Raw genomic sequence first — 231,188 nt, 5'->3', positions numbered from 1 at the left:
CAAATCATTGTAACGTGCTGGGGCCTGGCTCATGCCTATCGAGCTGCCATTGATACTGCTATCAACTTAGTGACAGACCCTGCGGCCACTCCAAGCCCTGTGACAGATCCAACGGCCACTGTGACCCCTACAGTGGACTCTGCAGCCGCTCCAGTTCCAGCTCCTGCAGCCGCTCCAGTCCCAGCTCCTGCAACTGCTCCAGCTCCAGCTCCTGTAGCCGCTACAGCTCCGGTTCCTGCAACTGCTCCAGCTCCTGCAGCCGCTCCAGCTCCTGTGGCCGTGTCAGAGAAACGAGCTGTAGCAGTACAAGTTGACCCTGCAGAGGGTATTCCAACCCCTGTAACGGGGTCAGAGAAACGAGCTGTAGCAGTACAAGTTGACCCTGCAGAGGGTATTCCAACCTCTGTGGCAGACCCTGTAACAAAGTCAGAGAAACGAGCAGTAGCAGTGCAAGCTGCCCCTGTAGAGAAGGTGAAAAAATGGTATAGAGATTCAGGTCGTTTAGAACGCAGAGAGTCTTCTGCCAATCCAGGTAAGTCTTCTGCCAAATCTAGGTATAGAGATGACGAAGATGACGACGACGCTGGGCCATCAAGGATTCAGGAGGAGGAAGATGAGGATGCCGAAAAATCAACAGTAACTACCCGAAGCCTAAACGAACGTGAGCTTCGAGATGTGCGAAAAGATTTTGGTCGCTGTATAGGTGAGCAGCTTGTCACCTGGCTGCTCCGGTGCTGGGACTCTGGAGCCAATTGTGTGGAATTAGACGGCAGGGAAGCCAAGCGGCTGGGATCCCTTGCTCGAGACGCCGGCATTGACAAAGCAATTGCAGATGGAGCACAATCTAACAGCCTCTGGAGGCGTCTCCTCTCAGCTGTGAGGGAAAGGTATCCCTTCAAGGAAGAACTTTTATGTCTACCAGGCAAGTGGACCACTATGGAGAAGGGAATCCAGTACCTGAGGGAATTAGCCGTACGGGAAGTGATTTATGAGGATCCAGACCTCAGACAAACATCCAAAGACCCAGATGAAGTCAGGTGTACATGACCCATGTGGCGGAAGTTTGTACGGAGTGCACCATCATCATATGCCAGCTCATTGGCAATAATGTCCTGGAAAGAGGATGAGGAACCCACAGTGGATGAAGTGGCTAAACAACTCCGGCAGTACGAAGAAAGTCTCTCTTCTTCCTTACAGGCCTGTGTCTCAGCTGTGGAGAAACTTTCTGAAGAGGTCCACCAACTTAAAGAGAATCTATCTTCCCCCCCACCTGAACCAACCAGTGTCCAATGACCAAAAGAGAACACTTGGGAGAAACTTTCTGAAAAGTTTCACCAACTTGAAGAGAGATTATTCTCCTCCGTACCTGTACAAAGCAGTGTCTCAGCTGTCAGGGGTAGGCGTTCACCCACACAAGGAAGACGATATGGTGGGTACTCACCCCGTGCCACCCTGTGGTTTTACTTACGAGACCATGGAGAAGACATGAGAAAATGGGATGGAAAATCTACCGCGACCCTAGAGGCACGGGTACGTGAGCTGCAAAAGAAATCAGGAAAAAGGGATTCTCTGAAAAGTTTGCTGCTCCAACTTCCAGCAGACAGTCCTTCAAACACAGAAACAAAGAAGATTCTGACCAGGATTAGGGGGGCCCTGCCTCCAGCCAGGGGGAGGAAAGGGACAATCGAGTTTATTGGACTGTGTGGATTCGATGGCCTGGCACGTCACACGCACAGATGTATAAGGCTTTAGTAGACACCGGTGCACAATGTACTATAATGCCATCGAGCTATAAAGGACCAGAGCCCATCTATATTTGTGGAGTGACAGGGGGATCTCAGCAGTTGACTGTATTGGAGGCTGAAGTGAGTCTGACTGGGAATGAGTGGGAAAAGCACCGCATTGTGACTGGCCCGGATGCTCCATGTATCCTTGGCATAGACTATCTTAGAAGAGGATATTGCAAGGACCCAAAAGGGTTCCGGTGGGCTTTTGGTATAGCTGCCTTAGAGACAGAGGGCATTAAACAATTATCTACCTTGCCTGGTCTCTCAGAGGACCCCTCTGTTGTGGGGTTGCTGAGGGTCGAAGAACAGCAAGTGCCAATCGCTACCACAACTGTGCACCGGCGGCAATATCGCACTAACCGAGACTCCCTGATCCCCATCCATAAGCTAATTCGTCAATTGGAGAGCCAAGGAGTGATCAGCAAGACTCATTCACCTTTCAATAGTCCCATATGGCCAGTGCGAAAGTCTAATGGTGAGTGGAGACTAACAGTGGACTATCGTGGCCTGAACGAAGTCACGCCACCACTGAGTGCTGCAGTGCCGGACATGCTGGAACTTCAGTACGAACTTGAGTCGAAGGCAGCCAAGTGGTACGCCACAATTGATATCGCTAATGCATTTTTCTCCATCCCTCTAGCAGCAGAGTGTAGGCCACAATTTGCCTTCACTTGGAGGGGAGTCCAATATACTTGGAATAGGCTGCCCCAGGGGTGGAAACACAGCCCTACCATTTGCCGTGGGCTGATCCAGTCTGCGCTAGAGCAGGGGGAAGCTCCTGAACACCTGCAGTACATCGATGACATTATTGTGTGGGGTGACACAGCAGAGGAAGTTTTCGAGAAAGGGAAGAAAATAGTCCAAATCCTTCTGAAAGCCGGTTTTGCCATAAAACAAAATAAAGTCAAAGGACCTGCATGAGAGATTCAGTTTTTAGGAATAAAATGGCAATATGGACGTCGTCAAATCCCAATGGATGTGATCAACAAAATAACAGCTATGTCTCCACCAACTAACAAAAAAGAAACACAGACTTTCCTAGGTGTTGTGGGGTTTTGGAGAATGCACATCCCAAATTACAGTCTGATTGTAAACCCACTCTACCAAGTAACCCGTAAGAAGAATGAGTTTGAATGGGGCCCTGAACAACGACAAGCCTTTGAACAAATCAAGCAGGAAATAGTCCATGCAGTAGCCCTTGGGCCAGTTCGAACAGGACCGGATGTAAAGAATGTGCTCTACACTGCAGCCAGGGAGAATGGCCCCACCTGGAACCTCTGGCAGAAAGAACCTGGGGAAACTTGAGGTCGGCCCCTGGGGTTTTGGAGTCGGGGATACAGAGGATCTGAGGCCCACTATACTCCAACTGAAAAGGAGATATTGGTAGCATATGAAGGAGTTCGATCTGCTTCGGAGGTGGTCGGTACTGAAGCGCAACTCCTCCTAGCACCCCGATTGCCGGTACTAGGCTGGATGTTCAAGGGAAGGGTCCCCTCTACGCATCATGCAACTGATGCTACATGGAGCAAGTGGGTTGCACTGATTACTCAGCGGGCTCGAATAGGAAACCCCAGTCGCCCAGGAATCTTGGAAGTGATCATGGACTGGCCAGAAGGCAAATACTTTGGGATATCATCAGAGGAGGAGGTGGGTCGTGCTGAAGAAGCCCCACTGTACAACCAGTTGCCAGAGAATGAAAAGAAATATGCCCTGTTCACTGATGGGTCCTGTCGTATTGTGGGGAAGCATCGGAGATGGAAGGCTGCTGTATGGAGTCCTACGCGACGAGTTGCAGAAGCTGCTGAGGGAGAAGGTGAATCGAGTCAGTTTGCAGAAGTGAAAGCCATTCAGCTGGCTTTAGACATTGCTGAACGAGAAAAATGGCCAGTTCTCTATCTCTACACCGATTCATGGATGGTAGCAAATGCCCTGTGGGGATGGTTACAGCAATGGAAGCAAAACAACTGGCAGCATAGGGGCAAACCCATCTGGGCTGCTGCATTGTGGCAAGATATTGCTGCTCGGGTAGAGAACCTGGCTGTGAAAGTACGCCACGTAGATGCTCATGTGCCCAAGAATCGGGCTACTGAAGAACATCAAAACAACCAGCAGGTGGGTCAGGCTGCTAAGATTGAAGTAGCTCAGGTGGACCTGGATTGGCAGCATAAAGGTGAATTATTTATAGCCCGATGGGCTCATGACACCTCAGGCCATCAAGGTAGAGATGCAACATACAGATGGGCTCGTGATCGAGGGGTGGACCTGACCATGGACGCTATAGCACAGGTTATTCATGACTGTGAAACATGTGCTGCAATCAAGCAAGCCAAACGGTCAAAGCCTCTTTGGTATGGAGGACGATGGCTGAAATATAAATACGTAGAGGCCTGGCAGATTGATTACATCACACTCCCTCAAACTCGCAATGGCAAGCGCCACGTACTTACAATGGTGGAAGCAACCACCGGATGGCTGGAAACATATCCTGTGCCTCATGCCACCGCCCGGAACACCATCCTGGGCCTTGAAAAGCAAGTCCTATGGCGACATGGCACCCCAGAAAGAATAGAGTCAGACAATGGGACTCACTTCCGAAACAACCTTATAGACACTTGGGCCAAAGAACATGGTATTGAATGGGTGTATCACATCCCCTATCATGCACCAGCCTCCGGGAAAGTTGAACGATACAATGGCCTGTTAAAGACTACCTTCAAAGCAATGGGTGCTGGGACGTTCAAAAACTGGGATACGGATTTGGCAAAGGCCACCTGGTTAGTCAATACTAGGGGATCTACCAACCGAGCTGGACCTGCCCAATCAAACCTGTTACGTACTGTAGATGGGGATAAAGTTCCTGTAGTGCATGTAAAAAATATGCTAGGTAAAACAGTCTGGGCTACTCCTGCCTCAGGAAAAGGCAAACCTATTCGTGGAATTGTTTTCGCTCAGGAACCTGGATACACTTGGTGGGTGATGCAAAAGAACGGAGAGGTCCGGTGTGTACCTCAAGGAGATTTAATACTGGGTGAGAATAGCCGATGAACTGAATTGTACCATGTTAATTAGTATATTATACTGTATGTTATCACTACCATGATTACTATAGGTGACTAATTAGAATGTATGGAAAAGAGTGTAACCCGAGCATGACATAAGTGGTATGGAATAAGGGGTGGATAGATGTCCTGGTTTCGGTTAGAACAGAATTAATTTTCTTCCTAGTAGCTGGTGGAATGCTGTGTTTTGGCTTAGGATGAGAAGAGTGCTGATAACACCCCAATGCTTTAATTGTTGCAGAGCAGTGCTTATACTAAGCCAAGGACATCTCAGCCTTTTGCTCTGTCCTGCCAACGGGCAGGCTGGGGGTGCAGTAAGAGCTGGGAGGGGACAGACCCAGGACAGGTGACCCAAACTAGCCAAAGGGGTATTCCATACCATCTGACGTCATGCTAAACAATATATAGGGGTGGCTAGCTGGGGAGAGGGGGACGGACTGCTCGGGGTTAGGCTGGGCATCGGTCAGCGGGTGGTGAGCAATTGCATTGTGCATCACTTGTTTGTACATACTATTACTTTCGTATTATCACCATTGTATCATTATTATTATTATTGTTATTATTATTTTCCTGTCTTATTAAACTGTCGTTATCTCAACTCACGGGCTTCACTTTCCACTCTCGTCCCAGAGAGGGAGGGGGGAGGGTGAGCGAACGGCTGCGTGGTGTTAGCTGCCGGCTGGGTTAAACCACGACACATGGATGTTCTTATCAAAGAACTCCTAATGATAAGAAGCAAATACACAAGTTTGGAGTGAAGATTGATAAAGTTATTTTTTTTTCTCTGAAAGTACTTTCAAAGATGAGTCGGGCTGTTTGGTCCAGACTGTCCTTTCACTCCTCCCAGAAACCTTCTCTTTGTAGACAGAAGACTCTAACTTGGAAACTATTCAGCAAGATAGAGAGAAATCCCATAATGTTGCTTGTTACAGCCATTTTCAAATGAGGAAGCAGGAAAGTGGCCATTTAAATTAGATGAACAAAACTAGATTTGGTGGCTTCATTCTTACTCTAAGTTGAATATATGACATGTAAAAGGAAAAGAGGATCTAATCCTGTGTTCACTGCACTTTAATCAGTGGCTCTTTTTCTTCCAAGGAACCTGATGTTAAGAGTGTAACAGGTGTCCAGATTGTTATTTGTGCCTCCAGGAAGCACAGTTCAGTTTAAAATGTCCCACTTTACCTCTCCTATTACAGAGTTCATTTGTTCGCTGACATCTAGAAAACAATAAATCTGCTCTGGAATGTCATAAATTGGAAGGAAACAATGTCCTGGCTCCACTGAAATCAGCACCAAAATGTTCCTTGACTCAGTGGGGCCAGGCTTTACCATAAAGACACATAAAATAACTCAGGATAGACCAAAAGTATCTGGTTTAAAATAAAACACACACACACATATATATGCATGTATATATATATATATATATATATATATATATATATATATATGTATATAAAGCATCTGGTTTAAAAATAAAACCATATTTATTTCATTTTCTGATGAGAACCTGCAGTGAAAACACCAACAGAGTTTGTGTTACTCCTGTCAGCTGTATCTGAGTGGGATTTTGCCACTTCCTACTCACGACCACAACTGCCAGGATCCCATTACCAAAGCTGCTTTGACTTTCCAGGGAAGACGTAGAGCCAGTACTTCTCATTAAAATGAAAGAGCAAAGGATTCAGAATATCTTCTTCATGTCTTCAAGTCTTCCAGCGCAGTCTATGTGTTAAACATAAAATTACTTCTAGGGGAAGGAGAAAAATTCTACCCGTGTGTAAGGATATGAGCAGATATTTATGTAATGTTTTCGTATACAGTCATGTTTGAATTTTTGATTTTTCCTCATATTTATTTAATACTCATATCTTCTCTGTGTACTTATGAAGGAAATGAAAAGAAGTTTCAAATGGAAACCTTAGTGCACTTCTGGGGGCTCCATCAGCCAGCTCCAAAAGAAATGTATACACTAGCAAGAAACACTGAGAAATAACCTTCTGAAAATATCTTCCTAAATAAGACAAGTAAAATCTGTACATCTACAGGTCAGCTAAGGTCAGCAACTAATGGTAATGTAATTTGTGTCACTGTTTTTCCTATTGTTTGTAACCATTTTTGTAAGAATGTTTCCTCTTTAACTTCCTCCTATTTTCATAAACAACTGTAGCATGATACCACTCTGCTCTGCCATGGACAGAAGTGTGTCACATTGCTGATCACTTTCTTCCCCTTCAGCAGGGAACTTTAGACCTTCTTCATGTGTCTGGAGAGATGTCCAAAAGCTGAAATGGTGAGCTTGTGCTTGCCTGACATTGATGGAAAAATTACCACTGACATCTCAGAGCTCATGTACAGGAAGATGATGTTTGGAAAAAAGTGGAGGGGCTTTGTGGTCACTCTCTACACAGAGGTGAATGCTCTCTCTGAAATGTGGGCTGTAATGGATGGGTGTTGTTTCACCACCACTTTCTGTTGACATACTGCTTAGAATTTGCTTGCTCCTTCTTATGCTCCTTAGATGACACGGGGCCTGGAACATCTTCCCTATGAGGAAAGGCTGAGAGACCTGGGCCTGTTCAGCCTTGAGAAGGGAAGACTGAGAGGGGAACTTATCAATGTTTACAACGTTTACCTGAAGTGTGGGAAACAGAGGGATTTGGCAAACCTCTTCTCAGTGGTCTGTGCGGACAGGACAAGGGGCAATGTCCACAGAATGGATCACAGAAAGGTCCGCACCAACATACAAAATAACTTCTTCATGGTGAGGGTGACGGAGCACTGGAACAGGCTGCCCAGGGAGGTTGTGGAGTCTCCTTCTCTGGAGATATTCAAGGCCCATCTGTATGCCTACCTGGGCAACCTGCTGTAGGGAAGGAATGTGCATTGGCAGGGGAGTTGGACCTGATGATCTCTTGAGGTCCTTTCCAACCCCTACAATTCTGTGATTCTGTGATTCTGTGGAATACAATAGACAAGGTGATCCAGTGTGGGATGAAAATGCAAAAGAAAGCAGAACAATGTGTGTACATCAAGCATGCCTACCCAGCACAAGGGAAGGCAGCTGGGAGCCAAGAGGAGGAAATGCTGCAGGACCAGATGCCTGATTTCACCAGAATGAGGTGAAATGAGTATGAACTGCATCCAGTTTATTCTGGCAGTATCATGTTATCTCCAGTCTCAATCTCAGATCTGGGCTGGCTTGACTGGCTCAGGCATTTCTGCTATATGTTCATTTGCATTGTGGAAATTTATCTTCCAAACCTTATCAAGTCTAAATAACAAAAAAGGTTTAATTGGGCTGTTTATTCTGAAATATAGAAAGCAGCAGCTTTGGAGTCCTACACCAAATGTCACCACTAATGTTTGGCATGGAAGGAAGGGGTATGCACCAGTGTGAAAATCTAATGCAACAGAGGTTTAAGAGAATAGTATTCCACAAAAGAAGGATGGCAGAGGCTATTCACTCTGCAGATAATGACAAACAGAGAATATTCCGTTGGCAGGATGTTGCTAGAGAGAGGAAAAATGGCCATTGTCTTGGAAAGCACCTCTGTGGGCAGAGTTGCCAAGTGTCCATCACAAAGAGCTTGGGCACAACCTGAAAAAACCTGCTGAGGGCTCCTGCACAGGCAGTGAAATCAGGCAAACTCCACGCTAACTTTAAGATCAATTTTTACAAAAAGCAATTAGAGAACTTGTTGTGCATTATAACATGTTGTTACATGCTGTAACTTGTTATTTGTAGCAATTACCACACGCTGGGCTGAGCCCAAGGGTGAGTAATGAAAAGCTTAATTTTTACTCTGCATAAAATTGTTCTCTTAAAGCTCTATAGTGAGCTGGCTCTGTGGGTAGGGCACTGCATGAGAATTTTTTGGGGGGGCTTTTCTCCCACCTATACCCAGGTTTCTTTCATTACACCAGACAGCATTAATCCTTTTCTGTAACCCAAGTGCCTGTGAGGATGGTGTTTCTCTAATTCTGTCATGTTGTGATAACAGAACTCCATTGCCAAGAGGAAGATGTTGACAAAAGTCATGTAAGAACACACACACTGACCAGCAAGTTGGTTGTATGGCAATCACTGACCTTTTATTGAAGTTTCCTTAACTGAAGTACAGATCCACGGTGGTTATATATCAAATATGCTATGCTTTTTTTTCAGTGTGGTCAGAGGATCAGTGCTCCTGTAGAGCTGGCCGGTGTGGGAATGGCACAAAAGCTAAAGTTTGGAGCAACACCAGCACTGCCATGATTGCCTGATGCACACACAAGGCACCCCAGCCCAGAGGAAACAGCCCTGACACACTATATCCCACACCAGACAAATTGCATGTCTGTTGGGTATCAGAGGCGGAAGGATTCCTCGTGTAAAGAACTTTGAGTGGCAAATCATCACATACCTAAGCATACACTTCACAGTGAGAAACCACATCTGGTAGTCACAGCAAAAGGATTTATTATTCTGAACCCAAATCAGACAGGGAAATAAAGCATCTCTTACCAGCCATGCTTTTAATCACCAACAAACAAGATGGAAATAGATAGTCATGTTTAGCTGAAAATAGCAGGCTGTCTGATTGAATATTTTGTATCAGGCATGCACTAAATACTGAGGTAAAACTTCCAGTGAGCTCAAGAGCATGGTTATGTGAGAAGAAAGGGCAAGGCCACTTTGATCTTTAGTATCGATACCTGTGTCATGATAAGTAAGATAGCTTTCCCCCTGCTCTGCCCTTTTGTTTGCTTCCCAGCTCTCTTCACCCTTCCAACATCTGAGTGGTGCAGCTGACTCAAGGAAACATTTTTACCCTCTACGTTATCTTCAGAAGCAAAAGGTGCACAACATCACTTAGCAAAAGTTTCCCCCGATATTTCTTTCATTTATTTCTTTCATTTATTTCTTCTGTGCTTTCTGTCTTCAGCCTTCCTTAAAAATGTAATTCCTATTTCTGTCACGGCATCGCCCTTCAGCCTGTCCTGCAGGAAGGTCACTTCTGCTGCTAAGTGAACCTGGAAAGAAGCAGGTTTGATTAGCTAAGCAAAGAAATACTCCTTTTTTTTTTTTTTTTTTTTCCCCTCCAGTGTAACAATCTTCTTATCCCTCACCACAAGGGGACCCTCTTTCACAGGCTTCATAAGAAACAGATTTCTAGAATTTTAAGAATATCTTTCCAAACTAAGTTAATAAAAAGGAAGGTTATGTACATTGGAATTTGAATAATGTGTTAACCATGATTCCAGTGTTTTGCTTTGTTCTGAGAACTTAAATTTCTGAGAAATTAAATTTGGAATGCCATCTGATACGCTTCTGATGTTTGAGTTTTAACATTACATGATTCTTTCTTTCGCCTGATCTGCAGTTGTGTTGTTGTGATCCGAATATGCTTTATTTGTCTTCATACATTTGGAAAGAAACAGGGATGGCTATTACTGTAACATCTATGCAGGAAAATGATACAGGATCAAGGATCAAATGAGAAGTGCAGCATGACCCCTTGGCTCTGGCTGCTTTGTGTTAGCTGACTCCCCAGCTCCATCAGCCACCAAAGGAGCGCAGCTGAGACTGAGCTCAGTGAGCCAAGCTGTGTGCTTCTTGGCATCCAGGATCAGCCTGGCCCTTCCTATGCCAATATAGACATTTAATCAGAGAGGGGGGCTGAACACTACTAAGCTTACTTCAGTTATCTGAGCAAGTGGTGTTGCTTTCCTGTGTCTCTGCTCATTAGCAAAGAGCAGAGAAAACAGATGTGCACTTCCTTACCATTTCCAAGGCACCTCGAATCACCCCACAGAGAAGGTTGCAATAGCAAAGTGATGCTCGTTCTGCTGGCAGCTCCTCCACAAAGTCCACCAATGGGTTTTTGTCCAGGATTAAGGAGAATTCATTACCTGCAGCACTACTGCAGCTCACACTGGGGGTGACCCCAAGGTACATCTTGAAAGCAACCTGCAAAAGGAGGAAACCAAGTTGAGTGCTGTAGTCAACACACGAGGAGGAAGGGGTGCCGTCCTAAGGGACCTGGACAAGCTTGAAAAGTGGGCCCATGTGAACCTAATGAGGTTCTAAAAGTCCAGCTGCAAGGTGCTGCACCTGGGTCGGGGCAATCCAGACATGAGTGCAGACTGGGAAAAGAACTCATGGAGAGCAGCCCTGCAGAGAAGGACTTGGGGCTTCTGGTGCATGAAAAGCTTGACATGAATCAGCAGCGTGTGCTTGTAGTCCAGAAGGCCAACTGCATCCCAGGCTGCATCAACACAGGAGTGGCCAGCAGGTCGAAGGAAGGGATTGTCCTCCGCTACTCTGCCCTTGTGAAGCCCCACTTGGAGTGCTGCATCCAGGTCTGGGGCCCCCAGCACAATGTGGGATGTGAGGCTGTTAGAGCAGGTCCAGAGGAGGGCTGTGAAGTTGATCAGAGGGCTGGAGCACCTCTCCTACAAAGACAGGCTGAGAGAGTTAGGGATATTCAGCCTGGAGAAGAGAAGGCTCCAGGTTCAAGTCATTGCAGCTTTTCAATTACTTAAAGGTGACATTAAAAAGATGGAGAACAACTTTTTGTTCAGGCAGACAATGATAGTACAAGGTGGGGTGGTTTTAAACTAAAAGAGGGGAGACTGAGATTAGACATTAGGAGGAAATTGTTCACTCAGAGGGTGGTGAGGCCCTGGCACAGGTTGTCCAGAGAAGCTGTGGATGCCCCATCCCTGGAGGTGTTCAACGCCAGGATGGATGAGGCCCTGGCCAACCTGGTCTGGTGGGAGGTGTCCCTGCCTATGGCAGGGGGGTTGGAACTGGATTATCTTTAAGGTCCCTTCCAACCCAAGCCATCCTATGATTATATGAAACTCTGCCATTTGAATCTAGAGAATAAATTATAGGATGCACCATCCTGCAGATTAGCTTTGCTCAAGGTAAATAGGGCTAAGGGGCAGAACGGCTTGAGACTAAACTAGATTTGTCTCTTCTGCACTCAGCTGGAGCCAGAGAAAGAAATCTGGAGCTATGTGTTACTCCAGGGAAGTACAGTGTAAGGCTGCTTATTCTGTTCTTGATGTTCCTCTGCTTACAGCACCATACAAAACAGTCTTATTGTTATAACTTGTGCTTTCAGTGGCGTCACGCTCCCCTGGGACCATTAGCTCCATATTAGGTCCTTCCCTACATTGCTGGCAACTTTGATAATCACAGCTCAGGAACTCCTGCAACTGGTGAGTGTGTGCATTTACTCTGCTTTCTATTTACAGCCAAAAAAAAAAAAAAAAAAAAAAAGAATAAGACTGCCGAGACTGCAAATGTATTTGATAACAGGGCATTGTGTGCTTTTCCTCCGCCCTGCTCGCGGAGGGGTCCCCATGTGTGTGCATTTGTACAGACAGTGACATCATTACAGGATCTAGATAGACAGCGCTGAAGCAGCCAGGCTGGCAGCAGGCTGTGCTTCCCTTGAAAAGCCCTCCCCTAATACACGGCTACAGACTCCTACAGCTGAAGATACAAGTGTTTTGATTTTTGCCTCTTCAGAGAGTATCATCGGACATGGATGGTTTCCAAACAATCCTGAAATTCTTTATAAACCGGAGAACTGCTATTGGTTACAGTTTTATGGCTCTGCTGACTCTGGGAAGTGAACGTGTATTTTCTCTTGTTGCTTTCAGATGTCCCTGCAGCAATGAAAACTTCAGGTATGGTTTAGTATTTCTCTTCTCCCCAGCTTTTGTTTTGCTAGTCATTGGATATTTCTTGAACAGCAAGACCTGGAAGCTCTTCACAGGCTGCTGGGTGAACCCCAGAAAAATATTCCCCAAAGGGAATATCTGCCATTTCTTCTACATCTTTGGACAGATCACTTTAAATGCTCTGGTAGCACCAGTGATGTGGCTTTCTGTGGCTTTGCTCAATGGGACTTTTTATGAATGTGCCATGAGTGGCTTGAGAAATCCTGCCTACTTAGATGCCATTTGCCGCAACAAATCTGTGAAGTGTTTTGAGGAGCTGCACAAGGTGGCCTGTGGCAAAAGCACCATGCCCTTTTCAGAGAGCGAGGAACTCAAGCTAACTCTTCAGGCACAGTCACAGGTAAGAGAAACAAATAAAGAGGATCGTAGAGTTTGTACTACTTGCTGTGGAAGGTGCAAAAATAAAACTGTTGGTTCCACATAAACCAAGTTTTGGCATGATGCAGTCCTGCCAAATACAATAATCAATCTCTTTGTTCAGCTTGAGCCATGACTTCTTTCCTGGGGAGTCCCACTGAAGTCAGGATCAGTAAGGCCAGGTAACTTAAAGCTATTTTTCTGAAAGAAGAGAGCTCTGAAGAGAAAAACATTATTCAGTTGTTTAGGAAGCCAGATTAACAGATGTCACCCAGAGGGGTCTGTTCAACTAAAAATCCATACCACAGTTTCTTTCTTTGTCTTTTTTTTTCTACTATTGACACTGTAAAAAAATGTTGCATAAGTAGCAGTGAGAAAATACTGGGAAATCAGATTTGTGATGCATTATTTATTTAACTTGTTTCTATTTGCATTTCTAAAGTATATGATGCCAGAGGAGAGCATGTTTTTGTTCTTCTTGGAGGAAGGAAGGAAGAAACACTAAAATAAAACCAGAATATGCAAGGCTAAGATAAAATGATAACATTTTACTATATTTGTGTTACAGTTCTGTTCGTTGTCTTGCAATGTAAATAAATTTTAAGCAAAAAAAATTCAAAACATAGGAAAAAAAGAAAAAAGAAAAAGTGCTACAGAAAATGATGGAAAGATGATTGTCAGCAAAGCGCAGGAAGAAGAAACATTCTGTGGAGCCAGCAAGTTTTTGCCAGACAATTGTGTCCATCTGGAACTGTTTCCTACCCAAGACCTGGTTTTATTTTCAAGTCCTCAGGCGAATAGGACTGGAATGCAGACAAAGACTGCAGTGCAGGCAAGGCAATTTAATTGAGAGATTTAGAAAGAAGCAACAAATAGTTCTAAGACTTAAGGTTTTATGTATAGGAAATAGTGAAGAAGGAAATAATGAAGAAAGAAATAGACCAAAGGCTCAGAGTGGGAATAGCATGGGAATTCATTCTCTAAGCTGTAAAAGAGTGAAAAGCTGCTAAAAAGAGCAATATCTCAAATACCCACAGATATCATCAGTTAGTACAAAGTGACCAGAAAATGAAAGAACATGAAACTGTTCTTCCATAGCAGTTCCTAAAAACAATTGTTTGTTAGGCTTCCTGGTTTCACATATTTCCCTGAGAAAACTTTCTATAGTTCCATCAGCTAAACACAGACTTTTACTGGCCATTATTTTTCCAACATCACTGCAAGTGTTTACATGAGGCAGGCTCCCCATATCATCCCTACCAAATCAGTTCTAATTCATATGGGTTTCTGAAACCTAAAAGATCCTTTCCACACTGGATTTTTTTCCCCCATTTGAAAAATAAATAAATAAATAAATAAAAATCATTGTATTTCATTTCATTTTTTTATGTCCACATTGCAGTGGAGTAGGTGAGTAAAGCTGTTGGCTAGATCAGCAGTACTCAGCATGAATAATTTGCATTCATACCCCTGATCCCCTTAAAGGAGAACATCCTACAAAAACAATTGCTAGCACATTTTTCTACTCTCAGCCCTTGCTCACAGGTTGATCAAGGTTGATAGTTGCTCACAATTCATAATTGTGTCTTAAATCTAATTCTTGCTGCGTTCTATGAATGCTTTCAGGAGATAGAAACCCTTATACCAACTAGTGATCATGACATCTTATTTGACTTGTGCACTTTTCCCTCTATGTGACAGAATTCAGCAATTTCAATATACTACATGCTGGACCACTAGATTTTTTCAATAAATTCTCATCAAATCATCTTTAAATTATCAAGACACTACTTCTGCTCTCAGGTCCAATCTTTTTACAGTTACACTATACAGTCATAACATTATTTGACCCTGACTTCATCTCCCTCCCTTTGGTCCAGATGTGTCAGGCTCATTAAGACTAATGGCAGGCACCAAATGAAAACTGGAAAGTGATGTCTGGGGTAGGTCCCCCAGAGGAGCAGCAGGCCCTTTGTACAAACAGCAGTCACTGTTGGACACTTGATTTAAATAGCATTTCTACTTGGGCCACTTTAACCTAACACCTGTTCCTTTTTTTTTTTTTCCCCCCAGATTTTAGGCTGGTGTGTGATAGTGACTATGGCCCTTCTCTCCCTGCTAACCACTTGCTGTGCCAGCTGCCAGTCAAAAGTCAGCCACCTCCAGCTGATGTTCTGGAAGGTGTATGCCGAGAAGGAGAAGGAGCAACTGGAGCAGACTTTCCAGCTGTATGCCACGAAGCTGAGCGAGCGAAACCTGAAGTGCTTTTTTGAGAACAAGAAACCGGAGGTTATTCCCCTGCCAGCTTTTCAGGCATGGGAAGATGCCTCCCAGCTCTATTCTTTCAGCAGTAGCCAACAGCATTACAGCACAATTCACAGGCTAGTTGAAGAAGGCCAGAAAGAAATCAATGAGGAAAGAGAGACAACACTAGACTTTGTAGACAGAAGGGAAATACCATAGATCACATATATATTTACAATCTTTTTATATCTTGCTAATATAGCATACTTCCAGCTGATTTCATCTATATTTTTTTCATAATGGTCTCTTTCTTCTTGATCACATTCCCTCCCAGTTTTATATTTTTGTCTTTTTAAATTACTTCTGCACAACAGTGAAAAGACTGTAGTCCTCACTGGCACTTCAGGCTCATGCTCTGCTAATGTTACTGGCTCCAGGTCAAAAGCCAAGAGTAAAAAGGATTGAATAACGACTTATGGGAGGGTTTTAACACTATCCCATGTAAAAGGCCTTATAGCACACCTGTACTATGTAAATCAAAAGACTGTCATAAGGTAATGCTATTCAAAATGTATGCATAAAATAATAGATGTGGGGCTTTCTGACAGTCCACAGAAAGTAAAGGTATTGCTTCCATGCACTTCCAGGCACAGTGATTTTTTTTTTAATTTTTTTATTTTTTTTTATGTGGTACCAAGGTACTCGGTCACTGAATGCATTCCAATGTCTTTGATCTCCTGTTGCACCTAAAATGCCATGGATGGCCTCATTGTTCAGCCCTGGCCTTCTTGTCCCTCAGATGCCTTTCTGAGACATGGAGGAAAAACCTCACTTGACAATGAAGTGTCAGGTAATTTCTTGGACAAATCTTGCAGTCAAAGTGTTGGCTACCAATAACTTGAGATTCCCAAATGGTTTCATTTTTCTACATGTATGTCTTTGTTAAAAATAATAATAATAATAATAATAGTATTTTCAAACAGAACTAGAGTAGCTGCCTAAGCTTTGTTACAATAAGTAAAATGCACATTAAAATGCATATTTTGTCTCTAGAGACTACTTGCCATTATCTTCTCCCACGGAGAACCTGGGAGGCTTCCCATTGTACTGGTACGAAGCTCCTCCCTGGAGCATATTTCAGATGCTGGCTGCAGCCCGCAGAGCTGCCTGGCATTGCTTTTACCAGGTCTGCAGCCAGCATACAACAGAGGCCCTAAAAGAAAATTTCACATTTTAAGACAAGAAAATATTTTTGCAGAGGGCTGATTTTGCTTTTTTTTAGTGTCTTAGGGAATGTAGAATGTGTCTGGAGAAGAGGGGCTAGCAGGCCAGGCAGGTGGGGTGGCAGCACAGCCCCTACCTAAAGGCCTCTCACCTCTGAGCCCTCTGCTTCAGCTCACGCACGTGGAGTTCACCACGTGGCTCTCGCACAGGTTGCCTGAGCCTCTGCAAACACTGTGTAAAAGAGGCACAAAGGTTCTGCCAAGTTTCTTTCCCCGGGGTGACTGGGTAGGCTTTTATGCAGCATTTTTCTGCCAATCTCCCTGAGCCTGCAAAGAATCATATTTTTGCACAGGTTGAATCAGACTCTTATCAACAAACCAGTATACTTTGCCTGGCTCTTTTCAAAAAGAAAAAAAAAAGAAAGAAAAAGAAAGAAAGAAAGAAAAAAAAAAGACTAACTAACAACATCACAACTATCTGCATTTACAGACCATTACATTTTAAAAATACAAAATCCAAGAGCTATGTCAACTATCTGCTTAGAGTTATTTATTTTTTTTCTGTGTGTTTAGAAGATTTTGTGGTCTTTGAGCAAATGTTATATTGCTTTTTATCCCGGCTGCCCCACTTTGCAGCAGACTTGGACCGTGTTGTATGCCTAAATGTACCTGTTGCAGCTGAAAGCAGAGAGGCAACATTGCCAGCATAAAAGTTCCAACAGCAGGCATGTCTGACACCAGTAAGTCAGACCTGCAGGTGGTCACAGAACTGCAGCATTTCACTTTGCTAAGTTCATGGTAGCAAATGGCCAGAGTATGCGGGAAGCTCTGAACACAATGGGCTGTGTGATTACAACAGACTGGAAGGATGTTCTTCATAAAAGCCCATATCATGGATCTTCTGATCCCAACCAGAAAAATGATTACAACCTAATCTTTGTCTGTGTAACAATTTCACATTCCCTTTGATTTGCTGTCTTTACCTATTTTCTTCTGACATTCATATAATCAGTTTTCTACTTGCCAGAATATTTATTAAAATAATAAAGTACAATTCCTAAATTAAATCCCTACTAAAAGTGTTTTTTGGTGGCTTCCCAGAAGGAGCTACTACTTGCAGTGCTGGGTATATGGTACTGCCATCTCCACACTGCTTCATCCATTTACACGAGCATCTCTACAACTACACGACTCCCAGGCAGGAACAGGAGTGCTTTTGTCTGGTTTCCAGCACACGTTTGTACGGAGAATGGCAACAGTAAGTAGCCAGTCAATGAAGGAGGAAGCTCTGGGTTCTGCCCAAGCTCCAAGAGCAATAGTTGTGTTCTGCGACGAATTAGCAAAACACAGAGGCTTCAGGCTGACCCGAGAGGCTCAGCCATTCAGATACATTTTATTAAGCATTGATGCAGAAGGTGAGAATGTTTATCACATGCAGTTTATAAGGAAAGACTAAACACCTTCCAGCCCATGCAGGTTTCTACCCCACACCTACTGAAAATAAATCCAGGGCTACTACTTTACTTCCTTTGCCTTATCTCTACACCTCCCTCCTCACTGGTACCACAGAAAACCAAAGCAACTTGGGATGCAAAAGGGAGGACACTAAGTAGGTTAAGGAGATCATCAATAGGTATGGGGAACAAATGGGCTGATGTAAGGATGAGGACTTCACTGTCCTATAACAACTGGGAAACAAAGGTAAAAGTGTATGTGGCAGAAAAACAAAAGGTAGGAGGACTGAGAGGTGCCACCTCTCACCTTGCTTTGGCAACCTTTTCTTCTTCCGGGGAGTGCTCAAAGCTCTGCATCTGAGTAGTCAGAAACATATGAAGTGTGAGTGCTTCCCAGCATGGCCTTCTTATTTCTCATGGAATGACAAAACTGGGATCTACTGTCCTCTCCCCCTTACCAGATGACTGGTGAGAGCACCAGGAGGTGCTGCTTGTGCCTACCAGTCCTCCAGACTGGGCAGCTGAGGGACAGGCTGTACTCACCAGCCCCACGGCATGAAACAGAGCTGGCATTTCTGCCCCGCCAGCTACAGGGAGCTCTTTCTCCTGTACCCCCTTTTCCTTGTGCCTCACAGCCTGGTCTTTACCTTGAAGAGCAGCTGCTGAGTGCTGCAGTATGTGCCTGATAGGCGCCTCAGCCCTTGCTGATGCTTGTTCCCAGGGCTGTGTTATTCTAACTGTGTTGTCTTTCCAAAACGTCTGTGATTTAATGCAATTGCCATGCGGTTCCTGGAATACTTCTATCAAAACAGACAGAAATAAAACCCAGCTTGACCCTATTTTTTTCAGCTAGAATCTGATTTTGGCAAATTTAACTCTGTCCCTCAAGCAGCTATTATAAAAGCTGTTTTGTATCAGCATTGTCCATGAATTAAAGTTCAGTAGCTACCACAGCAGCTCATTTTCAACACGATCCAAAACAAAGTGATCAAAAGAAAAAAAAGGAATCAACATTTTCTCTTAGGAAACAGATTTTGCATTAACTCTGATGCCAATCAAATAGAATGAACAAACAAACAGGTAATGTCTGTTCAATTCTACTCCATGTTCTTTACCTCAGTTTACTTATTTCTTCCCCTCAGCGAGAAACCAGTTTTCTCAACTAAGTACTTTTAACACTCCTTGTACACATCTGCCCCTCTGTCAAACTCCAGGTCTTTCTTACAAGACAGTAACTGGTTAAATGTGCTAGGCCCTCATGTGCTTTTGATTTAATTTCATCTGTGTTTTGCATTATGTTATGACGAATCTTTCAAAATCCTATTGTTAAAACTTCCGGTATAAAAGAGAACTTGCAAGGAAACTATGCAAAACCAGTAGCCAGCTTGCAGTGCAATAGAGCATCAAATTAAGGCAACATTGAAAAGCTATAAAGTGCAAATTGTTAAAAGGTCTCACTCTCGTAAGTAATTTAAGTACATACATAAATTATTCATTGAATAGATAAGAAATGAAATTGTTTTTTGGAAACCAGCTTATGACTGGAGAGAAATTCCTTTAAAACTACCATGTACAACTTCTCTGAGGGTAAAACAAAAACCTTTCGATCTTTCTTCAGGACTCCAAAAAAGAGGGAATTAAAACGAATGAACCATTTTGAAACTTGCATCCATAAATTTGCCTCATTGCTACTTTTATGAAATGGAATAAAAAAAGAATATCTGTTTAGACACATACATAGCCACCCATTAAAATGAACCCATAAAAAGCAAAAAAGCACAGCTGTCTTTCTTTTGAAAATGTGACTTGCTGTTTTATGAGATTATGTGTTGCTTAATGTCAAACAAGAAATCTCTGCACTGAACAAATAAAAACGTGTGATTACCCTTTTTCAGATTCTCATCCAGCAGCCTTTGTTTCTCCAGCAGCAAGACTAAAATTTGGTGACATTTTGACAGTGATCAGATGCATTCTACAACTACTGAAACAGTTGGGAATCCACTAATTTATCAGTCCCTGTAGTGAAGAGTTCCCAGTAGTATATACAACTCTACAGAATGTTGTATATACAAGTAATGGTGCAAAGTAACTGACACTGTTAAAAAAAATAAAACTATAAAATCAGATGATATAACAAGAAGATTAATCAAGGAGATTACTTCATCTACTTAGAAGGGGAAGGGCAGCCAAAATAACTTTTTTGCTGGCATATTTTTAATTCTTAGTACTTTTCCACAGTCAGTGTTTGGGAAGAATAAAATACTTCAAAGGCCTTGTCATGCATTCTTTATCCCATGTACTCACAAACTTTCCTTTACTCTTTACAGTGCAGCATTTCATGTTTCAGTTTACTGCTTGCCACTTAGCACAGCAATCTGCATTTCCTGCTCACTGGTGAGATCTGTAAAACAACATTTACCAGCTTCGTGAACTCTGTCAGCTTCTGTCAGACTTTCATGGGTATTGTCCTGCTGCTGCCATCCGTATCACACACAAACGCCTCCTGGGGCATGATGGCATTGTGCTATGAAAGCTTCTAGGTCTAGGATCCTAGAAGATCTAAGATTAGATATAAATGTTGAGTTCTTTGGTTTATTTTTTGCATCTTTTTTTTTTTTTTTAATCAGATCAGTGATGCTTGGAATCTTTTGAGGAGAGACTGAAGTAAAACTTTGATTTTTTCAGGTCTATAGTGTAAAATTATCAGCCTTGTTTCATATGATTTTCTGATTGTAAGAAAAGTAGTTCTCAGTTATACTCTGACCCAAACTCTGAATCCAGTGTTGGATGATATTTCTTCAGCAGAGCTTTGTTCTCAGATGGTTTCCATTCTCTTATACCACTTTGCCAGTTAGCAGAAAGCCTGTTTTACATGGCCTGTTTTGTCTTTTTTCATTCTGTCCCTACTGTAACCATGCAAAGTCACACCATGAACACGCAGAGTCAGGGGACACCATGGGAACTCAGTGTAGAAGGGCTCTGGCTCATCACCAAACTATGTTGGCCCTCCTTCAGTCCCATGTAAACTAGCAGTAAACCCCAGGCTCTGCAGTCTGAGTCACTGGATCACAGAAATGACTGCCTTAGGTACAGCTTTCATCCACTATTTATTTCTCAGTATAGCAAGCTGGCTTTATACTCCTGCTTTTTCCTTTGCTTCATCTCTTTCCATTTACACCGAAATATTCTCCAGCAAACACCCACAGCATGACCTTGCAGACTTCATCTTTGCACTTCGTCTTTTTCCAAAGGACTGCAGGATAACAGCTATGCGTACAAGATGGTTGGCTTTAAATATTTAGCTGCTTAACTGTCTTAATTATTTTAACCTTTTAACTGGTCTTACTCTACACAGTCATTTTCAAACAGATTTCTGTTTAAGAGTTAGTGCAATGAAGTATTTAAACTTTTTTTTTTTTTTCTCCTTGTTGAGAACACTGCTACTGAAGTTAAAGAGGTCATGTAAAAAGTTGTGTAATTTTGAACCAGCAACTTCAACAGTGTATTTGCAGTTACTCCCTGGGTCATTTTGCATATATTTCATAGGCATATGCATCAGACAAATGCTCTTGAAGACTGCTTCACAAATGCTTGGCAAAGGCACATGAAAACATTTTCCATATCATATTTTGTCTCAGAAAGAATATACTTCCACAGAACTCCTCTTTTGGTTTGCTGAAAACAGAATTTTCAAGAGACTTTCTGCTTTAAAGTCTTTTCCAATCTTTCTGAGTAATATGATTTCTCTCAGTAAGTGTATTTTGATGTCCAACCTGTAGCAAAAGTGAAATGGTATCTTTTTTCTTATTTGGATGGTTAACTTCTCACTGTATTTTGTTGTTGGATTTCCTGTACTGGACAATGATGGTTCAGCTATACTACAAAAACTGTGTATAAGGAAACTACGAGGAAATTCAAGACTCAGCAAACCAGAAATCTGGCATATATATGAAAATGCAGAGTAAACAAAGAACTTACACCATCTGAAGAAGAACATGAAATAGAACAGTAAGGTGTTTTTGCAGCCTGGCATCATTCTTCTAATGAGACAGCATGTTTTAACACAGTGATTGAAAAGCTGCTTCCCTTATGTTTTCCATTCAGCTGACCTCAGTACCACCAGTGGATCCTCTACCCTGCACCAGCTCCTGCTGAGGACAGGTTTCGTTATACATTATTCTGATTTGAGACTCCAAAGCACACTTTGCTTCAGCACAAAATGTAGTTTCTACTCTTTTATGAGCTAGCTGAATATGACTAGCTTTTTGTAATGTAACTTGTTTCTGCTTGAAACTTTGGCAGATTATAGTGTGTGTGTCTTTTACGTGTGTGCATGTGCAGTGAATTACTTTATAGTTATACTTGCAACAGGAAATGCAGAGAGGCCCTTTATTTCTATGACGGCCATCATAGACAAGTATTTTGGAATGATAATACTACTTCTGTCCCACCACTTCAGTCAGATTTAACTTTGTCCCACCACTTCAGTCAGATTTAACTTAAGTATTTCTGACATGGTGTGTGACAAATGTAAGCAGGATCACACATTACCTGGTACCAGCCAGAATCACTTAGACATAAGATACGCCTGTGCTACTAGCATACACTGCTGCCTTAGTATTGACAGGCTGGTGTTTATACTGTATAGACTGTACAAACAGCCTGGTGTTTCCCAGCTCTGTAGTCAACATCATATTTAGCTGATGCTGCTGGTAATTCTTAAGTAATTCTCAAAAAGTATGCCAGACATACTTTTGTCTTCCAAAACAATCCCCTCTAAACAAACCTCTGGTGTATTAACTGATTCCTTAATCTCTGCACTTAGAGCAAATGACCACCTAGAAAAGAGTTCTTTGTTATAACGTGCGGTTAATTTTTACCATTGGGAAAGCTCAGGCATATCTTCACTGACAACATTTCATAGATGAAAATCATTAAGGACAAAATGAATCATTCACAATGATCTGAGCGAGTATCAGTCTGAGCCAACTTCATATCCATGAACTACCACCTCCTTTACAGTGTCTCTGCTGTCTAGAAGGGCTAGACGTCCTATGGATTTCTCTTCAAGTTTTCCATAGAGTTGCCCCTGGGGTCAAAGCTATGTCTTTAGAACTTCATTATTGCTACTAAATTTTCTACTAGATATTTATTTGCTGGCAGTATTGCAAAAGACTACTCAAAAGGAATTTTTCCATCAAAAAGGGAGGAAGTACCCACAATTATTATTTTTTCTTTTGGTTTATTGTTAGATTGGTGGAGAGTGAGAGAAATGTTTCTCATTTTCCTTTCTTAAGTTACTTCTCTTCCGTTGCTGAGTCTTGCTTTTGCAGAAAATCCTGCAGTTTCTTCCTAGTATTACCATTCCAAGGTTAAAAAATTTCTGAGATAATAAGGAAATGCTGAAGAGAGTTCAGATGGCAGGAATAATACCAAATTTTAAGAATCTGCATGAGATACTTAAGCCATTTACGTTCCTAGAAAATAATAAAAAAAAAGGGGGGGGGTAATAATTTGAAGTTATTTAACGAATAATTTGAAGTTATGACTTTAATTTGAAGTTAAATGACTTTAAGTTTAGATCAAGGGTCAGCACCCTTTCACAGCTCTCACTTTGTTGTGTGTGTCCTCAACTCAGATACAAAACTATTACCCATGTGAAGCAGTTCTGTGTTTCTGATGATTCTTTATTTTAAACTTGCCATTGTGGGTTTATCAAAACCAACTGTAAGATTCTCATCTCATTAAGCATCACATTTTTATGCTATGTTTTGATGTTTTAGGAACTGGTATTTCCTCTCAAGGAGAACCTGTACGAGCTACTGATTGATGTGAGAATGTAAATAAGGAAAAGGCTATATTTCACACAAAGGAAGCATGGGTTTGGTTGTGGAGAACAGCTTTTTTGTTGTTGTTGTTAAGACAACCATGATATAGCAAGAAATGCAGATAACTGTTCTGGAACAAATTGATGGAGGAGGAGGGAAAAGCTAAGACCATTGAAGGTGACAAAGTTCTACAGAATGTAAATCTTATTTACCTGTGCAATCATGTCTGCGGTTTCAGAATAACTGCGACACCGTTTCACAGATGAACGAGCTAAAAAATCGTCGATCAGCCTTATGCCAATGGCATATCCCCTAGGGGGAAAACAAAGAACATTAACATTCAAAAAAGTAATTTTTTCACACCTACTATCTCCCAAATCTTTCTCTTGTACTTTCTCAGCAAACCACGTGCATGTTTCTGAAGGAATGGTTTTGAGGACATCAGATTTTTGTGGTCTAGATTCTTATTTCTACCACGTTTTGAAGCACAGTAGGATGTAGTTCATGTAGTCATATAAAGAACCATATTCCTTTAAGCATGATATTCCCAGCAAACATCATAAGAATTATGAATATATACACATGCATATACTTATATTTACATATATAAACAAATATGAGATATGACTGTAATATATAAAGCCATATAAATAATACACAAATGAAGGCTGATTAATACTGTTTTGTCACTGAAAATAGGATAGGACTACACAGGACAGGATTTTCTCCTTTCCTATGTGATCTCCAGAATTCATCTCACACCAAGGAAATCACAGCACTCATCTCTGGGTTGGCATGGACTTCTGGGCACCCTCACTGCAGGGTTCTGGAATCAGGCAAATTCACAAGAAAGGGATACACGCCTTATCTCCTTCACTTTATCCTCTTATCCTTTCACCTCCTTCTTTGCTTTTCCTCCACAATTTCCTCTTTACCTTTTCTCTAATATGTTATCTCCCTCCATCTAACAGCTGCAGAACAAATCCGGAAGTTGTCAATGTACCACCACCTTTATTTGTATTTAAAATACTACAAATTCAGAGAAATGAAGTAAAAAAGAATGAAAGTTAATGAAAAGTTTCATCAAACAAGTACTTATTTCTAGCTCTCATGTAAATAAAAGGGTCAGTAACAACACAGTATGCACAATAACTATGCCTGTATTGCTCCAATCATTTTTTTATTTTTTTTTAAATAAAAAGGAAAATTTGAAATAAAAAGGAAAGTTTATGAGATGGACAGAAACATTATGAAAGAATGTGAACCAACTCTGAAATGTTTTAAGGGAATTTTTCATGTCCATATGCATGGATATTCTTAGTTTCTGCATGTTTGGCAGAGGCCTTAAACCCTCTGCAAGGAAGGCTGCAGTCAATGGAGTTTCTTAGTGATTTTTTACCACGTCTTTGACAAGAAGCCAAAAAGTGATCTGATGTTCAATGTGATGACAAGACAGAAAGTGTTCTTGGCAGCATGAGGTTTGAAGCTGTAGAATCTCATGCATCAGAAAATGATGAAATATTTATTTATTGCCTAAGTATCAATATCAATAATGTTGGTAAATGTCATCAGCAGTTAGCAAGGTACGCATTAGTGATGCACAAGATCCTTTTCAATTTTTATGCCTTAGATTTGCAAAGTCAAAACAATAATAAATTGGCAAGCTGATACTTGGCAACTATATGGTGAAAAACACCCATCTCACAACAGATTATGTATGTATATACATATCTAGAGAGATCAGAATAGAATATCTGCTAATCTGTTTCTTCCTCAAGATGGGCTCCTTTTATCATCACAGAAGTAAAGCTGATCATATTGTTTCAATGAAAACTATCAATATTTTATCGAGTCTTTTTCTTATTGAGAAAAACAAAAAGGTCTTATAGAAACAGCTATAAGAACAAAACCACAAAGAGCAAAATATGTCTCCACATATAGATGTAGAGCTTAGGGATATGGTTTAGTGGGGACTGTTAGTGTTAGGTTAGAGGTTGGACTCGATGATCTTGAGGTCTCTTCCAACCTAGAAATTCTGTGATTCTGTGATTCTGTGATATTCCAAAACTACCCTTTCCTAGCTGATACCATAGCATCAGATACAAGTCTATTTTTATTGTTCTTTTTTTTTTTTTCACTATTTTCATCAGAGCTGAATGAGGTATTAATATCAAATAAAAATTGGAGGGATATTGTCCTTTTTTAGTTGTGAATAAATTACTTTATCTTTCAAATCAATGATTTTTACTTGCTTCCATCAATAACTATTGGACTATAACTCATTTGCAAGTTTTCAGATTAAGAGTAAAGTGTTTAGGTATTCTGTCTAGTATGATTGTTGTAAATCCTTGGCATGTCTGAGCTCTCCTCTTCTGAGTAGCATCTTATTATACCTTCTTGTTAACCAGTTCAAAATTTCTTTCTTACTAATTTTCTGTGATACTATTTCGCCTGTGATAGTGCCTAGGAATCTCAGTAAAGATGGCATGTTCCTACATGGGATCTTCATTTTCCGAAGTGGTTATCTGTATAAAACAAAACAAAACAAAAAGTTTCTCATTGACCATTTGTGCTATGTCACTCACTGCTGTATGGTCTTTTTAAAGATGAGAGGCCCGCTGGCCCTTAGCTGAGGAAAACAGATCCATGGACAGAGGCCAATTGAAAGTGCCCAAGTGAAACACCTGAACTGCACCCTTAAGGAAGATTGTTGACTACAGAAGGACCCTGGTAGTGTGATTACTTCTTAGCATCCAAGTCACAAACCATAGTCCTGCTAGATGAGGGGAAGCCCTGGGAAGGCCACATGGACAGTAGGCACACAGTAGGACAGTAGGCATGTTATACCTGGGAAACACCTGTGAGAAGTAAAAAGCTTGAGAAGATTGAAATAACATAGATATGAAAGACAGAAGAGGAGAGTATACAAGGAAGTTGAAAATGAGTACGTGAAAATAGGAGATGAAATTTATAAGTCTATCTTATTAACTAGCTCAACAAAGTATTAACAAGGAATAAGGGTAAACAATCAAAACAATCCTGACACCTTTCTTCTGAGAATTCAAAGGTTAATTGCTCATCATAATTCACAAATTAATGTTATTTCTGCTTACAGAATATCAAGCCTTACCCCCTTACCTCTGTAATCCTTGACAGTGCTGGAAGTCATAAATTTAAGGGACAAATACAAAAGGTAATATACAGGTAGACAAATAACATTATCGATGAAGCTGGATATTTAATGTAGTACTTACATTCTATCTAAACAGGTGTTGACATCTTCATCTTTTTCATAATCCTTACACAGCTGGGCTACCAAAGCCCCATACGTGAGCACAAAAAGTTCTCTGCTCTGCCAGAAAAAGATGGAAATAAAAAATGAAATAAATTATAATTAAATGTTTTCATGGTGTTGAGTTGCTACTGTATTAAAAGTAAAAAAAAATACCATTTACATTAATATAGAAGCTTCTCTCCATTGACATGTAATCACTGAAATCCACGATTAAGTGTGACAGAGCCTGACTTAATCATCACTTTAGTTTCTGCACAGGGATTTTTGGTAGTCAGAAATGCCATTTGTTGGGATACAGCTACTTTCATCAGATACATTCCTGTGCCCTGCAACTGCACATATGAATGCTGAATTGATAAATGCTGTAATATGCCACCCAAAATTAATGATAGGCATTTAACTGCAGGAAGAATAAATGATGCAATTAACTATTAGCCCCTCTATAATAGGAACAGTATATACAGTGAAATACCAATTCTTTCACAAAGGTATGATTGATTTGATTCAGATCATCAGTTGTCCCCCCCCGCAAAAAAAAAAAAAAATAAAAAAAAAAAAATTAAAGAATATTAGCTCAGAATAATGAAAACAATCTACGATCTATAATTCAGCACAAGTGTAAAGAATAACAATGAGCAAAGCAAAAAAGAATCAGTCACATTGTCACATTGACATTTCTCCTTCTTTACCAGTCATTACAAGTAATCATTGAATTATAAAGTACCCTAAATTGGAAGTGACACAAGAGCATCATGAAGTCCAACTCCTGGATCCACTCAGGACCACCTAAAAATCAGACCACATGTCTGAGAGCATTATCCAGATACTTCTTGAACTCTGGCAGGCCAGGGGCCATGGCTACTGCCCTGGGGAGCCAGTCCCAGTGCCTGAGCACCCTCTGGGTGCAGACCCTTTCCCTAACCCCCAGCCTGACCCTCCCCTGTCCCAGCTCCATGCTGTTCCCTCGGGTCCTGTCGCTGTCCCCAGAGAGCAGAGCTCAGCACCTGCCCCTCTGCTCCCCTCCTGAGGGAGCTGCAGGCCGCCATGAGGCCTCCCCTCAGCCTGCTCTGCTCTGGGCTGAGCAAACCAAAGGAACCCAGCGGCTCCTCACATGCCTTGCCCTCTCTACCTTTTGCCATATTTGTAGCCCTCCTTTGGACACTCTCTACCAGTTTTATGTCCTTATATTGGGAAACTTCTTTCCCTCCTTACCCTAGGGCAGGATCCTGCCAGATCACCCCCATGGCACTGCAGAACTGATTGTATTTAGCAGGAGTAGCAGCTGGCCTTTAGGCCTAAGAGATTATATTGGCACTCATAAAATTCTTGGACAGGAATAAATTCAAGGAAGTGCTACAGGCTTGTGGCATGTGGGCAGGCTGGAGGTGCTTTTTGTTTATAGTCTGTGGAAAAATAATAGTAAATGCCAATGAAAACATAGAACAGGAAGAATGGCTTGGTGGAGAGACCTTTTCCTGTCCCCATTGCATCAACAGCTTGGAGTTTACTAATTTTTTCCATTTTAATGTCACTGTTTAAAATGTTAAGTAGCATGGAATGTTATCCTAAACTCACCATGGTGATAACTCCTGTTTACAATAGCATTGGACAATTTGCCAATTTCTCATTAACAAGTTCTTAATGCAGTAAGTGGATGTTGTACAGGTTCTGTATTGTTCTACTCTCAACAAAAAGTCTGTGTTGTAACAAGACAAATGCCTTAGAGAAACCTAAGCAAAATATAATAATAAAAGTGCATTATTGACCACTCTTTCAATGTGTTGGAGAAAGAAGATATTTATTTGACACAGTATTTTTTTCCCATAAATTAAGATAAGTTAACGTTAATTACATTATATTCTTATATTTCTTTTTCAGTGGAGACCTTTGTCACCCACCAAATTTTCCATTTTCAGAAATAGGTACCTTGTATTAGAGCCTTCTGGAACTTCTCCATTGCCCCCAGCTCATATCAAAACTCACTCTTTCTTTGACCCTACAGCTCTCTAAGCACTTAGGTCTCTGTTTCTGAGCAGACTCCAGTCTTAGAAACTTTGTGTCCATGTCTTTCCTAAGCCTGTTTAGAGTTTCAGAACTAAAGATAAAGGGAAAAATGCAGTTAAGTGCCTAGTTAGACATTCACTTTGTTTTTGGTATCCCTTTTCTACAATTACTTATGTTCTCCTTTCCTTACTAGCAACTTAACCTCTCTTCAGTTTGTTATATGTATACGGGTGTGTCATAATTATACTTTTAGATGCAAACATTTTCTATTCTAACACAGTACTATTGCTTTTTTTTTTTTTTTTTAACTACTGTGGCCTTACTTCTGTATTGCTCTTTTGTATTTATGGTAAAATATTCCTAGACATTTAGAAATCTTCAATGAAAAATAAATTCTGTAGAAACTTAGTAGTGTAATGCGTGAACACTGAAGTTCTCCATAAGTATATTTTTTCCACTACACACTCTCCTTTAGCACATAGTATTTCTAAGTGATTTCTGTAGCAAAAGCAAATGTACCTCACTTTATGCAATATGTTATAATAAATCCATAAGACATTTAGATCAGTCATTCCCAATGTGGGGACACATTGTGAATGCAATCTAAGGTGTAGAAATCCTGATCTGGAGAACTCACAGTACCAGCTCACCCTTGGCAAATACGATGGTTTCATGGGGGCAAGAACAGAAAGATGACTGGCAGGAGGTCCCAGGACTCACCACCCCCAGTGGGGTACAAGCAGCACCACCCTTCTCCTGATTCCATCACTAGCACTTCACAGTCCCTAGTGCAAGCCCTGGCAACTACCTCTGCTTCTGTCAACTGCCACTCTCACTGCCCCATCTAACAGCAACCTCTGTCCATCTTTGTTCACCCTCATGCTGCTTCCTGACCTGAAACATCAAGAATCTGTGCTTAGAGTCAGATCACCTAAGGACGTGAGGTTTACATGATCCCACTGTCATTCTATCAGGTTTTTCTTAAAAGCTACTGACTTCACCATATAATCTCAACCACACTTCATGGAGGTATACACATGAAGAATCATTACATACTAAGGAAATTGGTGTCTCTGGAGATTACAGGATAGGTGATGGTACAGTTGTCACTAAGATGGGGATGCAGAAGAGAACTGAAGGTATAGTGGGGAAGAGAAATGAGATAACCATCATATGAATGCTGTATGAGAAAAGTGATGTGAATAGGAGTATGTGACTGCAGAATGGTCTTGGTGATTGAAGACATCTCAGTGGGGAACCAGAACTGTGGAGGGTACTGGGACCTTTGTTAGGAGAGTATATATAGTCCTGGAGCTACATTTAATTAAAAAGAAATTTTCACTAATCCTGCTGACTTTTGAACTGATCATTTATTTATTGATATTAAAACTGACTTTGTTATCCAGACCTTTGCAAAGCGTATCGGCTAAGACAAAATTGTGTTTGTTGATGAGAGAATTCTTACTTTTAGAAACACTATGGCTAATGCCCTATGCCATTGTGGTGTCTAGTTCTCACTGAAAGGAATTTTGAAGCATAAAGAAATGGAATCATTCAGGATGAGTTGACTCATTTCATGTTGCAGGTGATTTAAAACAGAGCAAAACATCCATTTTCTGGGAGAAGATGCTAAGTAGTAATGTTAAAGCATAGGTTTCAGAACAAATGATTAAAAGTAAAGTGTCCTCCAAACTGGATTTTGCTATCTAATTTTTTCATATTTTAAATACCACTTGAAGAGAACAAGAAGAACAATAATTGATATCTTTAATGGTACAAAATACTCCTCTTTATGAACATGCAGCTAAAGAAGTCCTCCTGGGAAAATTCTGCATGCTTAAAATAACTGCCTGAGCTTTAGGACAGTATTAAGATGAAGTGAAGAGAAGCAAAAAAAAAAAAAAGAAAAAGAAAAAAATAAAAGAAAAAGAAAAATGGGAGTCTACATAACTTCTAATTGATGTAATTCTGTGCTAAATGATCAATGGTCAAAGCCAACATTTAAAGACAAGTGGTACAGTTTTACCATTGTCTTCTCAAGACTCAGACTTCAGCCTTAAAGCCACACGTTGAGATCCTATGATAGTGCACTCCTTGTGCATGAAAAATTGTCACATTAGGAGGATGAAGAAGGATCCCTGCTCATGCAACACAAACCCCAAAAGAAGACATGGTCTGTTATTTATGGGGCTCACAGCAGGTGCCAGGTATGTTGCAGCCCCAGATGAACCAACTCTTCCTGTAACTGCTCATGTGCTAGAGACGAGGCTGGCATTGCTTCTTTTCTCCAAAATAAGAACAGAGTTTTGGCTTCAGGATTCATACTGAAGGACTGTCTGAAAATAATTTCATGTCACGTCTCCAGGTAGCTGGAGATATATGAATGTTTCTAAAGCAAATCTTAGCATTACTGCTCAAAATCAGACTCCAAGTCCTATGAGTTTGCCTTTTTTATTTTTATTTTTATTATTTTTATTTTTATTTTTTAATGCCACATATTAATAGCTGGCAACTTGTTGGCAGTCCACCAGAGCATCCAACTGTAGGTATAAATGCTGCCAGCACCTCTGTTCTAATACTGGCAGACTCATCCCCATCCTTTCTGTACTTTCAAGCTATTCAGAAACACATCTGCACAAAACACATCAATACAATAATAGCTTATTTTTACTCCATGCACAATTTCAGTTGCACATCACAAAAATATCTTACTATTTTCTGGCTGTCCTGCTTTCTTCCTGGTGGCCGTGACATGTTGCTTGTGTAATGCTTGAAATATGTGATTGTCAGCTTATAGCTTTTCTTCCTCAAGCAGCACGTTCTTCTCCCAGTTACCGAATTTTCTCATTCCCTCCTCTAAAGTTCTCTCTTTTCTGATCTTCTGGCTTTTACATGAGATGTGCTCGCTGCAATCTGTAATGCTCCTGATGCTCCTCCTATTCTCTACGTGTATCGAGCCCTTTGGGATTTTGACTGGCAGCAGATCTGCCCTTGTACACAACATAAACAACTGCTCCATCCATAAAAATGGGCTGTAATTAAGTGCACAGTAAATATCTACGGAAAGTAAAACCAGGCAGCATCAAGAGTTTGCAGGTCTTATTTTTTTTTTTTAGAGACAACAAATTCATTTTGTTGTTTGTGTCAGGTTTTAGTGTTTGGAGAGTGAACAAATGCTCCCTCTCTGAAGAACAAAATCACAATTACACCATGCTGATGTATAAGGTAATTAAAATTTGATCATTTTCAACTTCAAGGAGCAATAGTCTTCTATTAGCTGTGACAGCTGTAGTCTGGTGAGTTAACGTCTGCCTGGGCAGGAAGAGCATGGGTTACAAGGACTACTATCATCATGGTACTGGGGGTGTAAAGCTGGTGGGATAGATCTAGGGCACCCAGATTCCCAAAGGAATAAACTGGGTACCCCCTACAGCTGCCAACTTTGACAAATGGCACTTTCATTATCAATGTTTCTAGCAGATTTTACATTATTCTTAGCCTGCTATTACCCATACTTGTAAACATCCCTGTTACAAATATCCAGGAAGGTTCACCTTACTTTTCCTATTTTCACCTATGTCAATTTTGGTATTTTTAATTAGTTCATATTTGGTACAAATTTAGGCTATGATCACTAGGCAATTTAAAAATGAATCTGATACTTGTCTTTCCTTATACCACTTTTCTCCACATACATTCCTACTGAGTTCTCTCAGGAGAGCAAGTAAAAGGTTGTGGACTCATCTGAATGCTGTGCAGTTATTAAATTCTAATTCATTAATAGATTCTGTGCTGGAATAAAATTACATATATATATATATCCAGACACATAGAAAGCAGCAAATATGACTCATTTAGGATAAGGAAGATTATTAAAGAAAAAAAAATGGTAGCTTAAAATTATAAGACAAATCAACAACAAAAATAAGGACAATTATAAGCATGTTTTAGTCTTTCTTGTGCAAAATATAATGATTCTAACATCTTTCATTGTACCCACAATGAGGTAGTCTGGACAATTGTACATTAAAATAAACCTCTTCCATTTTTTTTGTAGGTATTTTTCTGTCCCTGTAAAAGCTGACTCAATTTCCTAAGTGAAAATATTTAATAGGTACTTTCCATATCTAAATTTAAGTAAATTATAAAAGCCAGGCATTAAAATTCTCCAGATAATCACTTGCATTTCTAAATGGAGTCAGAGATGGATTTGTTTCTCAGATTGTCTCCAACTGGCCACAAGCACCAAATATGTCTCTCACTGCAAGAGACACTCCATATCCTGTAGGAAAATGTACTGCACTGCATTAAAAATAAATAAATAATCTCTAGATTATCATTAGCATAAATTATCTGCAGTGAAACTATCACAAAGCACTTAAGGCAACCCATAAGTGAACATCATTTTATTTATCTAGTTCTGAGTATAAGAATGAATTATTTCAATCTGAATTATTAATACTAAAATCATGAAGGATCACTGCAGCCCAGAAGGTGCAATGTTTGGTAAAGAACACATCAGTTTTGTTTGGAAGATACTCTATGTGCATACATGTATGTAGCTAACTGCTCATATATAATATGATGCACTAGAGAGTATGTGCTATGTTTTGAAAGGTTTGCACACGTTAGAGAAAATGTAGCAGCAATGCTCTGTCCAAACAAGCTGGGAATTAAATGGCTCCACTGAGGGAATCAAGTCATTGGTAGCTTGAATCCACACCTTTAGGAACAGGACAAAGCCACCTTCATAATTTTAACTGCTGTCTGACTTGCAGCCCCATGTGAACAGTAGATGTTGGCACACACCTGGCAGCTGTTTAAACCATAACATAGCCTTCTCAGAATATATCCAAGGCAATTTGAATAGTGGGGATGTTAACATCACCCTCCACCTCCCTTCCTCTTACGTTTTTCAGGAGAGGATATTAGTCTTTAGCCCCAAGAACTGTTGGTGTGGCGCAAGGTTGGACTCAGTGATCTTGGAGGTCTCTTCCAACCTAGATGACTCTATGATTCTGTGACTGTTTGAGCATTACAGTTCTTCCCTCCCTTTATAATACACTGAAAACAAATATACACAAAACATCTCCTGAAGTTCAAAAGCATGCATAAACATGTGCACCAGTATCCTGCCTCTTACAGTGGACTGGCTGTTATAGGAAAGCTGAAACCTCGAGGGCTAGGTACATGATCTCCTCAGTAGTCCAGTATCTAAGGATTCTCCCAAACATGAATATTCCAGACCACAATGCAACAGTGCATTTGGTGTTCAATACATTAAGCAAACAAAAAACTAAAAGATTACTTTGAGCCAAAATAAGAATACATTTCCCACAAAACAAACAAACAAACAAACAAACAACAAAAAAACAGGTATCCAAATAAGTACAATACAGGGTTGGGCTTTTGTTTGCTCTCTGTCTTCAGATTGATATATCTTGTGCTAAATATTTCACACAGAGAATTCAGCTATTTCAAGCTATAAGAATGTAGCTGATGTGGGTTTGGAGATACATGAAAAAAATAAAAAAAGTACTTGAGCACTGGTTTCCCACATCATATATGAGTGCTCTTTCTCAGAGCCCAGTATGGCTGCTGCTTTGGCTGTGTTTCAGAAGAAAGCAGTGCCATTGCTTCCACCTTTCCTTTAGTGCCCTATCTGGGAAGCATTTTCAGCCTGACCTGCTGAAAATTCCTTGGTTTGGTTACAGAGCCCAGGAACAGCTTTCCAAGGGAATGTTCTCAGATTCAGGCACCTACTTTCTGTGGAAACTCACTGCAGACACCTAACATCTCTATAAATTTTCCCTGTAAAGCACAGCTGAAGCAAAAGATGTAATTAACTGGTTTCTAATTTTCCCTTAAAATGTAGTTTATTGATGTTTTTCTCACCAGTGCCTGTCCTGGTTAATGGGAAAGGAATTTCTCCCTTAACCAGGCTAAAGAGTCCATGAAAATGGCTTGGCAGCCTGAAGCCAACCCAGGACCATGCAGAATGCAGGATATGGACCATGCACCCCTAAGCTGCCCCAGAAATCTGTTGTGCAGGTACTACCTAAGAGCACAGGCAGTCTTGATGCCCACTGAAAACCATAGAATCACAGAATTGTTTGGGTTGGAAGGGACCTTAAAGACCATCCATTTCCACCCCCCTGCCATAGGCAGGGACACCTCCCACCAGACCAGGCTGCCCAAAGCCCCATCCAGCCTGGCCTTGAGCACCTCCAGGGATGGGGCATCCACAGCTTCTCTGGGCAGCCTGTGCCAGGGCCTCACCACCCTCTGAGTAAAGAATTTCTTCCTAACATTTAATCTAAACTTATCCTTTTTCAGTTTAATGCCATTACTCCTTGTCCTATCCCTACACGCCCTGACAAAAAGTCCCTCCCCAGCTTTCTTGTAGGCCCCCTTTGGGCACTGGAAGGCCGCTATAAGGTCTCCCCGGAGACTTCTCTTCTCCAGGCTGAACGACCCTAACTCCCTCAGCCTGTCTTCATAAGAGAGGTGCACCAGCCATCTGATCATCTTCATGGCCCTCCTCTGGACTTACTCTAAAAGGTCCAAAACGCAGCTAGAGGAGGCACGGCACATCAGCCTTTTGACTGCTTGGTGATTAAAACAATTGTGCAGGATGGAACAGACCAAAGTTCAATCTCATCCTCTGAAATCCACAGGAATAAAACCTTCAGATGAAAAATAGAGGAATCCCCCCTTTCTTTCGGCTACCCTTTCTTGACCACAAGATAACAAAATCCAAATCTTTTTCTGATCCAATAAGATACCAGCTAAGCATGACTGGTAGAACTGAGTCAGGTGGAGAATTCAGCTTCTTCCCAACACCTCAACAGCAACAATGGCTGGAATGAGGAGTGAGATGAGTGAGTGAGTTTTGACTAAATAAAGCAGGCAGATGAACTGAAACCAACCTCTCTCTTCTGCCATGGCAGCTTTATTTCAATAAAAAACCAAATGAGTACAAAAAAACTGTTTTATGCGTATGGAAGGATAGGAAGATGTAATATGTCTTCTAATCAACATGTTGTAACAGAAAATGGCAAACCATGCTCAGTTCTTCAGAAAAAAGCACTTATTCTCATAATGAAGTTCCTGGCAGAGAATTCAAGTTGACAGAGCCCTGCAAAATGACAAGGAGAAACATGGCTAAGGTTTGCCCATGTATTGCTATTTGCCTCAGACATCAGCTACAATTTTTTGCTTCAGAGGTGAGCTGGCTGTCACCCCAGGCTGTAGTACCTTGGATCACATTCAATCCTAACTCCTCCTGGGCATCAGATAAAGAGACTAGATGTCTACCTCAGGACTCTGGGTTGCTCTGCAAAGGCGACTACTTAAAGGTTTGATGTGCCGCCCAAGCTCTTAATTGGATCCAACCTGTAATTTGTTCCACAATAGGATGACCCAGCAGGGCTTTTTACAGCACAACATGAAAGCAAATGCAGAAAAAGTGACAATGCAGCACTACAAAGTTGTTTTATTGATTGTATAAATTGCCTCATTCAACAGCCTTAGGCTGACTATGAATATTTCAGTGTAGTGCACCTCTTCAGTTTCACATCTAATGTGCTTCTGGAGTAAACAAGTGATGCTTGGGAAAGCCTGCCTCCTTTATAAGTAAAAAGGGTGCCCAAAGAAAGCTCAGCAGCAATCAATTGGAGATTTTAAAGAGAACTGAGGCACAATAGAAGAACCTTATAAAGCACATTTTCAAAATAATTCTGTAATAAGCAACTGGGTTTGTTCTACTGAATTTAAAGGAGGCAAATTTTGTCAAAATATAATACCACTAGTTAATTAAACATATATATATATAAATATCAAATAATCTGTGTTGTTGAAAGAAAATGAATCTTCACAATTCAGACAGCACTGGAATTTTGTTATGGTACTACACTGCCCAAACAACCAAGAACTTAACAACAGATTCCAGCAAAGCAGTGGCAAAGTGCTGATGGATGTTTCAACACATTTCTCTAACACTTTTAATGTAGTGGAATGGTGTCGCATGGATTTGTGAGCCAAATGTCAGCAAGGGCCTCATTCATAGTGTGAATGAGGATGGGACAAGCAGATGTCCACACTACAAATGCACTAGAGGAATAGGGTCTTGCCTTGTAAATAGGCAAGACTTTTTTGTTTGTTTGTTTGTTTAAATTGGCTACTTTTTTTTTCCTGTTCTTGGTAAAAATCTTTATATTACAGTCAGTTAGACTTTTCAGAACCTAAATGTTTACAGGCATTTGCATATTCACCACCAAATCGGACAGGAGTGTATAGTGGACAGAACTACCGGATGGCATGACTTTAAACAAAGTGCAATCTGGACAAAATCACCAGGAATTAAATGTTTTAAACTAACCTCTGAATAAGGCTTGATTTGTGAGAGGTACCGAGAACCCAGCTCATGCATCCTAGTATAGAAACCAGCTCTGGAATGCATAACTAAAAAATTTCTATCTACTCTGCCCACATAGGGGTTGATAATACCTACACAAAATCTTAAAAATCTGAATTGTGAACATGCTATACAAATACCAGCTGTTATCATGAGTACATCTGAAGCTGGCTTGACACCACATGAATAGCAAATTATACATTACCACAGAAAATCTTTCTGAAGGAGACAGCCTAAAGGAGTGTTCAATGCTGTCATAAAATGAGACATGCCGGTTTCTTGCCAACCGCAGGTGAAACAACAAAATCCTCGTGGTCCAGCAGCTAACCACATCTCAGACTCCAGAACTGGGGAAGCAAATAGAACCAGAACTGATGTTAAATGTTAACAGAATGGGGATTCCAAACTTTGTGCAGCTTACAGTATCCTTTCCATTTTTATCTTAATGTTGAAGCATTTTAAAAAGACTTTTTTTTTATCATTGATCCACCCAACAAGGATTTCTTTGTTTTGCTTTGGCTTGTTTTTCTCTGTGCTTGTTTGCTTTGTTTTTAATAAAGAATAGGTGAAAGCAATCCCTTTTATTCTTTTTCCCCCCATTTCTCTCCATTTTTTCCCCTAGTCCTACACGATCCTTCTGCTAATTACCAATGATTAGAAAATTGCTGGCCAACTACCCCTAGCAGGGTAGCAATCAGTTTACTAGCATTGCATGACCTTCACAAGGTAGGGAGGACTGATTGGTGGTTTTAGACAATTAGCAAGGGGCTGGCAGAGCTCACAATTGCTTAAATGCTGAATGTTCCTGAACTGCTGAGGGAAATTACTGGATCAATTAAAGCATGTGACTGGATGTCTGCAAGTAGATATAAAGCTAGTAAACAAGCTTTTGACTGTTAAGGAGCAAAGTTAAAAATTAGTTGAAGGGGAAAAACTAGCAGTTTTTTTTTTTTTGTGGCTGTTTTATTTTGAGCTATTAGAATTGATTTGTTTCCAGTGTAGTCTGCTACTAATGTTAGTTAACTACAATTAAAAACTGTTATTAATTTAAGGCAAAAGCATCTGGTAAAGTGTAAGATCTAAAAATGACTTTCCTTCCAAAGTGGCCAGCTTTTCTAAAAGGCAAAGAAGTTGTTATTGCTAATGCTATAATTGCAATATTGACAATCGGTGGGCAGCAACTCTTCTCTTTCTTTACGTTCAGCTGTCCCTGTCACGTGGGGCAGAACCTCATCTACGGGCTGGCCTTCCTAGGTGTTCCTGCACTGATCCTTCTGGTTGTTGGCTATGCTCTGAACAATCAGACTTGGAGGTTGGTCACGGGCAAAAGGTCTCCCCTTCAGGCGGAGGGCACGCAGAACCAGCTGCTGCAATGCAAACTGACCTGCTTTGTGCTGTGCAGCATCACCGGGAGGGCACTGGTTGCTCCTGTAACGTGGCTAGCGGTCACCCTGATAAATGGCTCCTACTACGTGTGTGCCATGAGCGAGTATGTCTCTGTATATTACTATGGAGCTAATCCTAATGTTACTGCTAGTGACCGCAAAAAGATTCTGGCTGCATTCCCTTGCAGTCAGTTAGTTCCTCCAGAGCTGAGCCGGGCAAGAGACGAAGTGATTCTCCTACTCCGATACCAGTCACAAGTAAGTAACTCATGTTTCTGCTGTGAGAGATGTTGCCTGCAGATCTAATTTTATCAGTGAGTTAATTCAGCAGGGAAAGTGTGAGGATAAAACAGGATCAATATCTTCTGCCTTGAGTGCCAAATCTGTGTTTTGAAGCCTGCTTTGTTCCAGTAAGAGTAATTAAACTTTCAGTATGTAAATTATTACTTCTAACTGTCCCATTTGCTACCTGCTACTGGAGGATGCATTCCTGTATGTTGAGAAGTACCTCCAAATAAGATCAATGGAAGTCTGAGAGCCACTGGAGGGCAGAAAGATTCTTGATTTGAACATAAGCAATGTGACTAATGGACTGAGAGAGCACCACATAAGCCAAGTTTAAGTTCTGTGTGTTTTTTTCTTCTTTTAGATCAGACTCAATTCTAGGAGCTTACACGTGAGATAAATACTAGAGGGAATATTAAGTTGTTACTTCAAAGAAAATTGATTTTAAAAGGGGTTTAAGATAATTTGGGCTAGGAATTAGAGGGCTTCTCTATTACAGGCTCACAATAATAGCTGTAGAGGCTACATCCTTAATATACCCTACAACAGAACTTCCTCAAACTTGATGGGAATAAATGTATTGCATGGCTGGTTGCAGTGGGCAGGGGACTGGTTATGATGGCTAACAAGGTCTAAACCTAGCAAGCAACTACTGCCATCTCATTCAGGAAAAGCAAATAATGATTGTCTTACGGACTTTTTAACACTCAGAAGTGACCGCTATGGGTATTTTCATCTGTAACAGCTTTTCTTTGTTTGTGGAAGGTGGCTGGCTGGCTTCTGATCGCTGTGGTAGTCATCACCGTCTTCCTGTCTTACTGCCTGGCAAGCTGTTTCTCCCCGCTCAGCTTCCTCCACTTCAGATACTGGACCAGCTATGTCCATAATGAGCAGGAGCTCTTTGATGAAGCGACAGACCAGCACTCCAAGCTCTATGCCATACAGCACATAAGGAAGTTTTTCGGCTTTGTCCCAGGGAGTGAAAATGTAGGAGAAATCCGCATCCCATCTCTCAGAGAGTGGCAAGCCATTTCTGGACTGGCCTTCCTGAAACTAGTGGATGAGGAGCATTATGACTACAGCCTCCTCCACGACTGGGCGCTCAAGGGTTCAGTAGACAGGAAATACCTGAAGCTTGATGAAGACCCTGTGACCGCCACTTAGTTCTGAGGGTCTGAACCCCACCAACACTTTGTAGAAAAGCAGGAATGTGTCTAGCTCAGCTTCACACCTGAGCGGCTGCAGAACTTTCTGAGACATGATTTGCTCATGTGCTTTATGTAATAATACCTTGTTACTGTAGTCCTTTGGGTGCTTATAGGTATCTCCTGATGGCGTCTAACTCCTGTGAGATGTGATGGTCTACGTCCAGATTGCCTTATAGCACTTCTGTAAAAAGGATGAGTTTTATTGGGAAAGAAAGTTATCCCCAAATGCTTTTTTCTTCCCACCCATTAGCTATTAATTTTTAAGTATTTTTTTAGATTCTGAGCAATTAAATTGTATGAGCCTGATCCATTCTGTGCAAAGTAAAAGTGTATACTCAGCTTTGTCTTACTGACCCCTAGCAGAAATGCCTTATTTTTCCCCTTCCACTTCTTTCTTATATTATGTGGATTAAATTTACTGAGCTAACTACAAATTAAATCTGTGGATATAGCAGTACAGAAGAAACATAGGGAAACTTCAGCAACAAAAGCTAAATCTAGATATAGTGATAAGAGAACTTTGAGTTCTGCTAAAAATGATAAAATTCTCACCAAGATGCACTGGATGGAGGGGTTCAGCACATAGCAGCTTTTTTTTTTTTAAAAAAAAAAAAAAGACACTGTGTGAAATAGCAATAGCAGAGTAAATCTTTTGCATGTACTACAAAAACTGTCAGCTTCCACCTGTGTGCCAGCCTACTACACAAATAGCAAATCAGGATGGGAAAATCTCACTCTAGAGTAAGGTTTGTGGGAGGAAAATTAAAAAAAAAAATACAATTCAGTCATTCTATTGTGCCCATAAGTATTACTGTGGTTAAAAGCTATTGATTTTTAATGGAAAAAAAAAAAAAAGATCTAATGAAGTTTTTATCTTAATTCTGCATGTTATGTGATGTTACTAACTGATATCTCCTCTAGCTCCCTGTGCACGCGCTTCGGGCTAGAAGCACGGACAAATGGACAACACAGGTTTTTCCTAACGCTTCCTGTATTGCCTTGCTGCCAGCAGAGTGTGCTATAAAGCCACATGCTAGATCACAGGATGATATCTGCTGTTTGGGGGGGGGGGGGGGGGGGGGAAGACAAGTTTTCAGTTGGAGAAATACAGTTATTTAGCACTTCCTATCATGAAACGCAGAAGCCAGGAGTATGTTAAAAAGCAGGCCTTGGTAAGTGTGCATAGTCTTCCTTTAAGAGTTAAAATCCTAAAAGCAAGCACTTCTGGGCATGCAAGTGATGTATATGCTGAATAGCTGGAATAATGCATATTTGACATCACTAAACAAATTCTTATGAATTCACAAGTATGCATTTCACTTGAATCCTAAACTTTCTGGTAATCGTACTCCAGGGCTTGTACGACAAGCTTGGGAAGCCAAGTATCTGCTAGTGAGCACAATCGCTAATTTCACTTCAAGTTCTTTGGGTTTCTTCGAGTGGTTTTAACTATGTGCAGTCTGTGATTTGGGCTATTGATTTGTATATCTGAAAGTTTCTGCGAAATCCTATGTTGTCTTCGGAGTTAAAATGAAGGGTGGGTTGGGGGTGGATGAAGCTGCTACCTTTATTTTGTGTATTTTTGTACTTTATCCCTTGTTTTATGGTGCTGCTGTAACATGATACGGGATTTGTGGATAAGCAAAGTGAGCCGTCAGCCTTTTACTTGTTGTGGGAGTGTAACTTTTAAGTGAACCTTCGTGTTTCCCAGCTCCTGTTTTAAACTAAAGCGTAAAAATAAAATAAAAATACGGGGTCACCCTTCTGAAGGAGGAGCTTTACGTGTCGTGCTGATGCCAGCCTGCCCCTACACGGCTGGAGCACGGCCCTGGCAGGCTCTGCAGCCCTGCAGGCAGCCTCCAGCTGCGGGGGTCCCCACCCCAGAACACGGGCATTCAGGTTAGCGTTAATTGCGCTAATTAGCCTCCCTGATGAAGGGAACATCCCCCAAAAGCCCAAAGCCATCCACGGCCGAGCGGGGCGGCGCCAGGCCTGCCCAGCCGCTGTGCGGAGCGGGGCGGCGCAGGCGCGCTTGCGGGGGGCGGGCGGGCGGCCGGCGGCGGGCGATGACCGACTACAGCGAGGAGCAGCGCAACGAGGTGGAGGCCCTGCAGTCCATCTACCCCGACTCCTTCACCGGTGAGCGCCGCCCCCCGCGCCTCACGCCCGGCCCGAGCCGCGGGCGGCCCCGAGCCGCCGCTGCGGAGCTCGGGGTGTCGCTGCCGGCTCCTTCTGTGAGGGCCTCGGGGCCGGGAGTGGGCGCCGGGGAGTCGCTGAGGGTTTGCTGCGTGCTCGCCATCAGCCCTGCCCTGCCTCGCTTCTCTATGGAGTTCAGCCGAAAACCTGCTGCTGTTCTCCGCGGTTATCTGCTAAAGCTGCGTGAGGCGGTCTCTGGCTGCTGGGGGTGCTGAGTCAGTTGTTGTGATGTGTTTCCATGTCCTGCCCGTTCTTGCTTCTGTGCTCTCAAGTAACGCGCTTGTACCCAAAGGAGGAAGGATTATGAAAAGATTGTGATAGCGATATATAGGCAGATAGGTAAAATTCAGTCAACAAATCGTGTCTACTAGATCGTTTATAGGTTATATCCGTCATTCAGACTAACCCCTGTTCAAGAATTTGGTCTGCAACTCACGCTTGAGTGATGGGGTGAAGCCATCGAGTCCTTGACAGTAGGTTATAGAGCTTGCCCCCTTTATTTATTTATTTTTGTCTGCTTAAAACTGCTTGTTGTCTGTCTTCTAGCAGCCTCCTTCCCAGCTGGGCACTAAAAGTGACCATACTTTGCCTTTGGAGGTGAACGTGACTGCTCACGGATTTAATTTTTAGTATTGACTGTTTAAAACTTCTCCTTTTAGGCTACTTCCAGAACCTGTGCTCTTGAAGGAAAGTGTATCTTTTTGTGTACCATTGTGTATCTTTTTATTTTAAGAAACATTTGTTATTTTAAGCTGTTCTGAATACAATAGAAGGAACAGATATGCTGTAAAGTCTAGGACCACAAATGCACTGGATACTTACCGTACATACCTAGCACAATACAGCAGACTGGTTTTGGGATCTTTCTGCACATGCTTGGTGCTCTGTCACAAGTCATTTAGTGGTAGGTAGATCTCCACTCTTTCTTTTCATGGAGAAACCTTTTGGTATTGTTGATGTAATATGCTGTCAGTCAAAGAGCACTTCAGACTATCCTAAGGAAAACAGTTGTTAACTGAAAAGAGCTTCTTAATAGGTTGAAAAGGCTCTGAATGCTGTAACCAGGTGCTTCTATGCCTCATTAGTCCTAGAGATATTCAATTTCAGTGATGTGAAGTAGTTGTCTAATTTATGGTATCTTTCTTTTTTTACCACTCTTTTTTAACAGTATTGTCAGAAAAGCCAACGACTTTCACAATCACTGTGACGTCTGAAGCAGGTGAAAATGACGAAAGTAAGTTGATCACATCTTACAAAATAATAGTCTCCCCTCCTATGTTATTAACATACAAGTTTACAACCATGTTTCAGTTTTAGTGTATATAACTACTTTCAACTTATGCTTCCATATACCTGTCTGCTCTTTTCCAAAGTCTACTTCCACTTTAAGTATCTTACGTTTATTAAGCTACTGTAGAAATCCTTGATGCTCTCTTCCAGGGGCTGGGTAAAAATAAATGTCCTTCTCTCTAGACTGTAAAGTTGTGGAGATCAAACGAGAAGTTTTTCATTCACATGGCGTTAGAAACCTAATGCCTGAACTGTCCATACTGGCCCCAGAACAGCTGTTCTGTCCCATGCTCATTCATTTCAGGGTAGCTTATGATTGTTGCTGTAAAATGTTGATTTAGTTATTGTTGTGGAGCAGTTTCTGAAAGCTGAAATAACTATTTAGGGTTATTAAACTGTACTTAGGATAGCCTCAAAAATGCATTATGATTGATTTGCTGGATTGGTTCCTTTCCACGAAGGTCAGAGCCATGGCTTACCCAGAGGAAGATATATGTGAAAGACGGAATAGGGTTGTCATGTTTAAGATGGAAGAAAAACATTCTCAACTACTGTAAAGTAAGGCACCGCGTGTACAGAAAGCTCTTAAACTTTATCATCCTGTGAATTGTCTGTCCAAAATTCTTCTTACAGAAGTAGTTATTCTGTTCTTAGTATGTTGCTGCTGGGGCCATCAGCATCTGGTGCCCTTCTGGTATGGAAAGGCTGTATGGTGCTCCAAAATACTCCGGCACATCCAAGAATGCTTTAGCTCTCAGGATGGTGGGTGCATGAATTTGAAATTTCTGTTACCAGCACAGGTGTGCTCAGCTGAGCTCTGCAAGTGTCTGTGAGTGAATTTTGGGGTGTATTAGAAGGAAGGAGCGGCTGCCATCTCCTTCAGTTTTAAAGGAGCACTCCCTGTGCGGAGCAGGCATCTGTGTTGAAGCATGTAAACTGGGCTGCCAGAACTGCGAGTCTTGAACTGAAAGAAGGCTTCTCCCTGGTGTTCTGGCAGGATGCACGAAAGGAAGGAACTTGATTCTTTGTTGGCCTTGTTGCCTTGTTAACCTAGCTCTGGGTGGCATCAGGTTGAGTGTGTGATCGTTAGGAAGCTCTTCTCTTGGCTTATTAACATCTTTTGGATACTTGTGTTCTTGTGATAGTAGGCATGTGGAACCCTGTTTCCTGATGCAGTGGTTGATACTCCAACCAGGTATCCAGAATTTAAAGCATTAGTGGGCTGAGGTTTTGTCTAAATCTGTTTGTTACAACTCAGCCTTGTTTTCTCCAGCAGTGAGTGGGATGTAGGGGAAAAGACGTTACTATGCCCACTCTTGCACGGAAAGTTTTTGAGTCTTCCTAAAGTCCTTTCAGGCATGAATTTCCTGGATTAGTTTCTATAAGGGTAAATTTCACAGTCTTCATTTCTCACCACTCTTGCCTTATATTTAAATCTTTTTATATAGTTTTAATATCTGTGTAAGATGGCTGTTCCTTTAAGACAAGATTGTTTTCCTACTGTGAAATCTTTAGGCTACTGATGCAACAGAAGAACATATGATTAGAGTTACATAAAGTAGTCACTATAAGAATTGCATTTTTTTGTCTTGTAGCTGTCCAAACAACACTTAAATTTACCTATAGAGAAAAATATCCTGATGAAACTCCACTGTATGAAATTGTCTCCCAGGAGAATCTTGAAGATAATGATGTCACAGACATAATAAAACTGTTAGAACAACAGGTAAGGAAAATGGAATACCTCGATTGAGCTTGATATCACTTCTCATTTTAGCCAGAATTTATCGCTCAAGTCAGTTGTTCTCTGAGCGGATGGCCTACTGATGAAATATATTCCATACTGTAAGGACTGACTTTGAACTTGGAATTTGGTAAATAACACTAGTAAGTTAAACGACATTATAGAGGTAAAATATAGGGTTAATTCAGTGTGCACAGATGACATGGAAGTGTGCAATGAAATTGTGCTATAGGCTATAAGCCCTATAGGCTATAGGGCTTTCCCTCTTGGCATTTCTGTCTTAAAGTGAATTCATGTAACTGTGTATGTATGGTAATTTTGGAAGTAAGCCACTTCTATTTTATTTGGAAAGATTAAAAAAATACTTTTGCCTTAATTATTTTCAATAACATAATTATTTTGGGGTAGACAAGATACTCTTCAATCCTTGGCATTAGAGAGAGTACATTGTGAAGGTATGAGGAGGAAACACTTCTCTTTTTTTGATTCAGTAATTCTTGTCAAGTCGTGTCTGCCTTACAGATACATGCATTAAGCTACAGAAGCTATGAGGTTCTCCTTCTGTTTGAGATTGCCTTCTTTGTGTTGTAGGCAGAAGAAAATTTAGGAATGGTAATGATCTTCACTCTAGTCTCTGCAGTACAGGAGAAATTAAATGAAATAGTGGATCAAATAAAAACACGAAGAGAAGAGGAGAAGAAACAGAAAGAAAGAGAAGCAGAAGAAGAAGAAAAAGTATGTAAAACACTGTTTCTAACTAAAAAATTATTAAAGATTTTCCTTTTTTTTTTTGTTTGCCTTTTTTATGCATGGGTTTGATGCAGGAGCAGCTGTGGGCTAGATGTTCCTCTCAATGCAGCTCAAAGTTGATGTAATTAAAACTTACAGACTAGAAGATACTTGAGTGATTTCCCCCATCCAACCATTTTCTGAAGCAGTCTTTCCAGAGGTGTTTTGCACATTCACAGTCACCTCTAGCATTACTTCTTAAGGCTGGAGCAGGGATTTTTCCCTGAAAACAAAAGACACTGTAGCCAGTTTCTTGTTTGAAGAGGCAAGAGGGGGTGGGTAATAAAAAAAAAATTAAAAAATAAAAATAAAAAGGATAGTATGTGCTGTGCTGCACATAGGCTGCTCTTGGTCTAAGGAGGTGTCTCATCCTTGGTAGACAGAGCAGGTAGAGTGGAAGCAGTGGGACCAGTCTTCAGGACATGGTTTATCCTCCCTACACGTTTTTTACCAACTACTGTGAAATAGTTCTCCATCCATGGGATGTGCTGTGGTAACTACTTAAGTCTTCACTTACTTCTGTAGCTAGAGGGAAATGGAACTTGGAAGGTTCAGTATTTCTGAAAATGGCAGGAAAAAAAAAACACAAAACAGCCCTTTTTCTCTGTTAACAAGAGAGAAGAGTATTTTTTAATAGATTCCAAAAATATATTTTGCATAAAATAATATTTTTATAAAATATTATTTATATTTTATATAATAAAATACAAAAATATAAAACTCCAAAAATATAAAAAGAAATTTATATTTCTATAGAAAATTCCAGTCTAGATTGCACGTAAGAGGTGATAAGAAGTGCTGCCTATTTAAGGATAACCTCTATAAGTGATATTTTGCTAACCATTACACTTACTTTAGGTCAAAAATAGTACTTAGGATTTATCCATAATAATTACTACCTCCGTGCAGCACTCTGAAGGGTGAGTTCCGTGATGCAAAATAAAATAAAATGAAAAAACAGTAAGAATGTATTTGCATATGCTTGGGTTTAGGATTACTTTATCAGAATGCTTTACAGCAAGCAGATGTGTCTGGGATGCTGTAATTTAAATAAGGAAGAGAACGCTTATCTTCACTCCTAGCTGTGCTGGTTGATGGTATTTGCGGACTTATTTTCTGCTTTTTTTTTTTTTTTTTTTTTTTTTTTTTAGCAACGTTTTCATGGCACTCCTGTTACAATTGAGAATTTCCTAAACTGGAAAGCAAAGTTTGATGCAGAACTCCTAGAAATAAAAAGGAAAAAAATGAAAGAAGATGAACAAGCAGGCAAAAATAAATTAAGCGGTATGATATAAAACTGGTTCTGAAGCTTTTGCAATATTATCAGAATATCATGACGAGCCTTAAAAGTAATCTTAACACTTAAAGACAATAGTAGTAACTAAACTTTTAAAATAGTATTAAATGATTGTTCTTCATGTTTTGTGAAGTCTTTTTGTGTGTTGTATTGGGTTAAATACAGCTGATTGGTTCAAGATTTCTGCTGAAGTCATTAATGTTCCCAAACCACATTTAAGCTTCTTTGGTTTTATGCCAGATGGTATACCACTTTGAGCATTGTTCTGGCAGAAATAGTTGGGTATTGTTAAACAACAGAAAGGCTCTACATCAGACAGTTTACTGATTTGGCCTTTTCTTCCCCTACCTCCCAACTAGAAAGGTTTTACTTTGTATGATGTGATGTTTTCGCAGATGTAGGAGCTGGTGACTGATGTACAGATCCATCTTGTTTTTCCTTTATGCCCTATCCATCTGAAAAGATGGAAAAGGCATCTTATCTCCAGTTCCCACAGAGGTTTTCTTGTGGAATGCAAGATGAGGACTGATGCAGGAAGGACAGAGCATAGGCTTTTATTTCACAATTCTGCTTGATTATATTTATTTATTTATTTATTTATTTTTAACTTATAGGGAAACAGCTGTTTGAAATGGATCACAACCTTGACACATCTGACATCCAGTTCTTGGAGGAAGGTAAATTTCTGTTTGTTTCCACCACTGAAAGACAGTGGCTCAAGTTTTTTTTTTTTTTTTTTCTATTAGCCAGCCTTCTTGACCCCATTTCAGTCACACATCTTAAAGTTCTATTTTCTTTTCCCTGAACTTCAACACCAATAATGAACATCTTGTATATCAAATTAAATGTTACTGTTCTCTGTGCAACACATTTCTTCTTTGTGCTTTTGTGTAGGTTTGTCTATTATCTTACTGAAAATAATGTTCTGGTGCCAGCTGAATGTTTTGTAAGACTATGCCCAAAGACGTAAAACTTGCAAGTCTGTTGAAGATGAATCAAATCCACTCCCAGTCACATACCATCTATTTAATTTGCTGTACCTCCTTTTAGTGTTCTAGTTTAAAAGACTGATCTTGAGTTAGGGCAATCCTCTAATGTAACTGCATTATCTCTTGGCATTGAAAAGAAACACCCAGGCAGAAGAGTCTAGTTTTATGTGAATGTAACAACTTAATAATAATAAAAAAAAAAAGTTGTACATGAATGTCATTGAATATAAACTTGAAATGGCAGTCACAGAGGATTTGTTTCTTCTTCTTTGAGGGCATAATTTAACCTTGCCTTCCTCCCAAAATGCTTAAAGTGAAGTTGGGTTATTGACACAACATTTTGCTGTCTCAAAGGAGGAACAGATTTCACCTCTGTATTTGGGCTCTGTGCCTAAATGAGTTGGATTAATGTGTTAACTTTTAATAATTTCAGAAGAAAATATAAAAGCATGTAAAGCTTCAGCTTTCTTTTATAATTTAAATCTAAAAAAAAAATTATTTGTTATATATTACTGACTGTCTAAAGTAGTTGCCTTTCAAATTTGCTTGCTGAGAAAATACTTTTTAAAGAATAATTCTGTATGTTCTGATATTCCTTATTGTGTGTATTTTTATACATATATGGGGATTTCTGGGAAAATTGTCTTAAGAATACATGGGAATATTCATTTTATTTTTGTATGTATAATTAGTGATAATAATTACTAATGGAAATAAATAGTAATAGGAAGGATTATATGGAAAATGGTTTCATAAGAATTAAGCAATACAAACTGAACGTAGTTTATTCAAGAAGGTTTAAAAAACAACATTAGAATTCAAGCAAGACTGAGGAGACTTAGAACTTAAGACTGAGTATATAAGAGAAAGAGGATTAAAATACACAAAAAAACAAACAGCAAATGTTCAGTGCCGTTCTTTTCAAAGAATGAATGTACAAAGAATGAATATACAAGCATTGTGTATTTTGTTGTTCAGGTACTGTTTTCTTCTTGCATAAAAATAAATTATTTTTCTGTTCTTTGCAGCTGGAAACAGTGTGGAGGTTGATGAATCTTTATTCCAAGAAATGGATGATTTAGAGTTGGAGGATGAAGAGGATGACCCTGACTACAACCCTGTTAATTTAGATAGCGATTAGATATTTTTTTGTACTGGCTCTGTCATCAGCATGGACTTACGTAAGGAGAGATAAGCAGGCAGAAAAGCCACAGCATCTGTGGTTGTAGTAGTGTGTATTGGTTTTATTTTTTTAAAGAAAAAATATTTTAAATCCAGGAGAACAGTCTTCTGATGACTTTCATTATAAATAAATTGACTTTAATATTTCAAATGAAAAAATTGAGGCATATTGTTCTGTCTGAAAATACTCTATTTTCTCTCTTTTTTTTTTTTCCTTTCCACTTCTGTGAGTGTCCTGTGAAGAGTTGTGACAAGAAGCAAGACAGAAAGATGTCATAGCAGTCACTAAACACATCTACATTCAAAGGCTGAGCAGCTGTTCTGCTATCTTCCACCTAGGATATGCACGGGCAAGTTTAGTGAATAAAAGGGATCACATACAATGCAGGTTTTTTTTTTTCTTTGAAATTTTATTACACACATTGCAAGTAGTGGTCAGTTCTGTTCTGATGTCCCAATTTACTAGCTGAACAGCTGCAGATTGGCAGCACTAGTCAACTTCTAATAAGGCATAGCCATATCCATTTTACTAAAGTAAAATCTTTTGCCATAGTTCAGGATAATAGTTTCAAAATGACTAGTTCAACTTTGTAGAAAAATAAATAAAATAAATAAAATAAAATAAAAAAGAAAGAAAAATAAATCTGAGCCATACAGTCCTCTTAAAAAAACATTGTTTGATTTGTTTAGAAAAGGCTTTACAAAGCCCTTTTTTTTTTTGTGCATTAACAAACATCCATGTTCCTCCCTTCCCCCCCCCCAAAAAAAAAAAAAAAAAAAAAGAATGTTTGTGAAAACACTATCAGCAGAATACAGTAATGTTATTTACAGAGTGCATGTAAGTTTGAATATAACAAGAGTTGGTTTAGAAGCATATTGTTGGCAGCCAGTAAAAGTCTTTACATACAGTAAAGGTGAATATCAACTAGTGGATGGGATGTTACACTGTTAACCATTCAGACGAGTTGCTTATGGAACTACTAGCTTGATGGTAGACTCCTTCCCCCTTTGCATCTTCAAAAAAGAAAACCAACTACAAGAAGTGTGGTATTCAAACAGGCTGTGGTTGAGACTGCGTCAGCTAGAAGGATGGTATGGAAGGTTTCAAGAAACTGCTCTCTGAATAGAGAACCACCGTGCACCTTGATTAGAAACTTCTGCATTTTAAAACACGTCTGGTAGATTGCCTTAACTGCTCCAGCTTCAACCTTTGAAAAGAGGATTGCACTAAAGTGTCAGTGTTTAGAGGAATAAAGAAATTTTGAACTTTAAGGTTTAGAAATTCCATATGCAAGATGAGAGATTTCATTCCAGAAATAATTTAATGATATATAAGATCACCTGCTCGTGCCACTTGAGAACATCTGTTTAGGATGATCTGATCTAACATGTTTCAGTAGTCATGTCTTTTTCTATTCAAGATGAATAAATAAGCATTTCTAGTAGACAGAAATAAATGTTCAAGTACCCTATAAATGCTTTTATAAATTAACCATGTGCCTTTGTTCCTACCATCCTCTATTTGATCTTTTTAATTTTGGCACCTAAGAACTCCAGAGAAGCGTCTAGGTTTCAGTGATGGTGTATGTTTCAAAGCAATAAGCAGGATCTGTGTTCCAGCAGACATGACCAAATATGCTTAAAACCCTTGTAAGCTAATGTGATGTTAAATCTGACTTTTCCAAAGATGCAGTTGGATTGAAAGCTTCATAGTGACCGTGTCCAGCTTCCTGTGCAATTGCTAGTGTACTTTAAAATGCTGTTCAACACTGAATTTAATTTTCTTCTGCTATGCCTCATTTCAGCTGCATTCAAAAAAAAATAAAAATAAAAAAATTACTTTCCACTGTCAGTTTATATGTTTAAAACTAGGATATTTTTCATAAAAACAATGATTTGGTCCTCCTTCAATCTGGACTGAATTCAAGAATACTGTGTAATCTGTGCAAAATGTGGTAATCTGAAAAAGTTTTCTAAGTCAGTGATGATACAAGCATTATCTAAGTGAGAAAAACGAGTTTCTTGCTAATGGTATTCCTAGATTAATGGGGTTTTCTATTCTGTTTTCACATTAATATTTTTATTGTTTTTTTACGCAGAGGATGTGTTGTTTAAAGTTACAACTCTCAAGTTAAAATGTAGAAATGTATTTTTCATTGTTACTTGCATCTTTTGTTTCCAAGCAGAGGTACTAAGGATTGAAATAACAAAAAAGAATTGCTTAAGTCCATTTCTCCAAGTCTTTGACAGACATTTCATAGACTGAGCTTTTGATTTGTTTAGCTTTATTATCCATTAACATCTGTGAAATAAAAGGGAATTTGACTGAGTGTGGGCTCAGCTACATTTGTGTGATTTAGTTTGCTGACATGGACTGAAAGGTGGCTTTTTTTTTTTTTTGTGGAAGAAGTTTTGATGATTTACTCAAAACTTGCTTTGAGTTAAACAGAACTCTAATTCATATTAGTCTAATAAAATCCCACCAATTAACTCTGATGGAATTTTACTAATTCAAACTCGTGATGCCGACAACTGTGGCTGTATCTTGCTTTTAAATCTGCAAGTCAAAAATTTACGCTGTAATCCATGTAGAGAAACTATTATGGGTTGCAGTGCTGCACTATGGGGCCACAGCTAATCTAGGTTTTATCCTGCTGAACTTTATGTCAGAGCTCTAGTAGAATTCAAAAGATGGTGCCCACTAGATCAAGATGCTGCAGGACTGCCATCTCAGGCCACATCTGGCAAGCTGCAAAGACAAGACTTCATACAAAAGTGCAATGACAGCTGCCGGCTTTGAGGTAAACAAGACCTTGGAATAACATATACTTCTGATTTGCTATTTTAATAATAGGTCAGTGCTTTGGCCAAAAAGGCAGGGCTTCAAGTACAGTTCCCTGAGGAGATTCAACTTCCAACTTTCTGCTTCTAACCATCAGGATAAGATGTGTCCTACGTATCTTCAGTTTTAACTGTGTGGTTGCCAAAGTCCAAAGTTTCTTGGACCAGACGGTAGACTCTGGATCCAACCTGCAGATAGCCTGCATCCTGAGAGAAAGAGCAGACATATAACTGTGCTCTCTTATTGCAAAATCTTTTTTTATTTTCTTATTAGCACTTCAGTGCATAGCAAATGGGCTCCAATTCATAGAGAGGGAAGAGACTACACAGGATTAATTCTTTCACATAGGTTCATTTATTACCATGGATTTCATTTTCCTTTCAGCACTAAATGCTAGTGATATCTACCAACTGATAGAGGTAGCTGGTAGGTAATATGAGGGGTAAGTGGCTTTTTATTTCTGTGATTGGTGTTGTTGGCATAGACTACCACTGGGAAAAAAAAAAAAAAGATCAAGGTCCAACTTGTACCAAGCTTTATTTGTACTAAAGGTAAACTCAGCAGAAGGCCCACAGTAGTCTTCTGACTTTGAACTCATTTTTGAACTCATTTGTGTTTTCTGTGGCCAGGGTAAATATGTACAGGTGGAAAAAAATCACCAGTCCCCATGTCTGAAGCTCAAACTTGTATGCCAGGGGGTGTAGCAATTTTGTAAATAACGGAGTTTTGTTGTAAGTTTTCTTGGTATTGGGGATGTGAAGTTCCAGAAGAAAAGATGATCTGACTGTACCACTGGGGGTACGTAAAAACCTTCTTGTAAGCTAATGATATGAGGTTACCTATGTCAAATTGAAGGCGCCAAGAGCATGCCGTGCATGAAATAATTCTGTCCAGCAAAAAGCAGGTAGAACCTGAGAGAAGGCTAAAGCAGATGGATTGAAAATGAGAAGAGCAAGCTGGTCTTTGGGAGCAGTGAGTGCAGCTGGTGTCTGGAAAAATAAATAAATAAATAAATAAGTAAGAAAAGAGAAAAAAATGGAACAAAATGTTTCTTCCTTAGATCGTGATCCTTCCTTCTGACCTCTTGAGTAAGACCATAGTGAAGGACACAGAAGAGTGTTAGAGGGGAAAAATGCTGGAGGAATATCAGAGACTTGTCAGTGTCTTTGGGAAGGGGGGGAGCTACAGTTTGTGAGCAATTTCAATGGACAAAATTGATAAATAGTCAGGAGATGGACTTCCCTTTGTAAGCTACATAAAAGACATTGCTGTCTAGAAAGGTGAATATATCACAGACCGGGTGCATGTCAGGAGTGGTGGAGTAAATATTTTTTCAGTTATTGGTAGAAAAAAATCTTGAGATACATCTCTGTAGCCATCTTCTCATGGGAAGCCCTTGGGGAAGCCACTGCATGGAGTTGCATCAAGGACAGATTAAACCCTGATAGTGTGTTAATGGAGTCACAGGTTCTGTCAGGTTTTTACCTCTATAGGTCTAGTAGATCATCAGGTAGGACAGAGTGGGCATTCACTTAAAAAAACACTGTGATTATGGTGTGTGTTTTTCTCAAAAATTTCAAGCAGCAAATTGTGAAACATGACCCAAAGAACTGTAACAGACAATGCAATGAAGTGTTTCAGTCAATAGGCAACACCAGAAAATGCAACAAAAAGGCCAGTTTAATAGCTAAGGGTTGGGTATTTGAGTTTACCAAGCTAGTATAAATTCAAATATATGAAACCAGATCTATAGCACAGACAGTCAATCTTATTTGCAGTCCAGACATTTAAAGGTCTACCAAAAGAAGCCTCGAGAAATTCACAAGTAGAAACATTTCCATACAATTTAAAACTATCTTTAACACCAATCTATCCTCACTTGGGTTTCTACAACTTCGGTATTGTTAAAGTCAGTGAATATAAAAGCAAACACAAAGAAAGGAACTCACAGTTTACTTTGAAAATTAACTTGTAAGTATCTTGTAAAATTACAAAGAGGAAACTGATGAAATTGAATAGCTCTCAGACAAGGCATGTTTTCTGAATGAGATGCTACAGTATTATTTCTATAACACAGGTGAAAACTGATGTATTTTGTTATTCTAGAACTTCAGGTACATCCATTGACTGTAAACTCCATAGGATGATGAGAGTCAAAACCAGCCTACGTTTCACTGTTCATATCCCAGGTGATTTTGATGGGCAGGGTCTTAATTTTCTCATTAAGTACTTCATCAAACCTTTCACTCTGCGCCACTGTCATCATATTTTTCCAGTCTCCAACGGTGCCTGAGGAAAGAAGCAACAAAGGGGGGTGAGAAGCAGAACATGCACCTGTCTGAAAGCCTGCCTGCTGACAGCGAGCGCTATCCTCACGAAGCTCTTCCTGGCTTCCTCAGCATCTCTCAGCTGCTGGCCCCCTGGGAGAGACTCCATGTGCTCTTCGGAGGACTGACTTCCAAGTCTAGGTGATGTGAATATAGCGCATCATATAGTCCTGTCTCCTCATAACGTTACTCAGCTCACTGGTTGTGTTTTTTAGTGATTCCTTTGAGATCAAATGAGAGATGGGGGGAAGTTTTATCATCCTTAGGAAAATGTGGTAAAATCAGTGATGCCTTAACAATAAAACAGCTCTTATGAATTTAATCATGGCCAACCTGACCTGTCCCTCTGATGATGGGGGCATTCTAGTTAAGTTCATAAGCCCTAGGTACATCTTGTATCAAGAATAGGAATTAGGTAGTTGTTACATTGGACTGCTTCCATTTTACCTTTTCGTAGAAATCTACCCTTGCTTTTGTCTGCGATGTCATCTGGCAGGTTCTCGTAGTTTGCCCTGGGATCTTTCTTCATGTTCTCAAAAGTAGCCTGTCTCACAACGCTTTCTATTTCCTCTTCACTCAGCTTCTTGCCTAGGAAGTTGCAGATCTTCAGCACAGCACTTCTGAGATCCTGCAATAATGTTACTTTGAAGGGTCTTGATGATGCAAAGAACTAAATACAGGATCATAAAAGGGCAAGAATTTGGGTTCAAAAGAGGCCATGTTTTTTATGAGAGCATAGTCTCACTTGCATGTCTTGAGCTCTCGAGTTAGGGATGCTGTAGCCCACTGTGGCAGTGCCCTTTTGGAGCACTTCCTAGGAGGAAGGAGAAATTGCACAAAGGCACGGACAGACACCAAACAGGGAACATTTGGTCAGCAATCTCAGAGTTCCTCAAGTGCCTTAGCAACTGCCTCTTAAGCATTTGTTTCCTTTAGTAGAACTGTTCTTATGAGCACGTTTTTTGTGTTGAAGATACTCACAAAAGCATTGTTCTGTACTATTTCAGTTCTTTTTTTGAGGTCGTGCTGAAGATTACTTTTGTCCTAGTAGAAGATGATCTAACCAATAATTCTTTAGTGGTTGATAAAATCTTGCACCAAAGAGAAAAATATGACTTTATTCTCTCACACGTCTTGATTTGATTCTACACCATGAGGGACTAAGCAATTTCTAATATAAAGTGTAATTATAAAGACCTATCTGAAAATACATTTGTACGGGAAGATAAAACCTTGAATGCAGTGATATAATTGACCTCACCTTTTTCATGTCTTCATAGGTAAGGAAGAGTATATTGAAATCCTCCGCATGGCCATACCAGCCTGCAACGTGATCAATCCAACAACTGGCAATCACTTACCAAGGGAAAATAATTGAGAGAGAGAGAGAGGATGTTATTTACCACTAACAGTAAAACAGTAACAATATCAGTCACTTTTTTGGCACCCACATTATTTTTGAGGATAGGAGCGTAGGTGTTCCTCTCTTCTGTTTTTCCCCAAGGCTCAGAGGGCAGTTATGTCCATAAAGGCATAATGAGTTGGGCTTTTTACAGGGGGTTGAGGGATGCATCCTCACAGCCTATGAGTGACAATTCTTTATGCTCGTGAGACAAATCCCATCTGGTTTCCAGCAATCTGCACTATTACTGGCAGAAGCAAAAACCTACTTCTCTATTTTTCCCGTACCGTGTCTTTTCCTATGGGTTCAGCTCCACTAACCAAGTGCAGAAGGTGTTAAGAGCTCCTCAGTCATAATGACTATATTCTGAATTGGCATCCAACGCAGATGAGACAAGCAGTTTGCACGTTGCTGGGGAGCAGCAACGCCTTGACTATGCTACCACCTTTGGACCCAAGTTAATCAGAAAATGGTGCTAAGCTCAGGCAGCCTCTGCAGCTTTGAATCCAGGTTACAGCATAGCTGAGGGTTCTGGGTACTTGTTATTTATTGATAAAATGAATCTCTATTCAATCTGAGGGCATGGGCCAAGATTTGGACTCCTTAAGTAAGAAAGATATCCTACCTTTGCCAGCTAAAAACCTCTCCATGCAAATATTAAAATCTGGAACTTCCTCTACTATGTTCATGTATTTGGAAAAGTGGTAGTAAGAAACCAGCACATCCTTGGGGTTCCTGGAAACATAAATAATCTAAAAAAAAAAAAAAAGAACACTGGTCTCAGAGATATTACAGGGCTCTGTTATCCCGACCGTCAGTGCAGTTGTCCATAGATGTCCTTACAGTTACCACCAAAAGTGTGAGAAACCAGTCTCAATGTGACAATCATGTTAAGTAAATACTGGAGAATGTCATTTTGCTTACAGGTAGTGCAGCAAGCACACCCTTTGTGGTCATTCAGTGCCTGTGGCTAACTCCTCGTGGGGTCCACGTTACAGTGATACTTTTCACTTGTGTAAGGCAGTCAGGTTGAAATATCAACACTACAAAATCGTTTTAAAATTCTCTTTGAGTTAGCATCAGATTTCTGCAAATACTGCAAGTTCTCATGAGGAAACGTACAATAACTTCTGGTAAATCACAACTCTGCTACAGTTGTATTTTCAAGGTGTATTTCCAGTAAGGATTCCTAGATACAGTACAGGAGAACTCAATGAACTCAAGTTCAAAAGCTCTGAGTTGAAATCACAGACCAAAAAAAAAAACACCTTTCTATGGTTTGATATAATAAGGACAAACTGAATAATGTATTCCAGCAGAGGGGGGAAAGATGCCCCCAAACAAGATTTTCCTGAAATCACAATATGTTTTCTGACATGTGTAGCCTGTGTGATTTTGGTCAATTTTCCCATTCTTTGCTGGGCATCATTTGGATTTCAAATCCTCTTTTCTTCTTAGGAGATTTCTCTTTCAAATTTCACTGGGATTGAGAAGAAAGTGGTGAGAACTCTGCAGTTTTCCACTACCCCTGTATCTGTGAAGAACCTAACTGCAGCATTACAGGCTTGCCTCCACAGCTCCAGTGAGCACAGCTCTGCCACAGGTATCTGCTCACTCGGCCCCAGGAAGCCTCACAGCAGAAATGAGGATGGAAGGGGCAAACGGAGACTGCTGCGAGACAGAATAGCAGAAGCATCTTGTCATGAGATACTTTGCCAGGGAGCAATGCAGGAATTTGTTGAAAGGTGGTTAAGGCAATTCAATGTCAGAACGAGGCAATGCCTGTATGTCTTCAGACTTTGCTGTATGTCCATGTTCAGTAAGTGAGCCTTAGTGTTGTAGACTGGCTACATCTGCTTCTAGGAGTTTTTTGTAATGGAAGAGACCCCCTGAGCTGTGACACAATTCACCGTAAGGAGCCTGATTCAGAAACTCCCAGCCCCGATGAACAAGAGGTGGGTTTCATGTTATTTCTCTTTCTACTGTAGTCCTGTGCCATTCATCAGTGTCAGAGGCTTTTTTTTTTTTTTTTTTTTTTTTTTCCAGACTAATAATTTCACTGGAATTGGAGGTTTTCCCAAGAGTAAGATCAGTCCAAGTCTTTGACCCTGGCAGGTCCTCCTGAGATACACTGCTGCACCACCAATCTCTCTAGCAGTGTTAGGGCAGAGAGATTTGGCAAGAGGAAACAGACCTGATGGGCTCTAGAAGGTCACTGATCTCCCCAAATATATTAGGCTGGTGATATTTATACCAAGGCATGGGGAAATAAAACAGAAAAAAGACAGGATTTGGACCAAATCACTGAGGCAAATTTTCATCATTGTGTTTAAGTACATTGCAAAAATAACATCACTTACACGCCCTTTTTTGTTTCTCAGGTCTCTTGGAAGTAAGTAGTAAGGCAGGTGTGTGGCAAAAACACGAGGCACAGGAAGACTTGTAAAATCCTTATTTTTTATATTGTATTCCAGCCATGGGATTCTGTCCATGATGTCCATATTTTCAGTTCCATTTCGGTGGCCTTCATGAAGTATCAAGCTCAAAATGTTCTGAGTCCACACGGTTCCTGAGAAGAAAACCTTTTTGTTTGAACATTGTTTGATTATTTATTTTAATTTTTATTTAAAGACAGTATATTACCACAAATACAGCCTCTGTACACTTGTAATTCTTTCACTTTGTGAATATAAATACAGCTTTGCATACTGAAGATAACAAACATAAAAGCCATGGCAGGTAACTAAGCCTTCAGTTCTTTCACCCAGCATACTCAGCTTCCACACAAATTGTGTCTTTCCTCAGGTTGTTGTAGCAACATGAGATGTATAATTTCTGTGGTCCACACTTCTAAAACATTTTCATCTGTAAGGGATCTAGAAAGACTTTTGCTTCCTGAATTCCTGAAACATGTTGTAATATGCCACAAAACAAACACCATGCTTAGAAAGCACAAATCGTAATTTCACAGCTGTGATGATGGTCTTACTCTGCTTGGCATCATCAACCCGGGCAGTTTTTCTGCACAGCAGTGGAGCTTCAACAGAAGGATTAGAGGGCACCTTATATAGATAGTGAAGAAGAACAGAAGGGGGGGGACAGGACAGAGGGAAAGATGCGAATGGGAAGGAGACGATATTCTGTGCAATTCGTAACTCAAAATCATCTTCCAACTCTTTCCTGTCACTGGGTGCTACATCACTTTGCAACACAAAGCTCTCACTCCCAAAGATGTGCTCATCTCAGAGCTGTTACAGCTTTGTCCCTTAAATGCTGCCCTCCCATCCAGACCCTCTGCCTACTTGTACGGCTTGATCCAGCACCATCTGATGATGAGCTAGCATCACTTGGGCTTTCTGTCCCCTACCACTGCCACTCAGGACCTCTCCACAGGCTTCTTGTACCTTCAAGAGCTCAGCTTGTTTTGGCCATAGCTTGTTCTGAGCACTGAGTCCAAGAATGAGGTAGACCAACTCAGTTGGACAAAAGCAGGCATCCTGTGTCCTGCTGTTCAGGCCATGGCTATGCAGGATTTGTACTTAATGCTGCACCGCATATCCTCAGAGATGGTTCATGTCTAAAAGCAAAGCTAACAACCTTAGGCACAGCTGCGATTAGGTGGTTGAATAAAGGCAGATTTATTTCCTCTTTGGAAACAGTTCCATTCTTACCTGATTTGGGATAAGTAGCTATAAATATGTCACTGTCTTTGATTTCAAAATTCTCCAGAGAAGCTACGTGCTCGACTGAAGTATTTACACCAAAGTAAAACCCTTTGTACTTGAACATAAACTCTTTTGATGGTTCCATTATTTATCTTTTGTCTCTTATTGGTGAATTAGCTGCAATAAGAAAACATAAAATTATACCTTTTTGTTTTATTGTCATCTCACAGAAAAACAACAAGAACAACAACAACAAAACAAATTAAAAAAAAAAAAAACACACCACCCTACAAAGCCAAACCAAGCAAAACAAAACAAAACTCCAAAGGTGCAATTCAAACAAACAAACATACAATTGGTTCTTGCAAATTCTAGCAAAATTGATTTAACAACAACACACTGAAATTTAACTTTCATATTTTCACAAGAATATCAGGATACATTTCTAAAATTAATTTAAATAGATAAATTTAAGTAGATATATAGCATGATCCTTTATTCAAGTGTATATACAAGTGTATGTTATACACACGTAAAAACTAACATAACTAAAGGTAACCTGTGTAAAAAATCATTTGTCAAATTTTCTCTAGGATTTGAGCAACTACAAAGTTTCCTTTGGATTCTCATCATCTCTTAAACGGAGATGGCTTAACCAAGCTCTCTTTCTAAATGTTTTGACTGAAATTGTGTTCTGCACGTTTTATTTTAATTTATGTCTCCTACTTATTCTGTCTCCTTATCAGTGCTTCTCCCATAGTAAGCATAATTTCTACAAACAGGGATGGGTAGGCATAAATGTGAGTTTTTAAAAATGCCTACTGGTTTTATGACGTATTCTTGTATCTTTATACCATTGCTGCATATTTCCAGAAAAATAATAATAATAAAAAAAATAATCATTATTGTAGGGAAGAACAAGTTCTCTGGGAGATACAGCAAGATTAACAGAGTGAAGAGAGAGACCAACTCTTCTAGCTGAGCATGAGCAAAATGAACATCCAGGTTTGAAGGTTTGGGTTTGTGTCCCTTTGAGCTGAGCATCCATGGATTTCAGCAACTTGAACATCCAGGTCTCTCTCTCTCAAGTGAGCAGATGTACTTCAGACAACATTGTGCTGGTTTTCCCAGCCGAGCTCCACCACAACCGCTCTCTCACTCACCCTCCTCAAAGAGGAGTGGGGAGAAAATACGATAAAAAGGGCTCAAGGGTGAGGAGATCGCACAGTAATTACTGTGATGGGCAAAACAGACTCAGCATAGGGAGATAGTAAGATTAATTGATTATTACTAACAAGCTAGAGAAGTGAGATACAAAGGAAAGAAACCAAAAGCACCTTCCCCCCCATCCACCCTCTTCCACCTCCTCCTCTTGAGTGGCTCAGGGGAATGGGTGAACGGGGGTTATGGTCAGTCTGTAGTGCTTCTTCTCCGCCACTCCTTCTCGGTCACTCTCGTCCCCTGTGCTGTAGGGTCCCTCCCATGGGATGCAGTCCTTGATGAACTGATCCGGCGTGGGCTTCCCATAGGCAGCAGCTCTTCAATAACTGCTCCAGATATGATTCCATACCACAGGGTCCATAGCTGAGGTGCAAACTTCTCCAACCTGAGTCTCCCTCGGGCACCAGCTCCCCCCAGATCCCCTGCACCTGCGTGGTCTCCTCTCCACGAGCTACAGGTCTGGCCCCAAATCTGCTCTGGTAGGGGTCTTCCACAGGCTGCAGCCTCTATCGGTGCAGGTCCACCTGCTCCACCGTGGTCTCCTCCACGGGCTGCAGCGTGGAACCCTGCTCATCCGTGGTACTCCATGGGCTGCAGGGGGACATCCTGCTTCACCATGGTCCTCACCACAGGCCGCAGGGGACTTCTGCTCTGGCGCCTGGAACACTTCTCCCCCTCCTTCTTCATTGACCTTGGTGCCTGCAAGGCTGTTCCTCACTCCTCTCACTGTCTCAGCTGCTGTGTGGCGCAGCGTTTTTTTCCCTGTTTTAAATATGCTCTTACAGAAGCACAATCTCTTACTGGCTCAGCTCTGGTCAGCAGTGGGGCCATTAACTAACATGGGGCAGCTCCTAGATCCTTCTCACAGAAGCCCCTCCTATTGCCCCTGCTACCAAAACCTAGCCACATAAACCCACTACAAACATACAAGCCTTAGGAGAAATGACCTGAGCAAGTCCATTTTCAGACTTGGATATCACAACCATTATTTTATTTGGGTTGAAAAATATTTGGAAAAAGAGACATTTCAATCAGGAGTTTTATTCAGGTTGCTGTTCCCTGCCTTCCCCCTTGCAAAGTATAGGTGATACGTCCTTTGTCTTCTCTGCCTGCAGTGTTTGCCCTTGCCTCATCACCTGGCTATTTACTGTAGCTCAGTTTTGCCAGATCAGCAGCTTACGCAATTCCCACCGGCCAAGTGACCTGGGTTCATCGTGGCAGACAGTTCTTGCAAATGAGGCCACCAATATCATCCTTTATTGCCCAGCTTCTCTCCTGTTTAGGCTCTCCTGCTCTGTGAGCTCAGCTGGCCACAGGATTGCCCAGCAGTGTTTCTTGTGACGTGTCTGCCAAGCCTTAGCCAGGTACCTCGAGAAACACCCTTGGACTGCCCCCAGTGAGGCAGTGCGTGTGCACGGACACCACCCACGGGGCCTGTGCTGCCATTGGGCCCTGGGCGGCTGCTCCACCAAAAGGCAGGTGCCAAAATAAAGCAGCAAGGGGCACACAAGCTGCTTCTCCGGGTAACCTCCTGCCATGGTATAACCTCAGGAGGACACACGGATGTCCCTCAGGCTGGTTCCGTGGCTCAGCCTGGGGCTGATGCTCCCTGCTCCCCTCCAGCTGCCCACCACCAGCATCTGTAGGGGAACTGCACGCCTAGTTGATCTCAGCCACACTGCTGGAACAGCCAAGCAAAAAGTTTCAATTTTATCTATTTTTTTATATTCCTGGGTTCTTTCATAGAGCCAGATTAAATAACCGATGAGTCATTAACTGCACCAGAAACAAGGCTGAAGAGAAGTAGCAGCAGTAACCCCACTTAGAGACTGAGGAATTGGTACACAGTTGAATTCAAGTCAGTATTTGAATCTGGGAAAGTCCTAAGAATGCAAGGATATTGGAAATGAGTGAATATTTTTATGGCTACCTAGAGGAAGAATGAAGAGTTTCTAAGAAAGTAAAGGAAGACATATTCCATGCATAGTACACAGAAATGTTACATTCTGTAAACAAAACAAAAGAAAATGAAGAAAAAACAAAAAACATATTTTTCTTTCTTACACATATATGAAAATGCAATAAAAAATATACGAGAAAAAATAGTCTTGCATCTTTGTCTGGAGAGCCTATTCATGGTCTAGCATATCTGATGGGAGAAGAAATAGACATTCAAATATGCTCTTACCAGCCAGATATGAATCTGAACAATGTGTCGAACATTCTGCCTGCAGTTGCAGACATAGAGGTGTCCCCTGATTCACCTCCTGCACCCGCAGTGACTGTACACTTCAACTCTGCTCATTTGACTGCCTCACAGCCACAACCCCAATCCCTTTGTGAATTGTACAGAAAACCGATGTAAAACTCATCGTCCTGCACCAGCTGTCAGACACCAGCTCCTCACGGCTGAACTCCTGCCCACACAGCCCCTGTTCCTATGCATCTCCTTCCCACAGCGCTTCTCAAAATGTTCAACAAAAGAGGTCCGTGCACAACTATTCTCGTTTTACTGGCAGGGTAGTATAGCATCATTCAACTCACAGATCTACAGTTGCAATAATTAATTTCAGGCACACTTACCTTCTCTGCTGTCTTTCTGGTGCCCACGGAGATGTGTGTTATTCCTTTCCCGTTCAGTGACCACAAATACCTCGAGAGAGGTTTGAGGTTTCCTATTAACCAAGGCGTGCACCCACAACCACCCTGCTCTTTGGCTTCCATTCAACATTTGCTTATCTCTAACACAGAGATTAGAGAACTGACATAACCCATGAAAAGGTTAAAGCAGTCCTGAGAGACTGGTGAAATTATTTAGATGCTTGATTTAATTTTTGTTCCTCTTTTTATTGATAACATTATTAAGGAGGAGTAGAGAGGAGCAGAAGTTAATACAAACTTGTATTTGTATTTGTATTTGTATTTGTATTTGTATTTGCATTTGCATTTGTATTTGTATTTGTATTTGCAATTGTATTTGTATTTGTATTTGTATTTGTATTTGTATTTGTATTTGTATTTTATTTATTTTTTAACTCCACTCCCACTGAACTTTTGCCCACAGTGGTTTTACCTCAGACTTTGAAGAGACCAGGAAAGAGACGGGGTCGAACCAGTCAAACCTAGAAAGGAGCAGAAGTTAATACAAACTTTTACTTTTTCTTTTCTTTCTTTTTTTATCAGTCTAATTCAGTGTGCACAGGTACGACAATGAAATGGAAGGGATATAGATCTTTCCCTCTTGGCATTTCTTTCTTAAAGGGACTTAATTTAACTGTGTATGTATAGTATTTGTGGAAATAAGACACTTCTTTTTTATTTGGAAAGATTTTAAAAACTTAGAGTCAGTGCTTAGAGGAATAAAGAAATTTTGAACTTTAAGGTTTAGAAATTCCATATGCAAGATGAGAGATTTCATTCCAGAAATAATTTAATGATATATAAGATCACCTGCTCGTGCCACTTGAGAACATCTGTTTAGGATGATCTGATCTAACATGTTTCAGTAGTCATGTCTTTTTCTATTCAAGATGAATAAATAAGCATTTCTAATAGACAGAAATAAATGTTCAAGTACCCTATAAATGCTTTTATAAATTAACCATGTGCCTTTGTTCCTACCATCCTCTATTTGATCTTTTTAATTTTGGCACCTAAGAACTGCAGAGAAGCGTCTAGGTTTCAGTGATGATGTATGTTTCAAAGCAATAAGCAGGATCTGTGTTCCAGCAGACATGACCAAATATGCTTAAAACCCTTGTAAGCTAATGGGATGTTAAATCTGACTTTTCCAAAGATGCAGTTGGATTGAAAGCTTCATAGTGACCGTGTCCAGCTTCCTGTGCAATTGCTAGTGTACTTTAAAATGCTGTTCAACACTGAATTTAATTTTCTTCTGCTATGCCTCATTTCAGCTGCATTCAAAAAAAATAAAAATAAAAAAAATTACTTTCCACTGTCAGTTTATATGTTTAAAACTAGGATATTTTTCATAAAAACAATGATTTGGTCCTCCTTAAATCTGGACTGAATTCAAGAATACTGTGTAATCTGTGCAAAATGTGGTAATCTGGAAAAGTTTTCTAAGTCACTGATGATACAATAGTTATCTAAGTGAGAAAAACGAGTTTCTTGCTAATGGTATTCCTAGATTAATGGGGTTTTCTATTCTGTTTTCACATTAATATTTTTATTGTTTTTTACGCAGAGGATGTGTTGTTTAAAGTTACAACTCTCAAGTTAAAATGTAGAAATGTATTTTTCATTGTTACTTGCATCTTTTGTTTCCAAGCAGAGGTACTAAGGATTGAAATAAAAAAGAATTGTTTAAGTCCATTTCTCCAAGTCTTTGACAGACATTTCATAGACTGAGCTTTTGATTTGTTTAACTTTATTATCCATTAACATCTGTGAAATAAAAGGGAATTTGACTGATAGTGCTAGTGAAATCTGCCAACTGATAGAGGTAGCTGTTATCAGTGGGCTGCGGAACACTGTGTGGGTAGCATGACAAGTATGTGGCTTTTTATTGCTATGATTGGTGTTGTTGGCATAGTCTACCATTGGGAAAAAAAAAAAAAGATCAAGGTCCAACTTGTACCAGGCTTTATTTGTACTAAAGGTAAACTCAGCAGAAGGCCCACAGTAGTCTTCTGACTTTGAACTCGTTTATGTTTTCTGTGGCCAGGATAAATATGTACAGGTGAAAAAAAATCACCAGTCCCCATGTCTGAAGCTCAAACTTGTATGCCAGGGGGTGTAGCAATTTTGTAAATCACGGAGTTTTGATGTAAGTTTTCTTGGTATTGGGGATGTGAAGTTCCAGAAGAAAAGATGATCTGACTGTACCACTGGGGGTACGTAAAAACCTTCTTGTAAGCTAATGATATGAGGTCACCTATGTCAAATTGAAGGAGCCAAGAGCATGCCATGCATGAAATAATTCTGTCCAGCAAAAAGCAGGTAGAACCTGTGAGAAAGCTAAAGCAGATGGATTGAAAATGAGAAGAGCAAGCTGGTCTTTGGGAGCAGTGAGTGCAGTTGGTGTCTGGAAAAATTTAAAAAAAATAAAAATAAAAAAGTAAGAAAAGAGAAAAAAATGGAACAAAATGTTTCTTCCTTAGATCGTGATCCTTCCTTCTGACCTCTTGAGTAAGACCATAGTGAAAGACACAGAAGAGTGTTAGAGGGGAAAAATGCTGGAGGAATATCAGAGACTTGTCAGTGTCTTTGGGAAGGGGGGGAGCTACAGTTTGTGAGCAATTTCAATGGACAAAATTGATAAATATTCAGGAGATGGACTTCCCTTTGTAAGCTACACAAAAGACATTGCTGTCTAGAAAGGTGAATATATCACAGACCGGGTGCATGTCAGGAGTGGTGGAGTAAATATTTTTTCAGTTATTGGTAGAAAAAAATCTTGAGATACATCTCTGTACCCATCTTCTCATGGGAAGTCCTTGGGGAAGCCACTGCATGGAGTTGCATCATGGACAGATTAAACCCTGATAGTGTGTTAATGTGTATAGGAGTCACAGGTTCTGTCAGGTTTTTACCTCTATAGGTCTAGTAGATCATTAGGTAGGAGAGAGTGGGCATTCACTTTAAAAAACACTGTGATTATGGTGTGTGTTTTTCTCAAAAACTTCAAGCAGCAAATTGTGAAACATGACCCAAAGAACTGTAACAGACAATGCAATGAAGTTTTTCAGTCAACAAGCAACACCAGAAAATGCAACAAAAAGGCCAGTTTAATAGCTAAGGGTTGGGTATTTGAGTTTACCAAGCTAGTATAAATTCAAATATATGAAACCAGATCTATAGCACAGTCAATCTTATTTGCAGTCCAGACATTTAAAGGTCTACCAAAAGAAGCCTCGAGAAATTCACAAGTAGAAACATTTCCATACAATTTAAAACTATCTTTAACACCAATCTATCCTCACTTGGGTTTCTACAACTTCGGTATTGTTAAAGTCAGTGAATATAAAAGCAAACACAAAGAAAGGAACTCACGGTTTACTTTGAAAATTAACTTGTAAGTATCTTGTAAAATTACAAAGAGGAAACTGATGAAATTGAATAGCTCTCAGACAAGGCATGTTTTCTGAAGGAGATGCTACAGTATTTTTTCTATAACACAGGTGAAAACTGATGTATTTTGTTATTCTAGAACTTCAGGTACATCCATCGACTGTAAACTCCATAGGATGATGAGAGTCAAAACCAGCCTACGTTTCACTGTTCATATCCCAGGTGATTTTGATGGGCAGGGTCTTAATTTTCTCATTAAGTACTTCATCAAACCTTTCACTCTGCGCCACTGTCATCATATTTTTCCAGTCTCCAACAGTGCCTGAGGAAAGAAGCAACAAAGAGGGGTGAGAAGCAGAACATACACCTGTCTGAAAGCCTGCGTGCTGACAGCGAGCGCTATCCTCACAAAGCTCTTCCTGGCTTCCTCAGCATCTCTCAGCTGCTGGTCCCCTGGGAGAGACTCCGTGTGCTCTTTGGAGGACTGACTTCCAAGTCTAGGTGATGTGAATATAGCGCGGCATATAGTCCTGTCTCCTCATAACGTTACTCAGCTCACTGGTTGTGTTTTTTAGTGATTCCTTTGAGATCAAAGAATAGATGGGGGAAAGCATTAAAAGTAACACCTCTTTTTTTTTTTTTTCTTCTTCTTCTCTGAGTGCACCACTCTTTAACCTCTAGAGCTCTCGTCCTACACTGTGCATCAGGACATCCTAAGAAAGCCCAGGATGCCTTGTATTTACCTTGAGGGTAGTTGATAAAAGAGGCTATGCTCATACTGTGAAGATGACTCTTGCCTTGAAAAGTAAGAAAAAACATCTGTGAAGGAGGGCTGCACTGTTTTCAGTCTTAAATAGCTTCTCCTGGTAGACCATCACTGTTCAAATCAATTCACTCTTGTGTCTAGATGGTAAGTCTCTTGGAGGCCTGGAAGTACCACTTTTTTTTTTCTTTTTTTTTTTCTTTTTTTTTTTTTTTGTCTGGGAGATTCTCTTCTCCCCAGTGAAAGCTACCTATCCATTTAGCAAATTGCTCATAACCATGTCAGCCCCCAGTGAGAACCAAGGGTAACCTTACCGCTGGTTCAGCACAACCCTCAGATCTTCTCTGATATCATGCAGGCCTTCTGCAACTTCTGTTGCAATCAGTAAAACACAATGTTTTATCATCCTTAGGAAAATGTGGTAAAATCAGTGATGCCTTAACAATAAAACAGCTCTTATGATTTTAATCATGGCCAACCTGACCTGTCCCTCTGATGATGGGGGCATTCCAGCTAAGTTCATAAGCCCTAGGTACATCTTGCACCAAGAAGAGGAATTAGATAATTATTACATTGGACTGCTTCCATTTTACCTTTTCGTAGAAATCTACCCTTGTTTTTGTCTGCGATGTCATCTGGCAGGTTCTCGTAGTTTGCCCTGGGATCTTTCTTCATGTTCTCAAAAGTAGCCTGTCTCACAACGCTTTCTATTTCCTCTTCACTCAGCTTCTTGCCTAGGAAGTTGCAGATCTTCAGCACAGCACTTCTGAGGTCCTGCAATAATGTTACTTTGAAGGGTCTTGATGATGCAAAGAACTAAATACAGGATCATAAAAGAGCATGAATTTGGGTTCAAAAGAGGCCATGTTTTTTATGAGAGCATAGTCTCACTTGCATGTCTTGAGCTCTCGAGTTAGGGATGCTGTAGCCTGCTACGGCAGCAAGCTGCCTTGGGGAAAAGAGAAGTTGCACAAAGACACAGGAAGACCCCATAGAGTATTAATTTTCGTTAGTGGAACTGTTCTGAGAATATTTTTTTGTTATTCACAAAAGTCTTGTCCTATAATATTTCAGATTTTTTTTTTTCACCAAATTCTTTTCCTGTACTATTTCAGAAAGTTTTATGTATTTTTTTGTTGTTTGTTTGTTTGTTTGTTTGTTTGTTTTGGGATGGTACAGAAGATTACTTTTGTCCTAGTAGAAGGTGATCTAACCAATAATTATTTAGTGGTTGATAACAATCTTGCACCAATTAGAAAAAATTCCTTTATTCTCTCAAAAATCTCAATTTGATTCGGTTCCATAAGGGACTAAGCACTTTCCAATATAAAACATAGTTATAAAGAACAATCTGAAAATGCATTTGATATTGGAGGAGAAAACCTTGAATGCAGTGATATAATTGACCTCACCTTTTTCATGTCTTCATAAGTAAGGAAGAGTATATTGAAATCCTCCACATGGCCATACCAGCCTGCAACATGATCGAACCAAGAACTCGCAAGCACTTATCAAGGGAAAATAATTGAGAGAGAGAGAGAGAGAGAGAGAGAAATGTTATTTACAGCTATCAGTAAAACAGTAATGATATCAATCATTTTTGGGCCTGTGCAGTATTTTTGGGGAGAGGAGCATAGGCATTCCTCTCTTCTGTTTCATTTTCCCCAAGGCTCAGAGGGCAGTTATGTCCATAAAGGCATAATGAGTTGGGCTTTTTACAGGGGGTGTGGGATGTGTGCTCACAGCCTATGAGTGACAATTCTTTATGCTCATGTGGCAAACCCCCTCTGGTTTCTGGCAATCCGCACTAATACTGGCAGAAGCAAAAACCTACTTCTCTATTTTTCCCGTACTGTGTCTTTTCCTATGGGTTCAGCTCCACTAACCAAGTGCAGAAGATGTTAAGAGCTCCTCAGTCATAATGACTATATTCTGAATTGGCATCCAACGCAGATGAGAGAAGCAGTTTGCACGTTGCTGGGGAGCAGCAACGCCTTGACTATGCTACCACCTTTGGACCCAAGTTAATCAGAAAATGGTGCTAAGCTCAGGCAGCCTCTGCAGCTTTGGATCCAGGTTACAGCATAGCTGAGGGTTCTAGGTACTTGTTATTTATTGATAAAATTAATCTCTATTCAATCTGAGGGCATGGGCCAAGATTTGGACTCCTTAAGTAAGAAAGATATCCTACCTTTGCCAGCTAAAAACCTCTCCATGAAAATGTTAAAATCTGGAACTTCCTCTAGTGTGATGATGAATTTGGAAAAGTGGTAGTAAGAAACCAGCACATCCTTGGGGTTCCTGGTAACATAAATAATCTGCAAAGCAACAGGTACACTGGTCTCAGAGATATTACAGGGCTCTGTTATCCCGACCATCAGTGCAGTTGTCCATAGATGTCCTTTACAGTTACCACCAAAAGTGTGAGAAACCAGTCTCAATGTGACAATCATGTTAAGCTTACAGGTAATGTAGCAAATCTTCTCTTTGTGGTGTACTTTCTGTAGGTACTCATGAGGAAATGTACAATAATTTATGGTAAATCAAAATTCAGGTACAGTGTTAACAGCATTCATGCTCTGTGACCTGAACTGCTGTTCCATGGTGCTGGTGCCAGAGGCAGCATACAGAAAGATTGTGAATGACAAGGGGGAGCCCCATCGTCCTAAAGGAAATCCTTGTTACAGTCAAGGGTTATTTTGGCTCTTGCTGACTTCTGCCTCAGGCAAACACTGGGCACCTCCAGTAAGATGGGAACCCTCCTGCCTCTCAGATGGGCACATTGCCCTTACGAGGTTACAGGTGTTTGCAGGGAGAGAGAAAAACCCTGCTCTCAAACTGCATTTCTAACTGGGTAAAATTACTGCATTAGACTCCTGTTAACTGAAGAGTTCTCTGATTGCCTTTAGCAAAACAAAATTATTATTTCCAAGGTGTATTTCCAATAAGGATTCCTAGATACAGTGCAAGAGAACTCAATGAACTCAATTTCAAAAGCTCTGAGTTGAAATCACAGAGAAAAAAAAAATACAAAAAACCAACTTTCTATTGTTTGATATAAAGTAAGAACAAACTGAATTATGTATTCTAGCAGAGGGGGGAAAGATGCCCCCAAACAAGATTTTCCTGAAATCACAATATGTTTTCTGACATGTGCAGCCCGTGTGATTTTGGTCAATTTTCCCATTCTTTGCTGGGCATTTCAAATCCTCCTTTCTTCGTGGGAGATTTCTCTTTCAAATTTCACTGGGATTGAGAAGAAAGTGGTGAGAACTCTGCAGTTTTCCACTACACCTGTATCTGTGAAGAACCTAACTGCAGCATCACAGGCTTGCCTCCACAGCTCCTGTGAGCACAGCTCTGCTACAAGAATCACTGAGGCAAATTTTCATCATTGTGTTTAAGTACATTGCAAAAATAACATCACTTACACGCCCTTTTTTGTTTCTCAGGTCTCTTGGAAGTAAGTAGTAAGGCAGGTGTGTGGCAAAAGCACGAGGCACAGGAAGACTTGTAAAATCTATATTTTTTATATTGTATTCCAGCCATGGGATTCTGTCCATGAGCTCCATATCTTCTGTTCCATTTCGGTGGCCTTCATGAAGTATCAAGCTCAAAATGTTCTGAGTCCACACAGTTCCTAAGAAGAAAACCTTTTTTGTTTGAAGATTGTTTGATTATTTATTTTAATTTTTATTTAAAGACAGTATATTACCATTAATACAGCCTCTGTACACTTGTACTTTTTTCACTTTGTGAATATATATACAGCTTTGCATACTGAAGATAACAAACGTAAAAGCCATGTCAGGTAACTAAGCCTTCAGTTCTTTCACTCAGTATACTCAGCTTCCACACAAATTGTGTCTTTCCCCAGGTTGTTGTAGCAAAATGAGATGTTTAATTTCTGTGGTCCACACTTCTAAAACATTTTCATCTGTAAGGGATCTAGAAAGACTTTTGCTTCCTGAATTCCTGAGACATGTTGTAATATGTCACAAAACAAACACCATGCTTAGAAAGCACAAATCGTAATTTCACAGCTGTGATGATGGTCTTACTCTGCTTGGCATCATCAACCCGGGCAGTTTTTCTGCACAGCAGTGGAGCTTCAACAGAAGGATTAGAGGGCACCTTGTATAGATAGTGAAGAAGAACAGAAGGGAGGGGGGACAGGACAGAGGGAAAGATGTGAATGGGAAGGAGACGATATTCTGTGCAATTCATAACTCAAAATCATCTTCCGACTCTTTCCTGTCACTGGGTGCTACATCACTTTGCAACACAAAGCTCTCGCTCCCAAAGATGTGCTCATCTCAGAGCTGTTACAGCTTTGTCCCTTAAATGCTGCCCTCCCATCCAGACCCTCTGCCTACTTGTACGGCTTGATCCAGCACCACCTGATGATGAACTCAGTTGGACAAAAGCAGGCATCCTGTGTCCTGCTGTTCAGGCCATGGCTATGCAGGATTTGTACTTAATGCTGCACCGCATATCCTCAGAGACAGTTCATGTCTAAAAGCAAAGCTAACAACCTTAGGCACAGCTGCGATTAGGTGGTTGAATAAAGGCAGATTTATTTCCTCTTTGGAAACAGTTCCATTCTTACCTGATTTGGGATAAGTAGCTATAAATATGTCACTGTCTTTGATTTCAAAATTCTCCAGAGAAGCTACGTGCTCGACTGAAGTATTTACACCAAAGTAAAACCCTTTGTACTTGAATACAAACTCTTTTGATGGTTCCATTGTTAATCTTTAGTCTCTTAGTGGTGAATAAGCTGCAATAAGATAATATGAAATTATAACTTCTTGTTTCATTGTCATCTCACAGGAAAAGAAACAAGCAAACAAACAACAACAAGTAAAACCCCACCTCCCTACAAAACAAAACAAAACAAAACACCAAAAGTGTGATTCAAACAAACAAACAAACAATTGGTTCTTGCAAATTCTAGGAAAACTAATTTTGCTACAACAATACACTGAAATTTAACTTTCATATTTTCACATTAACATCAGCCTATTATCTCTACTAATAATAACAACAACAAAAAAAGATATATAGCATGATCCTTTATTCACATACAAGTGTATGTTATACACACGTAAAAACTAACATAACTAAAGGTAACCTGTGTAAAAAATCATTTGTCAAATTTTCTCTAGGATTTGAGCAACTACAAAGTTTCCTTTGGATTCTCATCATCTCTTAAATGGAGATGGCTTAACCAAGCTCTCTTTCTAAATGTTTTGACTGAAATTGTGTTCTGCATGTTTTATTTTATGTATTCTACTTATTCTGTCTCCTTATCAGTGCTTCTCCCATAGTAATTTCTACAAACAGGCATAAATGTAAGTTTTCAAACATGCCTACTGGTTTTATGACATATTCTTGTATCTTAATACCATTGCTGTATATTTGCCAGAAAAAAAAAAAAAAAGAAAAAAAAAAAGTGTTGTGATGGACAGGGAGGAGTGAACTCTTTGGGAAAAACAGCAAGAGAAGCAAAGGGAAAAGACTCTTCTAGCTGAGCAAGAGCAACATAAACATCCAGGTATGAAGGTTAAGGTTTTTGTCCCTGCTACTGTCTTTGAGCTGGACATCCATGGATTTCAGTGACTTGAATATCCAGGGCTCTCTCTCCCAAGTGAGCACATGTACTTTCAACAATGTACAAGCCTTAGGAGAAATGACCTGAGCAAGTCCATTTTCAGACTTGGATATCACAACCATTATTTTATTTGAGTTGAAAAATATTTGGAAAAAGAGACATTTCAATCAGGAGTTTTATTCAGGTTGCTGTTCCCTGCCTTCCCCCTTGCAAAGTATAGGTGATACGTCCTTTGTCCTCTCTGCCTGCAGTGTTTGCCCTTGCCTCATCACCTGGCTATTTACTGTAGCTCAGTTTTGCCAGATCAGCAGCTTACGCAATTCCCACCGGCCAAGTGACCTGGGTTCATCGTGGCAGACAGTTCTTGCAAATGAGGCCACCAATACCATCCTTTATTGCCCAGCTTCTCTCCTGTTTAGGCTCTCCTGCTCTGTGAGCTCAGCTGGCCACAGGATTGCCCAGCAGTGTTTCTGTGTGATGTGTCTGCCAAGCCATAGCCAGGTACCTCGAGAAACACCCTTGGACTGCCCCCAGTGAGGCACGTGCGTGTACATGGACACCACCCACGGGGCCTGTGCTGCCATTGGGCCCTGGGTGGCTGCTCCACCAAAAGGCAGGCGCCAAAATAAAGCAGCAAGGGGCACACAAGCTGCTTCTCCGGGTAACCTCCGGCCATGGTATAACCTCAGGAGGGCACACGGATGTCCCTCAGGCTGGTTCCGTGGCTCAGCCTGGGGCTGATGCTCCCTGCTCCCCTCCAGCTGCCCACCACCAGCATCTGTAGGGGAACTGCACGCCTAGTTGATCTCAGCCACACTGCTGGAACAGCCAAGCAAAAAGTTTCAATTTTATCTATTTTTTTATATACCTGGGATCTTTTATAGAGCCAGATTAAATAACCGATGAGTCATTAACTGCACCAGAAACAAGGCTAAAGAGTAGTAGCAGCAGTAACCCCACTTAGAGACTGAGGAATTGGTACTCAGTTGAATTCAAGTCATGACAACAAAGCTGGGGAAGTCCTAAGAATGCAAGGATATGGGGAATGAGTGAATACTTGAGGGAATACTTTTATGGCTACCTAGAGGAAGAATGAAGGGTTTCTGAGAAACTAAAGGAAGAAACACTAGAAGACACGTTCCATGTAAACAGAAATATTTCTTGATCTTATTCTGTAAATAAATAAATAAATAAATAAATAAATAAATAAAGGATCTCTTGTTTGGAGAGCCTATTCATGGTCTAGCATATCTGATGGGAGAAGAAATAGGCATTCAAATATGCTCTTACCAGCCAGATATGAATCTGAACAATGTGTTGAACATTCTGCCTGCAGTTGCAGACATAGAGGTGTCCCCTGATTCACCTCCTGCACCCGCAGTGACTGTACACTTCAACTCTGCTCATTTGACTGCCTCACAGCCACAACCCCAATCCCTTTGTGAATCGTACAGAAAACCGATGTAAAACTCATCGTCCTGCACCAGCTGTCAGACACCCAGCTCCTCACGGCTGAACTCCTGCCCACACAGCCCCTGTTCCTATGCATCTCCTTCCCACAGCGCTTCTCAAAATGTTCAACAAAAGAGGTCCGTGCACAACTATTCTCGTTTTACTGGCAGGGTAGTATAGCATCATTCAACTCACAGATCTACAGTTGCAATAATTAATTTCAGGCACACTTACCTTCTCTGCTGTCTTTCTGGTGCCCACGGAGATGTATGCTATTCCTTTCCCGTTCAGTGACCACAAACACTTCGAGAGAGGTTTGTGTGGTCACATTTCCTTTTTAACCAAGGTGTACACCCACAACCACCTTGCTGTTTGGCTTCCATTCAACATTTGCTTATCTCTAACACAGAGATTAGAGAACTGACATAACCCATGAAAAGGTTAAAGCAGTCCTGAGAGACTGGTGAAATTATTTAGATGCTTGATTTAATTTTTGTTCCTCTTTTTATTGATAACATTATTAAGGAGGAGTAGAGAGGAGCAGAAGTTAATACAAACTTTTATTTGTATTTGTATTTGCATTTGCATTTGCATTTGTATTTGTATTTGTATTTGTATTTTATTTATTTTTTAACTCCACTCCCACTGAACTTTTGCCCACAGTGGCTTTACCTCAAACTTTGAGTTCCAGTAGTTCCATAGAACAACCTGAATCCACTGCCCTCTATCTCAGTGGGGTCGAACCGGTCAAACCTGGTCTCAGACAAAAAATGGACTATTTGGATTCAACACATGCATGTGCTCCTGTTAAGCTTTTCTGTGAGATAAACTGAAACAAAATCTTGCCTGAGACCTTTCTCACTGCAAGTTGCTTGCCTGCCAACCATATCCCAAAAAAAAAAAAAAAAAAAAAAAAAAGAACATTTTGTTCCCCGGTATTGTTCTGTGTTTTGTGTAGGATTACTTTTTAACCTGGATCAATTCCCCAGGTAGTGCCTGAACTTGCACAACAGATCAGTCAGGTTGGGCAGCATGAAGATGGGCTAGAAAGTGAAGTAGGCTTTCTTTTTCATCACAGGGGAAAGCCTGAAGCCAAAAGATTAGGCCTGCTCTGCTTTGCTTTCTGCTCCAATCAGGCATTCCTCTAGTATTTTGTAACTGCAATTTCTTCTCTATGTGGTTAATAATAGTGAAAGGCAACAGCTATTGATCCCAAAACTAGGCAGGGAGTTGCTCCACAGGCATTCTGAAGTACCCCAAGAGCACCAGCTATGGACACACATCAGCTTTGTGATGTAGCTGAGGAGCCAAGAAGTGTGAGGTAGGGCAAGAAGCAGCATTCTCCAGTGAAAACAAATAGCCTGTAAAGCTACTTGGTCTTTGGACAGTTGGTGAGAGTGGAAAACATACAAATCCCAAAGATATTTTAAAGTGTCAGCATCCTGAATTAGGACTTGTCCCTTGTCAGTAGCTCTGAATCACAGTCTATCTGCATGTAATTGTACATAATCTCCATGTGCACTATCTGTTTGGGGACAAATAGTCCATTACAATATTAATGATTAAACATGGGATCCAGATACCTGACATATACTTACCTTATAGGTACAGTTGCACAAAGTTCGGTTTGAGACTGTCTAGGAAAGTAAATTTATGGTTTATTGTATAGTTTAAACAAAACCAACATTCTCAGTGCCATTAACATCTGCCTCTTAAGTCCTTCTCTGTTTGCTTCCCCTGGTACTTTCACACAATACATTTCGGTTCATTCTAATACTAGCTTGCCTTTCACAAGGTGTTACTAGTAAACTGGTGGACCTAAATAAGCACCCAAGTTTCCTAGACACACAACAAAAAAAGAATCATCTCCTGCCTACTGATACAGTAAAGTTAAAAAGTAAAGTGAATGCCTAAGTTAGGCACATAAAATCCCCCAAAAAACTTTCATATATTAGTGCAAAATACATTCAACACATCATAGCAAAAAGACCAAATTAGGCCACTTCAACCCTCATTTTATGTATGTGTATAGGAACAGATTGTTACCCCACCAACTGAGAAAAAAAAAAAAAAAATAAAGTTTGTACTATATTCCTTTGTTTTAGATGTTCTTCAGGTACTATGACACCCCATCAATATTCTTGCATTGTCTTTTACTGCACTAAATCCATGCCAAAGATACATGACACCTGAGTGCCAAAGATACATGACATTAGAGAATTTTCTCAAAAATCTGTATTACCTAAGAGCAATAGACAGAGTCACAGGTTAAATGCAACCATTTCTCATGAGTATGGTGTCTGCTTACTCCTACGGGATTTCTGTCACTGGTATGCTCTGTCTCCCTCTTTCTTTCACTACTGTAATTCACAATTGAATGTGTCTTACCTGTGTCTCTTGTATCCAAGTTCCTATGTTCAGCAAAGGGAAGGGGGTTTTATACAATCTGGTTGTGTCCAGATTGTATACGTATATATATATGTATATATACACAATATATATATATATAATCTAGCTCTATTTTACAAAGTTCTGATTTTGTATTGCATGAATATCATTACCACTAGATAACCACACTGGCTGCTCATTCTTCAAGAAAACATACAAAATTTTCTTCAGGTAAATACATCTAAAAGTGCAGTTTCCATGTTTAATGTTATGAAGTGTATTGAAAAGGGTAATTCAACTAACTGGAATTAGAAGCAAAACCGAATCAAAGTATTTTATCGAATTTAATATTTGGAATACCTTAGCAATATTATATTATAACACATTATTATATGTATCATATATATATGATATATATATATATACTTTCATATATAGCAATATATATAAAATATATAATATATAAAATATATATTGCAAGAATATATTATATTAATTATATCAATATGCTCCATAGCCAGCCTTACCATTCTCATTGAGGGCATTTGTCTTGTTATCTGTCATAAACAGATTTAATTTACAAATGCATTGTCAAATGCATTGTCAAAATTACTGCCAATATTATGTATTTTGCTCTATTTATGCTTTACACAAGCTATACATATGCATATTAAATATTCCATTGCATAACCATGTCCTTGTAACTGGCCCCAAAAGTACTCACAGTGCTTTGTGATGATGTCAAATAATTTGTAACTGCAAGTTTTTATGGCTATCTACCTCCAGTATTCTTCTACCCTTTCTCTAAGGATTAAATATCAATTAAAGATTACAAATAGATAGTAGTTCTTCAAGATATGTGAGAAGAGCAGAAAAAGTATAGAAAGACTGCATGAAAACAATTTATACTTTGCTCGTTTATTTTCTGTTTATTCATGAATTAAATCACTAAATGTCTGAATGTCTAAAAAATAAAATTTACCTTTTATTCAATTTTCCCATAAAATCTGGACTGAGTAAGCAGAAACAGAATAAACAGTAGGCAGAATAGATCTGTACTGTTCTCTGAGGAACAAGACCTATGTGGGTTTTCAGTCTTTAATTGACTTTGTTAAATGATCAACTCCCAAAATTCTGAGTATATAAATTTGGCATTCATTAGCTTTGTTTTGTCACCAGTGTTTAATTCCTCTCTCTCTCTCTCTCTCTCTCTCTCTTTTTTTTTTTTTTTTTTTTTCCTATATTTTCTGTGAAAGAGAAGGTTACAACAGGGAATTGTTAAAATTTGAACACAGAACCTGAGAACATCATGTCCATGAAAGCAACCATCAACTGGAAAATGGCTTTTTAAAACATTTTAATGATTTGTTCAATAATTTAAAATACTGAAGTCCACTAGGTTAAAAGAAAACTGAGAAGAATGTTAAAAACTATAAGCATTACATGGTCTTAAATACGTCTGGGCTAAGAAATGTGACAAAACCAATTATGCAACAAAGCCAATGATATGACAATAAGATAATTTTTGAATTATGCCTAAAACGTTCTTTTTGAACAAAATCTAACCACTTACTTTGGCTAGAACTATGCACAAAAGTCTCCTTTTCATAAAATACTGTGGGACTATCTCCTTGTGTTTCCTGCCTTACAATAAAACGTAACTGGTGACAGTTATCCATGTATTTAATTCACATAGAGTGTGTGCGTGCACACGTGCATCTTTCAGCAGAAGAAAAGAACCCTTTCAAAGGTCAGGAATGGAGAACATAATTTTTTTTTTCTCTCAGCTGTAATAAAGATCCCAAATCTTTCAACTGTTTTGCATGCCCAGAAGCTGAAAAGCATTACACCATCTACATATTTTCTTTCTGTACATACAGCAAAAATTATCAGCTAGATGTCTTATTACTTTTGTCTTTTCCCCTCTAAAATTTCCAAAGCCTACATTTTCTTTAGAACTATTTAAAGTGCTGCTGACTTATGCTGTTGTAATATTATTTGCCTAACCCTGTTACACTTTCTCATATTCGTGGTATTTACAAGCACTTGCCTTTTATTGCTCTGCTTTTCTCCCTTTATCCTGATTCAGCTTCTGATGTAACAGCTTGTCACTCTTGTTTGCCTTTAGAATAAGAAACTTTCTTCTTCAACCTCTTTGGCAAGGCCTCATAGTTTGCCTTGGGATCATTTTAATATCTTCACATGTAACCTGTTCACACCACAGCCTTTGGTTCATTCTTAATTTAGTTTTTGTTGTTGTTGTGTTTTTTGTTTGTTTGTTTGTTTCCTTTAGATCTGTAGATTTGCAACACAGTGTCTCTGAGATCCTGCAAATGACAGAGTAGCAGGAGTTTGGAGCAGGATTCAGTACTTAAGGTACCCCATCATGTCCCATTCAAGACCAGGTTTGTCAAGGCAGTACATTTTAGTTCTCAGTACCACTTTGAACAAGGTTAGATGCCAAAATCTATGTTTTGAAAAGAGCAACTTTCAGTGTCTCTGGCTTAGAATCAATTAATGAGAGAAAAAAGAAATATGGAAAAAATGTGTTTAGTCTGTCTGCTTCGATACAACTCTTCTCAAAGAAGAGCCACCAGACGCAGGCACAGGCTGGAAGAGGAGTGTCTGGGGAGCAGCCCAGCAGAAAGGGACTGGGGGTGCTGGTGACAGCGGGCTCAGCATGAGCCAGCAGCATGCCCTGGCAGCCAAAGGGAAAACAGCACTGAAGCACATTAAGTACAGCACAGCCATCTGGTCAAAAGAGGTGATGCTCCTTCTATATTAGTGCTGGTGTGGCATCACCTTGCACATTGCATGCGGTTCTGGCCTCCACAATATAAAAAAGAATGTTGTGGTCCTTGAAAGCATCCAGAGGACAGCAACAAAGCTGGTAACAGGGTGTGAAGGCATGTCCTGTGAGGAGAGGCTGAGGACACTTGGGTTGTCTGATCAAGAGGAGGCCGAGAGGTGACTTCGTTGCTCTCTGCAACTCCCAGAGCAGGGGAAGTGGGGAGGGAGGTGCCGGCCTCTGCTCCCTGGTCACTGATGGCAGGACATGAGGGAACGGCACAAAGTTGCACCAGGGAAGGGTCAGGCTGGGCGTTAGGGGAAACTTCTGTACCACGAGGGTGGTCAAACACTTCAACAGGCTTCCTGGAGAGGCGGTTGATGCCCCGTGCCTGTCAGTGTTCAAGAGGGTTTTGGACAATGCCCTTAATAACATGCTGTAACTTTTGGTTAGCCCTGAAGTGGTCAGGCTGTCGTACCGCATGATCTTTGTAGGTCGCTTCTAATTGAACTATTCTGTTCTGCTCTACTCTGTTCTGTTCTGTTCTACTCTACTCTACTCTACACTACTTTCTGTTCTGTCCTGTTCCATTCCATTCCGTTCCATTCCAAATTGCTAAACATCTAAAAATAAGGACAAGACTCTGCACGTTTTTGACTGACAAATGTTGGACACTGTGGTCCAACTTAGGGTATGATTTTTCCTGTGTTAGCAAGTTACCTTCAAGTTAAAGATGCAGCCCATTACCTATATTGCACTGTAAACCGGAGGCAAAATGTGAAGGAGAAAAAAGCTGTAGTGAAAACATGGTCTGCAGTTATATCCCTGTGAATAAAATTATTGCCTGAAAAGTGCACACAAAAGTAAACTGCAAACTACAGAGAGAATTTACCCCATCATCCTGCTTCTGAGGGCAGCAAGGGAAGAGGGTAACAAAATCCTTCCTTGTCTGTTTATTGTGCAATTACTATGCATAACTATCATGCAGTTATCCTTATTAATCATAGCTCATTTAATTATTCTTCCATTACAAATGTTCATTTTTTTAATGCATATTTTATCTCTCCAATACTACCATGTTCATGGATGGATGCTATTAAAAGTTGATAAAGCCATAAATATGAGTTCATATATACTCTTCCTTACCCACAAGAAGACTAAGAAGGAAAAGACAATATCACTGTGTTTAACTTCTTATATCCCAGATTTGTTCAGCCAACATAGCACCAGACCCAGAGTACAACAAACTGAAATACACGAAAGTCTTGAATAAGAGCTAGTGATCTGTCTTGCATAAAGTCTGGTTTTGTTTAAAGTTTTTTGTTTGCTAGTTGATGTTTTTTTTTTTGTGAAAACAAAAAGAAACAAATGAAAACACACACACACACAAAGATAAGTAACTAGAGTGAGAATAAGAAATTTTGTGGAAAATAAAATTCTATGGGTTTTAGACAGGGAGTCCTCCTCACAGGACAGTTATAACAAAAGATTCGGGTAGTCCTTATAAGCTATAAATGATTTTCTAAATAGTATGTGCAGAACATGTCATTTAGATGTTATTTTGATTATTTTATAGATATTTATTTATAATAAAATGTCTACATTAGTGAAAATACCCAAGCTGAATAGAAATTTGGGTTTTATTTAGTATATCTCACTGAGTCAGTGACACAGTATTTCCCTGCACCATGCACCTTCCATACAGAAACCTTTCCTTCTGTATTAAAGAAACCAGTGCTACCACGAAGGTCAAACATTCCAAAAGATGGAGGAGGATGTGAGATTGTTTCTCACTGTGTCTGTCACCCCAAAACCCACCTTTCCTGCTGGTCCAAGACTGTAGGCATGTTGTAGCCAATGTGGAGGGTACAATATCGTACACCTATATGAGCTGCAGTGGTAACCATACTGTGATTTATAGTGCACAGACACACAAGTAAACCTTCTAGCAAAAATCATTTATTTATTAGACCACATCCAAGAAAATAGTTCCTTGGCCTAAAAATTTTATTTTTCCAATTGTTTTTGCTTATTTTTTTTTCCTTTAGGCAGGCAATCGAGGGTGAAGGGAAGGAAAGACTGTTTTATGACCATGTTTGTTCAGGGGTAATAGCATGTCATAAACATGTCTTAACAGCTACCTTTGGTTTCAGGTTGTCTAAGTCAAAGTGCATGTTTAAAGGTAAAAAAGTGATAAATTCCTGGTATACAGGAAATAATACTAGAAAGTATTATGTTTTGGCAACTATGATAGGACTGCAGATCAGCCATGGCCTCAGCTATTGCTTGACAAGCATTATATGGCCAGCCTCCCCAATGGGTCAGCAAGTACAAAGCAGTGAGTTTTCTCCCCAGTTTTTCTGCATGCAAACTTATCTCTGTAGGTAGAGTTTATGGAAGGGATCACTGACTCATATGATATTTTGTTTTTCAAGGCATTTGAAAATACTATTGGATTTAGAGGAGCCTGAAAAGTATTATGGACTGCCATGGACCAACTGGTGTGATTAAATTGTCAGAGCTCAGCACAGCCCTTGAGGCAGCCAAGGCAGAGGAAGGAGAGCATCTAGAGGATACTGCTATTACATTATGCTCTTCCCTGTGCTGTCCCAAAGACTGAGCCCTGCTAGAAAATTAAAAAAAAAAATAAAAAAAAATAATAAAAATAATAAAAAAAAGGAAGCTAGTTCTTAGGGTGCTGCAATAGTGCAATAGGATTTGTTTTATAGCACCAAGCGGGTCCTGGAGGGCAGAGTGCTTGTGCAGCACTCGGTGGTGCTGCTCTCTGGTGGGAGAGACGAGGTCTGGATGAGCAGCCCTTCCATCTACATGAGCTGCAGCGTGCCGTTCTGCCTACATGGTAACTCCTTTTACTGTCTACAGACACATAGTAGGGCTTATCAGAACAGGTATATTTGGCAAGACAAAGAAATCATCCTGGTGTCAGGTCACTTTGTCCCGATATCATATCAAAGTGTTCCTATCAGCATTGTCTCATTTCAACAAGCTAGTAATATACTTAGAGGTCCTATGTATCAGCAAAAGATTCGCCACAGCTGGAATTACCAGTAAAATAAAAGTTTTAAAGTGCAATCTGAGCACAGATAAGCAATGAAGCTGTCTGTGCATCCAGTTACACTGATGTGTAGGATTGCACTGGCCAGAGTGAGCCTGTAGGAAGGGCTGTGGCAGTGTTGTGGCTCTTTCTGCTTTTAGCTGTGATGTTAACATGGCTGGGGCTCGTAATGTCTTTCTGGTGCCTCAGGGGGTCCAGAGGGATTCAATGTACCTGCCAAGGGGTTGTGCTCCTGCAGGAGTGGCTTGGGGAAACACATCTCCTAGGCACTCATGGGTTGGAGGCACGGGCCAAGCACCTTTAGGTGTCTGGTTGCTGGATTTTACGATTCTAGAGTCATGGGTAAATTGATAGGTACACTTCATTGCCAATCATTTTCATGTACATGGACTTTCATATTTCTGCTACAAATGTCTACATTTCAATCATGGGATCCTTCATATAGTATAAAGAAGCAGGTTCCTTTATGTTTAGTGTTTTGCTTTACCAGAAAAAAATACTTAATATCTTTTTTTTTTTTTTTCCCCAAAAAAACAGTCATTGCTCGTTTTGGCTGTTCACCTTTGATATAAGAATTTTGACCATTCTTACCTTGTTCTTGTTCTGAGAAATGAAGAGAATGGCAAATTCAACCTCATGTGAGTACCTCTCCTTAAAATGGTCAAACTACAAGCTTCCCACTACTGCTAGCAAACTGAGGTGGCAAAATACGCTAATAACCCATCCTGCCATCTTGTAAATTATTTCCCAGATTCTCACTGGGCTACAAGAGGTTGCACATGGCTCATGGCAACCAGCGGCCAGTCCATCTCAGACTCACTGTGATTCACACAGCCAGTGGAAAGGCTAAGACTTCTGTCTATGTACCAAATCACACAGGAGACATTGCATTATAATAACAGTGTCTAAATCAGAGTGGTCTTCAGTCTCTAACATTGGGTAGGTACATTGCAGGTGCTCTTCTTAAAACCATCTTTGGGCAAGCTGGGTCTATATTTGACCCTGTCACTTTGCATAACAATTTTAATTTAGCACTCTCTAATTCCAGCATCCTCTTCTTATTTCCTCCATGTTTTATTTAGGTTTTACTTTCTTTACTTTCCCACATCCTCAGCATTTCTAGAAAAGATTAAAAAGTGTGTACTCTTAATATCAACAACTTCAGCAGAATTACGTTATACATGAACTCGTGTAAATTTGCTGAAAGATGTTTTTGGCTCTTCTAATAAATAGTACATGCAGGTAAAGCTTGTTTCCTGAAGTATAACTTCAAAGCCATACATCTTCAAACAAATCATATACTTTTCTTCAACAGCTGAACAAAACAGATGTACCTGTCACTTACCTGTGCTTTTTTTATTTCTTTTCTTTTCTTTTTTTTTTTTTTTATTTAAGTATTTTAAATGCTGCAGCAGCAGACTCAAGAGAGACAACATTCAAATGAAGACACCAGGTATAGAAAATGCCTTGGTGTCAGTCACTGTGCTCCTATGATCAGAATAAAAACGTATAAAGAAATAAAATGAACATAAGCTGGTGCACAGATATTTCAACAAAGTTTTTTTTTCTATAAAACCAATAGCATGTAACTGGCCTCTATTTAGAATTCTGCTTAGAGTTTCCAGGCAATATCTGAAAGGCGCATAAAGAAAAAAAGGGACCAAAATCAGGAAAAGCAGGATTAGTCTTATTAAGGTTTCACATGAAAGTTACAACTCCTGCTATGAAGGTTTGTGCACATCTGAATAATTTCTGTTCATCATTTAAAGAAACCTCATTTGCACTGAGGCAAGAATTGTCATTGTACCACTTTGTAAGTGCATCTCAGCTGCTGATGTGCTTTTTTGCACGTCTGGTTGTAAAAATAGCCATAGGCTCTGTAATTTCTTCCTAAGAAAGGAAAAGAGTCATTCCTGCACATGTACTAACCTTTACCTTCATCTAACAATGAGTTTGCAAATAATGAATAGAAGGGAGTAAAAGAAATAGAAACAATATTTTGCTGCACATACTAATGTGAAATAATGGCATGTGAGTTCCACCGGCCAGGAAGGATATCAGCAGCAAAGTACTGCCTAAAGGGACTTTCAGCTTTTACAGAAGCACAGACTTCTCCTGTACAACACTGCTTTTGTTTAAACATGATGGGGAGAGGGAAAGGAAGAGAAAAGTCCAGGAAAAAGAAGAGTGTTCTAGAGATATAGATCAGAGAGAAGGAACTGAAAAGTAGATTACACTAAAGGAAATTTAAAATTATTTATTTTTACTTTTGGACTCTTTACTGAGGCATATAAAGAGGTTATTTATTCATCTTGAAAATATATATTAATAAGAAAAATGCCACATCACCAGAATTCATTGACAGTAATGGTAGCACTGCATGAAAATCAGGAAGCTTGATAAAAGAGTGGTTATATATCAATGTTCTGTTCCTACTTCAAGCAAAATCTTTATATCTCCTCTCATATTTATTTAGGAGAAACCTACTATTTTGCACAGTAATAACTTCTTCACTTTACTTGCAATAGATAAAACGTTATGTGTTCTGTCTTCAGATAATTCTCCAGATTTGACTTCTCTAAATTGGTTATATTTCTGATGAAATGAAAAATGAGATTATCCATGAATTTTCATAATTTATTTATTTTTTTACTCATCAAAGATATATTACCTCAAAACATTAATTAGGTGTGATTGGGGAATGGACACATCCATAAGCATGAATTTATCACCTAAGATGCTAGAACAGGCAGGGATGAATAATGACTTTTTGCTGATGCTAGAATATGATGAAACGCTGATGTATGGCACCTGGCAGCTTTTAGGAAATAAATGTTTCCCAGCTGGAAAGCAAGCCCTCTCAGCATTTGCTGCTACTTGGCAATACATGTGGTATGAAGAATCCTGTTTTCTAGATAGCAGTGTTTTGTCAGAGTTTTGTAGAGTTGTTTTCTCTAAACAATTCAGTGTCTGGAACAAGATCAAGGTTTAAAAATAAAATAATTATCTATTTGCTATGCTTGCATTGAAAATTCATTGTAATCTGTAGGTGTCTGATAGCTCTCTGTACAAGAAAACTATTCTGAAATAACCAGGAGATGAAATTAAAACTTATTACTTCTCTTTGGTCTATGGCTGTCTCCTGCAGGACACCCTGGCACGTCCCTCATGCCACCTCTATAAAGGAGAGTACTAATACTGAAAAAATAAGCTAGAAATCACACTGTACAGGTGAACTGTTGTATGCATGTAGGAAATCATCACTTTCAAGGCTGGAAAGTGAAATGAAATTCACTGAAAAATAATTAGACTCTGTTAGAATTATTTTTGTGAGGAAAAACATAGGGATCACCAAAATCCACATTTTTCACTGGAGCCTTCAGGTAGGAATGTTTATCTAAAAATACCTAAATATAAAGCACTGTGAATTAGAATTAAAGAATAGAATTAATAGAATGTCCCTAAATTACCAGAATTACTGGAATATTACTAGCATACTAGAATTAAATGAGCTAATTTTTTATTTCAAATAATGTTCAAATAATAGTCTCTATAAGTGCTTAGTATTACAGTATATACAAATATTTAAATTATATATAAGATTAATTGAATATAAATAAGTAAAAATGATTCATTTTGGTAAATATATATATATATATATATATATATATATACAGTTGTTTGGTTTTGGTTTTTTTTTTTTGAACTTGGAAAATTTTAACATATTTTCCAAGGAGAAATGAACACATTTTTAAAATTATAGTAAAACAGTTGCTGTTTCTGATGAACCTGAGTGGTAGTTTTCCTGATAGTCACCTGAAGTTTTTTTTGAGTTAGGTAATGGCACATAAAGAATCAACTGCTTCAGCAGTCAGTGTATGGCAGACTTAGGAGGCATTTCGGTAATCTTGTTGTGCTGTTTTGTGTAGATTCACAGACATTCCTTCAATGCTTTCTTAAGTAAATACACTTTGCAGCTGAATACGAGTGACTAGGACAACCAGAGAGGACAAGTGTCTGTGATTTACTTCTGGTTATAAAACTGTACTACTCCTTCTATTTTCCCACTGTCTACAAAGAGAAAACTGAATGAAAGTAATTCATGGAATTTTGGGAACATACTGTAAGTTTCTTCACCCAAGTGGTTATTCAAATATTCACAATCTTGCGAATTGATCCAAATAAGATCCAATTGTTCCTTTGACGCAACTATTTGCAAAGAAGATAAAAAGTTCTATTTCTGTGAACCCAGTGGAGTCTGACGATAAGAAGTAACATCCCTTAAACAGTTATTTCAATCAGGATTGTGACTAAACATACTCATTCTGTCTCTCAGGGCAACCCTTGAGTAGCAAATCAGGCCGTTTGTCTAGGGTCTCATTAGGGTTATTTTCTGTTTTTTTTTTTTTTTTTTTTTTTTTTTTTTTTAACCCCACTGGCTTCTTAGTGGCTCCCAGATAATGTTTGAAAGTTACCCATTACTCTGCCCCAGCTGCAATTCACTGAAAACGTCATTCCTAGAGTCAGACTGAAACAACGAGACACCAGTAGATTGACCCTAGGAACTCTGTAATTAGGCCTGTGTTGCTCTGACACTCACAGAGTGCTTGCTAAAACAAAATAAACTCAAACGAAGTTATTGAGAGGTTGGCATAAGGTCATGCTGACACAGGGAATCAAATATCTCACAGCATTGGTTGCTGTCCAGGTAGTGTCAGGAATTGTCATTGCAGGGGCCCCTACAGAGGCATCTTCATCTGGGTCAGGTGAGGATTCCATTTTTCTTCTCACTTACAGTCCCCCATGGTCCTGCACGTGTCTGATCCATCAATGTTAATCACCTTCAACAAAGGACAAACATCTAACTATCTGAACTACATACAAAAGTTTGTCCTAAGCAATCATTTCTGCAGAAACGGTTTCAAAAGCACCTTATCTTGGCATAGTTGGTGAATAGTAGGCAGCAAGAACTGCCCAGGGGAAGCTTCAGGAAGTCCAGGTTTCCCACCTGGAGAACTCCTGCACTGGTTAGTGCGCAGGCTTTGTTGTGCAGGTGCCTGGGGGTTCAGCTAGCACCTTTTCTGAATGTGGTCCCTTACTTCAACTCAGTCCTTTATCTCCTGTCAGTTGGCAGACCACGCAGGAAATTAATGACTTAAGTGCCCAGGGTATGCACAAGGCACAGCCCTGGTGCCCAGAGACACAGTAACTGTAACTCACATGTCCTGGTTCTTGCTGAGAAATGATGACCACAGAGCTTTTTGGAACAGAAAGTCAGAGCCCATGTGGGAACACTTTGAGATCAGCAGCCAGCCAAACTCAACATATGAGTTGTTATCACCTGAGCACTGATGTCTATTTGGGGGTGCGATTCCTTTCCCCATCCTGAAAGCAGTGGCATGGGTGAGACCTGAGGTCAGCAGTGCCGTGCCAGTGTGGCCATCAGGACCTCATGTCAGACCCGCTGCATATTTGGCCCTTACTTTACAGTTTCCTCAAAGGTCTGCCACCTTTGCAGAAACTCAGCCCTTAGCTGCCACTTTCTTGTGTGTGTGTGTAAAAGCCTAGGCCATGCAAACTACCAGCAAGTGTAACTCTAAAGCATAGTCAGCATCCAGGTGGTTTTGAGCTACCTCATCCACACTGACAGGCACACAGTTTGGAGTGTCATTAGTGTCCTCAGACCTTTACATTTATCTATATTGAATTTCTGGTCCTAATTTATTACACCCCCCTTGCCCCCCAATCACTCAGTCCCATCTGGCCCTGCTGCAGTTAATTTGTTTTCTATTATGCTGAGCAGAAGAGATCAGAGCACTGCACCCTGTAGAACCTCCATCACCCGCTGCAGAGAGACTGGGTAGGAGGGGTGGTGGCATGGAGGCACCATTATTTTGCTATTTTCTACATCCAAGGCAAGATATGGAGCCCAGCAGGCAGATAGCCACAGTTCTGTCAGTACACAAGGTGAAATGTACTCAAGTACACATCTTTTTTTAGCTGAAGGGATAATAATAGAGATGTTTCTCAGTTATACCATTCACAAAAATAGAGGTGTGTCATTTGGCCTTACAAATTAAATTAATCATTATATAATTATGAATTAATGAGCCATTACTAATCCTTAATGCGATTCACAGTAGTGTTTTCTCATGACAGAATATGCAGTGGGGTTATCTGAAATGTACATTAAAAGGTAAGTAACATTAAAAGTGTCAAAGCTTTGTAAGTCATGAAACTCTGGTTTTAAAGTTATTCAGCCCTTTGTACAGACAGCCTGACAGCACAACTGCTCGCCAGTTCCCCTGTGAGACCACTGCCTCCTGCAGGGTACAGGGAGATCATAAAGAAGGAAATAATCAGGGCTGGGTCTGCAGATTCTCTGACTGCTCATTGTACTTGATGAAAGGTGTGCAGGGAATAAGGCAGAGCGCTCGAGTGCAAGGACAGAAAGGAGCTCAGAAAGGTAAAATAGGTTCTGTTCTAAAGAAGAACGTGTTTCTCTCCTGGGCACAATGACCCTAAATAATGCTGGACCAAATGCTTGAGCTGTTTGTTAACTAGAAGGCCTTTATTTTCAGTGCCAATATGAGATACTTAAAAAAAACTTGCAGAAATGCTAAGCATCTTGTTGGCAGTTAAAATTAGTTAAACTGCACCTTGAACTTCTGAAACACCATAAGAATACTAAAAATTTTAACAGACCAGAATGTAGTGGCTTTATGGCATCAAAGATTAGAGCTGTAATTCACACAATGAGAGCAACAAGATTTTTGGATGGGACTGGAAGGCAAGCAAAAATTCACGTTTTCTTGCTAGAATTAATAGAAAATACATCACTAGAAAATTAAGAAAATGTTCCAAGACTTGGAAAATTGTATCAAGCAGGGAACTGCCCCTTCCAGAATACTGAAGTCATCATCAAAGCTGTAAGGTACGTAATAACAACGTATCTCCTACTGTGAGTTCTGCCACCAGGGGAATCGTGGCTTCCAGACTGAACAGCATCAAAGATCATCAGATAGTTTTAATGGGAAGCATTACAGCTGTGTCCCTGCACATGGCAGGGGGTTGGAGCTAGATGATCTTTAAGGTCCCTTCCAACTTGAGCGATTCTGTGATTCTATAAGGTGAAAAGGCCCTGTCATCCTCCCCCAGGATTAGAGAGGCCAGGTTTGGCCTTGTCCTTGAAGCGAGCAAAAGGAAAGCAGGATATGGTGACAACCTGGGAGAAGTACGGATACCTCTGAAGGATAATAGCAGATGCAAAGTATTTTTTCTTTATAGAGTGAGTGCTTACCAGGAGCTGAATTATTTCTACTCCCTCATGCTGTTGACAGTATTCAGGTTTACTGTGTTAGCCCTCAGATTTTGCTGAATTGTTTATTTTATTCCGTTCCTCCAGAAGGTGGGCAAAGAAAAAAATGACATCCCAGATGTCCTGGCTTTGGCTGGGACAGAGTTACTTTTCTTCATAGAGGCTCACACAATGCTGTTTTTTTTGTTTTGTGATGAAAATAGGAATGACACCAAAGGGACGTTTCAGTCGCTGCAGAGCAGTGCTCATACAGAGCCAAGGGCCTCTCCTGCTCCTGGTGCTGCCCAGCCAGTGAGGAGGCTGGGGGTGCTCCAGGAGCTGGGAGAGGACACGGCCAGGACAGCTGGCCCAGGCTGCCCGAAGGGATGTCCCACACCGTGTGGCACCAGGCTCAGTGACAGCAGCTGGGGGAAAGGAGAAGACAGGGGGGACGTTGGGGTGATGGCATTTGTCTCCCCAAGGAGCTGTGCCGTGGGGTGAGCCCTGCCCTCCTGGAGGTGGCTGTTGCAGGCATGTAGCAAGCAAAACCAAGCCTGACAGGACAGAAGGTGTCCTCCTCCTGTTGAGAGGGAAACCCACATGTAATTGCCAGAAAGACAATTAACGAAGCTGCACTGAGCACTTAAAACACAAACTCCCAGTATTAGTCGCAGTTTTCTTTTCCTAAGTGTTCAGTGACCCATGGATGAAAGGCAGACTTGAAAACCATTAGAGCTGCAGTTAAATTTACTGGCTTTTGGATATACAGTGCATGTAAACACAAGGGCACCGAGTCACACTGGGCAGAATATTCTCAGTCTGGCCTGGAATTAGAACTCTTAACCAGGAATAAACAGCTTCAAAGGGAGAGTGAGGAAGCAGCGCAGAAAGACTGAAGCATATCTGGGAGGGTCTTAGTGACAGTATGGCAGCAAAACTTCACGTGGTGTTAAGAACATACGTGTGTATTAGCTGTTAAGACCACTGCTAATAGGGGAGTGGATGGATCACTGCTTCCCAGGAAATCTGTCCCTAACATCAGCTACTCGAGGCAGTGTCCTTTATATTTAACCCTTTGTCCTGGTTTCAGTTAGAACAGAATTAATTTTCTTCCTAGTAGCTGGTGGAATGCTGTGTTTTGGCTTAGGATGAGAAGAGTGCTGATAACACCCCGATGCTTTAATTGTTGCAGAGCAGTGCTTATACTAAGCCAAGGACATCTCAGTTTCTTGCTCTGTCCTGCCAACGAGCAGGCTGGGGGTGCAGTAAGAGCTGGGAGGGGACAGACCCGGGACAGGTGACCCAAACTAGCCAAAGGGGTATTCCATACCATCTGATGTCATGCTAAACAATATATAGGGGTGGCTAGCCGGGGGAGGGGGGCCGGACTGCTCGGGGTTAGGCTGAGCATCGGTCAGCAGGTGGTGAGCAATTGCATTGTGCATCACTTGTTTGTACATATTATTAGTGGTAGTACTATTGTCATCATTGTATTATTATTATTATTGTTATTATTATTTTCCTGTCTTATTAAACTGTCTTTATCTCAACTCATGGGTTTTCACTTTCCATTTCTCTCCTCCGTCCCAGAGAGGGAGGGGGGAGGGTGAGCGAACGGCTGCGTGGTGTTAGCTGCCGGCTGGGTTAAACCACGACACCCTTTTCCAATATATAGGTCACTTCCATATACCTGCCAGAAGTTATACATTCCTATGATTAAGTTTTTTGTTTTTACTTTCATGCATGTTTGAGATGTTATTAAGGTATGGATTGCAACATCCTTACATATCCATTCACTAGAGACTACTAGCTATGAGACAAACAGGTTAATGGTAAAACTCCCAACACTTACATCAACGCATCAACATGCAGCAATCCAAATGAGAGGGAAGTACCTAAACTTCTTAAATGAATGTCATGGGATGATTCAATAGCTTAACAAAACATCTAGAGCTATTTGCAACATGAGACCCCCTGCACCCCAACCTGGCCTCCAGCTACCAGGCTGGAGAAACATGACTTTTACAGTCAGAACAACATCTTAGATACACTATAGCACCTCTAAGGCCCAAGGCGCCTGTTTCAGCAAATGGCTCCGTTGTCTTCAATGGCACTAAGCCCGTATAACAGAGCTCCTGCCCAATAGTCATGTCTCAGAGCCCCCTTTGAGCTATAAATCAGAAAACATAAATAGAAATTATAACCAAAAAAGGACAAAATAAACAATGTTTTTTAAAAAAAGTATTTTATTTATTCACAGTACAAAAAATACTTTCTTTCCACGCCCCTGCGGTTTGTCTTGCACACACCCCTGGACCACACACACCCCACACTTTGGACACCACTGTCTTCGGTCTCATGCCCCACACTAACACTGACCCACCTCATAAGCACGTTTGTGTTTACAGGTGGTGCATGTAGAGAAGCCAGCTAATTAAAAAGAAGTGCAGTAGCAAATTAATCCCTCGTGGAACAAACCATGCCACGTGAAGTCAGCGAACTGTCTCTGTACTTTGCAAGTAGTTGCAGGAGAAATTGCAGAGGATGTAATAGATATTTGATCAAATTTTGTAAGAGATGGAGCATTAGCCATAGAGGTGGTATAAATATATTTACAGAGGTAAATTTCAACAGGCACTCCAAAAAAAAGGTAGCTTTTTAAAAAAAGGTATGTTTACCCACTACTTATTGACAGTGAACTATGCTAAATAGTTTGGTACAGGAAGGTGGGTATTAATTTGCAATTTAAGCAACTAAGAAAATACCCAGTTTTCTACTAAGGTAAGAACTAAAACTGAAGAGTTACAGATTCATCTGGACAGAAGTGTTTTGACTGAAGATCAAAACTACAGGTTAACGCCAGTGTTGTGCTTTTCCAGGGCCCCTGAAACTTAGTTCAGGGCATAATTTAAGTCTAGAAAATGTTAAGTTAGGGTCACAGTCCACCCATTTAATATTTCACATCCAACAGATTCCTGGAAGAGGTAGTAAAGGCATCCTTTAAGGAATCTTCTCTGATGTTAAGACCCGAGAAGCATGGCAGAGAGCCTAAAAAAAAGTGTAGGTAGGGGAGTGAGAAAGGAGAGAGAACAGTTTAATGAACTATTACACCATTTTAAACCATTAATTTGAAAAGCTTACTAACATATAAGAGGTTATATTTCATCTGTGACTTTTCTAGATAAAACTCAAAACAAATACAATTTTAAAATTTAAATCAAACCTTTGGAATTAAGAAACACCCAACCCTACAAGACACACTTCCTTAATTACAGTGACCTGAATTCTAATGCTTTTGCCAGTAAGGGTAAGAGAGAGCGTGTGTCTTGCTGCTATTTCTGACATGTTCACAGACAGGAAGCACTTAGATAATGTCTCATTTCAATATACAGCTGTTAAAGACACTTCAGCAGGTGACTCAGACAACAGTTATTTCATAATTTACACATAAAGTCTGTCCTGAAGTTTGGAGATGCTGAATAGTGTGCATAAGACACCACGGAGTCAGAACACAGATCCAGCAAATCAATATTTTAATGTAGGGCAGTGGAAACTTAAGAAAAAGATTACATCTGACATTCAACTGAAAGAATTTCAAGGTCCAAAGAACTTACAATGCCCAATGTGAATCATCTAGACAGGATTTATAACAAATGTTGACAGCTTGAACATATTAAGGTAATCAGAGCTGCATGTTGAATACTTTACATTCTAACTACTCTTAGAAAGCAGAACGTGCTAGTTCTAGTACCCAAGATGAAGAGACATTGAGTGGTTAGGCTTCAGTATCCATGTGCCTTTTTCTTCAATTATCAAATACTGATAGATGTCACACAGCTTTATAAAGTTGAAATAGAAACACCCTGAATGTACTTTTGTACTATGAATGCTCTGCATGTAACTTATATGCCTATGATAAGCTATTTAGAATACTACAAAAAATGCAAAAAAAATGCTTAATTTACATAGGCAAACAAGTGTAAGCTTCATAAGAGATTTCTGAGCTGTCAGTTATATCAAGGTAGCACCCCTTTACATGCAAAATTGTTCTGTTCTGGATATCCTAATGATTACTCAATTAACGGAGAACATGCAGAAAGTAGAGGAAACAAAGAATGAGGAAACTGAATAGGTGAAAACAAATCACCATGTGACCACACACACACTTGAGTCTGAAAGAGGAGATGCAGGTTCTTGGACGTTTTCTTACAAAAACTATTTCCTGAAATACTTACTGTTTTCTCTTCCAGTGTGAGGATGCCATCTACAGCAACTATCTGGTACTGCTTTTCTTTTAAGCCACCCACAAATCTCCGAAGTAGTTTGAGACCAGTACCATCGGTGCTTTGTTTTAAGAGTTTCTGCATTTCTTGAGAAGGACATCCCGGGTCAAACAGTAGTAAACATAAGGTTTTATTTTTCTTCTCTTCTATTCCAACAACAGTACGACTGTGACCTAATTTCAAAACAGATTTTCAGTATTTTAGACACACATAAAATCCAATTTACTTGTTTGTAGCATACTATTTATTTTCAAATCAAGGAGCATAATACTTGAAATTTAATAAGGTAATTTTAAGTGTAGAGCAGACGTCAACATGCTGAGATCCTGCTCACACACAGCTTTTCCATCAGTAAAAATACAAGCTTTTTAACGTTACATTTACTTCCTAGAAGTTTAACAGAAAATAAAGCTAGGCCTTCAATTAAATGAAGATGGAACATATGATGCTGCTCTGAATTGCAGCACATATAGGTGAAGATAGAGGATAGTAAGAAACCAGTATACTGTGATGCTGACCTTGATGCTGCAAGTAGATAGGCGGTCTGGAAGTACACACTACCTTTGTAGCACCTTCATTATCTGTAGAATAGTAACGCAAAATCCACTCAAACAAACGAGGGTGCGTACCCGCTGGACCAGTCGGTTTGTGAAAGTCAATAATTTGACACCTATAAAACATTTAAAATAAAAGCAACAGATAAATTTGAAGCAGGTTGGTTTTTTTGTTGTTGTTTTTGTTTTAAATTTCACTTTAGTCCCTTCCTCCTACACCAAAAATGTTTTGTAAACAACAGTAATTGCAGGCATCAAGTGGTAATTGTCACTTTTTTTTTTTTAATTAAATACAGGCATAGAAAATATATAAGTACAAAGCAATGCAGTATGCACTGTTCAAGACCACAGTATTTACTCAGTGGCAAAGAATTATTCGACTCTAATAAGCCTAATAAGCTTATGAAGTCTGCCAAAATTAATAACATTTGATTTTTGTAGAATTACAGCACAGAGCCAAATTAAGAATTCTAAATACGTGAAGTGACTAGCTGAAATTCAGATTCTTCTTGAGACTAAACCTGGAGCGAAATTAGGCATAAAATCAAATATTGATTAAAAGCTTATGTGGCACAATTCCTCACCAAGTCTCAATGACCAAAACAGTTATTCAATTTATGTATCTGTGTAAGTATTTACACAACTTTTCACACTGCACTAAATCTTATTCACTTATAGGCAGTTTAAATATAAAACCACTACGATGGCTTCTGCTTAATAGCTTAATTCTTACCTTAATTCTGACCCTTAAAAGATATATGCTTAATTATCACTTAAAAACAACATCAGAAAAAGTAATACTTACTTTATCCTGAGACTGGTTAACAGTGAATAAATTTCACATGCTCCTATCCATGCCTTGGAACCACGTAATCTGTTGTTGAAGTGAGATGCCCCATGAGGATCAAAGCCTTCTTTCCAGGCATCTTCAATCATGGACTGAATCTTCGGTATACTAGGAATTAGTGCAGTATCTGAAACAGAAAAGCTTTTGAACTGTAGCAACAGTTACTGAAATAGTCCATCAAACCCATCCAGCCTCTTTTGTAAGAGCTAATTGACGTTACAAAGATAACCCCCCCAAAAAACCCAAAGGTTAAGCTTCGGCCACATAATGCCTTGCCAATAGTCATGCCTTTGATTCTTTTCATGGTATGGTTTAGTGTTACAGGAAACATTTAATGGGATACGCATTAAATGGTATAAAAATGGGTATCCCAATGGGTATGCCACTAGTAAGCCTTGTATAAATGAAAAAGTAAAACACAGATCAATAGGTTGTCACTGAAGACGTGCAAAACAAGTAGTCAGGATTCTGATTAATACCTCTCAAGCAGTCATTATACAAGCTGTTTTGCAGCAGTGAGGAAAGGAGCATTTGGAAATTCCTGTAACCACAACCCCAGCCTTTGTCACCCAAAGATGAGTGGAAGTGATCTACTCCTGCTGAAAGCCAAACACGTCTCACATCTTTGTTTTCATTCTGATAGTACTTGCACAATGCTTCAATTACTCCTAGAAGAACAAATATAAAGTTTATCTGTAAAAAAACATCACTTTTCCGGAAACAGATTACAACTAACTGAAACACAATATAAAAAGTGGCTATGAATTTTAACAGCTAAATTAGGTTAGGAAGCAAAAGGTACTAAGTAGCAAACAAGCATATTCCCAAAGACAACCCTCATTCAGTAAGAGATTTTCAACTTCTGATACATATTGCATTTGGGCTCTTAACTTGCTTCCAAGGTTCCACAAGTCTTCAGGTTCGATAAAGGATTAAGAATATGTCAAACTTAAATTAAATTATTAAACTAAGTTGTCACAGATTAATATTATTTGCATCCTAATTCTAATCCTAAGTATTGAAATACTTTGTTAAAAACTGCTTTGGTCATCAAACGCATTGACTAAGCTACATGCTTAGTTGCTGAAATGCATTTGTACCTGAGGTTTTTGTTTTCCCATCATCTATACCAACAGCCAAACTTTCCATCATGTCAGCTTTTCTCTTGTGATATTCAAAAGGGTGCATCCTTCCTCTATCAACTTCCCTTTCCATGTTCTTTAGGAATTGTTGCTTGTAGCCTCCAGAACTATCCAAGCCATACTGCCTCTGTTAGGGATAGAACGTTCATGACTAAAAGCACATTTTTAAAATTCATGTTTAACGATGCAAGAGGCTGCATGCACCAGTTGCATCAGTAACAACGAAAAACAGTGAACACTGAGACATAAGATCTTCAGATTTATAACCTCTTAGAGCTGAAAGCCAAGCTTCACTCCTGACTAGAAATGCAGAGTTAGGACAGCTATACCTGGAAGAGCAGACACATCTCCCTGCTCCCCCTTGAGCTGACAGCCATTGGCAGAGGCAGTCAATTACCAGAAGGTAGCAAGTGCAGAAACCGATGCTATCAGTGCTGTCAGGTAGGAGACAGAGGGAATCTAGTGGTGGGGCACTCACTAAAGCAGATGATGGTGTCCAGAAAGAGGACAGCCAGGATGCTCAAGACCTCAGGTACTCTGCCAGGTAATATACTCCAGGCTGTGCCAAAAGGCAGAGCACTAGAGCTGGGTGGGATGCAGTATGGGGTGGCAGGGTGCCTGGTGAGAGCAGTGCAACACACACAGGTAGCACCTGGCCCAGGGTAGCAGTAAAGTCAAGTAGCTTGAGGCAGGCATGCCCCACACCAGTGCCAAGATCAGGGTTGCTGAGAATTTGCCTGCAGGCCACTCCTGCACCAACACTTCAGCACAGTCAGCCTGACTGGCATTACTAGGTCACACCTGTGCATTCTTATTTTCATGTAATCCAGGAAACAAAACATAACAAATTCAACATGATCAGCTTCTAATGGCACATCTCTTCAACATTTTGCCATTTTGAAACATTACGGTACCTGTAGCTTTTTAAATTCTTCCTTCTCCCGCTTTTCTTCTTCGAGCCTCTGCTGTTTATCTTCTTCATGTTGGAGCTGTTGAGCCAGTTCTAGATCTCTCATGTTTCCACCTATTCAAGAGTAACGATTCAAGAACAGAGGACTTGATCAGGAGGTTAATAATGCTTTGATGGATCATTTATTTAAAGATTCTTTTCTAAGCAGACATAAACAAGGCCAACTAGGCACTACTTTTCAGAGAGGGATCCCACACTGTATTGAGCTATTAGCAAGGAATACTAAACAGGACTGACAACATTCAGTCTACTAAGACTCAGACTCCTGACTTCCACAAAATGTATGCAGAGTCACGGTGCTGTTGCTTGACAAATAGTTCAAGTAACACCTCTACTATTAGTAAAACTTTTGTTTACTATGTTTCACTTAATTATTAGCAAGAAATCCTAGTTTCCTGAACATCACAGACCTATTAGCTTCTAGGATTGCTGTTAGCAACCTCGTAATGCAGTGACAAAAGAAACAGGTTCAGAGGACTGGGTAAGGAATTTCTAGATTACTATTAGCCATTACTATAAGGCAAACTTATTTTGATTCCTTTACCTTATCACTATGACTGTTGAACAAGCATGAACATTTGGAGTAAAGAATTGAGTAAAAAAAAAAAAAAAAAAAAAGACGTTATCAAAAGGTATAGATTTTAAACTCTTTACATGGACATTTACCAGTCTAAACCCTGTACCATAGGATCACTGAATGACTGAATGGTTTAGGTTGGAAGGGACCTTTAGACCATCTAATTCCAACTCCCTGCCATGGGCAGGGATGCCTCCCACCAGACCAGGTTGCTCAAAACCCCACCCAATCAAGCCTTGAACACTTTCCAAGGATGGGACAGACACAACTTCTCTGGGAAATATGTACATAATCCTCCAACAGAGCTAGGAAAATATATGTAATACTGCTATCTTTTACATATTTTCCGCTCTAAGTTTCAGTTTTGTTTAACACATAGTGAACTTATTTAACAAGCATGGATAGACATATTTCTGCATATGTAGAGTACTTGGGCAAGCAATAATACTTAGTATAAATTTCATTGTGGGTGTATTCAATTCTCTTTTTATAGAAACGCTTACTCTACATTTTGTATGAAATTCTATACTGCAACATGCAAATACTGCAAATGCTTTCAAAGATTATCAAGCTTGTATCCTTTCACATACCTTCTGAAAAGCTATGTTCCTCTAGGTGTAAATCCACATGTTCTTCAAGAAACTGAAGGTTTGTACAGGTAAGACTGCATATGGGACATTCGTATAGCTGTTCACCATTTCCCGTGTCTAAAAAAGAAATGCAGTTTCTTGCTTAATGCAATTCCTGGTTTTGTGTGGTTTTCTTTTTGAGAGAGAATCATCCCCCGACTGATATATACAGTCTAAAATAAAAATACATTAAGAAATTTTATGTTGCCATTGAAATTCCTCACAGAAAGGCAGCACATGCTAAACAGCTATTATTGTTAACCATTTTACAACTCATAAATACCTGACAAGCCTGAAAACCTTTTCCTTCTATTAATCAAGTTTTATCCCATTTAACTTACCACAGTCCTTATAATATTGTTATTAAGAAATGCCTAGTCTGAATTGTCAGATCTTTAATACAAAGATCTGTGCTGTTGATGGAAGAATACTTGCTTACAAAAATTTAACGTTTGCGTGATAATGGTTAAGTAAAGTAAAATAAAGTTGTAATTCCTCGTTACTCTGCCTGGGTTTTCCTCCTGCAGTTTTTGTATTATTATTGAAGAGTACCATAGAACAGTTTAGGCTCAAAAGAACTTCTGGAGATCATTTAGCCCCTCAGATCAGGGTCAAGCCAGACAGGTTCAGGTACTCAGAGCCTTTTCCAGTCACTTTTCAAGTAACTTCAACAACAGAAACACCACAACACTGTTGGACAACTTGTTCCAGTGACTGGCCACTCTCACAGTAAGAAGTGTTCCTGAGTTTAACTGGTGTTTCCTGTATTTCACTCACAGCCTGCCATCCTGTCTGTCACTGGTCAGCACCGAGACAAAGCCAACCCCATCTTCAGTGCTCTCTTTTTGAGTCACTTCCACTTTCTTAAATTCACAAAACGCAGGATGTAACGTGCTTATGTTAACTTGTTCTGGAGAACATTCGCCCAAGCGAAAAGCTCATGACTGGCTGGGAGGGAATTTGATGTTTTAATAACCTGAGCTCACCTGCAACATTCTGTGTAACACTCCGAGTGTTTCAGGAACCGACATGAATGCATTACGTACGTTTAAAAAAACAAATAACCACCCTTAATACAGATATTTTGAAAAGAGAAATTCGTATGTGCTTAACTAACTTATTCAAAGCCTGCATTATGCCGACCAGCGCGGCAGGCACTGCAGGCACCCCAGCACCCAGCCGGCTTCGGGGGCGATGCCCAACCCTCACGACCACCGCCCCCTCCCTCAGCGGGTCCCCCCCATCCCCTCCGCCGCTCACCCGCCGCGGGGGCACCCAGCAGCCTCCACCCGTGCGCTCCCGGCTCCCTCCCCGCCGCCTCCGGCCGGGCCGCTGCCGAGTGGCGCCAGAGCCGCTGGCAGGGCGAGCAGCGGGGATGCCGCCGCGCCGCCTCGCAGGGCAGCGCCCGCCCGCAGCCGTCGCACACCAACATGGCAGCCGCCGCCTCAGCGCCTCACAGGGACCGCCGCCGCCATTCCCCAGCGGGGCAGCCGAGCCGGCCGCCACCTCCTTCTCCTCCTCCTCCTCCTCCTCCCGCCGAGGCTGCTGGGAGCGGCGGGGCCCGCCCCCGGGCGGGGCGGCGGCCGCCATCTTACGCCGGGAGCCGGGCGCCGTTTCTCCCGTGGAGGCGGCGGGCGCCGAGCGGCTGCGCCTCGATGGGTGAGTCCCCGGCCACCGCCTCACGGCGATGGGGGGCTGCGGTAGCCGCTGTGCGCCCCCGGCACGGCGCGGGCGTCCTGCTGGTTAGGGGTCGGAGGCTGCTGTGAGGGGAGGGGAGAGGGCAGCGGGCTGAGGGAGCTGGGCTCGGCCGGGGGGGTCGGGCCGGTAACGGGGTGGTGCGCGACAGGTGGGGGGGGGTGGGGGCTGAGGGCCTGTTTCCAGCCTGTGTTTGTTACTAAGCAGCCCTCGGTGCTGCTGCTATTGCAAATAAAAAGACAAACCTCATTGTGGAAGTTGACGTGTGGCACAGCTCTAGAAGCGTAGTTAAGGTGTTCTTCTGCGTGTGGTCTTGTTGTGAAAGAATTTCATCAAGAATTTCATACGACTGAGTTTGCTTGGAGTCTTGAACCATGTTTTTGACAGTTAATTATTCCTCAGATGAAGGCTACGGTTCTAGCTTTGAAAATTAGCACTGGGTTATTAACAACCTTTTTTTTCAGTCAGTTTGATCATTTCGGTGACAGATCACGTTGTATCACTTTTATCTTTCCACAACTGATGCGTCTGAAATGATGGGCAGATTCCCATCCTCTTTACACATCAAAAGAGATGTTAATTAAAATGAGTCAATTTTTTTTTTTTTTAACTTAAAATTGAAAAGGGTATGCCTTTCTGGGTGCTACTGATCCCCTTTTTTTCTGCAGAGTTTTTTCTGTATACAGATTAAAAGGAGACTTAGCATAACCTTTAGATCCTGCTTTGTGTTTGTGCAATTGGCATTAAAAAAAAAAAAAAGGAAGCAGTGCAGTGGGATGTTAAATGAAGCAGTAATTACTGCAGGTTTTCTTCTAGGATTTGTCCTTATTTTTGAATACACTTGATGTCTACTTTCTGAGAGGGGAAAACAAGCTCTTGTACTTGCTGACAGTTCCTTCAAATCTATGTCAAAATTCAGCAAAATAGTGTTTTTGCTTTTCCTGTGTAAAAATTTACAGTTTGCTCATAAGATCAGCAACTTCATTTGGCACTAGGTTATGCCCTTTAACGAAGTGTCTGATCGCTGAGATGACCTGCAATTTAATCTGCAGTTTAGAAATGACTGTCTAGGCAAAGATTTTTCTCTGAATTCTCTCTTGGAGATTTTTGTTGATGAACTGGATATCGCCAACAGCTACAGGTGTACATATAAGAGTTGTTAGATACTTTTGTAGCACAGGAGATGGAAGGTTTGCTTTCTTGTTGTCCTCTTGAAGTAATTCTTTCTCTTTAATAGACAACATGTCAAGCCCGGGGAAGGATAACTTCAGAATGAAAAGCTACAAGAATAATGCACTTAATCCTCAAGAAATGCGCAGACGAAGAGAAGAGGAAGGAATCCAGCTTCGGAAACAGAAAAGGGAAGAACAGGTAAGCACCTCCATGAACTGTTGACTGTTAAGTGCTTGTGAAGTTAAATTCACATATGTGAAAGGCCTTGACTAGATTCTTCGTGTGAAGCAGAATCCAAAGCATGAGGTTTTCTGTGCAATCTTGGGGAGCACCAGGTACCTCTCAGTTGGATCAAAGAGCAAAAACAGTGAGCAGAGGCCCTTTTAAATCACAAGGGCACACGAGGAGATACCTGTGGCTTAAATTTAATCTCTAATCTAGGTTTAGATGTGTAGGACTGGGCTGAAAGATACCCTTGTATCTAATAAGGATCAGAAAAGCTGGATTCCGTTCTAGAGTTCGGGCCAAAGATGTAGTGCTAGGGGTGAGGGGAGCTTTCATCTTTGAAGCTGTACTTCAGGTTGCTCAAGAGCTGTTATCAGTAGCCTAGTAAAGTAGCCAACAAATAGCGGTCTCTAGACTCTTTTTTCTAATATTTGCAGCTGTCCTTACTGAATTGTTAGTGATCCGAGTGCATGGAGCATTGTATAGTGTTATGGTTGGTGGTAGTTCCTTTTCCAAAATGTTTAGTAGTTTGTTGTCTGGAAAGTAAGGAATACAGTTTGTTTTTCTGCTTGGTCTAAAGTGGCAGACTTGTGTCTCCCAACACCTAGAGAGTGTCCCAGGCACTGATCTACAGTCTCCTCTGAGGCGGGAATGCTTACTTTTCTCCTGGGAGAGTGGTGCTACTGCTTGGAAAAAGAATTTGTATTAGTTGGGTCAGAGAGGTAAGAAAAGGAAGTAGAATCCTACCAGAGTATTTACCTGTGAATGAATTCATCTGAATTGCACCTTCTGGTGAAAGTTTTGTGTATTTTGTAATAAGTACTACATAGTTAAATTTTATATATAACTACAGGGGTTGTTTCCCATGCTGGTTTTTGTAACAGTGAGAATACCTTAATCTTAATTGTTAGACTAGTGTTGTCAGCAGTTTTTGCACTGTCGGGAACAAGTTTATGCAGGGAAAAGAGATTGTTTTGCTCCAGTAAAAGTTATAAATTGTAGATAGGCCATGTTCCTAAACAAAAAACAGTTTATATGTTTCAAGCAGGATCTGGCTCGTCATTGCTGAATGTTAGAAAGACCAGCTGGTCCTCTAAAAAGAGGAATATTGTTTCTTCTTCCATTTGTGGATTTAAATGTAATTAAAACTTGTTTGTGTCCAGGATTCTGCAGTTGTTTAGTGCCTAGGTTTGTGCCCAATCCAGAAATGTGTTGAATGAGGGAGTTAATGCTTTGTTTTAGGTTCCTGTTTGTATGGCTAGATGTAAACATGGAGCTGCTTACTCAATTTTGGGCATATGTGACAGCCGAAATGTAGATATCTATAGACAACTTTCAGGACAAAATGTTCTTCAGAACTTAGTAGGAGGTTTCACCATTATGCTTAGAGGTGAAATCTGAGACACTCCATGGATTCTCATGTTTATTTTTTAAGGATACCAACATCATAGTCTTAGAATTGTTGATTATTACAGACTATAAGTGTAGTAGTGGATTCAAGACTAAACCAAATAATAAATAGGTTTGGTTTCTGGAAGAAAACAGGGTAATGAATGCTATGTTTGCGTGCCAGAAAATGATGAGGCACTCATTAAGTATAGCCTGTTAAACACTAAAGTGCAGGTATGTATTTTAAGCATAGTCAGTTCATGAAGCCAAAGTGATTTTTGGACACACAAAACATTTAAGGTTACATAATTCGAAAGTTCACCTTGAAATTATACCATGTTTTCCTCCAACTATATTAGAAGTGTTTTATTTTTTGTAAAACTGTGTGCTAGATGTAGGTACATAGGTACATAAAGTTTAGACTTTCCCCCCTTTAACAGAATGAGGTGTGCTGAAACATAGACTGTGGCTCTGTGTTGATGATTTCAGCCTACGAACTAAGTAGCTTGTGGAATACTATTTTCTGCTTAAATACAAATGCTGAATTATAAGGGATAATACAATGGAAGACCTGCATCTTGCTTGCCGGAATTAAAGAAGCATTTGGACTATGCTCTTAGTTATATGGTCTGAATTTTTGGGAAGACCTGTGTCTACCAGGAGTTGGGCTCTATGATCCTTGTGGGTCCTTTCCAACTTGGGATGTTCTATGATTCTTTTTCCTACAGTTGAGACATTTATAGATCTTTTCTAATTAAAAAAGAACTTGAGGGTTTCCCTGGAGGCTTACAGTGCTGTTTATGTGTAGTAGTGTTTTTCTCCTTTCTGTTCTTCAAACTTTACTGTACTCAACCGTTTGCATGGATGATTGGGAAGGTGAGTAGTTGAAACGCTTCGGCTAATATTGGTGAAAACATTTGCTCAAGTATGTCATCAGTACCCTTTCTATGCTAAGTTTTGATATATTCCCAACATTTTTTTCTTTGTTCAGTTGTTTAAACGCCGAAATGTTTCTCTCCCGGGAAATGAAGAATCTATGGTAGAAAGTCCAATTCAGGATCCTGATGTCAGTTCTACTGTACCTATTCCAGAGGTAATTACTCTAGAATATGTTTAGAATATTAGCTGTTTATGTGCTTAGTGCTAGACCTAAGAAGTCCTCCTTTCATTTCTAGGAAGAAGTTATTACAGTAGATATGGTGCAGATGATTTTCTCAGATGATCCTGATCAGCAGCTCACAGCAACTCAGAAATTCAGAAAATTGCTATCTAAAGGTATGTAAACATTTCTTTTTTATTTCTATGTTGTTATGAATGCTAGTCATATAGAATCAGTTAACATGTATTTTTGTTTCTCTTTAAAACAGTTTGCTGATGCTTCAAGTGTTCATAGCAAAACATTAACAAATCCATTCAAACCTAATGGCTAAATACAAAAGACTTCATTATTCTAATGTTAAATTTTTCAGGCAAAGTAACAAAAGCAAGGATGTTTTGATTAAAGTGTCCAGGGCAGTAACAAACTGCACACTAACAGTACTTAGAGTGCTTGTCTCAGTGATTGAGTTTCTGATTCTAGTTCTGTATATGAGGGGGTAAAAGTGATATGCCTGTCAAAGAATGGTGTTAACTTTGTTGTTCTTGAAATTCAAGACATTAAATAGACCAGCAGCCTGTAATGCTGGTATTTGTACAGTCTGCTGTACAAGGGTATGTTTGTTCATATAAAGTAGTATGTAACAGTAACTGCTGATCTGAGTTCCTGATTGAAGGAACAGTGTTGTAACAAGCTACTAACATGCCAATGGGTAATTGTGTGTGTTACTATTATTATACACAATAGGGTGTTTACCGAATTATAGCACTTCATGGAGATGATCCAGCAGTCTTCTGAAGCCAAAAATTTAGTTCTCTCTTTTGAGATTAAAATGATTGCTTAACGTTTATGGTAAGAACTTCCTGAGAATCGTATTCTTGCTTTGTGTCGTACTGGAAAAATAATGTCTGTGGTCTTTTCCATTAGACTTACGCAAATATGTATTTTTGTAATCTAGAACCTAATCCACCCATAGATGAAGTCATCCAAAAACCAGGAGTAGTACAGAGATTTGTGAAATTTCTAGAGAGGAATGAGAATTACACACTGCAGGTGAGTTTGGCTAGTACTAATTTGTGGTTCAGAATGGGATTAGAAATGCCCAGAACAGTTTTGGAAAGCATAATTAAATTATTTTTATATATCCAAGCTGTAAGTTTTAGTTGTCTGAAGTGTTAATTATTGCCACTGAAATTGTGGCCCAACTTGTGAATTTCACAGTAGTCTTTAGGGTGATGTATTCAGCTGGTCAAATTCTTGGATGTGGGAAACAGTCTTTGTTCAAGAGAGCGGTGTATTGAGAGCATCAGCATTGATGTGTGAATGGAATCTGCTTTATGTTTTGGTTATAGCATAGTACCTTTTTTCTTTTGTGAAATTTTAGCTGTAAAAATACATGAAACCAAAAGACTAAACTCTTAGAAGAAAATTAAATAACGTGTGATAGGCGTAACTACCTATTTCTGTTAGCCAGCTAAATGGCACTTAGGCATGGTGCTCATGGATATTAGAACAAATAATTCAACTGTATGTAGCATAAACAAAAGGAATTTGTGCCAGTCGGTAAAGATTATGGTAGTTTCCATAGAAGAAAATAATAGTAATAACCGCATTTCAGTGGAAAGGAAAAAAGTTGGAAAAGTCACCTCTGCAACTCTCATGTCAAACTGTTTTCAGTGAACTTATTCTTTTTTATTCTGAGTTGTTTGAGATAGTATTCTTTCTGCTCAACAGTTTGAAGCAGCTTGGGCTTTGACAAACATAGCCTCTGGAACTTTTCTGCACACCAAAGTCGTAATTGAAACTGGAGCTGTTCCAATTTTTATTAAGTTGCTTAGTTCAGAACATGAAGATGTCCAGGAGCAGGTAACTGTTTCCTTTCAGTGTTTTGTAACTATAAAATTAATTTATGAATCTTTTTTTGTCTGGTTAAAGAGGTCTTGAGTTCCATTTTACTGATCTGGCTCCAGAAAGATAGGAATTCACATTCAGTGTATTTTTTTCCCTCATGCTATTTTTTCCCTGTTTCTTTCAAGTCCCTTTGAACCTGTTTTTTATTTTATGTTACTGAATACTTTGAAAAGCACCTCACTTCTTGTGCTATTTATAGGCTGAGAGGATCTAAAACACGAAAATACAAAAAATGTAGTAGAAAACAATGTTTGTGGATTTTGTCTAAGTTTCCATGCAGCTTAATTTCCTATATCCTTCTACCTTGTTGTTTTACAGTCTTCATTAATCTGTTTTTTTTTTGGCTTGTTTGTTTTTCTTTATTTCTTTTTATGTTTAAGAGAGGCTGCAACTTACTGGCTTTTATTTAGCATGCGTTTGGAATGTTTGAAAATTTATGTTAGTGATTTAACTTTTCTTTTTATTCCTTAAACATTGTATGCAGCTTTGAGCCAGCTTTAGTACATCAGTGAATGCATAGTGAGCAAATGTAACTATTTAAAAGGTTTTATATATGTTTTTTTATTGAAAAGCATCTAAATCAGTGTACTTTCAGAACAGAAGACTGTTTTCTTGAAAGTATAACTTCAAGTGTAGGTAATTTTTTCTGAACTTACACAAAGTCATATATAAATCAGTAGTCTTCTGAAATTTTATAGTCAGAGTGATACTGCAGACTTTCATGATGCCAAAGCATTTACTATAAAAATACTTAGACTATCTGTAAATGTTGATTTTGCAAGCATGTATAAACTCACTTGGATGCTTTACTTTTTAAGGCAGTGTGGGCTCTTGGTAACATTGCTGGTGATAATGCAGAATGCAGAGACTTTGTTTTAAACTGTGGAATATTACCACCACTCTTGGAGTAAGTATTTTAAATTGTTACTGGTATGGGTAATGCTAAACTTCAACTTAAAACTTTAAGGTTTTTGCTAAATTGAGAATATTTCTCGTTTTATTTCTATGAGCCTAACATTTTGGATTATCTGAGCTTCATGTATATCTTTAATTCATCTGTGACTAGAAGGTTTCAAATATCTGCAAAAAGAGAATAGTTTTCTATCACAAGTATGAAGTTTCTGTGATGTGTGGAACTCTGAAATTTCAGAGTTCTGGATATATAGACTGGGAGAGAGGTGGTTTAAGTCATACGTATGTTTCTGTGATTCCAGCTGGTTGTGCAGTAGGCTATCCTCCCTGCCTTCCCTACTCTTGTCCAGTAGCTCCAAGCTCCGGTCTTGCTGTCCATTTGGTTGTTGAGATGACCTGTGTGGACTAGTTCTTACACCAGAAGGTTTCACTAGAATTATTGTTCCAGTATTTACTGTGCACTTATAATGGGATGTAAAGGAGCTTCATCGCAGGGAAGAACTTCACCCAACACAAATACTCTTCAACTTATTCTTGCTTGAAATACTATAAAACATTTGTAAAATAGCTTAAAATAACGTAATTATCTTCCTCAAAGACTTAAGGGTTTAAAGATTTCAAACAATTTGATATGTATCTGAAAGTGAACCTGATTTTTCAGGTATTGAATCTTTCACAGTCTATTCAGCAAAAACAGTAAAACTAATAGGATTTTTCAAAAATAATAGGATTTTTTTCCTGTTATGAGGCATTGTTGGTAATAATAGAAGAGAAAAAGACGTAACTTTTTCAATGAAAAGTGACTATTTATTTATTTTTAATTAATATTACATCTCTTTGACAGACTGTTAACAAATTCAAATCGTCTTACAACAACTAGAAATGCGGTCTGGGCGCTCTCAAATCTCTGTAGAGGAAAGAATCCACCTCCAGACTTCAGTAAGGTATAATGAAGTACTCATTTCAAGAAATCAGAAAAATGAAGATTTACATTTGTAATATGTTGTTAGACACAATCTTTGAGTTTTGAGATAGACTTGATTTTATCTCTTCAATGTGATCACACAGTCTTGACCATCTCTTGTATCTGCACAAAATCAACTACTTTGACACCTGTCAGGCAAAAAAAAATCAAACTACTTAAAAGCCTGAGATCTTACTTAGTCAGATGCAGGTAGTCATTCATTGCTATGAAATGATGGACAAGTAATTCAGCGAGGACCAAACCCCTTTGAGCTGTGTTTTCTCCAGAACTTTTTACAGGGTGTGAGTTATAACTCAAGCTTTTCTTCTTTATTAATTTTATGGTTGTTTAATAAGATGTGAGTTCATGCTGCAGAAATAAGGTTTCTCTTGTAGTCACAGAGCAGAAAATTGAATTAATTCAGACTGCTATGATAGAGGTCATTTGCCTATATGCTCTCCACTTCCACCTCTCTCCAGTTAGGAAGGCAGTAATGTAAAGACTAGTAGAGGTATTAGCTTCTTATTTTGAGTATGAAATTAACTTCTGGTAATGTTAATGACAATATAAGATGGAATTGAACATTGGATATTATGGTAGATTAGGCCAATATTAAATACTCATTAAAGGTAATTTGGAGAGAACGTGCTGAAAGTTAGGGAATAGTGATTACTGTTATTGCTACTTAAAAATTCTTGGAGAGAGGTTAACAGGAAGGGAGATCTCTGATGTCAATTAATCACCTCACTATTGCTCTACCCAGTTTTTATATCTGTAAGTAGTATTTTGTTCCAGTAGCAAAAAAGCAAGGTTTCTTGCTGCTTAAACCTTTTTAACCTTGTTGGAAAAAGGATAGCCTGTGGGTAGCTGCTAGTAAGAATAACTTCAATAGCACCAGCTGGACACATAAAGGAGGCTGAATTGTATAACCAAGGCAAGGTAAAGAATTAAGTTCTACAAAGTGTGAGATTGTGAGATTCATCTGTATAGCTAAAACATGTCAGGTTTCAACTGATAGTAAGATGGTCTGGTTCAGTTTGCTCCATATGTTTGTATGGAGGACATGAGGGTCAGGGCTAACAGTTGAAATGAGGTTAGCCATAGCTTATTTGATTTATTCCAGTGAATGTTGATTTTACTCTGAGATTCTTTATGTTAAAACAACTGTAAACCGGTTATTACAAATAACCGCTAGTACTTCTATATCAAAAAGCATTGTTCTTGTGAATTTCTATTCTCCAAGTGATTTTAAAAAAGGATCAGTAATTCCCGATCATCTAGTTACATGTAAAAGCAGGTTTTGTTTTAAGCTGTGCAATTACATAGATACTACATTAGGTATAAAAATAAGTAGTCTTTTAATAAAAACTTAGCCAATCCACCAATTTGATTTGGTTATCTCGTTTAATCAGGATGTGTTTCACCTAGGTCCTAGTTCATTATTGAACTCATGTGCTTTGGCAGTAAATAGTTTTGCAGAGTTATTCCTTTTCAGAATGTTCTCTGAAAGATTAAAAATATAAAACACTGAATTTTGCAACATTTTTCTTTAATCTAGGTTGCTCCTTGCTTAAATGTTTTATCAAGACTGTTGTTTAGCAGTGACCCGGATGTATTAGCAGATGCTTGCTGGGCCCTCTCTTACCTTTCAGATGGACCTAATGATAAAATCCAAGCTGTTATTGATTCTGGAGTGTGTCGAAGATTGGTGGAGTTGTTGATGTAAGTCCCCTCTTCACCATTAACTGTCCTATAGCGATGTTAATATTAAGGAATTCAAACTTAGTTTTGTTTTTTCACTTATAGTTTGAATTTGTTTCATGAGGCATAATGAGCTTGATTTCAGTCTGACACCTTTTCACTTGCTTGCTAGGTTTCTTGACTCCTGGAAATTTGCCAGGAATCAATGAAACAATGAAAAATGCTTTCTCTAAAGTAGTCTTTTATATTTCAAAAAAATATATAAATAATTCTTCTACATAATTTCACTTATGTGGAAGAATAGGAAGGTGACAACTGAAGATGAAGCTTTAATTGTAACTAAATTTCTCAGCTCAAGTTTTTTTATGTTGTTACATTTTGTTTCCTTACCTTTCTAGGAGATGTAGTTGAAAGAATTTTTCAACTCACAAAGTCCAGAGGCAGGCTTGGGCTGCTTTTGAACTATTCCAGTATGTTTGTTTTATGGTTCGTTATTTTCCTAGAAAGGGAGACTAAGTTCCTGTGTTTACATGGGGACTACAGAGTAGGTCAGAGATGGTAGTTCCCAACACTGACAGTTTAGCACAATTCCCTGTGAAAAGCTCATTTGTACAACTCTCAAGAGAGGGTGAGGTTGCTTTCTCTCATGTAGATGCTGTAGGACAGCTGAATAGGTTTTCTTCCCCTACATACCATATACTTGAATGTGGGAATGGGAGCTTCAGATACTGGCTTCTAAGGTTATTGACTTACAAAAGGGGAAAGTTCTCTTACAAAAGACTGCTAAGTTTTAGTATACACTTTCTGTGGATGATGCAGGTTCCAGTATTGTATTCAATAATTGAGATGGGTGAAGTGAGTCTGTTGGACAGACAGATTACTCTGTTTTGGCATTGCATAGGGGTGCCCTTTCTTTCAACCAGCATTTGGTTGCATTTCTTAAACTTGGTTAAATAGGACAAAATAATGCTGTTCTCTCTATAACTAAAAATTTAGTACCTGAAGTAAACATTTGTTCACTGAAAATGCAAAATTATGCTGTAGCACTTGGTAATACCAAGCAATATTTCTCTCCAGGCATAATGATTACAAGGTGGTATCCCCTGCATTAAGAGCAGTTGGAAATATTGTTACGGGAGATGATATTCAAACACAGGTAAGACTAATTCATTAAAGAAAAATGAGTTGGCAGGAAGAAAAATGGTTACAAATCTTTGTATAAATTATTTTTTTAAAAGCTTGCAATAAAATACACACCTAATACAGCTATTTGTGTGCATCAGTGAAGGAAACTCTGTCTAAATCTATGCTGTTAATTTGGCAGTCAGTTTGAACTGGTATTTTAATCATTAAATTACTGCAAGAATGAACATTTTCTTACAGCACTGTATGCAGCAGATTACTTCATTTCTGTATGCAACATTGAATGCTGATTTCCGCTGATAAGGAAAAGAACTTTTTTCCCTTAGTTGGGATTCACTTTTCTATTCTAATTCCCTTTTTCAAGTATTCAAATGCAGTCAGAGTTCTCGGTTTTTGGAAGCAATACTCATACTTGATTTGTCCTTGAATTTGTATGTATGATACATGGTATCTATTTGTATGACAAACCGACTGATGCAATTTGTTGTAAATATTTATTTTTTAATCCTAAAAAAACAGAATTGAGCTTGAAGCTATGCAGGAAAATTAAGATCCTGTTTTGAAGAAAATTGTGCTTAAAAGGCTTGTACTAGAGTAGAGGGTAAATAATGAAATCAGTTAATTACATAATTTATTTTAAGCTCTTTGGGAGTGGACTTCACTAAAGACTTAAATAGAAAATATCTGTTGCTTTAAAAACAAGTGAGCAAGCAACTAAACAAATAAACTTTACAGTTCTTTGTGGTGTAAAAGTTGATACTCAAGTCTTAAGCAGCCTTACATAGCCTTCCTGTCTTTATTCTTCTGGTGTTAACTTATTTGAGGGCATTCTTTCCAATTTATCTATCCAATTGGATTGTCTATTTAAATGCTACCATATTGAGCATTTTAATTTTGCAGGATGTTATCTTTCATATTTCTAAGTAGTGTAAATGTGTTGCAAAATACATTTCTTATGAAGTTATCCATAATGTGATTTATATATGCATATACATACAAAACAATTTTCAATTCTCAAATTTTTCTAGGTGATTCTGAACTGCTCTGCATTACCCTGTCTCTTGCACTTGCTTAGTAGTCCCAAGGAATCTATTCGGAAAGAAGCCTGCTGGACTGTTTCTAATATTACTGCAGGAAATAGAGCTCAGATTCAGGTATAGCTTGTAAATGTATTGTTATACATTGTAATATACCTGTTATTAAAGTAATAAGCAATTTTACTTTTAAAAAAAAAAAAAAGATTGGAACGTTTCACTGGACTAGTTTGTGTGAAAAGGACAATTCTACCAATTCCACCTATTAGGAAATGTTGAGCATTTAGCTGAAATTGGACAGTGTCACCAGTACTGAATTACCTTGTCATTAACTATGAAATCCTGCCTGTTTCTCTAGGTGTCTGGAATTTCCTGGAAAAAAAGGTTCTGTTTGACAAAAATGAGAAATCAGAATTGGAATACATTTCAGTATGATTTTTTTTAATTCTCCTTGAATTAGAGATGAAAATGTTATACAGTCTCCAATTACAGAAATGGTCTTTTCTATGGAGATGACAAACCTGAATAAAATGGCCAAACTTTTGCTGAGATCAAGTGAAGCTTGATCTCCAATTCAAAAACTCAGATTTAGAGCTTACGTTACATGATTTTTCAACAGGTCTATCCAGTAAAAAGGTCATCAACTGTTCACCAGAGAGAAGCCAACAAATTGCAATGTTAGAGTAGTTAGAATTTCGGTTTAGCATTTCTAATTAGTGTGGTGCCTTTTAACAAAACAGTGTTTCTTTTGCTATGAAGAGGCATTACTGGCTTCTGTAGTGAGGGTATTGATCTTCTTGCTCTTTGTATACTCAATCTTTACTAATTATTATTAAACACCCTCATTTTATCTCTTAGGCTGTTATAGATGCAAATATTTTTCCAATATTGATTGAAATTCTTCAGAAAGCTGAATTTCGCACCAGAAAAGAAGCAGCATGGGCCATAACTAATGCAACATCAGGAGGAACTCCTGAACAGATTAGGTAAGATTGTGTATGTTTTTTTTCTGCCTAAGTACCTTTTCTGAGGCATTTTTTTTCTGCAATTGAATCCTAACAAAAAAGAGCAAGAAAAACCTGCAAACTAATTTCTTGAAGCTCTGTGAACATTGACAATCACCTAGAAGCTCAGAAAGATAAGTAGAATATATGCAGTAGAATTGATAAATTGATTGAAGCCATTTGGTTTCAGGGGTGTTATGCCTAAAGCCTTCATGAAGTTATTTTATAGAGTTTGTATTATGTTGTCAGACACAATTTCAACAGTTAATGAACAGTTTCAGTGTTTGGAAATTGAAAGCCTTGGGAGAGTTGTTTAGAAAACTTATGCAGTTGGATTGCATCTCTCTGTGGAGAGGCTTCAGCAAATTTAGTGGTTTCTTTGCACTCTCTAAAGTCACTGTCAATGTTACATTAAAGCAGATACATATGTTTTTTCCAAAATGGAGTTTAATTAAAATTCTACTCTCTGTGGCTATTAAAAATACTACAAAGAGTGGATTTCTTGAATAACTGGAATAAAATGCTCTCTAGTTTCTCTGAATGCCATTAACATACTGAACAATTTGAATCAGTAGTTCATTTTGAAATGACAGTATAAAATATTAAAATTTAAAAGCCTGAAAGCCCAGTTACGAATATGCATATCAAATTTTCCCATTAGGATAGAGTATTAATTGTATTTCAGACTAAGGTTTTAGAAAATTTTTATTTCAGACTTTTTTTTTTTTTTGACAAAATAATAACTAATGTGTGTGAGAGTAGTATATCAGAATAAAAGTACTAGTTTATCAGTCCTCCTTCCCCCACCTCCCCTAACCCCTTCTGTTCTTCTGCTGTTCTAAAGGTATTTGGTAGCACTAGGTTGTACCAAGCCTCTTTGTGACCTCCTGACTGTGATGGATTCAAAAATAGTACAGGTGGCTTTGAATGGACTTGAAAATATTCTGCGTCTTGGAGAGCAGGAGTCTAAGCAAAATGGAATGGGCATTAATCCTTATTGTGCCCTTATAGAGGAAGCATATGGTAAGAAATTACTTACTTTAAAACTGCACACCTAAATTTCTATATTTTGGATTCTAAATCCCTTATGAACCATTTTGAAATTTGTAGGTGAGTTTAATGTAATATTTCTTCTTTTCAAGCATAAGTGGACATTAAATGACTGAAAAAATAATAACAGCATGGTGGGAAAAGTGATTAAATACAGAAAATGTTAAGGTATCTTTGTCTGCAGTCAGTTTCTGAAATGTGCCTTAAGTGAAACATTCTCAGAAATATTTAACGAACAGGTAGGTTTTCTAGTCTATTGGAGCCATGGTTTGCAAAACTATCACACAATCCCAAAATATAGTTTAGTATATAATCCTGTCTGGTAGTTTCATTACCAATAGGGATGCGAGATCAAAGTTTGTTTTACTTCTTCACAAAGTCAACAACTTCTTAGTGTAGTAAATATCAGTAATAGCAAGAATCCACTTCAGATGATAAAATTAAGTTTCTGTTTTTTTGTGGAAGTACGTTTTTCTGTTGTTTTGTTTGTTGTTTTTTTAAGACTTGGAGTTAAACTGCATATTAAAAGCAGATTATCAAAACTAAAATTGCATTTGTAGAATTTAATGACTGGATACTGCTGATTTAACAAAATTTATGTTAAAACTGGCTCCTAATGAATCCAGCATTATTTATGGAGGCTTATCTTCTTGTAGTTTCTGACAAGAAAGGAATTGGCAGGTGTTTGTGTTTCAGTCAGCTAGAACAGTTAATAGCTGATGCTATGTTACATCTGACTAGATAGTACTAATTTTTCTGCAAAGTAACCAGTAAATCTGAATTCCCTGTTAAGGAGTTGTATTTCTAAAATCATGCATACCCAAAGAACATACTTTTGCAATCTAATGTATAAGAGGAATAAGTATTGGAGAGTTTAAAGGAATTTATTCTTGTCAAGTTCTTGAGTCTGTTCAAAACTTCACCTATTGAATGTCTAGTTCCTTTTTTTGTTGTTAGTTGAGTAGGCAACTGAAACTGTAGAGTAGAACAAGTTCAGTAGGGGAAACAGCTGATGACATCACCCTTATTTCTTTGTCCTCTGTTGTCATTGGAAGGGTTTCTTACAAGCTCTTCCTAATCCAACATAAATGAAAACTGAGTTATCTTAAACAGCTAGAAAGGAGTTCTGAGTCCTAACCTAACTCAACTCCAGGCACTTTTCTGCCAGCAGAGCAGAGGTTATTCCCTCTAGCTTGCAAATGATAAGTCTTTGGAAAAGATAGAATTTTCAAATCATAGACTAAATTTGAAAAAAGTAACAGGCTGTGCCCAGAGACACCTCCATAACAGGAGATAGAATTTAGTGTTGGGGAAGACTGCAGGAGTAAAAGAAAAGAAATGGGGATTTTGGAAATTGCTACAGGAAGCAGTTGTGTTATCCTGACTCCCTATTTTGCTTTCTTTGTACATAAGGAATGTTTCTTTATAGATACAGTAGCTGCCTTCTCATCTTAACTGTTACTCATTTGCTAGTTTTAAAACCAGTTTGAACAGCAGAAGGTGCTGCAGAAAACTAAACCTAGAAATACATGGGTTAAGAAATTCCTTAATTTATCCATTAGGATCATTTAGCATGGAAGAAAAGACATATTACTTGGCAGAAAGAATGGAGAGAGGAAAAAAGCAATTGTGTGTGAAGATCATTGATATTGAATTAATTTAGATGGTTTTGGGGTTGCCTTTTTATTTTATTGTGAGTACCACCACTAAGTCTTCATACTCATATTAGCCTTTTCATTCATAATTCTTCTGAAGCAAATAGATTTTGAAAATGTTTTGTTTTGAATTTAGGACTTGATAAAATTGAATTTCTTCAGAGGCATGAAAACCAAGAAATCTACCAAAAGGCTTTTGAACTCATAGAGCATTACTTTGGTGTTGAAGAAGAGGATTCCAGTATTGCACCTCAGGTGGATGAAAGTCAACAGCAGTTTGTGTTCCAACAGCAGGAGGCTCCAATGGAGGGATTTCAGCTGTAAACTATTAAAGTGAAGACAAGCATAAAATGTAAACACTTGTAGGTTTTTGTTTATTTTTTTTCTAGAGGTCTTTTCTTTATGGCCAAAGTTAGAGAAGTTGAGTATGTTTTGCAGAAATAGATGAAGAAAGCAGCTCATGCACTTTTATATATTGTTAGATACAACTGTTCTTTGTTTTGTATTTGTGTTTTTTTCATTCTCATATGTACAGAAAACAACTGTGAGTAATGTCTAAAGTAAAGCATTTAAATGTGATTTAACAAGAACTGTTAAGCTAAGACTCAGTAGGATTTTAGGCAGTGGTTCTGACTCTTTCATGTAGTCTCAAACTGCATATCAGCAATACAGTTACTGACAGTTGCGTTTTTGGCAGTAGGCCTGACTTGCCCAGTCTATCAAATCTACCTCTTGTATTGGAGCGAAAATTTGCTTCAGAACTAAGGCATGAAATAAAGATGAGCTTGTAAGAAGCTGAATTGGAATGTGAAAAATATTTATTTAAATTGTGAAACTTCATACATTATTTACTTTACAACACACTGTTGGAATTTATTTATAAAATGTATTTAAAGACATAATAGATATATATATAATGCTAATTACGCAATATAACAAACATATTTCTGAATCATTTGGGAAGAGGACTGTTTCAGAGGTTTCCAAATTGGAATCAGTGGAGAGCTTGCTTGTCATTTGATGTGTGCTCTGTAACTAAAGCTGCTAAATGGCATTAGAAGTTAGCCACAAATACAGTACTTTGCTGTGAAAGCAGTTGCTGTAGTTACCACAAGAATGCTGCAATTATGAATGACAGAGATGGTCATCTGCAAAGCTGGAAATACAAAGCAGATGGTTTACAGCTGTCTCCTGCCAAACACCACTTCAGTTTGAGAAACATTGCAATGTTTGCCTTTCTAGTAACAGTAGCCTCTTAAAAGTTGAGACAGTAGGTGTTACGTTTTTGACCAAATACTGCTACTGCCACTTGAATTGCTCTTTCAATTAGATAAGTCGGTTTTCATTTGGTTAGAAATACTGCGGTGAAGAATAAATAGAGAATCACTCCAGCTGAATGAAAAGTTGTTGTACTGTAAATAGCATTAGGTATGTGGACACCAAAACTAACTAGGAGTTACTATATTCTAAATATTTAGGCTCTACAATACACAGTGTTTGCTGTTTAAACACTAAAAGAAACAAAATTCTAATATCGGTATCAACAGTTTTGAATACAGAAAAATGTATGCTGTGCTTGGACTTGCATATAGTGTTTCTGGAATATTAGTAGTATGTCTCATTTGGAGAAATTAATTCTTTGGGTTAACTAATGTATGTTTCTTTACCTGTAATTAATGTATTAACATCGAACTCCTGGGTTAAGTGAAATCTTTGGCATATGGCAGCATTTCATACTTCATAAAAAGCTGCAATTCAAACACCAAATTACTTATCCTATGGCACTGTGCTTGTCACTAATCAGTATCTTAATGCACTGAAAAATACGTGTTCAAGGTGATATCATTTACCGTATCATTTTATATTTAGATTTTTTGTATGTGCAAGTTAAGATTCTAAGACGTTTCACTTTGATGTTACAGCAATATATACTATATTGTATTTGAATGTGGGACTTGAAGTGGATTTTTTAAGATTAATGGTCCGTTTTGATTAAGATGTAACTGGCAGGAAAGAAACCTCTTTTTAAAGTCTTTTTACTGGAATTTAGAGGTGTAAGAAGTGTGTATATAAGGAGTGCTGTTACTTTACGAACTCTGGATAATGAGATATTTTAGCAAATGACACTTTAAACCTAGATTTGTACAGCATACAACAATTTTGAGTAGTGTGATAATACTGAGTACAGCTGCCAAATTTTCAGATGTTAGATGATTGTATTTGTGCCCTTCTTACTCTTAGAGTTTTAGGATTTCATATACTGACCTTCCTTCCCCCCATTGGTTCAAAGTACAGGGTAGTGATCATGGAAGTCTACCAGGATTACTAGTAAGTGCTAAATTCCAATGCTCTTCTAGTGTTTAAAAATATATAAAAATTATTCAGGTAACAGGGTATTCCATTGTGTCTAACAAACATGTTTTGATAATGTTACATAACCAGCTGTGCCTGCTTTTATTTGGAGGACCCTGTAAACATTACATTTATAAGCCCCTCTAACTTAAACCAAATCTGAACTATAAAGATCTTGATTAAAAGACTTGAAAATTTAAGGAGGGGATATATGAAGTATTATATTTGTTTTGAAAAAATGTCTTCACTTTTGTGGGTATATTAATCTGTGAACAGTTAGTGACTGCACTTTATGCATTTAGAAAAATATATTTCATGCCTCTGATATATGTAAGTGTAGTAGTTTAAAAGGGAACTAAAATTGATGGACTTTGGCTAATGAAACCATTAATTAAACTCAACACTTGCTTTACCCTAAAGTTAAATATATATATATATATATCATTAGTTATTCTTTAAACTATAAAATACAATATGGCCTTTCCTGTTTTATCATTGGATTTGTTTCATATTTTGTTTAAAAGCACATTAATTAACAGTATAAAGCCAGAGATGATGTCTTACGGACAGCTCTGGTGTAGTCATTTGCACGTAGGGGTGTGAACATGATGTTGCCTAAGCAGATGAAAATAGGAGAGGCAGGGGAGTATTTGGGCATTTTATGATGTACTGAAGTGCCCCATTATTTACAAAGTTTGTTTCAAAATCCAGGGTTTTGGTTTGGGGGGTCTCGGTATTAAAAGGGTACCACTTGTTCTGCTTAAATGTGAATACCAGCTAGCTAATCTATGCAACTATGCAAAGCATAAGATTATTTTTCAGTTCCCTACTCTTGATACACTGAATCATATCTAATTTCTTCATCATTGCACTTTTCTCTGAGGACTGGTTCATACAGCTTTTTAATTTTCTAGTATTTGCTTTAAACACTGTTGCTAGCAGCAATCAGAAAATAGTAATAATGTTGGCACAGAAATAAGTTAGCTGTAGAACAAGTTTGCAACTGGAAAATATTTATTGTCGGGTCTGTCTTCAAAAAAAATAAAAAAGATGCACTATTGTCTTTCTTATTATTTCTCAGTTGGTTTAAAGTTATGAAATTTTACAACTGAGGACTTTTGTAATAGGTCTACCAATTGATATGTAAAGTTTAACTTCGACCTCAAGAGTTCACTGAAATTTCAAATGAGATATTTTAGTTACTTACAGCACAAGATCTTCATATAATGTGTAGAAACTGAAATACCTGTATTGACTTCAGATAGTAATAGTGCATCTTTAAATCCAGGCCAAAGGCCCATTACTGTAACAAAACACATGAGTAGTATGCAATATTATGGAATGTTAAATCTCCAAATACCATACAGAAAACAATAAAACCTATTTTGCAGAAGTTTATTGTATTTATTTAATGTTTTAATAAATGCGGCTTCTTAAACTAGGAAAAAAAATGCAATTTTGAATACAACATTGAGGCAAATGAATTCAAAGTGGCTGTTTTCTGCACTGTAAAGCTATGTAGTACCACCAGACAGAAACCTTCTTGGTTAGATATTTACAAAACATATTTAAACACATGCTTATATGATAGTCACAGCCCTGTCTTCACATGCAGAACCGACCACTTGTGGGAATTCTCATGAATTTTGTAAGGACTTGAGAAATCATGGGATTACCAATCTGTTTCCCTTACCCTCACTTACCCAAATCTCCCTTCAGTATATAAAACTTGAAATGCTCTGGCTGATAAATTTGTTATGTACTTAGAATTGCATGTCTTATTTTTGCAATTTCAGTACTTTCATAGAAGGGCTTGGATTGGAAGGGACCTCAAAGATTATCTAGTTCCAACCCCCTGTCATAGGCAGGGACACCCACTAGATCAGGTTGCCCAGGGGCCTCATCCAGCCTGGCCTTGAACACCTCCAGGGATGGGGCATCCACAGCTTCTCTGGACAACCTCTGCCAGGGCCTCACCACCCTCTGAGTGAAGAATTTCCTCCTAGCCCTTAATCTAAATCTCCCCTCTTTTAGTTTAAATCCATTCCCCCTTGTCTTATTATCAGACTGAGCAGAGTTATTCCCCATCTTTTGTAAGTCCCCTTCAAGTACTGAAAGGTTGCAATAAGGTCCCCCAGACTCTTCTCTTCTGTAGGCTGGACAGCCCCAGCTCTCAGCCTTTCTACGTAGGAGAGAACTGCTTGGTCTTTGCTGTATTTAATCTTTCATTCAAAAAATACAACTAATCTTTCAGTAAGGAACTTTAATCTGTAACAGAGCTCAAAATCAAGCCTGAAAGAAGGGTTTTAGGGCAGACAGTGGAAACTAGGCCAGCCCATTACCTTCCATTCTCAGGAAACTACCTCATCACATTTGATATTAATTACTGGTTTTAATCATATGCAACAGGTATGTACAGTATCTTTTATGAAGACCTCAATTTCTTTCTGTGATCTTGTAATTACTATTGTTAGCTCCCTAGTGTGTAATAGTGTATTTGCCCATTTATTGGTGAAATCCCTAACCGTTCTTGATGACAGTTAACTTTCCTCGTACAACAACATTTGGCACCTCACATAAAGTTACTTCGTCTTTGACTCCGCTGCTAGCGCGGCCTCTTCCCGCCACTTGGCCTTCTTTGCCAAATTCAAGCTTGTTAAGGACTCATGACGTGCAGCAGCCTGCAGAAGGAAAGCACCTCCTTAAGAGTAATGTTGTGAATAACATCACCTGGGGAATGCTATCAGATCTCGGGAACCACCACCCACTTACTGCTTTATTTCCAGGGTAACAGGAACATTACCTGAGATTATGGCAGCTGTAAGTTGCTGCTCTTTGAATTTTCTCCATTAATTTCTCTCTGAATTACATCATTTCTAAATATGCTACAGATTAGCTAGCTAGCAATGTACTCACCTTCTTTGCTGAGGCAATTACTGCAAAACAGGCAACAATGGAAAGGCCAATCATGATGTAACAAGCTTTAACTCGAGCTTTGTTCCTTGCCCTGTCTAGCATCTCTGGCCTGCAATTAAAGTTTTTGAGTTGAATCATTAAAAAAAAAAAAAAAAAAAGCATCTCTCTCTCTCAAGACATCACAAACATCACCACTACAGAGTAAAAAATAAAGTAGCTTGTAAAGCAAGCATCTTTAGATTGCTATGATGTTTAGTTTTGTGCCACCCAAGAGCTTTGTATTTTGTGACCCTAATCCATTTCCAATAGAAAAACAACATTTAGTGCATTTAGGAACATTTTGAGCTAGGAAAAAAATGTTTATTGGTGTAGTATTTGCATTTAAATACTTGGGCTAATTGTAGCAGAAATCCCACCTGAAGTTCTATATAAACATAGTGAAATGGGGGGAAGGTTATCTATTTTAATCTGATAGAAGAATACATGTATATGTGGTGTTAACAAGAAATGATGGAAGCAAGTTCCATGATTATTCAAAATAATCTTTATAAATAAATTGCTGTCATACCCAACCTGATAAGATGTCATCCTGTACACTGTAGGTTAGGGACTTTACGTGCTTAGATATGTGATTACAATAGCCTGTGTTGCTCTGAGCTAGAACTTTTAGTCAGTTCTTTAAAAAAGCCGCAGCTTTATTGTTTAAAGTTGGCAGCTGATGTCAGCCTGCTTGCTATTACAAGAACGCATACCTAAAGATTAATTTTCCTCATCATCAAAGGCAAAAGTAATGAAATCTGCCCTTGCTTTTGGCTGTAGTTGCTGTAAGAGAGGCATTCTGCAGCCCAGCAAGCTCTGTTGGTGCAGCTCCCGCTCACACAGTTTTTGGTTCCGACAAGGAGGCTGTGTGCTGCTGAGCACCAGGAGTGCGGGACGTCTCCGTATCACTACGGTCCTCACAAGGCTTTCAGCTAAGCCATCTCCTGAGCCAGGTGTTATACTTGGGAGTACTGTTTTTAGGATGTTCAATTATAATACTGGCTACTGTGCACAATTTTCTTTTCATATTTTCTTAAATTGACTTTATGTATGCACACATATATCCATTACTTCTCTTGAAGGCTTAATGGAATGGTGGAGGGCAAGTCATGAGCAGCTATGCCACACTACCCCCATGCCCAACAACACACACACATGTTGTGTGTGGCAGGTTTCTTGTTGATAGCTGACAGCGCCTGAGGTTTTAAGTCACTGCTTCTGTGGTGTACAGTGGTAAACACAACCTCTTTAAAACAAACCGCACTACAGATCAGTGCATAAAACCATTAATCTAGGATCCATTTGTAAGAACAAAAGCAAAACTGCAAATGTTATTAGTCTGGCTTATTAACCTAATCATATTTTGTAGTACACTAATTGAAAATCTTCTGAAGCAGATTTTCACTTTCTCCTTGCTTTCTGCCTCTGCTTTAAGGAAAGCAGACCTTATTATCATCTGTAATTGCACATTAGGGCCTGTGTTACTCAACCCTTCATCGAGACTCTGATTAAACCTGTGAAGTCGTAACAGCTCTTTGCTGTTGTTTTAAACATTTTGACCAAGGGCTGCAGATTTGAGCCTTAGTACAAAATATCTTCAGCTGCTAGATTTTGTTTAAAGGTAACAGTATCTTGCAATTCTTTACTGACAGTTAAAGCAGTGACGCTGTTCAGCTTCAATGTCATAAAATTAGCTTCATTTAGCATATTATGATGATTTCTAAAAAGACATCGCTTGTGTGGAAAACAGACAGTGACACACCAGAAGCAAGTTGTTTGCATGTGTGTGGATCAGCAGAGGCACGTGCCTTTACAAACACCTCTCCACTATTTCAATTGTCCAACCACTCAAAGCTTTTATAGCTGCCTGAACCTTTCCCTAAGGGAAGGCTGTGGGATAAACATGGAGCAAGAGATGTCAGACCCTCTAGAAAGCTGCTGCCCAGCTTGGGAAACAGCAGCATTGCAGTCGGGAACAAACAGTAAGAGGAGCAGCTAGAGGATGCACTTGCTGTGCATGGCTCTGTATGCTGCTTGTGCTGAACCTACCACCCTAGGCAGGGACATACTGTGATGTCAAAAAGCCATGTCCCGGAGAGAGACACCATGGCAAGACACCACAGCCTAAGAAAAAGGCAGCAGTTGGCATTGCAGGGGTTTCATACCTTCCCTTGGGGAACAGTAACTTCCACCAAGTTGAGGTGAGAAGCAGGTCAATGCAAGGCTAAGACCATGTCAAGTACTTGGCTTTCCTTGGATTTGCCTTGGGGAGGAAGAGATGTTTTTCTCATAACCTTTGTATCTATTTTTTTTTTCCATCAAATTCTTCTTCAAGCAATAATAAATTCTAATTTGGTTGATGTAATCATTCTGGGACTGTCAGCTCCCTTAGAGCCTTTATGGGAGCTATAAACAGAACACAGTTTACTAACAACTTCCTTCTCTGGTTACACATTAGGAATAAACAAAATAAACAAGCCATTTTATATACACACACACACACATTATCTACATAAACATACATGTGCACACAAACACACACATATATATATGACCAAGGCTATCTACCCATGACCCAATTCTTAAGCATAGGCTATGAGGTCTCCAGTAAGGGATTCTTTTTCTTTCTAACCTATAACCTGCACAGGAAACTCTTCTTCCCTCTAATTTGTCTCAAAGCTTTTGGTATTGGAGCTGCTGGCTGGTTCAAACCCCTCGGAAAAGCTTCAGCTCAGGCACACCCCACCTCTTTCCCTTCGGCTCAGCGGGACCATGCCAGGACACTTACGGGATCCTTGGAGGAATTTCTTCTTCCGTCTTGAAGCGGCCGGTCCAGAGGAGGATTTTTCTGTCGAACTTGGAGGGTTTGTAACTCGCAACCACCTTGTGAGCCTGCTCAGCTTGGAGATGAGAAACAAACAGCCCATGGCACCAAGTGAGCCCGCCAAGGGTGGGGTGGGAAGGGAACCCCCTCTTCCAGCCCATTCTGGTCGCTGGGGGACTCAGCCCCCAGCGGGCACCCCTGGGGCTCTCCCCCTCCCTCCCACCTCACCTCTGGCCACCTGGGCCAGGAGGCGAAGAGAGGCGAAGAAGCCCCGAGCTGCCTCGCCCCCACCGTCCCCATCCCGCCTGGGATCCCGCTGTGACCGCGGCCCCCCGCAGCCCCCCTGCCCTTACCGCGGCCGGCTCCGGGTCCCCGGGCGGGCCCCCCTCCGGTGGCGGCCGGGCGGCTCGGCGGGGCTGGCAGCAGCCGCCTGGGGCGGAGGCACGGCGGGAGCATGGCCGGGCCTGGCTCTGCACGGCGGGCACGGACACCGGCACCGACACCGACACGGACACCGACACGGCCCGGGCTCCGCCTTGAGGGGCCGCCGGGGAAGCCGTCCCCCGAGGGGGGCCGCGGGCAGCCCGCTGCAAGGGGCGGCCCCTCGGGCCTCGAAGCCGGCCCCGAGAAGCCGCCTCTCGCCTCGCCTCGCCTCGCCTCGCCCGGCGCTGCCCTGCAAGCGTCGAGATGGAAACCACGCGAAAAGGGGGCCTCGGCGCAGGGTGGGCCCGGGTCCCTCAACACCGACCTGCGCCCATCACTGCCCCCGGGGGTCCCAGTGCTCCCAGACCCCACACGACATGCTCTAGTGCTTATTTCAGTTGGAAAAGGGGGTTTTGGTGCTGTGTATTTTTCTCTGGGGGACCGGTTATGCACGTATTTGCTTTCAAGTCCTGGTCAGAGTTAACCTTTATTTCAAATAAAGACCATAAATATCATTGGGGAAAATAAACAAGCAAAGAACCGCAACAAATACTATGAGAAAGACAAAAAGTCAGTGTAGAATTGAAGGCACAAGTCTGAAGCCTTGCATCGTTGGCAAGCCAGAACTTTGTTCCCTGTTTCCAGCAACAGAGCCTGAGGTAGACAGCTCTTTCTGAAAGCAACTTGTTGAGTAGAGAAAATCACAAGCTTTTTCATTCGAACGGGTTCTAGCATTGTTGATATTAATTTATATATATACATATATATCTTTTGAACAACGTTTCATTCTGGAAAAACATTCAAGAAAACTATTTTTTTTTTTTTATTCAGTAAATAGTCCCGTGTTGATATTTTCTTACATGTAGTTTGCATTCTGAAATCATCAAAATAACAAAATGTCCTTATTATTGGAAAACCATCAAAGCCATTCCAATAGCTAATACCAAATAGTAATTAAAAAAAAAAAATCCACATTTTATTTCGGAATTGAATTTCTTCCTGAAAACGAGCTATTATACATACAGAAAAACACATTTCTTTGAGCCCTGTATGAAAGCCACACTCTGTCTTTCTCTTGTCTATGAAAAATACTGGTGATGAAGAACAAGTGCCTCTCTGCACACACACACAGCAGCTCTGCCTTGTTTCAGAATGTCCCGAGGGAGACAGAGGAGCACCAAAAGAAACAACCTAGAGGATAAGACCAGGGTTATAGTCTGCCTTTAGCTCTTCTTCCAGCTCAGAGAGGCATAGCATCATTCCTTGCTCCTGGAGACCCAGCTGGAAAGGGTGGGAAGATCCAGAATGGCTGGGGTGGGTCTGCTCAGCTCCACACACCGTGAGCAGCATCCCAGATCCTGCCCTTAGCCACTAGTAATGCTGGCACCCTGTGCTTTCACTCACTGCTGTTCCAGCTGCAATTGGCACAAGTGTAGGGAGGAAGCCCAGAGCTCAGGTAAGCAGTTCACAGCTGTTGCCAAAGGACATCAGAGCACAGAGTGGTGCCAAAGATGAGGGACACCTGTGCTCCTGACATCTTCTTCTGCTGACATTGCTGCAGACATCTTCAGGGAACTGTGCCCTGGAGGAGAGGGCTTGAAGAAATTGGTGACCTTCACAGTCTTCATTCTCTCTAAGGATGTTGCACAGTTTCTGATACTGGCTTTAGAGGGCATTCATTATTATTACAAGAAATAACATAAAACCATAAATGATTGAATAGAGCAGCCTCCCACAGACCTCAACAAATAGCATTTCTATGCTTGACTTCTCTGGACGGCACTGTGTTTGGGGTCCATGTGTCCTCTCTATCACTTTCAGAAATGAAAAACACGAAGATGGACACGTTAACACTCTGACCATTTGTGTTGGGTTCTTTTCAAAGTAAGAAATCAGAGTGTGCCCTGAGCCAAAAAGAAGAGCAAACCTCTTCAGCCTACGCAGTCCGACCAATACAGACATTTAAAAACATACACAACACAGCTTGGTATCTCTCTCCCTCTCTCTTTTCCCTGCCAAGGCTAGCTAGTAAATCTGTTACATCCTCTCATCTAGATCTCATTGATTGTGCTTTACAGAGAAGATATGAGTAGCTGGAGAGGCAGACATAGCACACAGAAGTCATTAACAGAGGAGATTTGGTGGCACTACTGAAGTGGAGAAGTTTGTATGCAGTGGAGAGCTTCCTAGGAGAGGAGGAGGCATGGGATGTATTTAAAACTAGATCAGTAAGAAGAACAAAAACTTTTCTTTTATTTTTTTTTCCTTTCATGCTTGTTATTTTATGTTCTTCCCTTGGAATTCTGCCCCATGTGATGCCCTTCCTTAAAGATCACCTTTATAGACACCTTCATAGTGCTGTCATAGCTCTCCCAAGGCACTTTCCTCTATGTCCTGCAGGGGGAATCGCCCTCCCGTGCTTGGCTGCCAACCTGAAGGACACTTGTAAAAAGCTCACAGATCTGCCAGGTGGAAGCACTGCGCAGGTAGGTGTGTTGCTGCAGTTCAAGGCCAACCCAAAGTTCATAGGGAGAGGTAAGGAAATTAAATAAACAAGCTCAATTTTAAATAACAACATGGCTTTAATCATCCTGTTGTTCGAGACATGACATGCTCACCATTTTTGAGAACAATAAATACACGTACAACATTCTAGCCAAATTAGCTTTTCTAACCAGCTTAGCACTGAAAGTCACTGTGTGATGTAAGCTTCGTTTTCCTCTTTGAGGGAGAGACATTTTGCTGCATGGGCAGCCAAACTGTAGGAACTTTAACCTTAATCATACATAGTTTCGTATACCAAACAGTACTCATAACAACTGATGCATAAACAGCATTTATCACATAAATGTATGTGCATAAACCTTCATTCTTCTAATCAGCTACAGAAATTACATAACTGCTGAAATTTATATGTAAATTGGACCCTTGCCATTTACATTACTTTAAAATGTCTTTACAGATGCATACAACATATATGCTGACATCAAATAATTTCATTACCTGTGTCCATTGCTGAAATGTGATCCATAAATATTTTTAACAGAATCTTAGGAAAATCATATAGACATGGGTTGCAACATATAAACAGAAATGATAGGAAAACAGATATATTGTAGAAAACAACATTTTATGTCTGTGTAACATCAAGTTTACTGAACTTCATTCTGGCTTGCCAGAGTGTCCAATTATTCCTGATCTAAACAAATGGACAAAACTGAAGAAGTTAGCATTCTTTCCCAGTAATATGCATAGAACTTAAAACTGCAAACCATGATTTCTCTGGTCCAGGCTAGGGGCTTTATGAACACAGACAAGAGCTTCCCAGTCTCAGACTGGCACCACTGCTCTGCTGTTTAGTGTTTGAGGAATCCTTCCAGCCTGGCTGAGGAAGGGAAAGCCGTGGCCTTCTCAGCATGAGAAAGGCTTTGCCAGTCTTTGCCTTAGAGAGGCAGAACAGTTGTCCCCTGAAAAATTCCTCCTTCTTGGAGTGTACCACTCGCACAGAAGGTGCTGCATACCTGTAGTCATGGAGCCTCAGAGACTCTGCCAGTGCAGTTGACAGCAGTTCATTCCTGCATGATTTTGATGTATTGGAATAGTGCATTACTGTGTTCTTGTTGAAAATCAGATTTTTTTTAACATGTATCAGAGAAACTAAAATTCCCAGGATGCATTCATGTTGATTCTGGTTGTTACATTATTCATGCTAAATTGATGTTCACAAGTTTTGAACTAACAGCACACCTGGGGACATGCATAACAGGTCCTCTCTCTGCACAAGTCACAGGAGTTGCATGAGATGAATCAATGTGTCTCCTCTTAGTATGGGTAAAAAGCAGATGAACACACATTTAACTAGAGAGCACCAGAGAAATCCTTCAATTTATATAGACCTATCTCTAGCTCATTTTCACCCTGGTAAATACATGGAATTTTGGAAGTTGCTGTAGCACACATCTGGAATAAGGCATGTAATTTTGGGCAGAGATTTATTTATTTAAAGAAAAAGGATTCACATGTACCAAATGAAAATGGTTACTCTTGGATGTTCATAAGAATGGAAAGCTTATCTTAAAAGTGGAGATTAAAGGACTGAGCTTGTTTATCCTAGCAAAACAAAAGCTAGGAGGGAGCTCTGTTTGATCTGTAAAACAGACCTGGGTGAGAAGAAAACCTCCTTAAGCAACTGGGCAGCAAAGACATAAGAAAAAGTGGTGTAAGCCCATATGTTCATGCCTATTTTTCTGTGAGAAGTAAAACCTTCCTAACACTTCTGCCTGGCTTAGAGGGCCTGTGGGTTGGGAGTGGGACGGGGAAAAGGAGGGAGATGCTGGACCCTGTGACCAGGCAAAGCCTTTCAAGCTTATCAATGAGTAACTGCTAAAGTGCTGGAGGCATTTCGGGTGGTCTGTTCTCCTTGGGGAGTACCGAAAGGAGAGAGACCTGAAAAAGGAATGGCTCACTAAAATAGCTTTTCATCTTCCAGTATTTCAGCGCTGACCAGTCATATGCTGGACAGTCTTTTCCTGGACACACGTCTTATTGCACTTTTAGGAAGAATTTTCTCTTTTATTTGCTTCTGCCCAGGCACTTGAAAATGGCAGTTTCCATTTGCAGAGTTTTTCTCAGCTTTACAGGAGCCTGAGACAGTAGCTTGGGAACCGGAAGACTTTGAATCCAAGGAAATCTGGCTAACAGCAACGCTGCCTGCGCTCTTGGAAGAGTACGTGTAAATCATCTTGAGAAAGGCAGACTTCGTGTTTGTTTCTTGCTTGTAAATTATGATATAGCACTTAGGAAGAAACGTACAACAGAGAATCCCATAATTGGATATTAAAACAACAATGATTTCCACTGCTGGCAGGTATTTGCCAAACGTAGTTGCATAGACAGGGATAAATACAATCCATGCTATAAAGTAGATTAGCATGCCAAAGGTTATGAACTTAGCTTCGTTGTAGTTCTCTGGTAACTTCCTGCCTTTAAAGGCAAATATGAAGCAGATGAAGGCTAGAGCAGCTATGTAGCCCAGCATAATCCCAAAAGCTACAACAGAGCCCTCATTACACTCCAGAATTATTGATCCTGGAATTGAGAAATTTTGCATTACAAAAGGCGTCCTAAATACTAGCCAGCAGGTGCAAATGATAACTTGAATCCCAGTGCAGATGACCACAATGGGAATAGGTTTATATGCACATTTCAGGATATTCTGCAGCTTGGGATCAAAACTAAAGGCTAGTAAAATTTTTAGCGACTTTATTAAAATACATGAAACGCAAAGTGCAAAGCTTATGCCAAAGAGGGATTGCCTAGTTTTGCATTTGAGTTCTGTGGGTTCACCTATGAAGAAGACAGTGCTTAAAAAAATGCAGAAGTGGCTGAGGAGGATAACATAGCAGACAGTTAAACCTCCGGATGCCTTTACAACCGGAGTGTTCAAGTTTTTAGTAAATATGACACTGATGGAGAAAATCAGCACAACCCCAAAACTGGAGAGGAAGAGCAGGAAAATAGCAAACCAGTCAGTCCAGCTGAGGAACTGGATCGTCTTCCTGTAGCACGTAGTACTGTTCACAGGAGCCCAGTAGGTTTTGTTGTGGCACCGGTAGCAGTAATCCATATCTGAAAGCAGAAAAAAGGAAGATAAATTCGGAACCCCCAGTAAATCTAATGGCTCTGGCTGCTGATGACACAGTCCTGGCAGAGGAGCTGGGGCCCCGGGGAGCCAGCACTGTAAAGACACAGTGAAACCAGAGTGGTAGTTTGGGATTGAATTGGTTGTCCACCCAGAAAGGAACTGTGTTTCTTTCATCCACCTAGTCTTACAAGAAAAAAAAACTTTCTCTTAGAGATTTTTTGAAATACAACAGCAAGAATAAACATTGCTGTAGATTATGCTTTCAAAGAGAGCTTTTTCTGTAAAATTCCTATTGCCCAATAGGGAGAAATTTTGTTATTATTTGAGTAGAAAAGGGGATAAAAAGTAATTTATTTCTGCTAGCTATCAATATTTTTAAAGACACCAAATTTCTTAATTTCGTCTCTCTCCTCTGTATTTGCTCTCTGACTTTTAAAAACCTTACTCACACTACAAATGAACCAGCAGTAAAGTACACATTGGATTTGACACTAGAAAATACTACTGTATGGTCATATCTAACTTCACAGTGCTCCTGTTTAAGATAAAAAAAAAATGTGCCAGCATGCAAAATAGTTAACTTCATATTTCCACTAGGCTGGCTGTCCTGCAGAAAGATATGGAAGCAAGGCTCTATTTTCATATGGTCTCAGAAATGTCAGCCAGACTTTCCATCCAAATCAAGGATAATGCTAGTCAACTGTAAAATCTGATTGTTTAAAGCTTGATCTTCTAAAAATATTTAAACCAAGTTTTATATGTTGAAGAGTGTTCTTCCCTTTCATATTTCTGAAACCAAGCATAAACAAATATTTTAATTTCATTCCAAAATTATACCCAAGGTTGCCAAGGCTCATTATACACAAACCAAAGATTCTATTGATTTCTAAATCAGCCTTTATTTGGATCACAATTCTTTTACCTGTTTGATTGCTGTAATGGTTTTCTGGGCAGTAAACACACTCGTAGCAGCATGTGTGTGGACTTTCTGTAACCTTTTTCATCTGTCCTGGTCTGCAGTGCTGGGAACACGTTGATTGAACCTTCTGCAGTGAGCAGAGAATGAAATATATATCTATCAGCTCAGGTGTTACTAATTACAATGAAGTCTTAAAATAGCCCTCCAATAACACTATGGTTTGAAATCTCTTTTTGTATCTAACATATTGTAAGGGAATCTGAAAATGATGTTGTAAAAAGGCAATGTAGGCAATGTTTCTTGCATTTTCTCCACACGCTCAAGAAGTGACAGGATGGTGCATTATCTACCTGATAATTTTTATTTTATTTTTTTTGGCCCTACTTTAGTGTGATTTTCTATACCTTTAAAAATCCAGATCCAGCTTTGAAACTAGAAGTTAGGCTTCTGGGATCCAGATCCAGAGAAAGCCCAGAAGCCTCTGAGAGGGGAGTCGGGTGGACCACATCACAAATGCGGTCCTGACACCCCGGGACATACACCCCAGCTCTGTGGGTGCATTGAACCACAGCTCTAACATGCCTCACCCTCAGCGGACCACCCCTGAATTTCCAAGCCCCACTCTTAGGTGTGTGATCAGGGCCTTCTCACAAGGCCTGAGTTCCAGTCCTTCTTCCAAAGACAAGTTTTATAAAATGGAGAAGCAGTCCTGAGGGACACTGCTGTTTCTTCTCCCTCCCAGATGGGGCTCACAAACAGATGGAGGCATTTCCTTGCCATCCTGGGCTGTGCCACAAAAAGGGACAAAATGTGAAGTCCTCTTCTATCCTCAGCCTTTCCTGCTGGCTGAGGCTTCACATAAAAACTATATTCATCCCACCCAGTGAACTGCCTTTCCTCTGTCCTATTAGCAGTGAGTGCTTTGCAGCACAGCCACATTCGGTTAGAGCTACACAATAAACCAAAGCCTTCACCCATGCACAGATGACATTACCCAGCTGGAACTGGCTGGGGCCTCCCACCAGTCCTGTCTACACCAGTGCCAGGGCTCCAGATGGTGCTGCCTACCTCATACTCTTTCAATTGTGCTGACCCCAGCTCTAACAGGAGTAAATAATCAACAAGACTTTTTTTTTTTTTTTTTTTTCCAACATTAAAGTCAGCAGATATGAGTCTTCATGTACAAAACAAATGGTTGCCTTATGTAAGAGTGGGTACATTTATAAGTATTTTCCATTTTAAAACCCAATTCAAGATTCTGTAATAGCATCCTTAGGACAGATGTAACTTACGAAACCTCTCAAGAGCATTCTGGAGAAATAACTCAATTTCAAATCACTGAGCCTGCTTACAGGCTCAAGTACTTCTCAAAATACATAATGGTAGTTGAATATATCCGGAGAGGACGCTTCACTCCAAATGGAAAACATGAAAGTACATGAGAGATTTCTAGCTGACACATATTTTAGTTGTGACTAACAGAGGAAGAAAAACACATATGAAGCAAATTTCAGGTGTTATGTCAACAAACTGAAAGTTACCTTTAAGTTCAGAAATTCTTTTTTTTTCTCATCATCCTCAAAGATAAAGTCACCTTTCTCTGTGTCATATTCTGCCATAGTGGTGATTTCCATGCGACCATCAATTTCTTTCCAGAGAAGTACGTCATAACTAGTTCTCATATCTCCTTTGGAATCAAACTTGATTTCTTTATCATCATCGATGACTCTGACTTTTTTGAGTTCTTCAAGGAGCTAAACAGAAGAAGTGATGACATATCAATATAATTTCAGTGGGATACACTCAATACTTTTAGATATATATGCTAATACCAAATGAAAAAATATATTGCTTTTTAGGAGTGAAAAAAAATCTTAAAAGGGATCTGTATAACTGTTAATCTGACATCCTATACAGATTTACATTATTCTGACAATCCTGTTGACTTAAAAAAAAATACTATTAAGCACAAATAATCACTTCTTAATTCTATGCAATGTCTACAAATACCCATGTTCATATTTTCCTTTCCAGCCTTGGAGGTTTTGGTACAATGTTGGGAAAAAAAAGATTTTGCCTTCAGGAAACAATGGCCTTTGGGACTTCCCTTCGTGTAAAGAATGACTGTGAATGAAGCTCATGTTGTTACTGTACTGTCAGCAAAGTAGATATGGACAACATTTCCTTCCAGAGTAAGGAAGGAAATTGGCAATCCAGACTTCTTCCCCCAGACTTCCTCCCCCAGGGTCTGGAAATATCTACTTTAGTATTGATTTCACCCGTGACTCTTATACTCTGTATTGCAAGGTGGGACACCAAGTCATGAAATGAACACTAAATGCCAGCTTGCTCAGATGAGGTGGTATGTGGTACAATAGCAATGGACAGCAAGGCTATATTTGATAAATCACAGGAAATATCAAAGCAAGCACTCTTTGTTAAGACAACTATCCAGCTTAATGTTACAACCCATTCTGTACAGTAGGGTGAAATTTCTCTTTACATTATCACAAACAGCTTAAAAAGTTCTGTGTGAATCTAGAGAAGGAGATTAAGGCTCATATTACCTTCTCCCCATTGACAAGGAGACCATAAAAAGTCTTTCATTAGCTACTATGGCTCCTAATTAAAGCAAAGGCTTTATCCCTTTGCCGGCTTAACAATTGTTAGTAATAGGGGTTAATTAATGAGAAAAAACTCCAAGGTTTTGGTGAATGGCTGAATGTAACTGCCTTTTGAAAAGCACAATCTTACATAGATCTTTCTGTGATAGTCGTAGCATTTAAAGAAAATGCTGACAAATATATGACTTTAAAAGTCTCTGGCATATATATGTATAAACAAATCTGGCATGTGTTATTTTTTCAGATATAACGTCACTTTTATGAGAGTTCATACATTCTCACTGCATGTCTACAAATTTATGAAAAACATAAGTGTGCTTTTAAATGATATTTCATTTTAGTAGAACATTTCAAAGTCTTGTGGGATTAAATAGGATTTTTTTATTGTTGTTGTTCTGTATCCTCAGGCTACTCATTTATTTTTTTCTCATCTCCACTTTTTCAATTTCCCTAAAAAACTATGGAAACAATAGAACTTTTGGAATACATCTTGAGCTTCAGACAGAAAGAGCTAATAACTAGCTACAGTATGATTTAATTTATATTTATTTTTGCATGTGTTTAATAGCAATAACAGTGCTGTTTCTCTGTATGTGGAGATAAGTGATAAGGATTAGTTGCATCCCTAGCTTTAAGTATGCTGATTTCTGAAGGGTTTTAGTTTAGTGTAGAGAAAATGTATTATGAAAACAGCACAGGGAGAATAACTCTCTTTTGGTTTGCTTCATGAGTTCTAAGCCTCTTAACAGGACTTTTAATTTGGGTAGTTTGGGATTTAACTCAGTAATGACGAATTCAGCATCCCTTGTAGACCAGTCCTGAATTTGTCCCATCTGCATTTACAAATTCATGTAGGAGTTTGATTGTTACTGGGTGGTTTTTTTTGGGGGGGGAGGGGTTGTTTGTTTTTTTTCAAATCTCCTATCTTGGTTTGACCTGCCCTGACCCACGATAAGAGGTCAGAGCAAGTCAGAGTGGTTCAGTAGATGTTTGACTTTTAAATGAACTTTTGTTTAATCCTCTGAGTAAAAGTGTGTAAAAGTGAATACTTCTGAGCAGGTTCTCAGGTAAAAGGTCAGGTCAGGTTTACTTGTCTGAATTTTCCTGTCCTTTTCCCACTCAGTAGAGTCTGATAACAAGTACCTAACCCATCTTAAGAATGGTGCCACATTTTCCTACCAGTCACTTCAATATAAATCAAGATCAGAAAGAAAAATGGTCTGTTGCATTTTCAATTTCAAGTAAAGATTCATTATAGAGGTATATAAGCTGGACATGGACAAACTGGGGACACAGAGGGGGAAATTGAAACTCTTTGGGAAACTTTCCTCTTCTGTGCCATCCCCGTCACTCAAATACCCACTCAGCACTTGTTGCTGAGTGTTACAGTGGTTTGCAGCAACAGGACCAACCTTCAGTAGCAGAACAGATGATAAGTCAGCCATAGATTGACTATAGATTTCTATTATTTCCTGCACAGGTAGCTAGTAAGGTAGCAAGCAAACTACAGACTGGAGCCTTCATCCAAGCTGGTGCCTTCTGTGCATGCCCTTTAAAGGTGATGTGGGAAGAGTTGGGGTAGCTATTGAAGCCCAGGAGCTAACGATCCCATCCACACTAGCGGAGACAGGCATTTCCAGCTGCTGCTGCTGTATCCATTAGGAAGGAGATGGTGGGTGTGAATTGCAATAATTCTTCTCTACCTATAGCAGGACACAGACATAGCTTAGCACCTGGAGCTTCTGTGTCTGCAGGGGCCAAAACAAGGAAGGCAAAGCTGGCTCTCAACACTGCAGCAATTGGCAACTGTTGCTCTGGCAGAAGGATTGTGATTTCAGTTGGCCCATGCAGTGGTGAAGAAAGACAGGAACAGGAATAAAAAGGCATTTAGTACAAGGACCAAGCCAGCAAATCCAGGAATGTGGGAGGAAAAATGATAAGGAAGTTATGTAGAGAGAATGACACCTGAAAGAATTAACATCATACCTCCCAGGGAGTGAAAGCAGAGGGATCCTTGCAGTTTCTGTCTTTGCATTGCCCTTTAATGGCGTGAGCAATGGCATAGACTGCAAGTATAGTACTATGGATAAATCCGGGTTCAATGTTGGCATTCAAAAAGTCATCTCTCCAGATGTGTTGTTTATTCTCAACATTTTGCATCAGGTCATCCTGGGATTGATTTGAAATGCACATTTGAAAATCATAATATTCCAGGTGTGCACAGACTGACAAAAGCATAATATATTCACCTAAAAACTTGTTGTTTTCAGTGGGCTTTTCATGAAGGTTCTTCAGAAAGTCTTGGAATGTGGATATGTCTCCACTCTTAAATCCAAATCCCACAACAGTTCCCAGCTGTCTAATATTGGGCATTGTACTGATTTTCACTGCTGTTGACCAGTTATCACTTGCAATCCAGATTTTATTTACATTTCTCTCAATTGCCTTCTTAAATAGCTTGAGCACGTGGAACTGTCTCATAAAGACTACAATAACATTTACTCTGGTTTCCTTGACAATCTTCTCGACTGCATGATCAACTTTGGTGTGAAAGGTTTTGTCAGAGAGATAGGCAGGCAGCAGTTCTTTAAAAGCTATGCAAACATTGTTTGACATGGCCTGGACCCCAAAGCTCTCCAGAGCAAAGCGCCCATTGTCATCATCAGTGGCTATTACTCCGATCCAATTCCACCCAGACTCACAGATCAGGTGGGCCATTGCTCTAGTCTGGTGGAAATCACTGGGGATAGTCCTGAAGAATGAAGGAAACCGGATTTTGTCACTAAGAATTTCAGCCGACGATGCAGGACTGACCTAAGGAGGAGAGAACAGTTAGGTTATGGAAGAGCTCTTCTCCAAAGGATGCTGAGACACCCAAAGCTGCCACGACTTCTTCATCCCACCTGAGCCGGGGCTCCCTCCTCCCGTGACTGAGCATGACCAAGGTGCACCCAACTGGGGCAGGATTCCTCACCCTGCTGTTAGGATGCAGACCCATACCTGGTACCATTTCCACTCTTTTCATCCTCATGCACCTAATTACTTGGTGAAGGCAGAGAATAAAACCTTTCAAAATACCTATGACAGGTATGCTAGTATAAGGATTTTGCTTTAATCTGTTGAGATACCATCAGCATGCTGTTCAAGACAACACTTAAAACACTGGAAGTGCTCAAATGTTGTTGGAGTTATTCAAATTTCTAGTACACTTACATTTTGCAGTATTTTTCTAACACTGAGTATATTATGTTTCACCCACCATATACTTTCTCTCCAAAATTTAATTAATGTGTTTTAGAGGGGTCATAAGGTCTGTTAGAAGAGCCTACTGGAAAAAAAAAATGGTACCGAAGAATAATATAATCATTCTTAATTCTTTCATGTAAAGAAATTATTCTTTTTTTTTTTTTTTTTTTTCTCTTGTGACTGTAGCAAGAAAAAACATAGTTGGAAAGTTTTTATTAAAATCTATTTGCTTTTTGATACTTGTATAATTCCTTCCCTACTTCCTTCCTTCTTTCCTTTTTCCCTACACTTGTGTTTCCTACATTGCTTGACAGTTCCTAAACAGTAAATCTAAACTTTCCAAAATGAGAACCACCTATTTGGAGAGGTTGCCAAACTTAATGCTGTCAGCAGATTACTATCAGTATTAATCTCCTATTGATAATAATCTACTATTGACAACGTCAGATGTTATAGATGAGAAAAATCTGCTGAGTCTCCTTTTCCATCTCCATGTCACAATACGTATTTGTTTAATCACTTGCCTTTTAATTAAGTTGAAGTGTGGCATTTTAATTTATATATCAACTATAGTTCCTACGGTGAAGCTGGAGATCATAATTATTTCCTACAATTGCAGAGGAAAAGATTCAGTTAGAATTATATTTAGTTCAGATTTTAAGTGTTTTGCAGGTTTATTTAATATGTTGCTACTTTGCAGTAAGATAATATATGTTAAATTACCATGCCTAACTTGTAGCAGAAGATGGTGTGGAGGTGGATCTCCTGTTTCATTGTTGACAGCAAGTCCTGGCTTTGACCCCAACTTCTCTACAGCAGTTAAAGTGGTAGCAGAAGCACTGGCCTAAGTGCAAGCATGGGACTGTATGCACTAGTACTAGCACTAGACGGGTTGGAAATAGAGAAGGGTGTTTTGGGAAGGACCAGTGCGAATCTACAGGGTTGTATTCCTTCTCTTCTGCAGCTCCTTGAAGAGCAGCAGAACTAAAACTGTATTTTAGAGCAACATTTCTCTAAACATTTCCAGACTCCAAAATCCAATCTCTCTCAGGCAGGAGAGAATTTCCAAATTCTGGCTGAATTAGATTGTGCCTTGGCTTTTAACTTGGGTTTGGGCATTTTTATATTCACTGCCAGCTAAACTAGACTCAGCGGGTGCAATTTGGTTGCCTGAACAAAGGCACGGAGTGGCAACTGAGGTACTCTAAAGTAACCATCACAGCCAAGCAGGACAATCCAGTGGTGCTGCCAGGCTGATAAAAACACAGTGCCATGCTTGAAGACCATGTGGAGGGGTGTACCTTGGGCATATAAAACAGCCCTACCTGCCTTTTTTTAGGCAAGTGGATCAAGCCTTCCATTTGGAGTTCAATCTCACCTCTCCTGATGTTCTCTGGTTGAGTCAAATCCTGTGTAACAAAGATGTGACTCGCAATCCCTCTAATCAGTGCCACATCTTCTAGCCATGGTAAATTTGACCCTCTGTCCAAAATGAAATAATTCCCTCAGACCTACCTGTGGGATTAGTTGCAATGCCAGCAGCCTTGAAACTGCCATTGACACCTCAGAGTAACTGGCTCCAGTGACTGCCTTAATTCTTGGTATGTAGTCTGAATAGTTACACTTGAACTCTACAATATCCTTAGAAGAATTGAATTTAGACAGGAACCTCAGAGTAGATGCCATGGCTTTTGTAACTTCTGCACAGGTGTCATAGATTTCATAGCCCAGAGTAACTCCAGATAATAATGTCGAATTGTTGATCATTTCAATAGCATGTATCATTGCAAGTGTCTGAAGAAAAACTTGAATTTCGAAGCTGTCAGGAAACACACAAGTTTCATTTTAGAAAAACATTTCTAGGATTAAGGCTGAAGCACAGTTTGTTTGTGTGTTTGTTTGTTTGTTTGTTTTTTGAGCATATCCTTTAGAATTTGACAGTTATTGAAAGAAAATTACATTTAATGAAATTTGCTTGGGTTTAGTGTACAAAACAAACAAACAAACAAACAAGCGAACAAAAAAACACAAATCATATATTTTGTCTCACCTAAATAGAAGAACAAGCAAAGTCAAAAAAACACTTCAACTATGCTTGAATAAAAATGCTTTTCTGAAAAATTGGTGCTAAAACCATTTTTTTTTTACAGTATATGAAAATTTGCAAGTGATATCAACAAGTATATGTCAAAGCCAGTGGGGCTGTTGCAATTTGTTCCATGACCCAGCAAGCATATTTTTAAAAAATGAATTTATTTTCAACAAAAGCTTGAAGCAAAGAGATGACTAAATATTTCAGAACAGAAGAAGAAATTTCAGAGGTTGATGTCTTCCAGTGATTGCATAAACATTCCTAAATCCTCTGTAAACCTGACAAATTTAGTACAGCTTTTGTCCTTCCTGCTAGTGGACATGATAACACTTTCTTAATCGGAAATGTGCTACAACAGGCTGCCTGCAGTGCAACCAATGGTCATCTCAGGTTAGGGTTTCTGAAGTTACAAATCTTACAAACCAAAATAAATTTCAAATGGTCTTGAGACGACTTAAGACTTATTTTGATGTACATTCTAAAGCTGAACTCGCACATGACATGGTGTCTGTGTTTCCTATCCCGTAACATAATGTCATAATTTTAGTACAAGATGTAATAACTACAGTGATTACAACAATTACAATCTAGTCAGCAAAGTGCTATCACAGATTATAAGTGATCTGCCCTGTGGGGTGAGTGACATACTTCTACATGTGCTTAGATAAAATAGAGAAGACTGCTTGTGATCGAACTAGCTGGTTTCAACTTCATAACAAATAATGAACTGCACAGCAGACTAGTTTAGACATATAGCCAAAAATTGGTATTTACAGGGCAATTAAATGATTGTTCAGCACAAACCTCAAAGGTTATTTGATTAAATATGAAGACTGAAATACGATCAAATAATCATTCCCTTCATCAGACAGCCATAATATTTTCTACTGTAATTTTCCCATTCTTTGTCATTGTGTTACATAATTATTGATTTATTTGATGTCTAAGGTCTTCTTAAAGACTGAGAAATGCAAGAGAAACAGATTTTGTTGATCTTAATATGAGAAGCGTAAGCCAGATGCCAGTGATCTCTTCTGTAATGTACGTAATTTTCATGTTACTCACCCAGCACAGTTCTGAATGACTGGCTTGATGGGATGCTCTTCTGGATGCAGCATTTCACTGTGAACTGCAAACAAGCCTCCTATAACAATGTCTCCTGGAGAACTGGCACCCACAAAGTCATCTGTATTCTGGCAAGAGGAGGCGATGTCAGCGCTGATCACAAAGCAGACGATCAGAAAGCTAAATATTGCCATGTTTCTAGTTCGCTTGTTCACTACCAGCTTTAAGTCCATTAAGCTAACCACAGTGCCAACAAGTGTTCCTATGTCATCTATAAACAGCAGCGAAAGGAAAAGTCTGTGCTCAAAAGTTAGTCACACCTCATAAGGTGCTTGTATTTGCTTGACTGACTTAGGCTATTTTGCTGTCACAGAAAGCGTGAGGGTGCAGGGGCGTGAGAGTAAAAGAGGGAGGGAAAAAAAATAAATGAGTTCAGGAGGAAGTGCTAAATGTTAAATCTGTTCTGCCGTGTCCAAAGATTATTGGACTTACATGTAATCTGAAAAACGCAGAAAATATTTTGGTATAAATTTGGGCTTGTCTTGAACGCTTTCCAGCTGAGTGCAGGGCAATGAGTCATGACATAACATGGCAGTGATATTACTGTGATTAAGTCTAGTCCAAAGAGTACTGCAAAAAAAGACCCTCTCACCACAGTGGGCTTTAGATCAGACTGTGGTCTAAAAACAAGCAAACAGGAAAAATTAAAAAAAATAAAAATAAAAATCTACCTTTCTCTTTTTTCAACCAATTTTATTTTATTTGTACAAAAATGGTTTGGAAAAGCTTATCTTCATGGTTCTGATGCACATGCAGCTTTCTGTGACTTCAGCAATCTTTGGATCAGGTTCTGTATTATAAACCAGACTATGAAAGGGGGGAAGCACACTTTCTTCCCCCTCTGTCTGAGGACACCAGTATATGTAAGCAGCTCCTGTGCTGGGGAGGATCAGCTGCAACCCTTCTCAGTGCCATCATTCCACTCAGATCTGCAGGAATTCCACTTGCAGAATAGGATTCTGTGCCAGGAAGGAACTGAAGAGAAGCAGGGGCTGGACATTCAACTTTCATAGACTCCAACCGCAGACATCAAAATGAACCTCTTTAGGACAGAAACATTACTGATGCTGCTAAACAATACCAATTTATGTAAGAGACACAGATTTGACAATAACTCTTTTACTGATACTGGCTTTTCTATTTACTTATAATGGCTTCTTCATATTTTGCTTCTTTTGGCAGCATGCCAAAACAGTGTCAAAGGAATGGGGTCAGTCATAGTACTGATTGTCTCTGACTGTATTATAAGAAAGCTGGCCTGTACCTAGAAATTTTGAATCAAGCTTTGTTTTCTTGCAAGCAAAACAGAGAAATGGGATATCTGTTACATATTCTTTCTGATAAACACGATGCATACTATATAACTGATTTGGATTACTATATTATGCCTTGTTTCTCAGTAGTCTCTTTGTAATTACAGTACCATTTACAACAGAGATACTACTTGCAAATGCAAATGATAATCCCCAGTTAAGTCACCATTCAGCATCTTTTTTTTTTTTTATCATATAAAATCTTATGTTTCTTTCATCTGCCTTCTTTCTTTCTGTGTGATATTCTCACTGCTGGTTCAGGGCAAACAGATGCTTGCATTTTTCTTAATGTGTCTAATGACATGTGTTTATGAGGAGATTAGTATAGCAGTTTATTCTGCTTCTATACTGACTTGTAAAAATTCCATTTATTCCAATATTATTCCTCTTGATTTATAGCAGCATAAGTACAATATTCTGATTCTGACCTTGACTTATGAGATCCACTTGCAAATATTCATGTACCTATTTCTCTCCACCCAAGTAATTCTCACTCAAGCCTTGCTCCATATACTCAGGTGTTTCATTTTCCCTGACTTTGCATAAAACTTCCTCTAAACTTTCTGCCAAATAATACCTAATGTAGTTAAAGCTTGGGATCAGAACTAATCATTTTGTTAAGCAAGCTACGAGAAATATTAAGGTATATGCCTCTAGTATAAAGTAAAGCATTTGAGGAGCTAAGTATTGCATTAAAGATTCAATCGAAATACAGTACTGATAATTGAAACTTTACACTTATTATAATCTATGATATGAAGCAGTAAATAAACTCTACTCTGCCCAGTCCCTAGAAAGCTATTAATTTGTATAGAGGAGGATTTTACCTAGAAACAAAAATCATTACTTGGTCATTCTGGAAAGCAGAAGTTGACAAAATAAACATTACATATAGTTGGTGCCTAATTTCATGTTATGTATAAAAACACAATGAAATGAGGAGTGCTTTAAATTCAACTACATTGGGTTTGTGTCACAGTGTAACATATTTTCACAGGGAGGCGTTTTTTTTATTATTTATTTTTTTATTGTTATTGCTTGTTTTCAAGAACTACATCTCACAATTGTTTGTAGTGAGAAGTACTTCAAAACACTATTGAGATAGGTAAGCCTAATCAGGTACTGCAGATTTAACAGGAAGTGTTTGCAAATACTTTTTTTCTATGATTCTTAACTACCAATAGAAATAAGTGTATAATACAAAATGTTATTCACCTAAAATTTAATTATAAAATTTAATTATTATTTAAAATTATTATTATAGCGTCAGTAGAATTTCACAGTTGTCTGCATAGGAGTATTTCTTTGGAAAAATATAAGAGGATGTGATACCTCCACAAGTCTAACGCAAAATGGCAAGTAGAATCAGTTGTAAGATTCAGGGGAATTCTTGATGTATCATCATGTCTAAGAAGCAGCCTTTAATGAACCATGGAAAAGCAGAAAAAAAATAAATAAATACCAAACCCAAAGATGTAATGAGAGTCACAGTTGAATTCTACGAGCCTTTAAAGGAACTGGTGGCATACAGAAATACTCTGTTAGGGTCATTGTATGTCCCAAAATTACCTGCTACCATGCTAGAATGACTGCTTCTTCCACCTGGTCTTTGGCTTCCCTTGGAGAAGGACCAGAATAGATGGTTTTGAAGAGAGCCCTGCCAAGTTCAGCATTGATCCAGCAGGTGACTTCTTGTGAATTTACGGTTAACAATTTTTTTTTGCAACAGTGCCACACCTTTGGCAAAGGCTTCACAATCCAGGATGTGCAAGAGAAGCCAGAGGGCTATCATTTGTAAGGAAGCTAATGCTGACATGAGTTAAGGGGAACCACCTCTTCTCACATTGCTCCCATGGAAATTATGAGCCACAAAATGAGGAAGCTAAGCCACAGTTTTAAAGCCCTGAACTGAGTAGCTTGTCCCCAGTTCTACCACTAACTTGTGTCTGATCTGCACAGACTTCCAACATAACTTCCCAACCCAAGCCTGTCATTTACAGTCAGGTTTCTGAAAACCTCCATCACTCTCTCAAACGAATTAGTACTGAAATGCCTTGAAACTCTAGAATTAACCTTCTATTGATGTATATCTTATCTGTAAAATGATAAACAATATTGCCTTTCCATTTAGATCATAAGCCCCATAGAATAACTACTCTCCTAAAGTTATGGTGAGCCCCCAGGTAAAGTGGGGTATTTTGATACAAGTAAGAAATAACATAATGATAAGGCAGGACAAAACCAGCTAAACTAAGCCAAGTCCTTGCACAAATCAGTGCTACATTAGAGGAACATACCTTACACATGCATAAGCCTTAACACCCTAGAGAGCTGTTCTGTACCAATGCCGGTGACTGCTGCCATCTCCCACCTACCCAAGAGATGACATGGCATCCCTTTGCTTTGGCCAACAAGACAATCCTTGGCTTGCCTTTGTTTGGGTGCAGTAAGCAGCATGCATGTAAGACTCAGATGTGGCCCACAGCTCCCTCACAGTCTTGCTGAAGCCCATGGGAGCTGCTGTGCTTCACAACTATAAATGAAAGGCTGGTTGAAGGCCAACATACTGATGAAAAAAACAGAGTCAGCGTGGAGCTCAGTATGTATTGACTATGAGTACTTAGGTACTCTTCAAAAACCTGAAATGCCAAGAAAAATAGTGTGGAACAGTTCTCCAAAATCACCACTAAAAAAAAAAAAAAAAATTTCAACTGAAAACAACATTTGTTTCCTGCAGGGAAGCCATTACAAATGAGTGCATAACACCTTCCAGGCTACCAAGAAGGTATTGTCCCTTGCGAAATCATTTTGTTTTCCATGCAATCACTTTAAGGAGATGTTATCTTTCAGTACCGTGGTCTGCATCTATATTAATAAAGACAGGAGAGAGCAGTGAAGTCAAAATATCACAAGGAGACAATATTGGTTGGGATTGCCAGCTTTCTAGACTAATAGAGCTGCTGTATTTAACCCAAAGATTTTATAGTACACAGTTTTTGTGAAGAAAGTTTACACAATGGAGCAGAAATAGAGGCAGGTATTGCATTACTTCATTTTTATTATCTTTAAAAAAATATCTACTAACTGAGAACTCTCTAAGCTTAATATCAGATAATAAAATTAAATAATAGAAAGGAAAATATCCATTATTTTTATTTGTATCCAATTAAAAAATGTTTATTTATAAACATTACAAAAAAAAAACAACAATGAAATGGAACTTGGATGAAAGCCAAGTAACATTAATTCCTGAGAAACAAACTAACTCAATTTTCAAGTTCACTGGGTTTGTCCTCTGGAGCATGTCAGCTGAGCTGCATGATGGAGAGGACAAATCCTTTTTTTCTTATTCACCAGGTTTAATTTTTCTCCTTTGCTCCATCTCCTCTTGTCTTAATTGGAAAACAAGTGAGTAAAAATGTCATTCACCTATTGACAATGTAAACATTTGGGCCCAACCTGTAGTACAAGGGCCATCCAGAGGGAAAGAAAGCCTCTAGCCTAGATATTTGGGCTTTCTCCCGAAAGGCTGGAGGCCTGAGGGGCAGCCCTTCTGTCAATGACAGCTTGCTGTTGGACAGTGAGACCTTTGCTACTTAAAGAAGGGGTCTGAGATCTCTTGGTCCCAGTGCCCCATACTCATTGAAATGCCACTGAGGACTTTTTTGATAAAATCCTGGTAGCCTGATAATCAGGCACCCTCCTCAGACAGTCATTATGTTCAGAAATTCCTTGGTGTGTACTGCTTGTGGTGCCTTGTGTATTATTCATATTCTAGAAATTCCCACATGCAAGAAAGTCAGGCTGGGAGTCATTTCACATGAAAATATCAGTAGCAAGTAGGTATGAAGTTGATGCTGATTCTCTCAGTGTTATTAGTAATGAACAAACCTTAAAATAGAAAATAAGGCTTTTAGTTTTTGAGTTTTAAAATATAAGTGGTTATGATTTTTAGATATCTTAAAATGAATTGGGGGATCTGAGGGTCTTAGCTTTGAACATAGACTCTTCAAGGGACAGCTAGTTACCTAAATCCAAATAGTTGCCTTGGTGACCTTGTGCTTATTCTCACTAAATCACTTTTGCAAATAGTACTTAGCATTTTGCTTGCTTGTTTGTTTGTTTAACTCTTACAGTACTTGTCCCATATAAGTTCCTCTAAAAAAATGTGTGTTTTTCTTCAGCTGTTTTGGAGCTGGTATAGATTTAATAATATTAAGCAGTAATTAGAATAAGAGAAATGAAATAGTACTGTGTTAGGAGCATGGAGTGAAAGTTAGGTAGACCCTAACTTTAATTTTTAAGGAATGCCTTCAGCACTAAGAGATATCGTGGAATTATTCACATTCTCTTTGGCCAGAGCTTTCAGTTATTCAGTGCAAATATCAGCACAGGAAAGAATGATAACTCATTTTCATCCCTTTCTCAACATACTTTATCAAATATAATTCTGGAAATTATGAGTTTAAAAATCTTCAGATAGGAAAATAGAAAATAGGAAAATAGAGACCATGTTTCCAGAACATGTTGGCTGGCAGTATCTAGTATGGTACACCAGGGAAAGAACTGTTTTTCACATGCCCGGATTTCATGGAATCATAGAATGAAAGGGACCTTAAAGATTATCTAACTCCAATCCTTCTGCCAGAGGCAGGGATGTCATTATCCATCCGAGTGAATAGTCCTTCTTCATCCCTTTTATAAGACCTCTAAGTATTGAATGGGAACTTAATTTCATAAGAGTCCCCTTCTTGTTACTGTCTTGAAAACACATACCTGAGCCAATACATATGTGTTTACCTTTTCCCTGAACACAGCTATTAGAAACAGGGAAAGATAAGTTAGGGTTTGACTAGATGATCTCCAGAGGTCCTTTCAACTGCAACTATTCTCTGATTCTGTGATAGTACTGCTTCCAGCAGTGTTTTGAGGGAAGGACTGGTGTCCATTGGTGCTGAACTATAGAAGAGAGAATTGAGATTTAAGGCTTTTCTCAGTATTTATTACTGGCAATTGTAGGCAGTCCTGAGCTCAGCTGGCTCATCTTGGGGGACCCCATTTCAGGGAATCTATACCTCCTTCACTTCATACTGGAGACCAAGGTCTTGAACTGAGCTGTATGGAGCTTTGAAGGCAAGCAAAGGCAGAGAATTACCTTATTGAAAGTAAATAGAGTTTGCCACAGCTAATGTAGTTCAAGTTTGATATTTAAATACATTTTAAACTGACTCCAAAAAGTTTGGACAACATCTCTCAACTTATTTTGTCTTTTTTTTTTTTTTTTTTTTTTTTTTTTGAGAATTGATTCAAGGTTGTCACTGTCACCCTTTTTCTGGACTTTTGAAATTTATTTTCTCTTTCTTTTGAAATCTTAAAAGATCTCAACTCACCTTACAAGGCTGAACTGTGTGTGTTATAAAAGTAAACATACATCTGCAAAGAGAGTACAGGCAGAACAGGTGACACTCGTAAAAATTCCTTTCAGATAAGGAAAAGAACCCCAAACAGCAAACCTGCAAGACACACTCTGGAGACTGACTTCAATCTTCAGAGTGAAAGACTGAGAAAAAAAAACAACAAAGTTTCACAACTTAAGACCACTGGGAAATGTTCACTCTTAAATATCATGGAATAGCATTCAACGTTCTTTCTACAGAATATTTTACATTGTCAATTAAGGAGGGTTCATATACACAAAAATACTGCATAACTAGCTTTGGCTAAACAAGGAATGGGAAAAAAATCTGCTTGAAATCATTTCTCCTCACTGACAAGAAACTGTCTTTGAAGACATACCACAAGAATGGACAAAATCAGCAATCTGCAGTTACATCTCCACATGTGTTCATCTTTATTAAATACAATACAAAGTAGTTAACAATACACAAAAACATTCTTTATCTTAAACTTGGTATTAAACCTATTTGCAATCATCCAGCCTCAGAAGTTGCGGGTGGTAGAACAACTACCATTACCTTCATTAATGGGAAGCAGGAATAACTCGTGTCAACAGCTAATCAAAAGACTAAAAGAATTGGCTAGAATATACCAAGATGGAAAGAAAAAGGCATCTGAGGAATTGGCTATGTGATATTTGCAGCTTTTTAAGTTATATCTCTCCGGAGTAGATTTTCAGGCATTCAGTTCCCTGCAGTTTTCAGGTTCCCTCATTGTGACCTATATTGACAAAACCATCATTTTCACACTGAAAGAGAGAAATTGCATAATTTCATAATAAATAAATAAATAAATAAATAAAAATTTAAAAAAATGCAGTTGTATTTTTGGTTGGTTTTGTTTTGTTTCATTTTTTGTTGTTTTCAAAGTTGGTATTTTCCTAGAGATAAATATCTGTATTTTTAAAAGTTTACTTATTTTACCAATGTTTTGTAATAAATTGTCCCACTTTAAAATCTGAAAGGATAATCATGAAACTTTTTGCTACAAGTAACTTTAACAACTTCCCACGCTTCAACAGCAAAGAATTTTATATCAGCTTTGTAATCCCAAGAGACAGAGAGCAAAAAGAACTTCAGAAGACTGAGACCACTGCACGTAGTGCTTCCCCATCTGTTTTGTTCTTATTTTAAAATCGGCATGGTTTCCTTCTTTTCACACATCAACTTGTTTACATAGATTTCCGTCACTCACTGGGAAATTCCTGTTTTCACTTTGTTTCTAGTGATAAGAAAAATCATATTTGTGGGCACCTTAAAAGACCAAAATATGAAGTAAAAGAAAACAAAAAACAAAAAAACACCTCCTGATTTAAAAGAAATGACAGCTGTTAATTCATAACCAATGGCTGCCCAAGTTCTTGTCCATGATGTAATAATAACTTCCATATCCAGAGCAGTTAAAATCCTTCACCTACTTCTACTACATTGAAATGAGTTTTATTATAGTTTCCAAGGACTATAGAATAAATGTTCTAGTTCACATGAATGCAAAATTCTTTAACCTATATTTGTAGTTGTAGGTGGGAAGCAGGTTCTGGAGGTTTTGTTTTTACAAGGTAATTTCATTACTATTTTCACAATAAAAATGTGATGATGGTGGTGGGTTGCATTTCCATCAGTTCTCTGGCGTGTAAGTCAGTAGACTCTGCGAATGTATTTATAGGTTGATGAAAGGTGATACATAATTACATGATTCCAAGAAGTGAGGCAGTAGGAAAGGGCACACAGGCACAATACCTAGTCCTATCTCATTAGTGAAAAAATAGGAAACAGAAAACAAAATTCTGTTCTGAATTACACCAGAGCAATTTACAACTTGACTCTGTGGAGGTGTCTTGTTTCCACTAGACTGCTCTGTATGCTCCAGGACTGAAGTGTGACAGACCTTCTCATGACAGATCTTGTCATGAGTACAACTTATTTTAATATAGTGTTTCTGATGCATCATTCAGTATATGTACATCAAATAGTTCCTTATTCCTGCCATCCACTGTCCTTCCACAGGTCGTGATCACACACTGATGATTCATGCTCGTTGGTTGACTGGTTTAGATGTAAAACTAAAATGGTTTTGTTGTTGCTGTTGCTGTTTGATTTTGTTTTCAGGAAAAAGCAAGAGGTTACCATACATAAAAGAAGCAGACAATGAAACGTTAAGTTTGAATACCAGTTAGATGCCACTTTATTTGTATTTATATATTCCAAGATGACAATAGTACTATTACAGGTTCTCTTGCACAAACAAACAAAAACCTTCATCTACAATCATAAGCAAATCTCCTTAGTAGGAATTATTATGCAACCTTACTTTTGATACTAAATGACTTGTCCACTAGTGGCTAAATAAATCCCCTTCCCTACCAATACTGAGAAGAATTGCACCAAGAACTAAATTGGTTTATTAACAACAGAACACTTTTAAATAGTACATTCTCTGAAGGGAGGCATAAAGAAGAGGTGGCTGAATACATGAACTTTATCTTACTTCTTCCCAGTTGCCCAACATGACATGATATCCTTGAGCCAAACAATGATGGTTGTATCACCTGTCCTACCTTTCATCAATAACAGAGAAATTCCTTTAAAGTAAGGTAACAAAAAGAAGTGCTCATCTTGGGCCTGTTCACCTCTGGACACTGATCTCCGCTAAGAATGGTGAAATCCTCTATAGCAATTTGCACAGAAAATCCCAAACTCTGGCCGCAGGAGGTTGCAGATAGCATGCTTCTCCAGGTTTGAAATCACCCTGTGTTTTCTGGCACAGTAACCACATAGTAATCAGAGAATACAAATGGATGAGACATTCAAAATTAGAGTAGAAGGCATCTATTTAAATGAATATTCACTTTAAAAATAATTTCATTCTCTGAGATAAGAGGATGAAAGGAAAACATTTCTGGTTCATGTTCACTAATTGGAAAATTGTGTTTCAGAGGATTTAACATAGATGCAACATCTCTGGCAATCTCTCTCCTAACTCCTTTTGCACATTTTGTATATGGCTTCCTCTATGCTTACATTACAGATAATAACCTCATTTGAAGACTAACTTAGGCACACACATTTTAAAAGTAATTCTTCAAACTGCCTTTCCAGGACTACTTTAATAGAGGATTTGAGGAAGTTCCTGTTGTTTCTGTAATTATTAATATGTTTATTGTGAGATATATAAAGTGCCAGAGGGAGGAAAAAAATGCATATGTAGGTGTTTAACAAAAATCTCGTACATGAACTTTTAGAGTTGTTTATTCTCATCAATACAACACAAAATATTTTGAAAAAGAAACATCATGTCCAAAGTTTCTCATCATGAATTTAATTCCCAAGAGATCTTTCTCATCAGGTCTGGCCCTTTTTCAGTCTGTTTTATTTATGTTCTTTCCCATTTGTAAACAGTGCATGTGTAAGTGCCTTGTTTTTAATGAAGTGTATCAGTAGCATTTGATTGGAATTTAGATAAATGAGAAGATAAATCCATCTGTTTTCTTCAATTTTATGTGCATATATATGAGAAATTAAAAAGGTAGCTAAATAAAGACACCAAATGCTGGTCTTTGTTACGACGTCATCATTTTGCACCCCAAAATAGACAGGACAAACAAATTTCTTTATGAGATTCCCCTTAATTTTGAAATAAAAATGTTATCAGATAATCTACTGTGGAGTCCTTATAAAGAATAATAGGAGGATTACATTGAAGAGTCAGAAAAAAAATATATATATAACTACAAAAAGAAGTTTGTCTTGTGCAAGGCAATTGTAATAGTTCTACTCATAGATATCAGTATGCACTATTGCTTGTAATACTTCTGTAGTCTGAGACTTTGAGGAAGCACTCCGCATAAGAAGAAGTAGTTCTTCCCCCCAAAGATTTACAAGCTATCTGAACTCCAGGAGACATTTAACTTTATTTTACAGACACGGCAGGTGACTTTTCCAAGGGCAAATCAGACATACGGAAAGCAAGCCATAAAACCTGTCTTTTATAGCACTCTTTGCCATGTACCAGCATAATAATCCACCCTTTTCTGGCAGGCAACAAAAGTATCCCTGTCAAAGATTTGACAGGAAGTGTGTGGACAGATAAAAGTTTGGATGTATCTCTGCTCAGAGGATGCAAAGCCACTGAAATTTTTTTTCACTTTCAAGATGTGAATCAAGATATTTTACTTCAGTCACTTAGGAGCTGATGCATAATCAGCCTGCTGCAAGTGTCTTGCTTTGTCAGGATGTGGGTGCTGGAATGGAAACAGAGAAATACTTCAAACTACGGTATCATTTTGGTACACCATGAATCAGAGCATGCAGTCATTCAAATTACTGTGGGACAGGGTGCTCAATCCTGCACAAATGTCGTGTTCACTCATTCTGTTTATAAGAGACACAGCAAAGACCTGTCTAATGTTTTCACAACATTTAGCAGGTTGAACAGGTGCTGGTGAAGGTGTTCTAGGTAAAGGAGGGAACTAGCTGAGGCTGGCTGGGTCCGAGGAGGTATTCAGCCTCCTTCGGCTCAGTGTGTTAAACAGAGTAGGAAATAAGCAAGACTGCTTGTTTAACGTTGATTGTTTGGAAAGTGCCCTGCCTACCAGCAACCTGACCATTATCATAGAATCATAGAATCATAGAATATCCTGAGTTGGAAGGGACCCTTAAGGATCATCAAGTCCAACTCTTGACACCGCACAGGTCTACCCAAAAGTTCAGACCATGAATGGTTCAGACCATTACTTAACATATCTGGTATTCTTCTACCAAGCAGCACAATTCAACTCAGATTTCTCTGTCCACTGCAGCATGTGAGGCTCCACACAACTCCCTCCCCTGGACACAGCTGGTTTTCTGCCCACTACCCAAGCCCTGACTTAAAAATAAAAAATAAAAGGTTAGTTAAATGTGTTACAGAAGTGTAGTATTGCACAGTATCTGTGTGAGATAATTTGTTCAAAGAAGGCTGCATGAATCTAATAATGATCTTTTGCCAGATGCACGTTACCTGTTACAGCCATGAACAGGTCCGTGGTTCCACACTCAGTTTAGCAGATCTAGCAGCTTATTGCTGCACAAGGCAGAGAGAAGGAAAACAACCCGTTTTCAGCAGTGGTGAGCTGTCTGTGAAATGCAGTGTCTTATGGAGCTGTACCCAACTGATGGTAGAGCCCCTGGGACCTGACTTTACATAAAGAGAATAGTCCCTTGACTTTAGTGGTTTGCTTCTCTTAACACCTATTTAGCAGTTATTTGCAGATAGGCTAGATATACAAGAACAAGTGTTGCTAATAGAGCTGTTTGGAGTATCTACAGAAACTCTCAAGACCACTTCTTCGAGGGTGAACATATTCTCTAACCTCAGCTCTATTCTTGGATCATTCCCAGAAAAACTGGAGATGTTTGTATAGCTGTCCAGATTAAAATTCAGCTGGCCTCCTGACTTTTCTTCCCATGGATGCTGCCCACCAAAGCACAATGCAAATACACGAATAGTGAAGTGGCTGTTCAGTCCGCAAGCTTGTCGGAGCATGTACTTGTATGAATACAAACATTTTCTCACACTCTGGCAAAGAGAAAACATTTCCTCTGAAAAAACAGTGTTTTAAAACTAAGATAAGTAACCCAAGATAACTAACGAACCCTTGAGAGAGGTAAGCATAGGCAATTTTTACTTCCATGTAGCTCCATAAGGTCAGGCTATGAAGTCCCCAGCTGTGGTTTGCCTCGGCCCCCTACAGACTGTGGAATCTCCCTGGGTTTGTAGAGGCTGGAGACACGTCAGCTGTGAAGGGGCTGCTATAATACAGATGCATAATGATAGTTTGTTTATTTTGAAGTTTGCTTGGAGAGGGGGTGGTGAACACACAGAACTATCAACTTCTGTACAAAAGAGAATGGTTTTTAAGTTACAGGTTTTAAGAGCAAGAAATAAGGAAAATGCACAAGTAAAAAGAGAGGCAGACAGGTCTGGCTGTATCAGCTGGAGTGAGAGCAGAAAATACATTATTAAACATCACCATCTACTGGATGCCAGCATCTCTTCTTTGCAAAGGGATCCCTCAGCTCCAACAGTGAATTACCTTGTCAGGCAAGCCTCTGCTTTCACAGACCTGACACTGCTCATGCAGTTGCTGGCAGGCCAAGGTCTGTGGACCTTTTTAGCACTAAGATGGAAAATCTTTTCAATGTTTTGAAATCAAACATGAAATATTCCGGGTGATATAATACAGACTGAAATTGTTGATAAAACAGAATGGCAACTTAAAAAATATATATATATCCATGTTTTTGACCATTATCTGCTCACTCTCTTGGCTGCACAGCTACTCCCCAACCAAATTTGTGTGATTTTGCACCATCAGAACTAGCAGCAGGGCTCACAGAGCTTGCTGGGGCACTCATGCAGGTTGCACTGCCTTGCTGCAGCATCTGCTCAGTGAAGGATGCTCCCTCATTTCCCCACAAAGGGCAGAAGTCCCCAGCCCCACAGTTAAGTTCTTGTTCAAACTATTGGAAATTAAAATTGTTCCTAGTAATGAGTTGCAGGGAATCAGAAATGGATTTCAAAAGCATATTTGAAAAGAAATAGGTGTTAGTGCACACCAAACAGCCCTGACATCAACACCATATCAGAGCTTCTGTGTAGTTCATTTTCCTGGGGAGGATATGAAGTGAAACAGTTTCCAGCACTTATGTAAATATCATGAAGTTACACAGGAACAAATCAATAACAAATTGTTTTTCTATTGCTTCATTTATCTTCAAAACATTTTTCAGTTAAACACACAGAATCCCTCAAGATGTTATTGGCAAGTCACACAGATGTAAATGAAGTTGAATACATTTTTCTGCTGTGTGATGTGTTGGGAAAACAATAACAAGGGACACTGAAGCAAGATGAAATGCTGCAATATCTGGGTGCTGACATAAAAGTTGTTTCACATGTAAATCATAAACAAGAACTCTATTGTGCTACAGATCCCATATATCTGAGCATCTTATCCAGTTTGTGAATTTGGGTGGGATTAAACCAATATAAAATTCACATAAAACTATGTAAGGCTTCCTCACTACAGACATGGAAGAGAAACAGATTTATGAGAGGATGATTTCTTCCAAGGGGTAATGTGACTCATATCAGTTATCCCTGTGAGACAACCTTGTTTCTCCACTGGCTGCAAAGGGAGACTGAGGTGAGAAGATGGGACTCAGAAAGCTAACTCTGAGGCAGTTACACAAGATGTATTCCCATGCTTCCTGTCCAGGGACAAATAACATGATTGCAATTTAATAAGAATAAAAAAGTGAAATTTTGAAACAGGAAAATAATAAAGAAACAGATTCTGTGGATACTTCAACAGTTTTACTTCATAATTTATCTTTCATTCAGCAATGAGCAGCACAGTGTTGAGCACACAATTCTCAGTGTGCACAACACCAAATGATATTAAAATTCCTAACAATGTTCTAATGTTCATGCTATTATTCTGTATGTCCCCAGCTAGCCCAATTCTGCATCTGCACCCTTCCTTCCATCTCCCAAAGACCAAGATCAAAAATCTCGGGTAAACTGTCCACAACAGCCATACAGGGCTCAAATGGGAGAGTAGGATTGTCTAGCTGCCTTAGCTTTTGGTGTCTCTCCATTGCTCCAGCAAAGAGCTGGAACACCTATTGCCACTGCTCAGGATTGGGTATGTGGATCTCAAAAGAGGTTGAGGTGGTGATTATGTGCTGGGTTAGTCAGCCTCTGAATCCCAGGAATGGGAGAAAAAAACAAGGAGGTTTTATCCCCACCTGCTGCATTATTTGTTAGATGATGCTCTACTCAGATGTGTGCAGGGAAAAAAGTTGTTTCTGCTTCAGGAGGGTTAGTCCAGGAGTCTATTCTGGTTGTTAGATGGGCAACAGATCAAAACTTGAGCTAAATTGTGAAGATTTGTTTCTAGCATGAAAACCATTCTGAAATCATCAGTTTTGCTGTTCATAGACGTTTGCTAGAAAGGACTCGGAGCACTTTTCTAGCCATGATACTAGCCTTGGAAGACAGGACACGGATAAGAATACTAAGTGATAATGAAAGCACTGTGTTTTGTTTATATGAAATATGACCTTTCCATCAGGATGAATGCTTCTGAGATTACATCAAACAGCAGAAAACTAGGAATTAACTCCTTCAGGTAAAAAGAGTATTATAGAGTGTGGTAGTTATTTTGCAAGAAACCTTTTCAGTTGCCCTAAATCAACACTTTCAATAGGCAGGTGTGACAACTTCTCACTTTTAAGGTTCAGTAAACAGAAGATGGACTTTTGATAGTTTGCTAATGCTGGATTAAGTGCTTCAGAATGCATTAGTGAGGCAAAGGCAATAGAGAAGCCAGGCAAATAAACATAAATAATAGCAAAGGTGTCGCTGAAGGCAGAGCTGAAACAAGAGATCTGCTCATCAGACTGGTAAATGGATTTGAAAATGGAAGTGATGTGGTACAAAGAGAGGGGTAGGAATTGTCTGAAAGAAGGCAGAGGGGTGAAATAAGTAAGTTAAAAGGTGAAGACCAAAGCAAGGGTAACTCTTTTAGTTCCAATAATGTAAAGGCATCATTATTTCTGAGGAAGTTACAATGAAAATTGCAAAGTGGCAAAAAAAAATTACTTGCAGGCTGCAAATCTGTGGACAGCTCCCTGGGCTATTTGGCTGGGTTTGGCAGTCCATGTCAGGAGTTCCTCGGTGCCAGTAATATACCACAGATGTACCACACCAGTATCTGAAATGTGACATTTAAAACTACTCTGAGAACTCCCTGACTACAAAGTATGACACGATGACCACTGAGCAGGTATACTCTGAGGAATGGAAAACTTACATGGTGAAACAAAAAGGCAAAAATAAGTTCAGGAAAAGAGAAAAAATATGTTCCTTTTCCACTCTGATGTTCAAACTACTATCACAAATAAGATCTAGCTTGCTGGGATAGAGGAATATGGGGTGTTGGAAAGCCTTTCCTGTTGAAGGGAGATTGTTTGACACCAGTAAACATTTTTGCTGACAGATGTTCAGGATATGATGTGACCTGCCCTCACTGGAGAGCTTTAAGGACCAGGGAGACAAACTGTTCTGGGAATCATATAAAGATACCTGTCTATAATCCTGCCTTGTTTTCATGGGAACGGAGGGGAGGGACAAGATGCTTTCTTTCAACCTTTTATGTCTTTTGGCACTACTTTCCATTACTGTGAAAACGATGCAGTATGAGACAACAACCAAAATTTCAAGAACATCAGCAGGAATGCTGTAGCAGAGGATAAGACACAAAACAAGCAAACCCAAACTTCATGATTGTACGTCCTCACTGCCATGCAAACCTACACACTAATGCCAATAGGAGGGGCACGATAACATCGTGACAAGAGTAACAGGCTCTGCTGGGCAGCAATCCCTGTGGCTTCATACCCAGACACAGCAGCCATCTCCAACCTTGTGTACAGTAGACAACGTGGAGAAAAATATTTTCTTTAAAGCAGAGGGATTTGGTTATAATATTGCTGTATGAGTGAACAGTTCAAACACAAGAATTTCTCTTTGCATACTGGGATTAATCTTCCTCTCCTATTAATTAGTTTCATTGTCAAAGATTTTGTATGGAAACTTTTAAAAACAATTTGAGTTTATTAAAGGACACTGTCATATAAGAATATTTTACTGTATGTTACTTATTAAAAAAATGCCATATTTCTATTAAATACAGAGCAGATACTTTTCCTTACATATTGGCAGTGGATGATGTACTTTTCTCATGCAGGCTTTAAACATTACATGTTTACTTAGGAGCACTGCCTTACTTTTTTTTTTTTTTTCTTTACTGCTGCAAACATATGCTTGGTTTCATACAAAGCAGATAACACCACACAACAATCATTCACTGGCTTTGAAAGAACAAGTAGAGGAGTGTTTGTATGAGCCAGAAAAAGTTACTAAATCCAATGAGAACATCTATTTACCAAAATGGCTCTTAAATCATCAATTTTAGGTAAAGCTAATTAAAGCAGCTTCTGGCCCTCAGTAACAGCAGGAAGGGACTATAAATGGTCGCTGCCCCGGGGTGCAAACTAGCTGGTCCCTGGACCAGACCCCTCACACAGTTAATCCCTGTGTGGTGATGGCTGGAATTTGTTAGTGTCATCAAAGATGTTCTGAAGAAACAGTGAGAGAGAATCGTGCTCTTACACAGTAAATGATACATTTAGTTCTATATTACCAGGAAGACATAGAATTGTGTAGATTCATCACAACAGTTAGTAGCTGGGACGTTTTATTATACTGTAGAAATACCGCTCTTCAAGGGCCAGGCTCTAAAGTAGTCAGGTCAGCCAAAAATCGCAGAGAAGTTAAAGGGCCAAGTGTGATTTTGCTGCAACTTCAAAACAAAGCTATCAAAAACAGAGGCTGAACTGTCTCAAAGAGTTATGCTGAGAATTGATGCACGGGCAGAATTTTATGCAGGCATAGCCATGTGGACAATGTCAATATAGCATCACATATGAAGTAAGAAGGAGACGTGATAAATGTGAAGAAATGTTTAAATAGAGCAACCAGTAAGGAAGGAAGTGTATTTTACATAGGTATGGGCAGAGGAGTAAATGGCAACAGCAGAAAGTTCGTGCTAAATGTCATTTTTGACTCTGGGACTATCCCACAGGTGTTCGTCATTTCAGAAGCCTGTCACTCATCCTTGTGAAGCCATTTGAGGCCTTTGGCAGATATGGGCACAACTGTGGTTTTGTTAAATACCAATTCGATAGGTGATATCTGGTCTGCTGATGTATCTGTGCAGGAGTGGAATGATAATATTTGATCGCTTTGTACCGCTGGTGGGACCGATGAGCTGAGGCGTGATGGAAGAGAGGAGATGGGAGAACAGCTCCTTGCAAGCCTCATGCCTGTGACAGCCCAGCACTACCTCAGGGCTGAAAGAGCCTCTGACATTCATCTGGCAGCACACCCCAGGGCTGGTCACCACCACAAGTCATGCTGGAATCTCCCAGCCTTTATATAGAAAAGAGCACAGGGCCCGGGATTTTGCTCTGACGAGGACGTACTAAAACAGGGGATGCTGCAGTGGTGATGCTAATTTTGCATCCAGCTGACAGCTGTCGTGTAGAAGCTGTTCCATCTTCTGTTATGGTCCCTGGCCACCTCTCCGGGTGAAAAACATACTGAAAAAAATACTGAAAGACACCGGCAAGATTTATTTGCGCAAACCCAAGACGTGCTGTTCCAGCACCAACAGTTAAACCAGGCAATAAAGAACCACGACGACTTAAGGAGCAGGTGCCGGGGGGGTGCCTCCTCCTCAGCCCTCACAGGCTGGGGACGAGCAGAGCCCCCCGGGGCCGCCCTGGGAGGAGATGGCGGCGGGGCGCCGCTCCCTCAGGCCGCCGGCAGTTAATCATTAAGCCCCCCCCGAGCCTCCCCGCACCTCGGCCGAGCCCCGTCCCCTCGGCACCGACCTCCCCCGGCTGCCGTGAGGAGGGAGGGCCGGCCCGGGGGCACGCCTGCCCCTCCTCGCCTCCCCTCAGGCTCCCGGAGAGCCGCTGAGGAGCCCATGGGGCGCGGCAGGTGCCGGTGAGGAGCATGGCCGAGGGAGCCGAGGAGGAGGGAGCCTTCCTGCGCCTCCCGGCCGGGCAGGACGAGCGCTACGCCGAGCTGCTGGCCGCCGGCTTGCTGCCCTGCGCCCGGGACGGGGCGGGCGCCGAGAGGGGGCTCCCGGAGCCATCCGCCATCAAGTCAGGTAAGGGGCCCGTGGGGAGGGCGCCGTTAAACGGGAGCCGCGGGGAGGTAGCGGCCCTAACGGAGCCCCCTCCCGCCATGCCCCCGGGCATCTCCGCTTCTTCCCTTCCCCGGCTCGCAGAGCTCCGTGCGGGCAGCGACAGCCTCTCGGAGGACGACGAGGATGGGGACGGCCGCGACGGCAAGCTGAAGGGAGCGGGAGGCAGCCCGGCGGCGAAGAGGAGCGTGGCGCAGATGATGAAGGACAAGAAGAAGCAGACGCAGCTCACCCTGCAGTGGTAGGGCCGGCCGGGCGCGGGGCTGCTTCTGACAGGGGGCTGGGGGCTTCCTGGGCTCACTGCCATCAGCCCCGGTACAAAGCAGCTCCTCCTTCCCCCTAAATTCCGATTATTTTATTTTATTTTTAATTACCAAAAGTTTATCCGTTAACAGAGATCTCTGTCACACCCGCACTGGCTGGGAAAAAGCGGGAAAGACCGAATTTATGCAAGAGAAAAATCACCAAGTATCGGCTTACTGCGCCTGAACCGACGGTGCAAGCATCCAGCAGAGACCTGGCAGGAGCTTACAAAGCTTCTCGTCCCGGGTGTGCGGGAACACGGTAGTAATCCACACATGGACAGCCGATTATACGTTATTTTGTTCCCATAAAATCGGGTTATTCCTTCTTCCCAGAAAGGATAAGCCCAAAAGTCTTGAAAAATGCAGAAATGAAAAGTTACCTCAGGCTTCCCATTTGCAAATGGATGCTTTAATTAACTTGTATGTCCATGGCTGTTCGACTTCCATCGTCTCACTATATATATTTTTACATTATATTCTACCATCCACAGACACCCTACCTTTATTTTATCTGGGCAAAAATTAAACAAGTAGGAGGTCAAATTCTGCAGACTTCAATTCATACAGGTCTTTACCTGTATGAATTGTCTGAATTGTCTGAAATGTCTGAAGTTAGGGAGCTAATATTGGAATAAATGGGAACTTGGTTACCAAGTACAGATGTAAATTTAGAGTTTTCCTTCCATCTGAAAAACAAACAAGAATAATCCAGATAGCTCAAATTTTTAATTTAGTCTACATCTGACTTCTTAGAGCGAACATTAAATTGTAAGGATTTGAGTCTTGTGAGTCAGTGCAAAATTATTTGGCATGCAGTGTTTATTATATAGTATTTTCATATATATTGTTGTAATTTGAAAAGAAACAAATTTATTACAAATCATTCTGGGAGTAGCAGATAATGGAGACTGATAAAGAAAAGAAACAGACAAGAGTGGAATACCTAGCTGTTACCAAGAGTTCAGTTAAAGGGAAGACAGACAATTTTTACTTGTTTTTAAGATTAGACTTTGATGACCTTCGCCTAAGCACTTGGCTTCTGTAAATTGATGTGTAAAAGTGCATACCCTCCAGAAAATGTCAGATCTTTTATTTTCAGTATGGTTTGGTCAAGAAATAGCGCCAGGCCCAGTGAGGAAATTAAAAAGCAAAAGTAGGAAGAAAAGAGACATAACTCTAGGTATTAAAGATAGAGAATGTGCAAGTTCAAGCCCCTGCTCTGATCAGAGGACAGCCTTAAACCCATTTTTTTCACAGCATAGTTAGTACTCATATTTTCAGAGCAAGGCTGCCTCTGAGGTGGTAGTCATTTAAATCAAAATTATTTAAAGCAAAAGTGTGTAGACTTTGAAAAAGGCTCATTAAGAATAAGGGACCTTATGTTTGAATAATATATATGTTACATGTTTGTAATATGTTTGAAAACCCCATGTTTTCCATGTTCTGCAACTTCCCTAAGTATGAAATGTGGAGTCAGTCTCTTGTGCCTGTCTTGTTCATTAGAAACTCATCTGTGTGCTGTCATGGATATCTTCAGTAAAATGAAAAGGAGGGCAGTGCCATAAAAACAGAAGGAAAGTAAATTGGAGAGACATGATATGTTGCTTTTTACTCTTGCAGTTTCTTTCTCTATACAGGCTGGAAGAAAACTATATTGTCTGTGAAGGAGTTTGTTTACCAAGATGCATCCTTTATGCACATTATTTAGACTTCTGCAGAAAAGAGAAGCTAGAACCTGCTTGTGCTGCAACTTTTGGAAAGGTAAAGAGTAAAAGTCTTCATAATTCATTAGACTAATTCTCAGAGATTCTAAAACTAATAGTTTGGTACACCTGTGTCAGGTACACCTGTTAAATTATTTTTTTTTTTTCCTACTGCTAATGCAGATGGAGTCAAACTAATTACTACTATAACATATGGAAGGATTTCATGACAACAGCTTAAGGGGAATGGAACTGAAGTTCCCTTTGATTTCTCTCTCTCTCTCTCTTTTTCTTTTTTTTTTCTTTTTAATGGTGACATTAATAGGGCTCATTCCACAAAAACAGATCTGATATGGAAGACACTTTTAATTATACTAAAGGGAGTGTAAAGTGAGAAGTGACACAATAAGCAATATAAGAAGAGGAATAAAAATTAATAACACAAAGAGCTCCTGAATAAAAAATTGTTGATTCATCCTCTTTTCTACCCTTCCCTACAATTAATCCTGAAATCATTTAATGAAAGGGAGATGTGAACTCTTCAAATTAAACCCTGAGTAGTTAGTGAAACAGGAAACCAAAAATGTTGCAAGGATCATCTTTTTTTAAACACTCCTGATCTGTTCATTGTTCATAGATAGCAAAATGCATTAATTTAATTAAATAATAATAATGGATGTAAAATCCAGTTAATAAAATGAACTTACTTTTTCCTCTCAAATTTGATATACTGAGAAAGTATATGTCTAATTTTCATTACATAGTTTCAGTATAAATGAGGAAGACTGTAGCTTTCCATTTAAACATTGTTTTGACCATGATCTAGCTTTTAGATCAAGGTGTTAGTTCTACCTCTATTACTGAATTAGTTTTTTTACTTAATAAACCGTTTCCCTTAAGCATCATTTACAGGAAGAGTGAAATATTTTTAGGACACTAATCTCAATCTCAGGAGCCCAGTGACCGAACAGTTTGCTTGATTTGGATTAAATCACAAAACATGATTTTTTTTTATATATGCAACATGGAGCATAACCAAAATTTCATAGGGTTTCAGAGCGGATAAGTATGTTTAAGCCTGTGCAGCCTTTTGATAGTGAAGGAGATAGAATTGCCCACAGGGTAAATATTTGCTTGCCTTAATCTTCAGATCACAATTTTCAAAACATAAATCACTTTATTCCTAGCTGTTTGACTTTCAAAATGGAATACCTAGCAGCCAAATCTTTCCCTCACTTCTGTTTAGATCCCTGAAGTGAAAGACACAGTTGTACTTCAGGGACCTGAATGGGGTAGGATCACAGTGAAGAAAACTAGACTTCGTATTGTAAAAGGGAAAATTGAAAGGAAGAACACACAAAAAGAGTGGGAAGACTGGGGGCATACAGTGAGATGGACAAGGATGGAAGGACCCCTGCAGTGTAAAACATGCTTAATTGTTTATGTTGTGGCTTACATGTCACAAATACTTATTCATGAAATACAGTAGATTGCATATTTATCCTCCAGTTTCTTCCATGAAGAGTTTGCTTTAAAAAAAAAAAAAAAAAAAAAAAAAAAAAAAAAAAAAAGTATACCATTGTGAGAAATTAATACTGTTATTTTCTCTTTAGACCATTCGCCAGAAATTCCCTCTCCTTACCACAAGGCGGCTTGGAACAAGAGGCCATTCAAAGTAAGGCACAACTATCTGTGTATCCACTTACAGAATACATTCTAGGAATTAAATACATTTCCATGCCTCCTTAATGTGTAGTAATTGGTAGAGGAGATATTCAGATGGAAAGCTGTTAGTGTTAACTTTCATGCACCTGACGAAACTGATACAGTGTTTGAATTTGAAAATATTACTGCAGGCATAGTTACTAAAACTAAACTGATTAAGCTTCTAAAACATCTTCATTTTCAAAGAACCTTACATTGGTTGCAAATAACGTGTCAAGATGTTATATATGTACATATATGTATAAAAAAATCATATAACATATTGTTACAGCCGTTCATCTTTCTATAAATAATGTGCTATTTAACTGATTTGCCTTTTGCAAATATGACAATTTTCAAGCTGTTCTCTTGATAACAATAGTGATTTAATACAAGACACCAGAAAAAAATATCTTCTTAAATTTAGAAGAAATTATATATTTGCACTTTGTTATGGATATTTTTTTAAAGCTCTAATCAGTACACAGTCTGTAGTGTAGGTATTTCATGTATAATGTATCCAGTAGATTTGTATATTTCAGCTGTGGAATTCAACTGTGGGAATAGATATTTATGCATCACCTATGGCAAAATATTTTGCTGATTCAGGTTTTGACATCATGCTTTAGGCCATGACAAAGTTAGTGTAAAACTGTGGAGAACAGTTGGAGCAACATCCCTTACATCCACTGTCCCATCAGTGCCCTCATACCAAGACTGTTGAGGAAGTACTGCTGAACTGTCCCCAATTTGACTTTTTATTATTATTTTTAATTTAGAATGCTCCTTCTTAAGGAAATAAAATAATAATAATTAAAAAAAAGTGTGGTGTATTGATGTAAAGAACGTAGAGAAGTCAAAATAATGCTGTAGGGTATTGCTGATGTCAAGGTATGAATTAGGTAATTTTAGGAAACCTCTGCCCTTGTTTGGGGAGTCACAAATACAAAAGTGCTATGTATTGCTCCAAACCAACACAGGTTCTGAGCTTTTCTTAGTGTTGTTCATTAAATTGTAGTTTCAATGTTTATTAATCTCCGTTTATTAAACAAACAAACAAAATATGTTTAAACTTACTGTGCCCGTACCATTCTACATAAAATAAGGCTAGTTAAATAGTTTTATTCTTTTTAAGTAACTTTCAAAAAACTTTAAATTTGGGTTTTCAGTCCCAAATCTAATTCAGATCAGATCCTTATCTGTAAATTTCTATTGATTGCAAAATAGGTTTGTCCTAAAAATAAGACAATGCTATGAGGAGCAAATTAAGACAGGCATTGTGTCCAGCTTTCTGTGTATACATAGAAGTCAAACATTTATTATTAATGCTTATATTTTGAGATATACATGCCTTTAAAAATGTGAGTAAGAAAAAAAAAAACTTACAAGATTGTGGTTTTCCTAAGTGCTTTGTAATATATTAGGAATGTCTGGAAGATGCATTGTTTACTTTTACAATTCTGGAGAGGTTGTTTCATGTTGTTATGCTCGCCTCTTTTCCTACCTTAGAAATATCAGAAATAGGCAGGTAAGACCACCCTATTTTTGATGAAGAATTCACTGGAGATGCCATTAATGAATTTTAGCTTTTGTTGTATATACAAAGGTGGGAAATAATTTCAATTACAATTTTTAAAAGACATTATTTCTTTAGTATATCTCATATATTTATTTTAATAAATCATTAAGAAAAACAAATCCAAAGGAAAGCCTACATGGAATGTTTTCCTTTCTATAATACAAGGCAGTTCTTGTTTAGCTTCTGTCACAGTCTTACAAATTTGTAATCCATTGAGTATTTTTTTTCAGGAAAAAGTAGTATAAAATCTATTTTGTAGTTGCTGAAGAGAGAGTTTTTGAGGAGAGTTACATTTAGAAGGGTAGTTTATAGGGGAAAGGGATTTAATGGAGTGTCTGCTGTGGTAAAGTTGAGCTATAGTTACAGGCATAAGCTACTGTAGATTTAGTCAGCTTTGCAGATGGACAATTGCTGTTGTGTTTAAGTTTTTAGGAGATCTGGCATTTATAGTCCCCAGGAATATTTGACAACCTACTCGTTCATCAATGTCTCGGTTAAGTCTTACATTCATAACCCAATGTATTTGGAGAACTACTTTCAAGTCATAATGAATGAGAGAATACAAGGGGAAAAGACTGCCAAATGCTCATTATATTTTTGACCTGACATATCTAATACATTGATAAACGAGATCCATTCAGGATCCAAACTTCCAAAAATGTCATGTATCTGCATAATTTAAAGTAAAGAGGTGTGTTTCAAAACATGTTTTTGACATGGGAATCTCACCACAAAATTAATTGTGTCAGTGTAATTCACTTTTCTCCAAGACTATCACAGAAATGGGCAGCTTTTCTTCAGCAGATCCAATATTCCTACTGACCTTGGTGGTATTATGTGCCATATTTTCATATGGATTAACTGTTCTTGAGCAATTTCCTCAAAGGGATGAGGCATCAGCAGGTTTTGTTTGAACATCTGGCATTTGTTTCTCCTTTTTTTTTTTTTAACTAGATTTTTCCTCAGAGACTTTTTGTCTGCAGTTCTCTTTTCCACTACAGTAGATTTACATTGTTCTGGCTGTGCAGAAAAGAGCCTCGTAAAAGGCACAAGTGACAATATCTCCAGTTCAGAGACTGAATACAGCAGCAAGTAGTCACAGAGAAGCAGTAGTATAAGCCATAACCAGTATCTCTGATGTTGTGGATCACATCAGAACCATAGTTTCACTAATAAGGAACAAAGTCATTTCTGCTTTGGCCAGGTAGCAGTTAGTCGTACAAGTATCATTTATGGAAGTATTTCCATTAAATTAATATGTAAGGTAAGGGGCAGTTCCATTAAATGACTAATTACTGTCTGCTTTTGTCAGCTTGAACTCTAGATGTTAAAAGCTGTGTTACTGGGACTGGTAAGAGACATTTCTTACTAGTGGTTAAATTCTATTTTTTCAAGCGTGATAGTGGAGTGACATTGTTTTAGTTCTGTTGTTACTGTCGTTATTTTGCTATAATATTAGAAGGAGCAGTAATAGAACTAAGTATTCCTGACAGAGATGTTTAGTGTGGTGGCATTGCCTAGGAGGCAATCAATGTCCAGTACTCAGATGTTGCAGAAGCATGAAAGGAAAAAGACAATTACTTTCTAATGGAATCGTTATTCTTATAGTGCTAAGAAAAGCTACCTCCCTAGGAATAAAGCACCTTACTGCATACTGTATGCATACACAGTAACACACTGATAGAGCCTGGCTGTGGACAGAAGAAAACAAAGAGTCAGTTCCCTCTTCCAACTATTCCAAGGTGACAGCAGTTTTTCTTCCACACCAAAACAAGTCCAAGCTCTTTCTAAAATTCACATGAACTGAACTTCAGAAAGTATTGCTGATCTAAGCTGAGACACAGGTGCTGCTCTAATGTGTAAGAACTTACATCAATGTTAGTTCTGAGCAGCATTTCTCATCTGAGGTTCTGGATAAAGGAGGGCCTTAAAATGGCTCTAATAAATACTTTTGATTACTTCAACTTTTGATTATTGAGAACTGTCCTCAGAGTCTCTCTCCCTCTGTGTTTACATACAACAACCTATTTGCACAGAGTGCACACACTCATTTAAAGAGTTGACCAAGAAAGTACAAAAAAATAAACACAATTTTGTTAGCAACACTACCCATGCTGCTTACTCCAGATTGCTGAATAGCAGGGGAAGACTTCTGTATCCCTGCTGAATGGCAGAAGACCCAAACCTGGAACAGGTTCCAAATACACCTTTTTGCATAGGCAATGTTGAACATGCTATGCTACTACTAGAATTTAGTTATATTTTTCATGGTACATGAATTACCTGGAGCAGCTATTCAGGAAAATGAGCATACTGCTCAGACCATACACACAGAAGGCTGTTTGAGCTCAAGTTACAATTTAATTTCTTTGTAGACTTTGATCAATGTTGAATCTTAGCTTTTATCCATGATGTCTGAAAACTATTATCTTATTTATTAGGAGTGATTTAGTGGGTTAATAAAACTGATATGGCAGCTGGCCCCATGATAACAAGTTATTGCAAGTCCCTGAACAGCTTAAGCCTATCATTTCCTTATCAGCTATCATTTCTGTCAGTGTATGCTAAAATCAGGGCTACTAGCTACATAGGAACATATGTTATAATAAGCCACTGAAATTAAGAGAAAATCAGTTTAGTTCGTTCTTTAAAAGGTTTGTTACAAAAATAGGGAATAAGTTCCATATGATGACTGTTTTCCTTTTATGAATTATACAATAGAAATATGAGTGGAATGTACATATACTGTACATAAACATATAAATACACACATAAAGAGATAGAAGGTACTTGAAGATGTAGGTTAAAGATATGGTCAGTGTGTCTGGAATGAGTCTACTTCAATCAGCAAGGAGTAAAAAGTCTAAAAAGTCAAAAATCAACAGGGAGTCAAAGCTATTTGGAGTGTAAGAGAATAGAGATCTTTATACCTTATTCCTCTGTGAAGTACTCCAGATAGAACTTTAAAAGTACAGATTATAATTTATTTATTCTTTTATTGCTTCTGTGTCATGACTGGAAAGCTGTACTTTTTTAGTACTAAAAATTCAAGGAAATTAGAAGGATAATTTCTGTGCCTTTAAGACACACTGAATAGGTACTGAAAAAAAAATAATCTATTCTGCAGTTTGAAAAAAAGGTCACAGGGGTAAATTCTGATATCTTGGGGCATTCCAGAACAGGAACAAGTACTGTACCTGCCATCAGAAACCTGAGCATCTGAATCATACAACAGTTCCTGTTTCTAGTCCAAATATATTTATACTGAATTAGATGTGAATAATCTAGATATCGAATCCTAACTTTGTAAAAAGCTACTGATTTTCTTTGGCCTCTGGCCCACTCCAGCTTTAACAGCAGGGAATTCCAATTTTGTGGCGAAAGTGTGAAGTTTTATTTTTAGAATTTACAAAATGACATGTGATTGAGAGATTTGGGATGTTGGAATGAGATGCAGGCCACTGCTTGTTAACATAGCTAATTACAAAGAAATTACTCTGCCTGTAGCAATTTTAAAGAACTGGTCACAGCTCTATTTAGTTTTTCATCCTGTGCAACTTCAAGTTGAAGTAAATGCTATTATTTCAAAAGATCCATACTTACATATTTTTAAAACTTCTTGTGTCACATTAAAACTAACTGAATTTCCATGAAAGAGGAAAAAATGTTCATGCCTTTACCATTTTTGCCAGAACTCTGTCTAATATTTGGAATTTTCAGATTCAGGTGTTTGGCTCAAGTCCATCTGTTTAATACCCATAAATCAAAGTGGTTGGTTTAAAACCTTCAGGACTTTAATTCACGACAGAGATGACGCACTACTGTATCTGAGATGGAGGCCAACTGTCCAGCATTATGACATTTAAAGAAAGGTCACATTTAATGAAAGGCATCCTAAACCACCTTGAAGTGTCTCTTTGATTTGATCAGTCAGCTCTGACTTCACTGGGTAAAAAGAGAACTGTACTGAGCAGATGGTCCTATGAGCTTCTGAGTATGAACAGATATTTTAAAATGCTCCGTTCACCACATCACCATTCATCAGAGAAATATGCTAATGGGGAAAGAAAACTAACAATAGAGAAATAATCAAGAAACTTTTGGCCTTCCTAAGGGTCACCAGGTACCACCGTATTCCGGTGGTGTTATGTATACTCATCAATTTCAGATGAACAATAAAACCTGTGATGCCATAGGTTTATGCAGCCACTTTATGCCACAATTTCTTGGCTATAAAATCCTGAGAGCACCCAACAGACTGTCCAGAAACAGAATGACTCTTTCTGCCAAGATTTTCAAAGACACCTAGGCTAAGCAAACATATTACCCTAATGAACATCTCCTTAATTATCATTTGTATCTAATGCCTTTAGTCAGCATTGTAAATGTAAAGCATTTGAGGTTTTTGTATTTATCTGCAACTATCCTATACAAAAGCAAACAGAAAGATTGTGAATTTTTGTTTATTTTTGTTTTAAATGGGCATCACCAGGAACAGCAGAGATGAGCTGAAAACTCGTGTGTTCTATAAACTATTGGCCAGAGGATTTGTGTCTTAGGAGTAAACTTTGATGCAAGTCTTTGAGATGTTTCAGTGAAATTAGTGCAATGATATTGCAATGTACTCTCTGTATGTTATGTTTGGTTTGCAAGCAAGGTACTTCAACAGCAAGTGGTACTTTGAAGCAGTTTGGTTAAACTTAACTGCTATGGTGTTTTCAAGATGATTTTAGTTAAAACCAAATGATCCTTAATATGTAGTCCATAACATTCTTAGACAAGTTTGGTTTAACTCCACTTTAAATGTACTTTGTTGAATTTATAAGACAGGGCCTATCACCCTTGATAGATGAACTCAAGCAAACTTTGCTATGACTGGAGAAGAAAGAGCTGCCCCCAGCTTGCTCTCCTGCCCTACTCCTGAAGGTCACTTCTTTTGTAGAAAAATCAGTGGAAAGCAGTATCTACAGCATAGCTAGTTTTCTTAGCACCAACCCACCCTCTTCAGTGTCTTTGGTTAAGATGTTGTGCTCAGAAATGCAGAAGCTGAGCAACAAACATTTCCTTCTTTAATTTCTGTTTTTGGAGCAATAATCTCCAGGAGAGCAGTGAGGGAAACAATTGATAACTGCTTAAGCAACTAAATAATGCAGCAGTCAGTCAGCCTACAACCTGAGAGATGAGTGGATGAATGAGATATTAACATTTCTAGTCTTAGGGGCCTGAACACTAATTTATAGGGGAGAAAATTACTGGGGAGTTATTTTTAACTGAAAAGTGCTCTGTAGAAGTCTAAACATAACAGCGGTAAGTCTGATAGATTACACATGATGGATCAAACCCTTGCAACAAACAAAATAAAATGAAAGAAAGCATGTCAGGGAAAAGAGATGTAACATGTTTCTGGGACATTTGTTCTACCAGAAACATTCTTGAAAGAGAGAAAATATTTTAAATTTACAGAAGATGCTAGCCTTGAATTTTGGATCAAATCGTGACAATACTGTTTTCTATGAGACCAGATTTTTTCTATGTCAGTGAAAGGAATAAGTGGAAACTGTAAAGAAAAGCTTTCATGTAGCATCAAAAACCAATTTGACAGTCTGTTTTATGTCACACAGTAATAAAAGCACTCTTTTTTTTTTTTTCCCTTCCACAGGTATCACTATTATGGCATTGGCATTAAAGAAAGCAGTGCATACTACCACTCTGTGTATTCTGGAAAAGGCTTAACCAGGTACAATAACATAACATCTGAGGCATAGCTTCTATCCCTACTTTAGAAAGATGGTCAATAAAAATGTAACTTTAAACTTCCCTGAGGAAATCATAGAGCACTAAATGATATCAGAACTAATGTTGTTGTATATGTCAGTGACTGGCATTCACAGATTTAGGCAACGGTTTGCTCTCTAAAGATATTGATTTAATTTAACATCTTGATCTAGATCTTTTGCTTGTATCTTCCAGTATGGCCCCATTGAAGTCAGAGCAGAGCTGCATCAGTTTACATCATAAGAGGATTTGTTAGTGTAAAGCAGCAAAACATGGTTTCCAGAACACTTGTCTCATTTTGTTTGCTTGTGTGTCACCCTCCAATTTCTTTCCCCAGGACAGCTTCCCATTATGAAACGTTTGGAGAATGGTGTGAAGCTGGCACCTGTGGGCAGGAGGGAGGGGTCAGTGTAGATTAATATTTACAGATCCTTTGACTGGCTAATATCAGTTTAAACCTAACCCAGGAAGCTCTAATTATATTTATTTAAGGGACAGCTAGCAGGATCAATACGTTACGATAGCTGCCTGTTGGTTTGCCAAAGATTAATAGTTCGTAAAACAAATGTCTCTGTTCACATATGGCTTGAATGACGGCTTTCATTGTCTACAGCAGTGTGCCTGTATATGTGGGGACTCTGAGAAAGGAAAGGAATAGGGGATTTTATAAACACACACAGAAAATTCAATTGCTGGCAGATTCAGGTTATATCCAAAGAGACTTTTTCCAAACAACAGGGCAAGTGTAAAAATTGAGGGGAATGTTGCCAGTAATGCTGAAAAGGTGGGATCTTTCTATTGCACGACTTAAGGTATAAGAGACTAGAATATGCCATTTCTCTATCCATTATTTATCCAGAGCTGTAGAGGTATTCCTGGTACACAGCTAGATGCAGTTTTTTCTGTAATGCAGCATTATCTTGAACAAATTGCTCATTTAATTGACTAAAAACAGTTATTTTCACTTAAAGGAATATAGTCACTCTTAGTCCTCAGCTTTACGTCAGACAGTTTTCATAAGTATTGAGTACATCAGAATTTTCATTGAGTATATCAAAATTTTCATGAGTACTTACTGTTCTGTCAACCCCTATTTCAAATGAAAGACTCTTACACACCTTTGAAAATCCCACCCTCTACATACCTGTATCTTTAGGCAATTTATGCCAAATCCACCAAAGGAATCATGTCTGGAAATTCCTAAAATTCAGGTAAGTTTTTCCCCCAAGAAATGTACAGATTTCTCTAGTTGTCCCTACAATCATTGTGAAGTGCTTTAAAAATGACCTCTAGAGAGATCAGAAAATAGATAAGTCAGAAGAGCATCTAAAGTGCATCAGTAGCAGTCTCACAATGCGTAACAGCACTCTTGATGCTGAGGAACTGAAGCCAATTTGAATCAATCCATCCCAGACATATAAACTGCAAGACGTACTTGGGGAGCTTGTTCTGAATATTCTGCTGCCCCGATTTCTGATACAGCCTTTATAAAATAGCTTTCTGGTGTACTGCTAGCATTTCTGTTTCACTAACCAAGGCAGAAAGAAATATGAGGAGAGGGACTAGATTCTCAGCTTATGAAGATAAGCTGCTTAAGATTCACTAGTAAGGAACCTTTTAGTTGTGTTAGGACTTGTGCTCTCATGTTGGAGGTGCTGAATTTCCAGGGTCCAGCAGACACTAACTGATTTAGAACAGAATCTCAAATACTGACTTTGAACACCTTGGGCCATCACTGTGTTTGTGAACATTTGGCTATGTGAAGACAATGATGCGGTAGCCTGGGGTTAACAACAGGCTTCTGAAGAAGAAAAGTCAGGTAGTGTAAGGATTCGAAATAGAGAGTGAATGTGCCAGTTGCTGGATGCTGAATATAATGATTCATCTTAACCTCTGCTCTTTGCCTGATATCTGTTCTAGTAGGTAAGCTATAAAATTGGTTTCTGAGTCAAACTTGGAGCAGAAGTAGGCAGGGAAAATATACGATTTGATGATGGTATCAGATCACACCATGCCTACCAGCACAAATAAAGGCATATGGAGGTCTTTACTACAAGACTTGCATATTAGATAGCAGCTTGTCAAAAGATTAGAAGGGGCCTCGGTTTAGTTGCCTAAATATAGGCCTCTACTGCCATTTCAGATTTAATTGTCATTCTAATATTGATATTTAGGTAATTGAGCTGAGCACAGTAGTCCTTAAATGCAGGGTTGTCAATGCCTGAATCTTTAAATTCTGCTGTAAATTGACCTCCTAGTTACTTTAAATATCAAGCTTTGCAGTGTGAAAGGACCATACCTAACACCAAAATTGTTGGTGTACACATCATTTTGAGAAGCTATAGATAGTGATTAAGGCTCTGGAGGAGTAATGCTAGCAGATGCTGTTTAGTGTTTTTACTGTACATTCTGTGTACTTCATGCCGTACACGTGGAAATCTGCAGTCCCTAACAAAAACATTTAGCTGTGAAGCTGATTAGCAACTCACAGTCAACTGAGTTACACTTTCTTTCATGCTCATCTATCAACAAATCAGGAAATTCTGAAAGTAACGTATGATGAATCATCGCATGATGTAAACTGTGCCTGGCCTGGGCAGGTGGAATTCCATCGTCCCTCTGCCTCTTATTTTCTTTTCTGTCAGCAGAGCATCTGAACAGTAGGAAATCACAAAATTTCTGCTAGTAATTATACGACTTCATATTGCCCACAGTATCTTATCAGCTAGCAGAACAGGAAATGATGATCAAGCAAGCTGTAGTTATCTTGCACATCTATTTTTAGACTTATCCTTTAGAATCTCTATCCTTACACACTGTCTAGTGAAGCAACTATAATTTAAAATGTGTGTTTTCTAATTTTTGCATTGAAGAGTTGCCTCATAGTCCAATAACGTCATTGGGAATCTCTGAATTGGACTATTAATAGCACAGTCACAATACTGCAACATGTTTTTGACAGCTAATGAATCTTTCATCTCAGAAATGGATTTTGCCTGCATCAGAATAATACTGTGGTGAAAGAGAGTGAAAGATCATTAAATTTTCTTCATTTTTTTTTCCAATAAGCATAAATTCTAGATTATTTTTTTCTATTCTGAGTTTTCTTTAAAAGATATCTTCAGCAGGTTTCCCTGATACCCTCAGGCACTTGCATGGCAATGGCAGAAGTTAAGAAAAAAACAACAATTTTATTATCATTACATTTGGAGAAACCTAGTCATTTTTCCAGTAGATCTATTTTATATAACTATTTTATATGTATATATAGGTATGTATGTATGCGTATATGCTTGCATGTATGTGTGTGTATATATATGTGTGTATATATATATATAAATAAAAAATGTGCTTATGAAAAAGTAATTAATTATATTTATTTTCAAAGGTTCTCTGGAAGCAAGTTGAAGAATGAGGTAAGTGCTGTAGTCAGTTTCCTTTCATTTCCGTCATAATCAAAATAGTATTTGTGGCCTGTGGTTTTGTTCACATCCATTTCTTTTAAAATTCCAGCAGTATCTTGCATTAAAGATTAGCATAACCCTTTTTAATGATGCTGAGTATCTGCTCTTCTAAATACTTTAAGAAAAATCAGATTAGAAGGCAGATTCCAGGGTTCATGTTCCAACCTATCTCCCCACAACTGCAGAAGTTTGTAATAGAGCCTCCTACAAACAAAGGATCAGTGTCTAGTTTCTTAATTTTTTGCATCAATTAATTTTGTAGGACTTTTTCAGAATCTCGTTGGTCTGATTGGAAGTGAGAAAATGCTTTTAATAAACTGAACTTTATACCTTTTCACCAGCACTATCTTTTTATATTTTTGGCTCATCATAACATTTTACTATGATCCATCTTTATACTGCTTTTGATTGCTAGACAGAACAAACAGCAACTCTATTCACTTTTGATTGGCCTTATAGCCTTTCACTATACTTCACATTTTAATTTTGTTCTAAATATATATATATATTAAAAAAAATTGTAAAAGGCTTTTTCTAAAAGGCTCCAATTTCTATCGGAAATAATCCCTTCTGTTGAATCCTAGAGCTGTGTGTGTGTGTTTCACAAATAACCTACAGTTTCACTACTTTACCCTCTGGGACAGTCACTGTCATTCTGGTCATATTTGTACTACAAAATGACAGATTCTTGCATTCCTATATTAATAGTTAAGGATTGCTCACAGGATCATTCTTTGGCACAGAGTTCAACTACAATGTATAGCCTGTATCCATACTATTAAACTCCTAATCCTACAAAACAACATAGTCACATCTCAGACACAATGCCAAGGAGAAAAGCCCCTAGTATGCAGTAGCTGTTGAAGCGTGTCTGGGAATTGTTGGCATGAGCAAAAACAAGGCCAGGAATAATACTGAGTGATACCATTCCAATATTGTCTGGGAACATTTCCTGACTCCATTTAATTTACTAGACTAAATATAGCCTCTGTGACCAACTGATACACAACTGGTTTTCTCCTTTTTCATTTCCAGATAAGCAATTCCTAGCTGATAGCAGAAATTCTTATTGGTCCCTGAGAGTGTAGCTTTACTCTATTGATTTTCACCCCCTTTATTGCCATTATCTCTAAGCCATCCAGGTCTTTCTATGTGACCTCTTGGTCTTCCTCTTTACTGATGATTTCATTAGCTCATGTCAGCAAATTTAATCTATGAAATATTCAATGCCATCAGTCCCAAGTCTGATCTTTGAGAATCTTTACTTCAATTCCTTTTCAGCCCAGAGTTTTCACTGTTAACACAATATGTTAGCATTACAATTAGAGTCAGTTTCTTAAACATTTTACATTCTTCTACTAATCCCTATTCTCACCAGCATAACTAATCATTTCCCATAGTGACACCATGTCAATTATTTTAGTGAGGTTCCAGATTAGATCTGCTCTATTTTCCCCATTCAGATAATCAGCTATCTTATCAAAAAAATGATAGTGCTATGCTGGGGATATGCCCAAAATATTCAAGGATTTATGAGCACTGCTAAAACTTTTGTTCTTTCAGGGTTGGAGGATGAAAATTTCTGTTTCCCTTCGCATAAATGAATGAATACACACTTTCTTTCCATCTCAGATGTGGAATTCTCAATCTATTTGGGAATTCACAGTCCCATAAACCTGTTTTGCTTCTGCCCCACAGTTCAGTGTGTTGGTCCTCCCAGAAAAAGAATCACAAAGAAGTCAGTGGAAATAAATGACAAAAGATATACCAGTATGAGGTTTCAATTGTGTAGCTTTATGTTATATGAAATTACTCAGACAGATCTTAAGAGAAAAACAGGCTTCTGTGGTCAAAACTGAATTTCAGTAATCTCAGTTTACTAAAAATTTGGCAAGATGCTTTCCATTAAAGTGAATAGGTGATATATCTTTATTCATTTGCTTGAAAGCACATGCAATTAGGTATTCCAGAAAGATTTACAATGATTGCATAAGGTATAATTCCCAGTAAGAACATAAAGACATTGAAAAGATGTTAAAGCACTGATTGTCTAAATATACTGAGTAAATGGCATTTGAATGAACACTTATTGAGTGCCAGGGACACTGTTTACTTCTGGTATGTTTTATCACGTTTTCTAGTATTCTCGCTGTAGGGGGAGATATCAGCAAATTCTTTTATCTAAACCAGTTAGTGCACCATTAGAGTCTGCATGGTTAATTAGGCAGATAATATTACTGTCATTATCTTAATGTTAAATGGCCATTAGAAACAGATGGCATTAAATTGAAAGGGCAAGTGGCAGTGGGTTAAAATATTAATCCTAGAGCTGAGGCACAGTCATATAAGTCCATTAGCAAGGTACAAAACATTGCAAATTATCTTCTTTTAAGCCACCCACCACCATCACTGCCTTCTTTTAAAAGAACTAATCTCTTTTAATCAGACATTTTCATATATTTCATGGGTAATTGCATAATAAAGTAATTGAAATTACTCCTATTATTAAACAAAACAAAACAAAACTCCTGATACTTATAGGCAATTACAAAACTGCAAAAGTATTGATGTGAAGAAGTACTAATGCTTTTAAATTTCTCTAATTTCTTGGACTTAGAGTGTACATGTACTTAGATAGTAGATAGCACAGGTAAAGTTTTTTTACATAATGTAAGTATTCATCCTTTGCTATCTGTTTAGGCAGACATACCACCCTATAAAAATAGGGCGTTATATATATATCGAATAAACCAGGTACAGCTATAGTTTTCTGAATTCAGTATTTGAGATAATTTCACATGAAGCCAGCTTCCAATTGGTAAGTTTTTGGGAAAATATTCTCTTTTGCACTCCTTTATGCTACATTTATCTATATACCTATTATTCCCTGTTAAGTGAAATCTGACTGTATGGAAAAGCGTTGCAAAATACCACTTCAAGTACTATTCAAATGTCTAGGGCATGGCCATAAATTCCATCCATTAGTACAAAAGGAATCTGCATAGAAGTAGTGGATTTACTGCAGGAATATGTAGCAGGCATGCTCAAGCCCCTGTGCAACGCCTTGACATGAGAACTGGGTGGACTGAAGTGGAACAAAGGGTTTCAGCCAAATAGTCTTCTCTGGATTTGAATGCAATCCTATGAGAATAAGCATGATTCATTCAGTAAGGACAGTATGATAGTATAGATTTCATTGCTTCTCTTGAGGATGAGGGTTTCATCTTATATTGTTTTAGAGCTTAATAAGCATAATGTGGTATGCATTATTAATATAACCATAGTAATATCATGTAACTACAAAATATGACTGTTATACTTTATGGAGAAAAAGATCAAACCAGATTCTGCGAGAGTATTGTTACAAAACTAAACGAAGATTGATTTACCTTATATTGCGTCTGGTTAATACATGCATGTACAAAGTGGCTGTTTCTTCCTTGGCAAATCTCAGCTCTCCAGAGGCTCATATCTAGCTATTCAAGATGTTTTCTCAGTCTGTAACTAGTACAAAATGTGTTTATGATATTTCAGAAGTTACAAGCCAAAGAGGCTAGAGAGGTGAACTCTAAGAACTGCAAGGAACTCTCAGATCAGCAGAATTTAATATGATTCAAGAAAAAATTGTCTTGTCTCCAGGTCAGTGTTGACAGTGCTTCAGCAAAGCAGCTAGAGAACATGAAACCTCTGGGAATACCATAGTTACTGACATATAAAACTGAAATCATATTGTTAATAACCACCCTTTCTATTTTATTTCTCTTTGTTGTTGTTAAAGAGTTAGCCCTAGCAAAATGATATATTCTTTTCCTGTAAGTCCCTTTGAAACTTCATTTCCTCTTTCCAGGCTCAGTCTATGACCTCTGACTTGGAACTTCAGGACTGAGTTGCTGTACAGGGCTCTTTCTATTGTGTAAATCTGTGACTGTATGTGCCTGTACTACCCAGCACAGTTTTATTCTGTTCTTATGGACAAAAGCAAAATGCTCCAAAAATGTTCACAGCACCAAGTCTAGTGTCTCTGAGGTGAATGGCCAAACTTTCGGTCATTTCAACAGATTATGAGGAAGCCAGTTAAAATCAGTGTCATACCCCAGGAGGGCATGCAGCTCAGGATCCTGCCTTTTTTTCCTACAAAGCTCTTGGTACATATGTTTATGTGTATCTATTTCAGTACAGTAGGTGACAGAACTGGAAGATATTTTCTGGGGCTTCACATCAAGTCTTCCACAATCACAGATAGCTATATAATAAATACATCATTCAGGAATGTCCCTGGGCCCTACATACCATCACACCTATAATGCCATAAAATATTATCAAATTTTATGATCAACTAAAATAGTGGTTATTGTAATAAAACAGCAGAATCCACTACTGTAGTGCTATCAGAGAGGGAAGAGCAGATGAAATCAATAATACCACCAGTACCCTATATCCTTGCAGAAGAAAGATACATATTCAGTAAAACTTAGGGTTGCTCTGAGGATGTCACAAGCCTATACTGTAGAGGAGAGTAACAGATTATATTCTACTTTAGTTTATAAACACAGGCTAACTTCAAAGCTTGTAGAATTCCATGAAGTAATGTGTCTTGAAGGCTGTATCATTCTGAAAACTCGAATTGGTAGAATTTAGATCTAGGCACATCCTCAATTGCCTTTCTGAGCAGAAATCCAGATCTGGATAAGTATCATTATTTTGAAGGATGATCTGAATGTAAACATTCTGGAATGCTGAGAGACCCTTTAAACTTTACAAGTTTAGTATGAATAATTTGACTCAGTTGAAGCTGTATTAAGTACTTAAATGTTACTGTTTTTCTCTCACATTTCAGGGTGGTTTCACTCGGAAGTATTCTCTGAGTTCCAAAACTGGAACTCTCCTCCCAGAGTTTCCAAGTGCTCAACATCTTTTGCTTCAAGGGTGCATTTCTAAAGACAAGGTAAAATATGAGCTACTTCTCTTCTAACTTACAGATCAAAAATTGCCACAGAATGTTTCTTCGTATCTTAGCCTTTGAGGTATTGACATGAAAGAGCCAGAAATGTCCACAATCAAACAGAGGTGACTGATTTATAGAGGGGGCAAACCTTTACTAACACCGATTAACTGGCTCTCCACTGGAAAGGTGGTTGAATTATTTACCTATTAACTGACCTAGTATTTTACAAACTGATGGTATGTAAGACGGGGAGAGCTAAACAAACAAATAACTCAGAGTTGTATTCATTCCAAATGCCTTTGGATTTAAGGTAAATTTTGTTCTGATTAGATCAGAACAAATAATTCACAACAAATAATTAGGTGAACTTTACACTCATTCATTAATTGTTTGAAAAGAATCAGTGAAAATCTGACTATATGGTATTTTTGAGATTATCCTAAGGGTCAGTTAGAAGTATTTCTGTAGTATGTTCTATGTCTGACTGATTGCATATGTGTTAAGTCTGTGTTATATTTCTGATCTGCTAAATTCCTGAACTGTGCTAGACATCTTTCTGGTACAAATTGTGAACTCTCCAGTTTAAACACCAGTATGGGTCCTGATGGTGGTTGTCTTGAGTTGCGTTGCTTTAATGATTTTTGTTTTATAAGCCATACATTGATTTAAGTTTGTTCTGTAAAAGTAGTGAAGCCCGGGTTTCCTGATGTGAAAAACTAAACAAAAGGAGCCATCTGTAGAACACAGATCTTAGGTGGAAATCTTACAGGTTCTAAAGAAAGCCCAAGGACTGGTGTCCTCAATAGTGTACATCACCTGCTGCAGTAGACTACATTAGTGAGTTGACTTCTCTCATATATACAGTGTTCTTGTAACATAAATCTGAGTAGAATTTGAGGTTCCTACAGATCCAATACAACATTGTAAGAGAAACTGGATTTTACCACTCCAGCAATGAACAAAAAGATAAAACACATTTTGTCTTCATTTTGAATTGTCAGTGTGCAGCTGCTCTGGTGTTGGGACCAGGTGACCCAGGGGCCCAAGAGAGCCCGTTGTGGGTGATTTCCTCTGGGAACAGACTTCTGGAATTACAAGGAAGCTGTGGGAAGAGAGATGACTTTATGTGTGTGTCTTCCTCTTTCTCCTTGTTACTTTTTCCTCATTCCTTGTTCTTACTTCCTGTTTTCTTTCTCTATTGTCATTCCCCTCACTCAGCTTATCTGGCCAAGAGTTATTGAAATCTCTCCCGCAGTCACACTGTTATCCCTTCACTTACAGTCCCATCACTCAGTCCCCTAAATTAAGATTCATCCAAAATACTATGATTACAACAATATTTAAAGCTCTAACAGAGGACAAAAGTTAAATGACCTTTACAAGTCTTTAAAATCAAGGAAATGCCTAAGTGAACTTTAGATACTCTGTTGAAGCATCCACACATGAAGTTAGACTCCTTCATTAAAGGTTTTAAAATTGTAACTGAATTTTCTGGAGATTGCATAAATGTATCAGTCTGCACTAAAACAAATTGATAATTTCTGCATTTTATATTTCTGAAGAAAATAACCCAAAATTCAAAATTTTCATCAAACCCTTCCAAAAAAAAAAAAAAAAAAGCCTCATAATGTTCTTGAATCTCAGCCTTTACCACTCTTTTTCAAAGACATGTAGCTACAAAAGCAGCTGTGAAAGCCAGCAAAACACATTCCAAAGAAATCAGTATGTGAGACCGATTGAAATAAAGCTGTACTAAATTCATTCAAAACCTGGGACTGGTTTGCTGGAGAAGTTCACAAACTGGAACAAAACTTTTCATGATTCTACACTGTAAGAATGGGTTTGCTAACATCCATCTTTCTTTCCTTCAAATATTTAACAAAACTCTTGTTTTGTAATTTACTACAAATTTTAGGACTTACTGTAATTTTTTTACAATCTCTTGTAATATCTCTTCAGGGTTATTAAAATAAGGGACCACTCCAGTCAGATAAATTAGCCTGATGAGATGAAAAGGAGTTCTGCTTTTTAAAGTTCAGTTCGTGTAAGGCAGTGATTAAACTTTGACCAAATGACTGGCAGCTATTTTCTCATTTGTCCAACTAGATGATGTTTCAGAACACTCATAGACGCCTATAGTAGCCTAATGATTAACTTGCACTACTCTTTAGGATTAATCTTAGCTTTCAGAAAGTGAATTTACCTTGCCATCTGACTGGCTAATCTAGCTATTGTCTTGCTCTGATATCCACATGTTCACATTGTATACAGGATTCAAATGCTCCAGTTCTGACAGTAACATTGAGACTTAGAGATGTGGATAAAAAAAGAGAGATGAATGATGTCACCACTTCAAGATATACAGACCCTACTTGTAATTATGCATTGTAATACAGTTTATATTGTATGTTTAAATTCTAGCTACAGACCACTGTAGCAAGAAAGGAGAGAGAGTTAAGAAACTGTTTAATCTTTCTTTTTCCAAAATAGGTAGATACCCTTATCATGATGTACAAAACACACTGTCAGTGTGTCCTTGACAATGCAATTAATGGGAACTTTGAAGAGGTAAGATTGTTTGAATACACATTCTTGGTATATATGCACAGGCAGACAAGAAAGCATTGTTTATGTCCATGATTCTGGTTCTTTTAGATTCAGCATTTCTTATTACATTTTTGGCAAGGAATGCCTGACCATCTTCTTCCCCTGCTCGAAAATCCTATCATTGTTGACATCTTCTGCGTTTGTGACTCAATTCTGTATAAGGTAAGTTAGGTATTTAGTTCAACGGATAATCTCAGCCATAGTATAGCTTTTGTTTGTGCAAAAATAATATCAGTTAGAATATCAGGATGCCATGTTATATACTTAGAAAGATTGTCATACCCTCTCTAACACGTTTGACAACTACCTGTCAATGGGAAGAAATAATTAATGGCATAATAAAAAACACTAAGCAGTCAAAGGAAGAGACTTGAGGCTGTTTAGCACCTACTACCTTATCATCATACATTTGTCATTCTTTAATGTACAAAAACAGGGGAAAAATACACAAAGGAAAAAAACAGGTATGTCTTAGAAACATATCAGGCTATAAAGTAAGAAGGTGATTAGCACTGAAGATCATAATTACTACCCTGGAGATGAGTCATTAAGCCTCATTTACTTGTAGAGGTTATATTGTACCTTGTGTTTATGAGGCTTTTCCTGCTATAAACCTCATGTCCCAGTAGATCAATACTAACTCTACTTGTAATAAATATGTAAAGTGACAGAAGAAGAAATACTGCAGGAGCCCAAATTAGAAAATTGATAAGGTAGAATTACTCAAAAACCATAAATCTATCATTCTCTCTCTTGTCCATCTCACCATTTCTCACTCATAATCATGTTAGATATTCTTGGCAGCGCAGCTGCCAGAAAGGAGGAGGAGTACTACTGTATTTTTATCAAAGCATTTACAATGCTGGTGGAAACAGATTTTTGGAATATAGTCCAACAACTTCGTCTCCTGCAATAAAATGCCCCAGGAGGGAGGCCAGTTAGCAGAGTTTTTTTGCCAACACAGCTCCTCACCGCACTTAGCCATAAGAGATTTATTCTAAACCCTGAACACCTTCAGTGCCACATGCAGTATGGTAAAAGAGTCAAACTGCTAATAGCTCTTGAGAACTTGGGAGATTACTGTAAGACGGGAGTGATAATACTTTATTGTCTTATTAGCATGCTGCAAAGAGGCATATATGAGGGATGGGAGGTATCTAGGTATATAGTAAATATATATAATAAAGATGTTCCTACCTAATAGTGTTGGGAGAAATCTGGACAGTAGGTTGAATGGCTTTATTCTGTATAAACTCCCTGTCCTTATCGCTTTGTAATCTAAGTAGATAAGACATTAATGAGTAAATAGCCAGTGGAAGTTTGCTATCATTTCTGTTACCTTTTTAAAGGTCCTTACAGATGTACTCATCCCTGCAACAATGCAAGAAATGCCAGAAAGGTAGGTATAATAACTCCACGTTCTGATTGCTAGGCATGTTCCACAAAGATGTAGAGTAAATAACAGAAATTATATATCCTAAAGAAATTTTCTCACCATATTTATGTTCATTTTTATAACAGTAGAATGAGTACGACAAAATACTGTCAGCTTTGAGGACAGCTATAGAAGTAGAATGGCCTTAAAATGATAGACACTATTTTAATGTCCCATTTCAGTGTCTTGTTGAATATCTTGAAACATGTTTCTTCTACACTAAAACCCTAGAAGAGGCCCTGCACCTTCCCTGCCCCCCTCCCGCCCCCCCCCCAAAAAAGGCTCACATTGTATAAAGATTTTTTTTTTTTCCAGAATACTTTTCAGGTTTATTTCCTATGCATAATCATGATATCTAAGCATTATTTTCAGCAAGATATTAATAAGAGGATTGTTATAAATTACCTCTGAATCTTCTCACTTTTCCTTTTTTTTTTTATTTGGAGATTGTTATGTTTGGAGTTATGTCTTAAGACTTTAAGCTTCAGATATTGCTAAAAGTTCTTGGATTTCTTATGGTTTATTCTTAATGCTAGTGGTTTTCAACCTATTTCTATTAGCATGTGGCTTACTTTTTTTTTTTTTTTTTTTTTTTTTTTTCTCTCAGAGTGGGTACCTATCAAAATATAGTCAGTTTTAGCCTTATGATGATCAGACATCTGTTTCCTTTCAGGATTACCTGAGGAATAATTCACAGATCTGTCCAGAAGCCTGTGTATCACAGACTGAAAACTTTTTTTTTTTTTTTTTTTAATTAATGTTTCTCTAAAACACATTTTTTGTTGTAGTTTACTGGCAGATATAAGAAATTTTGCAAAAAACTGGGAACAGTGGGTTGTTTCTTCTTTGGAAAATCTACCAGAAATACTGACAGATAAGAAATTGCCTATTGCACGAAGATTTGTTTCTTCCCTGAAACGACAGACATCATTCTTACACCTAGCACAGGTAAAGAGAATAAGACTTATACATCAGAAAATTGACAATTACATTCAGTTCATCTTGCTGACTAGGAGATGTAATGCATCAAGTTTTAAATCTTCAACATTAGCCATGAAAGACATGCATCTTGTCATTTTCAGCACGTAAGAAAGACGAGGACAGAAACAGATCTTATCAAGACATTCTGAAATTCAAAAGAAGTAGTAGGAAAGAGAATAAAAAGAGAGGAAAGACTGTGGTTATAGTGAATTACTGTCATGGGAACTTTAGGCAATCATATGATAAAGTGGAATTTTTGATATTTGTTCTAGTTCTAAATGGGAAAATATCAGATAATCCTTCACACCTAGCAAAGTTGCACTGTCTTGCCCATTATGTGAACCTACCTCTTTTGCAGTTTGACTGAAAGGAATGTGAGTGATAGGTAGCTGAGTGCTCCAACACTAAGTTGGCAGGATACAAGTGTCTTCAATTGGGAGACACCTCGCAGGATGGTTTGTTAGATTGTAGAAAAGGAAACAGTACCTTTCCGGGAGCTTAAATGCTAACAGCTTGGGCTTTTGAGAGTGTAGCCCTCATGAATAACTGTAGATACACTATGTATTCACCTTGAGTTAGTTTTCTGTTGTATAAATATTAAGACAGACTTGTGTGTGACATTGTGAAAATGAGCTGAAAGGAAGGCACATTAGAAAAGCATTAGAATTTTAATGGAAGAGAAACATTATCACATTTGACCTATGAAATAGCCATGAAAAGACAACTCATGATTCTTCTCTGAGAATTCTTTTGAGCTTCTCAGCATTTTACTTGTTTTCTCTTACAGATTGCTCGGCCAGCCCTGTTTGATCAGCATGTGGTGAATTCCATGGTGTCGGATATTGAAAAAGTTGATTTGAATAGTATTGGCTCTCAGGCACTCCTTGCAGTCTCAGGGAGCACAGATTCTGATGGGGAAGTCTATAGTGAATGTAAGTCCATGGTGATATATTTGTAACATTAACAGAAATCTACTCTTTCATTCCTTGCCATGCTACTCTACTTGAAGATGGACTGAGAAAAGGCACAGTGATAAAGCATTTTCTGATCTGGCTCAGTGTTAACATTAGTTTAGGAAAAGCAATTTTTTGCCCTAGTATATCCTACAAAAATAGAAGCTTGCACTGGGAAGTCATCCTGGGTAGATGATTTTAAACAGTTGTTGAAAAAATAATTTTCATGTCAGTTGCTAATTGTAACAAAATCCCTTTTGAAGTTTTGTCTTGATCCTGTGGGGATATTAGCAAAGATTCTTGAAAAATGTCTCAAAAGTCTACAGTAGTTATAGCTTAATTAAATAGATACTTGAGCTAGTTTACTTTTTTTTTTTTTTGACTGAAAGTTGATCTTTAAAAACCCATACCAATTATCTGTGAAGTGTAATAACTATTTTCATAGACAAAATAGAATGGAGTAAAGTACAAATTCTGAGGGTGTGTTTTTTGTTGTTGTTGTTGTTTTTACATGTTGCTATACATACCTATTCTTGAAAAAAAAAAAAAAAAAGAAAAAGATTTAGCTGTCTTCTATTTTGAAAATATAACTTTTGTCATAGGAAGCATGATGATCAGAGTTTGGAGAGCTGAAAGAAGAGCAATAGCAATGTGTCATCTTCTAAGGAGTGTTACTTTGATATGAAAGTTTGTTCTCTTAAATAATGGTTCACAATCCTATTCACATTTTAATTCAAGTAGTCCATTTCCTATTTCTTCTGTAATTGCTTTCTATTTTTCTCTTCTGCCACACCAGCTAAGAAAAAAAAAAGGAAAATAACTGGTCTTTCAGGCACTTTCTCCCAAATGGGAAGTAGGGAAGTTAGCTTTACATTATATTGTGAGAAATTTGTAAAACATAAGGAAAACCTTAAGACAGTGTATAAGTCAGCCACATCACAGATAGATCTGTTCTGCTAAACTTAGCAATAGATAATTTTTCAAGGCTGAACCTAAAAATGAATGGAAATAGTAGTGTTTTGTGTTTGTTTTTTTTTTTTTTCTTATATCTTCTTGTAAATTTATACTGAATCACAGTAATGCTAAAATAATTAAAATATGTATGTGTGTGTGATAAATGTGTGTCTCTTTACTTTGCTGAATAATTATTCATTTCTTCACTGTTCTAATTCTTTGCCTTTCTTTTCCATGCTACAATATTGTCATATGGCTGGTGAGTGGCTTTTTCTCATGTTCAGAATAGCATGCAATGATATGTTCTCCTTTTTACGTGGTAGATGACTCTATTACAGTGTTCCAAGAACTGAAGGACCTTCTAAAGAAGAATGCCACTGTGGAATCATTTATTGAATGGTTGGATACTGTGGTTGAGCAAAGGGTTATCAAGGTACCTGTCAAATATTCTGCTTGACTCAAGACTAAATTCTACTCCCCTTATTCTTGATATAGTCCTTTAACTATGCAGTCCCACTAACTTTCTATGTGGGACTCTCATTTCTGCTTCTGTATCTTCATAGTGACCAGGGTGTTCTTCATTTGATGTGAAAGGTTTCAGTGCCATTAGTTCTAATTAATCATGTTGAGTGCTGTTGAAAAAACGAAGTCAGTGAAAAAACTATGTTTGTGAAAAAACTATGTATCTTAACTAAAACATGAAAGTCAACACTGTCACAAGCTCTACATGGAAAAAAAATAATTTATCTGTGCATGCATGCAGAATTACAGGGGTATTGCCCAGTGAATAAGGTGAGCCAAAGTTGTCCTTTAGAAAAGCAGATCTTTCCTTCATATTATTCAGATGGTAGTGTATGTGGTATAGGTTAGTGCAGCAGATGGTTTCAGAAGTAGCTAACCTGCAGAAGGATTTCTACAGACAAAGATGAAAGAGTTTTTAGCTTTTTAAGGTGCTAACTTGGTAATTGAGACTTTTGGTGGGATTTTTTTTTTTTCCCTGATTTACAATCTGCTTTCTCATCACAAGCATTTTATATGGATGTAGTTATGAATGAATCACACAGAATCACAAAATTTCTAGGTTGGAAGAGACCTCAAGATCATGGAGTCCAACCTCTGACCTAACACTAACAGTCCCCACTAAACCATATCCCTAAGCTCTACATCTAAACATCTTTTAAAGACTTCCAGTGATGGTGACTCCACCACTTCCCTGGGCAGCCTGTTCCAATGTCTAACAACCCTTTCGGTAAAGAAGTTCTTCCTAAGATCCAACCTAAAACTCCCCTGGCGCAACTTAAGCCCATTCCCCCTCATCCTGTCACCAGGCACGTGGGAGAACAGACCAACCCCCACCTCGCTACAGCCTCCTTTGAGGTACCTGAATAATTACACTATGGTTCAGAACAAAGTGAGTTCTCAGTTATAGCTCAAGGAAGAGATATTAACCTAATTTGTGACACTAATTAATGTAAAGTAGCAGAAAGAAATGTTACACATGATATTGCTTACTACTAGCCCTAAAGACTGGTCTTCGCATCAGGTACTGTTCTGTCTGGAAATTAAATGTTATCTTGATATGAATGGGTGCAAGAGGCAGAGGCAATTCAGTTAGCTTTGACTGGCTTGCAGAAGAGTTCCTCTGCCACCTACAGAAGTGGGCATGTCATTTTCCCTTTCTTCACCTGTTTTCCCAAATTTCAGTGGAGAGTCATATCTTCTTTCTTTCTAAAGTCTGAATTTACTAATATTTACTGTCATATGTTAGCAGCACAGTGAGGTGCTTTGGGTGAGTCAGGGCAACAAAACCCAACCAAGTCTTCACATGCACTTGCCTAGACACAAAACTCCCAGTGAAGCTGAGCAATCACAGCTTGTTTTAGAACGGAATGATTACAGTCCAGATTTAATTCCACAATTTTAAAACACAATTCTGAATAAACAGACCAGGCAGAAACATTTGAAGCCCTCTCCCGTTCAGCATCTTCTATTTAGTACTGTATTATTAAAGTTAACAGATATGTTTCTTAGCATTGTTTTCCTGTAGTTAGGGGCAAGAAATACCAGCAAGTCCTCAGGACTCCTCAGGAGTCTAGATCTATTAAGTAGGAGCTAATCATTTACAGAACATTGAATTACAGAGACTAATTTTTGTTCCCTGTGGAATAACATGGCACTAGAGGGTGTTTTGTTGTTGGTTTTGTTTTCTTTTTGCTCTGTATACCCATATATTTACAGAACAATTTGCCATCTTAAGTATTAGAATGCAAGCTAATTTATGTTTTCAGAGCACAGCCAGAACCCAAGTGGTAAACAGTTTGCTTCATCTAACATGGTCAGAGCTCTACTCTGTTTGCAATGTAAGGAGTGAATGCTGCTGTTTATCACTTTAGGACATGTGTTATGAAAACAGTTTGATTCAGGCAGCTTGATCTACTCTACCGCATTAGCCTGAGTCAAGGACTTCTTGAACTCTTAAGAATATTCAATTCTCCTTTATCCTCTCTTATGTAGAAAGCAAGTTAGCATACCTACAATATTTTACTACTTCTGTCTTTCAGGCAAGCAAGCAAAATGGGAGGTCATTAAAGAAGAGGGCTCAAGACTTTCTTCTAAAATGGAGTTTTTTTGGTGCTCGGGTGATGCATAACCTAACTCTAAACAACGCATCAAGTTTTGGTACCTGGACTTTGTAAAAACACCCATATTTTGTACATAAGTTCTGGCATTTATCTACCTTCCACTACTTCCTCAGCAGAGAAGCCTGTCATAGTCTAAAGATTCTTTGATCAAAGCCACAAATACTGTGTAATGTGCTTTTCAAACTAACATTTTACAGTAAATGGTAGCAGTAACTTATTGGTGATCCGTGTCACATGTTCATTTTCTGAAAGGATTTTTCTCTTGAATTGTTGTTTGATACTGCTTTGCCATTTAAGAGCTAGAAGCTGTGTTTTGATATGGCACTGGAGCTATAACTATGTATCTCAGTAGAAGACTGAAGATTTAAATTATTAGTTTTACATGTGGACCAGTTTGGTAAAACAAACAAACAAACAAAAAATTGCTGTTCTTGTGCAGGATTTGTTTTCATAATAGCACAATGAATTTGGTAGGTTGCTGGTGTTATTTAATTATGGGTTCAGCAGACATTTAATTCAACAGTATTTGTGGTTTTAAAAATTAAGGTTCACAGGTCCATCTTTAGAAATGTTTGACTGGGGAATTCTCAGAATATTTTTTAAAATAGAAAATGTTAGAGAAAATTAAATCCATTTTAAATCCAGTACATCATTTCCCAAGTTGTCTTTGTAGTTGTAGGTACATCATTATCTAAAATTCAGAGGCTATTTGAAATAGCTGTAAGGACAGACACATTTTTAATGTCATATATCCTTGAAATGAGGCCAAAGACTTCACCGGTTATTGTCTGGTTATTTAGCACAAGGCAAACAGAAATAGAGAAGAGGCATTCTGGCAGACTTCAGCCTTATCTAGCTCCACTGTGTGCCCTCTTCAAGTATAAAGCATGTCTCACTTTCATCAGTATTTTTCTTTGATGTAATTAGTGGTCAAATAGCCTACAGGACAGTAAACAATTGAGCTAGGTGGGCCAGTGCAAAGAGAGATTAGAGCTAGAAGTTAGGCACTATTCCTTGTTGGTCTTGCCAGGTCATTTAAAGTCCACAATTATTTGTTTGTTTCACCAGCTTCTTGTAGAGTGGTGAGAGATGGTCACAAAGATAACTCAGCTACTCTCTCTCTCTTTCTCCTCCAAAAGGTTCTTTTCATTTGGTCCGCATGCTACTAGATGAGTACATCCTGCTTGCCATGGAGACACAGTTCAATAATGACAAAGAACAAGAACTCCAGAATCTACTAGACAAATACATGAAGAATTTAGGTAACTAGAGCTTGTTTCTTTTGAATGTGTTCCTGCATTTTTAGAATTTTGCATATTTGTTGAACTTTAAGCAAAAGCAGCCTTACAGTCTTCTGAAGGTGTAGTTCTACGTGACATTGTCAAATTCACCGGAAAAGTTTGTGAACATTCACTCAGCAATTTATTCCCACTGTCAACCATGGTTCACTTAATAATGTTTTGTGGGAATGTGAATACACAGGATTACTGAAGTGATCTTGGATGCTTCAAACACTTTAGTGGATGCAACTGAAGGACTACAAACTGCAGTGTGAAAAGAAGTAAAATAGAGAGAGCAGGAATTCTCAATCCAGTTTTTCTGCCAAAGCTGAAATATGTAATTACACCTCGAACTAGGAATGTATTAAATGTTAACAAAATGTGAATGTCCCTGCAAGACTGGAACACAAGTTGGAACCCTACTTAGCATCTGACTGAAGTATTACTATGTGAAAGAAAAACAAAAAGAGCTTAAAATAGTATCTTATATATTTTCCAGCTACCAGGCTTCTTCAGAATTAGACAGTTTGAAGACATATGCTCCAGGTCTTTTATAAGAAATGTATCAAATTCTGGTTCAAGTTAATCCCCCAAAATGCAATGGAACTCCACTGGGTTCTGTTGAATCACTTTTGATTGACATTAACATCTGTAATCAGTTCTTACATCTTAGGTGGTTGTTACTCTAAATCTGCACTTTGCTGCAAGAAACTTGCATAGAATTTATCTGAGAGTAGATGGATGCACTTTTTATTTTAAATCATCCTTCAGGAAGTTCCTTGTCCTGTGTAGCAATTGCCTTCTCCTTGAACACTTAGGTGAAGTGCTTGAAAATAGAGGGTGAAGTTATGGTTTCCACTGGAAAATAGCAAAATTTCCACTGATTTTATCAGTATTCTGCAGAAAACTGAAGAACAACTGAGTATAACAAATGCTTTTTTCTATACGTCTGTATGAAAACAAACAGACTTCAAGCATTCTAAAACTCCAATTGTTGATTCTTCAGGCTGAAGTATCATGAGCCTTAGCGTAATTTGCTTGACTTCATTGCTGACATTTATTACAAGGAAATAAATTTGATCCATGTCTTTACTACGATGACTTCAGTAAGGAGCTGATAACACCAAGAGCATCTATTTTGTAGATCTGTGGTCGGGGAGTATAATTCAGACAGTTCCTCTGGGAAGATCAAGAGTAGAGCATATTTGTTTTTGACTGCATGCAAAAGATGGAGGCTTCCCTGTGTTTTAAAATAAGCAAGTGAAGTCACGAACAGATCAGGAAGTTCATGTGCTGCCTATATACTAGTGTTTAACTTATGTGCAATGAGCGCTCAAAACAGCCACCAACAGTTTTCACTTACTCTTCCAGATGCAAGCAAAGCCACCTTCACTGCATCACCCAGCTCATGCTTCCTAGCAAATCGTAACAAAGCTGCTCCTCTGACCGGTGACACTTCAGTCAAAAATGAGTGCCTAGCAGAGCAAACATATGTGTCCTTGTCAGCTAGCCAGCCCAGCACTGTACCTTCAGGTCTGAATCCCTTTGCCACAGGAGACAGTGAAAATATGCAGCTGACAGGTATGTATCTGTTCTCCTAATCTCTCTTTCTCATATTTGCATCTTACTCTTTCAGACTACAGTATCACATTACTGTAAGAGTAACAATGACCATATGTATTTCTGAGGACCTCTAGTAAATAACATTTCATGAGCTCATCTTCTGCACTGATTCATGGAAGGGGGCAGCTGTAGAGCCCTGCCAGTAAGAGATCCTCTTGGTACAGTGGTAAAAAATATCCTACATGTCATAGCTTGATGAGGTTCTTGTGAGGTGTGAACAGACAACAACATCTTGAGCACACAAGGCTTGTATCTGCTGGAATTTCACACTGGATGTGGAAGCCTCCAATCTGGAAAATGAAATTGGGAAGTTTCCTAGCCCTAAACCATGAATTAAAGAACCAGCATTGTACGGGTGGAAGCCAATGCTGTAAAGGTTTCAGATGGTAACATGCACTTCACCAGTGGATTAGTGTCTTAACACATTCCGTGTACTGAGCTGTACTGCAATAGTAACACTATTGATGGCTAATGTTTATTATTCCAGGTCAGATGGAGCTGTCTGAAAGCACCGGTCACCTGATGACTCCACCCATTTCACCCGCCCTGGTCAGCCGAGGAAGTGTTATCAACCAGGGGCCGATGGCTGTGAGACCTCCAAGTGTAGGCCCGGTGTTATCCACACATTCACAGTGCTCTTCCTACTCAGAACCCCTTTATCAGACTTTGTCACAAACTAACCAGAATTACTATGGAAACAATTCCAACTACCAGGCTATGTTCAGAACTCAAGCCCATTCCACGCCCGGAGTTTACCACCACAGAGCAGAGCACAGCCGATTCAATGCATTAAGTGAACAGCAGTTCTCCAGAGACTACTTCAACAACAGTTGTGCTGTATCTCCATACAGTGCCAGATCTCCTTCCAGCTATGGTCCCTCATCCATGCCTCAGGATACTCACAGTATGCAGTTTCTGAATACTGGAAGCTTCAATTTCTTGAGCAACTCAGTGTCTACTTGTCCAGGAGCAACTTATGCCCCTAATGCTTCCAACGGTACTAATATATACAAATATATTTTATTTTTCTCTTCTGTATCTCTTTCTTTGCCAGAGTGAAAGAGTCTTTCTATGCTTTTCCCTATGGAAGCATTTTTTCTGCTCTTACTTATACCTTCCCATTTTCCACTTCTCTGATGGCACACATAGATTCCAAAGCAGCTTAATGAGCTACTTCAGGATTTGTTTTCCTCTGGGGAATCCTCAGTTTGCCTCAAATGCCTCTGTTGCACCTATGTCAATCTTCTTCTAGTACCATTGCTGTGTCTTGCACAAAGGAAGCAAAACCAGGATGCCTTTGTGATTAGCAATCTCGTGAACAGTCCCCAGAACACCTACTCTGAAGCAGAGCAGGCATAAGATAACTTACTTTTGGGATCAGCATAGTGGGCCATTCTAATCACAGGGTCAAGATGGTGAAAGAGAAATTAATAAAAATTTTCATTAGCATTAAGTTGAGACTTTGGCCCTAATATTTCCCATTCTTCAAGTGTAAAGTTGTTGCCACAATCTGCTTCAGAGATATAGTCAGCAAAAGGCCACTCTCTTCTGGAGGAAAGACACAATGGAAATATTGCTTATATATGAAGTTTTGTATGCTGTATTACCATGCAGAATTTCTATCCATGTATATTTTCCTTGTTTGTCAGCTTCAGAAGGGAGCACTGAACTCCCTTCCATGAGTCCACGTGACTGATATGAGTCCATACGGTGTCTCTTCTCTCCTCTGATAACAGGCTGCTCTTTAATTCTGAACTTAGAATGGAGCTGCAATTCTGTGCTGAAGGCATGACTACACTCCTAGGATTTTTTCCTCCCTCGTTACCTACCCCTCTTTTGGGTCAATCATTGCATGAGCTACTGATGTTATTAGGCTATACGTGTACATAAATAACCTTATTCTTGAGGGATTCAGCCAATAATTACCTATTCCTTTCTTTTCAATAGTAATTTCGCTCTACTGTGTTTTTTTTTGTCTTTTTTTTTTTTTTTTCAATCTCCTGTCAATAGGATATTATGGAAACAATATAAATTATCCAGAATCTCACAGACTTGGATCAATGGTTGATCAACATGTTTCTGTAATCAGCAGTGTAAGTAGCATTCGATCATTGCCATCATACAATGATATACATGATCCACTGAATATCTTGGATGACAGCGGAAGAAAACAAACAGGCTCATACTACACAGAGTCCCCACCTTCTATTGTCTGTCGGACTCCTATGCGTAAGTATATCCAGTACTGAGGAACAGCTATGAACTGTTTGGCATCTTAACAAGTGCTGAGAGTTAAACTGTAGCTCACATATACCACATTTAAGATGCAATATAGAGATGAAACAGCTAATACATCCACCTGGAATGTACCATAAGATATTGTTTCCTTAAAATTGCAAGGCAGTGGGTTTAATAACTCTTTGTTCCTGTTAAGAGGGCTGTGATATGTTGTCCATGAGGATTGTAATGGCTGGCCTGAACTGCAGGAAAATCGATATTAGGAAACATTTTCTAACTGTTAAGTGAGCTAATAATGAAGTGGGGTCCTCTAAGGGCTCTTTACGATCCTCTCTGTCAAGCAGATCAAATGAACCCTACGTCAGGGAAGTCTACATACATATTTCCTGTAGTATACTCCCTTTCTGTCCTATGCTTCAACAACTATGTGCATTAGGCAAATCTCCTGCTGACAGTGAATTTTAGGCGAAATTACCTAATTTGGTATGTGTATCAAACAAATGGTAGCTGAGTTTGCTTTTATATTGCCAAAGTGCTTACAAGCATTGCTTGGAAGATGTAAACTAGGGCACAGCCTGTTCATTTCTCCACAAGGTTACCTCTTTCTACTACTTACCTGTTAAGCATGCACAGAAGATCAGTCATTACTTGAAATTTTAAGTCTCTGCAAGAATTCAATAGTCAGTTCTTTTAAGGATGCTAAAGAAGGGGAAAAAGATAGCACTATGCTGAAGGGATTGTTCCCACCAAGTGTGTTGTGTATTCTGTGTTGATATGTTCCACGTGTTGACAGTAGTACCATCAGTGAATATGGACCTGAATGGTGCAAGATATGGAATAATGAATATAGCAAATGTAAATAGCTTAGCACTAGGGGATGGCTTATACTCAGGCTGTAATTGTCAGGCCTGTAGCAGGATTTTTAGCTGAGTTCATTGACATGTGATTTTGACCTATACCCTGATGGTTTGAGGAGCCACTGAAGAATAATTATAGAAGTATAAGTGAATTGAGTGAAGTGTAAGACTGTTGAAATTTCAGTCCTTCTGATGATGCACCTGGTAGATAAGTGCTTCCATCAGATTAAATTGTACCGTGTTTTTTGTTAAATAAAACAGATAGAAAACTTCCAGTGATTATAACCTTTTTTCCCCACAGCTTCAAACATGCAAACCACATCTTCTTCCCAGTGTATGTATGGCACGTCTGGTCAGTTCCCTCCTCAAGAAAATATGGAGTCTCATGGTCCACCAAGCAGAGAGATGGTATCATCTTTACCACCAATCAACACAGTCTTCATGGGAGCAGCTGCTGGGGGAACCTGAACTGGGACAGACATGTCAGTGCCTTAAGCTTACTTTCCAAATTCAGACATTAAGGCTATGATGACAATCTTTTTATGCTGATGAATTAGAAAAGTATTATACATAGGTGTAAAAAGAGCCATTTTAGAGATATTAGCACCCCTCCACATGGAAAAGAAGCTATATTCAGATTGTGTCATGCTTGTGAATCACTCAGGATTGGTTTCATTACAGCTTTTAAGCCAGAAATTCAGGGTGAGCATAAAGAACCAGTGATTCTTGAAAGCAAGACTAAGTTGTAAAGAAATGATTACATCTCTTCCTAATTTATTAAAAATGCTATTTTAGTCTTTCACTTATATCTTTTTATATAAAAATGTTTATTTAATGCCTGTGTTGCTCATTATTTATTAGGACCACAGAGTAACTGTTTACTTTCTCTTATTTGACAAAATTGTCAAATGTATGTATCCTACCTCCTATGGAAATGTTTACAAGGTCAATTTTACTGTTTTAAATGAAACTAAACAAATTTTTTTTTCTTTCTTTTTTACCTGTGTTGTGCTCTGGAAAGTCAATTTCAAATGTCTAGTGCCTACTTGTGTAAGTGAAAGTCCTCAGGAAATAAATAAAACATATTGTGGGATTTTTTTTTTTCTGTTAAAATGGACCACTTTCTCTTAAAATAAAACCAACAAAACATGCAGATATTATAGGCTAAATAATTTCAATGGCCTGCTACTGTAGCGGGATAGCTGAAACAAATGAAACTATGCCACAAAATGTCATGGGATTTTGATATTACTTGTGGTATGAGCACCAAATTTCTACTGGTGGAAATCCACAAAAAGATGTTCATTGACTTTCATGGGTATAAGATAACTGTATATTCAGCCCCAAAGTAGTAAAGATGATCAAAAAATTTTGCAACCCTCCAGATCTACTGTTTTAATTAAAAATATTTTACAAGTGCCATCATATTCTACGTATAAATAATTCATTTATGTATTTTTTGAAGAAGGCAGGTGAAGAATATTTATTTAATGATATTGAAGAGGACAGAGAAAAGAATATACATATAAAATAAGATTCTTGCTTATTTTGTAGTCATGAAACTACAGATGTTATTTTATAATCAGATGGACCCAACATTAGATTTAAATTTGAATTTAAATGCAGTCTTCTGAATTGAGCCTATTTAATGTCCAAGTTCCTTCCATGTTTTCTGTAATGAAGAGTCTGATCACAAGGAAAAAAAAAAAAATAATAATAATAAAGAACATTGACAGGGTTTTCTAATGAATAATTCATGATGTGAAATATTTGATGCAGAATTGAGACACCATAGTTCAGTAATTAAGATGAAGACTCCAGCTCAATCGCTTCTTAATTCAGGGTGAAGTCTTACGTTGCAACCAAAAATGCTCTACTGATGCAGGAAAGTTTTGGTTTCAACAAAAATTCTCTATGATATTTTGTGGTAATACAAGCAAATATTTATTGGGCAGGGCTTTACAGCAAGTGAAGTAACTACTGCAAAAGAGTTATTGCTTCATAATTATTCAAAACAAGAATAAATTCTCCTAAATTCAGGATCTCCATCTACACTGGTCAACACAGATTTCATCTGTTGTTAGTGCAAAGATCCCTCCCATTCCAAGTGGGATAAAATGGGGAAGGGAAGTAGAAGGGGAAGAGATATCCCTGTTCTAAACTACTTGGCTCCCTCTGCTGACAAATGGCATGGCCTAATTACTTTAAACTGGAAACTCCTAGATCATTGAATTTATGAGAGTAAATATGTATAATTTAGAGGAAGTAGGCAACCACTAGCAGAGGGGGTTTTAGTCCATGAGGTCCTACATAAAAAAGCACAGTTGGTGGCATATAGTGACTCATATGTAATTTATATGCGTCATTTTCTCTTTTTTTTTTTTTTTTTTCATGTGAGCCATTTTGCATTGGGGCTTTTTTTTCTTTTTTTGGGTGGGGCATAAACTATGTTATCTGCTCTTTATCTGAGATAAGAAACAACAGCCTTAAATGTGCTGATTCTCATGATGACTGCAAAACTCAGAATACCATGAAGTATCACACTGTTGTAAATTTCAGTCCATTATAAACAACAAAGAGCAGGGAAAAAAAAAATCTAATATTCAAAAACATGATAAATGTATCTAACAAAACCAAATGAGAAATGTTCATCTTATGACCAGTTCAGTCGAATATGTGGTTTGATGAATGGAGTAAGTTTTATCTGTGGGAAACACAATCACTCACAGCTTTTGGGGATACCCCATGGGAAGATTCTTACTTTTGGATGTGTGGCAGCATTATAGTAAAATAACGTTAAGAATTAATGGAGTGGCCACTTGGTGCTCTGCATTACTCAGTTCAGTTAGTTACACTTTTGTATATGCATTAATATATTGTTTCTAACATATGCATGCAAGGAAATCTGAGATTTTAAAAAAAATGTAGATATTGATCACAACCAGTGTCAAATGAATATTACTGAAAAGTGGATCTTTTTGGTGTTTGTTTTGTTTTTCCATGAGAAGGAAGAACAACAAGTGAAATCCTTCTGATCTATTTGCCAGTATCCTATATAAAGTCTCAGTCAGTTTTGGCATTAGGGTTAACTTCAGGGGTTGGGTCAACATGGAGTTGAGACCATGAGTGAATATTAGATTTAGAAGCATCAAGCTCAGCTTAATGCTGCTGCTTACAGAGACTCACAAAATGTGCTTAGTTCTAAATGAAACAAAATACAGACCTAATCTATTAATATAATCTATTAATATAGATTATATGATCTATAATAATAATAATAGAAAATAATCTATTAATATAGATTAATCTATTAATATAGATTAATATTATAGTTAGAAGTAAAATTTACTTTGTCAGAAATTGGTGAAATGTGCATTTAGCAGGGACTGTTGAACTCATATGAAACCTGTTTCCAGACCAGCAACCTAGATATAATTTTTTCAAGGTCTAGTCTTAAAAGTAAACTTCAAGTTGATTTGAAGTTTACATCTGGAGATAAAAGAAGATGGGCCGTTTAGGTTAAAGTCAGGCCTAGAAGAAACTTTGTAAGTGAGAATAACTTGAGGTTCTAGCTGATAGGGACCATATTGTCAACCACAAGTCTGAGGCTGGCACAGGGGCATTTAAAGTCATGGCTGGGGTTCAGGCCAGTATAAACAAATGAATCTGAACTAATTATGAATTTAAGATTAGTTAGAGCCTTAAAATTAGTAAAAGCCATAGACACAGTCATTAGCTTCATCTAAGAGGTGGAATAAAAAGCTAGGCCTGGATCAGTAACAGTGTGAGCTAGGATCAATGTTAAGTCTACGAGGCATTCCAGAAAAGGGAGAGCAGCTTCCAAAATGTGAGTCTTGGAGTAAATTCTAATGTTATGTCTGGGCTAGTGACTGGCTTTACACTTAGATAGGCTTCAATTTAGGACTGGGGTTTAGATTACCTTAACCTGGTAAACCCAAATTACTTGCAAGCCTGAAAGAAGTCATCAAGCCAGAATAAGGGTCTTTGTCAACGTGGTAGTTTAGCTATACATAACTGACAGGGTATAAGCTTAGGTACATGTATATGGTTAGATTTTGTTTTAGGGTCTGATCTTCCTGAAGTTTGAATACAGGACAGACAATATTGACTGAGGAACTCAGTCTATTCCTGGAGCTGTAAAGAGCTTTTAAATTAGTTTCAAGTCTATTTTACTTAAACATTCATAGAATCATAGAATCATAGAATCATAGAATCATAGAATCATAGAATCATAGAATCATAGAATCATAGAAGCATAGAAGCATAGAAGCATAGAATCCAACCTGGCCTTGAGCACTTCCAGGGATGGGGCATCCACAGCTTCTCTGGGCAACCTGTGACAGTGCCTCACTACACCTTCCAGTGAACAATTTCTTCCTAATGTCTAATCTAAATCTACCCTCATGTAGTTTAAGACCATTCCCCCTTGCCCTATAATTATCTACCATAGTAAAGAGTCCTTATCCACCCTTTTTATAAGACCCCTTTAAGTACTGAAAGACCTCAGTGAGGTCTCCCTGGAGCCTTCTCTTCTGCAGGCTGAACACCCCCAGCTCTCCCAGCCTTTCTTCATAGGAGAGAGAAACATTGTTTAAAGGAACCATGTAGGTATTTTAAGGGAAAAAGCTGAACCTAGATAAGTTACAAAAGTCAGCTTTACTGAGATTTGGGGATATTGCTGCAAGGATCCACCTGGTTACATTATGCACACTTGTGTGCCAGATCTGTCATGAGCACAAATTGGAAATCTAATTGCACAGGCAGCCATAGAATTTTGATTGTGGCAAGAGTATTAATAGGTTAATGTTGCAAACAGAGAAAAATGTGTGGATGTGTAAATATAATATCAGCAACTGTAAATGGATGCAAAGGAAAATGTCAGAACAAGAAGAGAACTTGATACCATAAGGTCTGATAAGCAGTGTTCCTGGGGAGTTAAAGCAGAGGTCTGGAGAACAAGAAAATTATTCTGTGTGTTTCTCAGAAGATGAGCATAACCATGAAGAATTACAGGATCAAAGAAAATACCAGGTTTGTTTGTAATTTTAAAATGTGAGTGATTGATGCTGGAGGCTGGCTTGTTTTACTTTTTTTTTTTTTTTTTTTTTCCCTCCTTGATTTCAAGAAAGATCAAATTTGGATTTAAGCTGAATAATTCTGACAAAAAATAAAGCCTCATTCTTCATCATAATCCCCTAAATCATTTATTAAAATGAGGAAGGTTGCTGATCTGTGCTGTTCAGAGCACTCTCCATTCAAACACCCTCAAACTAAAAGTACTTGGAATCCAAAGTTTGTATATTGCCATTACATGGTGATTGCAAGTAGACAGTAGAGAACTGGGCAGATGATCTCCTATTTTTTTCCATTATAAAGACCTCATGCGGAAAATCCTGTCAGAAAATCCCCACTTTTAAAACTGGCTTTTTGGTTTTTAATTTCAACAAAATAAAATGACTGTGGGAAACAAAATAGATTTCCATCACAAGTTAAAATCTTGCAGTAAATTATATGAATCTGAAAAAAACAGAGGGAGAAAAATAATTTTCCAAGTTGCTCCTGAGCTCATTACCTTCCCATCCAATGCTATAACCAGAGGCATGCTCCATCCGTCTATCTCCAAGAGAGAAAGAAGAGCTCTGCCCGGAGTCTCAATGCCAGCCATTCATGGAGACCAGAAATCACCCTCATGATAAGGAAGTCAGAGCCACTCAGCCTCTTCACTGCTCCTACAAACATTTTTGGTCATGTGAGTTATGTTGAATGTTTCCTTCCTATGACATTTAGTACCTCTGGAATCCCAGATAAATTAAACATCCTTCAGTGTTTTCAGAGCAGCTCAGCACATTTCTAAAGAAGCACGGGGTGCTTTGGCACTTGGTTGGAAGATGCAGTTGGAGAATGGAAAACAACTGGTGCCTGCAAAGTAGGACTTAAAAGTCTTTACACTGGTTCTCAATGGGGGCTTCAGGAAGGAGGACAACTGGTCACTGACTGTTTCGATATATCTATGTGCTCAGTAGCTGAAGATGCTCTGCTGGAAAAAAAGCACATTTTCCACACCCCAAGGTGAGAATGATGTCCCTTATGAAAGGACTATAGGTATCTCTAGCCTCTAAAGAGATGCTGCAACATTGCTAATGATTAGACTGCAGATAATCACCATTACTGTGATGGCGAAAGACCAGGAAAGCAGGAGATCCTGCCACAAAGCATGCTGCTTCCATGGTCACCACACATTTGAAGCAATTACAAGGTTCAGCAGAATCAATTCTCACTGAGCCTGTCAACAGAGACATGAGCAGGGAGAACAGGGGAAAAGCAGGGCTGGGATCTGAAATGCAGGGAGGCAGGACATTGTGCCCATTTCATAATTAGTAACACCAGATACCATTTCTCCATATTTTGGGTTCTTCGTTATTTGCACAGTTTTCTTCCCATTTAACAATGCTGCATGTAGCAATGGTTACACAATTGGAAACACGTAGAAGATTATATTAGCAGTTGAACTAGGAAAATCTACTTTCCTTCCTTTTGGCTTAGTTGATTATTATCCTTGATCAAATAAAGGGCCACATGTTCATACTGCCCTTGTGCCCTGGTTGCTACAGTAGAAAGAGACATACAGTGAAATTCTGCATTTAGAGTTTGATATTATTCATCTTTTTTATTCTTGTCATATTTAATTCTTGTATCATTCAAGTTTTTTCAGAAGATGACTTTTTATGTCAGCTGTTTCTCATCAAGATAGATGGAAATCACTCAAAATTTAATTAATTAAAATAATGTGTTTTAGAGTATCTACACTACAGCAAAAATGCCAAGTCTATATAATACAAGGGTGAACTATAAACAGCCCTTGTTTTGTCTCTAATAGGGTCTTTCCAGGCCTCGTCTTCAGTGCGATCAGCCTTCAGATCTAGCCCCAGTGTACAGCATCCTCTAACAGCATCTTTACTTTGACTTTACATTTTTTTTTCACAAGTAGGTGTGCCATCCACTGCCTGATAAACTGAATTTACATTAATTGTAGAGATTAATTGTAGAGATTAAGTATTACATTAATTGTAAAGATTACATGGCCAACCTCCTGGCATGCTTACGATAGCAGCTACCCAGATTGTGGCTCTTGAAGAAGAGCTGAGGGACTACCTTCAGTGCTCCAGGTGTAACAGTTCTCTTTCAATTCCACTTCTACCAACACTCATTATTGTATAATTGATAATATAAGTAATTTTAAAAGAATTTTAGAATATAGGAAGTTAGCTATACTAAGATCATGGTGTCTGCTCACTTGGAAGAAAATCAGATCTCAGGTCTTCTCAAGTTAAAGTTTACATGAAGTGGAACTGTGCTAGCAGAAGAAACTAAGGCCAAATCTGTTCTATCAGATTGGTTTGTCTCTCTGCTTTGTGAAGTGGCCTTTTTCTCTTCATTTTATGCTCCATCCTGTATATCTGCTGGAGTACATCCAGGCTTCACCCCAGAGCCAAGCAGTTCCCTCTGCAGGAAAGTGGTATAAAACAAAAGTTCAGCCAATCCAGGGTCTACATCTGCTCTGTATTAATGATGTAAACCAGAATTTGCTCTCCAGCCCTTTAGTTTTCCAACGGTATCCTCACAGGTCTCCTGCTCTCTTCATGGAGTCAGAAATTAGGTGCACAGTACTTCTGCCAGCAGTCCTGAACCACTTGGACAAGAGCGAAGCTGAACTATGTAGGCCTGGAGCTGTGGCCCTCTCTCTTCTACCTCCCAAGCGGGTGGTATCTGTCCCTGAATAGTACTTTTGCACAGCAAATCCTTTTGCTTAGCACCTGTTCCTCACACAGATTCTTACAGTTTTGACTCATAGGATTTCCATGTGAAACCCAAGCCTGTCCATGCATCATATGGGGACCTTAGACCCTTCAGTTTATGTTGATAAGTCTGACTGGCAACAGCCCATGCGGTAGTAATGCAGTAAGGTACATGAAAATCTTTACTCCTTTCATGGCCATGGGTCCTCCAAAGTCTCAGTGCAGTCACAGAGATGGCCACACCATGAGTCCCAGCCCCAGGCTGGCTGCAACCCTGCAACAACCCAACCAAAGAGCGTAACGTCAACCTCAAAGAAATACAGAGCCATTCAGCCAGGCAGATTGAACTGGGCATCACACATCATGTGAGCTGAAACTGGATCATGTCCAGACAGTGTGCGCTGGAGAAGGTGTATTTTATCAACATCTGGCTATATGTTGCCTGTCCTGGGGGCTAAACTCACGATGAGAAAGATAAGCTAAAAAGTGCCCAAACATTTTTGAATATAGACTTTGGAGTCTGACTTTATTAACACTGAAGGGTGTGAAGAGCTTTTGCTACATGTGAGGATTCAATCCTTAATCCTATAAGTACACAGAAAATACCTACTAAAAATATCAATGTGTCTAATTTAAAGAAAACTTATTCCTATAGGTATACTTATCCAACCATCTTTAAAGAAATATATCTTTCCCTTTTCAGGGCTGAGCATAGCAACATACTAAAAAATGTAAAAACCAAAAAAAAAAAAAAAATCCCATGCAACCGTAGGTTCAAAGCCTAAAATTGCTAGCTTTGGTTCTTTCAGCTTCCTGACAATTAAAACAGTAACTTAAGGCTTCTACATCTGCATTTAGTTTCTCAATTAAGCAAACAGTTTTCCTAAGGTGTTGCACATTCAGCAGTTCCTGCTTACTGGCATTAATGAAATGAATTTACCAGACAAGGACATGTTGAGGAGCCATAGAGATACAAACAAAATTTGCAGGATGGCGTGGGTGGCTCACACTGTCCTTGCTTCATGTTACTGGCCAACAGCAGCATTGGTTAAAACACTGCCTTTTTTCACAATTACAGCATGGTACAAGGGTCCTTGCTTAGAAAAAGATATAAATAGAAGCATGCCTTTTCTTTAAGGGGAAAAGAAATTGGTGAAACCCAGTATCATCAGTTCCAGCCTTATTAGGGCACACATAAAGGATGTTAAAATGGTTTGTAAGGAGACAGCCAGTGGAGAACTCACAGTAGATACTGATGTTTTGTGGGATTAAATTAGACAGAATTTCTCACATACCTACAATCATGCTGCATTGGCCAATTTTCTTTCAGCTGCAGGAACTTTGAAGAAATTTTCATTTTCCCGAGGAAGTTTTATAAAGTGAGTTGGTGTGTCTGGCCATGTAAGACACCCCAAAGGGTGGTCAGCCCTTTATCTGCACCTGCAAATTGATTCCTGGTATGTCTGCAGAAATCAGCCTCTCTTGAGCACTGTTTTATCTGCTGTCCTCCAGAAGAGCTTCAGAAGCTATAAAGCCAAACAAACTTAGGCTGAGATGAAAGCACAGGCCTATGCAACATGTGTGGCTGCCACGATACGTGGGAGAACAATTGGATCTGATATTCAGGTATGTAGGGTGTTTGCTGTCTGATTTTAGCAGCTTCATCTGTTCTGGCAGAAATTTCTTCTTTGGCAAACTAAAAGAAGAAAAAAAAAGTGAATTCTATTCAATACAACTGGGAAGATTCCCTACCACTTGTATCTCTAACTCTCAGTCTCCCTGTCTCTTTAAAAAAAAAATACTTTAGGTTCATGGCAAGTTGTGAGAGCACATTTCTCTCATACACTGCTCATAGGAGGTCTACACAATTGACTGCCAATAGGAAAATGCAGGTGAATGCACAAGATCAAGGCAAGGTGAAGCAAAATGAAAAGACACTTTTACCTAACGGGTGCAGAAAGATCTCTGATTTAAATTTAGAGCAGTGAACCGAGAATTAAGAATCCAAACTTCTGAATAGCTTTGAATTTGTAAAACTGGAAAGTCCCTAGTTTATCTCAGTACATATTTGATACACATTTAGTTCTGATGAAACTGCAGTCCAAACAAATGTGGTGAAGCAAAACAAAATAAAAGAATCCCACGTAAGTGGGAGAAAAGGAAGACATACCATTAATTCATTTTACAGATGCAGAGAAAGACAACCCAGGGTTTCATACCTAGCAGTATTCCTATCAGAACTGTTTCAGCTCAGATCTTTTCTGCATTGACTTCATTACAGTTTTGTAAGTCCAGAATTTGGTGATGCCAGGTGCTAGACCATTCCAGTTTATTTCTGTGGCAATGCCAAATTGTTAAACCCCCAGGAAGGTTTGCTATGGCTTTCCCCATACAGATTTAGTGCAATCTGCAGATTAAGGCAAATCCTCAGTGATTTGCCCAACTTAACACAGGCAGTGATTTTACTGCTTAAACAGCATCAAGAATTTCAGAAACAAGATGCTGGAAGCCTTGGTCAGGTGGGGGGATATCCAGGTCACTCATCTGACACAGGTAACTGCACAGAGCCTCCTGCTGCTCTGTCTTCTGCCTTAAGGCTTCCTTCCCTCCCTTTTTCGAAGCACAAGGAGCTCGGTGGTCCCCACATGAGTCACCCCACCGCCCTGAGCAAGGAGCAGGCAGAGCTCAACCTGCCAAGGAAGGTGTCCCACCAAGAAGCTGGCTCCTTTACTCCTGGGACCATGGATCAGGAGGAGCCAGGAGTGGAAGTCCTACGTGCACCTCCCCTCGCGGCGACTGAACACTCCGTGAGCTTTGGCGCGTCGTCTTAGGAAAAGGAAATGACCCTCATTTTCCCTGCTACCCCCATCACGAGAGGGGCTGTAGAGCTTACTGCTTTGCAATTAAAAACGTTATGGCGTTTTGTTCCCGGAGAGGGGGTGGGGAAATCACCCATGTACCATAACAGATGGTTTAAGTACGGTGATTACAAAATCCTGAAGTTAAAATAGTTTAATTACAAAGTCAATACTGCCTCCAACCTCTGCTAAGCCTTTAGTGTAAAAACAACAGACGGTATAGTGCAAACGGTAGGACAATATTTAACCAGAACTTTGCATTAGCTACTGCAGTACAGCTCTCCATCAGGCCTTCAGTAAACGGAAGATCAACTGATTTTCCCAGCTTGTATTTGTTAACCATCTCTGCTTTAGTATCAATGGGAGGCTGTGAGAGTCACAAACAAACCCAAGGAAACAAAATCTGCAATACTATACCGCAAGCTGAGGCTCAGCAAGATTGCGTGTAAAGTCCAATATTGCAAGCATACAACTGAGATAAATATTAGCACCTGACTAGTAATTAATATAGAGAATAAGAGAAAAAATAGAGCATGTAGGTAAAGTTATCTAGACAAAAAATGAAAATGTAATTTGGTGAAATAAGCAACATTTTATTTCAGACCATGGATTTTACAGAAAAAAATAATAATAATAATAATAACAGGACATGGGAAGGCATAGGGCAAGGAAAAACTGGGAATGGTGACACAAATCTGGCCATTGCTCCCAGTTAGAACCAATGCCACAGCTGGCACAAATTCGACCTTTCACATGTAGGCAAAGCAGCAACTGTATACATCATATGCTAGGGAAGTTTCCCTAAGCTGTGCTTGTGCAGCTGAGAGAACTGGCCCTGTTCTTTCCTGAGCGTGTACGTATTCTGTATATTTAGTAGTTGCAAATCCTCCCTCTGTTGGCTTGTGTCCCTTATAAACATCATCTCAAACACAAAGCTGCAAGAGTCAGAGGAAAGCTGACTCTGCCTTATTAGCAATAAGCTAAAATCTTGTCCCATCTGCTTCCATCGTGACTCATCTTAAGATACTCACCATTCAGACTACGTACAAAGCACAGTGAAACACTGGACTGTTATCACCCAGGACTGATAAAAGCAGGGTCTAACATGCTGGTGACAAGGCATATGGACTCATGAAAGTAAAAGCAAAAATGGACAAGTGTGAGATCATCTTCAATACCCCTTCTCACCTTCTCTGACCCCAAAGCAAAGTCAGAACATAAAGCAAGAGGGGAAATGGGCTCCAAAAGTTACACTACAACACTGAGGAGTTCTCACAATTCTGTTCTCCCTTTATAATCTTTTATAGCATTTGAGAGATGAAGAGAGTCTTTGGATGTCTGAGATCATACTTGCTAAGTCATATAAGAGTTTCTAGCAGGTGATCTCTTTTGGGTTCTTAATAAGGATTAGAGAGCTGCACAGGTTAAAAAGTGGGGGCAGGAAACACCCTTGTGAATCTAAAGAAAAATCTTCTTTAATTATTACGAAGAAAGAGGAAAAATTACTAGAGCCTGGTCCTGCAAATTGCTACATATTCCAGTCCTGTTTTTATTAAATTAACTTTACATACATGAGTAGCACCATTGACTTTCAATTAAGACTACGTGCAGGACAAAGTGCTTCGTTTCATTAGAGTGGAACTGATTCTCCATAATAACAGGGGAAAAAAATAAAAACATGAACAAATATTTTGTTGGAAATCATACGATAACCCTAGCATAGCACTGACAACACAAAAGTAATAAAAGTAATTTGCATTGCTATTTCTTTATGAATGCTTTTGTTACTATATATAATAATAAATAGTCCTTCAGAGCATTTTGTAGAGGCCTTCTGAATTTCTGGGCATTTTTTATATTCTTGGTCTCACCTCCCTTTTTACCCCAAGTATGTACTTAGTAACTAGGATATCAATCCAAAAAAATTAGGTACAGTCATAGCATTTTTAAAAATCTAAGCCCAAGGCAGAATCCACAAATTTGTGTTAGATCTTTGTCTCTTCCCACAGTGCATGCAGGGCGCAATTGCCATTTTTGCTGCTGGGATAATTCTGTATTTAAATGTGCCGCTCTTTAATGACTGCTCTAACCCAGCATAATTATGGCCAAAGTTTAGTACACAATGCCGGAAGCAGAACAGGAGATGAACCTGATTCTGGGTCTTCCCTTGCCTGGGCAGATCACAGAATCACAGAATTGTAGGGGTTGGAAGGGACCTCGAGAGATCATGGGGTCCAACCCCCCTGCCAATGCAGGTTCCCTAGAGTAGGTTGCCCAGGTAGGTGTCCAGACGGGCCTTGAATATCTCCAGAGAAGGAGACTCCACAACCTCCCTGGGCAGCCTGTTCCAGTGCTCCGTCACCCTTGCTGTGAAGTTCTTTTGCACATTGGTGCGGAACTTCCTGTGCTCCATTCTGTGGACATTTCCCCTTGTCCTGTCCCCACAAACCACTGAAAAGAGGTTGGCCAAATCCGTCTGTCTCCCACACTTAAAATATTTGTAAACATTAATATGATCCCCTCTCAGTCTTCTCTTCTCAAGGCTGAAGAGACCCAGGTCTCTCAGCCTTTCCTCATAAGGAAGATGCTCCAGGCCCCGTATCATCTTTGTGGCCCTCTGCTGGACTCTTTCCAGGAGATCCCTGTCTTTTTTGTACCAGGGAGCCCAGAAATGGACACAGTACTCCAGGTGAGGCCTGATAAGGGCAGATATTTCAAGGAAGAAGCTGTCAAAAGAAAGTTCCACTTCCTTCCCCTTCTGAACTCTAAATGGGAATTAAAAGCAAAGGGTGCCTTCTATGAAGAGCCAATTTCTACTAGTAATTGTCAGGTAGATTATATATCTAGTTAGGGGAGTTTGAGTACCTAAATTCTAGCTGGGGTTTAGTATTTACATACTCCTCATCTCACCTGAACTGACACTTTACAGCTGTTTCTGATTCCATTTTTGTTGTTATTATTTGTTGGTTTTTTTTTTTTGGTTTTGTGTCCCCACCCTCCACCCCACCCCCAGTATCACATTTAGTGCCCATTGTTTCCCATTGTTTGGAAAAGGTGTTGTATCTTGAGCAGGATAAGAGAAAATACACTGATTTCAGTGATTTCAGCTTAGAGTAGATATTGCTAACCAGAGACATGTTATGAGTTCTGTAGTTAGGCTGGGGATTTTGGCTACCATCATTACTAGATAAGCACATCACCAGGAAAAGCATGCTAACATAGCAGTTATAACATTATTCAAGAAGCAGCTGCTTTGAAGAACATTCTTCTGATGATCAAGTATAGCACTATATCAAGTATGGCACTATTAAGCCAGGCTGTCAGACAGCAGTCATTTCACATGAAGCACATTCAGTAAAAATTCTGTGGTCCAGCTACAAACTGTGCCACCCAAATTCTGCCTTTGTCTGACACACTAAGTCTTGATTTTACTCAGGATTTTGTTAAGTAGACCAGACAGAATTTGGTCCTAATCACAGAAGTGTTGACTTCACACACTTACACATGAGTGTACTGCTGTGGCAATCATGCCATGTGGGAGCTCTGCATTCTGAAGACAGATGATTTCACTCCAAACTCACTGGCACGGCTTTGGATGCACATTGACCACACAAGTGCTATCGGTGCCGTCATCATTGCTGTTATCTGTGTTCTCAAAGTACTTAGTGACGCTGCCTAGGATTGTGGCTCCGTGGTGTCGGTGGCTCCTCAGGTACACGGGGGAGGAAGGCCAGTACTTAAGCTCGCGGCCTGAAAGTTTGGAGCTGGAATGGCAGCACAGGTTTTTTCAAGGTCCCACAGAAAAGCAGGAAATCTGAATTTGGCCCGAAATATACTTCTCCATTAGAACACAACATACGTTTTTAGTAGAAGAAGATATATAAATAAATAAATAAATCTAAGCAGTAGAAAACCAATTGTTCTAGTTCTGATCTTTTCTTCTCTCAGCAAACGTTTGCCCTCTGCAGGGTCCTCTGCAACTTTTGTAATCCATTAGAAAGTGATACTGCTGTTGCATGACATGAACAAATAACCAATGCAGCACAAAGGCCATAACTGTATCTAAAAAGCCTTTGCTTTGTCAAAGCCTTCCACTAATGCTGGCAACAAAATTATTGAGGTCTATAATAAGCTGATCTCCTGACAAATAAGCCTTCTTATGAGCAGTATTAAACTTTATGTCTGCTTTTAAATTAAACACTTTGGGTTTATTAATGTTTCCTTTCCTCTCCAAATTTCTTTGTTGAGAAGAGGTGCCAGAGGAAATGTACTAGCAACAGTAGGATGTGAAGTATAGTTTAGGATACATTAAACATATGTTGATGGGGCCATTAGTGGAGTTTATAGATACCACCACCTGTCTCTTATTCCACTTGCCATTACTTTAGTGACTGAAAACATACTGCAAGAGAGGTGGTATGCTGCCATTAAATCTTTACTACTGTGTTAGAAGGAACCTAAGAGCAAATTCATGCCTTATTGCCAAAAAGATTTTCCAATAATGGCTCACTCATTGAGATAAATAAGCCTAAATAAATAAGCTGGGTGGGGGTAGGGGCAAAAGAATAAATATCACTCTGGTTTGGGATGCAAGAGAGTCACTGTGCATTTGTGGGGGAAATACTTGCCGTTATAAAAGTACAGAAGGGTAGGTAATGTTTTACTTGCTCCTGTCAAGCTAGCAAGCATATTTCTTAAATCTTTAGTGTAAAATCCAGTTTTTGGGTGTACAGGAGACAGAAATCAAATGCTGTCATGAAAAAAAAAAATAATAAATAAAGAAAGAAAGTGTGGTCAGGCATTGGAACAGGCTGCCCTGGGAGGTGGTGGAGTCACCGTCCCCGGGGGTGTTCAAGGGAAGGTTGGACGTGGTGCTTAGGGACATGGGTTAGTGGTGACAGTGGTGGTAGGGGGGTGGTTGGTCCAGACCATCTCGGAGGGCTTTTCCAACCCTGATGATCCTATGACTCTATGACTTTGCTCGGTCTAACAGGCACACACCGGCCCCATCTATTTAAACAAGCCGGTGATTTCGGCAGGCCTCCCTCCCCTCTGGGGGCCACGGGAAGGGGACGAAGGGCCCCACAGGCCGGCGGGCCCGGCAGCCACAGCCCCGGGGCGGGGAAGGGCCCGGCGGCAGGCCCAGCCCCAGGCCCAGCCCCAGGCCCAGCCCCAGGCCCAGGCGGGGATGGCGGCCGGCCTTAGGGCGTCCCCTGGCGGCGGGGGACGGGGAAGGAAAGGGGCGGTGAGCGGTGCGGGGAGGCAGGATGGGGGAAATGGGGCAAGGACCTGCTGGCCCCACAGTCGCCCCTTGAAGGTGGGGCAACAGTGAGCGCATCCCAGAGCGGGGTTTGGATGTGCCAGAAGCACCCCGGAACTCCATGTGGGATTTCCCGAAAGCTGTAGTTCAGAAAATGTCCCTCGTTCGCTGTCCCTCCTGGCAAGGAAGAGGTTGCAAGCCTCGTTCCCGGCCGGGGAAGCGCCAGCTTTGATCGGGAGATGGCAGCACAGCCCTGGAAAGCTCCGCAGCCTCCCCGCACACGCTCCCTTTTAGCAAAGACCCGGGAGGTTCACGGAAGCAAAGCACCCTTGTGCCCACTGGAGGAAGAATTTTTAAGTCAAACCCTTTTATAGGTCTCTGGCAAGTGTCTGGGCTGAACTGCAGAGTCCAGTCAGCGATCAAACCTGTAATTGCTGCTATGCATCACAGGAGTCCTTGCTGCAGCACACCCTGCCTAAAACGCTGTAATCTGCCACAAAAGACGAAACAGAGAAAATGGACCAGAGACACCACTGGAGACTTCGTTGCCTCATTGCTTCTACAACCTCACATGGCAGTATGCACATATCACCTGCAGAACTATAACATTTCATGATAGGAAGATCAATTTTTGAAATCTCTCTTCCCTGCTTCCCAGTATTTGTTTCAAATGGCTGAAAAAAGAGGAGTAAAATCTGCTGATGTTAGCAGAGCTTTGTGTCAGACTCACACGCTGCTTGATGCAGTATTGCCATAATTTTGCTTATTTCATTCCAAAAGAAAAATAAAATAAAAACGAAGATATATCAAAACCAAGCCTGTTGCTAACTCAAATGAGCCTGACCAAACCTGAAGCCACTACAGGCAGGATGTTTCTCACTTATTCCTTGATGAGTTTTCAGTACGAAGCTGCAGGCAGAGGTATTATTTTCAGGCTGTGTATTTTGCTCCTCTCTTGCCTCAGACTTTAGACTTGGTCCATACGTGACTGAGGAATTCCCACAGACCTGCAGGTGTTGCCAGGAAAAAGCCGTGCAATTCATTAGGTGGTGCTGAAACGCCTTGCTGGAAGCACCGTCATATTGACCCTGTCAGCATTTTCTACAGTTGGTCCACCTGAGACCTTAGTGGGGGGAGATGATATCAGAAAAGCTGTTTGGAGTTCGTTTGGCACAAACTCTGGCACCTTAGCCAGATTTAAGAGCTTTTGGTATTCACTGAATATACAAATCAGTCCATGTAACCCTTTTTTGTTCTCTCCAACATATCCATAGATCCATCTCATTTCTGACACTTTATTTAGTATCGGAAATATTCAAAGAGCGTAACAAATGGAAATTTAGGACTTAGCCAGATTGTATCAGTTGTTAGTATTGGAACATCAATGGAGCTCAAACAAGTTTCACTTGGCAGGACAATTGCACAAAAGCATTTGATGTTGAATCACAAGCTATTTTCAAGGTTCGCACACACAAAAGAGTTCAAATACAAGCAAATTAAAGCCTCACTATTAACAAAATATGTTCTTGCTTCCTTTCCACTTGCCAACTATTTAACCTGGTCAGGAGACAAATTCACGTGGGATTAATTCGTTTAGCCTACCTCGGATTCCTCCTGGGTTTCCTTGAAATGAGGTACCCTTCACTTCCTATCCTGTACGGTTTTGTAATGCAGCTGCACATTGTTGAAAAACTGCCACAATTCATGGCAGGGTGGCTGCACTTCAGCAATGAGAGAAGTTATTTGGAATACATATATCTATATTTGCATGCTTGTGCAGCTTATGTTAAGCTCTAGGAAGATCCTTGATGGACAACACCATGGTGCATGACGGATGGCAATTAAGCCATTAATATGAGTAAAGAGAGGATGATCCTTAGTCCTGTGACCTCCAAATGAAACTTTGAACACGTTTTGTAATTTGAAAGGGTAAAGGCTCCTGCAGAGAAAATAAATAAATAAATAAAAATGTAGAAGGTGAAGAAGGGGCAAAAATCTTTTCCATTGTATTTATAACCAAACAGAGAAGACAGAGACCTTTGTGTGCCATGCCATCTGGGGATTTCTCCTTAGATTTGGGGGATGAGGATTTCTCCATACCATACTAACACCTTCCCCTCCATGGCACCTCTGCAGGCAGAGACGGATGGATTCAAGGCCTCCTCTTCTTGTAAGAAGGCACTGTGAATGGAGCAACATCAACACCTCTTCTTCTGGGGCAGGATGAGAAAAGAGAAGGAGAAATGGACATTGCTACTGTAATGTCAGCCATCCAGCCTTTGCCAGGAAATGAACCGCATTCAGCACATTCACAGTGCAGTAAACAGTGACAAGAAATGCAAAAAAAAATCTCTCCCTTGGGAGAGATGCACGAGGGGTTTGTCCCATGATACACCAAGGGGATGACACCCAGAGACTGCAAAGGGTTTGGCACAGCCTAAGGGATTTTACTCTTCTACATGAAGGTACGATGTATGGGAGAATGTGGAGCTGGGGCTCATTAAGATCCACACAGGACTAGCTAAACACCTGTATCTGCAAACCACACTCATAGCCCACATAGGATCCAACACAAATTTGACTCAGCTGACAGCTAACTGGGAACTAGAAATAAACTATGCTTGCAGTGCCTAGTGGCTGGCACAGGAACGCGTGCTCAGTCCTTAAAGAAATGTCTCATTGCACCTATTCTGTAGGCACTTTTGGTGCCTTTATGCCTACACAGGTCCTGAGACAAGTCCTCATCAAGCAGGAGCCCATGCTTTTTTCACCTTTTTTTAAAATCCGCATGGGGCATCCAGAGGCATTTTTAAGCCAATGTGATGAGGGCTTCCTCTGAAAGGATGCAATGAGGTGGGCATAGGAGCTCTGATAACACCCTTGACAGTGCCCCTTCCCCATGGCACTGGATGCAGTGCAGCCAAGCAAGCAAATCTGTCATTTTTGCCGCTGGTTCATCCCTGGGCTGGCGGAGCACCATTCGCCATCGGCACGGAAGCTGGGAATGGAAAACAATTTCGACATTCGCAGCCTGGAGTCCTGCCCTTCACAAACACATTTGATGTTCATACATGGTCTCTTGGCTGCTGCTGCTGGGGACCATCTGTTGGGATGGCTTCGTGCCTGATCAAATGGTGGTATGCCAGTTTCACTGGGACATGGAATAGATGCCAAGCAAAACGCGTCTGGTTTTACTTCTATTACTCTGAATTCAAAGCACATGCTAATACTAATCCCCATTTTAACACTGTTGTGGTGCCAGTTAAACCTTCATTTTTTCCCACTATCTGCCAGATTTCTACCACGTATTTAGGCTCTTAATGAAATCCAACAGAAATCAGCTCTGTTAATGTCACACAAACACGGCACTGTTTGCAGGGCTTTGGTGAGACATGCTAGCACTAATGACAGAGGTGACTGCATGAGAGTTTCCTATGCACATAACACAGGATCCCTGAAGGAGCTGGATGAGGACATTTCTTTAAAAGTTGCTCCTGAAACTATATCCAGCTGTCATTAAATTTTATCCTTGTTGGAAATATGACTTATCAATTTAACATGACACTGTTAACATGAACTAGGCATAGCTTAAAAAAAAAAAAAAAAAAAAAGACCTCTATCAAATGTGCAAAGGCTTTAAGCATCATGTGAACACCAGTCTGAGATGCTCTAAAGACATTTTCGTTTCAATTAGTTATGAGTTGACCATAGCTCCAGCCCTGATCTATAGTAAAATCTTCCGTGTTGTGGCTGGATTTGCCGTCTGGGTTTATATGACTAACTCCCTGTGAATGTTCCACATTCAGAGAAGTGTGTGCCTGTCCTCAGCCAAGATGAATATTATTGTCAAAACTGCCATCATTACAGCTACTGTGGGTGTTCAGATTCCTTTAGTGTTTGTGTCTGCTACAGATGTTCCCTTAGGTGATGGATTTTCTTCTCTACTCCCACAGCCTAAAGGAGAAACTGCTGATGGGGTTCCCTTTCCTCTTAGGCCCTCTGAGGCTGGACATCTTGGACACCTCCTGCCACTTCCTCCTCCCTCTACCTCCAGGCAGGGAGATGACAAAGGCTGGATGCTGGCCCTGCATGGCTGAATCCCCACTCTGGGCAGGGTGGGCAGGATCCAGATTTGCCGATGGAGATTCCCAGTTTTAGGAAGGACTGGGACCTGTCTTTCCATTAGGTGTTCAATTCCTCAACTCCCCGGTTCCTGCATTCAGGATTGTGATTGAAAGCATTTCATTTGTTAATGATGTGTCAGATTCCTATGTTATTATCATTTAATAACCTTAATTAACATTTTAACCACCTTGCTTACATTGCCTTCTTGTATAATTCTAAACTTACTGTTTCTGTGGAAACCTGAAAAAAAAAAAATTCCAGTAAAAGCAAAAGAAAGGTGGGGAAGAAGGAAGTTAGTTTCTTTTGGTTTTGCATTGTAGCAGGGGTGGGGGGTGGAGAATTATTTGAATCTACTAAGTAAATATGGCAGGGCCTGGAGCGCAGGCCAATTGATGGCATGTGGACTGGCCATAAAATTAAAAATAAACTTAAGAGTAAATGTGCAGCTAAATGCAGACTGTGGGGATAGGATGTGAACTTCAGCTATTTCCTGGAGCCAGTGTGGTTCCAAAGTTTAACAGCTTTAGCCTTTGGAGACCCGGAGGCGTGCATACTTGTTTTCAGTTTCTCCTCCTTTCATCTCCCCCCACTCGGAGCCCTACCACCCTCCCAGCTGCCCTTCTCGCTCCATCCCTCCCCACACAAGGACACTCCTCTCACGTCCCACATGGCTCCCGCTGTCAGAGCATCACCCCACAGCCTCATTCCTTTCTGTCCTCATGTCTCCCAGCTCTCTCCAGCAGGACCGGGTGGCTCCCGGTAGGTCAAGGCTCCCACTTCCATTTTGCCCTCAAGACTCACCGGTCTGCAAAGGATTAACCACTACCTGCCAAGTATCACTCAGTGAGATGAGCAACTACCAGCTGCTTTCTGGGCACACTGGCTCATGCCTAATAATTAAGCTTTTTATGAAGCTTCAATCTTAACTTTTATTTTATTTTATTTTATTTTATTTTATTTTATTTTATTTTATTTTATTTTATTTTATTTTATTTTATTTTATTTTATTTTATTTTATTTTATTTTATTTTATTTTATTTTATTTTAAGCAACCATAGAGGCCATTGGGAAGGGTTAATGGAGTAGCTAACGAATCTTTGTCCCTCAGGGGCTGTATGATAGCAAAGAAATATTTTCAGGCATAAAATTGTTATTGTGGGATGTACTATAAAGCTCAAAAGTATTTCACTAAGCCTAGTTTGAGCCCTGTGTTCTTTTTGCTTGTGGCCCTTGTGCTTGCATAGAGTCAAGGACAAATTCAATTTAAGAATGTGTTTCTAAAGCGTATCTTGATGTCTCTCTCATTTATGGTAAAGCTCTAATTTCATGCTCTTTTCTCATGATATTGTATAATTGTTCTGCTTGTTAAGACAGAAGAAAAAAAAAAAAAAAAAAAAAGAAAATTCTAGTGTAACTCCAAAAATGCCTTGAAAAATCATGGTGAATTATTTTTCCTCATTCAAATCACTTTGTTCAAGCAGTTTCAAACTCCTAAACCAATCTCCAAGATATGTGCATCCCCACTTCTCCTTGTCAGTGGCACTCAGTACTTCACATTAAAACACCATTTCCCCTTGTCACCAGCGGAAATCCTCAAATTGTACATTAACAGACAAAATAGAAGAATAGGTAAATAGCAAAAGAAAACTGGGTCATATTTTCATGAATTTTAAAAAAGGATATTTACGTGTTTGAATTGTATAGGAAGAGGAGAAACAAAGGTGTGTACACGTAAACTGTATTCAGTCTGTTTCTTGGTTTTGCCTTGAAGTTAAACAAAATTGAAGAATGACAGAATAATGTAAACTGCAAGCACTACAGTGGAGGTTTTCTTGTAGGCAGCAGAGATTAAAAAAACACCATAGGCGAGAACAGAATTAAGGACTTTGGATTTCTACATTCAAATCCTGTGCTTTGGTTCTCTATGATACTGCCATAGGTCTCATGATATGCATGTTATTTTCACTGTCTTTCAAGGTAAATTCAACAGATGCTTTCACCTAGCGATGCCCCTAATTGACAGCAGAGCTAAATTTATCTTAATGCACAATCCATAGCAAAATATGTTCTATCCCCAGTCCTTTGTATCACTCCTCCTCCTAAACCAAAAAGAAACTTATTATGAGGAAAGGAATGATAACAGGAGATAAATATTTATCCGTAATACACATTCATATTTATAGCATTCTCACTTCCTTACCACCTTTTCTGAAATGAAGCATAAATAAGTCCATTATGCATTCCCCGCATGAACCAAAATTAAGAATTAGATGTGCAAACATCTTACAGCAACTAATAAACCATAGGTTAAAGTTACCATGGCATAGCAGGGTGAGTTAAAGACACTATAGCAACCATAATATACAAATCTCCTCTCCTCTCCTCTCCTCTCCTCTCCTCTCCTCTCCTCTCCTCTCCTCTCCTCTCCTCTCCTCTCCTCTCCTCTCCTCTCCTCTCCTCTCCCCAGTATTAATAATTAGTTGATATATAATTTACATATGAACAAACTTGTATTTCCTGTCTATCTAGGTAGCATATATATATATTTATTTACATCTCACACATTAGTGCTTTCTCCTTTTACACAGAAAATTCTAGTGAAGTGCTGTCATTCATAAACAGTTACTTTTCTGTACCAAAAATTTGGTGCTGCATAATCGTAATATATCAAAAAAATATACTGGCCATTGCTAAAGACCTAGTTCCAGGTAGCAACAAAAAAACATCATCATGTTTCCATGAACAAGATTTACCAAGAGGCAGAAGAGAACTCGATAATGCTCACGCCACTGTTTTATTTAACTGCAGAGCCTAAAGGTCCCATTGAGAAACACGGTGATATGGGGAGAAAAAGTGGTCCCTGCTTTATGTGGCTTGCAATCCTTTAAACCAGTTTTCTATATGCACTCTCTCTCAATACTGCTTTATTACAAACGTGATATATAACATATTGTTGATGCAGATACCAGAAAATGACCTAGGTGAACAGCTATATATGGTATTTGTAAATGTTTCTAAGAATTTGACTTATATGAAGGGTTTTCTGTTTCCCCCAAAATAATTACTTCTCCACATTGGATGTCAATATGAGTTTCAGAGAGGACAGAGAAGTCAGAGGCTCACACATGGAATCTGAGAGAGCAAAACATCAGATACCAACAGACTTCTGTTTCTCTTTTTCTTTCTCTCTGGCAATAAAGACTTAATTACAGCCAGACTTTTCCATATGATGCCTTTATTTTTCCATACCTTTAGCATGCAGCTACACTACCACTGACCCCTTCTGGTCTATCGCTGCTTTGAGCTTACAAAGCCATCAATCCTGCAAATGATCTACCCAAGTGATGTCTGGAAGGGGAAAATCCCTCAGCATTATTAAGCCCATGTGGTCGTAACTGAAGCAGTTCTCAAAACAAAGGGTATAGAAGTAATCCTATATTTGGACTACCGATCAGAGTTTCATCACATGAAGTAACCCTTCATCAGTGCAATCAGTCTTCAAAATGTTTCAACAGCTGGGTCTAGTTGTCACTTCCAGCAGAACATTATCACCTGTTAAGGAAATAGGACATTTGGGGACATGCTTCACTAGCAATTTAGGGAGAGCTTTCTTCCCAGGACCAAAAGACAGGGGGGAAGGGAGGGAGCACAGGAGAACAGGGGGAGATTTTTTTAGCTATATTATCCAATATGCAAAATCTAGCAGAAAAAGTAAAATGTATTTTCTAAGTGCCTTGTTGGAGAAACCATTCCTCTTGAAGCGATATTTTCTATACAAGCTCTGTCATGAACATTCTGCAAAAATAACAGTTTTGCTGAGTGTGTTAATAACACTGGTTTGTACATTACAAACTGTTTCATGTTTTTCACCAGCAAAGATGGAGTTCATTAAAAAATAATTTAAAGTTCTTCTAAAGTCTGAGTTGTACTGGGGAAAATCCAATGTAATCCAATGACTTCATGCTAACAATTAAAAATTAAAATCACCCAAACGATCTTAATTCTGCTTTATTGTATGTATGCATCATGGCACAGCCTCCAAGTACATCACCATGTACTGCTTCACACTTGCCCCAGCTTGTGTTTCAGCTGGTTCTGATGTAACGATGAAGGGAATATCTGTCGATGCATTGCCTCTTGCACAGTACACTGCAAACTATAGTTCCCCTGCACGGGATTCATCTCTGTAAGTCAGCAACCCTACTTCTTTAGCCTCCATAGTCATCTTGCAGTCCTTCCTCCAGAGGGCGATTCATCTGACCTACATCAAACTCAAAAAGCCACTCAGAGTGAGATGTGCCACCCTAATTTAGAGAGTTGCATTTGATGATGAAATGGTTGAGTTAGCATCCTCTGCTTCCAGATCAAACACGAATGTGGTCAAGGATGATCAAATCACTTTTTTTGTGAGACCTTCCAAACTTTTTGTCTAAAAAAACCCAATGTCTTCTGAACATTATTTGTGAGAGTTTGACTTTCTACACAGTCATTACATTCACTAAAGAAGGTAAATGGGTGTAAAGATATCAGACTAACAAGGGAGGCGATTAAAAGATTTAGTCATGTCTTCTGAACATTAATACATGCTGTCGTTTATTTTCAAAGACAAATCACTTGCCATAGCTTACTTCTTTGGTAAAAACAGTGCTCAGTTCCTTGGACTGACATTAATATTCCTGATGAAAACATCTTCAAATGCTGGATGGGCTCAGCAGTCATCACCAGCCTAGGCCTAAGTTGCCAATGAAAGACCTACCACACTAAAAATGAACTAAATCAACCTATTTCAAACTGATTGCAAATTTCTAATTTTCTTCATTTGAGGACAATCTGGAGGTTGTTTTTTTTTCACTTCTTTACTGAATTAAAACCAACTTTTGTTTCAACTAATGATATTTAACTTTTTTTTTTTTTTCTCCTTGATTGTGTAGCCATTTCACCATAGTCATGCAACAACAACATGACAGGATTTTGTTTAGTCACACCCATTTATCAAGCACTGTTCAGAGAAAAAGGAAGAATGTCTCTTCTACACAATTAATGTCCCTAACCTCTACTCCTCACTCTGTCAGAGGCTTCCACGAAGTTGGTCTGAAGTCCCTCAGGTTCATCTGTACAAACCAGAGTCTCCAGCTGGGGACTTTGCCTCCCCTGAGCTTCCTTGGCAGTCTCAGGAAAGAGACCCGCACCTCCCTAAGGGTGAGCCCAGTCTGTGACAGGCTGACTCTCCCTTGGAGGCCATCCCTCTCTCCACCTCTGCCTGACCCAGCTTCTCACACATAGATGTGGACTTGAATCTTCCCCTCCCAGTTAGCCTAGAAGCTCACAGCTGCAAAAACTGTATTTTACTGTCTGTATTCTTTGCATGTGTTGGGGGTGTCTGTTCTTGGTACTTCTGTCTCATAGTACTACTTCTGTATCATACATACTTATCAACATTGTCTATTAGCAATTACATTAAAAGGTTTGTAGAATGTTTCTGCTTTCCATTCACATATATTTTACACCAAGAGGTAAATAGCATGGCTTAATTTCACATATTCATCCTTCACTTAATCTATTTATTGAAAAATACGAGCTAGAAAATGTGAAGTACGATGTGATTCAGAACTGAAAGTATATCCTGATCTCTACAGAGACTGATGGACCATAAACCCATTTTCTGATATTTCACGTGATATTAAAAAATAAATAAAAATCTGCAAGTTCTATTGAAATATGCTTAAGGCAATCATCTTGCCTTACAGAAGGGCTTTTTTGGCTTTAGAGTTTGCCTTTAAGCTCATTTTCTCTTACCTCTCCTTTTCTAAAGGGTACGTGCTTGGAAATTCTTACAATCTGCCCTACAATAAAACCTCATGGATAAAAAAAAAAAAGAGGGAGTCCAGAGGCAGGGAGTTCAACAGGCACATGACTCCTAACCTGAGCCGAGACACAGGCCACTGGAGCGGTGCAAGCGGCATCCTCCAACAGGCGTTGCAGGCATTTCTCTCATTGGTGGTAAATATCTGGGAAATCTCCCTGCATTTTTGGCACCATAAATCTTATGCTCAGCTATAACTTAGAGATAAATTACAGTACGTTCAGCTGCCATTAGTTTCAAATTAGCAGTGTCATTTAGGTTACTTTTTTGTATAAATATTATTAAAGCTAGAGATTCCAAAAGTTAGGATGTATATTAGCAGAGTGTGCTCACTAATCCCAGGAAGATCATGCCTCCTGCTCCATGGGATTTAGGCTTGTCTCCGATTCAAACAGATTTGTGGTGTGAAATGTTAAACAGTGCTGCTGGTGGCTCATTATTCACAAAAGGCCAACACTGATACCTCATTTTTCTTGTCTTCACACACTCTCAATTGCATTGGAATTGGCTCCTTTAAAAATAAACCAACAAGTGAAAAAAAAAAAAAGCCATGATGTTTTCTTCCATGGTTAGCTGCCAGCAGTTGGCGAAATAAAAGCCTGGGCTGAGGAATGAAGGCTTTTTCTGCTTTTATCCCTGACCGCACTGAAGAGGAATCATGACCTGCCATAGGCACGGGTGGACTCAGAGGCGATCCAGCTCATTGTGCCCTTCAGCGTGAGCTCTGTGCTGCAGCCTGTGAGGGAAGGCTAGAGCAGAGCCAAGTGACAGGGTGCTGACACTGTTTTCTGGTGGCTACCGTCAAAAATCATTTAATTTATATGCTTTGCCATGCGTGTACAGCAAGTTCCCTTGGCCCCCGTCAAGACTCTGGGAGGAAGAGCCAAGTCATGTCCCTTGGCTTGGCTCATCCTTGGCAGATGTTCAAACTTTCGGCTTGCCTTGGAGTAGATGACATTCACTTATAGCTGTCTTTCATAAACATTTGGCTTTCAGAAGATAGAGGTCTCTGCTAGGTTATACTGGTCCTGTTTGAAGCTGCGGTGTTTGAGGCCTGAGTGCCTTTTATCCTTACTACATGTACTACATGATAACTGGGGAGGTCCGCGTGTTCTCCAGCACATTGAATCAAATGAAAACATTTTTCTAATCATCAGACTTCTGATTAGACATTGAGAGTTGTTCATCTCAGGTACCAAGCCAGCCAGAGATAAGTCAGCGGATATATCCCTGTTAGCACTAAACTGAGACGGAGGCAACAGATGCTACCTCTCAGCAGGGCTTATTAGACCATGCTCAGCAGTGTGCTGACACAGTTACACAGAATCCCAGCCTCCCCTGGCCTGCAACTGCTTAGCTCATCACAAAGGCAAAGGAGCAAGCAACTGCATGAAACCTGGCAGACATGCCTTTGCTCTCAGACACTGGGCTCGTAGAAGACTTTTGAAAGTAGCAAGGGGAGCTCAAACCTCTGTAGTCCTCTGCAATTATGAAAAATCTCCCCCTTGGTCAGAATACTGATTGCTGCACTTCTTGGCTTTTGAGCCACCTGCATAGCAGACCATTTATTCGTCCTGTAGTCAGACTGCAATTGAACACGTGCACTATGGACTGGGTATGTGCAATGGACATCAGGAGATCTCTTACACAGAGCAGGAGTCAGGCCATTCAGCTAGCAAAGAGCAGCTATCAGAAGTAAATGGAATGACAGCTGCACTTTTATCCTCCTTGTCTCCTCCTGCTCCCTGCTGTCATGTCAGCATCCCAGGCTTGCTGTGTACTGCCCTGTGTTGGTGGTTACACCAACAGTGCTTTTCACATGTAGGCAGCAGACACTCATCTCGTGGGTTCCTCTTGTGGCTTTCGATGCATAAATGGTAAACTATCATTTCAATTTGTAATTCAAAATGAATTTTTAAGTTTATTATTTTAGCAAAGTCTCATCTTGCCACAGTGACTGCCCAAAGAGCTGTCTTGATGCAAAGTGTTCAAAGGTATTACAGATGCATAATCTGAAACTAAAATAAGGTCATTGTGTGTGTTTTATCTAGTGATGATTATAGATGATCCTAATTAATGTTTTCAGCATAGCATGGAAGGGCAGTTTAAATGTCAGAATACAAACAAGGTAGTTCCAGCACTCTTTCAGAGATTTAATCTTATTTAACAATTTGTAATTTCATTATTTTTTTTTTAAATGTCTAAGACTTATGGTTACATAACAAATCTGCTAAACACATACCTGTGTTGCTTTGTTGAAAATTACAGATAGCAAGCCAAAACCACATGTTCCAACTGACCGGTCTTATGGGAAACTAATTCTGGGATCCATTTCTATCAATGCAATGGTGAATGTCATTGCTAACTGCTTCAGGTGACACAGATCTGCTACCAGGGCTAGATAAGTTGGGAAAAAAAGAAATCTCTGAAAATTATCTACCTCCTTCCAAACTTTTCTGGATCATTCTTGACTGGTTCTGTTTGAAATAAGCCATTTGAAGAGTTTGCCAGTGAAGACTATTCCAGGGACTAACAGATACACTTTTCCATAAAGTTTATTTTTTCCAGTCTAGTCTTTTCCTTGTATTATTTTTTTCAGTTACTCCAAACTCTACTAAGCTGCCAGAGAAAACAACAGCAGAAATTCTGCAAAATGGAGGAAGAAGAACTAAAGAAATGGATACAGAGAGAATTCAATCCTATTGCATTTCTTGTAAAAGAACCAAATAAAGGAAAAGATTATTTGGTGAAAGCAGAAGGCAAGTATGCCACACTTATCATTCTGTCAATTTTTCTCTGAGAGTCGTGAGTTGTTTTCTTTCCAGAGCTTTGTTTCATTTAACTCAACATTTAGAATGAGCAGAAGGTCTGGGATAATTTGACTCACAGAGCAATAAGATATTTTCATACAGGTCTTCCCTGGGTCAACAGGCACTGATGCAATTGACACTTAGCTGCAGTTAGCTACCAAGTCAACTTTTTGGATAGAAATGACCACTTGGCTCTACCTGTGCCTGTATCTAAAAGGGCAACAAGTAGACAAAAGTTGGACAGCCTCACTGTGCCTTGCATGCTTAACACCAGTCCCAGAAAACTTGTCTGGCAGGGCTGAATGTGATGGGAGCTCATGAGCTGTATCAGAAACCATGAAATATAGCCCTGCCCCTGAATGAACTCAAAAGTGTATTTCAGCCTATGGCAAGTCAAGTTTCCAGCACCACCAGTCTTCAGGGCCTCTGTTCAGTCCTTGTTCAGATCCAAAACAGAAACTTCAGAGTGATCTTTTTACCCTATTGTAGAATTTCACTGGCACCTAAGTCTTACCACCTATTCAGCTGCATGTTTTCCCCAGCACATTCACCAGTATCTGTATTTCTACCCTGAAAAATGGTGAAGAGAGAGAAAAATAAACCCTTGCATTAACTCAAGTCCTCTCCTGAGAGTCTGAAAGGGAATACTGCAGAACCAAATGTTTACAACACCTTTTTGTTTGCTTTGAAATAACTTTTTTTTTTTTTTTAATCTGTTCTGCAAAATTGTTAGCAAAAGATAAAGTCTCTAGGAAAGAAAAAAAGAAGTGCAAAGTTAGAACAGAGCTAGAAGAGAAAAAAAAATTGCTTGAATCTATGAATATCTGAATTCTTCCATCAGCAAGGGAGAAAGCAAATTAATGCTCTGCATTGAAATAAAGTTCTGGCCTGATGCTTTTTATGGAGCATGAGTATTTCAGAGATTCACAGAGTATACCTGCAGATCTCTGCATCCTCTTCAGACCCGCTGGCAATGGTAAATGGGGTTTAGTTTCCCTCTGCCAAGTAACTGCTTCTGATTTCCTTAGTGGGGAATGACAACTTTTCAGGAGGATCATAAAATGAGATGGTATGCAGTAAGGGTCTGTTTTCATAACCAATGTAACTTCCGTATTAAAACTGTGCCTAAGGGAACTTTTTGGGAAAAAATGCTAATGTGCAAATAGAGTCTGACATGCACGCTGAGTTAAAAGGTCTTTTTATTGTTTTCTCCTCAAAATTAGCTGTAATTCCTCTTTGTGAACATTTACGTATACTTCTGGCTGGGTGTCTCTGCATTCAGACACATCACATTATGCCACAAACACATGGATTCATGATGTGCTGAGACCAATCTAGCTGTTGGTTCTCTCCCAGAAAGGACAGTTTTGCTGTCTCTGATCCCCTGTCTGAATACCTGCCCTGTCCCATATGTCAGTTCATCCATTGACCACTTTTCTCTCTCTCCAGCTTCAAGCAAGAACAGCCAGCAGAGGTGACTCAGCCTGCAAATGCAGCAGCTGGGTACATGCGGACAAGATGAGGACACACAACCTTGATCAGAGCAGAAGAAAGCCATCCTCTTTCTCCATCAGTGGCTCATAGCATAATGGCACATCTCAAAGCTACCTGACATTACATGATACAAGGAAGTGATCACCTTGTCCTTGGAAATAGAAGACTAATGGGACTGAGTTGTTGCTGCTCATGACAGTGTCATTCATGCCAGGGTCTCCAGTTAAAATTGCTAATGACCATTGCTCTGGTGTAATTTAGAGGATTGCTAGAGTTGACTTGCTATGTTAAAAGCTTCTTTGCTTTGCACCAAAACCGTTCAAGAACTGGATCCAAATATTTTGAGGATGGTTCAAAGCAATTTTAGAGGTCATGCTCAAAAAGAGTTGCATCTTGCTGTGTGCTAATTGCTCAGTGTGGAGGTACAGTGGCACTGGGAAAGGGAGGAGAGTTCACAGAACTTTTATCACACTATTTTTTTTTTCTGGTAATGATATACAACAGGAAAAAGGTTAGAAAATAGGTTATGTAACACCAGAAAACAAGGAACCAAAAATGGCAAGGGCATCCTGCTAAATAAGCAGTATTTTAGCCTTGTGTTCTACAAGTCTGCTTAGAGGTGTTCTTTTTCTGTGTCAGGTGTGATTTCTGCCATGACCATTGGTACAAAACTAACATAGCGTCCCATGATAATTGCTGCCAAACCCAATAGGTTTGCTGGCTCCCTCGGTTTATCAAAGAACCACAGAAGGGTCTAGGGTGGAAAGGACCTCTGGAGGCCATTTGGTCCAACCCCCAGCTCAAGCAGGGACACCTAGAGCAGGATGTCCAGGACTGTGTCCAGACAGCTTTTGAAAATCTCCCAGGAGGGAGATGCCAAACCCTCTACCGGCAACCTGTGCCAGTGCTCAGTCACCCACATAGTAAAGAAGTGCTCCCTGATGTTCAGACAGAACCTCTGATGTTTCAGTTTGTTCCCATTGCCTCTTGTTCTGGCACTGGGAACCACTGAAAAGAGCTTGGCTCCATACACTTTGCACACTCCCTTCAGGTATTTATACACATTCATAAAATCCAAAATTGCTCTTCCAAAGACTGGAGGACTCAGCCCCTTACAGAACCACTCTAGAAACTGCTTCCCTTCAGCAGCTGTTTGTTTTTGCCTCGTGTCTGCCAACAACACAGCTGGAGGTAGGTATTACATGAATACCCAAGAGGACGGAAGTGAGACCCCAAGACAACTGTGACTGTACCTTCTGGAAAGCATTCTCAACAAGACTGTCATATTTCTACTTTTGCATTTGAAAGGTCTTGTGCTCTCTTACATTATAAACACAACAGTGTCAGTGAATTAAGCTGCACAAGATTTACAGACCACATTCAAAATTTTATTCCACCCATTTATTTTATTTTTTTTTTAATGGAAAGTGATGGCAGCATAAGCACTCTAATTATATATGAAAAAAAATCTTTCTTATCTCTGAGATAGCATGAGTATAGTTCAGCTAAGTATAGATAGGCTAGGTATTGTGCATTAAGAAAGGTCTTTCAACTCTTTCACTCTTCAAAGATGACTAATTTTTTGAGAGTGGAGCTGTATTGTTAATTACACATATTTTGTGTAATTTCTGTCCAACCGTGTTTTGATATACAACACACAGATTGAACTTTCAGCCTTCAACTTGTGATTTTTCTTGACAGTCATCTGAAAAATGTAAAAGCATTGAACCTGGCCACCTTTGAACTACCGATGTTATTGTGGTGATTCAGGTTTTCCTTTGAAAATGCTGAAAGAAGATCACAAATGCTGAAAGAAGATCACACTACAGTGGGAGAAAGATAAGACTCAGTGTTTTTCCTGCCAGTCTTCATAGCACTCACATATTTGTTTCTGTATTGGTAGTGATTCATATCACAAATGCCTTTGTCCATTTCTCTCTTTCTGCTACAATAGCACAAGTAATTAACTAAGTGAAGAGGCTGTCAATTAAACACTGATACTAATCTTGGCATAAAAGCTCCCTTTTAGAAACACTGATTTGGAACATATTTTACAGCGTCACCACTGCCTTCATTCAGCTCACTTCTGAGACAATTAAGTGCTCCAAATGTTTGCGTGTCATCCAGGCAACATTAGTAGCACGAACGACCCCTGCTATAGATACAGTCCCTGCAAAGAATGCCTAGGGAATACAATGGCTATTGTGCCAACAAGGCTTATTTTATCAAGCAAGGGACATTATATAGTTAATTAATGCCAAGATCTTTAATGATAAGATTGTCAAGGACAATTAAGAAGATGACTATAAGTGTCCTTGGTAACAAGAATGTAACACTGATTTTAGCTTACTTTCACTAAGTGTGGCTTAAAGGTCAGTTTCTCTGAAGTGTGAATACTTAAGCATTCCTTGGATAGATGTCATTATACATTAATCTCAGGAGAAAAACTTTTTTCTTTTTTTTTCTGAATCTTTCCATGCAGCAAATGAACATTAATGTGAAACTCTTGCTAAAAAATTAAGGGAACATAATTCAATAAGAAATATCTAGCCAGTGTCACATTCTCAGCAAGAGCTCTGGGTCCACAATCTGAGATGAAGTCAATGGAAAGACTCACCCTGAATTCAGCTCATCTGGCTCAGGACCCTGGCCATGCAACTGGGGGATGCACAGCCTCTCCTAGGTCAGCCCACTCAAGTAAGCTTCTCCTGTTTCTAACCTGTCCAATATTGGATGCAGTTTTACTTTGTCTTTTACTATGTCTTTCTTGTGCACCAAAATCAAGCTCAAATGGCATTTGGTATAAAATGTCTGTGTGAGATAAGCTCACAGAAAAAAAAAATAAATAAAGGAAACAAACAAACAAACAAACAAAAAAACCACAAGTGATAGATACTGGTAGCTTGAATGTGGAAATTAAATGAAGAGATTTAAGAGAAATGTCTCTGTCACCTTTAGAACAATTGATTCTACATGGTGATATAGATGGATAAGGAATTTGGGGAAAAAAAAAAAAAAAAAAAACACAAGGAAAATATTTGTTAAAATTACTTATTTTCGGAAACATTAGGTTCAAAGTTACATTCATATTCCCAAAGGATCACCTAATAAGCTCTTCAGAACAGAATTTGCTTCTGAGTGCTCAATAATAATCTAAGAAAATAGCAAAAGGTAGAGAACCCTGCCCACTTCCTACTGTCACTTTTTTTTAATAGAAAGGGAAAATGACTAAAATGTTGACTTAAGGAAGTTTGTACCAGTTACCTGGTGTTGATCCTAAGCAAAATAATGAGAGCTAGTTCAAGACCACTGAGAAGGAAGTCTGTTCAAGTCCACCAAGACTAAGAAACTGCAGGCAACAAAAATATGGTTAAAGGTAATTAGCAAGTTTCAAGGAACATGGGTCTTCTTAAACATAAAAAGCAGTAAAACTACGCATTTGGTCAATAATGGTGACAGGTTTACGCTAATATAACTTGGATATGTCCCTGATACAACATCAAATGCTATATTGATTTTAAAGTGCTATTTCAGTCTGAACTGGAGACACGTTCTGTGTGTAAATTGCCTAGTTTAATGGGTTGGGGCGCCTGGCTCCCACCGTGATGCAAAACAGAATATAACAACAGCATGTGACCTTGAAAGCTCCTTGCATACAACCTTGCTCAGTCACCCCACAGAAAGTACAATCTTTTTAAAAAGCCTTTTCCAGAGGAATCAAGCTCTGGCCCTTCATTTTAGCATAAAAAATGCATTTCACCAGTTTAGAAGAACTGGAAGAAAAATGCAGTTCTGCAATGCAATAAGTTCACATAAAATATCTCTTCACTTATTTCATACCCAATTCTCTCCACTTCATCTGAGACATTTGCTTTCCAAATATGAGCCCCCACACCATAAACACCTTCACTAGGGAATGCCTGTCAGTCCCTGAGCTGCTACGTGCTGAGATGTTGTTTCTGCACCTATTTTTATTTCAGAGAGATGATGCCCAGTCATGCACTCAGACAATTGTGCAAGGTGAGAGCTCACACTACTCTCCCCAAGCATTTGCCAAAAACACAACCGCACACACAGCTCCATGGTTGCATCCCATGATCAGAAATCAGGTGCTTTGCATAAGGAGATGAAAGTCTGGAAGCCACCAAAGTGCTCTGTTCACAAACATGCTACATCTCCAAGTTGGCACCTGCAATTTCCCATTTTTTCCCTTAATTTTTTCATACAGAAGATTCAACTCATCTCTTTGTCAGGTCTTAAGCTAGGAAGACAAGTTATAAAAATGTGTTTAGCTGAACCCTGGCTCAACACCTGGGGGCAGAAACAGAACTACAAGGTGTTGAAAGTCAAAATTGGGAATAATATTGCTAAATTTCCATTATAGTTGCCTCCACTTCCTCTTTCCTTCTCTCTCCTCCCCTCTCCAATCATTACTTCCATTTGATTCTGATCTTTCCTCTGTTCATCTGCACAGACCACAGAAGAGTACTTTGGGCTTTCTGTACAAAAAAAATGGATGCATAGTCCAATTTTCAAGAGTGCAAATGTTGGTGTCACTGCATGTACCAGCATGGCTGTCAGAGCATCCCCTTTGCAGTGATATCAGAATATACACCACAAAAACAACCAGCCAAACAAACAGACCCTCAAAAGCATAAAATTGCAGCTCACCAGTCAGTGACCCTGCACAGCTCAGGGGCAGATGGTTTGCTGTTTTACTTCCACACTTGAGAACATTACTGGGTAGTGATGGGACCTCATGAGCAAAAGGCTGAACCCAGAGGCACAGCCACTTAACCCTCCCACCAGAAGTTTTGTGTACACTTGCAGCTTCAGAGCCCACCCTTCCATTTACATTGCACATTTGGAAAACCACTAGGTTTGTTTACATGTGAAAAATATGTAGAAATTTTGAAGCACCAGCAGTAGAAGGAAAATACACCAATGCTTTTTTGTTACACAGAAATAAATCTGCTTGCAGGAAGGTGAATTACCTGCTTGCTCAGTGTGAAGAGTAATAGTGAATAAAATGAAAATTGCTCAGCTTTTGCACAGCACTTTTCATATTCTGTATCAGAGCTATTTTGCCATGAAGGATATACTGACATAAGCAGCAGCTGCTACTCAGCAAGTCTGTTATTCCTAACTACCTTATAATTTCTATATTATTAATTAATCACATTTCACACAAAGAAGTTGTAATTCTGATTGCCTACTGATTCAGATCAGCTTTATTCACTGGCTGCCTTCCTCACTAACTGGTGGATTGCTTTTGCTGGCTCAGAAACTTGAACATGCAGCCTCTCTGATGCTGACAGATTCCATCTGCTCCCCTTTAATTAACATCTAATATGTAAACCATCTAATACATGTAACAGTGCATAACAAGGGATTAAGAAATAGAAGGTAACCCTTCATCACAAAGCTGTGCCACCCCTTAGGATCTCATTACAAATGCTAAACAGTACCAAAACAAAATGGGAACTGTACACAAGCAGAAACAGCAACATGTGGGTACTCTCACAATCACTAACATAAATGTATATTAAGACAGAGACAGAATAAAGTGGAAGGTGTAACAGCTTTCATAAGTGGATTCACATAGGTACTGCTCCAGCTTGGACATCAGCTGATTTAATGTAATTACAAGTAAGCATGGAAACTACTAATTTGTGTTCCCAATTGTTTTTAGCAAGATAAGAAGCATTTTCCAAGACTCTGAGGCAATCCATTAAACCCATTAAAAGTGCTAATTAACTCATGTTCTACAAATGAAAGTGTCTGGGCTGCACTCTCTTGTCTAATACCTGCAAGCAGCCAAAAACTGGGGCTGAAAATATACAAAGAGCATCTTATAGGAAAGCCCTGTAACAAAATTAAGATGTCAAAAGTAGGGAAGATAAAATGCTCTTCTGCATCACAGCAGCTGATGTAACAGGCATGAAATTTATGTGGCTGAGGGACAAGGCTTGCCACCATTCATGGCTAGCTGAGTTATGTGAAAGGTCAAGGCTGCTATGTCTTTCTGATAACATCGAAGCTGAACACGTGCATTTGGAGAGTCTCATCCACACATGTATCCAGTGATATAGATTAAACTCATGCAGAACAGCTGCAACTGGGCTTGCAATGCTCAACAAAAGGCAGGAAGATTAGAGAACATGATAATAAGACATGAAAAACCCTAATGGCAAGAGGAGAAGGGGAGCTGTGCTTGCTAACCCCCAGCAATGACAAAATCATTATTTGGAACTTAGAGATGACTGAAAGAGAGGGGGAGGGATGAACAGGGAGACAGTATGAGATCAACACCTCCTGGAAGGGTTGGCCTTTGGTTGTCTGCAGAATGTGAGCTACAGTCCTGTGGTACAAGCTCTTGAGTAGACATTTTTGTTTTACATTATACCAGTTGTTCTCCATTTGCCCAAAGTGGGTCTGGAAGGCCAGTCCCGTAAAGCACACTCATGTGAAACTGCATTATGCTGCTGGCTGGGCAGCTCTCTGACAGGAGAGGGGAAGAACTGCTC

At 39.2% G+C, this 231,188-nt stretch overlaps 11 protein-coding genes and 1 long non-coding RNA gene across 18 annotated transcripts in view; 6 read left to right on the top strand and 6 right to left on the bottom strand.

Annotated features, from left to right (window-relative positions):
- Positions 1-8,984: 8,984 nt before the first annotated feature.
- TRAPPC3L (trafficking protein particle complex subunit 3L) lies at positions 8,985-38,164 on the bottom strand. 3 transcript variants are annotated; one of them, XM_013104789.5, is made up of 6 exons: positions 38,059-38,164; positions 37,616-37,757; positions 26,950-27,047; positions 23,908-24,007; positions 10,617-10,802; positions 8,985-9,865 (listed from the first exon to the last, which is right to left on the bottom strand). In XM_013104789.5, coding segments are annotated over exons 3-6 (408 nt in total). In that variant the 5' UTR covers positions 26,952-27,047; positions 37,616-37,757; positions 38,059-38,164; the 3' UTR covers positions 8,985-9,745. The 3 variants fall into 3 exon arrangements, with proteins under 3 accessions (XP_012960243.1, XP_005025295.1, XP_071892192.1); XM_005025238.6 differs by lacking the exons at positions 37,616-37,757; positions 38,059-38,164 and adding an exon at positions 31,707-31,948; XM_072036091.1 differs by lacking the exons at positions 37,616-37,757; positions 38,059-38,164 and adding an exon at positions 28,203-28,267.
- CALHM5 (calcium homeostasis modulator family member 5) lies at positions 11,946-17,480 on the top strand. Of its 2 annotated transcripts, XM_021276143.4 has the most exons (3): positions 11,946-12,061; positions 12,375-12,929; positions 15,020-17,480. In XM_021276143.4, the coding sequence occupies exons 2-3, from the start codon at positions 12,390-12,392 to the stop codon at positions 15,407-15,409; spliced, it is 930 nt and encodes a 309-aa protein (XP_021131818.1). In that variant the 5' UTR covers positions 11,946-12,061; positions 12,375-12,389; the 3' UTR covers positions 15,410-17,480. The 2 variants fall into 2 exon arrangements, with proteins under 2 accessions (XP_021131818.1, XP_071892191.1); XM_072036090.1 differs by lacking the exon at positions 11,946-12,061 and having other exon boundaries at positions 12,099-12,929.
- A 19-nt stretch (positions 38,165-38,183) lies between the features above and the next one.
- CALHM4 (calcium homeostasis modulator family member 4) lies at positions 38,184-40,626 on the top strand. Its single transcript, XM_038176600.2, has 2 exons — positions 38,184-39,053; positions 39,846-40,626. The coding sequence occupies exons 1-2, from the start codon at positions 38,496-38,498 to the stop codon at positions 40,242-40,244; spliced, it is 957 nt and encodes a 318-aa protein (XP_038032528.1). The 5' UTR covers positions 38,184-38,495; the 3' UTR covers positions 40,245-40,626.
- Positions 40,627-42,268: 1,642 nt separating this feature from the next.
- Positions 42,269-52,105, top strand: RWDD1 (RWD domain containing 1). Its single transcript, XM_027454673.3, has 7 exons — positions 42,269-42,427; positions 43,653-43,718; positions 45,370-45,500; positions 46,110-46,253; positions 47,459-47,591; positions 48,219-48,281; positions 49,622-52,105. Exons 1-7 carry the CDS (start codon positions 42,355-42,357, stop codon positions 49,732-49,734), a joined length of 723 nt encoding a protein of 240 aa, XP_027310474.1. The 5' UTR covers positions 42,269-42,354; the 3' UTR covers positions 49,735-52,105.
- Positions 52,106-54,279: 2,174 nt separating this feature from the next.
- On the bottom strand, positions 54,280-63,967 carry LOC139998540 (amine sulfotransferase-like). Its single transcript, XM_027454671.3, has 7 exons — positions 63,816-63,967; positions 60,018-60,188; positions 58,707-58,915; positions 56,972-57,098; positions 56,206-56,300; positions 55,392-55,572; positions 54,280-54,906 (listed from the first exon to the last, which is right to left on the bottom strand). The coding sequence occupies exons 2-7, from the start codon at positions 60,154-60,156 to the stop codon at positions 54,782-54,784; spliced, it is 876 nt and encodes a 291-aa protein (XP_027310472.3). The 5' UTR covers positions 60,157-60,188; positions 63,816-63,967; the 3' UTR covers positions 54,280-54,781.
- A 3,267-nt stretch (positions 63,968-67,234) lies between these two features.
- LOC113843254 (amine sulfotransferase) lies at positions 67,235-75,565 on the bottom strand. Of its 2 annotated transcripts, XM_038176603.2 has the most exons (8): positions 75,329-75,565; positions 74,563-74,664; positions 72,638-72,808; positions 71,460-71,668; positions 70,220-70,346; positions 69,441-69,535; positions 68,622-68,802; positions 67,235-67,587 (listed from the first exon to the last, which is right to left on the bottom strand). In XM_038176603.2, exons 3-8 carry the CDS (start codon positions 72,774-72,776, stop codon positions 67,463-67,465), a joined length of 876 nt encoding a protein of 291 aa, XP_038032531.2. In that variant the 5' UTR covers positions 72,777-72,808; positions 74,563-74,664; positions 75,329-75,565; the 3' UTR covers positions 67,235-67,462. The 2 variants fall into 2 exon arrangements, with proteins under 2 accessions (XP_038032531.2, XP_027310473.3); XM_027454672.3 differs by lacking the exon at positions 74,563-74,664 and having other exon boundaries at positions 75,329-75,561.
- Positions 75,566-92,871: 17,306 nt separating this feature from the next.
- Positions 92,872-101,184, bottom strand: ZUP1 (zinc finger containing ubiquitin peptidase 1). Its single transcript, XM_027454667.3, has 9 exons — positions 100,906-101,184; positions 99,607-99,723; positions 98,384-98,493; positions 97,428-97,596; positions 96,807-96,995; positions 96,286-96,454; positions 95,445-95,596; positions 94,879-95,099; positions 92,872-93,691 (listed from the first exon to the last, which is right to left on the bottom strand). The coding sequence occupies exons 1-9, from the start codon at positions 101,075-101,077 to the stop codon at positions 93,644-93,646; spliced, it is 1,347 nt and encodes a 448-aa protein (XP_027310468.2). The 5' UTR covers positions 101,078-101,184; the 3' UTR covers positions 92,872-93,643.
- KPNA5 (karyopherin subunit alpha 5) lies at positions 101,153-120,342 on the top strand. Its single transcript, XM_027454662.3, has 14 exons — positions 101,153-101,304; positions 102,578-102,711; positions 105,119-105,220; positions 105,303-105,402; positions 106,182-106,276; positions 106,958-107,089; positions 107,953-108,041; positions 108,891-108,990; positions 110,569-110,732; positions 111,789-111,867; positions 112,883-113,008; positions 113,747-113,874; positions 114,737-114,915; positions 116,734-120,342. Exons 1-14 carry the CDS (start codon positions 101,301-101,303, stop codon positions 116,919-116,921), a joined length of 1,620 nt encoding a protein of 539 aa, XP_027310463.2. The 5' UTR covers positions 101,153-101,300; the 3' UTR covers positions 116,922-120,342.
- Positions 120,343-121,350: 1,008 nt separating this feature from the next.
- On the bottom strand, positions 121,351-125,625 carry FAM162B (family with sequence similarity 162 member B; the record flags this gene model as incomplete). The annotated part of the gene is made up of 4 exons (XM_027454668.3): positions 121,351-121,630; positions 121,866-121,974; positions 124,693-124,804; positions 125,082-125,625. Coding segments are annotated over 4 exons (864 nt in total), but the record flags the coding sequence as incomplete, so codon positions are not given.
- Positions 125,626-127,713: 2,088 nt separating this feature from the next.
- GPRC6A (G protein-coupled receptor class C group 6 member A) lies at positions 127,714-141,130 on the bottom strand. The gene is made up of 6 exons (XM_027454661.3): positions 140,742-141,130; positions 139,100-139,403; positions 136,325-137,152; positions 133,256-133,468; positions 131,718-131,841; positions 127,714-130,779 (listed from the first exon to the last, which is right to left on the bottom strand). The coding sequence occupies exons 1-6, from the start codon at positions 140,972-140,974 to the stop codon at positions 129,659-129,661; spliced, it is 2,823 nt and encodes a 940-aa protein (XP_027310462.2). The 5' UTR covers positions 140,975-141,130; the 3' UTR covers positions 127,714-129,658.
- A 16,594-nt stretch (positions 141,131-157,724) lies between these two features.
- On the top strand, positions 157,725-195,527 carry RFX6 (regulatory factor X6). 3 transcript variants are annotated; one of them, XM_072036088.1, is made up of 19 exons: positions 157,725-159,353; positions 159,474-159,630; positions 161,332-161,455; positions 163,011-163,072; positions 170,340-170,417; positions 173,844-173,871; positions 178,757-178,864; positions 181,355-181,432; positions 181,520-181,633; positions 182,821-182,870; positions 183,695-183,854; positions 184,675-184,819; positions 186,118-186,227; positions 188,356-188,473; positions 189,576-189,698; positions 191,088-191,297; positions 191,827-192,336; positions 193,350-193,432; positions 194,736-195,527. In XM_072036088.1, exons 1-19 carry the CDS (start codon positions 159,197-159,199, stop codon positions 194,961-194,963), a joined length of 2,643 nt encoding a protein of 880 aa, XP_071892189.1. In that variant the 5' UTR covers positions 157,725-159,196; the 3' UTR covers positions 194,964-195,527. The 3 variants fall into 3 exon arrangements, with proteins under 3 accessions (XP_071892189.1, XP_071892190.1, XP_027310460.2); XM_027454659.3 differs by having other exon boundaries at positions 157,827-159,353; positions 193,350-193,568; XM_072036089.1 differs by lacking the exon at positions 178,757-178,864 and having other exon boundaries at positions 157,824-159,353; positions 193,350-193,568.
- Positions 195,528-227,250: 31,723 nt separating this feature from the next.
- The window catches only part of LOC119716667 (uncharacterized), a 5,836-nt gene continuing 1,898 nt past the window's right edge, over positions 227,251-231,188 (top strand). The window contains exon 1 of the long non-coding RNA XR_005265054.1: positions 227,251-227,358. This is a non-coding gene — a long non-coding RNA (uncharacterized lncRNA). The remainder of the gene's footprint in view (positions 227,359-231,188) is intronic.

This window comes from Anas platyrhynchos, chromosome 3, assembly GCF_047663525.1.
Source record: "Anas platyrhynchos isolate ZD024472 breed Pekin duck chromosome 3, IASCAAS_PekinDuck_T2T, whole genome shotgun sequence".
In the NCBI taxonomy this organism is placed as follows: domain Eukaryota; kingdom Metazoa; phylum Chordata; class Aves; order Anseriformes; family Anatidae; genus Anas; species Anas platyrhynchos.
This window is presented reverse-complemented; position numbering and strand designations above follow the sequence as displayed.

Excerpts from the sequence above, each read along its gene's own strand:
- GPRC6A (XM_027454661.3), bottom strand. The coding sequence starts at position 140,974 with ATGGACTTAAAGCTGGTAGTGAACAAGCGAACTAGAAACATGGCAATA. Across the intron at positions 133,469-136,324 it reads CTGCTTTCACTCCCTGGGAG|CTCCTTGAAGAACTCAAAAA; the intron begins GTATGATGTTAA and ends TCTTCTGTTTAG. Across the intron at positions 130,780-131,717 it reads CCATTACAGCAATCAAACAG|ATATGGATTACTGCTACCGG; the intron begins GTAAAAGAATTG and ends TTCTGCTTTCAG.
- LOC139998540 (XM_027454671.3), bottom strand. The coding sequence starts at position 60,156 with ATGGAACCATCAAAAGAGTTTATGTTCAAGTACAAAGGGTTTTACTTT. Across the intron at positions 55,573-56,205 it reads CCTATGAAGACATGAAAAAG|GATCTCAGAAGTGCTGTGCT; the intron begins GTGAGGTCAATT and ends ACATTATTGCAG. Across the intron at positions 54,907-55,391 it reads GGGTAGATTTCTACGAAAAG|GCACCGTTGGAGACTGGAAA; the intron begins GTAAAATGGAAG and ends TTCTTTCCTCAG.
- KPNA5 (XM_027454662.3), top strand. Across the intron at positions 107,090-107,952 it reads ATGAAGATGTCCAGGAGCAG|GCAGTGTGGGCTCTTGGTAA; the intron begins GTAACTGTTTCC and ends TTACTTTTTAAG. Across the intron at positions 111,868-112,882 it reads GAGATGATATTCAAACACAG|GTGATTCTGAACTGCTCTGC; the intron begins GTAAGACTAATT and ends AAATTTTTCTAG.
- RFX6 (XM_027454659.3), top strand. The coding sequence starts at position 159,197 with ATGGCCGAGGGAGCCGAGGAGGAGGGAGCCTTCCTGCGCCTCCCGGCC. Across the intron at positions 159,354-159,473 it reads GCCATCCGCCATCAAGTCAG|AGCTCCGTGCGGGCAGCGAC; the intron begins GTAAGGGGCCCG and ends CCCGGCTCGCAG. Across the intron at positions 193,569-194,735 it reads TGTCTGTCGGACTCCTATGC|CTTCAAACATGCAAACCACA; the intron begins GTAAGTATATCC and ends TTTTCCCCACAG.
- ZUP1 (XM_027454667.3), bottom strand. The coding sequence starts at position 101,077 with ATGTTGGTGTGCGACGGCTGCGGGCGGGCGCTGCCCTGCGAGGCGGCG. Across the intron at positions 97,597-98,383 it reads AAGAATTTAAAAAGCTACAG|AGGCAGTATGGCTTGGATAG; the intron begins GTACCGTAATGT and ends TATCCCTAACAG. Across the intron at positions 95,597-96,285 it reads TTAACCAGTCTCAGGATAAA|GTGTCAAATTATTGACTTTC; the intron begins GTAAGTATTACT and ends AATGTTTTATAG.
- TRAPPC3L (XM_005025238.6), bottom strand. The coding sequence starts at position 31,748 with ATGTCACGGCCACCAGGAAGAAAGCAGGACAGCCAGAAAATA. Across the intron at positions 10,803-23,907 it reads CCGCAGACATGATTGCACAG|GTTGCTTTCAAGATGTACCT; the intron begins GTAAATAAGATT and ends CTCCTTTTGCAG. Across the intron at positions 9,866-10,616 it reads TTCGAGGTGCCTTGGAAATG|GTTCACTTAGCAGCAGAAGT; the intron begins GTAAGGAAGTGC and ends GCTTCTTTCCAG.
- CALHM4 (XM_038176600.2), top strand. The coding sequence starts at position 38,496 with ATGACTTTCCTTCCAAAGTGGCCAGCTTTTCTAAAAGGCAAAGAAGTT. Across the intron at positions 39,054-39,845 it reads TACTCCGATACCAGTCACAA|GTGGCTGGCTGGCTTCTGAT; the intron begins GTAAGTAACTCA and ends TGTTTGTGGAAG.
- RWDD1 (XM_027454673.3), top strand. The coding sequence starts at position 42,355 with ATGACCGACTACAGCGAGGAGCAGCGCAACGAGGTGGAGGCCCTGCAG. Across the intron at positions 45,501-46,109 it reads TAAAACTGTTAGAACAACAG|GCAGAAGAAAATTTAGGAAT; the intron begins GTAAGGAAAATG and ends TTTGTGTTGTAG. Across the intron at positions 48,282-49,621 it reads CATCCAGTTCTTGGAGGAAG|CTGGAAACAGTGTGGAGGTT; the intron begins GTAAATTTCTGT and ends TGTTCTTTGCAG.
- CALHM5 (XM_021276143.4), top strand. The coding sequence starts at position 12,390 with ATGGATGGTTTCCAAACAATCCTGAAATTCTTTATAAACCGGAGAACT. Across the intron at positions 12,930-15,019 it reads CTCTTCAGGCACAGTCACAG|ATTTTAGGCTGGTGTGTGAT; the intron begins GTAAGAGAAACA and ends TTTTCCCCCCAG.
- LOC113843254 (XM_038176603.2), bottom strand. The coding sequence starts at position 72,776 with ATGGAACCATCAAAAGAGTTTGTATTCAAGTACAAAGGGTTTTACTTT. Across the intron at positions 69,536-70,219 it reads GAGGTTTTTAGCTGGCAAAG|TGCTTGCGAGTTCTTGGTTC; the intron begins GTAGGATATCTT and ends TCCCTTGATAAG. Across the intron at positions 68,803-69,440 it reads CTTATGAAGACATGAAAAAG|GACCTCAGAAGTGCTGTGCT; the intron begins GTGAGGTCAATT and ends ACATTATTGCAG.